Source organism: Uloborus diversus, chromosome 5 (genome assembly GCF_026930045.1).
Source record: "Uloborus diversus isolate 005 chromosome 5, Udiv.v.3.1, whole genome shotgun sequence".
NCBI lineage: Eukaryota > Metazoa > Arthropoda > Arachnida > Araneae > Uloboridae > Uloborus > Uloborus diversus.
The window spans coordinates 150558329-150846686 of NC_072735.1; the positions used below are offsets into that span (position 1 = coordinate 150558329).

The 288358-nt window shown below is 32.8% G+C and overlaps 1 protein-coding gene across 1 annotated transcript; it reads right to left on the reverse strand.

The window, feature by feature from the left end:
- Nucleotides 1-111269: 111269 nt before the first annotated feature.
- On the reverse strand, nt 111270-218499 carry LOC129221897 (sodium-dependent transporter bedraggled-like). The gene is made up of 15 exons (XM_054856271.1): nt 218407-218499; nt 153395-153916; nt 150495-150626; nt 144682-144834; nt 140981-141047; nt 139401-139533; nt 138297-138428; nt 131425-131528; nt 127362-127480; nt 125559-125809; nt 122953-123084; nt 121939-122041; nt 119899-120017; nt 117634-117840; nt 111270-115141 (listed from the first exon to the last, which is right to left on the reverse strand). Exons 2-15 carry the CDS (start codon nt 153888-153890, stop codon nt 114818-114820), a joined length of 2472 nt encoding a protein of 823 aa, XP_054712246.1. The 5' UTR covers nt 153891-153916; nt 218407-218499; the 3' UTR covers nt 111270-114817.
- Nucleotides 218500-288358: the final 69859 nt, after the last annotated feature.

Genomic DNA, 288358 nt, shown 5'->3' on the forward strand with positions numbered 1-288358 from the left:
CATTAACCACCATGCATTAACCACCTTTGTAGTTGAAAGACTAATGCTGGAATTATTTTATAAGGGTCATTCAAATGAAACGTGGTCACTAGCCTAAAGTAACGGTTACAATTTTATTAACTCAAAAATAATCGCCAAAACTATTGACACATTTATCCCATTGCAACACTAGGCGGTCAATTCCATCTTTGAAGGAGTTAGTAGGTTGTTATCGGATCCAGGACTTTACCTAGTCATACACTTCGTCGTCCATTGTGATATCCGCGATATTCGGTGTATCTTCTGCGAATAGCTTGCTTTAGAGATCCAAAAACATGAAAGTCACGCAGTGAAAGGTCTGCACGGTGAAAGGGTACACGGTGGATGCTCCTGCTCCAGCATTTCCCACCGAAACTACTGCAATGTTGTCCTCACCACATTGGCCGTATGTGAACGCCTTTGGACAACATGCCTGACCGTTTCAACTTGATGGCTCGTCTAAGGCTCTGTAAAGTGGCTTGATAACGCTGGGCATTGATGGTGGTTCCCCGTTTCAGGAACTCGACAAGCAGTAGGCCCAGGGAGTGGGCCCCCTCCCCCTGAGTGGGCCCTTGTGATCAAAACAGGACGTGTATCGTAGTAGACGATAACTTGTGTGACCACTTTCTCTTCGGCATTGAAGCACACTCACTGTGCAAAATGAAACGTTACACATGCGTCATTCTCTCTACTAATATATGGTGTGTCCATATATGCAGCTACGTGGCATCGTCTAACGTCTAATGTAAATTTAGACGCACTGACCCGGTTTCATTTGAATGAACCATATATTTACACTTATTATATTAAAACTTTAAATGCTCGTATTTTGCGATCCTACGAAATCTTCTCACGAGTCAAATTTTATACGTGAGCCAAATTTTATACGCGATGTAATTGTCACCCCCCCCCCCCCTAGTTTAGAGAACGTGGAAAAGTTAGTGTCAAAATTTTTGAGTCGTATGATCTAGTTGCTGTCTGTCGCCCAGACAACCTAAGACTTTACCCCCCTATCCATCTGAATACGAAATAACATATCCGTGATTCTGATGCTATCCGTAAATAAACTAAAAAAATGAAAATTTTTGAAACTGACACATTTGAGAAAAATCAAAAACATGATTTTAAACTTTTTTTATCACATGACTGAAAAAAAAACTTAAGCACACATTTCAAAATGTTGCATGTATTTTCAGCAAGAAAAATTATCCTTTTAAATAAAACAAACCGCAACAAAATATGTTCCACCGTTCTTGAGATAATGTACTTTAAAGATTTTGACGAAAATCCCTAGTGAGAAATCGGGACAGGACCGCCATCTTTGGCGGCCTGTATCTCGGATTAGGATTTTTTTGGGCAAAACAAAAAAAAAACGTATTTCTTAATTTTTATGAATTTTAACATATGTTAAATTCCAAAAAAATCCGAGACCATCATGTTACAGCCCCTGTTGAATTGACATGGATTCTACCGGCTGTAATTCGCCCTGTGTTTAAAGTGGTTTTAAGAAAACTCAGAAAAATGGTGTGGTTCTGGTAAGTTGAGCCACGTCTTTGACAATGTTTACCTCTTTTTGGGGTTATAGGAAGGAATAGTTGGACCTAAGTTGAGTTGGAAAACCTTCTTAGTACGAGGGTTGATCCAAAAGTAAGATTCCCACCATTTTTACAAGCATCCAGCACTGTCTATTTTCATTAAAATTCACATCGTTGGAAAGAAAAAACGTTTCTCTATTTTGTATGCATAATCGCCATCTTTTTCTCGGTCGACAATCATTGTCGACGGTGCTCTAACTTCTGTATCGAGTGTCACAGAGTGCTACCGTCGACCCATTGAGGAAGCGTTTCACCCTTTTTTTGACTTCGTCGTGGGTTCGGAAACGTTGGCCATGAAAGTGTTCCTTTCACTTAGGAAACAAGTGGTAACCACCAGACTCGAGCTCCGAACTGCAATCAAGAACAGAGTGGTTTGTTGACTGTCATGTTCAACTCTGGCGATGGAATTCTGTGACACTCGATACAGAAGTTAAGCACCGTCGACAATAATGCACAGAAAAATATGACGATTATGTATAAAATAGAGAAACGTTTTTTCTTTCCAACGATGTAAATTTCAATGAGAATAGACGGTGATGTATATTTGTAAAATTGGTGGGAACCTTACTTTTGGATCGAACCTCGTAGTTTTAAAAAAGTATCTCTACTTAATTCTTCTTCAATATCAAGTCCACTTTTCACTGACTTTCCTGGAAAGGTAAACATTGTTAAGGTCATAGCTCAACTTAACAGTGCCACACTATACCACTTCCCTCGCAATGTAGTGTTATACTTCTAAATTTTCACACTAAAAGGTAAAGGATTGTGGTAGAAAAGTATGAAAAGTACCAATTTTAATGCCCTGTAAAACGTATCTAAAACTCTACTAGCTTTTCTTGACAGCTTGAGTTACAGATAATCGAAACTCTACTTAAAATTTTAATGTTATGCTGAAGTAAGCAATGCTGCCATTATCTCTATTTTCCGTTGTAATCCTTCGAAGAATACAGAATAATTCAGAAGAGGAAAGAGCGGCATCTTAAATGGAGATACATCTATTACTTATTTACTTTAGAACTCTCAGCGGGAAATTCTCTACTCCTAGTTTACTTAGAAATTTAGTAATGCATGAGTTGTTTCCGGAGAAAATCGAACGGTTTCGTTATCAATTGTAAAGTTGGGGAATAAAACTGAATTTGCATTCCTCTTCACTGACATTTTTGGCAGATTCGTTGTAGTTTCTGTGAGTGCAAAGATTTTGAAAGAATAAAACTGCCTCGATGATGGCTGAAAAGTATATTAGAATATAGTATACTTTGTTATGAAGTCTCATATATTTTTGTTTGAAATATTTGACAAATTAAAATTTTTTAATTTCCTTTTAGAACGTCGAAAAGCAAGATTGCTTTATCTAAATCAGACCCAAAGCAGATTATTTACAAAAAGTTCCTGGCTATAATTTGGTTGACTACCGTCACGGGACCTGCTGTTAGATGAGCCCTAGAAAGTTCAAGGCAAGATATCAATCCTTGAGTAAGGTTCTGTGGGTAAGTTACACTCTAAGACAAAAAAAAAGTTGCACCATGAAGGAAGTCTTAGAATACAATGACATTTGGAAGGTATGTTAAGTGTATATGGAAGAGTAAATGATTAGAAAATGAGAACGATATAAGCAAAATTTATTGAACAACATACACAAAATGGGTAACATTCAGTATGGGGTATGGCCGCCATTATTCCGAATACAACATGCTAATCGTCTTGGTAACGAATCGTACAGGTTCTTAATGAAGTCCTGTGGTAGTCTATCCCATGCTGCTTTAACTTTGTTACGGAGTTCCGGCAGATTTCGAGGTACGGGTGGAGTGTTGACTCTCGTCCCATGGCATCTCACACATTCTCGATTGGGGACAGATCTGGTGAATATGCCGGCCACTCCATGCTGTCTAGGCCTTGAAGACAAGCTCTAGAGACGGCAGCAATATGGGGTAGAGCGTTGTCTTGTTGGAATAGCGGCCGAACACGTGTGCTCAGGAATGGCAAAGCAACTGGCTGCAGGATCTCTTGAACGTAACGTTGGCCGGTCAAAGCACCGTTAATGAACACTAGAGGTGATTTTGCATCATATGCAATTGTGCCCCTCACCATGACACCAGGTCTCGTGGACGTATGACGCTGTACAATAAACCGTAAATCTTGGCGCTGACCACGTTGCCTCCACACGCGGATTCTATTGTCGTCTCCACCAAGACAGAAGCGGGACTCGTCAGTGAAGACTACGCGATACCATTCGACGCTCCATGTCCGTCTTGTACGGCACCATTCCAATCTTTTCCGACGATGCAATGCCGTTAATGGCAGTCGTCGTAACGGTCTACGTGAGCGCAGTCCCACGTCGTGCAGCCGTCGGCAAATGGTGCGACCACTTATTGGCTGATTGATGGAAGGTCCCACAGCCCGTTGGATGTCTGCAACTGTGCTGGTTGAATCGTTACGAGCTTGCCTTACGAGCCTCCGGTCCTCCCTCGGTACGGTTTGTCTCGGCCTCCCTGAGCCTGGTTGACGCTGATATGTGCCTTGTTGAGTCCACTGCCGCCAAATGCGTGCAACAGTATCATCAGTGTAACCAACGTGCTGTGCTATCCGTCGAAATGACCATCCAGCTTCTCGGAGGCCAATTATGCGACCCCTTTCGAACACTCCTGGTTGCGTAAATTGCTTGCGAACTTTATTTCGAGGCATAATCCAATGTTAAACGACGTAACTAACAAATCAGATTGAGTTAAATTAAAATTGCTGCTCTACTTTACGCCCTTATATAGCTGGTCTTGCGCTGTGCTTAGGGCCACCCTGCGCGAGTTGCATGCGCAACCCTAACCTGGAAATTTAATCATTTGCATATCTTAGGCAGAAGAACCATCCCTCCAAATTTCATTCACATCGGTCCACACCTTCCTGGTGCAACTTTTTTTGTCTTAGAGTGTATATCAAAAAACTAGTTTAAAAATTACATCATTTTAAGCAAAATTACTTGCAATTTAATGTTTCAATCAAAGCATTTAGGTGACTACAATATGCTTAAAGACGTTTACATATCTTTATTATACGCATGCATTATGTTTACTAATAATAAAGCTCAAAGTTTGTCTGGATCCCTGTCGGGACCAGGATTGCCAGACGTCCCGGATTTCAAGGGACGGTCCTGTATTTTGAAATTCGTCCCGCGTCCCGGGGAATTTCCATACGGTACGGCTAAAGTCCCGTATTCTAGCTAATAACAATATTGTACAAAATGAGACATTATTTTAAGGGAAAAAAATTTAAAAAAAAATTAAATAAAGAGCAAGAAGAAAATTAAAGAGCAAAAAGTTCCAAGACGGCTGACTCTATAGTAAACTGTTTGACTCTTACTAAAGCATTGGTTGAGTCAGACTTGGAATTACAATCAGTTTCATCATTTTCAGCCGACAGTAACAAGGCTAATTTTGAAACAAAGCGGTCAGTATATACCCTACTTAGAGAGCAAAAGAAAAATTTACTAAAATCAGGGTGTTCAGCTCATATAGTTATCACTGCATTTCGCCAATGCAGTTGCTGCTTTAGAAATTGATGTCAAAACTATTGTTTTAAAAATGCATTCACATTTTTCTAGATCTACAACTAAGCAGAATGACCTAAAGGAGTTTTTTTAGTTTGCTAACCTAGAGTTTAAAGAGCTACTAAAACATATCTCGACACGATGACTAAGTTTAGCTCCAGCTGTAGATTGACTCATTTAATCTTGACCTTCTCTCATGAATTATTTTATAAGCGAGGGATAATTCATCCCTCAGCCCCTTAGAAAATTATTGCTTTCAAGTGAAGAGAGTGCAGCTGAAACATGTGAAACCAATAAGGTTGCATTAGTTTTCCATTTTCTTAGTAATGTGTCCCCCGTTTTGAAGTTGCCCGTAAAAAACTTCAAAATGAATCTACAACTGCAGCTAATACCTTTATGATATTATGACACATTTGGTAAAACAATTAGAGAGCAGATTTAAAGATAAGTCTTACATGAATTGTTCGTCACTAAAACCCTAAAACATCTAGACGGTTGAAAAATACAATGTCTGACTGAGGGATACCAGACATTTTTTGAAACAGCTCTGAATTACATGAGAAAGTGGTTTGATTTCACAGATAAAAATCCCCTTTTTGTTTTAAAACCAATGGCTTTAATGGATAAAGTAGTTTTCTGACTTGTCAGCTATTGTAGAACAGTTACATATATATTGAAAATAAAGTATCAGTAGATGATCTATACGATGAAATTTCAACAATAAAGGAAGTGCTTAATAGCTTAGTAGCACAAAAAATATGAATGAAGGCGATAAGTGGCATATGATGCATTAAAATTATTTTACTCTTTCAGATTTCTCCATTGGCTGTCTCAAAAAACACGTTTTGCTGTACGATTAATTGTGTTACTATTTCAGATAAAGTAGTCACATTTAACAAGAAAATTTTTCTATTGCACCGTTTAACTTATAGCGAACGCAAGTAAAAACCTAATTAGCACCTATTCCTATCAACGTCGTTGTGTTTACTGAGCTTCGTTCTATTGCTTGCTTTATTGTTTGAGTTAGAGTTCCTTCAAAAATGTGCTCACCCATAAACATCCTAAGAGAAATCTATGGAAAGCTATTATAGCATGGTTGTTTATCACTCCGTAAAAATACATAACCAGTGATTGCCCTCAACCTCAAAAATATCCCACCCCCTTTCACTTTTCGAAACCTGTCCCATATTTACTGTTCTTAAATCCGGCAACCCTGGTCGGGACATCTGTCCGGATCTCTATCTGGATCTCTGTGACGTGCATAGCGCCTTAACCGTTTGGCCAATTTTCATGAAACTAGGTACAAAATTAGCTTGTAGCATGAGGGTGTGCACCTCGAAGCGTTTTTTCGAAAAATTTGATTTTGTTCTTATTCCATTCCGATTTTAAGAACATTTTACCTAGCAAATTATCATAACATGGACTAGAAAATTATCATAACGTGGACGAGCGAATTACCATAACATGGGTGAGCAAACGAGCATAGCATATTGGCGAGAAATTCATTATCCATTATTCTTAAATATACAGGCGAAACAAATGACCTTTCTTAATTTTCTACTACATGCAAAGCTATGAAAGTACTGCTAGTCTATAATGAAGCAGAAAGTGTGTAGACTCACCACGGCTTGGCTCACCACGGCTCAAGACATTTTGGTTGATTTTCACACCATTTGGCACAAAATTAGTTTGGAGCATTGTTATGCACCTCGAAGCGTTTTTTCTAGCATTTACTTTTTGTTCTCTTTTTATTTCGATTTTAAACCATGAAATTGTTTAGAACAAACTTTTAAGAAGCTCTTTTTTGTGAGAAAGAATTACCGCATCGTATTGAACTTGACATCATTGGAAAACTTTCAAAAACTACTGCAGATAAATGTATGTCTCGTGTCTTAAATAAGTTAAACTGCTGCGTGCTTTTCCAAGGTTTATTCTGTGATGATGCATTTCGGAAGGATGTCTTTTATATTCCGTGATTTCGTTTCGTCATTTTAGGTTACTTTTATAAATTTAATGAGTAAGAACTGAATTTTAATTCAAATCAAAAACGTATGTATTGTGCTTTAAATGCTGTTTCGGTTTAATCCTACGGATTCTACTTCACAATGTTATGTCCTTAGAAATAATGAAACATATCTATTTAAGCTACATAAACTTCATCTCTACATAGTATAATCTCTGCATAGTATAAAATGAAGTCTCCAAAAAGCGTCTGTGTGTTTAAATGCGCAAAACTCGCGAATTACCCGGTCGATTTCACTGAAATTTTCACAATTAGTTCCTTTAAGACTGGAAAAAGTTTGCAGACCGGTTCGAAAAAAAATCCAAATATAGAGGTAAAAAGTTACTTGCACATATTAATGTTACATATCGTTGTAAAGATTAGAATTTTTTGCGTTCTGCGTAATTTGTTCCAATGCTCAAACTTAATTACGGTGGGAGTTATTTGCGTTTTACCTCGAATTTTTTTAGACTTAACTAAAATTTAGGCACTACTTTCTTCATTCAACTATCAATAAAAAGTGAAGGAACTGTCCCACAATTTTCTTTTTGACACCATTGGAAAAAGCGACATTTTTTACTCCAGATCCATCTCGACCTTTTGTCGAAGAACTTAGCTTCTCTCTCCAAAAGAAAAAAAGTTACAAGCCGTTTGAAATCAAGTTCAAAGAATCTCCTTTCCATTCAAATTGTTAACCTTTTTTTTTTTTTTTTTTTTTCCGCGTTTCCATGGTTACGCTTTTTGAATCCATTGTTGTTTTCCATCTTTCTCCCTTTAATTTCTTAAAATTATTTTCTGACGTCATTGTTTGGAAGGGAAACTTAGCATGATGTTTTTGTCTTTTGTTTAAGCCTGATTGTTGACACAATTTTTATTTTCAAGGTATACCGAGCAAAACCGGGCAACGCCGCTAGTGTTAATAAAAGAGCTACAATTCAAAGATGCAACATTTTCACGCATATCCATGTAGATGGTCTTTGAAAAAATTAATTTAACTCACTTTAACATAGAAACACATAAACGGAAAAGAAATCCTGTTAACTCGAAACATTTGGTGTCATCGACAATGGGGTGGTTTCCTTCAGTCAAAGTACTACTTTTAGTCATTGAAATGGATAGAATGAGCAAAAAAAAAAAAACATGGACTCAGAAAATGCTTTTATTTTCCGAACAGTTATTTTTTAATTAATTTTTTTAAATGTCCGATTTTTGAAACAAGGCGTGGTCTTGATGACGTCACAAATAATGCACTTTGCCTCATCTTTCTACCGCGATTCCACGTTATGATAATCAAGAATCGAATTAAAATTGCGCTCTACGCTTGCTATCAACCATATCGTTGCCAATACACGTGAGTAAAGATGCGAATTTATATTTTGCTCTGTGAATGGTAACACAGAATGGCATTTCATCATTTGTGATGTTATCGGACAGAAGCATACAAGTTGAAAGCGTGCCGATTTAAGTAATTTTTTTAAAATACTAAGCTTAAACAAATTCTTTAAATAATGGTCATATCCTATGTTTTTAAGCATGCTCTTTCAGAAAAAAAAAAATACTTTTAAAAATTTTGGAAACGACCCCATTATTCATTGGGTAAGAACTTTCTTTTTTTATGAAACGGAACGGAACTGATTCATTATCGTTACGAGTCGGATCTTACCCACTCATCCCCAAAAGCAAAAAGCTCTCACGTACAAACGAGAAAAGCAAATACCTCTGTTAAGCGAAATTTTCGGAGTATTTAATTTACAATAATGTTTGGAAGTAGACTGAACTTGTTTCGGTAAAATGTGTTATAATTTCAGTACATCTTTGAAAACACTAATAATTTTTAAGTTTTTAATTTGCTGAATATTGTGCATACTGTGATAAATCCTAACTGTAGAAATACCTTTCTAAATTACTTATTTCGTGTTACATAAGTAACAATCTGCACTTTTGAATAAAACCATATCATCTAAATTATGTAGTAAAAGTGTTGTAAAACGTTTTTTATATTTTATTTTCTACATATTGTAGATGTTTTTGTAAAATATTGAACAATACGAAAAAGGGTATCTTCAAAATCTATAAAGTATATTCCACAATTTGTTCAGGAATTATTGTAAAAACTATGTTTATATAATCTACATCTACAGAATGCAAATGTTTTTTGTAAAAGAAGGATTCATACTAAAAAGATAAGTCTTCAAAAGATTCTTTAATCTTAAGTGTATTCTATATTTTCATAACTAAAAATTTATTACAAGTAAATTTTATCGATAAAAAAATTAAATTAGTTTCCAAGATGATCAATATGCTGCAACAATTTGAAATAAGGAAAAACCACCGATTCGTCCCAAAAACTGATTTATTGCATACACAACAACTCATCGCAAGAACGTCAAGTTTCTTCATGTTTTCCGATGATGCAGGAAAAAAATGCAACTTCTTTTCTTTTCCTTTCGAAAATAAGAATGCTACACTATTGGTTTAGAACTTCGAATAAAGTCAATGACGTCCTTATTTTGGCAAAAATACAATTCGCAAGATAGAACTCGGGGGAAGACGACAAACAACGACATTCGTCACGGATTAAGAAGAAAATTGAAAGATATTTTTCTTACCACTTCTCTGCTCCGTAGTAATATCGCAAACAAAAGCGTTGAAGGAAGGAAAAAAAACGCTTGCTTGTGGAATTTATTCTCCAAGAAAATATCTACGATTTCAGCGGGAAAACAGCAGATGGTTACCGGAAGAGGGTGAAGAGAAAGATTTAAAACATCACCGAGTTTGACGTTTCTGGAAGAAGGGAGAAGCGAAAATGAGAAATGTCCTGTTGATCCTCGACAGGATATGTGAAGGGTGAAAATCATACTTCCAATCAAGTATTGGAATGTTCAATGGGAAATGTCACTTGGAAGAATTTTTGGTTTGAATGGTATAGTTATTGGAAACTGGAATTCTTATTTGCGCCAAACAAAAAACTTGGAGCTGTTTTTGAATAGCTAATGCATGTTTGACTCTATACTCACTGTTTAAAAATTTGAAGCTGTATAAATAACGAATATATGATGTATTTCAAAATCTAAGAAGGGTCTGCTAGCCTTTTCCTACGCTGTCCTCCTGTTTTCTCGGATCTTGTTAAAAGATTCGATACTTTTGTCATCTTGTATGAATTTGTTGACAATATAAATTTTTCAGCACTTTTGATTTTAATTTCTGTTTTTCTTCTACTTTCTGCTGTAAGCCTCGTGGCATACTTTGTGGAACAAGAGGAATTTAAATTTTTTAATTAAAAAATCCTTCTTTTTACTTCCTTTTATATAGTAAATGAATTATTATATTCACGAAAACATTTTCACTCAAATATCGGCATAAATTTCCATTTTACTCACCCCCAAATAAATGTTGAGCTATTTTTTCAGCCGATCGCACGCGTTAATTACCACGAGTTTTCTCGTGGCGTCTGTGCGTACGTATCTCACAAACCTCAAAAATGGAATGCGGTAAAAAGTTGAAATTTGGTAGGTAGGCTCTTAGTTGGATCTAGTTGTGCATCTGTCCTTTTGATTGCATTTGGATGTTCCAAAATGAATCTTTTTCGCCATTTTGGGGAAAATCAGTGTCAATTTCAATGCAAAATCAAGTGATGTTACAACTTGGAGAACATTTGGCGATATATTGTCAAGATTTTTGTCACCGACGTGGCAGCAAATTTTCCAAAATAATGGTTGTTGGAAATTCTATTTAGAATTCTAAGTTCTTTTATGACTCCTCAGATAAAGTTTCGGTTAATAATCATTTCAAACCATGCTCTTGAGGGGTTTTTTTTTTAATAGCAAAAGTTCATAGTGATTTCGAAGTACCAAGATCAATCATATTACAATTTATTGTAAAGACATATTTTTTGAGCTTCGTATTTTAAGTCATTTCATTCTTTTAAGCACAACTACACAATAAATTATGTTAGTTATCAACAAAACATATTCAATTAAATTTATTTGCAATCTGAGTAGTTTAATAAAGTTTTCAGAGAAAGCAAAAACTTTTTCAAGTTTCGCATTCATTTTGATTTTCTTCCTCACTATGCTGTAAGAACAAAACCTTTTCGCCCCTTATTTATGTCAGTATTCACCATACAGGGGAGGCTGGGGATACTTGATCCCTGGGGATACATGATCCCATAGCCAAAAATGTACCAAAATCATTAAATAGAGATTTGAAACCTGAGAAATATGTTAAAGTTATACTTGTACATAAAATCTGACAACACTTTGTCTTTTTGAGCCATTTTATTTTTAGCTCAAGAAATGATTGTTGGAATGTGTCATGGAAAACTTTTTTTTAAGAAAGCATTCTGAAATCTACATTATCCAATATATAAAACTTAAAAAAAATAAATACTGAAGTGTAATAGTGTAATGTTAAAGTATAGACAGTCTTTTATAATTGAGACAGTAAATTGCCACTAATTGTTAATAATATAACACGTAGGGTAACGACCCCAGTAATTGGCACTTTAAGAGTTTGTCCTTAAACTTACCTCTCTTTTCATTACTTGGGAAAAAAATATTCACTTGAAAATATTTTTGTATTAAAGAAAGCACATCTGTGCATCTATTTAGTTCACTAAAATCAAAAATATTTGAAATGATATTTTTATAAAAATATTTTTTGGAAAAGTTACCAAAATCCCCAGTAATTGACACCTTATACCCCAGGGTATGACACCTTGTGATCCAGTAATTGGCACATGTTATAGAACTGGAAAATCACTTTATTTTTCACTTTTAGATTACATACAAATTTTATCACCATAAGAAGCATAATTACTGTTAATTTAAAATGGGTAATTTTACATAAATTAATGTTAGATCACACATCTTGACGTTGAAAAAATATTTTAGAGAAATAAAATAAAATTTGAAGTGTTGCATAGAAACTAATATCGAGATTATTGCTGTTTCATTAGCCAGTATGCAGTTTCGATTTTACGAATTATAGCTGTTTCCACAGAAAAAGGAACATTGTAGCATTGACCCGATGATTCTAAGGGACCATAAAAAATGAACTGATTCTCTACCGTCGCAATATCGTACTAATTTCCAAACATATTTGTTTTTTATTAATTCTCTTAAAATTTAACAGTATATTCTGTAGGATTCAAATCAATAGTAGAACCCATACAATATATTTGCTGAAAAAGGATAAGAAACCAAACTAGTACATTTTGCACAACACATTAGTGTTTATAGGCACATGTGCCAATTACTGGGGACTAGCAATATTGAAGCAACACTAAATGGCATCCATCATTATTTCAAAAATCCAAAAAAGGACAAAAGTATATTTCTTACCCACTCAAAGCAACACCTTTTAACTAAACAAAACTTTTGACAACGAAAGTTTAAAATATATTTTAAGTCAGATTTTAATGGATTGATGCATATGCTTCCCTTAAGCCAGAGAAGAACCTTTTGCAACGAAAATGGCTGATTTGACACAAGCCCCAATTGTTTCTCTTTCCTATGCTCTGCTACCATTTAGTAACATGAATTGAAGTTATAATCTTTAAAGTAAATGTACATTCAGTGGGTATATAGACTTCTACTTTTAAAAGATTGGATATGAATCTCATTTTAGGACATGTTTGTTGGAAGTGCCAATACTGGTGACCTGCCAATTACTGGGGTTGTTACCCTATGTTTGTAAAAATCGCGTATTAAGGATACTTGATATCTTCGTTTAGAGGGATACATGATCCCAGGGATCAAGTATTCATATGACAATATAAATACAATGAAAACAATATAACTGTTGTTTACTTAGTTGACATTAACTTTAAACATTCAAAACCTGTTAACATAATAAAATTAAATCATAGTATGAGTGATAGATTTATATAATCACTGCTGTAAATATGCTAAACAATAAAAATATCAGTTCGCACTTGTAACCCACATAACACCTCAAACATCTAAACATAAACTAACTCTACTGATGAGTTATATTTTGATCAACCAAATGAGCTTGAACAAGTTGAAATAGATGTCAAATCCTTGTTTGAATGAAAAAAAAATTATTTTCTTATTGTTAGATTTACATCAAAAAAGTTAGTTGCCTATTATGTAGACCCATTAGCGGATAGAATGCTAAGTTGGATTTCTAGAGTTTGAAATAAGTTTTCTAAAGCGAAAAGGTAAAGTGCTTAATCAATCTATTTTTTCTGAAAAATTGACAAAAGTGTAGTAAATAAGAATGAATGTGTTAAGTTGCACACATCCAGAAGGGTTGAGTTGAACTTTAAGAACTACAACAAACGAATGGGATGGTTTCCTTCAGTCAAAAGAACTACTTTTAGTCATTAAAATTCATACAATAAGCAAAAAAAATAACATGGGCCCAGAAAATACTTTCATTTTCCCAGCAGTTTTTTTTTTAATTATTTTTTTTAAACGTCCGATTTTTCAAACAAGGCGTGGTCTTTATGATGTCACAAATGATGCTTTTTGGCGCATCTTTCTACTACGTTTCCACGTTATGATAATCAAGCGGCGAATTAAAATTGCACTCTACGCTTGCTATCAACCATAGCGTTGCCAATACACGTGAGTAAAGATGGGAATTAATTATTTAGCTATGTGAGTGGCAACACAGAATGGCATTTCCTCATTTGTGATGTCATCACCAAGAAATGTAAACAATAAAAGCTCACTGATTTAAGTAATTTTTTAAAAATATTAAACTTAAACAAATTATTTAAAAAATGGTCAGATGTCAGATCCTATGTTTTAAGCATGCTTTTTCAGAAAAAAATACTTTTGAATTTTTGGAAACGACTCCATTGTTCGTATTTGATTTTTCAGGTTTTGAAAATACATGCTAGGCTTTCTATTCTTTTCTGTAAGTATCCTGATACTTACATTTTTCATCCCTCTTTTTTAAAATTAATTCAATTGATTAAACTCTTAATTTTACTATTGCAAGACAAGAAGCAAATAAGTTGGTTTTTGTGCTTGGCGTCCTTTTTCTTTTTTTATTTGTTATAATTTGAGTTTCATGCGCTACTTTAAAAAAATCGTTAGTTTTATTTATGAAATATATTGTTCACAACTGTATTAGAGAATAAGTTACTGATCAAAAGCATCATAAGTTCATTGAGGTTGCGTCATTTTTTTTTTTTTACAAGTGTCCTAGTGGAATTTAAAACAATGTTATTTTGTGTTCACTTTATTATAATTTAATAAAAAAAATTAGAACTATTGTTATTTTTTAGAAACATTATGTAGAAAACTAAAATCCATAAATAAAGCTGATCTAACGAAAAGTTTATGTATTTTCTTAGTGGGATCAAGTATCCCCCATGAAGGAATCATGTATCCTTGATGTGGGGATACAAGATCCCTTTATAAAATTATTAAAAAAAATTTATTTTACCAAAACTATCTGTTTAATTTCAACTAAAAAAAAAATACTGTCAGATAAAAGAAAAAATTATCCTTCTTCACGTACTTTTTTTTGAAACAAACTGATAATTTGCAGCCGAGGATAAAATTGAAAACTAAAGTATAGATCAAGTATCCCCAGTCTCCCCTAAATATAAACAATTATTTGCACTTTTAAATAGTGTCCCATTCATTACCATCAGTAACCCATTCAACCTCGGAAATTGAAGGTTTGAATAGAATTCTTTAATTTTTCTGTTATTGTTTCTTGCGGATGTTTTTTTTAAATTATTTTTTCTTTTCTTTTTTTTTCAAATTTTAGAATTTTTATGTATTGCTGAATATGTAACAAAAGTATCTCGAGCATGTAAAAAAATACTATGTAATTAAAATTTAAAAAAAAATACAAAAAAAAATCCAATCAGTACCTCTCTTCCCCACTATCTAATCCTTTTGTTTTTGCGCCAGAAAAGAAACTTTGAAGCTGTAGTTAACAAACTTATGCGTGTTCGTATGGTTATATTCATCATTTAGAGATTTGTTTGGGGTAAAATAACGAATGCATGTCAAACTTATTTTTAAATCAAGTTATTGCTTTTACTAATCATGTCACTAATAAAAATCATTTTTACTAATCAAATATTGGAATGTTAATAGAAGACGCTCATTTAATGAATTACTGCCTTAAATGCAAAAAAATATTAGAAACTGGGTCTTTATGACGGAAGCTGAATCTTGCATGCATTCAAATTCTTCCTAACGCCAACTAACACATTTGAACGTTGCACTAAATTAGCAAATTCCTGTTCATAAACAGATTATTTAAATATTTATTTGGGAAAGTATCAAATATATGAGACACTTGTTTGAAAATATTTTTATTGTTTCGTCTCTTTTACTAACCATGTTACAGGTAAAGTTCGCCTTTTATAATCAAGTATTGGAATGCTAAACAGGAAATGAGACTTGTATGAGTATTCAGAAACTAATTATTAGCACATTACTAAAATTTACTCAATTCATTTACTTTGAGGATGCATAATTACTACTTTTTGAGTATTTTTTTCTAGGGATAAAATCAGCGAAAGAGCTTTAATTCTCTTAATTGGAAAACTCCAAGTTACTGGTTACTTTGTAAAAATTGAGTCAATTGATACTCCTTTTACGATTAAAGAAATCTATAAATATCTTCGCGATCATTTATTCCCTAAATATCCCAAAGCATTTCAGAAAGTAATTAGGGCACGTAATTACTAGGGCGGTAACCTCAAATTCTCCCAAGAATTCGTTTATCCTAACCTATCAAAAACTTCACATCCCACCCCCCAGCTGATTCTGTCACCTAATAATTTAAAAGGTAACTTCGCGTGAAAGTAGGTTGAACACACCCAAACAATTGGCAAAAAATCTTCTCTAATCAATAAACCTACACTTCGCTTTTATGGATTAGTTTTAATGCGAAAATATCACTGAGTGAAAATTTTAGAACGGTTTGAAGATGCTTTTTACTTCCTTTTACAAAAAAGTAAGTATTGTATTCGCGAAAAAATTTTCACTCAAAAATCGACCCTAATTTCCATTTTGCTCACCCCCGAATGAATGTTGAGTTTTTTTTTTTTTTTTTTCCGACTCGACCACACGTGTATGGGTACAGTCATAGAAAAAAGAACGAAACACTCGATCGTATTCAAAGACTATTTACACTAGAGACACGTGTAAGGTGTTATTGTTTCAGGAATAAAATGTTCTACATAATTATGTTAAAAAACTGTTGTTAAGGGGTCGTCTTCACATTAAAACAAACATCAACTTCAAAATTTTCAATGAGAACCCCCCTTTTCTATCACATATTTGTGATCAGCATCTTTTTTAAACTTTGTATACAATGTTTTGTTTAATTCGATCCAGCCGTTACTTCAGAATCGAGTTTTGAAAAATTCCTCTCGTAATGTTAAAACGTATTTTGATATTTTTACTCATAACACAAAAACTAGATTAGGCACGGCAAAGATTGTTTTTTTATATAAAAATATGAATCGACCCAACAATAAAATCATGATTTACAACACCTAAAATGTAATTTTGGTTTTTTTATGAATTATTTTATTATTTTTTGAAAAAAATATGATCTGAAACCATATTAAATTTTAACAGAAAAACAATCTAGAGGAGCTTTTATGTAGGAATCCAAAATTGGAGCTCGAAATATTCAGTAGTTTTTGCGCTATACTTAAAAATTCATTTTTTCCCACTTTAAGGGACCATATACTTTTTTGAAACTGAAATTATAAAAGTTGGTTTCTTCGTAAAAAAAGAAAAAATTGTTCAACAAAATAAGCAAACCAATTATAACGTGGTTTCTCTACATTAGAGTTACGTCTATGAATTTTTTAAATGCATAAATTTATTCGCTGTCTCTGCAGAAGAACAACACAATATTGCAACCGTCAGTTTTTTGTGGATATCGTTCAAACGTCAACGTGCAAATAATGCGAAGCACTACTTCGTTGTCTAATAAAAGAATATTTTATAGAACTTTTTAAATTATAAGCTACACTTAAAATACTTTTTTTTTCTGTCTTTAGCCATTGCCTTTTGTAAAACAATAACTCAGAAAAAAATTTAACATGCACAACTTTTTCACAGACACATACAATAAAACCTCATTGTCTTGCATTGTCATGTTGCAATAGACAGTGTAGAATTAATGGCTCTTCCCGGTGATAATTTGCTAAAAGGAAAAATTATTGCCTTGTCTAAATCGGGAAAAAGCACTCGAAAAATAGCCGACAGTGTGAAGTTTCGCCTTTAACAGTATCCAGATGGGTCAATAGGTAATATTTGCTCTTAGATAAAGTTACTGGTTTTTAGGATTTATTTATTTTATTTTTTTTTGTAAAGTGTTTGAATAATTTTCAATGTGTTAAGATCTAGGAAAGGAAATGTCCCTCACAGTAGTGGACCGCGTGCTTTGAGCCATATTCCGCACAAACTAGTAGTTGTGACTAATTGTGAACTTGTTTTTTGACTTCGTCAAAGATTTAACAAAACGTTAACTTGGGTGTTAGATAAAGTTGAGTTTTTGTCGATTCTTAATTATAATTTAAATACTTATTTTTCTATTTACTTTCTCGGTCATTGTCCGTGCATTTCACATTAAAATCCTTCTCGCAATACAAAGATAAAATTTCAAATTATTTTCTTTTTTTGAATAACATGGAAAAATATCGACAAAAAAAGAGTTATAATAAATTATTGTTATCAACTACTATATGTCTATCTTATTAAATGCTTGTTCTTCAAAATCCAATATCTGAATATTCGGCTCCACCTTTATGACACCGGCACTCTAATTCTACTTTCAGATCTTATTCTTTAAGCAAACAACTGGCCGCATGGCCAGCTTAGAGCGCTGAATGCAACCCGCGTTTTCACTGCGGCATCTAACAGCGGGTTGGTTATCCCGTTCGATGAATGCTGTCGGACCTAATAATGAGAACAACAGCTCTGAACCAGGTTTAACCGAACATTGAAGCAGGTGTCATGTCATTGCAGATGAGAGTGCCTAAAAACTGGTGGATGAAGAAAATTATCTCACCAGTGAGAAGCCGTAAACATACAGCAGATAAATTTACTTTACCTACCAGTTTATTCGCACTCTCAGCTTCAATGAGGTGACTTCTGCGTCCCGCACGCTTAGTTCCGATTCCATTCTGCAAGATCCGCAGGAAGGCCGAAATTGGAGTCTCTGGATAGATTAACCCACCTGTCGGGAATGCTGCGTGTAGTATTGCTATAAGTGCACCAGTCTGATACTATAGAAAATGTTCCTTTGCAGGTATATAGTTCGCGAAACAAAATCAAATAATGTTAAGATTTGTTTCTGGAAAGTTACCAAATCAGAGAAAGGGCAAGAAGTCTGATTTCGGTTCACCTTGGTTTAAGCTAAAATAACTTTTGTCTTTTAAAATTACGGGTTGGACCATCTCGAATCTCGTTGCTAGAAAGAGCATTGGAAAATTACTTTCCTAAATTGCTTTTAAGAGTCATTACATGTTTAACTAAAACCTCCAAATTTTCATGGAATAAATGGACCTTGCTTCGCTCGTGTCTCCAATCTATTTAATGCTGCGTCTTCCCACGTTTTGTGGTATATCTTACTAATATTATATATGCGAAAGTTTGTCTGTATGGATGTATGGATGTATGGATGTATGGATGGATGTATGGATGTTTGTTACTCTTTCACGCAAAAACTACTGAACGGATTTTGATGAAACTTTACAATAATATAGCTTATGCATCAGAATAACACATAGGGTAGTTTTCGTCCCGTTATGGGGGGCAAAATCCCCTTAGGGGGGCAATAAAACACAATTTTTGTATAAATTCTCTAATATTGGGATGAAAAAATACTTGCACATATTTACATTATATGTCCATCGAAAGCTCTGATTTTTCTACTGAAGATGGCACCTGTTCGAAATTTCTAAGTAGAATAAAAAACGAGTTATCAGCTTTTTAGATCCATGTTCGAAGGCTTTCCTCAACTCAATACAGTATTTAGTGTATCATCTCAACTCCCTGTCGATAGCGACAATTGTTGTATTGTTGACTTTCTTTGCTTTTCGTGATTGTTCAAGGCTTTTCTCAAGTCAAATCTTGAAGTAAGATTTTTGCACAAGATTGGCAAATAATACATGATTTGGCTGATGATTTTCCATTTAAACGGAACTTTAATGTAATTAATGGTTTTTATTATTATTTATGCTGATTGAACACTTACTCATTATCCAAACAACCAGCAGATCGCCAAAATTTTTGCAGAAAGATTTCCGTAGCTGATGCATTTGGCAGTTTTTTCAACGTTGCTGTTTTTGAAGCCGAAGAATACGTCATAATGTTTCTCAGTTTTCACCATGTAAACAAAATATCGCCAATCAAAGAATTTTCAAAAGACTTTTTTTACTGTGTTAAATAATCCAGCAACTAAATTAGGCAAATCCATAAACGGCACAAAAACTTCCATTAATTTTCCTTTTTGCACAATTTCAAACAATCACCAAATTTTATTACTTATTTTGGTAACATTTCGGATGAAACTGTTTAGCGCCATTTTATGGTGACCAAAAATATCTCAGCACCTGGCGACGATATCTCTGTAACGAAAATTAATATCATATCGTTTTAGAAAGTAAGGAAAGAATGGGGGAGCATCATCGAAGGTACCCCGAACCGACTTTCGCAAATTTGGTAAAATCGCACCAAGAGCCACAATGATTGAAATTTCCCGAAATAACTAAAGCAAGTATAAGGGGATTAGGAGCGCAGCTACTTTTTTTAAATCACTTCGTACTTCATTAGCCATACACAGAAGGTTTTAGACTCCATGTTAAAAAAAAAAGTATCAAAAGATTAATCTTTTTAAACATGAGAAGATTAATTTCATGTTTTTTAAATTTGTATATGCTTAAATATAGTGCTTTCGTTTCTAAATCAATACTACTTTGTTCTTTATTCTTATTGCTATTTTAGTTTTATGGGTAAGGAAGAAACTCGATTTTTAATCACGTCAAAAAGATGTGTTTTAAATTCTTTCACTTAGAACAGAAAACAAAAGCAAGTAACGATTTTTTCTAAAAATTATTACTGACCCAGGCAACGCCGGGTATTTTCGCTAGTTTTTTATAATTTTGTGTGCGATGGCCCAAACTTCTGCCGATGTTCTGCGAAATTAAAAACGCGCAATTCCATTTTACATCAAAAGACTTTCTATTCATTCCAAAATAAACCTGTAACATAGGTGCAATACATTTATCAAACATATTCACATCATGATTCTTGGTATAAGGTTGGATATTTACATTTTTGTGAGGCTAATTTGTCCAATGATTATATAAGCAATACAATAAGTTCGTATTAAAAAAGGCAAAAAGTTCCATTACTTTTAACTTGTCATTATTCGATTTACTAAATTACGATCTGTACGAAGGACCAGTCAAACCCCATCCGTCTTTCTTAGGTTAATCCAGATAAACAAAATTCAGTAAATATTTCAACTTTTTTTTTCAAAAAGTTGAAAAAACAAGTTTTCGACCGTAAATCGCTTTTTAGCGCAACATTATCGGCCAAAAAGTATAGAATTACGGAAGAAAAAAGAACTTCAAAAAATCACGAATTGAGCTGGATAATCTCGATTTTTTCTTCGTTTACATTCCGTTGCTTGATAAACTGTGACCTTGAAAGAAGCGTTTTCAATGTAGTTACGGTCCCTAAAACGTTTTTCGTTAATAACTCCTGTTCTACTGCACGGAATGGAGTGAAATTTTGTACCCTGACTGTATTTTGCGGTCTAAACATATTTATGTAGCAAAAAATAGGGGTTCCTATTTGAAAATCAAGAGTTGGTGCTCATTTTTCTTTGTATATGGTCCCTTAACAAAAATTTGCCTACGTAGTTTTAAAGAAGACTTTGAACCAAGTCGGATGACACCTTTCTTTCCTTTCTAGCATGTATAATGGCTGAATAATTAAAAGTGTTTCGTTTTTTTTTTCTATGACTGTACCTAAGAACGTATAGACACGCAAAATATCCATTTTGACGATTCCCGAGTTAACTACAACGAGTTTTCTCGTGACGTCTGTATGTACGTATGTATGTATGTGCGGATATGCGTATGTATGTCACATAATTTAAGAACGGTATGTCTTAGAAAGTTACAATTTGGTACGTAGACTCCTAGTGGAGTCTAGTTTTGCACCTCCCCTTTTGGTTGTATTCAGGTGTTTCTAAAGAGGTCTTTTGTTCCTTTTTGGGGACGGGGGGATCATTGTTAATTTCGATGTAAACTCAAGTGGTGTTATAATTTGGCGGACACTTGGCGATATATCACCAGTATTTTGTTCGCCAAGTTTTTTCGCCAATATGGCGAATTTTTTATTATTATTATTATTTTTTTTAAAAAATCTGGTTTTAATTTGACCTCTGTTGGTGATATTTAGAGAGCAAACTATTGAATCACATTAAAAATGCCAATAATGGAGAAAAAACATTAAATTGGAGTAAAAGGAAGTCATGTGATGCACACATCAGCTCGTTTATTTTGCAACAGAAATACCATATTGATAAAATTAAAACACAAGTGAATTTTTAACACGTTTTCACACAGACATCTGACCAGGAAAGCACACGATAGAATAATAATGATTTTTTTTTCTAAGTAGCAATAGAAAGAGCATTTTATAACACGTTTCTTGTCCCGTAAATTATTTGCCCTCGTGTCTCCGTTATTGAAATATGAGGTCTCAAAGTCTGCCGAAATTTTAAGAAAAGTCACCAAATTTAGAGATTCAATGAGTAGGAAGACATGTTTCACATGATTTATAAATGGATGCAGACGGAGAAATAGTGATCATTTTCTCTCCATGTTTTTTAATTTGACGCTTTTTTCAAAATGTCGGCAGACTTTTAAGATCGTATCTCTCGATAACGGGAAGACGAGGGCAAATTGCTTTTGCTTTAAAAAATATGTATTAAGAAGCTCTTTCGGTTGCTACCTATTTAAAAGTTTCTCATTTTTAAACTATTTGTATGGTTTCCTTGTAAGAAGGGTGAACGTTCGCCACTCGCCACATGGCGACTGAATAGAAAAAGTGGCGAATAAAAATATTAGTATCGTTCACCCCCGGTCAAAATTTGGACCGTTAACACTTAAAATTGTTTCAGGGAGAGGGGGATTTTTTTTTTTTTTTTTTAGAGCATATTTTATTAACACGTTGGTTGCCAACTACGAGCTAACTCGTAGATAAAGTTCTTTTCTAGGACACGAATTACGAGTTATCTCGTACTTATTTACTTGCCATTTTTGTGCAGCTACGATTAAATTAGAAACATATCGGTGCTAAGTGGTTTCATTTTTTATACTTTTTGATGATAACAGTGGAACAAACTTTTTAATAATATAGTGTGAATAAATAAAATTGTAAACCAGATTTTTGAAAATTGCCGTGGCAGTCAACGTGTTGAACAATGGTGTCATTGAAAAGATAACGCTGTGTTATAACGAGGACGTTTTTATAATTCTTATTTCCCAACATCAACTTTATTTTAACTGTTTATTCATAAATTTTCCATAACAGCTGACTGTCCCCCCCCCCCCAACCATTCCTTATAGTCAAATGCGCCCCGCAAATTAGAAACCACTGTTCTAGCCAAGATGAAAATTATCGCCATGATTAAAAATGCGCCAAGTAGATGCTTACAACGGAAAGACACCCTCAAAGGCTTATTTTACTGAAGCTTGAATTTTATCTCCTGGGTATTAAATCGAAGCTCTTCAAAATTACGTTCATTAAAAAATAATATTGTAAAACATACATCTTAGTTTAAAAATGATTAAAAATATTTATTCCATTCCCAACGTCAATTTCTTTTGAGACGAAAATTAAACAGCTTATGTTTCAATTAATAAAAATCTCTTGTTTTCAACGAAAGCTAGGCACTCGAATTTACTCGAAAAATATCCTGAAATTTCTTTACGCAGACGATGAAATATTAAATTCTGATTGAACTTTAATGACGTTGGAACCAAAGAATCTTCGTTTATTAAGAAAAATAAATTTTAAAATGCTGTTGCGGAAGAAAAAATCATAAATCTATTCCCTTATTAAAAATTAATTCGAAGATATTTGTGTCATATTTAATTAATTTCTTTTAAGATTCAGTTAAAAGATTCAAATTCCTTTTCATAATTAAATTCTGTGCTCTTAAGTTTTAACAAAATTTTAATGATTTTTAAGAGCTTAAAGAGTAATTTAAAAGCGGTTAATTAATACTGAGTTTTAACTAAACTTCACTCACTATAAAATTTTATTTACTAAGTATACGTTGAAGAGATAACGTATGGTTAAAGAAATAAATCCCTGTATCAGCTTCTTATGCATATGTTGCGCATGTTTTGTTAGAGGATTGGTAATGAATGTAGTTTAACTTAGACGCCTGTTAAAAATAAAATAATCAATTAGAAAGGAAAGGGTTGGGGATGGGAGGAGAAAAAGGGATATTTGATTGCAAAATTAGCTTATCATTTTACTCTTTGAGGGTGTTTAGGTGGTTTATTTGGGTAATTGATGGATTATGAGTGCGTAAGATGAGCAATGATTAAATGAGGCAGTGATTAGCAAAGGGGTGTATTGCCAAAATGTAAAACTTGGAGATAGCCTGCAGAAATGGAAGGTGAACCTCTCTTCTGTTTCGGGGCAAGAGATAGAGCTAGTAGCCTTGGTAGGTACTGCTATACATCAGAATTTAGAAAAAATTTCAATAAAAGCCTGCCTAAGATCTGAACTTCAAATGCGTTTTTCTAAAAAATTTAAATAGTCTACATCAGCGGTTCCCAACCCATGGGCCGCAAACAACGTGTTACTGGGCTGTGAACACTTGTAGATAATCTGAAACATCAAAATAAATCTTAGGGACTTAATTTCCGTTTTTTTGCGAAAATTCATTTATTAGATGAACCGTCACTCTCACTCAAAAGCTCTCCCTGGTTCATAGTCATTAAGGAACTTTAAGATGAAGATTTTTCATATTTCTTAGGAACTTTCCCCTATAATTGAAGAGATGAAATCAGATATATCAGAAACACCTTCAAAGAATATTGCCAATGGTACTAGTATTAGCTTCAAGCTTCAAGTCAAAATTTGTTAGTTACGTCACGTACAATAATCGCATGAAGTTTCAGAAAGGTGCAAGGAATATTGAAGAAAAAAATGTATTGGGTGTTTGCCTATCTTAACAGATGGGAGTCGGTAACGGATTTGCTTAGGCTTGTCAGTCTAGAAATCTATAACAGAACAGAAGGCAGATAATTTCATGCCGAAGCTGTGTATCTTCATACTGGTAGCTAAAAATATGTTTAGCATGCTAGTGAGAGAGCCACAAAAATGTACGCCTCCCGATCAAAAGCTAAAAGCTAGGATACAAAGCAAAAGTTACCGCTCCATAAGCACACGTTGGGTATTTGCATGCAGTTTTGCCATAACTCCGGCTACGGGGTGGTAACCTGTAGCTTTGCAATAATATTTCTATTCAGATGGTAAAAGCGTTAAAAAATTATATACAGCAGGGAACAAACAGAATGTTTTTTTTTTTTCACTAACGCTCTTCCCAGAGCTCCTGAATATTTTTCTATGGCAAACTTCACCAGGCTATTCGCAGTTAAGATCATTTCTGATCACAGACACACATAAACAAATTGTTTTTTTTTTTTTTTTTTGGATACCATGACAACACGGTTTATGGCGGAGATCTCGTTTTTGTTTGACGAAAAGTTTTCGTCTGTTGGCGAGTGAATGGAACATTGACGTTGCAAGCAAACCATTGCTCATTCTGTGGGTTATTTATTGCAATAAGCAATACTATATTTAAGTCTATTCTTTTGATGCCACAACCCTAATAACATAAACTTGTAGGATTAACAATAATTTTAATCGTAACTGCTTTTTTCTGCCAAATAATATCAAACTACCAAATTTCATAAAATATTACGTAAGCAAAAGAGGGGAAGGAGGGCTCTAGTTTTTGCTCATTTTTTCTTACTAGGGAGGATGAGGAAAAAATGACAAAAAAATGCTTACGTAATATTTGAATGGCCACTGCTTAATTTTGTCCCGGTTCCTTATTCAATAGAGATATTTATACATGCACGAAACAAGAATAATTTTTAATTTTTTGACGGATTTTTAAAAGCTTAATTTTTCGAAAGAGTTTTTTAAAAAAACTGCAAGGAGTCATAATGTATCCTGAAAATATCGCTAGAAGCAAGAAGCATTAACTCAGTTAAAAATCCACAAGTAATAAAATTTAAAAATTTAAGGATAGGTTGTGAGTTTGTCTCCCTCCCCCCCCCCCCCACGCACCAAAAAAAATTGTGAATAAATACCGTTTGATCGAGATCTGTGCTAAGTTTTTGAATATCTGATCCACAAGTTTTTAGTGTGACGGATGAAAGTTGTTCCTTTTTAATCGTTGCCAAAAACAATGAAATTTAAGATAAACAATAAAAATTTATTTTTCTATGTCAGATCTCAGTCAAAACATCTTTTGACACATGTCTAATTTTTTAATTTGAATGACTTCTTTTTCATTTTTAAACAGTTGAAAAAACTGACTCACCAAGAAAATTTATAAAAATCTCGATATAATAGTCGGATACGTTTCGAAAACTTTTTACGAAACAGCTTAGAAGGGATTTTTGGTTACGCTAAATGTTATTTTTATCAATTACCGAATTTTTAAAATTGACACCTTTAAAGTGAAATGAAAAAAAAAATTAGAAAAAAAAAACACTAAAAATTTTTTTCGACCGCCGAAAAATCGAAAAAAAAATAAAGGTTTAAAATGTACATTTATTTTTTTCAGTGAAGAATAGAAAAAAAACTCAAATTACTACAAATTTGATTTTCCCGCAAAATTTTGAATAAGCTTTAAGGGAAAAAGTTATGACGTAGAACATTTACAAAAGGATTTTCTGATTTTAATTATTTTAAGAGTACGCTTTAAATAGCCTTAAAATTTTAATATTAACCTTCGAGGAAAACTGAACACATTTACGAAAATTTATTTTCTCTTAAAAAAAATGTTTCGCGCCAAGCGATCGATAAAATTACATAGATTCCGAGCATACTTTTGTTTTTCGCTTCAATAATGTTTTTCTAAAAATATTTGAAGTGGAAATATATTTTTCCATTGATTGAGTACTAACCATGGCAAAGATTGATATTGATTGATTCGGTCTTTCTTTTGAAGCCCTGCATTTTCCACCACAAAAAAAGGAATACTGGAACGATTTAGTACGATATGCTAAATTTGGAATTCAGTTTTCTTTTCCAAATTCTTAAATATTTTTTTTTTCGTCTGCCAACGGTTGAACACTTAAAAAAACGAATGCCTTTAAATTTAGTTTTTTAGAATACCGTTTAAAATGGTTCTTGCATAATCAATTATTTAATTTGTATTTCTACCAGTTCAGTTTCCAAATTTTAAATTGTGATACGTTTTTGAAGAAAGTGAGTTTCATATTTTGCTTCTCTTGTGTTTTTGTGATTGATAAATGGAAAAGAAAAAGGTTTGAGCATAAAATATTTCTTTAAAACGTTTGCAATCGGGTGGTGGGAGGGGATAAAAGAGTTGCAATTGATGCAAAAAGAACAAATAAAACTACTTCAACAATTTCGTGGTCACTTATAAGTTTTTGCATTATTTCCTTTTTTGACGTTTTAACTGCAATTTCTTTCGACACAGCTCTGCGAATCTAGATTTTGAGCTTTATGTATCTTCTACAGTGACTCTCAAAGGTGTTCGTACACTTACGATTTTCAATGAAATACGCCATTATCCATTCATTCAAACTAATATTTTGGAATGGGTATTTAATTCTAAGATCTGTGATCTATTTTCAACAAAACAAAACTACATGAAAATGTTTAATAACATAATAAAACTTGATTTTTAACAAATCATTAATCAAAAGGTGCCAGAAACTTAATCTCACAAAAGTCTTCGTACACTTTGAAAACATATCAAAAAAATAGTAAATAATCTAACTTTTTACTAAGTTATTGTTTAGTAGAATATCATGCAGTATCAACAACAGCTTTTAAACATCTAGGAATAGATTTTATTTTATTTATTTTTTCTTCCTTTTTTTTTTCGTGTGCAATTTCTGGGTAAGTGTTCAACCGCACTTGGAGTCTTACTGTTTCTAGTTCGCTTTTCGTTTCAATGGTGTATTTTCATAATCTAACCGCCAGATATCTAAAAATATGTTCCATTCAGTTTAAATCTGGCGATTAAGAGGACATTTCTAAACTTAAGGACAATTTTTGAGGCTCCAAACGCAAACGCGTACTTCTTATCGTTATTTTGATAAAAAACAAAGTTGTTTCCGATTACCAAATTTTGAGCTATTAGTTTAAAATTGTTTTTTAAAATATTTAAATGAACATCATGATTCATTATTTTATCAAAAAACTCCGAACTTCTAAGTCCTAATGCTGATATGCACCCTCACACAAGTACCCCTCACACAAACACCCTCACCGTATTGATTAACTGATCAAACTAAGTCCTTAAGATTAAATTCCTCATTTTTTCTTCAATTTACAATTACCTAACAATTTAACCCAAAATGTTGAATTTATTTTCTTGTGTAAGTAGGACGTTGTTCCAAAACGTTTTGAACTTATTTATCATTGATTTTACGACGGAAAGCGTAAGCTTTCTGTTTTTCGCACGAACAAGAAAATTTCTGCGGGAAGAGGTCCCATTTAATCCAGCTAATCAGAGAATTTGGCGAACAATTTTAGGTAAAAAGTAAGAGTAAGATGTTTCATTTAATTCTGTAGAAACTTTTTCAGCACTCAAATGTGTATTTTTCATATTTTTTTTAGCTGTAAATCTCTGATCACGCTTTGTTAACTTTTCCAGTTGACCTTTTCTTACCTTGTTTTCGATCCGATTTTTGTTTCTAAAGCATTTTATCAAGCACTTCAATATAAAATGGTATAAATTAACTAAATTAGAGATTTTTCAAAACAATTTATGGCTACTGGAGGGGGGAGAAAACGAATCGTGTTTGTTGGTTTTTACGCGTGTCTGCCATGATGCATATGACATGAAAACTGCCTACGGATACATGAAAGTTAGTTAATACAGAAATGATATAAAATTCTTCCCTAATAGTTAAACGTTATATATCAGTACATTACAGCTTTTAATAAACTTATTACAGGAAGCGTTCTCATCCTTCAATGCCCCTTGTACACTGGAGTGAGGTTTTGCTCCCCTCCCCTTAGTAGAACAATCGGAGTTCGAAACAAAAGCAGGTTAGGATGGCTGAAGTATTCAACGAAAATCTAGCTAACTCCGTACAAATAATTTAATATTACTACTTACTTAATTTAAAGAAGTTTTTTCAGATTTCATGTCAAAAGGAAGATATTTTACTTATAAAAACCTCAAATGTCAAGCAGTTATAATGCGAAAGATTAAAAATAAATTGAAACCTCAGCCATTTGGGAGAGAGGTCTAACAGGCGGTAGAAAATGCTGTTTATGTATGGAAAAACAAGTTAGTTTACTTCTAGAGGAACTTCTGGTACTTTATGGTTTTGGTTATATAAAACTAATTGATTATTTGCACCAAAAAACTGATGAATCACATTAGGTGTATTACTTAGTATTGAATCACTATACGGATAAAATGAAGTGCGACACTTTGATAAAGGGAAAGGGGTCAAAAATGTTGAAAAATAGTGCGTCATCATTTAAAACCCCTGAGTTAAAGTGTAACCTAATGCAAAATCTTGACTTTGATGATCTCTCTCTCTTTCTCTCTATGTGCTTCTGTGCAAACATTTTACGAAGTTCTCTCTTTTTAAAAGATGATTTTTGTATCATTATTATTCAGAATAATTTCAACAGTTTATTTCCAGTCCCTTTGAGTCCAAGTACATGAATGCATTCTAACCCAGTTCTATATTTGGATTGAATCAATAATAATTTTCCTAGAACAGAGTAATCTTTTACAACAATAAAAATGAAAAAGGTCCCGGTACATGTTTTCCCACAGACATAAACTATCATACATGCATACATTTAGTCTGTATTTTAATGTAAATTTATCTCGTCGGTTTGCAAATTTTTGACAAAAAAAGGTTTTTTGAAATATTTTAAACGTTGTTTGAATATTTTTATCTGCTTAATAACAGTTATTTATTATTTTGAAAAATCCCTACAATTATTTTTTGCTTCTTTAAATTTGCTATGTTCTTGCTATCTTAACGGGCATCTTTAACGGACATCATCACGAACAGAAGCTTTAACGGGCTTTTCACTTAGAGTCTAAATTTTATACATTTTAATTTAACTAGAACAGTGAATCTAAATATTAGTCTTTATTTATTGAGAAAATTTAAAACTTCTCAAAAAAATAAAAAAAAAATCCAAAAAAAAAAAAAAATAATAATAATAATTTGAATTTTGTCATCTTGAATTCAAATTATGTTTTTCGCAATCACGAGTGTGTGTGTATATGTAAGCGTGTGTGTTTGTGTGTGGGGGGTATGTGTGTGTGTGTAGGCATGTGTGTTTGTGTCTGTGTGCAGGCATGAGTGTGTGTGTAGTTGTGTGTATGTGTGTGTCGGGGTATGTGTATGTGTGTGTGGGGGTATGTGTATGTGTGTGTAGGCACATGTGTTTGTGTCTGTGTGCAGGCATGAGTGTGTGAGTAGTTGTGTGTATGTGAGTGTGTGTGTGTTTGTATGTGTTTGTGTATGTGTGTAGGTGTATGTATGTAGGTGTATGTATGTGTGTGTAGGTGTATATATGTATATGTGTGTAGGTGCGTGTATGCATGCGTGTAAGTGTACGATATTGACGAAACCTGGAGACAGTTTTCGCTAGAGGTGCAGCATCGTGAAGATGCTGCACCGGTCGACGTTGATGCTGCGGAGGGTGGCGGGCGGTGGGAAAAATGATAGGAACGTCAAAAACAGTGAAATGAAAGCAATAAGCAATCGTGATTGCTCAAAAAGATTTGTCTAACAAGCAGTAGAGAATTTGACTCGTTAAATTATAAGTTTTTTTTTTTACCCAAGTCTATTAACTCTTGCTTTCAATAAAAAAAAAAAGCAGTACAAAGAATTTCCATGCAATTTTAACTGAAATTCTTCCGTTATAACCAGGGCTGCGGAGTTGGAAATGAGGAGTGATTTAACGGTAAAGGAGTCTGAGTTAGTCATTTTCCATCCGACACCGCAGCCCTGGTTATAACAAAACGATTTTTCTTATAAATGGAATGAGAAACAAAAATTAACAAAGATTGAAAAACGTTGAGATTTCCGACATTGTGATTTTTAAATATCAAGTGTCGAACTGTAAAAGTTTATCGAGCGTACTTTCAAAGAAAACAAGTATTTGTAAAAAAAAAAAAAAAAAAAACTTCCGTATTTTGGTAACAATGGGGTTATTTCCATCAGTCAAAAGTACTACTTTTAGTCACTGAAGTTGATAAAATGAGCAAAAAAACATGGAGCGAGGAAAATCTCTTATTAATTAATTTTTTATTTATATTTAATAATTAATTAATTTTTTTAATGTCCAATTTTTCAAACAAGGCGTGGTCTTTATGACGTCACAAGCGATGTATTTTGGCGATATTCCACTCCAAAAAGAAATTGAATCAGCACACCGATTAAAATATTTTTTCAAAAATATTAAACTTTGTCAAATTATTCAAAAAAATGATCAAATCCTATGTTTTTAAGCATGCTGTTTCAGTAAAAAAAATTTTTAAAACGTCGGTAACGACCCTGTTCTTCAGTTTTTCACTCGAAGGAAGGTGAGAAATTGTGCGTACAAAGAAGAAAAATATTACTGAGAACAAAATCTGACCGTGTCGTGATATAATTTAAATATGTGTGCAAATGCTTTTTTTCCTTATTTCAATTAAATTTTATTTGAATTGAACTTTCTAAGAAAAAAGAACGATTTAGAAGTTTTGCACTTTTATGCAAAAAAAAAGTGTTTTTCTACTTTGGAATTTGAAAATGAAAAATACAATAAGGTAAAATTTGAAAGAAAAAAAAAGGCATCGATGATTTTAGTGCTTTGAAAAAAAGAACTGTTTTGTTGAAAACTAAGCAAAGCATACTTCCCACAAAAAGCTTTTAAACTTTTAATATTTTCCCCTTCAGAGTTATTATTGTTATTGCGAAACGAAGCTTTGCACTTAACAGAAGGAATAATTTAAACCGTAACAAAACGAATTTTAGTGCTAGGGGATTTAATTTTACATTTGTACTAACCCATATATTTTGAATACAGCAATAAAATAAATAATGAAATTTGGTAGTTTACAATGCAAAAAAAAAAAAAAAAAATCTTATCGATAAAAATATATCCGACAAAAATTTTTTGACAGATCTTTTTAACCATTAACACATTTCTTTGCGTTAAAAAATAGATTCCTTGTGAACCCGAAACCAGTGTCTGCAATTAGTGTGATCTTTGCTCATTTCAAACATTGGTTGAATGTTTTTATCCACAGATACAAAAAAAAATATGTTTGTAAAGAAATCTCTAAAAATTTATTTTGCTGTTTTGAATTTGAAATTTTCTCATCCTTTTAAAAATTAAGAAAATTCAAAATTTCTTACATCCCGTAAACGCGGGGTACTTTGGCTCTAGAGTCCTTCTTTGGCGCAAACTAAGAAAAAGATTCAATGCTCTCTGATAACCAATAAGAAGCAATTTTTAAATTAATTTCGACAGTATCCGTTAGAGAGAAGCCCCACGTTTTATATCTGTTAACGTGTTTATTTAAAAATTCTACAAGAGAAACATATCTCCTAAAATGAAAATTACGACCTACTTTGGCCCAGTATAAAAACTTGAAAAAAATCCGCCAGGGAGATTTTGAAAAGAAATGAAAAGATAAAAGTAAAAATATAAACAGGAAACAGTTCTACAATGATTTTAAATAGGAAAAACCACTTTGGGCCAAAGTAACAAAAACGCAAAGGTAACTTTGGTCAAATGAAATCAACTATAAAGGGAAATAATACTTGGGAACAAAATGATCGCTGTTTAAAAATTAAATTGAGAGAACTTTAGAAGTGTAAAAAGAAGGTTTTACAGTTTGGAAACACGAATAGTTACAAAATTATATCGAGAAAATATGAGAAAAGTTCCAAAATGTGGGCCAAAGTAGCCCGTGTTTACGATAAACACGGGCTACGTATGCAAAACAGTTTTGCCAAGCAAAACTTATCTTGTAAATGTAGCCGTGAATTTTACCGATCAAAATATTCGTTACTAGCCGCCTGCGGCGACCAGCTGGTCCGCCTTTTTACGCCATTCGCCTTTTTACGCCAGGGGTGCCGCCTTCGGCGGCTGCTTAAATAAATTTCGTGGCGGTGTCAATCAATCTATATCTATATCATTAATAATTTGAATAAAATATTTTCTAGATCTGTCTCCAGTTTCGTCGTTTGGAATATTTTTAAAAGAGGGGGAGGGGAGACACAAACGACGTACTCTTCATGCAAATTTTGTCGAAAAATAACAAAAAGCACTTCCACTTTTATGTGAAAGCATTGTTTTTTCAAAGTCATGGTGTATGTGGGGGAGGGAGGGGGGCATTGACATCCAATGTGCAAGCAGCCACCTACGGCGGCTGTTTGGCTAACTTGTCATTTACCTTTTTACTTCAAGTTTGCCGCCTTCAGCGGTTGTTTAAATAAATTTGGCAGCAGTATTAATCAATCCATCTCTATCTTTTTTTGTGTCATTCACATTTTTACGCCAAGATTGTGCAAAAAGTAGCGTTTGACAAAGATAAAAAAAATCTCGCCGTTTTTATTGAATTAATGCGCACAACTATGAAATGTAACGTAATATAGATACAGCGAAAGGTCCAGCTTGGGGGGGTGGGATGGAAAAAGAAATAAATGCAATCCCTGAATAAAACAAAAAAAAAGGAAAGAAAAAAAGCAAGCGCTGCCGAAAAAACACGTGGTCATCACGTCAGAAAATGTAGAAGTAAGCTATATAGTAAAAAAAAAAAAAATAACATTGCTTGCGATTAAGATTCCATCGTAAATATCGAATCGAAACCCAAGTAGTGACGTCACAGGCATAAAAGATTGAAGAACGCTTTTTTCGACTGATGCGTGAAAGGACATCATTTGTTCAGCATTAAAAAAATTGTAAAAAAAAAAACTATTGCGTATTTTTAAGAACTTTTTTCTTCTGAAGAGGGCGAAATGTTTTTACTATTACCAACTTAAATTTCAGAAATGAGGCTTTGATACTTCTCGCAGGATGATATTAGAAAAAACTAAAACCCAGGAAAACATGCAAATTAAAGGTTTTTTCAAAAACTCATAAAAAATACAAAAATTGCTCTATCTTCAAAATTTTTTTGTTCATCATATTTAAAATTAAATTTCCGACACTATAGTATCAAAAATATTTGTCTGGCGCGATTGGTTCGGGGTCTGTGAGGTTAAAAGTACTAAAAAGTGCTAAAAATCACATAAAACATTAAATAACTTTTTTTCTAATTAAAATATGAAAAATCGAAGCCCGAGGTGCAGAACTTCAGCAAAAACTACACCTGTATACCAAATTTCATCTTTCTAGGCCTTACCGTTTTCCCGGGATGCACGCCACACACACACAAACATCTTATTTTATTATATGTATAGATTATACACAAATCTATGAACTTGTTTTTCAACTTTAGTAAAACGCATTACATTAAATTTCTGTACATTTATAACTGAAATTCTTTTGTTGTAACAAAATCATTTGTGTTATAATGAACGTTAGAAACAAAAATTAACATCAGTTGAAAAATATTTGTGATTCTTACAAATTTGAATACTAACTGTTGAAATATGAATATTTATTGTTCATGCTTTCTTTAAATCAAGTATCAGTAAATAGAACTTGCTTATTTTTGGTAACAATTCTCCAACGTAAAAAACTGCACATAAAAAATATAACTGAGAACAAAGCCGACCGAAACATGATTGTTGAAATACGTGTATACTTGTTTCAGAATTTTCGCATTCGTACTAAATTTAAAATAAATCGTACTTATAAAAGAGGGCCATTCAAACCCTTTGTAACTTTTACACAAAAAAAAGTTTTTTTTTTAATTAAAATATCGAGCAAATGATGTAAGGGTAGGCAAAACTTGAGAAAAAATATTTGCAGATTTTATTGCCTTGGTAAAAAGAGCGCTTTTGTTGAAAGCTAAACAAATCAACCATAACAGAACGCATTTTAGCAAAAGTGGATTTGATTTTCTATTCACTGTGTTAACCCCTATCCATCAGAAACAACAGTGAAATAAAAGATTAATTGCATATTTTCAGCGAAACAAGTCTTAGTCGAAACGCTGTTTGCACGAGAGAACAAAATCGAAGAAAAATCGAATCACCCACCTGTAGCTCATCATGGAACGCGCTGCGACGAAAAGGTAATCCACTTCCCCCTGCGCCTTTCCAGTGTCTCAGTTCCGGATATTCCGAGGCATGCCTGTTCCACCTGTTAATATAGAATCCGGCAGGAACAGAGGTGTCAAAGTTCGGATGGAACCAGGAAGTGACGCGCGATGCTTCGAACTCGGCTCTTCGGCGGACTAGTTGCCGGATTTCTTGAGGATTGCATCGCGCGCTGAAGCCGGACCCCCGGAATGCGCATGCGCTCCAATCGTCCAATCGCAGGGCCCTGGGGTCCCACATTGGTCCTATAGGGGCCCGCCGTCAGAGTTCTGGCCCCCAGCTAACATCTTCCCCTTCAGTCTGTCGTGGACGAGGCCAAGCGGTGAGGCGCTTTCTCATATCCGGCAACATTTGGATTGCCGGATTTTTCTCGAGCAGCACTTAAGAAACAATGCCAGAAGGAAGGATTACTCTCATTTGGATAGCATTCTCTCTCATTAATGTCTGTTGGAGAGATTTCAGAGGTTCGTTCTATTTTATCTTACAACTAAAATAAGTTTAATTTTTTTAGATGTTTTTACTGGTGAATCATTGTTGAAAATTTAAAACTGGATATTTTTTATGGCAGCAATTTTATGTTCAAATAATTCAGTGGCATCTTTTTCTAGTCCGTCTCAACATAACTCTATTCAGCATTGTAATTCAATCCTTCGATTCAATAGTATAATTCAATCATCTACTTAGTAACAAAGCTCTATCAGTATAACTCTATCACATATTCAGTGAGAGAGCTCAATCAGTTTGACTGAGTTATTAACTTAAATTATAAATTTGTATAGTAACAATCTTACTCACAAATTGTGCAGCAACATCTTTTCCTAGTTACACATAAAGATTCATCATAGGTCCGTTCAATATTGTAACTCAATCCATCTATTCAATACTATAAATCAGTCACATATTCAGGAGTATAGCTCAATTCGGGCACTAAATATTATAATTCAGTCTGCTTGTGCAGAAAGTCCAACCATCCATGTATCACTTAATCTTTTACGCAATATAATAACTCAGTTACATACGTTACTTATAGTGATTTACTTTATGCATAGCATTCATACTGTTGCGTGTTCTTATGTGATCGTGCTCTATTCCACACATTTATTAAAATGTAGCACGTTATTTCCTGAGGATGTTTTCACCAAAATAAAGTAACATTCAAAAAGATCTTACAAAAATTAAATGCAAGGATAGTTTTATTAACCATCTTGATAAATTATACTTAGAGTACTCGAATAGAATCTCGATGTTCATATTAATCAATCATTAAGTTCACAAGGGCTTAAAATCGATAATGGCCTTTGATTATACATGCTACATAGTAGAATATATACATGCTACTAAAAGCATGCTATTTGTGTTATTTTCTGGAAGAAAAGCTTCGTGTAAAGTTGCATATATTTTACTATAAATAAATACTTTTCGCAAATCTTTGATTAACTTTTAATACATGCCTTCTCTCAAAACAAACTCCATGGCAGATTTTTGTTATCATGCGTAATTTTATTTTACTTTGAACACTTGATTTATTTTTCTTGCTGCATGGAATTTGCCTGTGGAGTTTTAATATCGGGTATTTTCTATTTTTTAATTTAATTAAAATGTGAATGTTTATACGAAAAGCTTCATATGAGCAAATGAATATGGTAATAGTTTTTATTACTTCCTTGAGGCTCTTATCGTTCTATTATCGTTCATGACAGTAAGTTGCTTTTGTTTTTCTTCGCTAATCAAACTTCTTTTCGTATTTTTGCACAAAAAATTTCTTTAAGCAATTTTTATTTAAAAAAAGCGTTCACTTTGAAACTTTTTACTGTATGTAAACATTTCATGTTACATTGTAATGATCTATCAGTTTGCTTTTGAAACAGTTAAAATCAAACGATTAATGTATAGCATTAATAGAAATCGTTCTTCTTCTCTTTATTGGTTAATTAATCACATTAGAGTTTTTTCTTTTATTTTACGAATTTTTAATACAGGTGCTAATAAAACGAGAAATTGAACATCAACTACTGAGCATATAGCAAAAATTAGATCTAGTTGTTCAATAAATAGCCACACTTTGGTAGAACATCGATTGATAAAACATTTGATTTCAGTAGCAGTAACTATTGAATATTTCTATAACTAGAGTAGTAGATTTCCTGCTTCACTAACGCTGAAAAAGCATCGGCTTTGTAAGCTCTTGTAATCCGTTTGTTTTGACACTTCAACCTCCAGACGACAACTTTGAGTTTATTATTAAAATTTCTTGATTGAATAATTTCGTTACTTTATTTTCTGCCGACTCTGTAAAACAATTTTAGAACTTCATTACAAAAAGTTCTACGGTGAAAATATAATTTACCTTCACTGACATTTACTTCGCGAAATCAACTATCTTTTATTCATTGAAATCTTCATTATTCCATTAAACATAATAGAACATTATCCATTCTGTTGTTTTTGCTGTGACAAGTATACTACAAATTCGAATGTCTTCAACAAATTATTTAAACAACTATAGTGATAAAATATTGATGAAAGCTTCAAGTTCAACAATTCTACAACTTCTTAGGTAACTTACAACACTTTGAATTTATGAAATGTACACTTATGCGGATGATAACGAGTCTTTAAATAAAGCTTTTTGTGCTTTCCTTTGCATTAAATGTGTAAAAATATTTCTAAAAATAGTCCAAACAAATTTAAAAATTTCGTACTTTGATAGAGGTTTGATAAAAAGTGATGGACAAAAGCTGTTTGAACTACATTGATGCATTTCATAATATTTGCATTTTTGATTCATTTCTAAATACAAATCTCAAACTCAAAATTTAGCTCGCATGTGTATTTTGAAATGCAGTTTTGATAAAACACTTTAATCTTGCTTCATAATAAAGTTTCAAAAAGATGTAGATCATAAAAAGCAAAAGCCTCATTTTTCACTCTGAAAAGAAATATATAAGAGTATTAGAAAGGAGTTAGTTTAGATTACAGTATAAAAGAATCGATATTTTTTCAATGAGCATTGAGTATAAAACAATAAAAACAGTAGGATAACGGCACTAGTAACAGACATCCTTAAGACATCGCTCTCAGGTTAACTCAATTTTCTGAACCTGTTTAATATATTTAGACTTTTTAAACTAGTTTTCTTTCATGCAACTACATCTCATCTAACATTTGGCTGTTTCTGAATCATCTGAATTAGTTAGTTCTATTTTTATTTGTTCAATTTCGAAAAAAGGCCCGACCCCCAGTAACAGACACCAAAAATCTGACGATACCCAGTAACAGATAGGATGAAGAAAGGACGAGTAACGGATAAAATCTCCTTCTTCTCTTAATTATGGACAAAATTTCTTTATTTTTAGAACTAAAACCTTATTAAATTCAAATGAACATGAAACACTAGCTGACCTCGTGGTGGCAGTTAATAACCTTCCACCGCCGCCTTGTGAATACCAACTGGCTCATAAAATTCACTAGATGGTTGCACAGTATTCACGGGCCACAGCAAACATCAGTTTTACCCACCTAAAATTGTTATTATTTAAATCCAAACTTAAGACTGTTTGTTACTGGACTCTTGTTTACTGGTACCATTACCCTAAATGATGAAATTTCTTCCTCCTGCTTTTATCTGAAGTAAATGTTTGGTTTTTACATTAAATGCACTACTTGAAACGAATTTATTTAAAAAATTATTAAGTATAATCATATTTTGTCTCCTCCCCCCCTTCCCCCCACATAGGGGAAAAAACTTTTTCGACAGAAGATCCGTGGTACGGCATGTTTACGCCTATTAACAAAAATGACAGAAATTTTGGAATTTAAAAAAAAGATCCAAAAAGCTTTAAGTCAATTTCGAGTCATAAAATTGTTTTTTATTATTTTTTTCTACACGTTGGAGGAAAATTTCACTTTTTTTTTATTTCTTTTATTCAAACCTGATTGTTGAACATGCGTTACTTGACACAACTTTTATTTACAACGCAGCTAGTTAAATTCTAAATAATAGTCGAATGTAAAAGTAAAAAATTGTTTTTTAAGTCATTAATGATGGATTATATTCAAAGTTAAAAAGCAAAAATATAGTTGACTGTTTTATTAACTTCACAATACAGATAGAAGTACATTTAAATTACATTTTCTGACTGGTGTAACATTAACAGAAGAATTTTGCTTAAAATTACAGTTATATAGCTAAAATCATCCTAACATCAATATAATAGCCATTTTGTAAACCGAAGTATAAATTTTCTAAAAGGTTTTCTTGTGCTTAAAACCCCATGATGCCGTCGTAACCGTACGGTTACACCAACAAAACGTGCAAATCTTTATTTTTGAAGGATAATTTTTTTATGTTGATACCTCATATTATAATATATAGATAATGACTCCTTTTATTCAAATATATACAAATTTAAAGTCAAAGCATTAAATTAACCTACAAACCTGTAACCCGGATGATCGCCTTCCCATCTCATTAGTGATCAGACAGTTATAAAGTTACATTAAGATAAATTTTAGACAAAGGTGCCCTCCCCTAAGAGCTAGGGCTCCCCCCCCCTCTTAAATATCGCGAAGATTCTTCCAAAAGCAAGAGTCTCCCCCCTAAAAAAAGTGAAAACCCCTTAAACAACCCCCTAAAAATTTCAATGACGCAGTCTGCGCCATGACCCTCCCCCACCCCTCTCTAGGTGGGCACCCCTGTTTTAGAAAACTTTTATTTGGATTAATTATTTGCTCTTGAATTCTATAATATTATAGTAAATCAATAAAAATTAGTTTTGTTCTTTTCTCGAGTTATGATTGGTGTTAAATGATTTATTAAAGATAAGTCTATACATAACACATAATACTCAATAAAAAGCTGTTTTGTACTTGGAATATATGCATGTACAAAATTATCAGTGTGATTTTATTTATTTTTTTTCCGTACTTAATTTCATTTGTAAACAAACGGTTGTATTAGGAATCAATGTTTTTTGTGTTAATTTCCTCCTTTCTGTTTACATTTGTTTGTCTTTTCCTTTCACATTGATTTTTTATTTTTTTGAACAGGCGAAAAAAACCGTATAAAGTTTTTATTATTATTAGAGTGAGACGCAAGGGAGGAAGTGTTGAGCTCAGAAGTCGGTTAGATGGTTAGAAGCTTAAAGTTGTTTTCTTTACACTTTTATTATCGTGTTAAAAAAGAACCATTTACAGGCTTATGAGGCAGCGATTCTCGAACCCAAGGGTTCCCAAACTTTTGCAATTCGCGACATTCTTTGAAGAAATAGAATTTTCTCATGACACCCTAATCTAGTTCTATTATATATGTTACGGTAAAGTATATACTGCAGTTATTTTATAGAATACCTAGTTATTCCATGAAATAACTGATCGCGTCCGTTAAAGTGTGTAATATGTTATTAATTTGACACTTTAAACTAGTTATTCTATGAAATAACAAGGCATTCTATAAATTAACTAATGAGAGACAGTTAAAGAGTGAAATAAACAACTTATCTAAAATGAAATAACTACGTATTCTATAAATAAGCTAATTATAGACGATTAAAAGAAAAAGAAGCAATTTATGCCGCGTATAAATGGTATTTATGGAAACGTACCATAACATTATTTGTTACAACAAGGATTACTAAAATGACACATGGAATTAAAAAGAACATTATTTCTAAAACAAAAACATTTTTCGTTGACACACTGGGTTTTACACGAACATTTTTGGAAGTGGTTTGGGGTGGAAGGTAAATGTATTTGTCGTACAAGATATACCACATAGATTATTTTGACCTTTAACGAGCTGCAGATTGTTATTCTATGAAATAACTAGTTAAACGATGAAATACAAGAGAGTTTTACACTTTAAACGGACACGATCAGTTATTCCATGAAATAACTAGGTATTCTATCAAATAACGTATTTCATACTTTAACAGTAACATATACATATTGTTGTGCATGCATATTTTGTGGCACCCCACGCCTCTTCCTGTGGTACCCAGTTTGGGAAACCCCGTCTAACTCATTTCAAAAGGAAGCAACATTTTTAAAATATGATTTTAGCAGAACCCTTTCTATGTATATACGTATCGTCGCCTTAGAGCAACAGTAGGATATCTTACTGTTATTTCTGGGATTAGACATCTTACTGTTACTCTGATGTGACGATGTACAGTAGGGTGTATAGAAAAAACTCTATTTTGGAAATTAAAAGTTTTGTTGACAAGAAGTTTCCCATACAGACTCACATGTACCACAAAAAAATTATTCAAACCAAAACATATTTAGGCATGGCCAGAATTTTATAATTTTCTGTAAAAAAATAACTTTTTCTGCATATTTTTTCTAAGGAACTTTTTGCAAAAAATTTCAAGTTGACTAATGTAAAGAATGAATCGAACATTATTATTTAAAAACGTTTTTTGCTCTTGTTCGACATTTAGGTGTCCCACATAGTAGGGGAGAGCGGGTCTGAAAGTTTCGTTTTTCAAACAAGCTCAAATTTTGTTATGCAAATTTAGTTCTAGAATTATTATTCTGAGATTAAACTAGAGTATGATAAGCCTCTTTAATGTTAAGATTTTTTTGACTTACATTTCGTCAGATTTTTTTATAATTACTTTTATAGTACCTAAAACCAAAAAGAAACATTTTTCTCCGCCTTGGGGCCACCTCTCAAACTTTTGAGGGAATTCTACTATATATTTAATCTTTATTTATTTGTTTATTTACTCATTTATTTTTTACAGTTATAAAATATACTGTTTATACACATAGCTAATACATGTATTTTAGAATTTGTTCTAAAGCTTCCTTTTTTTTCATTTAACGAAATTGTTGTTATTGTTTACCATGTTTAATTTTTCAAAACATATTTAAAATTTTATTTTTAGAAAAAAAATATTAATGAAGATTTGTTAATGTTTTAGTTTAATTCTACTTACGCTAGTATATACAATGCTCCAACATGTCTCATTCGTCAATACTTTTTTCCAATACCTTTAGCATGATGCTTTGATATTGCCTTATAATTATCACTAAAAAAAGTCCTGAACTAAGTAGATAATAAAAATAAAAAATAATACCCACTAAATTAAAGGTGCCTACTTATCATGGAACTAAATACTTCAATTTATATGTGTAGTTACAAAAATGTAATTTTCTCACCGAAAAGAGCGGTACTCCCCGACATCTCAAGGCTCAATATGGCAAGATCATGCATATGTGGTCTAACCGTTACTTGCTTCGACAAAACCGTGCAAGTAACCGTGCAAGTGTCGTCATGTGAATATGAATTTTTATAGACATAACTTCAAACTGCACCTTGAAGTCTACCTTCCAGGATACTTTACCTCGGAGATCCGACAAGTCCGACTAAAATGGAAATGCCTTGGCGATTGGTTCTTTCAGAACAATATTATTTTGGAAAATATGTTGTACTGAATTTCCTCACAAACTCTGAAAAATAAATTTATTTGGAGCCTGCAAATTTTACCTGGCTCATATGATTTTACAATTTTTGTCAATTTGTGCTTATTCAAATTCTTGGCCTCCGCCGGAAAACAAAAAACACCACTCCTTGAAAAAACAAAGTCTGTTCTTCCAATTGCCACAACTTATTCATGCAAATCCGAATTTTTAACCTAAGCAGCCACCAAAACTAAGAACCGAAGTTGTCTAGATGCTGATCCTAATATTCGACTACAGCTGTCAACAATTATGCATCGATTAAAACAATCTCGCTTTTCCCTTGGTTTGGGGTTCAGTTTTGAATATTAATCGTTTTGTTACCTATTGATTTTTATCTGTCCAGCTTGATTTTTGTACTCCAGAATTTGAAAAGAAAGTTAAGCACGTAAACAATCTACCTTTCTTTAAAAAGTGACATTCCCCTCTACTTAGTAATGGTAAACTAAAGTTCCATTCTCTTGTAATGGTAAACTAAAGTTCCATTCTATACACTCTAACGACAGGGTTCCGCACTGAACATTGGTCCATGAAAGGGGTCCGCTGGTTAAAAAGTTTGGGAAGCCCTGACACAGGGAATTAATTCAATTGATCAAGAGAAATCTTCAAATATATTAAAATACCTGCCACTTTGATTTCGAGATATTTGAGTTATTAGTGTTGCTTTGTATAAGACAAGCAAGATTTTATCAGAATAAATAACTTTCAAGCAGAAGAGAGTTTCATGACATTTATACAAAATATACAGTACACAATATTGGAAAATTATATTCAATTATTTTTTTTTAAACAAAAAAAGGAATTTTTACTATATTAGAATTGATTATAAATAAGGAACTACAAATTCTATTTAATGATAAGGATGAGCTTGGTGTTGAATTGTCAACTAAAATATATATTTGATTTGAAATTGCTTAGTAAATCATCTTGTTACACAACGTTTAATTTAGTTCTGCCCTTCAGTAATAAATTATTCAAATTAAACCTTAATCGATCCTTTTGAAAACTTCATAGACCCCCAAGGGGTCGGTATCGACCTCTTGAAACACTAACCATTCCTAAAATATTAAAAAATGCAAAACTTAGATATGTGCTTATGATACTCATAACTAGCTTCAAAGAGTCGAAAACATTTTTTTTAATATAATTTTCTGCAGGTGTTTCTTGAACATTCTGTATGATGTATTTTCGAACAGAAAAAAATAGTATGTGTTGTAACTAGGGCTATAGAAATTTCTACATCGTGATGAAGCGTCAACCCTACATCGCGAAGTAGTGATACATCACGATTTCTTTTAACCTTTAACTTAAACTTTCTTGCTCAAATGGGGTCGTTTACAAAATTTTAAAGGTATTTTTTTCTGAAAGAGCATGTTTAAAAACATAGGATCTGACCATTTTTTAAATAATTTGTTTAAGTTTAATATTTTTAAAAAAATACTTAAATCGGAGCGCTTTTATTGTTTACGGCTTCTGTCGATGACATCACAAATGATGAAATGCAATTCAGTGTAGCCATTCACAGTGCAAAATATTTAATTCGCATCTTTACTCACGATTATTGACAACGACATGGTTGATAGTAAGCGTAGAGCGCAATATTTAATTCGCTTCTTGATTATCATAACGTGGAAACGTGGTAGAAAGATGCGGCAAAGTGCATCATATGTGACCTCATCAAGACCACGCCTTGTTCGAAAAATCGGACATTTTAAAAAATTAATTTTAAAAAAACTGTTGGGGAAATGAAAGTATTTTCTGGGTCCATATTATTATTATTATTATTTTTCTCATTCTGTCCATTTCAATGACTAAAAGTAGAACTTTTGACTGAATGGAAACCACCCCATTACAAAATATATAAATACAAGATATTAAAAATATTGCCAGATAGTTACACGCAGATCTTAGTACTACCAAGAAATTATTTTGAAAAACAGCGTCAGAACATGTGATCTTATGGGAGCAAAGTCATGCATTCCATCCACAAGTTTAAATCTTTTTGCATTTAAACAAGAAGTTCCATCCAGAACTAAACGAGCCTACTCTCCCGTATACTAATATCGACTTTCTAGTATCTGTTCAATATTCTCAAAATTAACTAAAATCGCAAATTGTTTTGAACGTGACTTTTAAATTTCAACCTGATTTCTAGAAATAAAATATGCCTCGTTCATCTGAAGAAACAGATGCGTAAAAAAATAATAAACAAACAACTAAAGTAGTAGCATCATTTAAACAAAGCAGCTAATACATTTTTTTTCCATCAAAAAAAATCTTTTATCGCTTTCAAAAAGAAAGAAAAAAAAAGAAAAATAATAATCTCATTAAAAGAAATACATTATGTCAAAAGAAAAAAGAAATCCTATGTTCTAACCCTGTTGTCAAAAAATGATTTAAAAAATGAATAAATAGGGTAACGACCCCAGTAATTGGCACTTTAAGAGTTTGTCCTTAAACTTACCTCTGTTTTCATCTCTTAGAAGAGAAATATTTACTTGTAAATATTTTTGTATCCAAGAATGCACACTTGTGCATTTATTTAGTTCACTAAAAGCAAAAATATTTGAATAGATATTTTTTATAAAAATACATGTATAAAAAGTTACCAAAATCATCAGTAATTGGCACCTGATACCCCAGTGTATGACACCTTGTGATCCAGTGATTAGCACATGTTAACAGAACTGGAAGATTACTTTATTTTTCACTTTCAGATTACATACAAATTTCAGCATCATAAAAAACATAATTAATTTTAATTTAAGTATGTAATTAAACATAAATTAATGTTAAATCACACATCTTGAAGTTAAAAACCTTTTTTATGGAAATAAAAATTTGGAATGTTACATGTAAAAAAATATCGAGATTATTGCTGTTTCATCAGTCGGCATGCAGTTTTGATTTTACGAATTATAGCTGTTTTCACATAAAGAGGAACATTAACCTTATGATTCAAAGGGACCATAAAAATGGAACAGTTCTCTACAGTCACAATATCTGACTGTGAGGGCCAAATATATTTGTTTTTTATTGTTTCTTTTAAAAATTTAACTGTAGATGTTGGATGATTCAAATTAATAGTTGAACCCATATATTATTTTTGCTACAAAAGTATCAAAAATCAAATGAGTGACACATTGCACAACAAATTAGGGACTATAAGCTCATGTGCCATTTACTGGGGACTAATGAAGCTGAAGCACCACTAAATGGCATCCATCATTTTTTCAAAAACTCAAAAAGAGACAAAAATGTACTTTTACCCACACAAAGTAACATCTTTCAACTAAACAAAACTTTTGACATCGAAAATTTGAAATATATTTTAAGTCAGATTTTAATGGATTGATGTGCATGCTTCCCATAAGCCAGAAAAGAAGCTTTTGCAACGAAAATGGCTGATTTGACACAAGTCACTATTGTTTCTTTTTCCCATGCATTACTACCATTTAGTAACATAAATTGAAGTTATAATCTTTAAGGTAAATGTACATTCAGTTGGTATATAGCCTTCTACTTTTAAAAGAATAGATGTGAATCTTATTTTAGGACATTTTTGTTGGAAGTGCAAATCGCTGGTGACCTGCCAATTACTGGGGGTTTTACCCTATACTTTCAAAGTTAATAACAAACAGCAAAATGTCAACTTAAAGAAATAGTTTTCATTATCAAAAAAAAAAAATGTCTGCGCATATCTTTATGTAGAAAAGTAAAGGAGTCCGAATTTCTCCGCCAAACACTGAATACATAAGGTAAACTTTAGTGCGAAAATAAAAACAAAACATATTAACAATAATTATTTCAAAGTAAAAACAATGACTGCGGAGTCGAAGCCAATCTTATTTTGGGGTAAACGCAGAAGAGTCAGATTCGGGAATTGAAGGTTTTTAACTTAAAGACTCGGAGTCGGAATCGGTCATTTTCCCTTAAAGTCCGCATCTCTGCCAATGTTTTCAGAGTCGGAGCCTGACTTATTTTGAGACAAAGGAGTCGGAGTCGAAGACTTTAAATTTCCAAAAGCCAGAGTCAGTCATTTCCCCTCCGTATCTAAATTTTTGCCAAATCTACGGAATCAAAGATGTTTCGGGTACAGGAGTTGGATTCTGAGTCGCCTGCCCTAAAGTTCAAGGAGTCGGAGTCAGGAGTTTTGTCTTAAAGAGCTATTTCCAGCAAAATTTGCTTGAAGTAAATCCGCCTTTAAGTCCGGGATCTATATTAACTTTTAGTTTCGCCTTCGGCGGTAATGTTGTGGGATTGAACTGTTCAAAATGAAACGAAAAATTGCTCTGATCAAAAAGTGAAATATGGGAATGAGGTGCCCCCGACGTCTTTCGAACAATGAATTTTTTGTTCGAATCGGACTATTCACTCAAAATTTATTGGGGGGGGGGGGAGCAAACAGACAGACCAGACCGACAAACATTTTCCTCCACATCTCAGTACTCTACTTTCCAGTTTTTGATTTTTCTATGTTTATTTAATTATTTTATTTATTTATGACTTTTTTTGTTTTACGCTACATTTTTAACCCATTAATGCCTGACATTTTTTTTTCAAAGATTTTTTGTTTACAGGTTGCAAATAGTGTTTAATAGACAGGAAAAATAATTAAAAAAATCTAATGCAAAAAATAAATGTTTTATTAAAAACAGAAAAATCGTCCCTAAAAAGGGACGCTAGGCATCAGAGGGTACATGCTTTTTCAACGACAAATATTTTTTTGCCGACGATTTAATACTTGGAAAAAAAAAAACATTTTATAAGATAAAATAAGAACAGAAATTAACATAAATCGTAAATTGAGTTTAAAGGACAATTAAATATTGGTTTCATTTAGTTAGAAAGTAAACAAAGCATTTGTCGTGCAAACCTACATTGCATTTGCTGCATTTCCTATAGACTTTTTTGCTGCAATAAGCACATCTTACTTGAGTTTTATTTACAACAACATAATGACTTTCTCCATCATATCTAACTAAATCCGGTACCCTTGAGTTTAATTTCCCTGGTTTACCAACAGGTCTTCCAGGTTTAAAATTACGATCTGCATTATATTTTTCAAAGTACGCCAAACATATTTCTCTTTGGAATTGCAGCAGCTGCAATGGGTTTACATTTGATGAAGGACAGTCTCTGTACAACTGCCATGCATTCTGCACAGCAGCTTCTAAACCAAAAATGAATAGAGGCCACCACCATTTTTTAGATCGGATGGAAAAACGGTAATTGCCAACATTTTGATCCATGCAATCTGTCCCCCCCATGCAACGATTGTACTGGGCAACCATATTTGGTTGATCTATTTCAATTATTTTCTTTTCGCTATTTGACCATCGCTTGGCCTTTACTATAGGGTAAACACCATAAACATTCCACGCAATAGTTACGACGTTGTTGTCATTCCACCTAACCATCATGACATTCTTTTGTTTCGCATCAAACATGTATTCAAAACTTCCTCTCTTTTCTTTTTTGAACAACGAAACTTTTGTTAATGGGCATTTTTCAATCCGATTCTTCCGTCGAGCATAGAGGGTGCTCTGAAAAACAAATTCATCCAGTATTTCATCTGTAAAAAACTCTTCAAATATTGACACTGGTGTCCATTCATCATTCAAAAAGCTTGGTGTTTCCACATTCCATACATTATTATTTTTTTTATTGATGGATATATCCTTCTTAACCCAATTTCTTTCTGTATTTTTTTTCTTCATTTTTCTGCGTTTGCTTGGAAGATGCTGCTCAACATCATCACTGTCACTTGACTGACTATCTCCAACACATACTACCTTATCCTGATTAACTTTTCTAATGGTCATTGTAGCAGAAGATTTCAACTGTTGACCTGATAATTGATTAACATCAACTGAATAATCCGGCCCACTGTCTTCGTCAGTAATTTCACTAACTTGTGAAGGTGGACAAATGCATATATCAGCCTCCTTGAATTCTTCATCATCAGAGAGCTGTTCCAGAAGTGCTAAGGCTTCTTCAACAGTCAGACTAAGCAATGAGAAAATCTCAATGAGTTATTGAAAATTATTAATGTCAAAAAATAACTCAGGTTTCAAAGAAGTTAATTTTTGAAGCAGTTAGCTTTTCAAATTTACCTTCGTATTTTTCGAAATTGCAGAAAAAATTATTACTGAAATATCTTTAAAAAAGGTAGTTTTATTATTAATTAGTCTTTTTAATTTTTAAAAATAAAACATATTGCCTATTTTTTAGTCTAAAAACATTTAATAACTTCTTTTGAGGCCAATTATGAATTCTAAACAAGAAACTAGCAACGATTCAACAATGCAGCCTTTACTGCCTAGTGTCCCTTTTTAGGGACGCTCTTAAATTGCTATAAAATCCATAAATTTTTTAAAATCTACAAAAATGCAAGAAAAGGTAAACTGAAATATTGATCAAAGTAACATATGTATCAAATACAAATTGATTTACTTGTTAAAAATTTTGAAAACTTACTTTTTTGTTCTTGACATTGTGAACAATGAAATTCTTCACGAAGATCATAACAAAATGGTTACAGAACACACTTTATAACGATTATGTGCTGTCATCTGTTAGTAACGAATTGAAACAATACTAAAGTAATAAATGAACACAATTATTGAGTTGAAATGTTTACTTTTGGGAAATTGAGTCACAATTTTTGGACCGTCCCTAAAAAGGGACGCTAGGCATTAATGGGTTAAGAAGCATTAAGCCTTCTTTCATGCTCTTTTCTTCTTTCTCTCAGTTTTACTGGGAAAGTAGGCTAAAAAGGGCTCCTTGTAACACCAAAACACTTGTTTAAAATTTTTGTTGCTGTTTTGCTCTTTAAAGAGTTTTTTTTAATGAGTTACTACAGTAGACCCTTGATTTACGCAGGGATTACGTTCCACGGAAATGCCGCGTAAATTGAAACCGCGTAAACTGAGACCTAATAGTAGCTTTAATATAGGGGTTTGGATCCGTGGATAAAAAAAATACTTTATTCTAGTAATGACTAATTGTGTAATAAGTTTAATGTGTACTTATATCGATTTCTACGCACAACATGTATAAAGAAAACATAAATTAATTTCTTGTTCTGTTTATAAAGAGGAGCTATGATAGTCTTTTGGCAGTCAATAAGAATTTTTCTCTGTTGTTTTTTCCAGAACATTAACGCATCCATGATCACTTGCGTCATTTCTATAATAGAATTTACCTTCACTAACAAATCAGAAAAATCATTTCTATTGTCTGGAAATGGCTCGAAATTTTTAATGTGAACGGTTTTGGCTGTGTGTCACCGATGTCGGTATCCTCGTTGGCTTTGGCCTCCTTTGTCACACTTAAAAGCTCTTCTTCCAGTGAGTTCTGAACTGTGTGAGTTTAATAACTTTACTTCTGGAAAGAGCTCTGGAACCCATCGTATAAAATGTCTCCAGTGACCCAAGCTTGATTATTAGCACGCCAAACTGCAATTGATTACGCGTAATCTGCAATCTTTAGGAGTTTGGATTTTGAAGGAGGGGAAAATTTTATCTGTTTGCATTGCCGCATTCGCGTAAAACCGAAATTCATCCGCATAAAATAAAATAAAGGTGTCGAATCTTTACCCGCGTATAATTGAAACCGCGTAAAATAAACCCGCTTAAAACGAGGGTCGACTGTATACGATAAACTTTATTCACCAATGCATTTTCCTTTATAAGAGCTAAAAAAATATTAGAACTTCCTGCATATTTTGGGAGAAGAAAAAGTATTTGTGTACTTGTGATAAATACCTACGTTTGTTTGAAAGTTTCCTATAACAAACTCTTCACACACCTTCGTTGCCAAACCAGACTGCTAATTTGACATTGTTGTGAAAATATTAGAGATTAAAATGATAACAAGTTTGGGCTGCGGTATCGATGAATCGGTTTAGAGAAAAATTCTAAGCCGGTTTAATGACATGGATGTACACCGGTGAAATTACGATGCACCGCCCAGCCCAAGTTGTTTCTGCTCTGGAATTTTGTTTAAAAAAAAAAACAAGTCATTTATTCACAAAAAGTCGGTAAGTATATTTTAAACAAATTCTGACTGCAATGCACAGAATACCTGTACCTTAAAGAGAAAACATTTAAACAATCTATTTTTGTTAATGAATTCTTCTATATGGCTATTCAGAACAGATTACTCATTTCATTATCTTTTCATTACATTACTAAACGCAATTAAAGAAGTTGTTTATTAGTAAATTGTTTTTTTTTTTGTTATTACAAAATGTATGTTATTGTTTTTCGCAAATTTTGTCTATTGTGTCGAGTGCTATTATTTTAAATTTGTATATTTATGTATTTTTTTTCAACTGCATAGATTTCTTTTGGGAGCAAAACATTTTATATTTCTACAGATTTAGATTATTGCTAATAAATTTAGTCTATTGGAATATAAATTATATTAATTACTTTTTTAAGTATGTATGTTTACAGGACAAAATAGATCTGCTGAATTAATTTTTTTTAAATACTTCTAATGATATTAACATCCAGTCAAGTACTTTTATTAGGTCAACACATTTTTGACTTACAGCCATTATTGTTTTGAATATATATGAAATTGTAAGGAACATTTATTCCTAATTGCCCCACACGTGACCGTAGAATTACCCCTTTACGTTTTACCGTGTCGCTTATGTTTATATAATAAAATTACCGGTATAACAAACTTCTTTTGGTTCTTTCTACTTTGTTATAAACGGGTGCGACTGTTTAAAACAATCATAAATATTGTAAATACTGATGAACTACAAAAAACAGCCACTGTCCATTGAATAAAAAGGCTGATATTAGAAAAGAAATATCGAAACGTAAAATAACTTTAATTCCTTCCTAAAAGATGGCAGAACTTGTCGGAACCTACCTGAGTTTAGAGAGAAAATCGATTTCACAACAATCGCCTTACTCTTTAGCTTTAAGGATCAGCTACTTAAAACGTCCTTTGTCGCTATTATTAACTCAGAGAACCAAAATTTTCGGTTGGCTATTTCAAAAAACTGAAAGTAAAAATAATAAAAAGTAATAAGGTTATCCGTTTTTAATCAAGGAATATTTTTTAATGAGCAAATAAATTTTTCACTTACTAGTAAACCTACCCAACTGTTATTCATTGATCACAATAAGACTTTGCACGTCGATAAAACATTTAAAAATATTGAAATATTGAACACGTGTTTTTTTTTTTTCTTTTTTTATTATTATTATTTCAATATATCGGCAATAAACACTTTGAACGGGGTAAACTTCATCCCTAAAAATTGAATTATTGGGATATTAGATGGTGCAATATATTCTTTTTGTTTAAAATTTTGATTATAAAAATTTAAGGAATGAATGAAACTTAGGATTTTTTTTTTTTTTGAAAAGAAAACAATTTAAAATTGGCGTGTTTTAGAATTTTTCCAAAAATGCTATTTACAAGGGTAAACTATCCCTCGCAATCAACCCATTTGGGCAAAAGGAAAAGAATACGTTTCGTGATTATTTATTTATTTATTTATTTATTTGTTAGAAGGCAGATATTTTTTATACATAATATATAAGTATTTAATACGAAAAAGTATAAAAGATAGTGAGATAAATCTTCAATGATTGCGAGGAATGATTTAACCCTAAAAATAATATTTTTAGAAAAATACTAAAGATGTTAACTTTAGTTTGCTTTTTTATTGCAAAATATTTTTTATTGCAAAATATTATTGCCGATAAAAAAAAGAAAAAAAAAACAGCACTAGTTCAATACTTTAAGGTGTTTTATCAATGTACAAGCTTTTGTTCCGATCGGGTGAGTGACACTTGTAGTGTTAATTGTTACTAAATATTTCATTTATTTGTGAAATAATTAATTCTTTCGTGACGAAACAATTCTTTCTTTGGCAAATTTTAGATAGTTTCCCCAATAAGTAAAAAGTACTTGTACTCTGTAGAGGAATGTGATAAAATTGAAATATGAATTGTACCGAACTAATAAGAATTAAAATTATTGTCTTACGTCAGAAGATTTTTTTTTTATGAGCGAAATTATTTTTTGCATAGTAAAAACTTCTTTTTTAAATTAAAAAGACAAATATTCAATACCAACGATCTAATGAGCCGAATTTGAATATTTCTTGGCTAGACGACGAATCGTGGGGGATAGTTCGCAAATAATCCCTTCTTATCATGAATCACTCGGCAACGATAACAGGAAAGTGTTGCCTGTTTGCGAACGACCCCTTACCATTCGTCGCCTATCCATGAATTATATAAATTCGGCTCATTAGATCGCTGATAACTTTTTAAATTTTAAAGCCATTGAGGTGGAATTTTTTATGAGTTGTAGGATACATTTGAACTTTGAATTATGAAAGTTATAAATTGCTGTCTTTCGCGTATGCGTAGTGGAAAATTAATTGCTTTAAAAGTTCACATTTCATTTAATTTTCAATATTTTTACTTCAAATTTTATCATTATGTTTCTCTAATATTCTGTCAAATATTCTGAAAGTTTAGTAACGTTTGACGGAAAACTCTGCGTGATATGAGCCGAAAGCCTTCAAAAAAAATTCGCATCTTTGAAAGAAATGCTTATATTTCCGTGGATATAAGGGATACTTTCACAAAAATATAATAATAAATTCTTGATAGTTTTTTAACTTATTTCTGAAATTTATAGCTTATTCCCAGCTATTTACAATGAAAAAGGATGAAAAACCTTTTTTTTTGTTTCCTCAGTTTGTTGCTGGTCTCCTAAATGAGTAATAGACTTGACTTTTATTAGAAAATGACTGCTAAAGTATACTTTTTATGTGAAAAAAATTAGAGAGCAATTGGTCTTTTATTTGTCGAGAAATCCGTAAAAATGTGAATTTTTGAAAGTATCCCAATACTTTTGGTCATATAGTGTATTTCACTTTGCCCCATCCGCTTTTCTCCGCATGCACTTGACTAATTGTGCAAAATATGTAAAATACAATTGAGCTTAATATTCACTAAATAAATACTGCACCGAACATTAACATGTCACAATTAGTTTGTCACAAATGTTACTAACAAGAACTTTGTCATTTGATAATGACAAAAATAATTTTTGACTTACGACAAAATAACTTCATAGATAATTTTTTCCTAACTGGAATTGACGACATGTGTTACTACATAGCAAAAATATTACCAGATAGGTGGTTCTAAAAGTAAAGTAAATATTTCAACATATCATTTTGCCCCACATTACCCTGCATTAGGGCGGAGCTTATTTTTGAAGTATGAAAAAATGATCTTCTCACCCCCTAATTTGGTTCCTTTTTATGCAAAAAAAAAATCAGGCAACGTTTTAGCAGAATCTCGCAAAAATTTAGATGTAGCTCAACGATGGGAAAGTTTTTAATGCACAAGTGAATATAGTTTTACTTTTCAACTGCTTTCTTTTCTTCCTCGATGCTTTTCCCCCACCAATAATAATCTGTCCATTAATGGCTCTCACACGCTGGCAAAAGAGCCTACGCTCTATCACCGAAGGTAAATCCTGATCCTTATCCTCGATTATTTATTTATTTATTTTTCGGGTATTTTTTATCCACCAGCTCATTTCCTTTCCATTGAAAAAGTCGTTCTTTGTAACGCCGAAACACGTTTCTTCAGTAACCTGAAATTTTCGTGCAATAAACCGTTGTTTTTTATTTTATTTGTAATATGTTTTGAAAAAAATTGTCCTATAAATAATTTATGTGTCTTTAAAATTTTTATTATTTTGAAGAATTGCTATAACACTTTTAAAAAAAAATTCTCCTTAAAAAAAAATTTATTTATTATATGTATTCTTTTAATGTCTTTATTTTTTTAATTAATTATTTATTTTCATTTTTTACTTTATCAGTTATTTTTATTATTTATTTTATTTTTGCTTTTTTTTATTTATTTATTTAAAATTCATTTCTCTTAATGTTTTCTTTATTTTCTGTACTTATTTGCTTCTTTACATTTATTTATTAAAATATTTATTTTTTAAATATTTTTTAAATTAATGTATTTTTTACTTATTTATTTATTTTTGAATGCCAAAGCAGGATTCGAAAAGGAAAAACCAGAAGTTCTTTTATGTAGATGATAAGACAAGAAAACAAGTAATTCTAAAAATCACTTAAGTAAATTTTAATGTATTTAATTGCATACACTTTTATGCATATACATTATTAATGAGCTTGGCAGTGAAATAAATTTTATACACTCCATGAACCTCGAAATATTTCTTGCATTGTTAATCAGAATTAAACATGCAAATTTTGTCAAGAAACTAATTAACAGTGCTAGTCTTATGTGTTAAAAAAGATTCTTAAGTGTTTAAAAAAGATACAAAAACAGTAAAAGTTTTTGAAAACAAATACAAATTAATGAATAAGTAATCTTAACTATGCAGTTGACTAATGCATATTCTGTTTTAATGAAAAAATAGCCGATGTACTCAGCATTTTTCGGAAGGCTTTTTAGCGAAAAGGTTAAAAAAAAAAAGTTGAGCTTTAAGATTATTTTTTGTATAGTTCAAACTTTTGCTTAGGATCTTACTTCTTAAACTGTGTTTCTCTGTACTCTTAGAGACGGAAAATGGTTCGCTGATTTATTCAACGGAAACACACGAATGAATTTTTTTTTAATTTCCGTTGATTCAATCTGCAATGTAAATTCTTCCAAAATATGAATGTTTTCTCAGTAAATGTTGCTTAAAGTTCATTACGCAAGGAATACATCACATTTTCATTTTTATCGTTCTCAGTAATGTTTTAGACATGACAAATGAAATTCTGAGCATAACGTTTGCAAAAAACGTTGAATATGAATGCTTCGTTAAATGAAGTAAGGTTTGTATTTACATAAAAGCAGTTAAGTTGAGGTAAAATAAATACTATAAAAGCACTTATTTTCGTGAGAATGAAGATATTGCTGATTTTATGAACAGAAAATTTCGTGAATTTTTCTGACCAGAATCGAAAGTTGATTGTCTATATAAAGTTGAAACATTTCACGAGGCTTAAATTTTAGCGATTACGTCGGGTTAGCGAAAATTAAAACCTCGCGAAAATAAGTACTTTTACAGTACTATTCAACTATGTGTAAATTAAAATTATGATTATAAAGCATAACTGTTTTAGCCATACATTTGTAGTATTTTAAAATTAGATGATTTATGAACGGATGTATATGTTCAGTTATTTAGTTGATTGCATAAAAAGTCAAAGAACTAAAATATTTATTGAAAGCAGTGGTAATTCATCATTTTGAATTAAAAAACAAATTTCTATAGTTTAAGTACGGTTTTTAGCTAAGGTCGCAGTGTAGTTTAACATCAAAATGCTCAAAACGCATTATTTAGTTTCTAGTATGTTATTTTACGAAGAATGAACATTATGATTGATAACTGTGTCGCGAGTAATAAAAGAATCTGTTTTAGATCAACTAAACTTCAAAGGTATATAAGCAGGGGGAAAAGTACACAAGGAAAATCAGCTGTTTAAGTGATATCTTTGTTGTTCAAAAGCCCTGTCAATGGTTTTCTGTGATTTTTAATGCATTCTGTTTTAGGTATCGAAAAATTGTCATGTATAGATTCACACTTTGTGTTGCCGCTTTGCTGTAGCTCCCAGCAACAAGTGATCTTGGCAGTTTCATTTGCATTTCTGATTCACTCTTCACTTGGTAATGAATTAAGGTCTCTCGTCTCCCCCCCCCCCTTTCTTTCCTCTCCAAGATTGTTTTTAAAATAGATGAAAGCAACAGGAGAAAAAAAATGCAGCATAAAATTTGTGTAGACGCTTAAGAGATTTAAGAGATAATTCGTTGATGCACAAATGAAATTAAATTCCATTACTTTTTCTATACTTTTGATCAGGACTTTTAAAACACGACATGAAACTTAAGAGAGACGTGTAAAAGTCGTGACGTATAAACAAGAGATTAGTGTTAGCTGCTGTACAATAGCAAATATTAAAAGATTTGAAGCCTGCTATCACAGCTCGCTGCACAACATAACTGCAATGACCTTAGAAGTATCCATAATATTAAACGAAAAGTAAATAAATTTGGAAGGGACAAAAGAAATAATTAAAACCAATTGCTGGAATTAATCGATCTCAATTGCTAAGTGAAATAATAATTACTTCTGAGGGAAATATCAACTAGAATAGTTAAGTTATATCGTTTTTACCAATTTGCTACCAGATTTACTTCGAGATACATTAAAAAAAAACTTTTTTTAAATAATTTTTTTAATTTGAAAAAACATGTTTATTTACCTAAGTATTAAAGTTAAAAGTGTTTTGTATAGTTTTTTTTCTATATATAACATTTAGTCTGATTTTTTAAATATTTTAATAGCTACTCTTTAAACTATTCAGACAAACAAGATAAGTTACTAGTTCAAAAAGTGTTTGGGGGTTTTAATTCGATTGGAGAGAAAAGTTCATTGATATTGAACTTGCCCGTCTTCTCTTGCGCACATCATTACATACAATTTATTTCAATCATTTCCTTGAAACATTTAATCAAACATATTATACATAGAATTATTAATCAAATTTGAATCTTAACGCTTTATTTATCTTTATTACATTTATCTATTTATTTTATTATTTAAGAAAATTTCTTTTTAATATGTCAGCAAGATCAATGGTAACCTTGATAATGCTAATGTAAAAATTAAATTTGTTGTAATACATTTGTTGTTCCCTACATATCTAATTCTATAATTTACAAAACTCTACATTGCATTCTGAAATTTAGTAATTTATCTAATGCACGATTATTAATTAACAAAACTACTTCAAAAATTATTTACAAACCACTATCAGACTAAATGGTTTTACGCATGACTTTAAAATGCGCCTGGTCACTTTTATGTAAGATGTACTGAAAAGAATAACACAAAAATGTACTAAAAATTCATAAAACAAACCTACCTAAGTAATGGAGATTCTCCATAGTGTATAAACATCAAGCTACTAGAAGGAGCACAAGTAAACACCGAAGGTGGATAAAAAATCAACAAACCCCTTCATTCCGTAATTACTCTATCATTGATCACTTCGATTAGAAAAATCTCTTTAATTATTTTTGGCATAATTTCGCTTCTTTAATCGAATGTTCGACTTAAAACCCCGTCACAGCAGCCTGTAGATTCGAGCTGCAAACAGTGGCACATGGTCCGGAACGTACAGGTGGAAATGATCATATGGAAGGCTGCCATCTTGGATGCAAACTCCCAGCGTGCATCGCAGCATCCCATGATTCCCTCTGACATTTTCCCGGGTTTTCTTCTCCTCAGTCGAAATGATGTTATCTCGCTTCTTATGTTCCCTCTTACGATAAACTGTTGCTGCGCTGACAATGGTGTTTTCATTTAGGAATATTGTTGCCGTTTTATCGATTGGAATAGCTGAAAAATTGAAATTATGGAGATACGAGTTATGCAATAATTTTTTCTGGTGGGAGCAAATGTATCATTATTTTATCGTAACTCGGAATAATTAAGAATTCTCTTTACTAAACCACTTTGCTAAAATACAGTTCTGTAACTGTATTTTAATTTATCTAGTAAAAAAGAAAAATATAAAGATATGAAATCATTAAAAAATTATTATGATCAGAAAATGTGCATAACATCTGTTTAAACAATTACTCTTGTTCAAAAAATAAGATAATTTTAAGAGTGAAAAACATATTTAAGTGTTTATAAAATTTATTTATTCTTCAGAAGGACCACAGCCTTTTGCAGTCCAAAGCTTTCTCCGTCTGTTTCCTCCAGGCTGTACGACTTTTTGCTAGGATTCTTCAGCTATTTATTCCCATGATATCCAAATCGACAGTATACCGACAATAAACAGAAAATCGCAATTTTTGAATTTGCGTCAACCTGGCTCTAGGGTACATAATTAGGGGTTTTGTTATGCTATTTTTAGCTGTCATTTGTTGTACAAATTCCCTCCCCTATCAATCCTCTCCCCCTCCTCACTGAGTACTAAGCAGATGGCTTTATTCCATTATTGTTCAACTGTTCGGTCTTGATAGAATTTATACCACTGATGAATTCACGAGTAGCAAAAAAATACTTTGGATGTGAAGTCTCTATGCATCTCTTCAATCGTTAATTATATTGCACTTAATAATTGAAAATATGCACTTAATAACATAATTTCTCCATTAAATGTTTAAATGTAAAGCCCATTGTTACAAATTTTGTTGCATTGCAACAGTAATGTTGACAGTAATCATAATGAAAATTTTGAATCAAGGCTTCTCTGGAGTAAGCATGAAAGCGAGATAATGATAAAAACATTCCCTACGTGACTTGAGCCGCACTTTTCTTCGTTTGTAGAGTCATTTTCTTGGAATAATTGAAAACTGCAGGAATACTTAAATTGTCCTTTCTGACCCAGAAAAGTTATTTTGTCCTTTTGAGTGCATTATGAAAAGTGTTTGGCATTTTTAATAAAAAATCTGTTATTCCTCTTAAATAGTGTTATACATACACGTTATTTAATATGCAAATGAAGGGCCACGGGGAAGAATGATCATAGTCCCTAACTCAATAGATTCCATTATTTCATTTTTTTAAGTTTTGAAGTCCATTAGTCTTGAACGTCATCGTCTCGTCAAACTTTTTCCTGTTATAACTCACACACACACACACACACAGTGACTATAATCTTTCTTGCCAGACTGATATTATAATTGAAAACTATTTGTAATAATCTAACAGTTCCGCAGAAATCTGATTTTCTCAACAAAAAAAAGACTATGATCATATTCATCCCCGTGGCCCTTCAGATGTATTTCTAAACAATTATGTTAAATTACCAAAAATACCCGGCGTTGCCTGGGTCAGTAAAATTGTGAGAAACAATCGCCACTTTCTTTCGTTTTCTGTTTTACCTGAAAGAACTCAAAACACACCGCTTTGACGTGATTAAAAATCGAGCTTCTTCCTTACCCATAAAAGTAAAATAGCAATACGTATAAAGAACGAACGAGTATTCATTTAGAAACGAAAGCACGAATTTAAGCATATAAAAATTTGAAGAATTTCCAAAATATGAACTAACAAAAACAAAGATCACTAAAAAGACCGTGCGCTTTATTTAATTAAATAGTACACACACACAAAAAGAAAAAAAAAAAAGCTCTCTACTATGTTTCTCTAATTGTGCAAAAAGTAGAGTTTCCAAATGTTTAAATGACTTTAAACTCATGTTTGCTCCGGAGAAGCCTTGATTCAAAATTTTCATTATGATTATTTTTAATATTGCTGTTGTTAGGCAACGAATTTTCGTAACAATGGGTTTTATATTTAATCATTTAATGGGGAAATTACATGACATTTATTGTTTTCCATCATAACGTTTTTAAACTAAGTTTTTTAGGAATAAATTACAGCCTAAGTTGCTCCCTGATAATGTAGCTATCTATGGTGAAAAAATGGTTAAAATCGGTTCAGTAGTTTTGAAGATTACCCGTACATACATACATACAGAAGTAGCCATTTATAAATAAAGATGACATTCGGAAATAATTTTAACTATCTGAATTTTAACTTAAATGGTTTTTTATATAGCTTAAATTGTTCCATGCAGTTTTATTTTTTTCCTTAAATTTAGTTTCCCATTGTTTAACAAATCATAGAAAAAAACATTATTAACAATTAATGATTTATGTGACAGCTGATATTTTTGAAAGAAACACTTTTATTTAACTCTTATTTACTTCGCTTGTTTTTATCAATTTTCAATCAGCTTTTCTTAAACCTTCTCCAAATTCAATTCTGGAACATAAACTGACTTTTATTAGTACAGGAACAAAAACATCTGTAATGTTTTGAGTAAAATGCAACGAAAATATATTTTTACACATGATTTTTATACTCTTTCTGCCTTTCTGCAAAAGATCTTTTCTAACGTTTTTTTTTTTTTTGACACCAAATGTTTTTTTACCAGGTCATCAACAAAAAAAAAACTTTTTTTTTACCATTTTTTTTAAGGTCCATTGTTCTCATAATGTTGTTTTAGTTTATTACTTTATCAGGAAATTAATTGTGAAATTATCCTCATCCAACTCATTAATTAATAAATATATGAGAGACAACTTCCTACGAATCATATATATATATATATATATATATATATATATATATATATATATATATATATATATATATTGCTTATAATGTTATCAACCATAAGTCCCTGCTTAACATATCATGAACGATTAAAAGAAAACCCTGAATATTTCGAAATAAAGAAATTTATAAGAGGAAAACTATATTCTAAAGCAAATGAGAAAATAAGTTTATAATTAAAAAGAATCAATACCTTGATTTAATATTAATGAAAACTGCTTTCAAAGAACTTACTTTCGAAACTCTTACTAGAATACCTCGTACATTAAAGTAAACGGCACATGCGATGTAAAAACATTTAATGTAGAAAAGTAATGTTACAAGTTTGCAGCAGAGAAAGTAAATTTGTTTAACGTAGCCCATGGCAACCATTTGCAATGTCATTATGGTGAACCAAAATGAAGCAAAAGAAAAAAAATCTTTATATTCTTTTGGAAAATGTTTCTTGAAAAATCTGAACGTGTAATGTAAAAAGCATTAGATTATCGATTGGGTCGATCTATCCAAATTTACTTCAGTTTCGTGGAATAAGACTGTTATTTTGTGCTTAGAGCAAATACCCTCAGTTAATGAAAGTTTGTAAGATAGCAGATGAATTACAAAATAACATTATATATAGACGATATCAAAATGAATAAGATATCTATGTAGAGGAGAGCGGGACTAGAAGTTCTGTTTTTCATACAAGCTCAAAATTTGTTATGAAAACGTAGTTTTAGGATTAGTATTCTGAGATTAAAATAGAGTAGTATGTGCCCCTATGATGTAACAACTTTTTTTTTGTGTGGTATTTCGTGAGATTTTTTAATAATTTTATAGTACCGACAAATCGAGAAGGAACAACTTGCCCCTTCTTGGGGCTAGCTGTTCCGCAAGTGGGGCACGTTGTTTCGAAATTAACGGGACGATGTTTAACGATGATGATTTCGAGATGAACATCGTTTCGTTACGAGTAATTTCTAAAAGCTATAATTTGTGATAAAAAAAAATAAATGTTGATTAAAAACAAGTGTCTATTTCAAGACTAATAAGCAATATTGTCCAAAAAATCAGATATTTTTTCTTTAAACGTAAAACAAAACTTATTTTACATTTTAGCATTGATGAATTGTATTTAAAGGTTCACTGATTAAAAGTACAAATACATATTTTAAGGCACAGTAAGTAATTATTTTAACATTATAATATATTAACTTAGTAAAATATAGTAAAATTAGAATAATGCAGTAAAATTAAACAAAATATTTAACAGCTTCTGTAAATAATGTCTGCAATCATAACAGAAAACTTGACTAAAAATGATAAGATACTTCGCAGACAATCCATAAAAGAGGCATGTGAAAATGATAACAATGAACTCTTGATTATTCGCGGGCGGATATTGTTATTGTACGGATTTGTTTATTTATTTTGTGTTTATAAATTACAGAATACAGAAAATACTCATTTTAACGTAACACGTGCAAGATCTAGAGACATTCCATTTTCTTTCTTCCCCCCCTTTTTTTTTCTCAAAGACATCCAAATATCCTCGGTCACCAAAGCCTGACTAGTTGAAACCCGAGTTTTACATCTACACTCCATATGCCTGTAAACGAGTGTCCGAGCCAGTTTTGATAGAAAAAATTCTGCTTTAAACGTTTTAGGCGTGACCTAAGTTGATTAGATTTGGTTGATCTGTTTGCATGATTTTTCTGTGTCCGTTTGCAGTAATGAGTGATTCTTTCTTACATAGTACAGTTGTCACTTTTAGTGTTATTAGTTTAATTACTCGCCTCTAACATCGTTAATTGAGAATTTTAAAGTATGTCAGGATTCGTGATTTTCTTTTGCTCTTGTATGTACTAGTATTGTTTTTTTCTATCTAGTGTGAAACATCAACAAATATCCTTAAAATCCTCTTATACGCGTTTACCATGGCACCCTATTCCGCGGGTAACCAGAGTTTATTGTACATGCATTATATTCTAATTACCATTTTTAGCGATTTTTGCAACTACCTTTCTTTGGATTACGAAAAGGAAAGTTACTTGCGTTTTTAATTTACACAGCTGATAATGAAAGTCCTACACAAATTTGACCAGGCTAAACTCACAAAGGAGAAGCAACCGTCTCTGAATGACGACTAAACAGGTAAAGCCTAGACAGATCCTCTTGCGGATAGGATATGATCTGTTAAATAAAACCTCTGCTTTGTCTGAGCACCATTCAACTGTTTTACCTCTTTGTCTACTTCCTCGAATCACCGCATGGTGGCGTAATCAAGATCTAGAACAACAAATTTCTGAATTTTCATAATTTCATATTAAAGTATGAAAGATATTTTGAACTTCAAAAATTTTATATTTTTCTATCTGTCAAAAAGAGAACGACCAAATATTTTCGGTGAATCACCGGTGAGAGACGGCATTCTCCGATTTCTGTATTTTACGGTGACGAATATGTACATATAATATTGTGTTTTTGTTAACTGCACTGCTGATATAGATAAATAGAAGCAATGAGTTCCTTGGGGCTAGTTGTTCCTCGGAACAACTTGCCCCACAAACACAAGTCCTTGAGAAACAAAATTATACGTTAGATGATGAAACGAAAATCGTTTCAGCGCAGTATTTTAGACTGTACAATAGATATTTGCATAAAAACACCAAAGAACTAAACTCTACCATTTAAAGTTCGTGAAAAGGACCAAAAAGTTCAAAAACGAAAATATTTACAAAAGTAGATCAGTGATGCACGTGCTCAGCTTTTAATATACCGGACACCACTGGCCCTGCGAAGTCATAGTCGGTGTCGTGGAGTCGAACTGATTTTGGAGTACAAAAGTCGAAGAGGGAGTCGACGGCCCTAAAGTTCTTGGAATCGGGAGTTGGTCATTTTCCCAAGGATTCCACAGTCTTGGTAAAAACATTTGCGCTTTGAATTGATTTCATTTTGATTCAGTCACATTTGCAATAATAATTCAAGAAATTCTAAATGAACTCAAGCACTGTTAGCACAAACTTTGTTGAGAAGCAAAAAGAAATATATTTGCTATCTAAAATTAGTTAACTACTGCTACGTCGCAACAACAAATTTAAAATGAGCTTTTAAGTCTTACATTGTTCGAGAGAAAGCTCCTAAGACTTCTATCTTTGACCTCTTACATACGGAAATTGAGCTAAATTTAATATTCAGGGAAGAACCCCCCAAACTCCCTTCCTCATTTTAAAGATAGCATGAAGTTATAATTTCAACATTCCAGTTTTAGGAAGTATTCTAGGAAGAGTCCCGAGCCCCCTTCCTTTTCACTCTTATATATGAGCACAAGTTGCCTACATATTTTTAAAACCTGAGTCTCCAAAACATTTTGGGAGAAATTGTACTCTCTGGTATTACCAAACATAGCTTAAAATTACACTTTCGGTGCTGCCAATGAGTTCCATTACTAAAAACTAATATGTTGTGGCCATCACGAAACTTTCTTCTATATTTTTCGTTTTTTTTTCTGATCCCTCCTCATGCTTGACGAGGAAGCAATATCCCCAACAAAAACAAAATTACACATGCAAAAACTTGACGACCTTCCCAATGTCTGAATTATTGCAAAAGCAAAGCAAAGAGCGAAAATTGAAAGTTATTTTAAAAGCCTTGCTTGAATTAATTACAAATATTTTATTTACTAACAAACATAAGATGGAAACAGTTAAACATTTTAAATCATTGAGATAATATTTCCGATCATGGAGTGCATTGTAGACTTACCTCAACGTGGTGCACCCTGGGCAACGGTTTAAGGCGATAAGGGGCTTTCAGATGAGTAAAAATTGGTCAAACAAACGTTTTTTCATTCATTATATTTCTAAAAATTACACTTTTAGCTGAACCGTTTAAAAAAAAAAAAAACTGAATCGGTGGAAAACTGGCGAAGTTATGACACTTTTTGTGGGAGCCACGCCCCCTTTTTTTACTAAAAAATGCATACAAAAATGCATATAAGAAATACATATAAAATGCATGAGTAAAAAAAAGCATATAATATTTAAATTTTTACTACTAATACCATTTCTAATGAATCATAAGACCTTATTTGTGGTGAATTAGTATTAAAAACTAAATTGTTTATTCAATAACCAAATTTGCAATATAAAACAGAAAATGCTGATTTCCTCAAAACCTAATTTTCGACATAATTACAAAACTCAAACTGCTCCTTGCAAACGAATTATTATTTAAATCTGCTGAAAATTTTATGCCAAGTATTTAAGTGGTTTGTTAACATTTTGTTGTGAAAGATTTTTCTGTTTGATTAATTTTGTGGAGTTTATTTGCTATATTTTATTGAAATATGAACATATTTTATCGAAAACGTCTAGTTTTTGGGGTTTTTTTTTTCTCATTATTTATCTTTATTACAAAATTTTGAAAAAGTAATTCCAACATCCTAATTTCGGTTGTTTTACGTATCATATTTAGCTAGTATTTTATAAATTTGATGAATTTTCGTTTGCAAGGAGTAATATAACCAAAGCGTTATAAAATCTAAATTTAAATTTAAAAATAAATTAAATTTCAAAATAATTCAATGAAATTTTATATTTGAGCTGGTATTAGCATCATGTAACTATGCTGAAAATTTCAAAGAAATTCATTGAATATTACTTTAAAAAAAATTGAAACCCCCGTATCGCCTTAACCGGCAGAATGGTCTACAACTTTGGCAGGCACTGGCTATGACTGTTTACCAAAACATCTTCACCGCTTAGGGATTGTCAAGAGTCCCAATTGTCCCCTTTGCAATTCAAACGAAGAAATGGACATTCGTCACCTGCACACTTGCACCCAGCTTTCCAGACGTAGCCTGTGTGACCGTTATTGGGAAGCAAGAGAGCGTATCGGCAGCTAAATATTTCACTCTATTGTTTCTGTATTGTTCCTTGTTCTGTGTATTGTGTTTGTTTTTGCTATTTTGTTCTTTGTAACCTTTTCTTGCTGCCAGCCATTGGAAAAAAAAAATATTTCCGATCATTTCCATGCAATTAAAATCACGAGAAATGCGCAGACGACAATCTATTACGATTTATCTTTCTTATTGTTGCATTAATAAAGCTATTTTTATTCGCAAAAAAAAACATCTCTTGGAGCGATTGGCGTCAAAATTGAACCAAAGCCTGTTTACATATGGATTCACATTTATTCCAAATTTCATCCAGAACGTAGCATTACTTCTTGAGATAGGGCACTCACAATGGAAAAAGAGAACGTTCGATTGCGCCACCCCCTTTTCAGATTTTGACACCAAAATAAAATCAGCTCTTATACCTACTAAGGGCTACTTGTCGAAAAATTTTTGTTTGATTCCGTTCGTTATTTCTTGAGATACAGCAGCCACAATTAACGACAAAAAACGTTCTATAACTCAACCCCCGTTTGAGCTATTGACACCAAAATTGAATCAGCACCTGCGGGCACACGTTCACATAGGGGCACATATGTGTACCGAATTTCGTTCGATTTCATGCTGTAGTTTTTGCTGTAGAGCGGCCACAAAAAACTGGTCACACACAGACGTGACACACACACGGACACACACACATACACACACACACAGACAGACAGACATTTTCCAAAAATAGTCGAAATGGACTCAGCACACCTCAGAACGTTCGAATTCGTCAAAATTCGAAAATTTGCACGAATCCAATACTTTCTTCTATATATTAGATATAGAAGAAAGTAATAAAAACTTTAGCAGCCTGCAATATGAAAAATAGTCATTAGATGTAGAAAATAGTGTCTATCTTCCATTTAAAAAAAATGAAATAGCATTTATGTCATATTAATGCGGGCGGGTGGGTCCAACCTCTTTTAACCCGAGGGTTACACTTTGTATTTGAATGATTCTTGCAGACCAGATCACATAAAAAAATTTCTAAATATTTAATACTTTTCATGGTATTATGGGAAAATATGGAAAAGGAAGGAAAATTGCTAACAAAGAATTTCTATAATCGTTACCTGATACTAATCTTATTAATTGCATCTTATTTTCAAAAGCCAATTTCTAAATATATGGCAGCAATTTTAAAATTGGAGGTTTTTGACTCTTGGCTTTCGATTTATAACACTGAACGGGCTTCATGGGTTAGCTTCGTAGGTCATAAGTTGGGTACCGCTGTATTAATGCAATTATACTTCAATGAAGAATGAATCGATATATTTTGGCTGCGTGTTATGAAAGCAGGGGACTAATTTCCCTTGAGAAACCTTGAAAAAAACTGACTTCAGTACAACCTTTTGAAAGGAATACCGAAGAAACAAATGTCGACACTTTCTGCTATCATTTCTCATTATTAAAAACAACAATAAAATACCGACTGCGTAAAAATAATTAGAAACGTCGCATTCGCAAAACTTCCGATAGAATGAAAATTAGATCTTGTTTAAAATGATAATAATAATTTATATTATAAATAAATACAATAAGACTATGAGAAATTAAAAAGTAAAATTTTACTGACATTCAGTCCGAATGCAAACAATAGAGACAAAAAATAGTAGTAGTGAAAACGAACTTTTTGCAAAAATCGAGAACGAAAATACTAACCCTTTACATAAATTGCAATTTCAAAAACGAAACCTTTCCCGCAAAAATATACATTTTTACTTTCTTCTATATCTAATATATAGAAGAAAGTATTGGATTCGTGCAAATTTTAGAATTTCGAATTTTGACGGATTCGAACGTTTTGAGGTGTGCTGAGTCCATTTCGACTATTTTTGGAAAATGTCTGTCTGTCTGTGTGTGTGTATGTATGTGTGTGTGTATGTATGTGTGTGTGTGTGTCACGTCTGTGTGTGACCAGTTTTTTGTGACCGCTCTACAGCAAAAACTACCTCATGAAATTGACCGAAATTTGGTACACATATGTGCCCCTATGTGAACTTGTGCCCTTTAGTTTTTGGCGCGAATTCCTCCAAGGGGGGGTGGAGCAATGGGACGTTTTTTGAGTTACGCGTGCTTGCTATTCCTCAGGAAGTAACTGGCGGAATCAAACAAAATTTGGTCCATAAGTTGCCCCTAACAGGAGCAGGTGCTGATTCAATTTTGGTGTCAATAGCTCAAACGGGGGTTGAGTTATAGAACGTTTTTTATCGTCAATTGTGACTGCTGTATCTCAAGAAATAACGAACGGAATCAAACAAAAAATTTTTGACAAGTAGCCCTTAGTGGGTATAAGAGCTGATTTTATTTTGGTGTCAACAGCTAAAAGGGGGGTCGCGCAATCGCCCGTTCTTTTTTTCCATTGTGAGTGCCCTATCTCAAGAAGTAATGCTACGTTCTGGTTGAAATTTGGAATATATGTGAATCCATACGTAAACAGGCTTTGGTTCAATTTTGACTCCAATCGCTCCAAGAGGTGTTGATTTTTTTTTTTTTTTTTTTGCGAATAAAAATAGTTTTATTAATGCAACAATAAGAAAGATAAATCGCAATAGATTGTCGTCTGCGTATTTCTCGTGATTTTAATTGTATGGAAATGATCGGAAATATTATCTCAATGATTTAAAATTTTTAACTGTTGCCATCTTATGTTTGTTAATAAATAAAATATTTGCAATTAATTCAAGTAAGGCTTTTAAAGTAACTTTCAATTTTCGCTCTTTGTTTTGTTTTTACAATAATTCAGACATTGGGATGGTCGTCAAGTTTTTGCATGTGTAATTTTGTTTTTGTTAGGAATATTGCTTCCTCGTCAAGCATGAGGAGGGATCAGAAAAAGGAAAAATATAGAAGAAAGTTTCGTGATGGCCACAACATACTAGTTAGTTGTGGATATGTTTATTTTTTCTCATTTGCCTACTTTTTAAAACTCTTATTTTCAAAAAATAAATGCAGTGAAACATTACCGATTTTTACTTTCTTCTATATCTAATATATAGAAGAAAGTATTGGATTCGTGCAAATTTTCGAATTTCGAAGGATTCGAACGTTTTGAGGTGTGCTGAGTCCATTTCGACCATTTTTGGAAAATGTCTGTCTGTCTGTGTGTGTGTGTGTGTATGTGTGTATGTGTGTGTGTGTGTATGTGTGTCACGTCTGTGTGTGACCAGTTTTTTGTGGCCGCTCTACAACAAAAACTACCGCATGAAATCGAACGAAATTTAGTACACATATGTGCCCCCATGTGAACTTGTGCCCATTAGTTTTTGGCGCGAATTTCTCCAAGGGGGGTGGAGCAATGAGACGTTTTTCGAGTTACGCGTGCTTGCTATTCCTCAGGAAGTAACTGGCGGAATCAAACAAAATTTGGTCCATATGTTGGTATTAACAGGAACAGGTGCTGATTCAATTTTGGTGTCAATAACTCAAACGGGGGTTGAACTATAGAACGCTTTTTGTCGTCAATTGTGACTGCTGTATCTCCAGAAATAATGAACGGAATGAAAGAAAAAATTATCGGCAAGTAGCCCTTAATGGGTATAAGAACTGATTTTATTTTTGTGTCAACAGCTAAAAAGGGGGTAGCGCAATCACCCGTTCTTTTTTTTCCATTTTGATTGCCCTATCTCAAGAAGTAATGCTACGTTCTGGTTGAAATTTGGAATATATGTGAATCCATATGTAAACAGGCTTTGGTTCAATTTTGACGCCAATTGCTCCAAAAGGTGTCAATTTTTTTTTTTTTTTTTTTTTTTTGCGAATAAAAATATTATTAATGCAACAATAAGAAAGATAAATCGTAATAGATTGTCGTCTGCGTATTTCTCGTGATTTTAATTGTATGGAAATGATAGGAAATATTATCTCAATGATTTAAAATTTTTTAACTGTTGCCATCTTGCGTTTGTTAACAAATAAAATATTTGTAATTAATTCAAGCAAGGCTTTTAAAATAACTTTCAATTTTCGCTCTTTGCTTTGCTCTTGCAATAATTCAAACATTGGGATGGTCGTCAAGTTTTTGCATGTGTAATTTTGTTTTTGTTGGGAATATTGCTTCCTCTTCAAGCATGGGGAGGGATCAGAAAAAAAAAAGAAAAATATAGAAGAAAGTTTCGTAATGACCACAACATACTAGTTTGAAAATGTCTGTCTGTCTGTGTGTGTGTGTGTATGTGTGTGTGTGCGGACGGTGGAAAGCGAGGACCTCAACATGCTAACACACCTTCAAACCGAGGACGCACCTGCAACCGAGGACGTCCTCGGTTTGAACTAACGCTGTTTTCGCTATCAGGGGATCTGTCTTATGGTAGAAAATTGTTTTTTATTGAAATTTAAAATTGTCCTCGGTGGCCGGTGTTTACGCACTGGTGTGTGAAGTGTCGAAAAGTTCGTGTGTGAACTCACGTCCCCGTTTTCACGTTATTAATCAACACGAGTGTAAGTCCTCGGTAATGCGAAGTTAATGTATATGTCCGATACACACCTTTTTCGGAATTGATTTTTCTTCTCATTCTGGTTCTTTCATTGATGCTCATTAATGGATAAGTTGAAAGTTTTTGCGTTTCAAAGCACGAATTTCCTTTTGAAATGTCCCGTTAAAAAGAAAATCGATATAAGGAAGGGGTTTTTTCTTTCTTTTTTCAAACAGTTTTGATATTTTTTATTCTACTTCTTTTTGACTCAAAATTTGATAAACTAAAACAACATGGACAAAGCATAATAATTAGTTATGTAAAACCTCGTTATAACGAATTCCTATACGACGTAATTTCCACGACGGCGAAACACATTTAAAGTTTTCTTTCCACATATTCGAGCATACTTCGACCATCGGTCATTTCTCTTTGCGAAAATTGATGTTTACAACATATTGACCATTTTTTATGTTTTCAGTTGCAACAAAACAAAATCTAAAAATAAAATTAAACAAAAAAAAAATAGAAAGAAAAAAAATGCTCTCAAAATATTTTTTTGTGTTATAAATACAGTCATAGTGCTTCAAAAAGTTTATTTACATCGTTTTCTTTTTTTATTTGTTAAGTAAATATGATTTGGCATTTCGTTTAGCGGAAAATGTTTTACTGAAATATGCTAAGTTTGATTTTGTATTGTACATAAAAAAGGAAAACATGTTTGTGCAACTTCTACTGAAAATTTAAATCAAATTTTATTCAATTTGCACATTTGTTTTATATTAAATTTATAGTTTTGCAATGTCCCGTTAAAAGTAAAAGTGATATAACGATGTTTTTTTTTTTTCTTTTTTGAGACGATTTTGATATTTTTTTGTACAGTTTCTTTTCGACTTTTAACTAGATAACCTCAAACTTCGCGCACAAAACAAAAACTTATCATTGTTAAATCTCTTTATAGTGAACTCTGATAGAACGATATTTAAATTGCAAAGAAGCACATTCTTAAGTCTTCTTTCCACATATTCGTTTATCAATCATCTCTTATAGCAAAAATTGATGTTTAAAGCGTATTGATCATTTTTTACACTTTTAGTTTCGACATTAAGTAAAATCTAAAAGTAAATTTGAAAAAAAAAGAAAAAAAAAACTCACACTTTTGTATTACAGATACAGTCATAGTGCCTCAAAAAAGTTTATTTTTCTCTTCTTTTCTTTCCCTTAAAATAAAAATCTGTAAAGTTTATGTATTTTTTTATTTTGTTCAGAGTGAAATGTTTTTCTGAAATAAACCTATTTTAACATTAAATTTGATTTTTTTCTTACACTAAAAATGGGAAACTCCCAATACATTTGTGCAACTTCTGCTGCAAATTTGAAGCAAATAACGTTTGTTTCATATTCAATTTAAATTTTATTAGTTCTTGTTAACTTGATTCTAATTTCAATAGATTTTGGGTTCAATCTGTCACTGAGATCATAAATTTCATACACTGATTGAAATTTAAACATCTTAGTGGGGAAAACACTATCGCGCTTAACATAAAGAGATCGGACATGAAAAGTATTGAAAAATTGATTTCAATCTGCTGAATTTTATGAAAATGATTATTGATCTATAAAAACTGATAATATACTACTTTATACGGGCAATGTATGACGTATCGCTAGAGTTGTACACCTCTACATAAAGTATTCATTCTCCCCGTCGCCTAAAATTTGCGGAGACCCACCACAACCGATGACCCTAATGCGTGAAAACGCTCATACAAACTCTTAAAAATTTCATATGTGCAGTGTCCGCCATGACCCCGTCCCCGCCACTTCTTTTAGTTTTATTGAAGGTTATGCATATAATCGCATTTGATAAGCCGCTACATAGTCAGATACACTCCGGCATTCGAGGACCTGTAGCATACACTCCGGCCTCCGAGGACCTGGAGCATACACTCCGACCTCCGAGGACCTGGAGCATACACTCCGGCCTCCGAGGACCTGGAGCATACACTCCGGCCTCCGAGGACCTGGAGCATACACTCCGACCTCCGAGGACCTGGAGCATACACTCCGGCCTCCGAGGACCTGGAGCATACACACCGGCAATCGAGAACCTGGTACTTAGCCGCCGGTAAATTCACATCGACAATTCAGTACCCTTGGCCTGGTACTTACCTTGGTGCCATGAAGAGTGAAATATGAAAAGTTTTATAGTTAATATTTTTAACAACAAAATTATTTTTAATCCTTATAAATTCTGAAATTTTTTTAAAAAAGAATTGTAATACGGATGAAAATTATTGGAAGTTGCCAGTTTCTACATTTCTTCTTTTTATATATTTTTTAAAGAATTGTAATACGTATGAAAGTTATAAAAGTTGCCAGGTTCTTCTTTTTATTACTTGCTACTCTCGCAGAATATTCAGTGAAATTTTTTAAGTGCTTTTCTTATCAGTATTCTGCGGAACTGAATACCGAATAGTCAGTAGCCTATTTTAGAGGAGGGGGCAGGGACCCTGGGCTCTCCCAAAGGGATAAATTAATTTAGCTATTTCATTTATTATTTGCATTGACTTCTCTATTATATTAAGATTTTTTTTTACAGTTATTTAAAATGAACACAAAGCATACTTGAGTAAAAGCATTTTTGTCTGTTAAAGAAATAATACTGGAGTCAGAGGCCAGAGCGACAGAATAAATTAACTCACTGGTTTAAAATTCAAGGGAACGTAATATAGCGATTCCTCCAGTATTTATTCTTTAATAGAATCTATAATTACCATTTTAAAAATAATGTGTAGGCTTACTTAGAAGAGTCATTTAGATCCAGGAATGTTCGAGATAATAGTTTTTTTTCCCCTTCAGCTTATAAAAAATGAAAAATGAAAGAAATCACATGGTAGTTGCTTAGCATAACCATAATATCAATAGAAACGGCATGCAGTATCAATATGTTATATCGACTGCATCGCGGTTTTAAGAAAAAATCAGCAACTGCTTTGAAATTCGCAAAGAAATAGTTTCTGAATTCTTCAATGAAACTTATATGTCATGAAGCTATGATTTTCTTAAATTTATGAAAGTTATAGTTAAAATATAAATTAGTTTATAAAAACTGTAATATAAATTGTTTTATATATTCAATTGCTTGAAATTTTAAAGATATTTTACGTCCGCATTCAAAGTGTATTAGTTCATAATACTTATGTACAAGAGTAGATTAATTGCCTTGCGAGATCCTAAAAAATACATTAAAAAAAATATCCTGAAAACTTTTTTAAGAAACATTGAATCGGTGGGGGGGGGGGAGGAGGTTCAACTTCCGTCGCCCCTCCAAAAATTATTTCTGTATCTGCCCCTCCGAACATGTTGTCGGAGTTTAATAAAACCGTAGGAAACTCAGTGGGTGTCCATTACCTGCTTTCGCCGTTCCCCTTCCGGGAAGACACCATTGGTCCCTCAAAAGAGATTAGTCTTTGTGTCCATAGCTTTGAGGCAAACCACAAAATTGACTCCAGATGGGCTATTTTCTTTTAACCTCTGTATGAGGGCTACTTCATTCCTTTGAAAAAAGCTGGGAGGAAAAACTAGTTCGTGACGTCCGAGCTACGTTTATTTCTCGAGTTGTTATTTATTATGCTTGACTGTTATTTTTTAAGTTTGTTTGTTTGTTTCTGTTTCAAGTAATTTTGTTATTTCATATGCAAATTTGTTATATTTAAATTTATCTGTTGAGGAGATAATAATGTCAATTGTGCTGTTGCAACATGCAACAATTACTATCGAAAAACCTAGGGTTGTAGAAGAATTTGAAGAAGTTTGAAAAATATTCACGGAAAAAATATTTACAAAGGCAAAGGTGTCACTAAGGATTTGTTTCATATACTAGAAAACAAGTATCCAAATTTATGTAAAGATGCATTGAAAAAAAAAATCGAATTCGAACGATTCGAATACGACATTTAAACCGATCTTCCAAAAAAAAAAAAAAAAAGAAATGAAGATAAAAAAACAAAAGAAATGGCTCCAGTCTAGCTTAAACACTTCTGCTAAATAAATGCATTTTATTAACATATTTAAATCAATAGTAAGAAACTTCAGTTCCAATTAAAAAATAGTAATTTTCAAAATATCAACTTTTACAATTTTTAAACATGCCAGCCGTTAAAGCTACCAGTCCTAAGCCTGGATAATCTGTGAAGGAAAGTTGTGGTTTTATTCATCAAAATTTAAGGCCACGGTCACTCAAACTTGTATATGCAACGACATCATGCTAAAATTCAGTATAGAAAGTGGTATTAAAAATACAATCTTAGGTGTTAATGCTCGAGCGTTTGAAGAGAACAGAATGCATGAGCTTAGAAAGAAAATTAAATAATATATATGAAACAAATTTTCTGCTTAAAGAAACTTGAAAAATACTTCTGAAAAAAGATTTAATGCACACAATTGTCAATTAGAATGAACGAATGCAATAGTAGACAAGACTATTTCTCTTATTGAAAAATAGTAGTACATACTGGGAAAAAATTATTTTGATACGTATTTAGACGCATTCTTTTTTGAAACAATAATAATATCCATCGATGTGTTCATGTTCAAGCAATGAATATTGCTGATTATTTATTTACAGTAGACTCTCGATTATCCGGCTCGCTACTATCCTGACTCCGTACTATCCGGCCTGGTTAAGAATGTTTGAAATCGGTCATTTGTAAAACTGGTCATGGAAGTGCATGGAGAAAATAAAGAATGCTAAAATGTTTTTCATTTTTTACCCCGTCTGCAACCTCCGTGCATTCTGATCCCCCAATAACACAGGTGGCACATTAGTTAGAAGCTGTCTCGCGGTCACTTTTGCACACGACACTTATCTATTAAATAAAACAGTAAGTACTACTTCTGCTTTTGTTTTTTATCTAAAACATGTATTTTAAATTAAGTAGGAGATGGAGTTAGAAAATTGAACTCCGTCCTATCCGGATTTTTTGTTATCCGGACTGCCAATCCGCCACATTAGTCCGGATAATCGGGAGTCTACTGTATTAATTTCCTTTTGAGCAGAAACTCGTAAAATGTTGCGTTACAGTTTCATGTCAAAGATTTTATTTAGTAATTCGAAACATCAGTTCACAAATTTAAATAAATGTTTTACATGCACATCGTTGTGGTTACGCGAATTCAGCACTTTCTTTTCGAAAAACTTTCAGAAGAACGCCCTCTCCCCATTATTAAAAGATGTCTAAAATTTAGTTTTTAGGGCTTTAATTTCAAAATATTTCAAAGGAGAGCCGTGAATCTCCCTCCTCAATAAAATTATCGAAATTCGTCTACAATTGAATCTGGAACCCAATTGTATGATTTAATGATGAATGCTTGTACTTTTCTGCCTCTTGCCTGCGAAAGACAGCACGATTTAAAGACAGAAGAAAACATTTGCAATCATGCGAATATTTCCACAGCAGTATCGGTTACTCTAGGCCAGCGGTCGGCATCCTAAATTAACTGAAGATCTATTTTCCAAGGTTCCAAGATTGGTGTGAATACAAGATCGACTTGAAGGGGGGGGGGGGGGCGTGATGCGTAAACTATACTAAATTGACTGTTCCGCACTGTAGATGTAAACGGATTCGTAGCAAAGACGGTTGAGTTGATTATATGCTGACTTAAAAATGTAGGTTTACTCTTATCCAAAAAAGACATTGATATTTATTAGGTAGTAGTTTTAAACTGCTAACATAACATTATGCTTACTCACATCAAAATATTTTTAAAAACAAGAATATTTCTTGTTGTAAAAATTATAAAATAGTGACAACAAAAAGTTTAGAAAATTATCTAATAACTTTTGATTTAGGTGTCAAACCTAATTTTGTTGTTGAAGTTTTGTTTTTTTAGAAATTAATGTTTATTAATTCTACTCAGACGTAAAGCAAGTTTCAAAATATTGCGCGAGCGACTCAAAATAGGTTCGAGATCGACCGGTCGAAAAGCAGTTTTAGTTCATCTGTAATGGTGTAAGGCAAAAACGAAAAGTGGGGTGGGTGGGGGTGGGGCAGGATTCTCTCCGGAAAAATTTTAGAAATTAACTACAAAATTACTACCCGCCTTGTCTAGAGGTCAGAGGAGTCTGATTGCGATGAGGTGGTCCCGGGTTCGAATAACGGCTTGGGCATGGATCCATGGATGTACTTTCTCTCCCCTGTCCTTGTCCTTCTTTGTGTGAATGTGTTGATTTGCCTACGCTGTAAACGGGTCCTTATGGCCTGTGTGTACCGTGGAAGTGGGATTTCCCACCAAATTACTGTACAATTGGAAAAGTGAAGCAGCGCACCCCAATTACCAGCCTAGCTGGCACAAGACAACAACAACCACAAAAATCGTAATTTTCGCAATTTATTTGTAACGTTATAGCAAAGGAAGGGGGGATGGAATAACTTTCTTTTTATTTCTGGATTAAAGTCGATTTTAGACCTATTTTTGGTCAGCTTAGGAGTTCCGGAGATTCATTCGAAAATCAGAAATTTTAAGAATTCGGAAGTTTTTTTTTTAGTTTTCTGAAAATTTTAAAAAGTGCAGTTGACGGGTTTCTGAAATAAACGATTAAAATTTCTTCCAATTTTCTTAAATCTATATTATTTTGCCCATTTTATATTCTTTGTCTCACATTAAAGCTCAACAATCTACCTAACTCCAGCCCCGACTTTTGATTTAAAAGAGGCAAACGATAGCAATAAGCATTTCTTATACTATGTCTACACTGCTGCTATGTAAAACTTGCTCTTTTATAACTAAGTTTATAAGCAACCTAAAGTTGCGATTTTTTTTTCTTTTTTCTTTTTTTTTTTTTTTTTTGAAAATTCACTGTAAAAAATTTCTTTAGAAATCAGCGGAACCTTTCCTATTTAAACACGTCATTAAATATATGGTATATAATACAAACTCAGTTTTTAAGCTTTAGTGTTGAAATTTTCCCTAAGAAATTCCCGAACCTTCCCTATTTTTAGTCATCAATAAAAAAAAAATTTGAAAAAAAAAAAATAGAACCGATTTAAAAGTTGCTCTAAAAAATGAAATTTTTTTTTTTATTCTTTAAAGACTATCGATATTACTTTTAAACACAATTTTTTGAAGTTGGCGCAAAAACAAAAAGTAAAACCCATGGTAACCATGCTTCGTTCATATTTTTTTCCAGAAAATCATCCAAAGGTAGGAACGAAACATTTATATCGTTATTCAAATATGCTGTTATCAATGCAAAATGTATGTGGTAGTGAAGAAACTAGGACCCGTTAAATTTATAATTGTAGTTGAGTTATGGTTCTGAATGATCTTATCTATCGTTTTTGCGCCAACTTCAAAAATTATGTTTAAAAGTATTATTGATGTGTTTAAAGAATAAAATTATTTTTCACTTTTTAGAGCAATTTTAAAGTCGGTTCTATTTTTTTTTTTTTTTTAAGTTTTTTTATTTCATTCTTTTTAGTGTAAATGTAGATATTTCAGTAAAAGTAAGAAGTTACCATCACGAAACTTTACATTATTTTTTTCATAAAAATGCTCCATACTGAAAAAAACCATATAAGCACGCTTTAAACTGTAAACGATTGGCACTAAAAATTTATCTTTGTTCCTTTCTAGAATTCATTTGTGGGTTAATTTAATTATAAACATTTAAATATCCCTAACTATTTGCATTTCTGTATAGTTGAGGCAAACATAACCTGTTAGTATTGTGAAGGCTAAGCAGATCCTGAGCACTGCATCACCTCGTTTCCAGGTTAGCTTTACCACCACTATGGAGCAATGACACTGATGAAATTTGATGCTTGCTTCAGAGAAGCCTTAATTCAAAATTATCATTACAATTACTATTAATGTTATTGTTATATGGCACCAAACTTTTATAACAATGGGTTTCATATAATTTTAATCATATAATAGGGAAATTGCATTAAATTTACTGTTTTTTGCCCATAACTGTTTTCTAAAGAAGAAACATGGTCAAACAAAGTAATGGGACCTAAGTTGACCCATCGCCTATCCATTAAAAAAAGAATCATCAAAATCGGTTCACTAGGTGAGAGGCTGTAAGTAGACAAAAAAAAAATAAAGAAAGAAAGAAAGAAGAAAAACATACATGTGGTATTAACTAATAACCGCCTCCTTTTTGAAGTCGGTTAAAAATGACCGGAAATTGCATTTTTAAAGGTATGAGAGGATCCAAGACCCCCAATGCTCCCAGATACAGCACTTATTTCCCAAAAGCGACGACCGACGAATTTTTAAAAATGTTGGTTTAGATTTTTAAAAACTTCTTCGTAAAACTATTTGAAGACAGAAGGGAGCATGCTAATTAAATTATGGGAATATGGGAACGGAGAAATATATGTAGGGGCAAGCTATGGAGTAGGGCCTTGAAAAAGTCATTCGTGATGGGCTCTAAAATTTCTTTGAACGGCCCTGAAAGAAAGGAGTTAAGAGTTATTTCTCCGGAAATTTATTGAAATCGATGACCTGGAAATGACTTTCAGGCAATCTTTGATGACATTTGGAAAATGGTCAGGATTCAGGGAATATTTACATTTTTTTTTGATATTGTTTAAAAAGCAGCTCTAGGCTACATCTTGAGACGATAATGCAGGGAGTGGTTGCTCTTCCTCGAACATTTTTCGAAATTCAACGCGTAAAAATGTACTTAGCTGTTCTTGGTGAAAATAGTTACTTTCAAAAACTATTATTTCTCGAGATTTTTTTTAATACAATTTTTTGAAATAAAGTGGAAGAAAGAAAAAAAAAACTAATTTTTTTTTATGGATAAGTTTTACTGCAACAGTAACGAACATTTCGGAAAGGACTCGGTGGTACCCCCTTGGCTACGTTACCGGCCTCAGGGGGTATTTAATACCCTCCTTTGCTGTGCCACTGGTTTTTGCCTTGTTATTGTACCTCCTGAGGTAAAACTAAGAATATGAACTCCTCAAACTACCACTCTAGGATTAGTACTATTCAAGGAGCGAATAACAAAATATTGAATAATATAAATTGATAAATATGAAGAAAGAGCAAAAAAAAAAAAATAGTATTTTGATCGCTATTTACCATTCTTGCTCTGCTCACTAACATCTTGCACCTTTCAAACTCTCACTGGGGGGATAACAACTTAAGAGTTACAGTAATATTATGGACTAAGGCAGATATATATTTATTGTTTATTATAACATAAATTAGTTTTAAATGTAGAACAAGAACAAAAGTAAGCATTTTTCGTTTAAAAAAAATAATGTTTGATATCAAAACAGCAAGGATCAAAAATTGTTGCATTACCCAATTACCAATTCGCATTATGTATTACCAATTAGCACGATGTTTGGAATTGTTTGACCTTCTCGAATGTTTGTTGCATTACTAAAATAACAATTCGGAGGTGTGTGGAATCATTCAATTTTGTAAACTATTTTATATGACCCCTTTTAACTTTTATAGCATGAACTTTTAAATTGTATGCAAGTGCTTACAACAGTAGACATTTTTGAAGCTTCAAAAAATATTCATTTCAAAAAAAACATTTCTCAATATTGTAATGAAAAATGTAGATTTTATCATAAAATATGGAATTTAGCTTAGAATCTCGACGGAAAGGTTTCCAATTCCGTAAACAAGGAAAAAGTTGCATAGCGATTTTCAGAGAATAAAAAACACATGTTTTTTTTCTCTCTGACGAACGCGTCACTCCACAACTTGTTGCTTTGACCTTCACGAAGGTCAATCCGCTGCCCCCTCAACCTGGCCAAAATTCGCAGAAACTCTCCAAGACAGATAACATGGAGTAGCTGTGTGATTCCACGAAAAATGGTCCCGGCACAATGAAATATATTTTTCACATAAAATTAAAAGGAATCTTATTTTGAGACTAAAAAATGTCTGTAGTACTTTTTAATTTTACTATTAGTTTTAAAATTTAAAAAAAAAATCGTAAGTTATCGTTAATTCCATCTTTAGTTGCTAATTTTACATTTATATGAACAACAAAAAGTCATGTACTGCCGAACGTCAATTTGCACACGGATAGCCAGTTTTTTCTACTTATATGTAGATTTTATACTAGTTTCACTGAGTTTCTCTGTTGGATGACTTTCTATGATATTCAAGTTCTATTAATTGTGCCTTTATTTCATTTAATAATTATCATGTAGCACAATCACTAACACATCTTTATAGCTGCAACACATGCCAAATTCATCATTACCTCCTTACAATAAGCAATAGTAATGCTTTCTATTGGTAGGTCATTCAGCGGTTCTACCACCACAGTTTTTCCAAAATACTACTTCAGTCGATAAAGCTTTAACAATTGTAAATTACATAACATTTGAATGTTATGTAAAACTTTTTAAGATAAAAAAGAAGAAAGAAATGCAAGTGTTTAGTTCCAACTGAATTGAATTAGAGAAATAAATTACAGAATTACTGAGTTAAATTACAGAAAAACTTCAGAGAGAGAGGAAAAAAAAAAACGCTGAACGCAGACTTTCATATTAAAGTTAATTTAAGTCAATTATTTTCTTCATTTGACACATACTTTTTTTCCCAGTGGGAGGGCTTTAACTCATAAAGCCCTCCCCCTGGAAACGGCCCTGTGTCAGTAGGACTAAAAGAACAAACTGAGCTTAAAATTGAAAGGACCATCTTTCTCGCCTTATTCTCAATTGCATTTGAAGTTTGACAAAAAATTTGAAGAAATTTACTTTAACCATGAATAAGTATATTTGATAAAATACGCTCATTCGGCCGTTCTGCTGCGAGGTTCATTAAAACACAAAAAGATTCCTTTGGTAACGAAATTCATGTATTTTATCAATTTTGAGTTTATTCACGAAAACAGTAGCCACAATGCCCTATATTCTTACAACATTTGGCAGCTTTCTAAAGTTCCTTTCATTTAAATTTTTGTACCTATATGAAGTAAAAAATCATCAGTTTACAAAATGTCTAAAAGTTGAAAACTGATTTTGAAGACAAGTTTAAATACAACTTCAAATGTAAAATATTTCTTTTATGACACTTAGCCCTTTGTTGGATATTAATTTCAGCAATCCTAACACCTAAGTCTATGTACGCTACTGCATTTCATAATCAAAGATATATGTAGATGAGGGTACGGAGTTGAAATGTATATGCTAATAATGTGTCCTTAAACACCCTATTGTAAAATAGACTGAGTTCATAATTTTACTATAGTTCACTTTTAATGCTAATGTTTTCCTCGTTTAACCAGCAATTTGTTGCATTTAATTTTTAAAATACCTCCAAATGAAGCCTTTTTAATGGATAAATGAAAATTAACAAAGAGCAAGTAAATGTAATTGAATATTGCAATGCTTTTAGATCTTTGCATGAAAATTTCTTATTGATGATATTTTCCTAAGGAAACCTGAAAAATGCCAAGTACCATTCTGCAAATTTTGTTTTGAAAATAGGCAGATGTCTCTTTACGAGAACAAAATTTCCTAAAAGCTAAAACCAGAACAAAGTTTCTAGAATGAAAAGTTTTAGTTTTAAAGAGGTCAAACTACGATTTTTCGCTAAAAATTGCTGTTTTTCGTAACTTAACCTCTTTGCGGCACGCATGTTAATATTATCGGATTAAACTGAAACATTGCAAATTGTGTGGCACATTTTAGGGGGGGGGGGGTGCAGCGAAAGAAATTCGAAAATTGATTTTTTGGGACTACTTTATCGTACACACTTTAAAATGAACTGAAGATTTTCGAACTGGAACAAAAGACATTAGTTTTCAATGTTTTGCATGAAGAGTGTCGGCTGTAAAATCAGCACATCTTGACGGCATTTTGTTAAACTAAACAAAGTCCCTATTCCCAGGGGCTTGCACAGGAAGTTTGGGGTCCATCAATATAGATTTTTACGGGCCCCTTTCACATCGTTTACTCCTATACGTCCCTACATACGTGTCACTCCTCATTTCAACCGATTCTACTTATTACAACTGATGTTTTCGCTTCAAGGTCTTCCGCCATCTCTCCATGGTCAAGCTTTAACGATCATTTAACGGAGAATCTTATGTGTACCAGTAAACGTCTCTCTCTTGGTTACTGCCGCCACGTTATTTTCGGATCGAATGCAACTGAACTTATTTGAATTCGAGCTCCTGAGAAATTAATAAAAGTAATGTTAGTTTACTTAACAAATAATGGTCTGGCTGTAAATTTTAGTAAAACAAAATCAACATCATGAACTATTTCTTATTTACTAACAATGTAATATCAATCCTTCCTATCACACGCAGTTGGAAAATTGAAAGATTGAAATAGACAACACAAGCTTTTGATCAGTGCAAAATTACTGGTGATTTGATTTAAACGCAAAGGGATATCTTAATTGAACTATCTCACAAAAGATTTCTGAATTCCTTTATAACAGGGGTCGGCAAGTAATTTTAATTCAGATTCGGATACTTTTGAAAATTTTCATTGAGGTCCAAGAAAAAGAAATGCCTTACAATTCTTTTATTTGAATTTTCAGTCCTAAATTAATATTAAGAGCCATTGTCTGTAAGGATCAGGCAGGTTGTGATTGTTGACATTTTTAATTTTCTTTATTTTTACAAATGTTGTTCCTTATCATGAATGTAATGTTTGTGCAAACTATGAGCTTTGTCTGCCTTACCGTTTTTGGGATATTAAATTTTTTAATTTAGGGGGCGTGGCACATTTTTGCGTGTTTTTCAAATTTGCAGATTTTAAAGTTCTTGTTGCTTTAAGCGCCCCTATAATGACATGGATTTTTAAATTCTATACTATTATATGGTCTTCTTAGATACTATTACAGCTGTCAAATCGGTGTTACTACGAGGGCGACGGCCACGAACTCCGTTTAAAAATGACCGAAAATGAATTTTTTTTCTATATTCAAGGCCAATTTTCTCAAAGCTCCTTCATGATGACACCAACATTTTTAGATCATTTTCTAGCCACACTTACATACATCAAAAATATGTATCAAAATCGGTGTCACTCTAAGGGCGCCAGAAGATATTGGAACTTTTATTCGATAAATTTCACAAAAACACAAATATTTAAAATCTAACTACAACTGTCGCCCTCATAGCAGAGATCTGATACTAAATTAGGTTGATAACCAACATGCTTGTCTAACATTTGCGCAAAAAAAAATCGGTGTCACTCCTATTATTTTTGGAAATATAATCGTTCGAAATTAGTACGTTATGGCGTTTTTTTATATTTATTTATTTAATCTTTTCACCCCCAGATAGTTTTTTTGAACATATTTATTTTTAATTTAAACAAAAATGTGTATCTTTTAACAAACAGCTTTGGGCAGTAAGAGCGTCTTTTTCTTGAGTAGAAAATGCCCGTTTTGATATAGGTATAGGCAGATGTAGTGTGCATAATGTGTCTGGATTATCATACCAATACTCATCTTGTTTTTTCGGCCAAACAAATCTATTTATTCCAATTGTTCTTGACATACATTTGACCTCAACTTGCAAATGGATTTTATACGAAAGATGTATAGAGAGAAGCTCTTACAAACATCTTATATAAATGCTTCAAATTTTCAACTAATAAATACCCCTGCATTGCCAAAAGTTCAATTTAATGAAATTGGATGGTCCTATCTTTACGAGCTCAGTTCAAGTTCACTTCAAAGCAGAAGGAGTATTTATAAGAACAATTTACGATTGTTGAAAATACTGGGAAAAAACAACATCCCTGTCAAGTTGCACACTACATGAGAAATGCAGTTCGTATTAACGGGGAAAAAAACTGTTCGTTCCTTCAGAGTATTGTACTATGAAACAAATCCTATCCTTTTTTTTCGATGGAAGAAACAAAAAAACGAATGCATTCTCAATACATCAAATGAGAATATTGAAGAAAGCGAACATTCAGAATCTGAAACTGAATTTGAGGATAACGTATACCAAAACGAAGAAAACATTAAGAATCAAGTCAATCCAATTTCAGAAAGACTGTCATCTCTTATTGAAAACTGCTAATTTTTTAGCACTAAAGCATGGGAAAACATGGTATCCCAGAAAAAGAGTAAAAGTTGACCATTTGCAAGTTTATGTCAAATGCATGTCAAGAACAATTGGAATAAATAAATTTGTTTGGCAGGGAAAAACAAGACGAGTATTGGTATAATAGTCTAGACATGTTATGCACAATAGATCCACCTGGTACCTATATCAAAACGGGCATTTTCTATTCAAGAAAAAGACTCTCTTGCTGCCCAAAGCTGTTTATGTTATAAGGTACACTTCTTTGTATTAAATTAAAAATAAATATGTACAAAAAAAAAAATCTGGGTGTGAAAATATTAAATAAATAAATATAAAAAAAAACGCCATAACGTACTAACTTGGAACGATTATATTTCCAAAAATAATAGGAGTGACACCGATTTTTTTTGTGCAAATGTTAGACAAACATGTTGGTTATCAACCTAATGTAGTATCCGATATCTGCTATGAGGGCGACAGTTGTAATTAGATTCTAAATATTTGTGTTTTTGTGAAATTTATTGAATAAAAGTTTCACTATCTGCTGGCGCCCTTATAGTGACACCGATTTTGATACATATTTTTGATGTATGTAAGTGTGCCTAGAAAATGATCTAAAAATGTTGGTGTCATCATGAAGGCGCTTTGAGAAAATTAGCCTTGAAGATAGAAAAAAATTCATTTTCGGTTATTTTTAAGCGGTGTTTGTGGGCATCGCCCTCGTAGTGTCACCGATTTGACAGCTGTAACAGTATCTAACAAGACCATATAGTAATATGGAATTAAAAAATCCATGTTATTATAAAGGCACTTCAAGCAACAAGCACATTAAAATCTGCAAATTTGAAAAACCGGCAAAAATGTACCACGCCCCCTAAACAAAAAATATGTTTTCTCAAAAATGGTGAGTCAGACAAAGCTCAAATTTCGGATTTACATTACATTTATGATAAGGAACAACATATGTGAAAATAAAAAAAATTAAAAATGTCAACAATCACAAATGCTTTAAACTGCCTGATTCTTACAGACAATGGCTCTTAAATACAATCATTTACAAATCATTTGTATTCAAAAATCAATGGAAGAATTTATGGTTCTGAGATTTGCAAGCGGAGATTCACGCAAAAGCACTTTGTTTATGCAGAGAGTGTTTAAGGTGGGCGCCTAAAGTTTTACGCAACATTAGATATCCAAACGTTTCTCAAACGTATGTAAAACTTACAGTTGGTGCAAACTTAACCTGGCAACGTAATGTTGTGATTAGGAAATGCGTTGCCTTCACAATGCTGCCAGGTTAGATTTGCTCCAGCAATAGTATATTAAAAAAATGGTGAGAGTGGTTCTCAAAGGTATTGTTAACCACATTAGAATATTTTAAAAAGTACTTTAAGTGCCCAAAGGTATTGTCATCTGAAGACATAATTAACGTGTGCAAGTTATACGTCTAAAGTTTTGGTGGTCCAATTTTTGACCGATCGCGTTCTGGATATTGACCGCGGTTCACCTATCAATTCCCAATCAGAGTTTAGAATAGAATGGGGGTTTAGAGAGAAAAAAAGAAACAGAAAACTATGATGCGCAATCGAACAAACATGAATGAATTTAACGAAAATCTTTTTTAAAAATTGTTCAGGAACATTTATCTGAACAAGGATTCTCAATCAGGGGTGCGTGAGAGATTTACAAAATACAATGAAAAAGTAACTCTAGTTACAATTAGCTCGACTTTTTCTTTTTAAAGTCATTTTGATATCAATACGAATACATCAATTACTGATCTTTTAAAGCAAGTGATATAATGAATAATCATTGGGGCATAGAAATTGTTTGCTCAAATATATTGAACTATATTTTCCCACTAGAAACTAATAAGGAAAAAACAGTATTTTTCTATTTGGAAAATCCCTCCCAAAAAATTCTTCTGGTCTCGCAACTGCGCAGACTGACACAAAAACAGTGTAGAGATAAAATGTATAAGATGTTGTGGTGACATGTGAATATTTCCGATATTACCTGTTTTTTTTTTTTTTTTTAGGTTTTTCATTGTTTATCCCCATATTCTGTAAATCCGGATTTTCCGAACATATTTGCATACTTAAAGTTAAAATACCCGACGACACTGGACATTGAAATTGAATTTGAATAGGGCTTTGTAACAGTTACAATCTAATGTTTAAAAACTTGTGAAGGACGAATTGGCAGTATTACCAAAGATGATAATTACTCACATAAGCAGGTGTTGTGAAAAATAATGGTACTACAAGCCAACTTCACCTAGATCCTAATTGACTAGCACTTACTTCTTTGGTTATGTGATTTCAGCTGCTCTAATAATAATATTACAATTAAAAGTTTTCTATTTATGCGCATTCAAATTTTATGCACGAACTTCTCTATATTTTCATTTAGTATCTAGCTTTAATTTTGAATTCCGATTTTATTAACCATACACTGTAGTGGTGTGTGCATGGCATGGAGAGGGTGGCGGGTGCTACCTAGCATCAGTGTTCAAAGGGAGGCACAGAGCCTGAATGGTTGGTACACAATATCATTCATGTATTGAAAATTTGATAACGTTATATAGGGGCGATTTATCTGTCGTAATTACAACAGGGCTTTGGAAAGGGGAGGGGGGGGGGGGGGGGGCAACGATATTTTCTGCGACTGTCTGGTCGTTTTCTAGAACCTACGCAACTGCTGAGCTCCGAAAACAAATGTTTTTACGCTTTTTTACTCTTTTTAGGGGCAGTGTTATGTGCATTTAGTATTATTGCACAATAGGTATATAAAAAATAGGTACATAAAAGATTAATGATTTAAAAAAAATTACAAAAGTAACATATAAACATTTCTTTGAAAAATGTTGCTTAAACTCCCTAAAAAATATATTTTTAGGAAACGTTTTTTCGCACATAAGTTCTATGACTTAGGGAAAAGTTCCATGAAGCCTAAATATGCGTAAAATCCAATCACTGATGAAATGTGACATGGTCAGTGTGAACAAAATATTTCAGTTTTAGGAGGTTGACCCACTTACCCCAACCAACCCTACATTTTTAAACAAATGAATAAATACAGCGACAATAAAGTTATCACCAATTTCTTTACAACTGAAAATGTTTATTATAATTCTAATGATCAAAACTAAATCTTAGTCTCATTAAATCACGGAAAATATTTTTCCTCCCGGATTCACTACCATAAAAGTGAGCTTAAACATCAATCCACTTTTTTCATTTTCATATCTTAATAACTCCCCTTATATGATTCTCAGGATTTATACATGAGGAGTCATCCAAAATTTTTGAAAAAATAAAACTGATATGGCGCTTTAAGTTTTAATGCGGACTTTATGAAAATTGAAATTTGGAGCTTCCTCCTTTTCTCATCATGCCTTTCAATTGCAATTTCAAGCCATCTTAGCTGCCGTTTGGACTTGGATGATCAGCCGGAATTTTTTTGAAGTTACCATAGTATGCTACTCACTGTTTAAACTTTGCAGGCGGTTTACTCAAAACTTTATAAGAGACATTTTCATCCCTTTGCTTCTCGCTACCTCATATACTTGTGATAAATATGTATCATAAAATAAGATGTTGTCAAATTTTGCATGATTAATATAAAACGTGAATATCAAAAGTATCTATCATTTCAAATGTAATAACCATGGAAGCATACTGTTCAGCTTGGAGTAATTTTAGAATTTGTTATAGTTCAAAATTTTAAGATTCTTTTACTCATCTTGATATTTACGCCTTTCTGTATTGCGATATGAAATTACTTAATATTTTAAAACATTAGCTGCAGATTTGGTACCCCATGTGCCTATGCATTAACCTGATTTGGTAGGGAAAGAGCGGGGGGGGGGGGGGGTGCTTATGATGCCAGGGTAAATTTTTTCTTGCTACTCTGCCCCTGATGTCCCTCTAGACCAGCGGTTCCCAACCTTTTTGATTGTGCGGCCCACTAGTTTTGTAAAAAACACGATTAAAGCCCAGTAACGAATAGTGGCTCCCAAAAGTGTTCGTACACTTCGAAATTTTTTAGTAAAACTAAAATAACGCAAAACTGAATTCGAACATGAAGTCCAATATTTTTTCACATCATTCCTATGCCATTCTAAACAAAACCCTAGGTTTTTTTTTTTTTTTTTTTTTTCAAAATATTGACGGATCTTCTTTTTAAAATGGGTCAAAAAACGAAGAGACAGAGAAATAACACGCCACAAAAATTATCGTACACTCAAATATTTTCAGATAAATTCATAATTAAAATTATCATATGTCTTTTTTTTATTATTTTTGCGTTGGGTTGAGCCTTTAAAGTCATTTAGCTTTAATTGTTTTTATTATTTATTCCCTAACATTGTGCTTATTACTTTAAAATGGCTGGTATTCGTAAAAAAAGCACTAACACCATTCAAAATTTGAATTTTTTCTTCACAGTAGCGGGAAATTGGTTTGAAATGTCTCTAAGTTAGTAAATTTATTCTATTCTATAGTAAAGTGCTTGATTAAATGCTTTGAAGAAAAGAAGTGGACCGAAAACAAGGTAAGAAAAAGTCAACCGGCTAAGTTGACAAAGCGTGATCGGAGATTTGCAGTTAAAAATTTTGTGAAAAATACACATTTGAGTGCTGTAAAAGTTTCTGCAGAGTTAAATAAAAAAATTACATTTTATTTTCACTTAAAATGGTTCGCCAAGTTCTCTGATTAGCTGGATTAAATGGGATCCCTTTCCGCAGAGATGTTCTTGGCCTTTCGAAAAACAGAAAGCTTACGACATTAGTCGCAAAATCAATGATAAATAAGCTCAAAACGTTTTAGAATTATGTCTTACAGATAAAAATGAATTCAACATTTTTGGTTAAATTAGTATAATTGTAAATATAAGAAAAAATTAGGAACTTAATCTGAAGAACTTAGTTGGACTAGTTAATCAGGACGGTGAAGGTGTTCTTGTGTGAGGATGCATATCAGCATCAGGACTTGGTAGTTTGGAATTTTTTGATGAAATAATAAATCATGCTGTTTATTTAAATATTTTAAAAACCAAGTTTAAACTCTTAACCAAAAATTTGGTTAGCGGAAAGCGAAAATTGTAAAATTTCCGATTACATCAAGTGAAAATCTATGAATTAAGCAAACTTGTTTCAATAAATTTTCAACTATCTTTCTTTATGTTCAGTATTAGTTTTATTTGAAAGGTTTGTCTGTATACTGAAAAAGAAGTTGAGGGGAAAGAACATTGCGATAGCCATATTGAAGTACTTGCCACAAATGGTAATAGCTGTTTTGACAGGCTTGCGGCGACCGCCAAAAAGCAATATCCCCCCTTGCCACCCTTTTTTCTCCTAAACAAATCACCATAAACCGGTCTCAGCAATTATCTTAAACTAGAGTAGATGTGCCTTCTCCCTGCCTTTGTCAACATCCCCCGGTTGGACATCACGTGATCATGGGACAACCCTCACAAGAAACTTTCCCTTATCGAAGAGAATCGCTTTTCGCAGCCATCATTTGCACAATTAAGGGAAATAAAACGCAATTCCGGAAAATGTGGACGCGTTGTCCGCACGTGATACATCTCATATGTTTCATTAAAAGTTATAATTAAAAGGTGGAATAAACAAAATTTTTTTGCTTAAGAAATCACAAATGTATGCGCGTACTTTAGCAAAAAATATTGTTCATTACCTTTTCAAATTATCACTTTTTAATGAAATGCTGGAACAAATGCCAGCTTTTTCATGGAATGATCTATTAGATATCTTCCCATCATAACTTTTGTACAGACGCAGAAGCTATTTAAACTTTTTTTCAAGTGCCTTAAATCAGGGCCCGATTAAGACGTCGAGGGGCCCTAGGCCAAACCCTTTTTCAGGGGCCCCTGTAATCAAACATTACCGTTTTTTTTTGGTTAGGTAAAGCAATTTTAGCAATTTGGGGGCCCCTAAAGAGCGGGGGCCCTAGGCCAAGGCCTAGTTGGCCTATTAAGTAATCAGGCCCTGCCTTAAATACTGAGTTCAAATAGACGACTTCAATGTTAAATATAAAAAAAAATCTTCAACAAAAATTTACCTTCTAAATTTTATTTTATTTAAATCAAAATTTTCAAATACAGATAAATAGATTCAATGCGTTTTTTTTTTTCAACAACTTTTGAAGCCAGTGTAACTATTTTTCATAAAACCATATGTAAAACCCTAAATCAATTAGAAATACAAATGTAAATAGAATTGAATATCAGTTAATTTTAATTAAACAGTATTTGCATGCGTTACACTCTTACACTCCAGTAATATATTAATCAAACACCAACTTTGGTTTATTCGTGATTTTTAGTCAACTTGAGTTTTTTTTTTTTTTTAAGTGCTCAGAAAATAAATTCATTTGTTACTTTTCAGTCCAATTATAAATTACATGAATGGTCGTTTGGAATTTGGTCGTTGAATTGTCCCCTTCTTCCCCCATTTTTTTTTTTTTTTTTTTTTTGTTCCACAAAATGATAGTTCTGACAATTTAAAATCAAGTTTGCAGAAAACTAGTGATTATTGTCCCTTATACAGTATTAATTTCGTTAGTCTCCCACGTATTGGTCTTTGACTTAATTTCACTGTATGAATTAGGTGAGTTATACATTCTCATGCTTAAATATTTAAAACCGATTAATTTTATAAACTTGTTAACGTGATTATCAGCTGCTTCTGTTTCCAACATATGCTCATTTAGATTTAGAAAAACATAGTAATTCGAAATTTTTTCCATAACTCTTGTGGTCATGAGTACCATTATATTTTTGTGTTTTATTTCCAAAACTTTTTCACATTCTCGACTGACACGGTCAGTTGTTCTCCACAAACATTCATCTTTCGACGGTTGCAATGAGCTATTATACTTGAATCTGTCCAAAAATTCTTAAATTTTATTAATCCTGTTTTTTGGTTTGTTGTAAATATAAACACATGTTCTTTATCAGTTAATATTGTTTCTAAGTTGTTATTGAGAAGTACTTGAAACATTTAACTCTGTCCTGCAGTGGCGTACTAAAAAATTAATTTTGTGAGGTGCATATTGTTCTTGTAACAAATTAAGACACTTTTAGAACTATCACTCGCTGAATAAATTTTTGTTAATGCCGTATTTTAATTTATTCTGTTTAAAACTGCCTAAGGATTTTTAAAAATTATTTTATAAAAAATACAAAGATGAATTATTTAGAAATAATAAAGCTACCACAAGAACAAAATTTGCACTAGCCAAAATTTGGGAAATCTTCATTGGAAAATTATTAAAATTCATTCAATAATTGAAAATACAGTCACAATATGAAAAGATTAAAGCAGCGAATGCATTGAAATAAAAAGTTATGTACAGGTTTTGTAAAGTTGCATCTATTCACATTTTTTGTTTCACAAAATTATTAATATTTATTATAACAAACATTCCGTTCACGCTTTTCAAATGTACTAAAAATTATAATTTTTTAAAATCAAATTACATTGCTGGAAGCGATTTTTCAGCAGTACATTAGGGTGGTTCTTAAAAGCCATGCATTTTTTTTCTTCTGTTTTTTGCAGGTCAGTTTGAGTAATTACTAAATTATTCAGAGGTAAATTAATGGCCTCAAACTTTGAAAATGAACCAAAAATTACGATTTCACGAAACTTAACAAAATGCATTTACAATTATCGTATAAATTTCAAAGTTTTTAAACATTATTATACTATTGACTTTATCTATCTATCGACTATCGAAAACATCGACTTTACTTTTTAACCGACTTCAAAAAGGAGGCGGTTATCATTTCATACCGTATGTATGTTTTTTTTTTTATTTGTCCACTCACAGCGTCTCACACAGTGAACCGATTTTAATGATTATTTTTTTAATGGATAGGGGATGGCTCAACTTAGGTCCGATTACTTCGTTTGACCATATTTGTTCTTTAGAAAAAAAATTATAAGTAAAAAACAGTAAATTTCACGCATTTTCCCTATTAAATGATTAAATATAAAACCCGATGTTACAGAAGTTTGGTGTCATACAACAGTGATATTAATAGTAATTGTAATGATAATTTTGAGTGAAGGCTTCTCTGAAGCAAGCATCAAATTTCTTCAGTGTCATTGTTCAATAGTGGGAGTAAACCTAACGTGGAAGCGAGGTAATACAGTGATTAGGATCTGCTTAGCCTTCAGAATGCTACCAGGTTACGTTTGCCTCAACTATAGTAGTACTTTATCGTTATCATCTATGCCAATAGCAGATGATCGGGGCTAAGTAAGGAGATACAGGATTGCATTACAAGCATCTTGTATGCTGTGAAATGTAAATTAGTTTGGGAAAACGTATTATTTAAATGGTTATAATTAAGTTAACACGCAAATGAATTCCAGAAAGGAGCAAAGATAAGTCTTTAGTGCCAATCGCTTAAAGTTTAAGGCGTGTTTATAGTTTTTTTTTTTTTTTTTTTTTTTTTTTTTTTTAGTATGGGGCATTTTTTATGAAAAAAAATAAGGTGGTTTCGTGATAGTAACTTCTATTTCTGAAATACATTTACACTAAAAAGAATAAAATAAAAACATTTTGAAAAAAAAATAGAACCGACTTCAAAAGTGCTCTAAAAAGTGAAAAATAATTTTATTCTTTAAACACCATCGATAATACTTTTAAACATAATTTTTGAAGTTGGCACAAAAACGATAGATAAAATTCTTCACAGCCATAACTCAACTATAACTATAAAAAATTAACCAGGCCCAGTTCTTCACTACCACTTACATTATGCATTGATGACAGCATATTTGAGTAACGATATAAATGTTTCGTTCCTAATTTTTGATTTTCTGAAAAAAATATGAACGAAGCATGTTACACTGGATTTTACTTTTTTTTTTGCGCCAACTTCAAAAATTATGTTTAAAAGTATTATCGATGGTGTTTAAAGAATAAAATTATTTTTCACTTTTTAGAGCACTTTTGAAGTCGGCTCTATTTTTTTTTTCAAAATTTTTTTATTATTTGAAGTTAAAAATGTATCATCAATGCAAAAACTAAGACTTTTGTCTCTGTTAGCAGGATACTTTGACTTTCAATAGCTAGCTTGTAGCAAAGAGCAATTTCATTTTGTTTGTATGGCCACACCGCCCTCTATTAAATCCGTCACTGGCCTTTAGAGCAGGAGTCTCCAAACCATGGCCCGGGGGCAAAAAGTGGCTCTGGAGCATACGAATTTTGACCAGCGGCAACTGGTCAACTTTAAACTCAATAAACCAACAAAGTAATAATAATTAGGTATATTTAATTACACAGTGAAAATTTCTTATCTGTTTACATTCTGTAAGTTTCTGATTTTCACACATATTAGGGCAATTGCAATATCAGCACTTAAAACACTTATCATCGTGTAATTCAGTTCCTGTATTCTATCTTAGAGACATATTCAACTCGATTGTGTTCGATTTGATTGAATCCTAAATACTAATAGGGTAGCGCGAAATTTACTTCCAAGTATGGTAAAAAAAATTTCTGGCTGCGTTATTGGTAGGTACAGTAATTTTGTACTTTGTTAAAATTTCAACTATTGGTAGGTATGATTGATCGTATTCGATACGATCGAATTCTGTTAGGGTTGAATATGCTCCTTTATGTAACATTTTTAAAAATCCTTACAATTTTGTACTTTGTTTCGTTAGAAATTAAGGGTAGCAGTAGGCTCCAAGTTCCGAGACCTTGCGCCTCGGCACGATCCCAAAACAGATATCCTTAATCGAGCAGAATAAGGGGAATAAGACTCAAATAAAAAAAGTTAGATGGGTAGAGGAGAGTCGGGAAAATGCGACAGTGCTACACTAATTCTGAAACAGAATATGAAAAAGCTTCTAGCTTGCCCAATAAATATAGCAGCGAGAGTCTAAAGTGCTGCACCTATACTGGACCAGCAGGAAATTATTTTTCATTGTATTGCTGCATGAACGCAGAGTTGTCCCATTTCTCCTGACTCCCCTACAGGAAAAAGATATCGGAAAATATTTCCAAGTCAATAAAATTCTTAATGCCATGAATTTGGTTTGTACTGAAATAAACCAATTTGAAATTAGTTTTTAAGTAATTTTGAACATTTAAAGTTTTAACCCGTTAAATAACAAACGTTAATTCTAATGCTTTTCTTCCCGTGTTAATGTTTCCAACGCCTGGCGGATGAGAACTAAAGATATGAAGTAAAATTTGAAACTTTACTTCTGCATAACCAAGAACAGACGCATCAAACAGGCCCGGACTGGCCCGCCGGGCAACCGGCCACATGGCAACCGATGCGCCCCTACGCCAGAATTTTTTTTTTTTTTTTTTGTTTTGTTCAAATATATTCTTTACAAAAAAATTATTCCCCCCCCCTTTCTATTTGTTACTAAAAAAGATATTTTTCCCCCTTTAACTGACGATTTTTCTTCTCTCTTTTCCTGACACCTCGAAATTATTAAGTACAAAAGTTTTACGGTAATAAGTCTTTTAGCTAATCACTGAAGAACCTGGAATTATTTTGCCTTTCTTTTCAAAACTTGTTCCTTTCTTTTCAATCATTGTCACTGCTCACTGGTGCGACTTTAAAGGTTATTTGGGGGTCAAAATCCTTGGTCCCCCACTGCCTTGAACAGGGGTCTTGACGAGTAAATCATAAATTCTAGGAACCGCTGATAGCTTACTCGATACCCAGAATCACCTGCGAAATTCTGGCGGAAATTTAATAGAGGCGATTTGGAGTGAGGAGAGCGGGTAAACATGAAAGAAGTTTATTCAGCTTTTTTCTTGGGTGCTTCCTGAAAAGTAGTTATCAGTTGTATATTACGCTTCCATTTTTAATAGTAATTTATATACCTTTTTTTCTGAAATAAAAATTTTATAGCTTGTTTTGTTTCTGTAATAGTGTATCAGGACCGCAATATTTTCTACTGCAATTTTAATCATCAATTTTCTTGCTATCATACCTCCGATGGCATTAACACAGTTAACGAGCATCTCGAGGTGACTCATCTCTATTTGGCAGAAAGCAACATCAAAGAATGGCAACATCCTGTAGCGCCCTTTTCTAAAGAGCCCTGCATATTTTTTTTTTCTTACACAAACACCCCATATCTGTAATAGTTGTTGTTTTAACGCCCGGGTGCGCCCATCTGTCGTCATACTAAAGCGTCCACCAGCCATACTGTGACCCCCCCCCCTCTTTTTTTCAGGTCTTTAAAAGAATAGTTTTTGAAAAGCCCGTTTTTGCGATCGTGAATTTTAAAATCACTGAAAAAGACACTTTGAGACACTGGAAAAAAAAAAGAAAAAAAAACATTTTCAGAGAAGAGAGCTCTTTAAATCTAGAATCAAGACAAACATCCCATACCTGCAATCGTTATAGTCTAAGTGCCCTGTTGCGTTTTTAGATGCGCCCTCAGTCTTTTCAATTCACGTTATCGCGACAACTCGACAAAAATGACTTTTTTCCAGGTTGCGGAGTCAGAGTCGAAGAACCGGAGTCGGACTGATTTTGGGGTGAAGGAGTCGGATTCGAGAGTCAAAGGTTTAAAATTTCAAGAGTTGGAGTTGGAGAAATAGTTCATTTTCCCCCTGAAGTCCGCAACTCTGCCAGAGCTTGCGGAGTCAAAGTCGTTGTCGAACTCTTTTTGTGGTAAAGGAGTAGAAGTCGAAGTCGGAATCAGAGTCGTAGTCAATTTTTTTTTTTATTCAACGCCGCAGCCCCGCTTTTTTCCTTGAAATACTCCCCCCCCCCCCACCTCCGTTTTTCAGGTCTTTAATCCCACTTTTTATATACTGTCGTACGCTACAAGTTTCTTGCTTGAAGGGTCCGTTTTTGCTATCTTGAATTTTAAAAAAGACTTAAAATGACATTTTAAGACATTAAAAAAAATGTTTTCAGAGAAGAGAGGTTTTTTTTTTTTTTTCAATCTTCACTTAACGACCAACATTCCGCCCCACCGTACCTGTACTCGTTAATTTTTAAGCAAAGAAACCCTGTTGCGTTTTTAGTTGCGCCCTTCAGTCTTTTTAAGCTGCCCTACAGCCTTATCGTAACTCTTGTAACAATAAATATTTCCGCGCTTTACATGACATTCACGTTATTGCGACAAAAAAGTCTTTTTTTCTTTAAAAAAAAAACACTCCTCGCCTCTAAAAATTCTGCCCCCCCTTTGAAAAAAATCTTAAGGGCCCCTAACAAGCCACTGTATAGCCTCCCCCCCCCCCGAATGACTATTCTGTTTAAACGAGTGATTGTTAAGCTTTACAGGATCCTTTTGCAAAATTTATATGAAATTATTAAAATATTTTTGGTTGGAGAGCAGTGGCGCAACCAAAAGAGGGACCTACAGCCCTCCCCCCCCAGAATGCTGAGCTAAATTTTTTTTTTCAAAAGTATTCTTTATTATTGAAGATGAAAAAAGAACACGTATAATGGGAAAACAAAGAGTAAATTTTAATTAAAAAAATAATACTGTCCGGGGGAAAATCTTAATTTCTTTTGAAGAAATCTTTGAATTAAAAATATTTAATAGTTGCAGGCTTATTGGTCAAGTTCAAAAATCGCTAAAAGTTGCGATTTGTGAGCTTTAATTTCGAAAAATTTCTGGCCCTAGTATACCAAGATGTGGTTCTTCAATCGTGTTTTTAAGACTTGAATTTAAGAAAATATACGAGCAAATGTTTCCGAACCGCCTTCCTCTAAATTAAAAAAAAAAAAAAAATAGGTTCTTTAAAATCACACTCACCTTCTTACACACACCGAAAGTTGATGTAAGCAAGAAACATAAGAATTTTTTTTTCTCCTCCCTCGCTCTGCCGACTGCAATCATTGATTTGTAGACCCCAAAGCAATATTTACAGTGTATTATCTTAATTTTCTAACGATTATTTATATCTTTATAATATTTATCTTTTATAAGCTTTTCGTTTGTCTATTTTTTCTGATACTTTTGTAGTTCCAATTTACCCTTAAAAGGCTTCAAAATGCAGAATTTTGCATCATTTTTTCGAAATTTTTCCGGGGGAGAAACCCTCGGACCGTAATTTTAGAGTATTACATATCTCACTTAAAGGGAAACCCTGCACTACCCTCCTAAAGACCATTCCCCCTCTTAAGGTCAATAAAACATTTTAAAAAAATAAATAAAAAATAAAATAAAAACCGCAGGCAAAACATTAGAATCCCAAGAACGAGGACCCCCCCCCCCGAAAATATCCCCAAAAAACCCAAAATAACAATTTTAATGCCCCTCTTGTGGGATCACCTATGAAAGAAGTTTTGTAATTAGTAATGAGCAATGACACATGAAAATATTTTCACCCATCCCTTACCGTCCTCGTTGTATACATCTACAATGAGTAAACAAGTACAGAAATATCTTGCGCCCCTCTGAAGTTCCAAGGTTTGCGCCCCTCTGAGGGGTCCAGTCCGGCCCTGGCATCAAATATGCACATTTGAAACGAAACAGATGTGTAATATGTTTGGAGTGTTGTGTATTTGATTCGCGCTTAACGTCCTTAAACAGAGCCAAAATTTGTTCTTCTAAGACTGCAACTTTTATGAATTTCCGGAGAGTTTTCATAGAGAGACTCCAAAAATTCCCATTTTCTAAACATAACCAATCATTGACTAAAATTGCGTCTTTCAGACTTCACTGGCGAAACTTTTCCAGAGAGGGTCTCCGAACTCTCTTCATTTCCTAAACTTCACAAGTTATAGCCTAAATTGGAGTGTTTAATCTCGAAAGATTTCCGGAGAAGAGCCACCTAGTAACTTAAATTCACCAGAAGTTAAGTAAAACTCATTCTTAAAAATTCCGATTTTGAAAATTTTTCGAAGTAAATCATCAAAAATTTCCTCTCCTAACATCCCCAACACACATAATCTGTAATCATGATTTCCCAAGTTCTGCAGGAAAAAACTTTCAGAGAGAGCCCCTGGACCACGCCCGGATCTACAAATCTTGGGCTCCCTTGCATTAAAATCTCTAGGGCCCCTTCCCAGAGGCCAGCAGTGTATATTTGCAATGTTAATAAGTCTTAATGCTAGTTTTTTTTCAATTTTCTTCATTCAATTTCTTAGGCCGTTGGGCTCCTTTGGGACGTGCGCCCCCCCCCCCCCCGCGCACATCGCAGGGTCCGCTGGTACGTAGATCCGGGCCTGCGCTGGACCATCACAGATAGCATAAAATTGCGTTTTTAATCTTCTTTTTCTTCAAATTTCTGGAAAGAGCATTCGATTCCCTAAAATAGTTTAAGAAAGCTTGAAATTGACTATAGTAAGGGAAAATACTCCGGGAAGGAACCTCAACCCAATCTCACCTACCTGTACCACCAAATCTCCAAAACTTTTTTAAAATTACAGTTTTGACATCATTTTTTCAAATTTCTCCGGGAGAGTCCTGACCCCCTTCTCGCATCCGCTTCTTTTTACTACCTTTCTCTAGCAATAAGTGGGGTATAATGTTTATACTCTAGCTTTTATCTACGTTTTTTCGATAGGGAGCCATAACATGTTTGCACGCCTCTTTCTGTTCTGCGAATGCATTTTTATCTACCAATGTGATAATTTACTCAGCTTTATAAGAAGTTTTTGCCTGAGCATGGTTTTGGCTAGTATCCAGACTCATGAGCATAAAGCTAGAACGTAGTTACTATCTCTGTATGCTGTAACTGACATTTTCGGTGTTTGCTTGCAATTTCGTCTTAGTTCTAGCCATGGGGCGGTAATTTGTAGCTTTATGTCCAACTGAGGTGCATACAGAGTTTTCAGACCTTTAATATGTTCGCGAAATTATTCATATTCTTCAGTATACTATATAAGTTTATTTCAAGTAAAAAACCGTATTTAAAGTCCTAACTTTTTTGGGAGAGTTATCCATTGTAGAAAAAAATTTCATATTGTTTAAATAAGGGTGTGTGTCTCTCTACCCCCCCCCCCCCCCCCAGCGATATTGAGAGTATCCGCAAAAACGACGAAAACGACCCTCTAAAACGGTGACTCCTTACTTGGACCGAGGTTAGCCCCCCACCCCTCTTGCTTGAGTTCTAGATCCGCCACTGAAAAAATCGAATGTTCGGCGTATCCAAATACTTCAATATTCTGCAGTGGAATAGTAAACAAGTTTAAATGATCCATAATTAGAGAACAAACACATTTTTTATGCATTGAATAAAACTTATAACATTGTACCAGAGTATAAAATTTGTTCAAATTGTTACTTTCTAATTTTATCAGATTCGAAGTAATTTTAATGTAAGAGAAAATACCCGATTGTTGATCGAAATATTTTTGCTTTTCAATTTTTCTTAAATCTTATGAGAGCACGTTAGCCGTCATATTACAAACTCATTTAAATATGACACAGTAACCAGAAAAAAAAAATCATTATCTTAAGTAATATTAAAAATATAAAGTCCATTTATTGTTACCTAACAATAACTGCTAATTTTTCATGTAAAATACGTAGTTAAAAAATGAAAAATCACCTGATATTAAATTTAGCAGTAATCTAATTTCTGAAGTTTTACATCAAATGATAGAGTAAATATTGTTTAAAAACAACCTAATTAAAATTAATCGTTGTAACCAAAGTTTGATAATCCTTTGCAATAAAGAGAAAAAATGTAAAATGCGTGGAAGTTTTAAATTTTATTCATCAATCAGTTTCCGAAGAGATTAACATTTTAGAAACTCACATGAATAAATCGTAATTTGTAATGATATGTTAAGCAACTCGGGTTTCTTTTTCTATGGAAGAAACACCAGATTCTTTATTTATTACACAAAATGTTATCGTACTTATCAGTTATCGAATCATATATAGGAAAGAAATTAATTATACATTTTTGCAGAGTTTCAGATAAACATATACCACATTAGAATTTCGCTATATTTGTTTTTTCTTTTGGAATGTTTTATTTTAAATTAAGAATTATACTTAATATAGATAAGTTTATGTTGTTAAATGCAAATGTATTTACTTTCCGAAAAAAAAAATCTATTTTAAATTGGTGTAAAATTAAAATCTTGCAGTTAAAAATTTTAAGCAAGTATTCTGCTGAATATTCGGTTTGAATTTTAACCGAATATTTGGTATCCGGAATTCGGGAAAATATGGCATTCTGTGCATCTCTAAAAATAACCATCATATATTGCTGCCAGGAATAATAAGCGAGTTAAAATTTTAATTTGCAAAATTTTAATTCTTTATTATCTAATATTTTATGTATTTTTTCCCAAAATTTGTTATTGAATTCCCACTTCATTTGCTCTAATAAAATGACTGTTCCCAGCTATGTCGTTTTGGAAATACGTTCCATATAACCAAAAATGCGCCTTGATTTGGAAGCCGCAGGACACCCAATGTTTAGTACTCAATGCTAAAGAATACTAAAGTTACAACATGTGTCGATTCTTCTACTAAACTTAAACTTCTACTAACGCACTAAGAAAAATTCAATAAAATTTTACTTATATATATATATATATATATATATATATATATATATATATATATATATATATATATATATATATATATATATATATTTATATTTATATTTATATTTATATATATATATATATATATATATATATATATATATATATATATTTATATTTATATATATATATATATATTTATATATATATATATATATATATATATATATATATATATATATATATATATATATATATATATATATATATATATATATATATATATATATATATATATATATATATATATGATATTTTTTTTTTTTTTTTTGCTTTAAAAATGAAACTTTTACATACCAATAAGAACGATACTTGTATTCAATTTTTTTTTCTTTTCTTTTTTTGGTCAACTTTTATGGGACAAGAATTAAAATGGCCAAACATTTATTTGTTAGAGTTCATTTGCTGAGTTTTACTAGAAATTTGGAGAGAATAACAGATGGATTAAGTTAAGTCCTCGTTCTGCGGTAAAAACGCACATTTGTGTATGAGGTCCTCGTTTACATTGAAAAAAAAAAAAAAAAAAAACAAGTTTGAAATTTTTTGAAAAATTGAAGTTCTTACGTACTAATCAAATGATTTTAAGCATAAAAATCAAAACGATGTTCTTCTGACATAACGTCTCAGTAGGTCCTCGTAATTAAAAAAACATGAGCGTTCAATTAAATAAATAAAAAGCCATCACTTTTATATATTAAACGTTCTTTATAAGTGCTGTATATTAGAAGTCAATAAAGAACTGCACTCTGAGGCAGTGGCTTATCTCAAAAATATTCCTGGTGCGCTTAAAATACAGCAATAAAGCGCGCAGACATATTCATTATTTTGCAAATCGCTGTACGGTTCTGTTTTATTTTTTAAATTTTTTTTCGAATTTCCGAAAGTGATTCGGATAATCGGAGTTCGGATAACTGGAATTCTACTACTTGTTAGAGTTTATTAGCTGAGTAACACAAGAAAACCCGAGAAAATAATGAAAGGAGAGCAAAGTCCTCGTTCTCAGGTACAAACGCACATTTGTGTATGAGGTCCTCGTTCTCAGGTGCAAACGCACATTTGTGTATGAGGTCCTCGTTCTCAGGTACAAACGCACATTTGTGTATGAGGTCCTCGTTCTCAGGTACAAACGCACATTTGTGTATGAGGTCCTCGTTCTCAGGTACAAACGCACATTTGTGTATGAGGTCCTCGTTCTCAGGTACAAACTCACATTTGTGTATGAGGTCCTCGTTTACATTGAAAAAAAAAAAAAAAAAAACATGCTTGGAATTTCTAAAAAAATTAAAAAATCGAGGTTCTTACGCACTAATCAAATGATTTTAAGCATAAAAATCAAAACGATGTTCTTCTGACACAACGCCTTCAGTAGGTCCTCCTAATTAAAAAAACATGAGCGTTCAACTAAATAAAAAAGCCATCACTTTTATATATTAAACGTTCTTAATAAGTGCTGCACTAGAAGTCAATAAAGAACTGCACTCTGAGGCAGTGGCTTATCTCAAAAATATTCGTGGTGCGCTTAAAATACAGCAATAAAGTGCGCAGACATATTCATTATTTTGCAAATCGCTGTACGGTTCTGTTTTATTTTTTAAATTTTTTTTCGAATTTCCGAAAGTGATTCGGATAATCGGAGTTCGGATAACTGGAATTCTACTACTTGTTAGAGTTTATTAGCTGAGTAACACAAGAAAACCCGAGAAAATAATGAAAGGAGAGCAAAGTCCTCGTTCTCAGGTACAAACGCACATTTGTGTATGAGGTCCTCGTTCTCAGGTGCAAACGCACATTTGTGTATGAGGTCCTCGTTCTCAGGTACAAACGCACATTTGTGTATGAGGTCCTCGTTCTCAGGTACAAACGCACATTTGTGTATGAGGTCCTCGTTCTCAGGTACAAACGCACATTTGTGTATGAGGTCCTCGTTCTCAGGTACAAACTCACATTTGTGTATGAGGTCCTCGTTTACATTGAAAAAAAAAAAAAAAAACATGCTTGGAATTTCTAAAAAAAATTAAAAAATCGAGGTTCTTACGCACTAATCAAATGATTTTAAGCATAAAAATCAAAACGATGTTCTTCTGACACAACGCCTTCAGTAGGTCCTCCTAATTAAAAAAACATGAGCGTTCAACTAAATAAAAAGCCATCACTTTTATATATTAAACGTTCTTAATAAGTGCTGCACTAGAAGTCAATAAAGAACTGCACTCTGAGGCAGTGGCTTATCTCAAAAATATTCGTGGTGCGCTTAAAATACAGCAATAAAGTGCGCAGACAGATTCATTATTTTGCGAATCGCTGTACGTTTCCGTCTTATTTTTTAATTTTTTCCTAAATTTCCGAAAGTGATCCGGATAATCGGAGTTCGGATAACTGGAATTCTACTATTTGTTAGAGTTTATTAGTTGAGTAACACAAGAAATCCCAAGAGAATAATGAAAGGAGAGCAAAGTCCTCACTCTCAGGTACAAACGCACATTTGTGTATGAGGTCCTCGTTTACACTAAAAAAAACATGCTTGAAATTTTTTTTTAATTAAAAAAATTTAGGTTCTTACGCACTAATTAAATGTTTTTAAGTACAAAAATGTAAAAATTGTTCTTCTAACACAACGTCTTCAGTCGGTATGACGTGCGAAAACGTAGGGTCCTCGCTTTGCACCATCCGCACACATTTGTGTATGAGGTCCTCGGTTACATTGAAAAAAAACATGTTTGAAATTTTTTGAAATATTAAAAAATCGAGGTTGTTACGCACTAAGCAAATGATTTTAAGCACAAAAATCTAATAAGTGTTCTTCTGACACAACGCCTTCAGTAGGTCCTCGGTGTGTCGGTGAAAAAGTAGGGTCCTCGCTTTGCACCATTTGCACACAGTGGTGTGTGTGTGTGTGTGTGTGTGTGTGTGACGTCTGTGTGTGACCAGTTTTTTGTGGCCGCTCGACAGCAAAAACTACCGCATGAAATCGAACGAAATTTGGTACACATATGTGCCCCTATGTGAACTTGTGCCCATTGGTTTTTGGCGCGAATTCCTCCAAGGGGGGTGGAGCAATGGGACGTTTTTTGAGTTACGCGTGCTTGCTATTCCTCAGGAAGTAACTGGCAGAATCAAACAAAATTTGGTCCATATGTTGCCATTAACAGGAACAGGTGCTGATTCAGTTTTGGTGTCAATAACTCAAACGGGGGTTCAGCTATAGAACGTTTTTTGTCGTCAATTGAGACTGCTGTATCTCAAGAAATAATGAACGGAATGAAAGAAAAATTTATCGGCAAGTAGCCCTTAGTGGGTATAAGAGCTGATTTTATTTCGGTGTCAAAAGCTGAAAAGGGGGTGGCGCAATCGAATGTTCTTTTTTTTCATTGTGAGTGCCATATCTCAAGAAGTAATGCTACGCTCTGGATGAAATTTGGAATAAATGTGAATCTATTTGTAAATAGGCGTTGTTTCAATTTTGGCGCCAATCGCTCCATGGGGGGCTGATTTTTTTTGTGTAAAGAAAAATAGCTTTATAAATGCAACAATAAGAAAGATAAATTGTAATACTGTCGTCTGCTTATTTCACGTGATTTTAATTTTTGGGAAATAATCGGAAATGTTATCGCAATGATTTAAAATTAATAACTGTTGCCATTTTATGTTTGTTAACAAATAAAACATCTAATTAATTCAAGCAAGGCTTTTAAAATAACTTTCAAGTCGTTCTTTGCTTTGCTTTTGTGGGAATTCAGGAATTCGGACGGCCGTCAGGTTTTTTTTTTTTTTTTGTTGCTGGGAATATTGCATTCTCTTCAAGCATAGGGATTGATCAGAATTCACAAGAAAGATATAGAAGAAAGTTTCGTCATGGCCACAACATACTAGTTATTTTACGTATTTATCTATTTATTTATTTATTTTCAAAAAGTAGGATGAAAACTAAAAAGCGAATATTCAGTCTTCTTAATGGAATTCTATGTGTTTTGTACGCAGAATAATTTCAAAGAAAGGTGACAATAATTTCATTTATATTGTTCTTAATAAGTGAAAAAATAAATTCCTCATGCTAAAAGATTTTTTAAAGTGTTGTGCATTTTTCCTATAAGAAGCAGGATTATAAATGAATATATTCGGAACTCCAGCGCTCGAATACGCTACCTTGCGGTGATTTACAAAACTGCCGATGGAACTAAAACATTGCCACGTTTTAGTTCCATGTGTGTCTGTTGACGTAAACACAGGCAGTTTGTTCTGAGCATTTATTAACGCAATCGATGTGTCTTAGTTTGCTTTCAGCTACAGAAATTAATTCGTCCCCTAAGAGTATTCTCGAGCTTCTCAAAATAATGTTAGTTTTCCTTATTTCTTTCAAAAAAGTATTAAATGGTGGACGCGTAAACAAGAAAACTCTGGATTAACAAAATTGGATAACGTTATACCAGGTAAAATTTTTTATTGTTTTGTATGAATTTGTAAGAATATGAGTTTTTTTTAATCTTAAATTAATTTAACTAATCATATTTTACAGCAGCATTTAGTTGGAATGGACAGTATGCAAAATATTTTCTTGGATTTATTATCGTAGAACAAAATGAAAAAAGTTTAACCTAGAAAGAATTTACTTTATTCCTTTTATTCTCAGCTGAAAGGTTTCGCCAAATTTGTTTAGGGTTATAGTTTTAGTATAGTGCGAGCAAAGTAGCCTTGGCGAGATTTCGCGTTTTTAGTTAAACCATTTTTAATTTTTATCATGAGTGGAATAAAATGGTAGTAAGATTACAGAATTCGATAAGTGAAAAGAAATAATGGTCAATCAACTGAAAAGAAATAATGGTCAATCAACTGAAAAGAAAACTACCACCATATATCCGTGAGAATTTTGTTGATGATTTGCATAACATGACACAATTAAATCGTAACTCAGAAATTAGAAAAATCGAAACAGAAAATTTTTAAATTAACCGATTCGGGAATTCGAGAGAAATAACTCAGCTACAAATGGAAAAAAAATAAGCGCTAGCCAAGCAAGGCAAAGAAGTATCATCTTCTTTCGATAATAATTTGTAATGTCATATTGAATTTTCTAGCATTAATTGTTGTTCTTGTCAGGCCACAATTATTATTTAGTTTTATCAAGAATTGATAAATATCGAATTCAACATCATGGAAATAGCTGCTTAGAACTACGAACTACGTAGTTTGCATTAATCTTTGACGTTTAGTAATGCTTCTTGAATTCTCATTTCTTTCTACGTGGGCCAGAATATCCACAAGACTTTGAAAATTAATTTAAAAAGAATAAAGCGAAAAAATCATACGTACGAACAAAAATCACAACACTTTATTAGCATTTTCTTCGTTACCATGTGCGTTTGTTTTAGTTTTCAATTCCGCCATTAGACAGTGACTTCAGTGCCCCCTACAGTTCGTTGGAGTTGCGAATTGTAGTGACCATGTTTTTAGTTTTGTAATTACAGATGAAAATGAGATTATGCGAACTTGAATTCATTTTTCAATTATGAGAAATATAGAAGCGTAAATTATTTTAGTTTCTGATTATTTATTTGAGTATATTTCATTAAATAATGCTAATTATTTATTCAATAGTTTATTTTTTACTGTTTTTCGTTCTCGGGAATCGATAAAAATCAAGTTAATATGTTTGAGTTTGACGGCGCATTGTTGTATGATATGAGAATGAGGCTTTTGACCTTCCCTTGGAAAATTTCTGTCTGCCAAATATATTTTTATGTAAGAGAACCATATTTTTTTTTTTACAAAACCATGAAATGTTTTTAAACAAACCTGCGAACTATATTATTTATCGCCTATTTCCCCAAGCTGCCTTGTTTATAATTACTGTATATAGTGATATTTTCAACGCTTCTACAGCCGTACTTCACACATTAAATGAGTCTGAAAAAAGTTTGAAATACAAAGTGAGAAAATACACTTGCCAAATTCAAATATAAAAACGTACGAATTGCAAAAAGAAAAAAAAAAAAAAAAAGAGGGCGGGGAGTATTAAAATGTTGCACTTGAATTTTTTTTTTTTTTTTTTGTTTTACAAAATGTCATTCTAATGTTAAAAATTAAATTAGTACACACTTTAGTATCACATTAGTACACCTTTCCCTGGCCTCTTAAATTTGATCCTTAGAAAGTTACTTTTGGATGGAATTCGTCCATGAGCGTCACTGTTTACACGTATTAAAATTTTCCAAAACGATTTTCATTCCTCTATCACATGTAAAGGAGTATTTTCAAGCCTTGAAATAAATCCTAGCAATATCTCTGACCGTATTTAAGCGTTTCAAGTTAAACAACATGATGTGCATAAGAAAAATCCAAATTACGTAAATACCTCTAGATCAGACTGAGATATTATCTTAAAACTTAAATGCATTGACAGATAAAAATTTCTTGAGTTACCGCAGTTGTAGGTCACGTTTGACAAGGTTTTGGACACTACGAAGAAACCACCGTCCTATGCAAAATCTTTGCTTTCAAAACTGTCCCAAATGTTCACAACTACATTTTTAGAGAAGCTATGTTGTGAGAAAATACACTCCTGTTTGTGAAAATTGCAACACCATGAAGGAAGCATCATAGTTGAATGAAATTTAATACACAGTTGATGGGTAATGATACAAATAAATGATTACATTTTCAAACCAAACAAACAATAAAAAGAGATAGAAATTAGTATTTTGTGTGGCCACCACGCGCCGCAATAAGAGCTGCTACACGACGCGGTATGGAGTGAAACAAAGTTTGAATATCTGCCCGCGGAAGAGTATTCCATATTGTTTGCATGCGCAACCAAAGTTCGTCTGTCGAAGCAACAAGACGAGGATCACGAGCGAGACGCCGCCCAACGAAATCCCACACATGTTCAATCTGTGACATATCCGGGGAATATGCAGGCCAAGGAAGAAGCTGTACCTGCTGCGAATCAAGGTAGGGTTTGACAGTCCTGGCGACATGTGGACGGGCATTATCCTGCTGGACTACAGCCCCTGGCAATCTTTATAGGAAAGGAATAGCTCGGAGCTGTAAACTTCGTTTATGTATCCCGATACTGTTCAAATTGCCCACGTGATCGTCCATGATATGCTATGGCACCCCAGACGATAATTCCGGGTGTTCGTTTGCTGTGGCGTTCGATAATGCACTCCGGAATGTGCCGTTCACCGGCATACCGCCTCACACGAATTCGGCCATCATGGTGCCACAAATTGAAGCGGGATTCGTCAGAAAAGACGACCTGCTGTCAATCAGCACGCCAGCTCCTATGCACATTGGCCCATTTTGTAGCCGCAGGCGGCGATGGTTTTGCGAGAGAGGAATCCTGTATAAAGGAACCCTTGCGCGTAGCTCACGCTGCAGCAGACGTCTCCGAATTGATGAAGCACACAATGAAACACATGTAGCTGTTGACCACTGTTCTGCCAATTGCCTAGAAGAAGTTGTGCGGTCCGTCAGCGCCATACGCACCAGGTCTCTCTCATCGCGAGTTGACGTCACATTTCGGGGTTCACTCCCGGATTTCCGAGCTGTCCGACCCTCGTCCGTCCACTGCTTCCAAACACGCATGATTGGTGCTGCTGTTACGCTGTGCACGAGCGGCTACTGCACGATAAGACAATCCAGCTTCAGGAAGGCCGACGATTCTGCCCCGTTTGAACTCCGAAATTTGCTCAAATTTCGCTTTCTTTCGTCGAAGAGGCATAGTAAAAATTCAGTTAATGTTTACTCCAGCATATAACCACCGATAATCATACACACCTTGCTACAGCCGTCTATTTATATTCGGTTCGATCCACCGTTCAGAGGGCGCTGCTCATCATACGCCTGCGCTACCGGTCAGCAATTCTAATCATTTGCATGTCATGCCCTACTTTACATTTCCTGCAGTTTTCAGCTCACTCGCGTAAGTCCTTCGTGGTGTTGCAATTTTCACAAACAGGAGTGTATCAAAAACAGAATAAAATGGGTCAAAGTTACGTTTTATATTGAATATTTATTCAATATGACATTCAAGTATGAATATATATGTAACTTATTGATATAGCTGATTCTAATCTAGTTACATATATAAGTTGAATTCTTTATTAAAAATTTCAATTCGTATGCGTGAGTTTTGTTGTTATTATAATAGAGAGTAACCAAATTTTTCGACATATATGCATGTGTACTCGGGTGGCCCTTATTTTTCAACTTGGTAAAAAGTTAGCTCCCAACCCCCTATTTTGTTCCAATGGACAAAAAAATGATGTGTGCAAAATATTAGCTCAATCGGAAAAGTTTAAAGGGTGCATCAAATAGCATGAAATAATAGAATTTTTTTTCACCGAAAAGACATTTTTTCATCTTTTTCAAGTTCTGGATTTTTGATGGCCTTATTTCCTGTCCTGCTCTTTCTTGTGACTTTGTATAGCTTTCCCGCTTTTCATTTGATTTCTTTTCAGGCGGCGAAGCTTTTTTGCCAAGACAACAATCGAGACTCATGACGTTTTTGCAATCATTTCTACAACAATGTCCCAAAAGCTTCTCTGTTAGTTTTTAGCCGAGTTATTTTTGTAAGAACACATAAATTTATGAGTGTATTTGACATTAATTAGAAATATAATGTAGTTTGAGTTTTATTAACTTTGTTTGCATAGAGTATTTTCTATAACTTTAACTACCCATTTACTTTTGTTGAGTGAATGTGAGAAAACACTTATGAAAAGTAATGTGTTATTGATATTACAAAATAAATAAATGTATTTTTTTCAAGTGATTAGATAAACTTAATTTGTAACTCTATTTATATAAAATGTGTATGGTTTATTTAGTTTCCAACTATGTATAACATTATCTTTTAACATTAATTTTCACTTTGTGCGGTAACTCTATTTTTACAAAAAGTGCGTCGTTTACTTGAAGTACAGCATTGTCTTTTATCAATAATTTTGACTCGGTTTGTGCTGCTGGTAATTTTCGTCTGATTATTGTGACGATCCAACTAGGCTTGTAACATAGCACCAACGCCTACCGATAGCTGTTCTCGCAAGTTTTGAAGAGATTTTTATATTGAGCTTCTCAATTATATACAATCAAATTGTTGGAGTGAAAATACCATCAAAAAGGAAAGTTTTAAGCGCTTTTCTTTTTTACAATGACAAAAAAGCGAGAAGTGCAGCATTATTGTTTCAAGAATTTGTTTTCTGGCAAAAAAAAACACAAATTCCTACTAGAAGAACGAACACTGAATTGATTAATTAGCCTAACTCTATGATGTACGAAACAATTACAGAATTTTTTTTCTTTTCAGGAATTGCAGGTTTAAAAAAGGAGGAGAAAAGATCATTTTGAGGAAAGAGACCTGAAATTATGGACCATTTCTCTGACATTGCGAGTACAGATGCATTGAAAGAGATCAAAAATGAAAAGGATAGGAAATTCTGAATTCTTTTGTGTGAAAAAGGAATCCCGGACTCCATGGTTGGTGCTGACAAAAAACTAGCACAAAAAAAAAGAGGAAAAAAAGGGGGAAAAATGGAGTTGTTTCAAGAACTTATGAAGAAATGGAATAACAATATGTCTCATCAACAGCTAATGATTTAGCTTCCAGCTTCAAACAACCCAAGCAACGATGGTTTTGAGGACAGTGACAGAGAACAAGGGCAAAATTTGACAAAAAAGATATATATCTGGTAACGATGGATGTATTTGAAGATACATTCTCAACCATGCTCCAATATCTTGAACAAAACCTTTCTATTCAGAAACAACAGCGTGATGATCATCGAGTGCTAGGTAGACGTCAAAAGCTCTTTATGTACTCAAGATTTAACTACTTAAGGGTCAGGTTCACTTATCTAAAAGAGAGAGAGGAACGCTTTAAGAACATTGTGTATTTTCCTTGTGCTCGAGTCTACGTTCGAGCTTGCTTTCTCCCCTCCCCCCCCCCCTCGGGAAGCTGTTGAAGCTCCCTATCCGAATTTTCTATTCATGCATCAACTGATCAATTGTCAGGATATTGATCCAGAAAGTCATTAACTTACTCTCAAAAAATTTTCAAACCTTGGCAGCTTAAAGTTGGCTTACGAAACTATGGCTCTCTTTAATTATTAGATGAAATTATTCCAACCACGGTAAGAGAATTATAACTCAAATTATGCTAGAAACTGATAAATGTTTTGTAATACCTGTTATATTCATGTATATATTCCAACCACGGTTAAGAGAATTATGACTCAAATGATGCTAGAAACTGATAAATGTTTCGTAATACCTGTTATATTCATATACATATTCCAACCACGGTTAAGAGAATTATGACTCGAATTATGCAAGAAGCTAAATGTTTTGTAATAACTGTTAGAAAACAGAGTAAAGAAATATTTTGTATCAGTTCCGATTTCCTTAACAAAGGCTTCAACCTGGAAGAATGAATTTGCATATTATAAGAGGAATAAAAAAACTTGACAAAACAATTTTTGTGAACGATGCTACTCTAGTTTATGTTTATTGTAGTTACAGAATGTATTATATTAAAAATATGAATTTAAAAAAGAAATTGTGCAAGTTTTAAAACATAAATGCATATATTTTATCACCAATTTATTGCTCTTTAATCTATAATTTTAAAAAGAATTTTTATTAAAACATCATGTAAAACTTTAATGTAGAAACCATTAAAAAAATTAAGCTTTTTTTTTTAAACAAAAATATTTATTACATTTTTATTAATATTCCTTTGAGTTATAAATGGAACTAGTCTTGTTTATTAATACTAATAAGATACGTATAAAACTTATACTATGAAAAATATGTTTTCAGTTTAAAAATGAATATATTATTTTTTCCTAACCTCGATTTTTCCGGCAAGCGGGAAAAGACCTGGCAACTGGGTTTGAAAATCTGGTGACCCCCGAATTTCGCGTAATGCGGGATAATACAGCATAATTAATATCGATCAATCAGAAAAACCGCATTTACCAGGCGAAATGTGATCAATAAAGCAATCTTGATTGCTTTTAAAACAAAAGAATGAGGCATAGAAATGAATTTAAATCTTTATTTGACATGAAAAGTCAATGGTACAAAAACGTATCACTTAGAAATGTAAAATGGCATACAATTGATTGACATAGATAAAACACACACCTGGAACAAAAAAATCACAATAGGAGTATGTATAAATAATGAATGTTTATCATGGATATGTGTGAAGTTCATTGTGGCACATTTATGACATTGCAGTTTATTGCGCAAAATGACACCACCTTTGTGCAATGCTGAACCTTAAAAAATGTATGTACATGAATTCAAAAAAAAATAAAAACATTATATAAGGACTGACCAGCAGATTAAAAAAAAAAAAAATCAAACATCATTTTCCAAACTCTAAACTTCCAAGGCTCTATTACATAGCACTTGAAATAATCTCCAATACATACCGTCAATCATGGTCAATTAACTGCATTCATAAACAATTACAAAGTAATTTCTAACCCTTTAAAAATGACTGATTACTCTGTCGCTCTAGCAACATGATATCCCCCGCAAACAATGGTAATAGGGTAGAACCAATAGATGTTGATAAACACATGCATTTGCTTATCATTGTTACATTACTTTCAATTTAAAATATATACACAGTAAAACCCCTCGAATATGTACACTAAGGGAACAAATTTTTTTGTCTGCCAGACGGGTTTCATAATGTTATTTGCGTTGGAATCAGGGAATTAAAAACTGTTCGCATTTGAGGGGTGTCGTTAGGAGGAGTTTTATTGTACATTCAAAAAATCATAAGTATAGATTCTCTTTATCTAAAAATAACCTTTTCAGTACAACTTTGAATATAATTTCTCGATTTTGGTGATGTTTCATATTAAGTTCAAAACAAAACACAAAAAAAAAAAAAAAAAAAAGCAAATCGACTAGAATTTAAATTATAGTTGCTCTTACTTCTAAATTATTTTTTGAGTAAATCATATTCTAAAACTTACATTTTTTAGAACTGAAACAATTTACTTATTTCCTTACTCATTTAAAATTATATTTGGGGCGAAACACTATTTCTAAAGATTCTTGATCAAGACAGCGAAAATTGGAGAAGCTGGAAACTTTTTATTTTGTTCATTATTTTACAATCAAAAACTAGTAATTACAAAACATTTAAATATTTTAATATTTCTTCTTTTTTATTGATAACTTAAAGGAAAAATTTTGTAACTAAAAAAGATAAAAAATAAAATTAATGCATACATTTTAATATATTTATTAATTTTATTTGGAAAATCATACAAATTTATCACAATTATTAAGTTTTATCTAAATTTTGTCTTGACTCTTAATTCCAAAATAAATAAACCTAAGGCAATGTTTAATATGAGAACAGCTATTAGAGCATACAAATCTATCAGATTTTTCTTGAAAAATCTAACATGAAAAATCATCATTTTACTTTTAAAGCTAATTACTTGTGCAATAAATAATGCATAATATTTCAACAGAAACTCAATCAGACGGAAAAAGACAAAAAATACCGATAAAATAAGCATTCTGTTTTAACTTGATAGTATTTCTAAAAGATATAATGCTTTTCTCAAGTTAAAATGCTGAAGATATCTCAATAAGTTAAGGCACATTAGTACTTTTTCATCCATAAACAGTAAAACTTTATAAATATTAAAATTTAATAATGAACATTTTGAATGCATACAGTACATATTTTTAATCACAGATATTCAAAAATGTACAATGTACAAAAAAGGGGGGAGGGTTAAAATTTCAATTATTAATTTGAAAAAATAAGTAATTTTATTCAAAAAAACATTTTTAAACAAATTTATTTCTTAAATTACCCACACACTTATTACTCATTTGTGTCTTGGTCTATTGGCAACCTATATTGTTCTTTGTATAAACATTAATATGTGTGCACGTGCCAAATAGCATCTTCAAACTGTTTTTGTTAAATTGCATAAGCTGTCATTATAAAATCTAACCCATATTTTGCATTTAAACATTTTTTAGAAAAATGGAATAAGTGAATGTAAGAATAAGCATTGAAAAGGTAACAGCTTTATGGAAGAAGAGCCAATTAAAGAAAAAGAATTTCCTTTGTGGACTAAAAGGAAGAATCACAATGAAAAGTCTAAAATTTGGAAATGATGATGCAAAAAAAGGGGGGGGGGAGGAAAAATCTTTGTAATTTTCAGCTTTTTTAAAAATTATTTTAGACATAGTAAAACCTGGGAAGTTAACCATCCTAGTAAGTTGATCACTATCTACAACCTATTCATGTGGTCAACTTAAAAGGTTTCACTGTACTAACTTAATACTTAACTGTACTTATAGAGTCTCAACTCTTGTGCCCTACAATAGCACGTAGCTTGGTGTAGTTTATCAAAATTAAAAATAATCAATTTTAATAGAAAAAAAATAACATAAATAGAAAATATTATTTTGGATCAAAAAGTTAATGATCAGCAAAGAACATATTCTTATAATTATCTTTGTCAAAAGTAAAGTATTTTGCATTGTTTGTTTATTTACTTTTTATTAAGTTTAAGAAGAAAAAATTTAATTGTGTATCCATAAATTATATTGAAGAACCTAAACCAAACATTAGAATTAACCTAAGGTAAATACCACACTGATTACAATAAAAATTGACTACACCTGATTTAAAGTCTCAAGGTCCATTGCAATAAAATGAAGCCAGGTGGAAAAATAACTGATATTTCTTACATAGCTCCGTTTTCTTGCACTGAAGAAGGAATTATTTTTAAGACTAATACAAGCAGTTTTCAAAGAAAATTCATGCCACATTCACATTGAATTTCCTCAAGTGTACAGTTAGGGAAGAGATGCATATTTAACATATACACTACATTGATCTTCAAATTACTAGTTAGTAACTGAAAAGCTCGACTTTTATGAATTGATTAAAAAACAGGAGGTAAAAAATAAATTAAAAGCAGAAAAGGAAAATAAACTGCTAACACAATGAAATGAATTTTAAATATGAATAAATGCTATGTAAGTGGGACACATGTCTAGGTTCATTCCATGAACTTAACTAAGTCATTCATGTAGTGTATGAGGCAAACTTAATGAATTTCTTCTGGTTTTAAGTAGAGAAATTGAAACTTCATGGTGTCATTGATGATAATTTTCATCGAGTTTTCATGAAAAATTATCCTTATTAAAATGTAATTTTTAATATTAGTCATTTTAGAGTGTCAAAAAAAAAAAAAAAAGACATACAATTTAATGCCTGACATACAAAAACATTTTGAAGAAATATTGCATCACAAATAAGGGTAGAAATAATCCTAAGACCTTCAGAAAAAAGAGAAAAATATTAGCATAAGTTTATTCCAATGAAACAATGAAAGTTTAAATTTCCCCCAAACGTTACACAACTTTACTCATGCAGAACAGTTCCTTTCCTTTAATTTTTTACATGTCTGTATGGAAAAAATACTCCTCGAAATTGTAACAAAGTAAATAAATTAAAATAAACTTCACACAACGATGTAAAAAAGTTGTCAATGCTTACACCAAAACTAAATTCACCGCAAAAGGTAATACTTTCAATGGAACTTTACATGAGTCGCATTCACTGATGAACACCATTATTGGACGAAACACTTTCTCTGGAATTAGGAAGAGATTGAGCGCCATTACTTGCTGCTGAGTTTGCACCCTCACTTAAAGTATCAAAGTCAATGGAGCAGCTGCTACTCTGCACTTGGCTATCCAACTGTTTTGCCAACATGCGTGAGGTTGCAGTGGAGTATGAAGGAGGAGGGGTGTATTTAGGAGGAGGGTCATCCAGACATCCAGTGGTGGACGAACCACTGCTTAGGTTGGATGAAGATGCCACAGAGTGTCTGCTACTTGGTGGCATGGGGAGGACGGGACAGCACAATAACTTGAGTCGCTGAAAAGAAAAGGAGTTGGTTAGATGAAAGAGAAAATCATTATAACAATATGAGAACATCTACACAATTAATACAAAAGCATCAAACATGAGGATATAATTTGGAAAAGTGAGTGACCAGGGGGGTAGCCAAGTGATTAAAACTCGTGAACTCTACCTAGGCAACTCTAGATTGGTTTTGGCATGGTAAGCATTAAACTCATTTCTGTACTAAGGAGTAATGCATAGCACTCATAAATTCTTAACTAAAAGGTAGAGAGTGGAGGAGAAAGGTGAGACAATTATTGGATGAAATTGGACAATTATTGATTGAAGGATGCCATGAACATCAGGATAGGTTGTCATAGTATTGTGAATCAATATTAGGGGCGGCTGTACAGTGCTCTGATGGCTCCTAATAATATCATACTAGCTGTGTTCAGCTGAAAAGTAAAAGCAGAATTAAGAGGTTCACATTGGCACCTCTATCTGGAATAGTCTCCCATTTGGCGAGATCAAACTGCAATCAAATAGAGCCAGGTTGTCTTCAGCGATAAATCCAAATTCAATTTGGGCAATGATGATAACCTTTTATGTGTATAGAGTCCCTATGATGAATGCTCAAATACTTCCTAAAAGAGCAAGAGCCCGTGAGCGCCAGACCTACGTCATGGTATACAGGTCCACAAAATTCTATGTAAGCACATTACATCAGGTAAGAAAGGTTCGCTATTATTTCAGTTGAGTCATGCTGGCTTTGCCAGGAAACAGATAGCAAAGGTGCATCAAAAACTAAACATCATTCAATCATTCCATGTCATGTGACCTCGTTGTTTCCACCTGACTATCTCCGATTTGAATGTTATTTTACAGGGGTGCAGACATGCCTTTGAAATTAACCTATATGAATTTTCAGCTTCCAAGACCCAAATCCTGAGGATCTAGGATCAGTAAAAAAAGGGCTTCAAATGGCAGATCATGCTTTGTGAAATGAATTGCCATGTTTAGCACGGTTCCCGCATTGATGGCCATTTTGAAGCCTACTTTTTTTTTCTTTTTGAGGTATCCCAGATCCTATTGATTTGTATCTTGGAAGGGTTTTTTGCATAGGTTAGTTAAAAAGGTATGTCTGCACCTCTCTAAAACATACTCCAATTTTGATATGGTTGGATGAGGACCACCAGGTCACGTGACATGAAATTAATCTATGATGATTCGTTTTTGCAGCAATTTTACTCACCTTTGCTACCTGTTTTCTGCCACAGTCAGCGCAACTCAGCTTAAGAAATAGCAAACCTTTCTTACCTGCTGTGATGTCTTCATGCAGAAAATTTTCGGGCCTTTATGCTGTGACGTAGGTCTGGAACTCATGGGCTCTTGGATTATAATGCTTTTTAGCATTACACTGTAATTACAGCTGGGGTGATGTCATGAGGTGCATTTGCATATCATACATGGCCACTTCTGATATTGATCCACAACTCTATGACAGCCTAGAGGTACATTTGTGACATCCTTTATAACATGAGTTGCTAAACATCCCAGGGCTCCCCAGGATCCAATTTTCAACAATACACGCTTGGCAGCACACAGTTTAAAAAAATTGCATTCACCAAATTAACACCTTTCTCTGGTCAGCTCTTATTCCCCAATTTGTCACAGACTGTGGATATCCAGATACACTTGGGACAGTAAGTTGGACAAGCCTTCCAGTTTAATTGAATGAGTAGCACTTTTCTGGTAACAGTGAAATAAAATGGCACAGAACATCATTCAAGACTTTTTTGCTCAATATTTGCCTGTAGTGTAGTCTCCTGCATCCATACAAAAGGTGGCCAAAGAGGGTATTAAAAATTCTGTCTTATTTGTGATTATTCCATCAATAAATAATCATTTGTTTCGATTTTTCAATCAGTCATTCCATGTCAAGGGACCTAGAGGTCCCCTTTCAACCATCTCCGAATTGAATGATATTTTGTGCAGGTGTAGATATGCTTTTGAAACCAACCTATGCAAATTTTAGCTTCCGAGATCCAAATCCTGAGGATCTAGGATTTCAGGAAAAAAGTGATCCAAGATTGCAGATTAGCTTTTTGCGACAAATTGACATCTTTTTGCTAGAATTGCAGAAAATTCTATCACACGGAAGCCTGAAACTTTGGCAGCGTCAAGTATGTTTGGCTGTTAATACATTCAAGTGCATTCAATATACTAGACAGCCCGGTTATCACATCTTTAGACTGCAGTTTCATTTTTATTAGAACTCCTTAGTCAAGAATAGTGAATAACTAAGCTAGAAGCAGATTTCATCTCATTGAAGTTGAGAATGCCAACAAACTGGTATATAAAGCCGTACCATGCTGCGGACATTTGCTGGCGAGATGAATTCACTTTATCTACCAGTTTGTTGGCACTCTCAGCTTCAATGAGATGACAGCTGCCTCCAGCAATATTTTCAGAAGTAAATAAAAAGGCAAATTTTAAGTTAATTAGAAAATAAAAAATGCGCTTACCTCACAAATAGACATCTCTCTTTTGTTTAGAAAAATTGAGAATGCTTGATATCCACAGACAGAGAAGATAACTATCGTTGGGAACACTTGAATGCATAAGTTTAAATTCTTCGCCCACTGCTGCCAATACTGATAATTTTCCATTAGTCTTCCCATAGCAGAAGATGAATCAATTGTACTGGATCTCAAGAATGAAATGGTCATCAACTGTAAAATAATAGTAATAAAGTGGTGACAGAATTTTAACTGAAGTAAAGATTTTCATGCAGTTTTTATAATTCTTTCCAAATATCAATTTTAAAAAAAGTTTAATGAGTAATTTAATTCAAGAACAGTTTTAGAACAGATCCTGGCTCAAAGTATTTTGAAGCTGTTTAAAATTAATTACATTGCAATCTTTTTTATCCCGACTAACTGTGGCTAAAAGTAATCGCGAGAATTGAAAATCCGAGTAATGAGGGTCATTAAGTCAACTTACTGATTATTATGATGAAAAATCATGCTTTGAAACAAATCTGTAAAGCATTGTTTTACAAGACATTAAAATATGTATAGATAAATTTAACATCATTTCTAAGGAAAAACTTGATAGATTAATCCACTGTCATCTGTTTCAAACATGTATGCATTTGAATGAAGTACACAGTCTCGCCATTTCGAGGAGGTGGCAACTGGCCTCTAACTGGCTTCTGAAAATTAATGTAATTACATTTTTGTTGATGTGGATTTGGTTATTTTTTGTACAATTTGCATTGATTATGAACTCTTTGAACCCTCTCCCTCTCCCCCCAGGAAAATTAGAAATGATGGACCTGGAAGTAAAGGTCATGCAAACACTTTATCATCAAGAGATCAAAACAAAAAATGAATGTTTGGCCTACTATTATAGCATTCTTCATATCACCATTTACTATTATTATCTATGTGAACACAAAATTTTTGAACATAATAAAGAACATGGACTCTACTTCAAAGTAAAGTAATTTAATTTTAAGATTTCCAGAAACAGTATGTATATACAGTCGAACCTCCATATATCGAATTTCCACATATCAAAATTTTCTATGTATCAAAATCCCAGCAAATTTCTTTGTTCATTATATAGAAAAATTGTTTCTATGTATCAAAAAAACCTCTATATATCGAATTTTTTTTCGAGATATTCGTAGATTTTTCTTCCACTTTTGACTATTGCATGAAAAATGAAGGTTAGAGGATAAAATTACGTTCACTAAAGGTTGCTACGGAAGTCAAAAGGAATCTGGGGTTGAAGGGTGTTAAGTTATTAGTTAAGTCGTTGTTTCGTTCTGAAGTTCTTAAATTCTCTCAAATTTATTTTAAAACTCAGTTGTAACCAGTAACACTGTAAAATCATTTTCAAGATATTTCTTTTGTCTGTTGATTATCATTCCTAGTCTTCTTAGCTTCAGTTAAAGTCATTCAAGTTAAGTAGATTGATTTTTTACTTTTCTATCGATCACATTGTTAAAACAAAAATTCCCTAATGTTGCGATCAAGTTGAATTACCGAAGAATATGAAGATGTATTGTTGACGTAAAAATGTAATTTGTCAATTTTTTAACTTTCAAATTTCATTTAATCCGATGCTCGTATAAATTATAAATTGAGTTTCGTACACGAAAATTGGCTTTTATTTTAATGTTTTAGGATACTTTTATGATAAAATAAGATTGTTTCCATGTATTGAAATTTCTATACATAGAATTTTTTTCCGGCAATTTGCTACTTCGATATATGGAGGTCCGACTGTATAATATTTTGACTCGTTAACAGATGTATCCTATGAGATATGTCCATTATTGAGCAAAAAAAAAAAAATTACAGCCAAACCCACTTAATGGAATAGCCATTTTGCCATGAAAAATATTTTAATAAGCGGGATATTCCATTAACCGCGATCAAAATAACACATTTCATTGGTTTGGTACATTGTAAAGTGGGATATTCTTTTAACCAATATTCTAATAAACGGGCTCGACTGTATATAAATATTGTTTCCAGAATTCTTCAAAAGTTAACTACATTACATAGAAGTAGAGTCCATGTTTCTCTTCATGTTTATGCAATGAAATAAAGATCTAAAATATTAGGAGTCTTTATAGTGTGGTTTTTTAATACATTTGTAAATGGGGAACTGCCATTGTAAACATACTTGTATTTGATTAAATATAATTATATTATTTTTTCCCTTTAATTCAGGAACAAAGATCTTTTAAGATGTATGACCAATGCGAACAAACTTACAAGGAAAGACACTGGCAAGACTATATTCCAGATGAAAGTAAGGAATGGCAAAATTTTTGATCGACGCATCGGGTCTCGACTTATGATGGTGACTAGTTGATCAGTGCCATATGGTCGACCTGAAATCAATTAATATTTGAGAATTATTGAAAGCTCAGAAAATTAATAAAAACATGAAAAATTAAAAATGAGTGAGAAATAATCATTCAAAAAATGTCTCATGAACATAGCTGCTATTGTTTGTTTTGTTGCACTGCGAATACCCCCCTTTTTTTTTGCCTAGAACCAATAAAACATTTTAACACATGTTTTACATATTTTTTAAATTATATAACAGCACACACGAAAATTAGCCTGCAGGAAAGACCCCCACCAGAAATGGTCCCCCATACTGTAAGAGGAATTTTTAATTTCACTAAAACTTACTCAATTTTATTCAAAATATTTTACTTTATTTAATTATTTGAACATCAAATACCTAAAATCTACATTTTAGGTATTTGAAAGAAGTTCTATTGGTAATGAAGTTCTAAGTCTCTAGGTAATGAAGTTCTATTTCTTTAAGCATTAAATATCACTTGTGTAAAAAAAAAGTTCAAATTTCTTCTGGTGAAAATAGGGAAAATTTTGAACAGGTAAACAAAAGTAATGGCTCTCACAATTGCTAATTTTAAGTACTTTTATAGACTATTATAATTAAATCAGAATGTTGAAACAAAACCAAAAATATTTGTAATACATTAAGAACCGACAGCACGTTCCCTACTTGATTTATAGTCAAGCAAATTTGAGTTTTAGTTGATTTTTTCCACTGGAGAAAAATTGATACAATAAGCCTTCTCTGAATATTTATTGTGACTTGAAGAAGTTCATTAATTTTTCAATTACTCTGCAGTTTACAAAGGAACACACATCAGTTAAACTTAGTTAATACATCTTTTATATTTCTATGTCATTTTTATAAAGTCCCGATTCATTCCTGTTCATTTTAATGCAAAAATGAATTGTTTAAATGTCATGAAATATTGTTTATATATCTTTTTCCCCTCCCTGAAATTCAAAAAACCTTTTTGCCTATTTTCAGGGCTGTCGAGGGTCAAAAAGGGCCCCTGGTCAGTTTGATCACTCCCAAAATACTAGTAAAATTTCTGCTACTCTGATTTTTAGACGAGCTCCTAGTTTCCGACTAGGCTGCCATGGCCTCTCCTGGGCCCTGTCTAGCTTTCTTAGCAACAATTGAGGAAGGAATTATCTCAGACAGATATGGAAGGTCAAATAAAGGGGAGCTTATTTCGTTTGTTAAAGCACTAGTGAAATTTCTTTCATGAACCCTATTCAATTCATGATCATTTTTCAAAGGCATTCAGCTTGTCAAACGACTATAAAACAATTAATAATTATCTGTCTATGCTGTTACATGCATTAGAGATACAATTACATTAAAAAATGGAGATATGCTTGGCATAAGTATTTACAATGAACTATAAAGGTATGATTTGTTTAACATAAAAGTTTTACCTAAAATATCAGTTAATTTCTTTAGTAGTATAAAACTATTAAGACATCAATTTATATTAGTTACATAAAACCTTTATTAAGACCTTAAAACTATTAATTTGCAAAAAAATACATAAGTAGGGTGACAATCAAAGTGGCTTGTCAATGTTTCAACAGTAGGTCATTTTCATTTATGTGTCGTTTCATGCCAGTCCCTTGAAACCAAAAGACATAAAAATGATGCTTTACTGTGTCTCATATTTAGACATTTTGATTACTCTAAGCAGTTAATTTTAACTGCTTGCCGAAAATTATTAGATTTTAGTTTTTGCTTTTCATGTTAGTTTTTAACATTTTCATAACAAGTAGTAATTAAAATAAAACTCAATCATCCAACAGGTATCCAATAAAAATATTAATTTCTAAATCAAAAATCCATTGAAAATGAGTTAACATCACTATTGATAAGAGTAAAAATGCCATTGAAATATTAGAATGAATTAGGAAAATAATCAAATTACAAAATAATAGAATAAAACTTACCACGAATAAATAAAATTACAAACAACATTGTGAAATACATCAAAGCAATCCACCAGAGAGAACTAACAGAAAAGTCTATGTAGTAAATAATGTACAAGCCAATCTGAAAGAAAATTGATACATTACCATAAACATATTCAAATTATATCAAACATACAGCACAAAAAAGAGAAAAAATAAAATTTTATATCATTATCAAACATAGCATAAAACATAATACGAACAATGCAAAATAATCATTGTCCAAAATAAAATTCAACACAAAAGCATTTTTATTTTAATTTATATTTTTGATGTCTGTGCGAAATTAACTTATAGCTGTACTACTTATTCGGAAGAAAAGTTAAAATATTTAAACTATTTTCGTTAGGAATGCAAAAATGCAACTTTTTAAAAAGTGTATGTGAGGGACATTGAATAGGTTTTAAAGGATTTTTAGTTTTAACTATGGCTTATGGAAGATCAAACAGAGCAAAGTAAGGATAGTAGAGAAAAAGGAAATCTGCAATATTGGTTAGTATATAGTTACATGCATATTGCATACATCAAACTCTAAATTAAAAGTAAAAAATAAATTACACATAAAACCTTAAAAACAATTCATACGTTTTTGAAATCCTTTTGAATCCTCAACAAAGTAAAATGCAATATTCTAAGCTTTAATTAGATGAATAAGAAATAAAGTAAAAGAGCTAAAACTAACTTAAAACGTTGAATAAATCTATTTTTGCTTTAGACCAACAATTTAATAGTAAGTAGAAAGAAGTAAATAAAAATCAAAACTTATTTTTTGTTATCTTGCTTATGAAAGATTTTTAATAATTTACATCAACATTTACCTTTGGACCAGCAACTTAATAACAAGTAGGAACAAGTCAATAAAAATCAAAACTTTTAATTACTTTGCTTTTGAAAGATTTCTAATAACTTCGAGATAATACAAATGTAAAAAAAATGCTTGAATTTTTAAAAAATGCACACTTTGCAAATAAAATCTACAAAACTTAAACTTACACTGGATGTGATTGGAAGACCAAGCAGAAATGCCAAATTGCATGAAATAAAAGTCAACGTAGTATGCCAAGCTTTGAGTACTTTGTAGTTGATGTCTATGATTGATTCAACTACAGAATACCACAAAACAACCTAGAACCGAAAAGAAGTTGTTAACAGTGAAATGTAATAAATGAGAAAGGTTAGAACTCATATTTAAAATAAATGCAACATTTTTATAAACATTTTGTCAATAAAATGTTGTTTCAGAACAAATGCGAATATCAATCTACTCATCTAGACAGGAAATCAGAAATATTGTAAGTTTTTAGCGTTTTATGTTTTAAATTCATCTTTCTGGTCTAAAAAAAGAAAAGAATTGAAAATTAATTTATAACCATAATAAAGCTGCAAGGAAAATATTTTATTTCACTCTCTGCTTGATTCTTCATTTCACTTTTTATGCGAGTGCGTGATGCAAAGGAGGGTAATGTGTTTATCACTCTTGTTCCTATGTGGCGTTCTAGAGGCTAAACGCCTGGGTCAATTTTGATAATTCTTACATCAATCGATTTGTCTTAACCTTGGGAGTGTAATCACATGACAGTAATCAAATTTCACCATATCAACAATCAGAAGCCATTTTGTCTTTCGGGATCGTGTTGCATGCTACGCAGCAAGCGACAAATGCAGGTAGCGTTTGAACTGCCTGAATTTTTTGTTTACTAAATCTATGAATTCGATTCTAATCTTTAACATGTTGTATTTGTTTTTGCCTTGATTCGTTTCACGACGTGTACTTTCTTGATGGCCATTTTAAGTTTTGCGAGAAAGATTTGTGTGAGTGATGATGTTTCCAATTTCGCATCATGATGAGTTATACAGGCTATTTATATAGCTGTGATGTGGTTGACTTAAGGTTGAGCATTTTTGCTAAAGGTTTAGCACATATAGCTTTAAGCCGAGTTAAAATGATCAGTGTTTTAGACCACTGCAAGTTACTTAATAAACCTCACGATATAAACTCTCTCAATGAAATGACAAGATTTCGAAATTTACCCTCTTATAATCATAATAACTAAGTCAATGAAAATTAACTAAAAAGTGTAAAATAAAAAATTATTAAATAAAAATTAAAAACCTGACTGCGTAAAAACCAAGAAAAAAAACTAAAACGAAAAAAATTAAAGCCAAGTAGTTTAGAATGTAGTAGTTTAGAACAAATCATAAATTCAAAAGAAAAATAGTAGGATCAACAGTCGGGGCCCATTCCTTTTTAACCAATCAAAGAACCCCGTAAAATTTGAATTTGCCGCAACTGTTGATCCTTCTATTTTGCTTTTGAATTTATGATTTGTCTTATGGGTGTATCGATTATAAAACTATTTCAATGGTGTAGATATTCAGTAGTACTTGATAACACTCTTAACTACTTGGCTTTATTTTTTTCTTTTTAGTTTTTTTTTTTTTTTTTGGTTTTTATGCAGTCGGGTTTTTTGTTTTTATTTAATAATTTATTTAAAAGGTTTTCCAACTTTTTCAAAAGTCATCAAGGGTCAAGAAAAAGTGGCATATTTAACCTTTTGGGGATGAACAAGGAAAGTACTTTTGCATATGTATAAAAGATAATAACAAAAAGCTCTTCAAATGCTTTAAACTGAAATTTTTAATACAACATCAAATCAAAAAGAATTCTGACATTCAGCAAAAGTTAGAATACACATATCAGGTGGTAGTCCATGGTGTGAAAAATCTTTGGTAATGAAAAATGTAATAAATAATGGCACTTTTGCTCTACAGCAGTTACAACTCTCAAAATGTCAGGTTAAGCAAACAGATCTTTATGGTCATGAATTAATAACTTTATCCCAGCTATTGAAATGAAAGTAACATTTATCAATAGCTATTTATTTCACTTGATCCAAATGGAGTGTGAGACAGTTTTAAAAATGTGACATTGATCATTAGCTATTTATTTCAATTGATACTAATAGAATGTCAGACAGTTATGAAAATACCCACCTGTCTATGATGGGCTACTAAGCTGTCTACTTTATAGCAGTTTAACTTCTATATCACAACAAATCTCATGACCCAATGATGTGATTTCCTGAATAATTTTTAAGTACATTTCTTGTGATGTGCAGCAATTATAATTCGAAATGCTAATAGTCTTGTTTGCAGCATTCTTAAATTCACTACATTTCAGTTATTGCTAGTGTGTTAATTTCTTTTTTTTTGTTCCGATTTCCTCTTTAAAATGCTCAGACTGTCTAAAGCTTCGACTGAATCATAATAAAAACAATAAAATGAACAGATAAATTTATTTGAAGTACCCTGAAACTTTTGCAGTAATTAAGTTTAAAAAACGGCCGACTGATCCTATTTTTAAAATATGTTCTCTAACTGTAATATAATAGTCCAATCCCCTGAAACTCAGAAAATGTCCTTTAATGACTATGGAAATGGACAATATTTCCCCCAAAAGAAATTTGATTATGCCGCTGGTTAAAACTGACATTTTCCCATGATATTCTCATCTTAACACAATTCAGCAGACATTTTATAAAAACATCTGACATTTAAAATTAAAATAACTAGGAGTTGTGAAATTGTAACTTTCTTACCTGCTGCCCAAATCCAAACAGAATCATTGATGTGTAAAAACAAATGGCCCAAAATGATGATATATTTCGCACACCTTCAACTGCTAAAGCAGCAGGAAACACCTCTGTTGCCAAACGTAGAACCTGATAGCCACTGTGAAAGGAAAGGTTCTCGTTTGGAATGATGCTCACACCCAAGATCAAGCTGGATACTGAAATATTTTTATAGGGCCAAGCACCAGGTTTCAAGACCTTGACAAATGATTCTTCTTCTGCAAAGAAAAAGAAAAGGCTAATGGCTACACAATAGAAAAGATCAAACTCTGCATTAACTTGTAACAGGGGAGGTGAAAAGGTAGGACATAACAGGGGATGTGAGTCCTCAAAAACCGCGCTATGCTTTCATTTTTTTTTTTTTTTTTTCAAATTGTGATTGAGATACATTCCTGTTTTTTTCTTAGATGTTCTTTGAACTTTTATTGGCATGGGAAAAAATATTTTTGAATTTTTAATTGAAATGTACTTTTTCTGAGGACATTTTACAGGAACCCTGAGATTTTTCGAGAAAAATCATATACTGCAATAAATAATTTACTACTTGAAATAAAAACTAACTTGTTATTTATTAATGAATTTTTTTTTCATTATTTTACAGAAAACTTATATGCGAAAAATTGATTGTATCACATAAAGGGAAAATTTTGGCAGCAGTTAAACTATTGGAAGAATATTCGAGGAATGATTCAGCCCTCATTGTCCCTCCGTCATTGTAACTTTTGCGAACATTTCAAACAACTCTCAACCTAATGTAGAAACACAGATCAGATAAATGAATCTATTTCTGTGGTCCTTACCTAAGAGTAGCCATGCATACTACTTCTGAAAATTTGTAACTTTGAAGGAAAGATGAGGTGTCACAGACCACGCCTCAAGAATGCAAAGAAAATTAAACCAGATGCACTTGCCAAAAGATACTAACATGCAAGGGGGTGTTTAAGAAAACAAAACAAAAAGTAATTTGGAAATTCTATTCAATTGGACTAAATATAAAATAGGGGTGCTGGAATGAACTTTCGAGCGGCGTGTGAGACCTCACGTCCCCTGAAGTTTTTAACTTTTCTGAAATATTCTGAAATAATAAAATGGGGAAAGAATAGTACTGGTGAACCTTTCTATCTCGAAATTCATGGAGAAGAAGAGAAAATTGGCCCCAGGAAGTTTTATGACACAAAGGTTTTGATAGAGCTGTGGAAATGGGTCAACTACTGTAGAAACATTCCATATGCTTAATGCTAAAATTAAATAATTTTGTCACAGTGTTGTTGAAGATTTAACTTTATACTGTTTGCTGTACAAGTACATCATTTGTATGATAACATTAAGTTTAGCTGTCATTTCAGTTTTTCTCATTAGTGTTCAATCTAGTATCTAAAATGCATCATTCCATTATTTCACAAACAAGACAATGTAAATGCTCTTGCTCTTGAAAAAAAAAATATCCACAACTTCTGTGGGAAAAAGTTGATGGGCATTAACTGCGAAATTAATAGTAATCCCAGAATTGTGATGTGGGGATTTTAGGAATTTTTTTTTTTTTTCTGAGACTCATTTGGAAAATGAATTGCATCTAGAGAACATGAGCAGGAATTTTTTTTTTAATTAAAACAGAACGGTTTTTGAGATATACAGATTCGAGGTAAACAAGTTTGACTGTATTTGTTAGTTTGTAATGATTTATAATAATATAAGAATTCATAAGATTTATAAGAATTCATTTAAAATTTTACTAAGCATAGATTACATAAAGAGATATAAAATTCTTACCATATGTTGTGAATGATAAAGAAAGATTTCTTTTATGAAATACGTTAACAGCACAAGCAAAAAGAAAAGCTGCAGTTATCAAGACAACAACTGAAGTTATCGCAACTGCAATTAGGTTTCTAAAATGAAAAAGTACAAATTAGGAGACCAATATACTAAATTTCAACATTAATAGTAGTTTGCTACATAACTGGCATTACAATTTACTGCTTAAATATACCATCTAGTTAAATGTTATCATCATATTTAATATGTAATTTTAAAATTATCTAGAATAAATAAATGAGAGAATATGGGCGGAAGTAAGAAAAGCATTTAACAACAACAAACATTGAAGGTGTAACAAAAGATATCGCATAAAGCATTCCAAAATTACAATGATTAATTATTACTGACATAGATTTGTAGCTAGAACGCTTTTATGATGCAAAACTTATTTATGTTCAAAGACATACTGCATAGCTAATTTTGAAATTTATGTATAATTATTTTATCAAGCATGTTTGGATCGCATACTCATATTAAGCACATTTCAATTTTAAAGAAGAACTTTAGAATTGAGTATGCCAAACATGGAACCAGGGATTGCAATACTGAACCAAAAATTCAATACTGGTATTCGGTATTTTTAAAATGTGATATCGGAATACCGGTATTAATGCCGGTATTTGAAATTTCTCGGGAAATCCTTGAAAACATTGTTTCAGTGCCACATTTCATTATTTTGTACAAAAATTGTATTATGTAATGTATAAGTGTATTTATGTAAACGTATTGTGAACGAATATGAAATGAAGGAACACATGTCACATTAAAAAAATCAATAAGAGTAAAAAACCTAATGTATCTATTGAGTTGTCTCAGAGCCTGGAGCACATTTTAGTGCTCAACTTATCTACAGTTGAAAATACTCTTTCTGAATTCAGACGATGTTTTTCCGATATTAACAGCATTTTCTCTTGAGCTGGAGAGGTTTGTGTTTGCTTTTTATTAGCCCTTTCGTTTGAAATTTAGGATAAATTTGACTAAATTTAATCTTGTTAGTTTCTCTTTATTCCTTTTCGCTTTCTTTTTTAAATTCTTTACAATCAGATTTGTGTAAATATCTAAAAATGTATTTCAATTGTTTATGCTTTACCACTATGCAAATTTTCAAGGCACAATATTAATTTTCTAAATATTATCTTGCCAAGTATAAAGCCCAATAGCGAGACAGGACAACAAACCAATACTGCGGATAACAAATAACCATGTTGTGATAATGCATATCACATTTTTTACCCATTTATATTTTTCCCATGTTTTCGGCCATTTTAATCGGTTTCTTCCCCCATTTTGTTGTTTTTTTATTTTCTTGTGCATTCTACGTTTTCCCCGCGTTCCCCGTTAAATTTCGCGCACTTTATGATATCAAATATGTGACTTATTCACTTTTCCCATCGTTTAGCTTTTTGACATTTTTTCAAGCGTCGATCCAATTTTTTGCATCTTCTTGTCGGCCATTAAAATGGTGTAGCGTCCCTTTCCCTTCGTTGTTTGGGCGCCGAACGCACTCATTGGTTCTCGCGCATCGCCGCGTACCCGGATCTGATCGCTCATTTGCCGATTCATTTTTCCACCCCACTTCACTCTGCTTGCTGCTTCCAGTGCAACCGGACGTGCTTCTTGAGGCTCCGTTTTCTCTCCGATAATGGCGAAAGAGATGGAATTGTGCACGGCGTCCGTTGACGTCCGTGGCTTTCCGCCTGATGTTTAAAGACCGCATAATGTGGTGAAAATTTCCCTTTTTATTCCAAAATGCATTTAACCAAGATAATTATAATTATATAAGCTTCAGTGCAACTAGTGACGGAGCATAGGCAATGCGTCATCTGTGTGTGTGATGGCGTCCGATGGCGGCACGCCGAATGTACCGGAATCGAGCCCTTAATTAACTAACCTTTTGATGATCAACATAGCATGAAGTGACGACATGGATCCGAAATTACCCTGAATCATTTTTAATCGTGTGATGATCTCAACATTGTCACCATGGAGATTACCAGCCAGCGCCATTTTTTTTTCTCAACGTACACTGGCCTGCAACTGACATCTTTGAACATGATCCATCCATGAATTACACCCCACCAACTTCATAGTGAACTGTCCGTCCTCCGTCCATTTTAATTTGAATATTTCACCACCATCCGAATGAACTCCACGTTTTTTTATCTTTAACGAACTTTGCAAACCCCAGCTCTGCTTTTTTTTTTGAACTTAAGTCTGTATTCCTCGCATTTGTGTTTTTTTTACCAAGTGAGAAATGTTCTGGTGATCACCATGCCAAATTCCTGTCTTCGTGTCCGCTCTGAAGTTTAACATAAAATAAAGAATGTACGGTAATGAATTTTGTCCTTACTATCGTCTACAAACACGCAACCAAGGGTAAGTCTTTTAAATTTTGTTCTTTGGCATTCAAGGCAGTCGTTGATCTGAGGTTATGCGCGGCTGCGATGCTTCCACTTCCACGGCCTAAAATCGTTATCTTTTTGGTTTTCGAATAACTTTGCAAAATTAATCGCGCGCATCGTGACACATGTGTTATGCTAACAAGAAAAATTTTTGGTTAAAATTTAGTTCAGCTGAGACAATTAAAAATTAAATCATAAAGTATTACTGAAATTAATGGTTGGAATAAATTGTTCATAGGGCAAACGCATTCAAAATTATACACGAAATTAACTTTCATAAATGGGAAAGTGAGTGATCGGGGAAATGGAAAACATAAAAACATGGTGCACAAAAGTACAAGAAAATGTAATTCATCTCACCATCTAGTAATGAAAATATCATTTTACAATCTTTCAGCTTCTTTTGTTTAATAACATTCTATTAGTTCATGCTTTTGAAGCCAAATTTTTACATCAATCGATTAAATTTAGTTCTGTATCATGGCAAAAGAACTGTACATTTAAAATATAAGAAGGCATTTAATAAGTTAATTTGAAAATCCTTTAACTGAAACTATTTATTATTTTCAGCTAATACCGAAAATACCAGTGTTTTACCTCAGCAAATACCGGTATTACAAAATCACAAAATTGCTTGAAATACCAGTATTCAGTATACCGGTTAACCGGCATGGTAATCACTAATGGAAACTCAAATAAATCAGATACATTAATCATAAGAAAAATGATAACCAAAATAAACGCTAAAATATGAATTACAGTAACCCCTCCGTGTATCACTCTTGTTGGGGGACAACAAATAAGCGCAATACAGTATAACTCCGATTTAACAATACTTGATTTAATGATTTCTTCAATTTAATGGTACATTTCGCTGCCGCAGATTTCACTATTAACTATCTATGCTCCTTGACTTAACAATATACTTAATTTAATGCGAACTTCTTTCAGTCCCTTGACAATTGTCAAATCAAGGTTGTATTGTATATCCAAAAACAACGGAAATATACTGGAAGTCATAAAAATTAACAATTCAACTATTGTACAAGTTGAAGACCTGCATCTACAAAAAGATATTAAGATAATTATCTTAACGAGAACAAAAGAAAATTGGCTTGCTAATTGTTGTTTTAAAATTAAAGAAATTTTTTTTCATGTTTTATGGTGGGAAACGAATCGAAAGTTTTAGCTTGAATTGCAAAGAATTTGATGTATGGAAAACATATTAGTTTTGTTCATCGATTTAGAAAAGAAAAAAAAACTTTGTATGGAATACATTAAATTCAATTTTCTGTGATGCAAAATGTTAAGCAACATTTTTTTTTAATGTAATTTTTCGGGAGACAACGGAAAAGCACAATATATCTGAATGAGTGATATAACAAGGTGTGATATAATGAGGGGTTACTGTATTTAATAAAAATCATCCTATTGATATCGTAATAGATGATTCGAAAGTCTATCAAGATGTGGTGATCTGCTGCCAAGCATTCAATTCTGATCTCATAACATCTACAATATACCACTTTTATTCTATCCTATTTTGTGCTCATCAAATAATAATTAAAGGGAAAAAAGACTAGAGTTAACAAACAATGAAGAATTAAACTTACTTTGTAATGTTAGTGGAAGTCTTGTTATGACTACAAATATGCAAAGCAACACTAGCGAGTAAACCCCAAGTAATAAATGCTTCTCGGGCAGCGAGGCCCCATGCCTACAAGGGAATATGACGATAAAAACTTGCAAAGCAAAATTCTTTGTACTTGATGAAAAGTTTAAAAGAAAAGTTTTAACATATGTTTAAATAAAGAATAGAATATCAAAAACATTTAAGGCAGTGAGAAGCAAAGGATTGTAAGTGAACTTTTCATGGTTTTGAATAAAATGCGTTTGAAGTTCATATCCTAGGTACGCCTTCATTAAAAAAATTTTCTCTAAATCATGCTGTATAGCAGCACCCAGCAGAGTTACTAGTGCCATCTCTTGCCTTAAAGCAGAGGAGAGGTTATCATTTGTACTGGTTATTTCCAAAGTTTTAATTTTGGCACTTACATCCCTTGGCTTCTCACTGCCTCATTTAATTGCAGACTTAAACAGTAGTATAAAAGCAAAAAAAAAGTGTTCATTAGTTTGGTAGCCAAAACATTACAATGTTGTACATTATAATATACTAGAGGACCCGATAGGAGTCGGTCTGTTCAAACTTTGTAAATTGAAATGTTGAAAAATTTCAATAAACTATCAAGTACTTGAACCATTTTGTTGAAAAAAATAAGTAAATAGAAAATGTTTTAAGCTGCTTGGTGTCAGAATACGTATATTTATTACAACTTGATTTATCTAGTGCCCACTGTGCTGTTGTTTTATCAACTATTTTTTCTTGGTACTTGAAAGATCTTCATAGATTGTATGGTTTGTTCCTTCAGACATACTCAAAGGATAAAAATCATCCTCTGAAATTAAGTATAAAAAACTAACTACCCATCTAGAAAAAAATGGGAAATCCCGCTGCAACGTCCCCCATATGAAAAAGAATAAAACAATCAAAAGGATATCGTTTTAAAAAATGATACATGTAAAAACAGTTCCCTGAATAAGCGAAAATCACCCCTCCCCTAAATTGCCTAATTTGTTCTTGTGTGTACCCTGTTGTAATTTATTTGGACGAAAATAAAATTTGTTTCGTCTTCAAATTTCACCATCTTTTCTTTTGATAATGTACTGATTAGTTTGATAATCCTTAAAGTATTCTTGTAGTTGGTGCCAAAACCCAGATGGATTTGAACCGATAAACAAATGTTGTTATGTACGGTACTTTCCGATCATTTGGTTAGGAAAAATTAAAGCACCGATCCGGTCACATGGTTTAACTACGACGAAAAATATGCGTTTTGCGTGAACCTAGGGAAAGAAACCCGATTTCTTCCAGTACTTTACTTTAAAATATATCACTTCACCTAAAATCGTTGCTTTCAATGAATGAAGGCTTCTCTCTCTCTCTCTCATTATCACAGTAGGAAATTTCATTACAAAAAGCAGAGCTGGCTTTCTTATTGTCCTTTGGCAACAGGTTAAATATTTATTCAATTCTTGCTCAACAATAGGTTAAACTAAATATTAATCATTTGGGAGATATAACCATCCATTGTTTAAATCAATTAATTAATCAACAAAAACGTTTCCGATTCGATCCATCGCGCTTCGAAACCATGCTTGCCACAACTTAATTACACACAAAAAATTTGATCAAAATCGGTCCAGCCGTTTAAAAGCCTTATGGTGACAAATGTCCGCACAGAAGATTTTTATATATTAAGATACTCACTGAGTGTTGCACACACAAGTTACCACTAATAACATTTCGGCATAAAATGTGAGACTGCAACAAAATTGAAAATCTTACTAATATTTTTTTGCTAAATTTTACTACTTTACAAATAAGATACATAATAATAAAGCAGGGATTTTAATTACTTTTTTGGTACTTCATAAACATTATACCTTAATTGAAAGCAATTTTTGGATAACTAAAGGCACTAAAACAATTCAGTAAAAAATATTTTTTGAAAACTTTTAAAAATGCATAAACCAAATATTAAAGGGCATGCAGAAGTCCATCTTGTGTGAAAAAGGTGAAGTGCGACAAAAAAAAAAAAAAAAAAGGGAGGAATAGAAATACTTTATAATAGTTGAAAATCCAATATTTTAAACTACATAAAAACTTATGAAAATATTAAATTTCTTGAGTTAAAAACTTAAATACCATAAAAAAAAATGATAAGCTAAAAAAAAAAAGATTAAAATTTCTACTGGACAATGCCTTCCTTGCGACAAACTAACTACACAGATGCGTTACTTTAAACTAAAATATTTTATCAACTTACATTAAACATATAAAAACCAATAGAGATACCCTGAATGAAAACCTCAATGAGAATATTAATTTGAAACAGAAATTAACACAAATGACTAAATAAAGCAAGACTAATATGTGAATGACAGGTACAAGCGAAGCAAGCAGGAGCGGAATGCCCTTGTATTAGCATTAGCTACTGTACTCAGTATTGAACAAAGTATAAAAGTTTACCTTTTTAAAATTTATCTAGATAGTAGAACCTCGTTAATTCGAAATTGCTAAAATCAGTCATTGCTAAGTTGAACTACATTTGTGATCCCCGTCCTTTTGTGTTTAGACAAATCCTATCTAGCGTTTTTCAAACATGTCAAACTAGTTAAGAAAAACTAATTTTAAAGGTCCCTCTGAGTTCATTTTAAGGAAGTTTTACTGTAGTATTTTTGAATGCAAACTAATTTTAAACAAATTGTTAAGATAAACTAATTTTAAAGGTCCCTCTGAGTTCGTTTTAAGGAAGTTTTACTGTAGTACTTTTGAATGCAAGCTTTTCAATTTTATGTACATTTGATTGATTTTCTGTCAACTATTGTAAACAAATCTACAACATGTTTATTTAGTTTCTGTCGTAAAAAATTTGCTCAAAGCACTGAAAGCTAAATTAGAAATTTTTTTCTGCCAGATAGAGGCCAAGATAAATTTAGAAAAGGAAAATTCCTTAAAAATTGTGAATAGGCTTTTGCTGCTCTCCAATTTCAGAATAAATTCCACATAATCTCCCATAGAAAAAGCTTTTTGCTTGTCAATTTTAGCTGTGATCAGTGTGAAGTTCATAATATTATCAGAGGAACAATAGGAGAGGAACTTGCTTTGAACTGGGACATTCTGAAGAAAAAGGCCGACTATTGGTGGTAAGTTTGTGTCTGCCTTTGGAAAAATTAGTAAGGAACATAGCTAGGACAAGTACTATGAAATGTTAGAAATTTTAGAAAATTGTGGATTGAAAATAGCCAATTTTCTTAGCATTTGGTGATGGTTACACGCGTGTGAAAATACATTAATGACATTAGGCTTCAGTTGGGACTGTTTAAAAGGTTCGCTACAACCGGGAGATCGTTACAACCCAGATCTGCTATAGTTCGGCTCGACTGCAAATGTTTTACGTTAAAGAGTTTTTCTTTCTTGAAATACGAGAACCAGAGTCAGACAAAAATGTAAAGTATCTGCGCACGCAACTCAAAAGTATCTGCAAGCTAATCATTGTCTATCACGTAAATTTAAAAAAAAAATGAAGGGGGGGGGGGGGAATTGTCGGAATTTAAAAAAAAAGGAAAAAAGAAAAACATTTTAAATCATAAGTATATAAGTATAATCACAAGTATCTTGCGTATATACTATCTATTTATAACTTACAAATTAATTAAATAATATCAGTTTAAAACAAAATTAAAAGTAAGCAGTAAGACTTTGAACGATTATCGCCTGATGTGCGCATGCCCGCAGCGAATGTATCCGCACAGTAGCGAATACATTCACCGAACGCGTAGGTGTATAATTATCTTGTAATAACTTTTACAATCTAAATAAGAAATATCAATTTAAAATGAATTAGAAGTAAAGATATTATCTTTACATTCCTATTCGTTTGAAATTGATCTTCAATTGATCTATATCTTTTATTTAAGAACTTTTACGATTATCGGACGACGTGCAACTCTGTGGCATACGTATCTGCACGTCAGCGGATGTATCCGCGCACGGCGTGCGCGTGTGCGTCTACATTATCTAGCTCTGACGAGAACTGTTTATTAAAACTGTGTGTTTTTAAAAGTTGTTCATATTTGTTCCAGGCATGTTCACACGTGTTCCTCTTTAGGGGCACATCATGATCATTTAAAAGTTTCTTTTTTCTTTTAAATAACATAAAAAATAGAAATTTAGAAATATTTTATTTAAAAACTTCAAAAAATGACATAAAACAAAAAAGTCTATTTGAACAATTAAGACATTTTTGCTCTGAAAAACTGATGATGTTTACATTTTAAATGAAGAAATTTAATTACTCTGTTTTTTATGGAAACATAATGCAAGTAGATATTTCCCTATTAGTTTACGTATTCAAAGGAAAAATATTCCTCGCTTCAGCACTGGTGCCAAAAATGTAACAGCAATGAATTAAGATTGCCAATTCCCATTTGGCCAAAATCTTGCTTTTGTAAATAGCAATATTTTGCAGAAGCAATTTTACATGAGCGATTATACGTTGGATCCAAGATTTCATAAGATAGATATAGAAAAAACTTTTGTGTTGGCCACATCATGCTATTTCTTATGGAGTATCCGCTGAACAACAGGAGGAATCATCATCATCATTACTGGCTGGACAATCCAAATAAGTTTCTTCCAGTTGGATCTATGTTTTGCGTGACTTCTCCAATTTGAGGGTTTGATAGTTTCGAATTCTCCTTCAAGTGAATCCAGTCATTCAATTTTTGGTCTCCCTCTCAGACATTTGACAATTCCTACTGTCAGCCCCACGTAATTGGGTAACCGATAAACGAATACCTTGCTTATATGAATAAAACCTCCCAGAACAGGATATTGCCCCATAGACACGATGTTAAAAATCCCCGCTTGGTCGAATAATTTCCCCCGATAATCATATAATATTTATCAACTTTCGCAAATATTTTTGTTAAAAAGTTTTTGAACAAATTAGAAAGAAGTTAAGTACAATTGTTGACTTAAAAATAGAAAACAATATTTTTTGTCTTCAACAGACTTGAAAAAAACTTCTATTTTTCATCAAATATTTCCTCAAATCTATCTAATTGTCTAATCTTTTCTCATTGCCATTACAAAAACAAACAGTACAGTAGATAATTAAATAAAATAACACAAAGAAATATACACATTTCAGACGATATCAAATTGAAAAATATTTAAATGTAAAACATGGCAGATGAGAAGGGAGAAAAGGACTTGGAAAAGTGTTCCCAAAAGACCTTGGAGCAAGCAATACACTATTATAGATTTTTTTTCAAAAAATATAGTACTGAAATAAGATGCCAAGACAAACATTTCATAACTCAAGTTGAAAGTTACTTTTTTTTATAATTATCATACGTACTGTAATCTTTACTTATAATAAAGCTGAAAGTCTCTCCATCTTTATCTCTCTGTGTCAGGCAGGGTCGGATTTAGGGGAGGGCAGGCAGGGCTACTGCCCCAGGGCCTCCACAACAAAGGGGCCCCCACAATAAATTTTTTACAAAATATCCTTCCTTTCACGGGTCGAAAATATCGGATCTATACATATATATCAAGATATTCGGATATATATCAAAGTTTTGGATATTTTCGAAAATATGATGATCTTTTCGAACCCTGATTAGGGGCCTCCACTCCTTCGTTGCCCCGGGGCCTCCACACTTACAAATACGGCCCTGCTGTCAGGATCTTTGTGACGCACATAGCGCCTAGACCGTTCAGTCAATTTTTATGCAATTTACCACAAAATTAGTTTGAAGCACGTTGGTGTGCATCTCGAAGCGATTTTTCTAAAATTCGATTATGTTCTTTTTCTATTCCAATTTTTAGAACATTTTCCCGAGCAAAATTATCATAAGATGGAAAAGTAAATTACCAAGTTATTGTAAAGTGAAACCGGTAACATGGGCAAGATAATTGGCGAGAAATTCATCATACATTATTTGTAAATATACAGGCGAACCAAAAGACTTTTTAATTTCTTACTACGGGCAAAGCCGTGCGGGTGCCACTAGTATATGAATAAATTAGTAAACTATTTTGTTATTTACTTAGCTTATTTCAAAAAAAATTTACAAATAACATTAGTTATTTCCTTTGTATAGCTATTTATTTATAATTATTATGTTTTAAGACAAATGTTGTGAATTTAGAAAGGTAAAGAAAATTTTCCTGCTCTATCAAATACCCCGCTTAATCAAATAACATTTCTTGGAACCAACAATATTCGATTAAGCGGGGCCAACAGTATTGCACTTAGGGTCTTAAGTGGGATGGACTCAAGGAACATGAGGAAAACATGTGCAGCACACATCATTCTTTGCAAGGTTATGTACTTTACTACATCAATATCTTGATATCATCTATAAAGTTCAAAATTATACTTTGTTCTCCATACTTCATTTATCTCTACTCCCACAAATATACCACGTAGAATTTTTTTTTTCGAAAAAAGAAACCTGTATTTTTGGTTCATTGCACAATGCACATGCTTCTCATGCAAAAGTCAAAATTGGCCTAATAATGAATTTATGAAGTAAAATTTTTGTTTCCACTTTAAAAAGTTTAGATTTAAAGTAATTTTACATACCATAATAGGCTTTGTTAGTAGCAATTAATCTTTAATTTATTTCTGGCCCTAAATCATTTTAGGTGTTTACTTTGGTCCCAAAGGATTTAAAGTTGTTTAGAGATTCAAATCTACAGGGGCCAATGATTAAAATTTTCTAATGTTATTTAAAAAAAAAACACTAATTTTTCCAATTGAAGAGTAAGAAAATGGTTTCCATTTATTAAAGCATTAATTGCTTTGATTCAAAATCACGGACACCTTTTCCGGAGACCCTGTATTTTACTCACGGTTGTATCTAGTAAAACAGGTCTCCAAGGAGCAGAAAATAATTCCAGTATTCCTTCACTCCACTGTTGCCCCATTCGCATAGTGACCATCATTAGAAGTGCAATAGGCAGCATACCAAACACATAAACTACCTACGAATTGAAAAAATACTTTGTATCACAAGAATGCAAAATAAAAATATGATATTGCAATAATAGATTACTTCAGAACAGAAAAATAAAACATTCTTCGCATTGCTATTGTATCGTTATTATAAAAGTCTGAGAACCACTTGACAAATGCTCAAGAGCATTACAAGCATAGTGTTTTTGCCAAAAAAAAAAAGCTTTTTTTAAAAAGTAAGAATGTTTTTTTTCTTCTAAATGTTCACCGATTACAAAAAAAAAAAAAATAAGAATCCTTCTTATTAAACAGTATTAGCTGTAAGCAAGAACAAGAACTTCTGGTTGCATTAATTAATACATTGCCCAATGCAAAATAAAAAATACAGTACATTTTACCCGTGGATCATAAGATGTTGCACATATTAGTCAACTTTTTTTTTATACCAACTTTTTGAATAATTCCAAACTATATGCCATATGAAATATACCTGAAAAATAAAGTGTATTATTTTGAGAAATTATACTTTTGACTCTCGAAAAAAAAATTAATTTCATCTACCCACAGGAAAGTGCTAAAATGAAATATTATTTTGACTTCTTGAATACAACCTTAAAATTTAAATATTTCCCAAATAAACTTAAAATAAAGCTTTTGTTAAAAATCCAAATGTTGCTTATTTTTTACATGTTGTTAAAAAAAACAAATGCTCATGGATAACAACAAATGCAAATATATTATGGGAAACAAAACTAAATTATGTGGAAGTTTAAAATTTATAAAGTTTAAAACGTAACCATCTTTTTATGATTTTACAAATACAATATAAAACTTAATTTGCAATAGTGTAATGAATAACTTCTAGAAAAAAGAGTCATTATTGCTAACATCATTAGAATTTTTTACTGATTAAAAGCTAGCATGAAAAAAAGAAAAGAAATATTTACAAATTACCGAAAATCCAACAAAGAAAATTTTCTAATATGAAAAAAAAAACTTACTTTTCCAAATGTTTTTGGTCCACGGCTCAAACAAACAAAAATAATCAACCAAACAAGACACAGATTGAAAGCTACTTCAAATTTCAGCTCGCCTAACTGATATTCCAATGGCTTCCTTCCAAGAACACGCCCACTAAAAAGAAAAATTAAAACATTTATTAGCCATATTTATTTTCTAAAGCTCTTGTGCAGAACAACAGCTAGTAATAAAACTTAATTTTATGATCGTTTAGCAGCAAATTCCTTGAAGTAAAATTTTCAATAAGATTATGAGAGATTGAGTACACAAAAACCTGCATGTATCAAAAGAAAAATAAGAACTGTGTATTCATAGAAGATGTGCATCTTTTTTGACTAATTGTGCATGACTGTGTTCCTTATGTTTAAAAATGTGTAAATGACAACAATGGATTTTTGCTGATGTAGTTACTATTTTTTCACACAGATTTCACATTAATAAAATCATTGAAGTTTTTGAAATCAATTTTATACATGATACTTAGAATATACTAGGAAATAAAAATGAGTTTCTAATAGAATTTTATGTGATATGAAAAAAATTAATAAAGAAATAACTTTTTGATTTGATAATCTTTTTTTTTCTTCAATATAATTGAATATTAGGGGTCTAATTAATATTTAAAACTTTAATAACAAGAACTTTATAATTTTACAGTAACAAATAATTTTTGACTTACAACAAAATATTACAACATGAGTATAATTTTTTTTAAATTGCCTGTATTACCAAATGCTTTAATCTTCGACGGTATTTTTTTCCTGACTGGAATAGACTACATACAGTACTACACATTTAAAAGCAGAGTATATATTTCACCATTTCACTTTGCCCTGCTAGTTCACTTTGCCCCATGGTCCCCTACATAGAATATCAAAGTAAAAAAAAACTTTCCCAATGCTACATTTAAAGAGCTCATTGCTGAAAAAATCATGTGATACTTGTGATAAAAGCTGATATGTTGTCAGTCGAACATTAAGTTTTTTTGTTTTTTTTTTATTAGCATTGAATAGATTTTATAATTTTGTTCACAGTTCCTACATGAAGATTTAATGACTTCCTTTTAAAAGATGATATGTAATTTTAGATTTAACAAGAGGTATAAATGTTTTTTTTTTTTTTTTTGCCCTTTTCCCAGTCAAATGTAAACTTCGACACTTCTTTCGTTTTTTATGAATTATGTCGCCTGTGTTACCTGTAGAAATATTAAAACCATATTCTTCATTTTTTTCTTAACAAAATAACCTTATAAAAGTATTTCTCTTTGTAAAGCATAAAAAATAGTATTTGATGCATTGTTCCTTTTCCAATGATATTTTAATCTAAAGAACACTTTTAATGCCACAGACAGAAATTAAACCTAAGCCTATTACATTTTGATTCTGGGAATTATTTTATGATAATTTTATTTTGAAATTTAAATTTATAGACAATTTCAAAACCATTATAAAAATACAATATCCTCTGCACAAACAAAATCTAAAACAGAGGACAAAAAGTACATACATCAGTTAAACAAACAAGAGAATGAAAACAGAAGCTCAAGGAAAAGATTACATACTGAAAATAGGATGGCACAGACCAACCATAAAAATCAGCAGCTGATGAATTTAAAGCTCGAACACAGCCTAGAAGGTAATGAATGAAATTTATGAATATGAATCTTACAGTGGGGCTTCACACAAAAGAAAATAAATACAAAAAAACACTACAGCACAAACCTTGGGACCTGAGGATTTGCATTATATTGGTTGCGGATACTGAACCAAGGTGGCGGGTGGGGTGCACCTCCCCATTGACGTAGCCAGGATTCTCGATATAGAGGAACAAGATAGTGGTTCATAGTTGCCCCCCCCCCCCCATGTGAAACTCGGAAATAGCTTGAAATTACAGGCCTCCTCCCTTCTAGATAACATTTTATGCTATTTTTGGAAAGATGAAGGCTTAAAAAACGATTATGTGGTTCTCCTCTGTAAACATTTCAAAATTGAAGCCTTAAAATTACGATTTTTAATTATCTTTGGTGACGTTTGGAAGGAGCGAGAGAATCTGATTCTCTTCTAGGAAGCGGCAGTTGCCCCTTCCTACTCCCCTCTGGCTAGGCCCATAGCACCCCCTAAAGGAGCGAAAGAGAATTTCAAGAGAGGGATGAACGTTTTTAAAAAATAAAATGATAAAAATAACACAGACTAAAATTTTCTCAATTTTACGGACATTTTCTTTTTAGGGTTGTAAGTGCAATTTTCATCCACATATCTGGGTTTTTCACATTAGCACACATGAAGTCAAAATATCGAGATAAGCATTGAAAGTAACCAGATGTGAGAACTGTCATAGGTTACAGCCTAATATTCAAAACTTGTCATGGACAAACAATGACAGCCCTCCCATCAATATTCTGAAAGTGACCAGCATTACATGCCAACCTCACCTAAATCACCTAATATTAACTTACATTTAATTCATTTATTCTTTTATTTCATTTACACTTATAATAATATTATGTCAAAAATAGAGGTTATTTATTGAAATATTAAAATTAGTGTAAAATCTTGTCCCAACCAACTTCAGTTTCAAATTCCCATTTTTTTTTTTTTTTTTTTTTAATTTTACAAATAGTATTAAGCACACATGACATGATTGTGGTGATGGTCAGGGGAAGAGACTTAACCTACTTCAGTGTTCAAAGGGAGGTGCAGAATTTAAAACTTAGAACCAACCGCCCATTAGAATGGCTAATGAACGGTAATTTTCTGAATATACCATGTCTTGCCTTCAATCTTCGAGTTGAACTGAACCATTGCTTCGGTAACTCGTCTGGTCTGTGCTAATTATATTAGCTACCAGTTTGTTTGGCACTCTTGGCTTCCTTAAGAGGTTTTCCATCTCCAGTTCAGTTACTTTCCTATGCCGGGCTGATGAGTGCTAATAAGCATGAAACTGCAGTCCTCGGCTGGAAATGACTGAGCTGGTGGTGTATTTCATGTATTTCTGCATTAGCCCTGGCTAATGGGCGGTAATTTACTGAATACAACATAGATTATTTAAAAAATTTATGAGATAATATTCAGCATATATCTGCACATTTGCACATCACAACATTTGCATTGCACAACTTTGAGAGAACCCAACATAGATTATTTCAAAAATTTATAAGATAATATTCAGCATATATCTGCACATTTGCATATCAGATTAATTTTTGATTACAATGAGTGAGTTTTAAAGCTCAAATTTACTAAACAATTTAGTTAATCATTCACAAACAGGGTATCTGCTACATTTCAAGATTTGAAATCCATGACTCCACGGGATGCAATTTTTCCAGAAAAAAAACATTAATGTTTCACAAGAATATCTAAATTTGTGTTTTGTGAAAATTAAATTGCAACCATCTGATCTATGCTTTAGGCAGATGTTTATAAAAATCCAAATTACAGTGAATCTAGTTCAGCTACTATTATAACTAAAAAACATTTTATGCAACAATGACTAGTGATGCACATGAAATAATTAAGAGTTTCAACTTAATTTTTTCACTATCAAGGATACATTTATAAACCTTAAATTTCTGGAAATATTTTTTGGATTCCAATAAATCATACAAAAGTTCTATATAGGTAAGAATTTATAAATAATCAAATTTATTATTTTTTTTCTCTGAAAATTCCGATATGATACACAACAATTTTTCAATTACTAAAAATACTGAAAAAAAGCTTCAGTTGCAAAATGATTCTTCAAAATAAAAGAAGCTTCAAACATGCAGCAATACTGATGTTGATACTGATGTTCTATTGGTGAACAGTGAAGCATTTAAGTTTGATTTTTTCTTTCTTTTAACTAAAAATTTTATTTTATAAACAAATAATGAATTTGAATTTTATTATTTTTTCACAGCTAGTAGTTTTGATTGAAAAAATCTGACTAGCAATAACTTAGTAGAAAGTAAACTTATGTTTACAATAAATAAAATGAACAAAAAATCAGAAAAAAAAAATAAAATATTAAAGTACTTAATAATTAACTTTCCAGACATTACTAGTTAAAAAAACTAACAAAGTTATAGGATAGGCTACAAATATTTAAAAAATCCCCGATTGAAAATTCCCTGATTTCTGTATTTTATCAATGTCCTAAACATCCTTAATTAATTATTTTGGACCAATTTCCTTTTCTAAAATGTTTACTAACTTAAGACACTGCTGAAAATTAATGACAAGTTTTGGGAGTCTCTTGAATCAACTCAGGTGCAAATGACTTAAAATTTTTGAGTCAAATGAGAGGGACAAAATTAGAAATATACAAGTACACAAAACTACACAATAAGACACATGAGGAGGTTAAAAAATAATGCTAAAAACAAAATTATGAACGTTCAAATGGTAGAATAACATCGTAAAGAATAATGAGGGAGTGTTTTAGAAGCAAATGCAATCGAATTTCGAAATGCATGAAAAATCAGGACTGACTGGTAAAAGTGTAAGAAATAACTAAGATGAGTAAATTTTGCACCTAATTTGTAGAATTCGATAAATATGCATGTTCTTGACCCCAAAATCCATGACAAATGGCAGTTTGAGCATTTTTTGATGAAAATCACAAGTTTCCATGACCATTTTCGATCATAGTCGAAATCCATGACTTTCCATGACTTTTCATATGCACGGACACCCTGCACAAATGAATATGCTTTATGTTTAAAAGTAAATATTACTCTGCATTTTTGCTAATATTATGGTTTGCATAATATATAGGTTGTCCCAGAAGCTGTATACAAACATGGATATAAGATAGAGAAAATGGTAAATTGGAACAGATGGCCGTAAACGCAATGCTGATGCACTACATGTACAAAATGCTAAAAATTAATGGTTGTGAAACAGGTTACAAGTTTATTACGCAATGAAGATTTCACACAACATTTTAGTTTTAATAAAAGTTTAAAGCTGTTGATAAAATTGGCGGCCTGTGGCTGTGTGACAATACAAGTGTCACAACAATGCAGCAATCAATAAAATTTTGTGAAAATAGCTGGTCATTGTGAGGGATCATGCTGTCTGCTGTCATTGCGAGGGATCATGCTGTCATTGCAACCCATGTAATACAGCTGTAGGAATTAAATTTTATCAATGTGAAATGATTTACATAATGCCAAAATCTACATAATGCAAAACCTCTAGCCACAAGATAAATCGATCCATCATTCACTCATGAATTTATTTGGCGTAAAAGCAAACATAAAAAATAAAGCAAACTTACCATTGCTTGCAAAGTAATGATGACACTTTCCCCATTTATATGAGTCTTTGAGAGTGATGAAGGAATCTTTGAAATATATGAACAGCCATGACAAAGGAACAGCATTGTAAATGCCCAAAAGTATGTTTAAGTACAACATTGCAAAGCCCAATCCTAAAATTGAAAACATACATTAACATAAATATGACATTTTCCACAAGTTTCTTAGAAATAATGAAAAACAGAGGTCAAAGCAAGGAACAAGAAAAAGTGAAATAATTGATATCAAGCTTTCAACTACAACAGTGTAGTAAAGCTGCTGCAAGGAGGGAATTTATTCCTTCTTAAAACACTATAATGATTATGTTAATACTGCATACAAGGGTTAATTTTGTTTCCAACATAACTGCACTAGGAGACATGTTTTTGAATAAAAGCATGGCTAAAGATATATTTTTCTCAAATTAGCTAATGGGGTATCTAATTAAGTCTAACACTGAATTAGATACTCAATACACCACTGAATTAGATACTAAATACACCACTGAATTAGATACTCAATACACCAATTAATTAGGTACTCAAGCATTTTTTCCTCACAGATATCCCCCCCTTCCACACACACACAAGATTTCTTACAAAACGGAACACCAAAATTAAAGAAAATTCTTTGTTAATGGTGCTCAACACCTCTGAAAAAGGATTCTTCCCAGGAGCAAACCAAACTACAATTACATGAAACACACTGCCAGCTCAACTATTCCAGTCGAGGACTGCAGTTTTGTGCTTATTAGCACTCATCAGCCCGGCTTAGGAAGTGACTGAGCTGAAGGTGGAAAACCTCTTAAGGAAGCCAAGAGTGCCAAACAAACTGGTAGCTAATATAGAATTAGCACTGACCAGAAAGGTGACTGAAGCAATGGTTGAGTGCTAATAAGCACCAAACTGCAGTCCTCGGCTGGAATGACTGAGCTGGCTGTGTATTTCATCTATTTCTGCCTTAGCCCTGGCTTATGGGGTGGTAACTTACTGAAAATAAACTACAATTGCTTGTAGAAAGGAAACTTAGATTTATTACTATTATTATTATTATTATATCAGAACTAAAATAGGTTATATGACTAATTTTTTTTACTTTCTTTACTAGGCCACTCACAAAGCTCAGAGTGTCACATACAGGTTGAGTACTAATTTTCTAAATCTCACGTTCAACAATTAGCTTTAAACACGAATTTTAAAACTACTTTAATATTAGATCATGGGCGTCGCGGCCGGGGGGTCCAAGGGGATTGGACCCCCCAATATTTGAGGACCGGACCCCCTCAATGTTTGAAAATCAGACCCCCTCGATAATTGTCAAGATGAAATTCATTATTTCAGGGAAATTATTTTTGTTTTGAAGACTTTAAACAGTTACATAACACATAATTTACCATGTTTAATTCAAATCAAATAAAACGAAATGAACATCGAAAAAAAATGAACTAAAAAAACAAAATAGGTGATGTGTATAGTGAACGGAAAGTCGGAAAGTGAACTCCAATGACAAACCATTGCTCTGCTCTATGCGCACACTAGCTTCAGTGGAGGATGTTAGATAGGGGACACCTTCTCCCTAGTGCAAACATAGTCGTGTCTCCGCAGCTTGAAAGTCATTCCAGCATATTTGTTGATATTTAGGGGGAAAGAACGGGACAACTTTGAGATACTGAAACACCACTTAGCTGGTCAAAGGTTAAGTTTGGGGTAGAAAGGGAAAGGACGTGTCATGTGTTTTGACATTATTCAACACGTGGCTTCAAAGTACCTCACCAAAGCATGGTTTCTCAAATATGTTTGCGGCATCTCAAATTTGACCAAAAAAAGCGTTACGTACAAAAAAAGGAGGAGTCTAAAAATTAACATGCAATTTTAAAAGCGAATCGTAAGCCAGCATAACGATGGATACTGTGATGTCACTTCCGATAGACCAACAAAAAAAAAAAAGCGCAAGATGATCAGAAAAAAAAAGACAGAAATAAAAGGAGCTTCCCTATTGGGAAACGTTCCGACAAAAATAAAGATAATTTCATGTGGTCTTTTGTTCTCCTTGAGAGTAGGTGACCTGAAGAGCGCTCCTACTTCGGTAAAAATTCTTTTTTTTTACATATTCGATTACAGCTATGGAGAGGTGGCTTGAAACGTGAAAATGTAGGAAACCTTCGACATCAAATGAATCTGAGCAATTTTTAACTACTGAATCATCATCAACATCCACGGAACCATCTTTAAAAAGTCAAAAGACCGTGATAGGTAAGTACCATTCTATTTAGTGTAACATATGCATGGGCTCCCCGAATTTATACTATTCAGATGCAGGGTTGGCAAAAACTGGGGGTTTTTTAATAAAGCCCATGGACACAGGGTTTTTTGGGTTTTTTTAAATAAAACCCAAAAAACCCAACTAAAGGGTTTTTTAACAGAAATGTGGATTTTTTAAATCTTTTTTAGGGAAAATGTGGGGTACTTGTAACATATTGTAGTGTAAGTATATGGACAAAGCGCAAAAATTGTCTTGGGGTAAAAAAGCTGGAAAACTAGTTAAAATTCATCGTTTTCTGAAGAAAAGTATAAAAGATGACAAAACTCAAGAATGATGAAGTTTCCGATTTTTTAGTTTCCATGATTACCAACAGTTAAGGCAAAGTTACTTCTCGAGTCTATCGTTCGTTTTTAATTAACTTTTTTTTTTACATTTTACTTTATTGTATTTCATTTTCTTATGCAAAACTAGTGTAGAACCTCAAGTAGTTAAAATCTCTTTTTACTGAATTACAGCTTAATCAAGACATTGAATTTTATGTTGCCTGTTTTTCTATTTCTGTGTACAGAGTAAGAAATATTAAACTTTTCCGTAAGATAATGAAAATACTGTACATTCTATTCTGTTTTCTGTCTGACCATTTGAAAAACCTGTTAATTTCTAAAAAATATACCTTGTGTGTGTTAATTCAAAATTTGTCACGTGTTGGTTTGCAGAAAGTAATTCACATGAAAACCTTTAAGCTAAAGTAGTTTCCTCTGTACAATCTACAAATATTGAGAAAATCAGACAGGCTAGGACTTACTCAAGATAATTTGAGTTATTTATTGATCAGTTAAAGAAAAAAGTTAAATACATTTATTAAAATCTTTGAAGAATTTTTTTAATGCAGTTAAGAGTTAAGAAATACTATTAAAGGTCAAAATTCATTTTTTTATGTCCATTGTCTGTGGTAAAGAACAAATAATAAAGAAGTTTAAATTGTGAAAGTATTTAAATTAATTAATTTTTTTAAACTTCTCATAAAATTTAAAAAACCCAAAAGTGGGCTAAATAATGGGGTTTTTTAAATGGGTTTTTTCAAAAAAAAACCATTGGGTCCAATCCGGCCAACCCTGTTCAGATGGGGTTACTTCACGATTTTCCGAATGAAATTCCTAATTACCCACATCACTACATCTAATAATGATAATATCTTTTTAATGCAATATTTCACAAAAAACTACTCGAAATTTGAAGACTCGTCAGACAAAATTTTCTGGGAAAGGAAAGTTTATGAAAGTTCACTGACCTCCTATCGAGTAGCCCCCAATGTCTGCTAATCCGCTATGCTTTACAGTCAATATTTGGACATTATGAGTCCTATCAGAGCTAATGCGTTCAGCTTTCTCTTTTTTTTAAATGTTTCATCTTTTATAAATTTTAATGGAATAAATAATACTCCTTTTAGTTATTAAAGCTTAACAGAAGATTTTCCATTAATAATCTTGTTTTACTGAACAAATTTTATTGAAATAACCATTTTAAAACTTATTGTCACGTGTCAGAAAAAAACAGTTCATTTCTCTATCTCTTTCCCATCGTCCGCTGATCAGAATTCAATTATACACCAAATGCTGTTTGTTCTCTGAGTAGGCCAGTACTTTTCAATATGTGGGATGTGCCTCTCAAGGCAGGCCTGTCATGGTTTTTGCTGTTTTTTGGCTTCATATGCATTGAGTGTACGGAAGATTCAACAAAAAAGCAAAATTTTGGTGCATTTGTTACAAAAAAAACCTGAAAAAATTAAGAAAATACTTTAAAAGGTTGCATTATTAAAATATGATACCATGAAAGCTTAATTATTTGTGTCTTATTTTATTTTTGGAGTAGTGTTTTTCGTAGGTTCGTGAATATCATAACGGTGAATTATATACTTTAATTTTTTAATTAAAAAACATCAAATTAAACTCCTATGAATCCAACTTGTGCCAAGAACTTAGAGCTGCAGGTTTATCACTATGTAATACAAAAATTTAATTATACAGTTGTCGCGGCTTATGAGTCACATTTCGTTCTAAACAGCTTTGATTCCATAAAGCGGCTGATTCGATGAAGCTGGATTTCGTTTTTGATGATTTCATTCATTAAGAACTGTTAATTCAATTGCCCACTGTCTCAAAATGTTGAAAATTTGGTGCGGCTAAACTTGGTGTGCCACCCTTTGTCGTAAAGAAGCTTCAGTGCGCTGAGAAAGCTGAAATTGTTCTAAGGTCGACTGTGACACAAAAGTGGTTTGAATCATGTTGCTTTATGTTACGTTCACAAAAACATCTTGGACGAAAATGATCACAAAAAATGGCACGGATATTCGTATCCCATGTGCAGTCTAGAAAAAATGTATTTGTTGGTATTTATTTTTTTTTTATTGTGTAATATGTAAATCAAGATGTACCCGTTTAAAAGTATTGTATTAAATGTAAACCCATTTCTATTTGATGTCAAGTTTTTGTCTCATATGTATATATATATATATATATATATATATATATATATATATATATATATATATATATATATATATATACGAATTTTTCTTAATGCAACTTGAAAATGACAGAGTCAGAATGGTCCCCCCCCCCAATAAATTTCAGCTGACAACGCCAATGCATTAGACCAAAGTTCTGAAGTCTAGTTTTCATATTTAAATTTGTTTTTTTTTTTTAAATAACACACCATAACTTACTATATCTGCAAAAATATAATACATATTCATGGATGTTCTTTTCAATTGATCAAAATTTGCCTGTGATCTAATTTAAAAGATTTTATAGAAAATCTAAAAGCAACATTCTATTACACTAAAACTTAAACATATGCTTTAGTTTTTATGAATGAATTAAACTATTACATGAAGTAAAAATAAATCAAACTTCTTAGCTGTCATACAAGAAAACAATTTTCAATACGTAACTTTAAAAGTTTTGAAGTTTATAATTTTAAAAGCTTTAAGTTTCCAGACATATTCATTTTCATTCTTTTCTATCAATCAATTTAGATCCTGATATCATGTATCATGAAATGTTGAAATTAGCTTTGGATTTTTAAGGTAATTTTAGAATCAAAATACTTCACAGAAATTTTCATTCTATAATCAAAAAATTCAATTTTTTCGGTAACATAGAAGTAATTTTTACAGGTTTGAGAATAAAAAGATTTTTTGAACTTAATATTTAAAAAAAAATTAACTTCAATTTTTTTTTTTTTCATTACTGATGTATTTTTTGTTCATTAAAATATCAATAGTTACTCTTGAATACTCAAATTTGTTTATAACATTAAACTCGGCAAATACTAGATTTAGACAAATTCAAATTTTCAAACATTTCGTAGAACCTACACAGCACAAAAATATTTTACAATCAATAACTATACCCATATCGTGGCCTCAGAGCAATAGTAAGATATCTAATCCCAGAAACAACACTAAGATATCTTATGGTTGCTCTGAGGCAATGATATGCAGGCATCAGGATATATATTTAATTATTACCTTTGAAAGCAGGGGATATATACCACATGTCCAGCATGCCAGATCCCAAATACTGCCCAAGAGCCATCTGCATGTAAAGAATTGGAATGCCGATGAAAAATGTAAGAAGAAGGAACTGAAATATGAAACATCCTGTAAAAGAAATGAATACATAAATAAACATAATCTTTGTATAATGCCATATTATTGTTTGCAAGGTCTCTTTAGATATGTACTCATAGTAACTTGCTAAAAAATAGTGCTTCGGCACCACATTATTTTAAATTAAGTATACATTTAAATCCTGAAGCAAAGAACCGCCAGGGGCTGCAAATTTTTGTTGTTTCGAACAGGATATTTTTAACTCCCCACGCACAAAGGAAGAGGGTTAGAAGTTTGACGTGTCTGTATCTGTGTGTCCGTCTGTGGCACTCTAGCCCCTAAACGGATGGACCGATTTTGAAAAAAAAAATTGTTTGAAAGGAGAGTTGATCGAGAGTATTCTTTGCTTGGTTGCATCTTTGGATGACATTAATTAACGAAGATAGTAGTTAAAAACCTCTAAAAGGTTTTTTGCAATTTTGGCAGTGAAAACATATTTAAAAATTTAGCAGCCAAATAAAGAGTATTTTTTTCTGCGTCTCATAGAATGTATTTGGAACTTCCATGTTATATAGAATTAAAATTATAACGCTTTTTTAAAGCAGATTTCAATAACGGATAAGCCTTTATTCACGCGATTGATAACCGAATTCATTGTTGGCCAACAAGGAAATAAAAAGCAATGCTTCAAAATTTTTATCTATTGCCAGTTTCTATTTAATAGCAAATAAAATACTTGACATTGATTTTTAATAATATAAGCCTTTTAAAAGGATTCTCAATTTTTCCTCTTGATTCAACAGTTGCAACTTAGTCGGGGGTTTTTAAAATTTTTAATTTTATTGCTGCTTGTTAGTAATGGAATTCACACCATGTATTGACAGTTAAAGCAGGACTGAACTTTTATTTCGCTGAAACGGATATTTCGAAAGTAGTATTGCCACTCGCTGTAATGATATGTAATTGTATACTTTTATGATTGAAACAAATGCTATAAGCACATATTTCTGCTAATTATGAATCATTTAATAAGTTTTTTTATTTTATTTTTTTACTTTCTGTTGCAAAACATAACCTACGGCAGTATAACTAGAGTATCAAATGAGATGATGGAATAGGGGTTATTTATACTATTAGCAGGTGTGGATTTTCAGGTTGGGGGCCCATTGCAATGCAATTTTAGGATCCCTTTGCCAATCACAAAACTGCATAAAATTATAGTTTTGTGATAGGCAAAGGGCCATAAAACAGTGTCAAATTATATCACAAATCATGTTTGGGATTCCTTCACAACTGTGACATGGTCAATTTGTCATTGACTAATAGCCAGGGGTGCCCATTGGTGGGGGGGATTCCACAGACAGCGTCATTGAAGTTTTTGGAGAGTACAGTTTTAAGTCAGTCACTTTGTTTTACGTTTTGGAGGTTTTTGAGAAATGAGGGGGTTGACAGTTGCTTGAAATGCCTCATGTAAGGTACACAATGGCAGATGCGTTGCTAGTTCATTTTCTAATTTCTGAACTTGGTCGACACCCTGCCGTCTAAATATTCTGAATAGCAACAAGAGAAGAAAAAGCATTCTGATAATACATTGTAGATACTACATTATTTAGTATTACATTGTATCATTAACAATCACTAATTCAGATATCTAATAACAACTTGTGTAAAATTATTTTGAAGTTTTTCTTTTTGGGATTTAAAGATTCGTCAATTAAAAAAAAAAGGAATTACAGAAAATTCTAGGAAAAGTTTTATCCATAATGTAATAAATGCATGTTAAGGTTACGCTATCCGGTTTTACATTTTCAAGGTTTATTCCTTTATTTGTACATGTTTAGGTTGCTTGGCAAAAATTGTTCGATGCAAGAGCATATAAATTAATGTACAATGCACACAGAATGTTAAAAAGGCATCTGCTGCAACAGCACAAAATGGAGTTCAAATCAAATTTTTATTTAATATTGAAAACTTCTTACATAGGATCCAGTTGGTCTGGTCCTACAACGAACTAGATTCCTTAATTCCTTTATTCAATAATCCTACTGTCTTTAATTCAATTGAAGGGGGCAAGAATGTGATACGCCACATGATGAAATTTTTCAGTAGGCCAACTTCCAACTTATAAAAAAATTATGCAGAATTTTTGAAAGGTATATTAAACATTCCATATTCTGCAATAATAAAACCAGGTAGTTTTTTCCTAAATTACATAATCCATTGTCAAGTTTATTTCAAATTTAGTTATGAGAAACAAAAATTTTAATCAAAAAGTCACTTCTTGTGGCTTTTCACATTTCTGCCCCAAGCCCGTGAATTAATATACTATGCTTTGTAAAATTAAGAAAATGATTGTATTGCATTTTGAAGACAGATTTAATTTTTTATTGTGAAAGATTTTAGCTCAATGTTTTCTCAAATTCACAATGGCAGAGGTGTCCACCTGGGGGGGGGGGGTCACGGTAGACTGTGCCATTGAAATTTTAGGGGGGGGGGGAGTTTTGAGGGGTATTTTTCACTCTTGCTTTTGGGGGGTCTTTACAGTATTTAGGGGGTGCCTGTGCTCTTAGGGGGGCATCTCTGAAAATGATATACCAATCTAATCATTAATTAACTGATGAAAACCTTCAAACTGTTACTATCATTAGTCAAAAAGTACATTGAGGCAAACTTTTAAGACTAAATAAAACACAGGTTATCGTTACAAATTTAAATGCATAAGTCAAAAATTATCATTTTTCAGGAACTTCTAAAGCATAACTGGAAATATATATTTAACACCCAAAGAACACCATTATCAAAATATACAAAACACATACCTTTGAAAATATATACAAGCATGGAAAACCTGTTGACATTGCACAAGCCTATCACACAGCTCAGACAAGCAAACACAGATGAGGCCTTATGAGGCCATTTCTGAGGTCTTAACCTCTGAGATGAAGTATTGGTGCTTCTATCACGAGTGGTAGCATTTGTCCTCCGACGACTCCTGTGTCCAGCAGAGGCTTCAGATGTAGAATTTCTTGCACTTGCAATGGAACTACCACTAAGTTGCTCGGAAGGATTAGTCGATACATTTTCAAGTGCTTCATATGGTGGAGGTTCAGCAGTTGGTATACCTTCTGCATTCTCTGTTTCAACCTCCTGATCTGCATCATCTAGACCTGATGTCTCCCCAGAGGCATCACTGGATCCAGAAGCTTCACGGGGATTGCCCATGACCAGCTGCCAGGAATCAAGGGGCCTTGACACCTGGTTGGTAACTACACCTTCCAGCAATGGCCATACATAACCTACATCCCAGCCCAACATACAGATGATTTTATGTAATGAACAATCTGGAAAGAGAAGGAAAATACAGATTAAGAATCAGCTTTTACTGAGTAACAGTAACTCAATACATAAAACAAAATTCAAAACATTATTTTTTTTTCAATGAGGAGATAATATTTTTTTTCTTTCATTCTTAATCCCTGCTTAACAGCCTTAGGATTACACTCCTCTCCTCCATGGGATTCGAAGTCAGATAATAATCAAAAAACAAACCAGCTTCTATTAGTTGGGGCAAACCTAACCTGGCAGCGTTGTAATGCTGCGATTAGGATCTGCATAGCCTTCACAATGCTGCCGTGTTATGTTTGCCGAAATTAGTTTTGGAGGGGATCTTTATTAAAATATGAGAACAAAAATTGGAAAGTGAGGTTAGAAGCAGGGTTGCAGAGTCGGAAGGAAAATGACTGACTTCAAGAATTTTAGAGCCTTCAACTCCGACACCTTTACCCCGAAATCAGTTTGACTCCGACTCGAACTCTGCAAGCACAAGCAGAGTTGAGGGAAAATGAACTCAAACTCCTAGAATTTTAATCTTCTACTCCCGACTCCAACTCCTTTACTCCAAAATCAGTCCCACTACACAACCCTGGATATAAATACAATATTTGGGGCAAATAAATGGTCTATAGGGGGGAGGTAATTTCCAAAAAAGTCTCGAAACCCAGTTTTAGGCTGTCTTTGGGCATGTAAAGACATGACCCCCTATAACCTACATCCTGAAATCACATTAGATAATAATTTATTTTTCTTTGAAAAATATTTTTCTTCATCATTTCCTGCCTCTTAGTAAGACAACTTAAGATTACCATCCTAACTATCTTAATCTTTATCTGAATTAATTAGTTTAAATGCAACAAAAATACTGAGCACAATACAGAAAGTTATAAATACTTCAGAGGTATTTAGTGTGGGCAAATAAGACAAGTGTCCTTTTGAATATTTTTAGGCAAGTCTCTTAGATAAATTTATTAACGTTCAAAAGTTAAACTGTGTTTAGTTTAGACCTTACATATAGAAACAGAAAAAAAAAAACAATGACGCTGCAACCAAAAATCTCAGATTTTTTGAGCCGATGCAAAAACTTGAAACTACCCTTCTTACCCATATTTTCAAGTCCTTATTACAAAAAAAAGAAGAAAACATAAATAGGGTAAGTATGCTTCTCCCAGAAGTTGCCGCCCAGGGCAAGGGCTACAACTAAATCACAATGAGATACATTACAACATTTTCTGAAATGGGAAAAAAACTGTTTAACCTTATACTTTCTATAGTTTCAATAATTTTTATATTGTTATTTTTTTTTTAAATATGTCAGATAACATAAAAAACATTGAAGGTAAAGAAAGTAATGATTTTATAAATCACAAAAATCAATGCCTACCATAAACTGAAACTAAATAAGAAGAAAAATTAATTCAAATTTATGAAACAAAAAACAATAACCATAGGCTTTCCAGACGTCCCGGTCGTCTGACAAAATCCAGGTGTCCCGGCTGGTTTACCGCATGTCCCAGTAAAAAATAAGTTTGATTACAGATGACCAAAAAAGTCAAAAAATAATTAACTGTGAAAGATTTAGGATGACCACTTTGTCATTTGTAACATTGTCTCGCAAAATTAATATCGGATTAGCTTATGGGGGTTTTTACAGCAAGATTAAAACCAAAGAAGACTTTCTAAAAAAAGTCCTAGTAAATTCAAAGCAGTTATAAATATTGCTCAAATTTTTATTCCTCATTTAAAGTGTTTCTCTTACTAAAGTAAAATATTAACATTTAAGAAATGAAATGTTTAAATTTATCTGCTTTTGTCATTTATTATCATCCCTGGTTTAGGCTTATAATTGGCACATAAAAATTTTCGTAGCATTGAGAATGAACCCCTCAAATTCTAAAAAACAACAGCCAGGGATATGACCGTTTTGAACCCTCGCGATGCAGGGGGTAGGGGGCAATTCGATGTCCCGATTGAACATTTCAGAAATCTGGCGAGCCTACATATAATGCATATTTTGCAACTGGAAATTTACAACAAAAAAAAAGATGTTCACTTTACCACCAAGCTTAGTACAGAAGTTAAGTCTTTCAGTTTTTTTTTTCTTTTTGAAAGTCAAGGTGCAACTTGAATTCGTAAATATAGGTTAAATATTTTGAACATATTGGATCGATTTCACCCCCAAAGCATGATGTAAATACAACTACAACACTTATTCATCTTCTTTGTAAAAATGCGCAAAAAAAACTTCGCGATTTTTATTATTTCACAGATATTTAAGAAGCAAAAAGAAAAATCTCTTGCAGCTTCAGCTACACACTTTCACCCGAACGAAGAAATAAAGCAGCAAAAGAGCAGACATTCTTCCATATAAAAGAAATTTAAAAACGCTTTTCAATTCCCGCTACTTATGTCAAAATTATCGATTATCAAACAACAGTAGTGGAAGTTACGGTCAGAGTTATGAATGAAGACTGAACCAAATATTTCAAGGTTCACCTCCATTTAACTGATGGAGTTTTTTTTTTTAAACCGTTTAAACAAACTTTAACTTGAAATACTATTATATAAAGAGCTTAAAGATTTCTTTCAACTTTTAACTCATAACTTTCATATTTATTCGATAAAATTTCAGTACAACCAGTATTCATTTGATTCGTAGTTCAGTGCGCCATCTTATGGTGATTTGAAAAATTAAACAAAGAGGTAAAATATTTCAATTTTGAGCGGACAAATAGGGTAGTTCCTATCCTACGAAAGATGGTCAGTCTTGATTTGACCTTTTTCAGCAATAGCCAGAGACCGCAGCGTCTCTTACAGTTTATTTAAATTACAAATCGTAATCATGAAAATATAAAAAAGTAATTTTGATTCCTCCAACAACCTCTATTTGATGCTAAGCTCGAGAAGGTCTATCACTTTATTTTAAAATGGATTTATTTCACACTTATATGCGATTCCATTCTGGAGAAATAAACAAAATGATTAAAAAATAAGTGCCTAAACTCGTAATAGCGTGCAGAATTTCCGAAATTAGCTTTATTTATATCGCGCAGCAATGTCGGTTGGAAAAAAATGATTGCCTGCGTGCAGAATTTCCGATATTAGCTTTCTTTATATTTACAGAAGTCTGATCGATGAAAAGCAGCAGTGTTAGCGTCGATTCGAAAGAAAACAGTCGATTCCCGCTCAACGCGATCCGGCTTACGCAAAATGGCTATATAGCGAGTTTTTCAGGAGCAACGAATTTTAGAGCTAAAGCGAATTTCTCACTCTCAACACGTAATGTTTGGAAATTAATGGTGATGCTACGTTTCGGCTTTGTTATTGACTACTAAACACTGACTTCGTGAATGTACTTTCACCCTTTCAACGTCACTAACTGCGCAAGTTCCCACACAACACACTATAAACATAGCTTTATTATGGTGTTTAGTGTGTAGTTATTATTACTCCTCATTTTTCATTTACTTATTCTAAGTGTCAAAGGTGATGAAATATTGTGGCACCTACCCACATTGTTTCATCTAAAGTTTGAAGATGGAAACAAAAAGCGAAAATTTGAGACAATAAGGGAAGGTAAAGATTCTTGATACGCTTGAACAACTAGAAAGTGGGCCGTACAGAGCCGGATTTGGAAGTGTGGAGGCCCCGGGGCAACGAAGGAGTAGGCTGGCTAATCAGGGTTCGAAAGGATCATTATATTATCATACATCATCAAAATATCCGATACTTTGATATTTATCCGAATATTTTGATATAAATGTATATATCTGATATTTTCGACCCGTGCAAGTTAGGATATTTCGTAAATTTTTTTTATTGTGGGAGCCCCTTTGTTGTGGAGGTCCCGGGGTAGCAGTCCCGCCTGCCCTCCCCTAAATCCGGCCCTGGGGCTGTAGGTAGCACGACAATTAGGTATGAGTGAATCTAATTAAAAGTCAAGAGAAGGCAATCTGTATAAGTCCAGACCTTAGTTTTAATATGAAGCTCGCAGATTAGTGTTTAAGCAAAATGCAAACAATATGAAATTGGAATCTGCTCTCATTGTATATTATAGAGATCCTGAGGAGGGATGTTACCATAGATGTAAATGTTATAAAAGTAAATGCGAAGCTACTGTATTTAAAAATATATTAGAATGACGATCAGATTGCGCAGCATAAATCATCATCTTCAATTTTTACGTTATAAATGTAACTTATTATTGTATCTAACGTATAATACTCTAACAGTGCAGTGTTTTATTATTACTACATACTGTAAACTGATTTATTCGTATGTCTCTCTCTCTCTCCCACTGATCACTGATTTTGTGCATCGTAACAGTATTTTATGTTGAATAATGCAGCTTTTTAAAAATACGGTAAAAATTCAGATCTTTGTGTAAGAAACGGTAATATATAGTTAAAAAATGGTCTCTAAAACAGTTTAAAAGGTATTTAAAAATGTCTAACAGGATAGGGTATGTTGTTAAAAAAAATCATGTACCCAACACTTTTCCACAACGCGAAATTTCGACTTACGCGAGGAGTCTTGGAGCGCATCCCTCGCGTAAGTCGAGATCCGACTGTACTTTGGGCTATTCATGCCAGAATTTTAATTCAAATGCAAATAAATCAAAATTTAAGTACAAATTATATCCTTTTTATGAAGTTTCTATTAAATGTAGTAGACTTAATTGTAGCGAAGAGAAAAATATCTCATCTGTTGGATGGAAATAACATACCCTGCGGTGCTGTAAATAAAAAGTAGAAAGAAAATTTGGCAGTGATTTGTCGATGCAAAACTCGACAATGGTTTGAGGACTTCTACAGAAATCTCACCAGTTATGTCAAATATCACGTATCAAAGTAACTTAATTTGACTGTTCATATTTGGTGACAACTTGGCGAAAACCAAGTGGTCACCGATTTATGAAGTCACTTCTGTCCGCACCTCGCCTGCTCGCCTCACAATTTATTCTGCTTTAAGGTGAAATGTAATCGCTATTACTGAAAATAAAACCTCTTTTTGAGCCTTTGATTATTGTAAAGTGCATTGATTCAAGTATAATGCCCAGACCCCGAAGTGGTTTTTTGGGGGGAAAAAGTAGGAAATAAGGAATCAAAAATTTAAAAAGGAGGAAAAGTAGAAAAAAAAAAATTACTTAAAAAAGTAGGAAAAAATAGGAAGAGATAGGACTGAAAACACGTCAAGAGGAAATAGATTTAGCGTAAACTTTATTTCTAATGTAAAATAAACTAACAGTATTTTTGATTTGAAACTGTCCCAAAAATAAACTAACAGTACATTTGAAGTATTAAAGGGATTTAATGGAAGGCCGAGTCATAAAAACAAAACGAAAGAAACAAGCTGACAATTTTCAGTATGAAAAATAAACTGGTGGAAACAAAGGTACTAAATACAAAAATATGAAAATAAAATCCAAAAAAAAAAAAAAAAAAACTTTCAACAATACAGTAATAAACATTTGAAGTGTGAAAGAAGAAAATGCAATATAGCAATCGCAAAAAAAAAAAAATAATAATAATAATAAAACGCATATTTTGGTGCAATAAAACCATTTTTGTTTTAAGATTTGTTTTGTCAAAAACGAAAACATTCCTTCGAGAGCATCCATTTATCATTTGAAAATACTAACACTTTCAGCTCCTGTTTTCATAAACTGCGATACAAAAAGAAAAGTAAATATTAATTTAATTTTAGTTGAAAATAATCAGCAGCTGACATGCATTCTTGCCTAAACAGGGGCAGATGTTTGAATTTGAAACACAAAAGGAAAAAGAATGAAAATGCAGAACTAAAATAAATTTGTTCTTAAATATGGGGCATAAAATTCATAATAAAATAATTAAAATAAATAAATAACGAAATAAGTAAACTAAAGGGTTTGTATTATGTTACATATTTTTAGCATTCAACAAAATTTTTCTTTCAGGAACGTCATTTAGGGGGGGGGGTCAGAAGGGTCAATTTCTCCCCTCCCTGGCTTTAGAAAATTGATGCTTAACTAGACAAGTTTGTGTGGTTTTTGTTATTTTCAGACAAAATTTGCATTCAATACACATACTTCGCTAGCCATCCCCGGGGGAAAAATCAAAATGACGGGCCAGTTTTAATTTTAATCAAGCAATAAAAATGAATATTGTTTTATTTGTTTGATGATTTTTTACCTCCTTCTTCCAAAATTTTTGTTACGGAATAAAAAGGAAAAAAATCCATGCATGGTAAACACAACATTTTTACTCAATCCTCACCATACAACAAAAATATTCATCCGGAAATTGTTTACGAAATTGAGAGTAAGGGGGGGGGGGAGCAACTCCTCGATATTGATGATATATAAGATTAGAAAATACCCATTAAAAAGAAAAAGAAATACAGTACATATTTGTTTGTGGCTCTATCCCCCCCCCCCCCCCCAACTTTTAAAAATGTGAAGAAATAAAAGCGGAATCTCGCATTTAAATTCATTTCCGATTTTTCTCCAAAAATCGGAAACGTTTTGCCCATCTAGGTTTTGCCGAGTTTTTTTTTTTTTTTTTTTTTGCAAATCCACTCTTTGCAAGGAAAGAAACTGAAATTTTATAAATTTTATAATCATGTTTCCTATTTAGAATGAACAATAATCATGTTTATGTATGAAAAAGGTTAGCTTCTGCGATTATTTTTGAAGTGTTCCGTTTTTGCGAATTTCTGTTACATGTCGCTTTTATTTTGTACTAACATCAAGAAAATACGTACAGTGTACAGGTTTTTCATTTTTTGCTTCCTTACGTTCTTTTTAAGGTTTTACATTGCCTTTCTGTTTAAATAGAGCTCCATTTCGCTTGTAATCATCTATACAAAAAATTGGTGAATAGGAAATTCGGCCTTTCCGGCACTTTTTGAACAGTCGGCCGTTTACTTAAATTAAAGCTTCTAATTGACGGGTAAGTAATATATAATTGCATCAGAATGTGCCGGTATTCATTTCTTTATTGTTTCGTTAAAACAGCAGGACTGAAGTCGGAGCGATAAAAAGAAAAGTCGATCATAAGCGCAGAAACGGTAAAAAAGTCAATTACGAAAAATTTAACTTTTAAACACGCAGACGCCTCGGCGTTCCTTCCAGAAATTACTGTAGTCAGTCAATGGAAAAGTTCAGGATCCGTGTGTTTCTTTTGCTTTTCAAAATTGAAACATGCAGAAAATTATCGGTGCGGCATTGTAAAAATAAGAAACAATGCACAATTAGAAGTGCTATACTAAAGAAAGAAAAAGTAGGAAAATAAGGTGAGAGCTCTAAAAAAATAGGAAAAGGTAGGAAAAAAAGGAACTCTTCGGGGTCTGAATGCCTTTAAAATGCTCCAAGAGAAAAAAAAATTACAAACTTTTTGAACTGTAAGCAGGCCTGTTATTTCGAATCTTTCTGGGGGGGGGGGGTGAGCAAAGGTATGCTCATTAACAATTTCACAAAAAACAGCAAATACCTCGCCTACTGACATGAAAATAAATTAATTTCACTGTTAGGGTGGCAATTGAACCCCCCCCCCCCCCCGATTCCCTAAACGATTGCACAAATTAAAAATCCTAAGAGACAATAAAGTTTTTTAAACACCCACCATAACAAAACACAGAAAGTATGAAGTCATGTGTATATGACAATAAGAATTTAAAAATACTTCTTGCAAATGAACTGTAGTATAATGTTAGGAGGAAGTCAATGAAAGACATTTATATATATTCAAGATGCAGCATGCAGCGCACGCGTCTGGAGGGAAATAATTGACGACCAGCATAGAAACTATTTATAACGTCATATTCCAGGAAGAATCTTTAAAACAAACGAAACACCGTTCGTTTGTTTTGCGAAGAACGTTATGTTTTCCCCTGAAATGAACAAACCGTGAATTGTGTGTCGTACTGAATTCGTTAACGACTCAAAGTATGGGAGTCTACTACGATGCTCCGCGACATGGTGATCATAGGATATTTTTCCTAATATATCCTCACATATACAATAGCCAATGATCCAGTAACGCTCCTGACGTCATCAACAATAAAACTAGCTCCCTACAGCACGATGATTTGATAGTTTTGGTAATGTTTAGCATGCAGGGAAATGCTTTATTGTAACAAAGCTGAACTGGGTTCGGCAACTAAACTGTTTTACTGGTTGAGACTGTGTCATTTCAGGGGAATGAAGAAACGAAAAAAATTTTGAAAAAAATAGAACCGACTTCAAAATTGCTCTAAAAAGTGAAAAATAATTTTATTCTTTAAACACCATCGATAATGCTTTTAAACATAATTTTTGAAGTTGGCGCAAAAACAAAACGTAAAATCCAGTGTAACCATGCTTCGTTCATATTTTTTTTCAGAAAAGCATCCAAAGTTACGAACGAAACAATTTATATCGCTATTCAAATATGCTGTCGTCAATGCATAATGTATGTGATAGTGAAGAAACTGGTCCTGGTTAAATTTATAGTTGTATTTGAGTTATGGCTGTGAATGATTTTATCTATCGTTTTTGCGCCAACTTCAAAAATTATGTTTAAAAGCATTATCGATGGTGTTTAAAGAATAAAATTATTTTTCACTTTTTAGAGCAATTTTGAAGTCGGTTCTATTTTTTTTTCAAAATTTTTTTATTTCATTCTTTTTAGTGTAAATGTAGGTATTTTAGAAATAATAAGAAGTTACCATCACGATAATTCACATTTTTTCTTAAAAATGCTCCATACTAAAAAAAAAAATAAAAACTATTGACACGCGTTAAACTTTTAAGCGATTGGCACTAAAAACTTATCTTTGTTCCTCTCTGGAAATCATGCGTAGTTAATTTAATTATAACCATTTAAGTATTACGTTTTTCCTAACTAATTTACATTCCACAGCATCTAAGTTGCTCATGATGCAATTCTGTATTTTCTTACTTAGCCCCGATCATCTGTTATCGGCCTAGATGATAACGATAAAAATACTACAGAGTAGTTGAGTCAAACCTAATGCTTGCATTGTGAAGGCTAAGCAGATCCTAATCACTGCATCACCTCGCTTCCAGGTTAGGTTTACCCCTACTATGGGAGCAATAGCACTGAAGAAAGGAAGATTTTGATAATTCACATAGGGTTACTATAAATCAGCAGGGTTACTAAAATAAAATTATTTATGCCAAAAATGAGACGACAGCGTCAGATTCCCCATTATCGAAATATCCCTTGAAGAAATTTGATGCTTGCTTCAGAGAAGCCTTCATTCAAAATTATCATTACAATTACTATTAATGTTATAGGGCACCAAAGTTTTATAACAATGAGTTTCCTATTGTCGCGTAGATGAAGAAAGCGAAGACAATGTGAAAGCCAAATGAAGCGAATACTCGTTAGTCTCAACTCGAGATCTTTATTCAGAACCACGAATGAACGTTACATCTCCTTATATACAACTTGAGAAAGTGCTGGAACTTTCCAGACTTGGAAAGATACAGAAATTTAATAGAAGATTCGAGAAAATACGGGAAACAGTAGAAAAGAAATTTTAGTAAAATACACTTTGTCCTAGTCGGGATTTGAACCCGGGTTGCTCGTGTGGGAGGCGAGAATTCTACCACTGAGCCACCGTTGTCCACGGATGAAAAGTGCGAACTTCGCTACAAAAATCATTTAATAGGGAAATTGCATAAAATTTACTGTTTTTTTGCCCATAACTTTTTTTCTAAAGAACAAATATGGTCAAACGAAATAATGGGACCTAAGTTGAGCCATCCCCTATCCATTAAAAAAAGAATCATCAAAATCGGTTCACTAGGTGAGACGCTATGAGCGGACAAACAAAAAAAAAAAAAACATACATACGGTATGAATTGATAACCGCCTCCTTTTTGAAGTCGGTTAAAAAGTGGTAATCGCTATCTACTGGAGTTTAAGGTTCATCCACTAAGGGTTAAAATTTCAACTATCAAAATATCGCCCAACAGGTAATTGCTTCGTTCAAATGTAGAAGCAGTTTTCCACCCGTCATATCTCGAAGGGCGATTTTCTAGTCTTTAAATAATGGCACATAGTTATTCGATAAGTCCCAACTAAAGTGAAAAAGAACGAACTGCGTGATTTCAATTTTAGAAAAAAAGTAATTAAATGGGAACGTCTGTTAGTTTCTACTTCTTTTTCCCTTTCTTTCTTTTTTTTTCCGCAAAATGTTTCCTTTGTAAACGTAGAAAATTGCCCGCAAAATGTTGCATTGAAAATTCAGAATACTTTTGAGGAAAGTTTATTTTTCATCAACTTTATCCATCACATGAAGGGAGGAGGAGGTTCAGAAAATCTGCATACTCGTACACTGTTCTCCCTCCCCTCAGAAGAAAACTATTATAAATAACAATGAGATCGTTTATTTTTCGACAAAAAGAAAAAAAAAAAGAAAGATGCTTTGATAGGTTTTCAGTGTTTTGCCCTGAAAGCAAATTTTCTTGATTTCTAAGTAAATAAGGATGTTTTAGTAAAGTTATGAGCTACAGAATCCACTTTTCAGTTGTATTAAAACATCGACATTTTTAAGGAAAAAAATGACACAAAAGATCTAAAGATGAAACTTATTTTTACGTGAGATAAAGATTTTAGGTTAAATTCCAAACCAAAAGATCCGTTTTAAGGTGAAGGAATAAAAAATAGTAATTGCAGTTAAGGGCTTAATTGAAGAATAAATTACATTTTTTAGTAATAAAAAGCAGTGATAAAAAAAATCAACTAAAAGTGAGATGATACGGCATGCGGAAGATTAGTTCGTAAAATTATGCTTAGAAAAATGAATTTCTGTAAGTAGGTCTCACAGAAAAGAAATATTAAAGTTTAGAACTTGAAAATGATCAACAAAACTTTCGATATAAAGAGGAAATTTAGCAATTTGATACAAGTGTTTATTTAACATTAAAAATACTTTTAAAGCACAGTTTCGGAAATATTTGTATCTTTTATCTTCTTACAGAAATATTTGTAGTTAAATTATAAAATGATAAGAAATTAATTGTGCTGAAAACAAATTGATACAACGATAAAATTAAAAATTAAAAAAAATCCCCGACTGAGACGCAACTGTAGAATCAAGAGGGAAAATTGAAAATCCCTTTAAAAGCCTTATATTATTGAAAATTACTTTCAGGTATTTTATTTGCTATTAAACAGAAACTGGCAACAGATACAAATTTTAAATCATCGCGTTTTATTTCCTTGTCTGCCAACAATGAATTCGGTTATCAATCGCGTGAATAAAGGCTCAGCCGTTATTAAAATCTGCTTTAAAAAAGTTATAGTTTTAATTCTATGAAACATGGAAGTTCCAAACACATTCTATCAGACGCGGAAAAAAATTATCTTCATTTTGGTGTTAAATTTTTAAAAATTTTAAATATGTTTTCACTTCAAAAATCGCGAAAAACCTTTTAGAGGTTTTTAATTAATATCTTCGTTAATTAATGTCATCCAAAGATGCAACCTAGCTAAGAACACTCTCGATCAATTCTCCTTTCGAACATTTTTTTTTCTTTCAAAATCGGTCCATCCGTTTAGGCGCTCCACAGACACACAGATACACAGACAAGTCAAACTTATAACCCCCTTTCTTTCTTTGTCGGGGGTTAAAAATAACAAAGCACAATAATTCAAAATTATTGCATGCACGTGTTTCTAGTTTTCAAGGAATCCCATTTACAATGCAGAAGACCAAGGACAAAGAACGTTGGACATTGCTTTCGTCGAATGCTCTGTCATAATGTTAAAAGTTTGTTTCTCAAGTGTTATGCGAATAAAATCTATTTTTAATGTGACAACGGAAAAAATCAAATTTTGAAGTTTTCTAAAGAAAATAAAGTCTAACGTTATGCACTATTTACTGTTTTATCTCAATGTGAGGAAGATGATTTTCAGAGATATATTAACATTTTACTTACGTTACTTCTAGACCCGTTAATTATTCGATTTTTTTTCTCAGTAGAGGCAGAATAAATAATCGACTAATCAATCGTTTCAAGAATGGCAACTGAATCTTCGTTGCATCACTGCTTGGAATTTACAGGCATTTTTTTGCATTTCCATATCTATTAATCTCACAAAAATTTCATTTTTTATCACCATAATCATCATCATCATTATTATTTTAGTCCTTTGAATTTGCGTAGAAAAATTTTAAAAACATTCAACTGATAAGCAAGAAATCGGGGATTTGCCGCAACGATTTATTAAGACTTTGAAAAATGTAGAAAACAATTGAAAAATGATTTGTTTTTTTGCAGAAAGGTCAAGTCCACATGTTTCGAAGAAATTGTGAAGAGCCCTCAGGCCAATGTCGAGGATAAAAGGAAATATCGAAATGGCGATCTTTAGATTTCAAAAACATTTTACCTGTTCAGTCAATTTCGAAAGCAGTTTCCTTGACCTCTGTGTATTGTTTGAAAAGGAAGGTTTCAAATTAAAAACCGATTGCCATTGGAAAAGATTTGAAAATGGAGCCGATTTTATTAAACGAGTGGAGCAGTTTGCCGGTTATATAGCGGATACTTAGTGCTGTTAACCCATTTAACCAAGTAAGTGACTTTCACATAATACTTCTTGATGAGCGCCTCTCAAGTAACTTCGTGCGGGATTTTCAATAAATAAAGCAGAACATTATTTGTACGCAAGCAGGAAACCAGATACAGTAAACGCCCGATTATCCACGGAATAGGGTGGCACGGTAACCGCGGATAAGCAAAAACCACGAATAATCCATACAATAGGTAAAAAACGATATTTAGTGCATACAACAGCTGAAAAAATATTCATAACACTCACACATACATTTAACTTACAACTAAAAACATTGCTACATTGCATCTACTAACATTGAATGTAAAACATATTAAAATCTAAAAGCGAACACTAACACAATCATAAGTTAGAAAAAAAATGTGAAAAGACCTGCGGATAATCCGACTGCCGATAATCGGGAACTTACTCTTCGTAGAAAATCAAGAGAAAAGACAATGCTACCCAAATCGATGAGTAACAGAGCAACTAGAGTAATGGTTTCCAAAATGTTTTATACCTGTGACCCCATTATTCATGAAGAAATTGTTTTAATGCTATTTAGACGTTACAATGTATTTAATGGATTATAAAAACATACCCAAAAAAGTAGTTCGTATGAGCTAAAGCATATTTATTTGTTGACATATTTTAATATGAATTTCATAATTTTAGTACATTCAACGACTCATAAAAAATTACAAGAAACAGATGTTTAAAATACCATAGTTGAAAGAGATATACAATCCTATACAACTAGAATTGGCAACACGGCTTGAAACCTAGGTTTTTGAGGAGTTAACTCCCTCCTCCCCCCTTTACTGCGCATCTGATTCGTAGTTACTTGACCGCCTTAAACTCAAAAAGGTTACTTATAAAACTTTTTGACCGTCTTAAAGTTCATCTTGATCATGAAAATATTTTGTAGCTCTTTGTTTTTCTTGATGTTTATTCTCCTGATTGTCAAAAGAGGTTGCATTTTCGTGACTGGCCTAAGGCTCATTCTGATTGGAAAAAACGATTTCAACTCCATGAGTGCAATGAAGTTCATGTTGATTGATAGAACTATCGCAAATTCTAAAGCTCTGCGAGCCTCACTTGGTTACTAAAAATAAATAAATAAGAAAAATATTTAACTAAAATTTATAAATAAATGAAATTTAAAGAAAAGAACATAAACTTATTTTTCATGGACATGAGCTACCATTCTAAAAAAATCTTATAGAGCAATGGTGCCCAATCGTTTTTTACTCGAGAGCCCCACCTCATATTTAAAATGACTCTCGCGGTTCAGAACAAATACAAAGATTGAAAATATTCAAAAATTTCGTAAATAGCATTATAAAACATGAACAAGAAGAAAGAAAATTGCCAAGAATAGGACTGAGAATTGTTGTTATTATTACTTGAATGATGCCTAATTTATTATTTGCATCTGATTTTCAGCAATCAATTTCTGCATATTTGATTCTAAATTTGTGGCGTTGTGACAGATCAAGGTTTTAGATTTGTAACATTGAACAAAACAACGAGTCAGCTTCAAGACAAGGGCCGAGGTCAGTTATAGAGAAGTAGTCAGTTAAACGACTTCCAGAATCCTCATACAAAAAATAGCCAATGATCGAATAACGCTCCTGCAATGAAACTCGCGCCACGGCATGATAATTTGATAATATGTTTTAGTACTAATGTTTGACATGCAGGGAAAGGCTTTATTGTGACAAGACTGAACTGGATCTGGTAACATAATTGTTTTACTGGTAAGACTCTGTCATTTCAGGGGAATGAAGACACGAGAGAATGGTCAAAAATGAACGCTTTCTACTGGAATTTAGGGTGAATCCACTGGAGTTAGGGTTAATTAACTGGAATATGGAGTTAGGGTTAAAATTTCAACTATCAAAATATTACCCAACAGGCAATTGCTTCGTTCAAATGTAGAAACAATTTTCACCCGTCATACCTTGACGGAAGATTTTCTAGTAAATAATATTATCCTAAAGATAAGTAGGCATAATTGAAGCCTCATGCAAGCTGTTTTTATGGATAGTCAACGACTTTTAATGGATTTGATTTTGGTGTGAAGGAGTCATCATTTTTCCTTAAAAAGTCGACTACTCTACCAGTGCTTGCGGAGTTGGAGTCGAACTGATTTTGGGGTAAAGGAATCGGAATCACAGTAGGAGTTGAAGGCTATTAAATCCCGGAGTCGGAGTCGGTGATTTTTTCTTCCAACTCCACAGTGCTGTTTTAAAAGTTAAGATGAATTTTTTTACATATCGAGCAAGCGTAATTGAATATCACTGCATTACAATCACTGTGAAATATCGATGTGTCTATTAAAAATATCTCGATGAAGAAACAAAGCTTTATGGAATTCGTTTGACGCAAACGTTATAGAGCAGTTGCGTATCCAACTTTATTTTGAAGCACATCAGGAACGTCACACTTCTATTAGGATTACGTATTCCCGCCAGCAGGTTAAACAAACACAGTACGGTTTATAGTTTTTGCTACTAAGTTCCTTTATCGCTTGCCAAGTGCATCCCCATTATGTATTCTTTTTACCTTCCCTCTACATACACAAATATGCGATGTGAAAAAACATATATGCAACAAAATGTCATTTGGACAGTCACCGTTTTTTCTTTCTTTTTTTTTTCCTTTCTAAGAGCTCTCATTCATTTTCTAGTTCTATGGAGACATTATAATTTCTTTCGCACACACCAGAAAAAAAACACATACTAAAAACAAAACTGATTAAATTTCAGAATTTGTCATTCCTTAGAGTAAAAATTAGGAAAACATGCAACATTAATAATTTTAAAATTTTAGTATGCATTTTGATATAAATTAAATCAATAGGAAAACAATAAAACTATTTTTAAGAACTCACACGCAAACAATAAGAGAGAGAAAGCGATTACCAAGCACTGGAAACGCAAAAATACGCATCAGAAAATAAATAACAAAAGATAAATGCAGAAAAAAAAACCGAAAACTTGATGTAGTTGGATGCGGATGAGGTATTTTGGGAATAGATAGATTTTTTTTTTGTAATTATTTTGCTTTTCTTTTTCTCTTTCAGAAGACCAGTTAAGAGGCGAAAGCTTTGCAGGAGATGAGCTGTTTTTGTACGCGATATGTCTACTTCTTTCATCTTTCTTCGTTGGAGATGGTTTTGTTTAATTGCTATCTTTTTAAGGTCAACATTTCACAATGCTTTAGTTTTGTCTGTGTCTGTGGAACGTTGCAGTTTTTGTTTACTTGCCAAAATAAGATATTTTTAAGGCTCATTTGCAGAATTATCTTTAAATCTTTTTGTTAGGCATTAGTACAATTTTCAGATTTGCATAAATTTGAAAATTTTGAATGCAAGTTGAAGAATTTTTTAAAATGTCAGGACTTGGAAATTGTAAAAAAAAAATCTGTAGGAGAGAAAGAGAGAGAGAGAATTAATATCTGAATCGAAGAAAATCTGTACCGTGCCCATTGTTGAAGAGTTCATATAACGCGACTCGGCCTTCTCATTATAGTATTGCTTTTTGAACCAAAGAATTCCGGGGAAAGCAATTCTAAAGTCTTTATTGCTTACATTTTTTTTTCAGATCTTTTCCTTTGATACTTCTATTAGGATTTCAGACCATTGTTCGAAAGTATCATGATATTTTCGAAATAATCGGAAATATCCGATATTTTGATATATATAGGATATTTTGATATATGTCCGATATTTTCAATTAGCACAAACTAAAGTCTCCAAAATAGTAAATGCATCCTCAAACCACTCTTAATTTTGTTACATTATAATTACAATATGTAGACTTAAAACTAAAAATTATCTCATTACTTATATCAAAATTTTCATTTTGCATTTCTATCAATTGTAATGGAATTAATTTAGCATTAGCTGTTTTACTCATTTATCTTCCGTTAGCTACTTTTACAGTTATGTGATTCAGAAATAAAAATACGCATTAGTCAGTGCACAGTCATTAGACATTTTCATTTTTTCTGAGCAATGTTTAATAATTAATTAGGTACTTTTAAATATGTATTAAAATTGTTACATTACTAATAATTTTATGAATGTAAAATACAAGTAAAAAAAGAATATTATATTACTTTGTTATATTAATGATGTACTATGCATCATAAAAATATAGTACATAACTTTTTGGTTATTTTTAATAATAAATGAATAATATTACTATGATTAATATGCTTTTTATATTGAAAATACCATAGTTGAGAAAATAAATATCGAAAATATCAAAGTATCATGATATTTTCAAAATAAATACCGGATATCTATCGTGATATATGTCGACTGATATACATCGGCGAACCCTGTTTCAGGCAATCGGAACTTTTTGTAATTCGAACAGGCACCGAACTTAACTTATCCAGTACGTTTTCTTATCTCCACCAACTCCTTACCTTTAAGCATGAAGCCTTAGGATTTCCATGAAATACATCATGGGTTCATTTCTATGATTCATGGCCTGGGATCGAGCCTGTGTCATCGAGATAAAAAACAGCAACTTTAACCACAATATCTCTCAGAATCAGAATTTTCTCATGTGGTGGGCGAATCGCAACAGTTCTTAGACTTAAACAATATAGTGAAGCACCGTTTATACGTTTTTGAAGGGACCTATCAGAAAAAAGCGTACAATGGGTATACGTTAATATATTGTGCCCCCCCCCCTTACTGGACTAGGGATCAATTCAAAAAAGTATAAATGGCAAAAACGTATAAAGGAGAAACGTATAAACGGTGCTTCACTACAATGCGAGGATGCGAACGGATTGGCACTACGGCTAAAATCCAAGGGTTAAAGGATATCCCCCCACTTCTCAAACGACTACCTACCTTCAAGCGCGAAGCACGTGAGACGTGGCACGTGACCTGAAGCACGTGAGACGTGGAAAGTGCTTGCCATAATTATGCCGAGGATCAACCTCAAGTCACCACAAGATCACCACAAGATAGTGGCTCTAACCTCTGGACCACAGAGAACTAATCCCCCCCCCCCCTTTTTTTGGTTGAGCTGCAGAACGTTGAATTTTAAAAGACTTTTTTATCTTTAAATGAAAACAAATCTACTGTAAAAAATTTAAACGCGTTTCAAAAAACGGGAAGAAAGGTTTCATTTTAGGAAGAAAAAGAAAACTGCGGCAACCTTCAAAATTAAACACAATGAAAGAGAAAAGAAACAAAAACGTGCACGAGACAAAATTTCGAGCACGAGACTCGCCTTTCACGGTCTATTTAAGAATAATAATGACGCGCAGATTCAACAATCCTTTTTCATCAAATCATGAACAAAACTTCCAAACCAACCCGCAACAACTCATACCTGCAGATTGCTGCCTTTCACATCCCTTGGAGGTGATTCACTTTTAAACCTTGGCTACGCCTCTACAATCTTTATATGGAAAAATCGTAGCGTGAGAACCATTTCCTCCGGGGATGAAATGTTTTGTATAAAAAAAGTTCTGAGAGATAAACATTGAGATTTTGAATATCCAGTGGTAGAGGTTGGGGATGGAGGAGTCCAAAACGATATTTTTATTTAGGAACTTCAGTCGTTGCCTGAGTGTAATTTCGTCCAGGAAGAGAAATGTTTGGTTCTGCCAGATATAAACAATCAAATCTGAAATTGCCAACGATAAGGTGGGAAAATCCAGAGCGACGGGGGCGATCGTCCCTCCCTTGAGGGACCTTGTACGGGCAGTTTTTCCAAATTGAAGTCCTAAAACGCTAGTGTAGGCCCTTTTTGAGGACGATAAGGAAAGGAATGAGGCTGAAATCTCCCTCCAAGAAACATTTCGGAACATACCTAAGTTTCAAAGAGGCAATTTTAGACTACTTTCGGTGATGTTATGAGGAGGGCATTTTGAAACATTCCAACGGAATTATTACGAAATTGAAGTTGTAAAACGCAGTTTGAGAATATCTCTTTGAACGAAAAAATAAAAGAATTGGCTCAGGGATCTCCTTAGCTAAATCTCCATATTTTAGTTGCTTTAGATAAAAATGCTGTGGCAGACTCCCCCCCCCCCCCCCTTATGCATGCATAAATCAGATACGCAGTAAGAGATAAATTAAAAAAATCAACCGCCCCCTCCTTGAAATATTTCTGGATCCGTCCCTGCTGCTGATTCTTAGAGGAAGCAAATGTTTTTCTAAATGAGCTTTGATTCGGTACACCAGTGAACTTTAACCTGTGAGCCGCTTGCGTCCTGCTGTGCACATTTCAATCGTCCCCATGACGATTTAGCATAAATCTAAACCCATTTGCTGATATTCACACTACTTGTGTATCAAATGTAAGTTTTTGCGTTTTGATGGAATAGCGGTTTGCAGGAGAAATGAAAAAAAATTAAAAAGTGTAGGCTACTGCAGTTTTATTCATTGTATGTTGAATAAAGATCAATTTCTAGCAATCAGCTCTCATTTTCCAAAAGCTATTCTCCAAAATGGAGAATGCCAAGTCAAAACTGAGGAATCGTGTTTCTAACAGTCATCTTAAGAATTCTCTGCGAATTGCTTCATCCAACATAAAAGCCAATGAAAAAGAGAAAAAACGTCAGATTTCTAACTGCACTAAAAAAAAAACTTCTTGATAATTCTCAACATTTAGGGAGGAGAGCAAATGGAAATTTAGTCCGATATTTGAGAGAAATAGTTTCGCAAGTACAATATTTCCTTTACTATGAAAAGGGAAGTAAAAATGTGCAGCTCTTAAAGAAACAAAAAAAAAAAAAAATCTTAAATGCAAATTAAGTCCTGATAGGTGCTGCTGTACAGCATGATTGAGGAAAAAAATTCTTAATTTTAAACACGCTTTATTCAAGTTTATAAAACGTCCACTTACATCCCTTTTCTTCTATCTGCCTCATTCATAACCTTCGAGTTTGAGAATCAAAATACTCCAGAAGTTCAAAGTTGAACAAAGAACTTTTTCTTTCGAACCATTACTAGATTATGTCAATTAGATTCTTCCGAAGTGAAATCATACGCATAACCTTGAAATTTTCTATTTGATTACCGATTTCTATTGACGAGCTAAGATCGTCTTCATCGCAACCATTTGCACGTAAATAGCCATTGCCGAGAGCGTGCCATTTGCGTCAGAGCAAACAGCACGTTCTCTACAACGTGGAGAAATGGCAATTTAGACACGTGGATCTGCATGAGGCGAAAAACAGTCACAGAGTTTTTGTGGGAGAAAAAAAAATGTGGTAAATACTACGATTACATAACGAATGTAGAATGTTTGAAACAGAAAATAATTTGTTTTCATTCAATGTAAGGAGAGTTTACAACAGGATCCGATTGAAGTATAATTAAGAGCACTTGAAGATTTTAAGTAAAAAGAGTTTACAATAGGGAAATTATTTTTATATATATATGTTAAAAAAAGTAGCGCTATTAATTGAGATGAAGTTTAAACTAACATCGTAAATTTATTATAGCTCTGTCTAATGTTACAAATTTTCCAGTCATAAAGGATTTCAGTGAGTGATAAAATTTTAAAGAAACTAAGTTTCACATTTTTTTAACTTAATCATGAAAAAAAAAAAAAAAAAAAAAAAAAGAATCTTTAAAAATCTTTTTAAGACGTTGGTAGAAACGACGAATGTATGACTAAATTTTACTTTGCGTCAATTTCGCATGTGAAGTTTTTCTTAACTTTATATACAATTTAGTCAGATATACAATAAAGGCAGACGTGGTAAGCCAAGCAAATGATTGCATACTCATACTATGCACTCATAAATGAATATTTCTTTACCAATTTAAATATAGTACTTGCCTTCATTTATACTAACATACATTTAATTTCCAAAACTACTCGGTATTAGCCGAGCATATGATCAAAATTTGGTAAAGTTTGTGACTACATACCGAGTACTAGGCAAGACAATAGAAAAAATAATCATTTCGACTATGAATAGTATTTAAACTGTTCCAAAATATATTCAAAATGATTGTTATTAAAATTCAATTGCTATTTTATTTACTAAATTTATAGTAATTGAAATATAATATAATTATAATTGATAATTTATACAAAAAACGATAAATCTTAAAAAGATTTTAAAATGTTTTTTTGCTCATTTTTTTTCTGTCTACAGAGAAGTGGTAAGAATTTTAATTTCAAATGCGTTCTTAAAAACGGCAATTTTGAAACTGATGTTCTTTTACTTCCGAAACTATAACAAGGCTCTTCTCATTTTTTCCCCTTCTGTTTGAGCTTCATTAACATGAACCCCCAGGGAAGAAAAAGTTTGTTCTTATCATTCGAAACTCATTATTTTTAGAATACAGAGTAGAAATCACATGAAATCAGCATGTCAAATTTCTCGGGTAAAAATAAATGCATGACAGAAGAATGCATTCATATGCACGTCTAGTGAACAAAATCTCTTTTATGTAATGAAAATTTAGCAGATCTGAAATAAATTCCAAACTAACCACATGTTGCCATGTTTATAGAATAAAGAATACATGAAAAACAATATACAGTCGGATCCTGCTACAACGCGATCCGACTTACGCGAGATGGCTAAAACGTGAGTTTTTCGTGAGTTATTTTTTGTTGCGGACACAAATTGCTCGCCTGTAAAATGAAATTTTTTTTTGGAAAGGAGCGCGGAGCGTTAGAATGGGCTTCGTTGACACTAAATATTGGTTTTGTGAATGGACTTTCATCCCTTTAGCATCATTGGAAGCGGAAGTTCACACAATGTATTAGTCTAAACAACGCTTTGCTTTAGTTTAAAGTTTAAACAAATAACTACTCCGATTCTTAACTTTTTTTTTTTCATTTTACATATGAACGTTGATAAAATAGAATGCCCCCCCCCCCCCCCCCAAACGCGCTTTTTCAACTAAAGTTGGCGAAAATGGGAAGAAAAAGACAAAGTTTCTGACCATTAAAGCAAATGTCAAGATTCTCAATGTGCTTGAACAATTAAAAAGTATTTCGAAAGTAGCACGACAATTAAGTGTGAGTGAATCTTCGATACGTACAATTAAAATTCAAGAAAAGGAAATCAGTAGACTTTCAGAACTTAGTTTTAATACTGAAGCTCGCAGAGTAGTGTCTAAGCAAAATACAAACATCATGAAAATGGAAGCGCCACTTTCATTGTGGCTTAAAGAGGCCAGAAAGAGGGGTGTTCCCACACTGCATAAACCATCAATCATCATCATCATTTTAAAAATTATAATTAAGTTTACGATATCTAATGCTCAGTGCTATTATAGTGCAGTAATGTACTTAATGTAAGTACCGTACTGTTTTAATTCATGTCTCTCATTGATCATTGATTTTGTGCTTCATAATAGTAATTTACGGAAAGGCTTTTTCTAAAATACAGTAAAAAGTCAGTTCTTTATAAAAGAAACGTTAATATATAGTTAAGAAATGGCTTGAAACAATTTGAGGGGCGTTAACACATGTTTCAAATAATCGGGTATGCTAATAAAATATTTCTAAACATGAGTTGTTCCACAACGCGAAATTTCAACTTGCGCGAAGGGTCTTGGAACGCATCTGATGGGACAGTTCATAGTTCAAAAGCTCGAATACGCTACCTTTCTGTGATTTACGAAATTACCCAAAGAGGTAAAGCATTTCAACTTTGCGGACAAGGAAGATGTCTCATTGGATAGGTCATATCCTACGAAAGAGAGTCGGTCTTGGTTTTACCTCTTTTAACAGCCATTAGTCAGAGACAACAACGCCTCTTATACTTAATTTGAATTGCGAATTGTTTTTTATGTAAAGTAAAACAACAACTTAAATTGTACTGAAACAGAAGACTGCACTAAAAGAAAACAGTTAATTAGATTTTTGGAGTATTTCACTGATTCATATCAGAAAGTGAAGCGTAAGGTTCACTTTCTGATATGAAGCAATCAAATATATGATCATTAAATCAATGAATCAACTAAATATATGATCATTGAATAGCTGATATGAATCAATTTCTTTTATCAATTCGTATTAATATGCTTTCAAAAAGAATACAAATAAAACGCACCAAAGAGGGAAAATTATTTCAGCATTCTACTGAAATAGTTAAACATAATTTTACTACTCAGTAACGCACAAGATTTCAAAACGAGAGTTAGTCATCTGTCCAGTTTTGCAGCGTAATAGTTTTTTTAAAAAATGAAATGCGTATAAATTTTGGTACGTAATAAGAATAACGAGAGTAAGGTTAATAGAGTTGGAAAAAAAAAAAAAAACTGGATGAACTTAACAACACGAGCGAAAATTTGGAGTAGCCAACGAAGGACAGGATTGTTTATAATTATCAAAAAATATCTAAGTTTTCCACCCAAATTTGAGTTACGAATTTACAGAAACCTTTGCAGCAAATTAAAAGATGATTTTTTTTTTCGAGAAATATACTGTTACCATTAGGGGCCAGTCATTAATTACGTAAGGATGATTTTAGCAACTTTTGACCCCCTCCCCCCATGTAAGGGTACGTAAGATTTTTAACACCTTCCCCCCCAATCTTACGTAAGATTCCATTTTTCCAAAATAATAAAATGACGAATTTTACATCACTGGAATAGTTATTAAATTCATTATTATTAAATTAAATCTTTTTGTGTAAAGAAATATTTACTAAAAAGTTGGAATTTTGACTGAAAGTTTTTTCGACATTTTTTGTGTATAATGCAATACTAAAAAAAAAAAAAAAAAAAAAAAAAACATGGCATACATAGTGCTATTCTTTTATTACATTTTATACCATTCATTGTTTTAAAAACAAATAAAAAGCAGCTCATCCTAATACATTTTTTACCTTACAGACGCAAATTAAATATGATGCCTGCCAAACCACTTGAGTGATTTCTAATATAAAATATCGACGTGGAAAATACTACGTAAGAATGAACATGCCCCCCCCCCCAAAAAAAAGGGATGTAGAGATTTTTCCTACTCCCTCCTCCCTCTCGGGACCCTTACGTAATTAATGAATGAACCTTTACTATGAATTTTCCATCACTGATCCGGTAGAACAGCCTCAGTCAGCGGAAAAAAATGCCGATCCTCATCAAGGATGTACGAGACAAAAAAAAAATCCTTCTCCAAAAAATTACATTTCATGCAATATTTTTTACGTTTACTTTTCCATTATTTTTTCAGTTGTTTCGTTGTCAGAAGTTGTGACAGTTTCGTTGTCACAGAAACGTTGTCTCATTCACTTTGAAATTAGTTTTCATTTTGCACATTATGGCAAGTGTGTTATTTGAGAAAAAAGAAGGAATGAAAGAATCTATTACAAAAACAGCTAAGGGCAAAAATTTATTTCTTTAAAATCTACAATCTGTAGTGAAAAACCTTTCATTTTAGACACTTCTTTTCACAAAGTTCTACTGGAAAACATTTTTTGGAATAATATTTTTTTTTATCAAGTACTTATGAATAACATATTCTTAAAAACACATGAAAGTTCGAGAGCTAGTTGATTCAAACGACGTTAAAATTAACTGCATTATTTCCGCAGCAAACGCAAAATTTTAAAACATGTAAAAGTCAATTATCGTTTTCAATTTTGAATTTTCATTTAAAAAAATTGAGGAATAAAAATGAGAAAAATACCTTACTCTGAAGAAAATGAAACGTAAAAATGTATATGCACCAAATTGACATTAATGTAATGAATATTTCAGGCATTAAACGCATTCTGCATAAAATTCATGTCAATATTTAAAAGACTTTCGTAGCCTGCTTATTCTTTTTTCTAATGAATAATGGAACAGAAACGAATGAATTTCGAAAAAAAAAGCCTGTTTTGATCATGCAATAAATCTGTTGGAATGCATAAGCAAACAAGCGAAATGTGTAAAATGCAATAAATTAAATTTGATTTACGCAAATCTTTAAATATTTCGAAACTAGATCTTTTGAAGGTACTTAAAGAACATGAATAATTTCTACTCAGTTATTCTGGCTATTTTAGTTTAAATCACTTTAAGAATGCATTTTTTAATGATGTTTTCCATAAAAAATATAATTTTAACTGAAAATATATTCGAGTATTTTCATAGCATGTCAAGTTTGAATAAAATAATAATAAAATATGATATTTCCATTTTAAAAGAAAGGAATTCTTTACAATAAAACAAAAGGCAATACAGATATGATGATGACAATGATTTAAACATATACGTGTTGCTTTTGTACATATTTGAATGTAAAAAAAGTAATTAATAAATTCATTATTTAAAGTTGATAAATTAAAAAAAATAATAAATAAAATAAATATAAATAAGAAGAAAATAAATTTCATCCGTTAACTAATTTTCGTGCACGAAATTTTTTTATTGGTACATTTTGTTTATTTAAGAAGATGAAGCAAAATGAATGGCAGTTTTAAAAGAACATAAATGAAAGGGTAAAAAGATTATTTGAAAAACAAAACACCATTTTATGAACAATAAAATAATTTTGAAAAAAAAAATCCAAAGCGGAGGAAATTATTTTTTAACGTTCTCCATCAATATAAAATTGCATTGTATTTTGAACATTTTTAAATATTTTATTTTAATGGGGATAAAGATACACATTTCAAAGTGGACAGATGCATAGAATTTTAATCAATAATTGTGCAACTACCGTTCGCAAACTTTACATATTACGCATGAGGGATTTCTTTTCTTCTTATTTTAAACATTTAGTGCTATTGACTTAAATTTAAATAATACATATTTTCCAATACTTTTTGCAGAATTTTAAAGCCACAAATGACAACGAAACATTAGAGACTGAAAAATGGTATAAAGTATGGTTTCAATCTTAATTTTAAATTTAATACACAATAAAGACAAAGATAGCACACAATTGCCGTTTTTCCTTGTTAGAAGGTGAAAGAAACATTTAAAAGAAAAAATATATTTGAAAACGATAACTTTCAAAATCTATAAATGTAAAACATATTGCACTCAACTCCTTTTTAATTAACAGATTCAAACAAAATTATCAATACGATTCAAATAAAAATATTGCCTTGAAAAACATAAAGGGAAAAATAATCGGTTTTTACTTTATTTCACTAACGCATACTTCGCTAAAAATATTAAAGAATTCAGCTATTTGTTTCATTTCAAACCATGTTCAAAAAACTACAAAGAATGTTGGCTAACCATTAATGCACTGAGCAAAACGGCACTTTTATTTCGAAACTTTTTATTTTTAAACACTGAAAAATTTCTGATTTTATTCTAACATAACAAAATATTTAGTAATCTTTCTTTAGTAGTTTAAAAATAACTTTTAAAATTATTATATATTAAACAATTATCCCTCATATAGGTATATGTATTTCCTTTTTTAAAAATAAAACTTGACAAACTTACAGAAAAAAAAAGGTTAATTGTTGAAAGAACATATTAGTTTTTTTTTTCTTAAATGTAAAATTTTTCATTAGAACGAGTTTGATTTCACCTGACAAAGAAAAAAAAGGTAGGAAAAATATTATTACTAATTTATAATAGTCAGTACCTACTAAGAATATGTTCCGCAAAGCAATTGAATTTTTTTTTTTTTTTTTTTTTTAAACTCTTCAAATTATACAGATATTTAGTAACATTCTATTCAATTATGCGATTCGAATCATTCAATAGGTACTACGTTTGCAGACATTTGTAAGGGGAAAAAAGTATTAATGAAGCATCAAACATTGCCTCGTAAATAAATCAGTTTACTTAAATTGATTCAGCGTTTGAATAAAATCAATATTCCGTTTTAAAGATCGATTCCTACCGCAAAATACTTTTTTTGATTTAAGAATAATCTTTCACAGTACAAATCAATACTTTTCACGTTGGTCGAAGTAGGTGATGTAAATGTTTCTGTGAAAGTCCAACATCTAGTAAATGTAACATTAACAGGAGAATATCAAAATTCACACACGAAAGACATCGGTGAAAGACCGAAAAATTAAGGTTAATCACCGGTGAAAGTCAACATTCTAGAATTTCGGTTTTTCACGGCAACTATATACATTCAGAAAAGAGATTGTAAAAAAACCATATATAAAAATATCAAAAGATACAAATTGAATAAATAAAAATTAATAATATGTTTGTGTTCCGAAAAGGTGAACAAATTAACAAATATTTTTTGAATGAACCACTTTTTTCAAAAAAATATTATTGAGCTTATATTGCATTTGATTTCAATTTTAATAATTATTTTTGCATTTTAAAAATGCTATTTGCAAAACTAAAAGATATTATTAAAGCGTTACGGCCTGCACCTTTAAAATCCCCACCACTGTTTTCAGATAATGCTCAAAATATTCTGCGAAAGACTTGATGCGATACACAGAGAACGGCTGGTGTTATTAAACAAAATAGTTATGAATGAAAATGTATTACCGTTTTCACAATATGAAGTCTCTTTATAGCATATTTTTATTAGATTGGTTTCTGTGCAAGATAAGATAATCAATGCAGATGTAATCAAAAATGTGTAGTCTTCAGGGGCGGACTGGGTCCTGCAAGAGGGCGTCAGCCTTGTCCTCCAAAGGGCGCAAAAAAAGGGATAAAAGAGTACAAAATGAAAAAAAAGATGCAATTAAAAAAATAAAGAAAGAAAGGAGGGAAAAGAAAAGAAAGAACGATGGTACGCAGGTTTACGAGTTCAAAGAAAAGGAGAAAAAAAAACGCGAAGAGAAGTCACACCTGTTTGTGAGCGCAAAGGAAAAAAAAAAGAAATTGCACCAAAATATTTAAAAAATAAATTAATTTTAAAAAAAACTTTTTTAAGGTGTTCAGGCTTGAGGGCGTATCGGCCCGCGGTCCGCCCTTGGTAGTCTTACGTTAAACACCTAAAGACAAGACACTTGAAAAACAGCAATATTATTTTTAAAAATGATATCATCGCTTACCATTTTGGCAGCTATGCAAAAAAATCACAGGAGTAGTGAGTATCGGCAAGTCTTTCCAGCCACAAAAGTAAACAATCAATGAATTCCGTCAGCTGCGAACAACATGGAACCAGGAAAAGAACACGACTTATCAACTCGTTAGGACACACTTTGATATCTGTTTAGCGAGCCGGATTACCGGTCTGTTGTGGTGATGGAGACTCGACTGAACTATTTCAACTTCCACAATGACGACAGGAAAACTTTCCCGCTTCTATTAGCGGAGCTGATTTAATTTATGCGTTTTTTCTTTTTCTCTTCTCGGCATCTTGCTAACGACCTCGAATTCGGAATGAGCAGGAAACAACTGTTCGCCGTGTCGCTCCACACACAGACTTTGCACGCGACGCCTATGATGGTGAAGTGTTTCAGGTTTTTTGTTTTCTAACCTTCGTGCAGAGCGTGTTCGGATTTGGAGATGGCGGCAAAACGGAGAATCGTTTTGTTTGGAAGCATCAAATAAATCACCTTGGATTTATATGGCTGCAGTTTGACTGGAAAGTGCAATGATTCTAAGATTACTCGGATTGCTTAACTCAAGAGTGAGGAGATAAAATTCCACGATTTTGAATTAAATAATAATAAGAATACTGATCATCAATAGAGAACCAACAGGTAGTGTACCGTCCTGCTCAGCAAAAACCGCATAGCTCAGAGTTTTTTTTCTTGAATCACCCCATTTCATCTAAGAGTCATTTACTAGGCTTAGTTTTTTTTATTTTATTTTTTTTTTTATTTAGAAGACTTTGCAAAATAGAAATAATTTATGGAACTATCAATTGCTAGGATAAGAATTGAAGTTCATCTTTTGAACATTGAGGTTTATTTGTGTGAATCATAAGGAAAAATATAGAAAGAACGCACGTTTGATATTTGAGGCAGTGAGAAGCAAAGGGGTATAAGTGCCAGAATTAAAAATTTGTAGATAACCAGTACAAATGGTAGGTGAATTCTCCTCTGTCTTGGGGCAAGAGATAGTACTGGTACCTCGGGTAGGTGCTGCTGTACAGCATGATTTAGAAGAAAAAAATCAATGAAAGCCTGCTTAGGAGTTCTTTAAACGCGTTTTACCCAAACTTGCAAATGTCCACTTGCTTCTCACTGCCTCATTTGTATTTTAATTAAGTTGTATTGTTGAAATTAAGGACATCTTACCTTTTTTTTCTTACTTTTGAGAAAAGAAAGAAAGAGAAGAAAGAAAAAGGAAAAAAAAATGTGAAAGAAAAAAAATATTTCTGACAAATTACAGTTTTTGTACAGTGCCACCAGATTTTGAAACATCAAGTTAATTTGTTTTTAAACGTTATTACTATCCTTTTTTTTCTTTTCGAACTTTTATGCTCTGTATTTGAATACTCGGTATCTTTAAAAGTTATTATTTTCAGAAATTTTCAGTTTATCCTTTAAAAATTTTTATTTACACTGAATGTCATTCAAAAACAATCTTAAAAAATCGTAATATTTTGAAAGTAATACCATTATACATGAAGCAATCGTTACAGAAAAAAAGAAGAAGAAATCTGCAATGAGAGCGCAATTGTAACAAAAAATAAAGATACTGCTTAAATAATGTGGTATTAAAAGTATGTTTTAAAACAGACAGAATGAAAAATATATTCTAAATAATTTCATTTAAATGTATTTGGAATAAGAAATTCTTAAGCTAGACATGAGTTAAAGACTATACCCACCAATCACAAAGCGAATTAAAGAATCGCCAAATCACGGCTCGGTGAAATCAATGGGCAATTTGATTGCTTGAAAAAAAAATCCTTCAGCACAACTCTAGTCAAATGATAAAATGTATACTTTCACAAAAATAAAGTTACTTCAAAGAGATTAGAAGAAAAAAAAAGATGTTTTCACGTTAAAATCTCGAATGGCACGTCGAAAAAGATAAGGATGAAATTCTAGAAGTCATTTTAAAGATTGTAACAAACAAAATACATGAATCACTTGATACATGTTTGTTCGAAATTAATCTTCAAATGTCACCGTGTAATAAATTCATATAAAAAGTTATGACTTCTCACTCTTTTATCCTGTTACTTTCAAATTAAATTTTGAAAAACGATTTTTGTTTTGAATTTTTTTGTATTATAATGTATAAAATGCAATGCAATACACATTAGCTACGATTTATGAAAATATTCTTTTCATCTGATTTTCAATGTTTCCTCTGTCTTCGTTTTGTTGAAGTTGTTTCAAATTAGATATGTATAAAAAAACATATGAGTGATATCGGTATTTTTATTTAATCGTTATGGTGACACTACACTTAATTAATTAATCACTTAATTTTTCTTTTAAATTCAGAATTATGTTTTAGAATGTCATCTGGTGCAGTTTGAGGGAAGTAAATAATTTATTTCGATCATTTTAATTGTTAGACTTACATTTTTAAGAGAATATTCCTCCTTATTTTTGTACATACAGTCTGAAAAAAAAAGTTTTACGTAATTCCTTTTTAATGTTTGTTCCGGATATTCCTCCTCTTCATATGCACATATATTCTAAAAAATCAAAGTTTTACGTTATTCCTTTCTATTGTTTGTTCCAAATGTTCCTCCTTTTCACATGCACATAGATTCTGATAAAAGAAAAATCAAAATTTTACGTAATTCCTTTCTATTGTTTGTCCAAACAACTGTTTAGTTTATAACGATTTAAATAGATGAAACTTAGGAAATTCTAATTGATACAGACCAGATAAAACAAAACAAATGCGTAAAAAAGTGGACTGATTCAAAATAGTTATTGCACAAGTGATTTGAACAAATTCGGATCGAGTACGAGATAAAACTAAAAGAAATTGCATAAAACATTTACACGTTCATGTCAACAACTTTCCTTTAACCTAGTCACCATATTTCTTGAACCAGAAATTATTAATTTTAACGAGTATTAATTTCAATACACTCATGCATTTATTCAAGAAGTACATCTTTAAAAGATTTGCTTGTTACTAGAACTACGCATTAGTATAATCTTATTACTAGTATTTTTAAGAAGAGTTTTGCAACAAAAATAAAACAAGGAAAGAAAAAGAAAAGAAAAATTGAGGGAAAAAATTAGTCAATTCTGATATAATCAACAAAATGAAGTTTTAATTATCATCTGTTCAGGATATTTTGAGATTAAAAAAAAGCTATAACTGAAGAAAGGTAAAATATGTGTTTTTCACCGCATGGTTGGAAATATTAAAGATATCAAACTGCATAATCCTCTCTAATAAAAACTTATGTATTTAATAAGTACTACTCAGCATACAGTCATAAAAGTATAGAAGTTATGCTGCACATAAATAAACATGTTGTGTTTTTATTATTGTTAATAAATACATGATGAACTTTAGAAGAAAGATGTAACTCTAGCTAAAATGTAAAAAGAAGACTCTAAAAATTTTTATTTTCCGAAAATATATCCCACATATAGCAGGGAGAGATGCTTATTCGTCAATAAACTATATGATAAACTTATAATACGTAAGAAAACTTAGATGATGATAGTTAAATAAGAAAAACAACCACTTATGCCTATCAGATATTACTGAGCGATATTTTTAGATCTCTATTTAAAAAAAAATCATTAAAGTGAAATATAAGACATCAAACTCGATAAAAACAAGAAAGTTTACGCTATTTATCGAAGAAAAAACAGAAGTGAAACTTCGTATCCCCGCAAATCAATACTTGTACTGCTTTAATAAATGCAGCGGCGTACTACCACTGGTGTCACCAGGTGCGACAATTTGTGGTGTCACACAAATCCCCACAATAAATAAATAAATAAAATTAAAAAGAATTTAAAAAAAAGTTATGCGTCAATATGAAGTTCGTTCAATTTTTAGAAACAATTCATCTTTAATTTTATGACGCAACGAATATTAAGGTTCGCTATTGCACATTAAAGAACATAATATATAAATTCTGAACAGATTGTGTTTCACTCACGTTTTTTGTAATTTGAAAAAAAAAATGGGGAACGATTTCAGAACTGATGTTTTGATAATTTTCATACTAAATTCATTTTGGATGACCCCCCCCCCCCCATAAGGACGCTACTGATAAATGCCAAATGTAACACAACATAAATTTAAAAAAAAAAAGAAAGATAAAAGCTTGTAAAATAAAATGAAAGTTATAAAAAATATAAAAAATTCCAAAATTGCGTTGCAGTTATAAAAACATCCTTCGGTTAGAGATATTTTGGAGAAAAAACATCTTTTCCATATAGGCTGCTTTTAAAAAAAGCATTTTTATTTGAAGTAATGCCAATGCCATCTAAAAAAGAAAAGCGTCAAACTACAAAGGCCACCAGCCGTCGTTTGGACGACATGATAACTCAATGCTAATAATGCGCAGTGACGAGTTCATTGTGTAATCAAAATTTATTTACAAAATTTAAGGTCATTCGTATTGTCATAAGATCATGAGTATTGTTATGGGGTTATTTCTTACTGTCATAAGGTCAGCAGTGTTGTCATAAGGTCATTTTGCTTTTGTGGTGGGAAGCGAATTTCTATTGTTTGCATTTTCACTACCGATGTTTTTTCAATTATATTTCTGTAGTGAAGTTTTTAATGCGAGACTTATTTATGGAAGCTTCACTGGAGAAGAAAATAGCTTCGATCTTTCAAGTAATTAATGTTAATTAAGATTAATTAAGTAAAAGATAGTCCTTGACATGTATGTGTTGAAAATAACACGATTTATAATCTTTCAATTTTACATTTTTAACACTGCATTTTTTGCAATAAATTTCTTCATCAAATATTAAGATATAATAACAGAAGTCATTAAAATCTCCTCCCGAAAGGTCTAAATTGCTTTTCTAAAGAAATGTTTTATAAAACACGTTATAACGTTTATTTTTTTTTTCACAGACGGCTAAAAATTTAATCTAAATTTAAGACTTAACATTCGTTTTCAAAGTAAAACACGTGATTACGCTTTTTTTTAATATGTTTTTAGTGGTGTTTGAAAGAAATAGCAATTTAGAAGTTAAACATATTTTTTCAATAAATAAATACTTAAACTACTCATCAAGTATACTTTTTTAATGGTTTTTCAGAAATGTAGAACCAGCAGTTTAATAGAAGTTCACGTGTTTAATGTTTAGCTAAAAAACTCCGATAAATTAATAAATCCTGTAAATATTTATAAAATGTTTCTTTCTTAAGTGAAATAAATTATTAGCTTGTAGCACTATTAACTTTTCGTATAGAGAAAGCCAAAATTATTGCTATTGTTACTATTCCTTTTGCATACATTAAATTAGATTTTATAGACCACGAACAATAAAAGCCAACTGCAACAGGAATATTTCAAGTATGACAATAGTGTTTAACCACTTAAGGATGTTTCGTTCATAAACTAACGGGTCTAAATAACAGATTCCCTAAAAGGAATGATGCAGTACGTTCCTACAAAATGAAGAGCGTTCTTTTAAGTGGTGGTCAGTTTGAAATTTGGAACATTGTTATGAAGCACTGGCCACATCACACGAGACACATTTGTTTCAGTGCGTCCGCTTGTTGATTTTTACTTTATTAGTCTTAAAGCTATACTACACAAGTAAACTTATAGTTGCTTCTCTCTTCTGTTTTGTAATAAAGTCTTCATACCACTTGCTCTTCAGCGAAAAATAGGCTACTTACGAATGATAGCAAATTCTGAGGATAACAGAGTTCCCACACTTCTTGTGTTAGAAATGTATAAACATCATTCCATTCATACATTTAATCCCTGTTCTGAAAACTTCTTTAAACAAACTTTCTTTTAATATCATTCCAGGTTGCTCTAGATAGCACTGGGCATCGCATTAAGCACGTCTTAAAAGATAAAATACAATATTAAAACCCACAAATTTAGAATTTATTGCAAATTTTTGGCGTCACCTGTTGAATAACTAGATAATTATAGCAGTAGATCACCAGCTACTTCTTATTTTCCTTCAAAAATTCTATAGCTTTGTTTCGGTCAAAACTCGCAGTCAGCTTTTCCAATCTAACTAGATTTGACGCCTAAGTTTTCAATCTGTTAACTCTTACGTTATATATGTATTTTTTATAAAATATCTATCCATCTTGAACGAGGCCTGTCTCTCCTTCTTTTCCCTCCAGAGTTTCAAATGTAATTTTCTTCATTGGGTTTAGATCGCCAGCTACACCAGCAAAAAAAAAAAAAATGACATCCCCTTACTACATTCCTCATTGTTCATGATTTTCTTTTTGATGCATATCGCTAAAAATGTGTACTTATGTTTGAAATTGTACTATTTGTGTAAATGTATTGCATATCAGGTGTTTCTTAATGCATGAAATTTCGTTCATTCCATTCATACATTTTAGTGTATTCCGAGATTTGACTGAACGAAAATATCGCAGACCGCTGTGAAATTTTGAAGAATGGTATTTAACACAGAATGGAACCTAGTATTCCTGTCAGAACTAGAAACATTCAGCAACATTTTCACCCATATCAGTAATGATTGATAATTATTTCACAGCACGAAAAGTTAAATTAATTTTACATTTGGTTCTATTTTGCAGCTTATTTTGTCAACATGAGAAACTTGGTTGCATTAAAATAGTGAAGATTTTATTCTTTTAAGCCAAGAAAAAATAAATAAGAAAATTAATAACTGAGAAATTTTCTCTCTCGAATTTGCCCCAGTGCAAATGATGATATCGGTGGTATAACCGATTCGAATGCGTTAAAGAGTTCCAAAAGGCAACGTAAGAGTTTGTTTTTCAAAGAAAGTCTAGAATGCTTCGTTTTTCCATCAGCAGAGGAAACGTCACTCCTAGTTACATCTTTCTTCCTCATTTATTAATTTAATTTCTTTTCTTTCAATTATCAATTCAAACGGAACAACAGGATATCCCTCGGAATGGAAACGACAAATCGTCCCTGGCAGAAAGGAACCACAAGGCCAATCTGCCAACACAACACCGTGCGGCAGGAAACAAACACACAACACACTCCACTATTTAAAACAGAAGGTTACCAAAATACCTTCGACTACGAAGATCCCGACCAGTTCTAGCGTAAGCGGAGGACTCGGTTAACTGGTCGCAGGCAACAAAATATGCTGAGGTCGTTCTATCTGCGTCGGAAATAGCTTTGAAAACTCTGTTCCATACACACTTTTGACGGTCAGGTCGAAAACAAAAACAAAACAAACGCCGACTAACAAGCGGGATGAACAGCGCCGGTAATTGACTTCCAGAACAGTTCGGAAGAGGTAGAGTCCTGTTTTGTGGAAGATGGTATCGGTCAGAAATGATTAGTGATAGACTGATATGGAACGCAATTCAAGATTTGGTGATGTGTTCTTGAAAACGAAGTTTTTTTTTTTTTTTTTTTTTTTTTTCAATCTTGTGAATTGAATCGACGCTACGTATTATTACCTTCCTAAGTTCCGGTTCTCTTGTTTACTTACTAGCGGTACCCGCACGACTTTGCCCGTAGTAGAAAATTCAAAGGTTATTTGGTTCGCCTGTATGTTCACAAAAAATGGATGATGAATTTTTCTCGTCCATGTTATGGTAATTAGTTCGTCCACGTTATGGTAATTTACCCGTCCATGTTGTGGTAATTTATTCGTCCGTCCATGTTTTGGTAATTCGCTGTGTAAAATGGGCTTAAAATTGGAATAGAAAAAGAATAAAATCGAATTTTCGAAAAAATCGCTTCGAGGTGCTCACCCCTATGCTAAGAACTAATTTTGTGACAAATTTCATGCAATTCGGCCTAACAGTCTTCTAGGCGCTATGCGCGTAACAGATAGAGATCCAGACATACAGACTTTTAACTGTATTATTAGAAAAGAAAAAATAAAGTCTTCAAAACGTATTAATTATTGAATGAATTAATTTTTAATTAATTCATTTATTTGCAGTCAAGCTCTGTTTGAGCGAAGTATGTTACAGCGAAAACCTCGTCTTAATAAAGACATTACTAATCCCGACTCAAATTATAGGAACAATGTCAATATCCGTAATATCGGAACAATAAAATTTCGTCAGGGCGAAATGATTTCGCTGGTCCTTTGAACTTCCTTAAAACGGGATTCGACTTCATTCATCTTGGTAACGAGGAAAAGAGCTATGATGTGAAGCTGATGACGTCATTCCTTGTGCATAAAGTCTGAGACTGAATTTAAATCTAATACTTTAAATTCAAAACGATTCGTTATTTTTTATTTCTCTTGCTAGGATACCAAAATTTAACTGAATTCAATCATTATTTTCATATAAAAGATTTTGGACTTGAATAAGTTTTAATAAAAATAAGAAGACTTAATAAATGTTTCCAAAATGCTAGTATGGCATAGTAATGAAAGATTGTACAGGGTTTAAATGAATTTAATACAATATTTAGAATATAATATATAGAAGGAAATCTTTTAAGTTTAAAATTCAAATCGTGATATAATGGGGACGGTTCCGAAATTTTAATGTTATTTTTTTCTGAAACAGCATGCTTAAAAACATAGGACTTGACCATTTTTTAAATAATTTGACAAAGCTTAATATTTTTAAAAATATATTTCCCTTTTTTATGCTTCTGCACATGGCATCACAAGTGGTGAATTCACTGATGCCATTAGCACAGAGCGCAATACTGAATTTGCTTCTTTACTCATAAGTAGTGACAAAAATATGATTGATAGCACGCGTACACAGCAATATTCAATTCACTTCTGAATTACCATAACCTGGAAACGCAGTAGACAGCAGACGTAAACATTCAGCGCGCAAGTGGATTAGCGCTGAAGTTTATCATTTGTTACGTCATAAAGAACACGCCTTGTTTGAAAAATCGGACATTTAAAAAATTAATTAAAAAATAACTGTTGGGAAAATTAAAGTATTTTCTCGCTCCATGTTTTTTTTTTTTTTTTGCTCATTCTATCAATTTTAGTGACTAAAAAGTAGTACTTTCGACTGAAGAAAACAACCCCATTCTCCAAACAGTGGTGGATTTCCCACGTAGTCCTTCGATTACGAGGGTCCCCTACAACCATAGAGGCCTCAAATGGGATTCAAAAGGGCACGTTCTAATTGTTTTGCATATGATAGAGACAAAGAGGCCCTCAAAAATGCATTTCGACGGGCCGTCAAACAAGTAAAGCGGCCACTGACTCTTAATTTTCAAGTTTGTATTCTGAAATAATATGAGAATAATTAACACTTTAATTCAAGCAAGGTAGCTACCTCGCTGCGCCACTGCATATAAATATTAAAATTGATGAACCATAAGAAAAATCGACCTGAGAAAATTAGATTTCAGGACAAAATTAGATAGGTGAATGAACAAAACGAAGTTTCGGATATTGAAACAAGAATTTAACTGATGCATGCGCAGAAAGAGGTGTGCGATAAAATCTCCAAAAAAAGAAAATGAACAAATAATAAATAAACTAAGAGTCGCATAAAATAACCGAAAAAATAATGATAAATTAAAAGCTATTGGCAAAGTTGCAAAAAAAAAAAAAAAGATGAAGGAATAATAAATCGACGAACATGAATGAAAAAAAGAGATTTTCGTTAAAAAAAAGACAAAAATAGTTTTGACAAGAAAAATGACCTTTTGAAAACAGAAACGTACATACAACATAAAAATTAATAAAATGATAAATTATTCAACCTGAAAATTCAGAACGAAAGTTAAAATAAGAAGAATCTTAAAATCCAGAGACAGAAGAAGGAAATGGCTCGAATGATGCCATCAATTAAGATTTGAACAGTGAGTGCGGTGTCAGAATCATCAGCTTTGAATAGAAATTTAGTATCTGTCAATTGCCAACGAGGAAAATAAAATCATTGATGAATACGTAAAAATATTTTCTGTTTTGAAGAAGATATGTTTGCAAGTCAACTCAATCCGGGTCTCGTGCCAATTCCAATTCATCAACTTAATGACGTTCTAAGACGGATGCTGAATTTTAGTAGTGCTGAATAATTTATTGGATACTCGTAGAAAACAATTCGATGTTTTCCAAAAATGGTTTAATAAGTCAATAATATTTACAGTGTTATCCACGTTACCATAGAAACGTGGAAGAAACCCACAAAATAAAATGAATCGGTCGGCTGAGTACTACTACTAGGTAACTAATAATTTGAAAAAATATAAAATGTTTCACTTTTGTAGAAAAATTTTGTTCGAAAGAAGAGATAAATATTATTAATTAAATAAAATTTAGAAACAGTGGTTGAATACTATTTAAATCAAGTCTTCACGTTCCCCTAAATCGTGGAAAAACATTAATTTGTTCCGTTTTACCCAAAGCGGAATGAAAAAAAAAAAAAAAAACTAATCATAACTAACTTGTAGCATTCACGTATTCGAACAATTCGCAACTCCAGAGCTCGAATACGCTACCTTGCGGTGATTAACAATGCTAAAGAAAAAGGTAAAACATTCCATTCCACGTGTTTTCTTTAAGCTAAATTACAGGCTTCAGACAGTTTGTGGTGTAATGTAATTTCAGAAAAATAGAAAAGAAAGCTTCCCACAAACACGATGAAAATTGCTGTCATTGACTAAGCGTCAAAATAAGTTATAAGTTACGACATTTGTTTGTTTTACCTTTTTCATCCGCCATCAGACAGTGGCTGCAGCGACCCCTATAGTTTATTAGAGATGCGAATAAAAGAAACTAGTGCATAAAATGAAGAAAGTGCGATGATTCCCCGCCGTTTATTCAGCAATCAAATTATTCAGTTGAAAATGCTTTACTATCTAACATTTCTTTTTTGTTTTCTACACACAAAATACTCATTCGCACATGTAACAAAATTATAGTTGTTGAAAGTTTTTGATTTCATCACATTCTGATGGTAAAAATGTATTAATTTATCTTTTCGCAGACGATTGAAAAGTACTTTTTAACAAACGATTGTTAAAAGTGCTTAATTTTTCATAAAGCAAAAAGCTGCGTTGTTTCATTTTTTCAAATTAGCATTCGAAGACATAAAATATACAGTAAAATATGCATTTGAAAGTTAAAAAAAACAGTTAAAATTGTAAACTTGTTTTTATGCAAAAAACAGCATTGAAATATGAAAAACATATGTCACGTTGATCTACGTTACATAAATATAAATGTAGTATGCTTAGAGCTTTTGATATTGAATAAACTACTTTTTAAAGACAGTCTTCTTTTTTTATTATTAAACTTATCTATACTTATTTACTTATTATTTTAATTTATTTATTTACATTTATATCTACGTATTTATTTATATTCACTTATTTATTTTATTTTACTTTGTCCGTTTATTTTATACTTTTTTTTTCTTTTTGGAAAATTCCTTAAAACATAGAGGTAAAATGTGTATTTGTAACTTAAAGCAATTTTTGGGAGCAGATGTTAATGTGAAGAAAAATGTTCAGAAACGTGTTCGTTCAATTTAAATGAGCTCTAAATGTTTAGACTTAACTAAACAAGCATTAGGCATTTTAATTAGATATAATTACGAAAATGTTTCAATGAAGCATCAAGCTTAGTCTAGACTAGACCTAAAAATAAACAAGATTACCAGTGATTTCAACGCCCTGGTTGACGCTTTTTTGTCTCTGATAGAAGCTTCCTAGTCATTTTACCTTTTGCGCAAGGCTTTTACAGAATAATCGTGTGTTTTGCAATTCTCCAATTAACATTTCAAAAACCACTGATCGATACATAGAAATGTGTTTAAAAACAATAGAAATTAGACTGTTGAAGAAGTTGAATTCAGAATATTACGCGTCCATCATACATTTAACAAAAGAAAAAAAAAAAAAAAAAACTTGTGTAGTAGGGGAATGTGGGGCAAAGTGAAATAGCGGAGTAAAGTGAAGTGGTGAAATACTTACTCCGCTTTTAGCGCCTTTTGACTAGTAACATTTTAACTGTGTGCTAACACAATAGTCTATTCCAGTCAAGAAAAATTACCTCTGAATATCAAGGCATAGAATAATACAAGCAATTTTCCAAAATTGATACTCAAATTATAATATTTTGTTGCAAGTCAAAAATTATTTTGATATTGTCAAATAATAAAGTTCTCGTTATTAACATTTTAAACATTAATTGGGATCTTCTAATATTTGGTGCGGTATTTGTTTAGTTAATATTTAACTTATTTGTACTTTTAGTATTTTTCACGATTAGTCAAGTGCATGCGAGGCAAAGTGAAATAGTTCATTTCCTTTACTCATTCAATCATTTACTAAATCACTTACGTATTCATTTATTAACTAATTTATGCAAATTCCTTCATTTAACAATTCACTTATTAACATATTCATTCACTTATTTTTCAGTCATTCACTATTTTATTCACTCATTTATTTTCCTCGTGTTTCCTTTAATTAGTTCATTTATTTATTCATTTATTCTTTTCATTCAATTGTCCGTTTATTTGTTCATTAATTTGTTCAAAAATAGTTTTGGCAATCGAACAAAATATATTTCATCAGAAAAATGTCTGCAACTGAGTTCAAAATGAGGTATTCCCATTAAAAGTTGCGTGCCTCCATGTATTTGATTCAGATGAAACTTTTTCAGAATTTTTTTTAAAAAATATTTTTCATCGACAAATGGTCATTAAACATTGCATTAGGGTAAAATATGTGACAAATAACAAACCTGTTGACAAAAACTCAATTTTGACAAAAAGTGCAGATACGACTTTTGTGCTTAGGGGCCATTTATGAAAAACGTAAAGGTCCCGAGGGGAGGGGGGTTGAAAAAATCTCTACATACCCTTACTTGGAGGGGGGGAGGTCAAACCCATTCCTACGTAATCTTTCCCAAATCGATATTTTATACTAAATATTGCGCGGTCAAGTGGTTTGGCAGGGATATTATTTCATTTGCGTTTGAAAGGTATAAAACGTATTAGCATGAGGTGGTTTTAACTTGTTTTACAAAGAATGAATAGTGCAAAATATAATAAAAGAATCGTATAATGTATGGCAGGTTTTATTTTTAATGAGTATCTCATCATATAATGTTTTTGAAAAATAAAAATATTTGATGAACGTCAAGAACTGGTAGTTTCAGTGCAACTGATCCTTTTCTAACAACATTTTATTATTTTGAAAAACGAAATTGAATCTTACATAAGAATACGGGGAGGGGTTTGAAAAATCTTATGAACCCTTACTTGGAAGTGGGGGGGTCAAAAATTGCCAAAATTATCCTTAAGTAACTAATGAATGATCCCTAAGTACGGCAGAAATGGTCATAAGGAAAAATAATGTGAGTTTTTTAAGGATAGTCAGTACCCCCTATACCGTCAATGTTAATTTGCACAAGTTCATGTACCTTTTTCTTAAAATCTATTAATGATACATTTATGAAATTTTTTCTGTACTTTAAGTAGACTGCTTTCTCTATACTGAAGTAACATTTTACAGAAAGGAAGCTTAGTTTTTTCAAAAAAAATTCTAATTCGTAAGTCACTGTATTTTTTTCAAAAAATTCCATTTTGTAACACGAAATCGGCTCTATAACAAAATATTTTTAGAATATAAGAAAGATTTTACTTCAGTATATGCAATTAGATGTATGGAATAGGTGGTAAAAATTTCAAAGCCTTACACAATTTAGTTTCTGAGAAAAAGGAACATTTAGTTTCAAAAAATACCATTTCGAGATATTGCAATTTAAAGGGGAAAATCATACCTTATCAATATGCGTTTAAATTTTTTTAAAGCTTATTTTAACTTACTTCTAATATGAGCACGATCAAGAAATTTGTATCATTAAAAAGGTATTGAAATGGAGTTTTCAAAACATATAAAAATCAAGAAGTCAAATTTTTGAAAGTATTTAGGGTACTGACTCCCCTTAATTAATTGTAATAATACAGGAGATAGGGGAAAAGTAACAAATTTAAAATAAATAAATCAGAAAAAAAAACGTTTAAGTTATAAAAAATAGAAAGGCGCATAAAAATATTTTGGTATTGAGTTTAGAATAAACAATTGCACATGTTTTGGTCTGCGTGAAAATTTTTCTCTTCCGCGTGCTCCTCGTAATCCCTTCTGTCAAGCGGTAACAGCTGTTTCTGTAGAGCAGCTGTGATGACATAACAAAGTGCACAGCAAATAACCACTTTCGCAGCAAAAATTGAGGTTTTTATTATTTTGCACCGAATTCTCGGCAAATGGAGTTAGCTTACAGCTATCAGTTACATCTGCATTTTGCAAGAAAGGTTTCAGATTACTAGATTTTCATGAACGCTACTCATGAAGCGGAACTATTCATCAGAGCTTATTTTCTCTTATCGGCGACATCAGCGGTCAGATATAACTTTTCCGCGCCTTTATAAGCGTATTTCTTGCATTAAAAATGGAAAAAAATGCCTCTTAAAAATTTAGCATCATGAAAAAGGATGGAAAAAGAGCAGCTGGAGTTTTTAAAACTTACATTTGAACGTTGAGTGATGTCAAACACATTAAATGTTAAAAAGAATACTCATATTTTTTTTCTTAACTGAAAAAATTTGCTTACAAAAATAAACTTCTTTAGGCTTGAACGGACAAAGCAATAAAAAGAAAAAGCTCAATAATAATAATAACTTATTTTGAATAAACTTGATGTTGAAAAAAGAATGAAAAAAAAATGGAGGTCAATAACACGAATGTGGATGAAATACCTTGTGAATGTTACACGTTCCAGAATTGCCAAGCAGCTCTTCGCTGTTAAATAAATTGGATAGAAAATTAAGAAACGGTTTCCGCATTTTTCGGTTAAAATGAAGAAAAATCTTCAGCCTGAAGAAAGTTGCTTCACATGTTAGTTAAAAGTTCATGTGAGATCAATGTCAAAAGGTGATTTTACCTAACCAGTAACTCAATCTGGTAGCTGATTAGCCGACAGTGCTGCATTTAATAAGATTCTTTGCTAAGTGAAATTTACTCTTAGTGTGAAAATTTGATCAGAAGAATAAATAAATAAATTGTCTAGCAGTTTTTTTTCCTTTTCTTTCTTTTTTTTTTGGTGGGGGGGGGTTGATGTTTTATTCTTTTTCTACTTTACTTATTATTTACTATTATATTGTTCTAAAACGATACTTTTTTTCTTTCTTTTTTATGCAATCAAGAAGATTGTTTACTGATCTCACTCCGACCACATAATGACGTTTCGTGACAAACGGATTTCGTTTGTCTTTGCTATTGGTCAGACCAGTCACATGACTTTTTTACATTTCCATAAGTATCAGAATCAAAAATAATCATACAGCCTTCATTTTTATGCTAAAATTCATCAAAAATTTAACAATAATTTAAAACTTTTTTTTTTTTTAATTCTGTCCAAAACTTTCTTTTGACGTTCTTTTTGTTAAGTTTTATAATATAGAAAATTAGTACTTTCTCAAATTAAGCTCTCAACTATATAGGGATTTTAAATTGTAGTCTCAATGTAGAATTAGAAACAGGTTACGGTATGTGAAAATGACATTATTTCATAGTGCGAAGAAATTTTTAAAGTTTATTAACGCTCTCATTTCAATTGTTTGTCTTTTGATGCACGTTTTTAACTGCTACATAATTTTGATTTTCTTTTCCTTATTTCTTTCTTTTCTTCTTTTGAACAGCCTAGGAAGTGTAACATACCTGATGGCTTACACACACACAATAATTATAATTTATTAAACTTTATCCTTTCAACAATTAATATGAATAACTACTAAATTGATAACAACAAAAATATAAGAGCAATAAATACAACTCAAATCACATTTTATCACTGATAACAGCTTAAAAATATTATAAAACGCTTACGCCGCCATTAGCTGAGAATAGTAACTCAAGTATACCTGAATGTTATAGAAAGCTTAACATGCATTTTTCTTATATTCCCAGTAAACATGAATAAATATTTAAACTTCTACATCACAGAGCAGAAAACACCTGTTTACTGTCTAGACTTCTATTGTTGGGTTCTAGGAATACTGTACCATTACAGAAGAATATTAGCTCAAATCAGACATCAATGGATACTTCAGCGCTTGCACGTTCTTCTATCGAACGATTACGAATATAAAAGAAAACAAACAACGTTCTGTATCACAAAATTACAGACTACTGCAAACGCATGTTTCAGATCGTTTTTACCAGACGTCTTTATATTTAAAAGCTCACGATTTTCTATAGAAAAAGGGGTTCTTTAAAATCCCCAATACATTTGTCTGCAGTGATCTGTGCTTTTGCTCTACTAAGCGTTGATAATTTGTCCTTTTATTTCTCTGCACCAAGGGATTGAATAATTTGTTAGTTACAAATGATGCGGTGAGAAGCAAAGGGATGTAAGTGGCATAATTAAAAATTTGGAGATAACCAGCACAAATGGTAGGTGAACCTCTCCTCTGTCTTGGGGCAAGAGACGGTACTAGTAGCCCTGGTAGGTGCTGCTGTACAGCATGATAAAGGGGAAAAAATCAATGAAAGCCTACCTAGAACGTTATCTTTAAACGGGTTTTACTCAAAACTTGAAAATGTCCACTTACATCCATTTGCTTCTCACTACCTCAAATATGTATAAATTGAGCAAAAACTAGAAAATTATAAAGAGGGAGTAAAACTTTGAACTTTTCTTTGATGTGTCATATGCTCCGTCCATTTAAATGGATGTTACACTTTTACTCATATATTTCCACTTTGATCTCGGAGTTATGAACTTAAGCTTTTAATCTATATCAATAAAACAAAGAATACAAAAATGTGTGTATGTGTGAGTGTATATTCCCTATACAAATCCAACCCACAGTTTACGCGGATCATGACCAAATTTTGCAGGGAGGTACTTGGGCACTCGGAAAGGAACGTAGGGAAGTTCTAACGTCAAAAACATACCAAACCGTTCGAATTTTGATTTTAGACCTGAAAATTAGGCATTTTTCTAATATGAGGGCGGAAAAGTGCTCACAAATATTAAAACAAAATATCCATGGAAACCCCTGTTTTTTCTGTATGAGATACAATTTGTTCCATGTTCCAAGGTAATTAGAACGTGAATTATAACTTTTTAAACTAATTTCACACTGTTAAAAAAAAACTGAAAATTCAGGTAGTTTTCTGACTGATTTTAACAGAATATTTCCGTAATGCTTCAAAATGTATTTTTTCCTTACAAAAACGTAAACATCCCGACGAAAACGGAATTTTTCCATTTCTAGGGTTGCCGCTGTGCTGTACTTTGCCCCGATTAGTCTTCAAGTCATGATAAACATCCCTTATTGATAGTGCTTATTAATCGCACTGTTACATTTTGCTAATTAAAAGCATATTTAGAATAACAACTCAGATGCTGTAGACAAAATAGATAGCTTGCTATTTCATGTCTGGAGAGTAATATACTCGTATGTCGAAATTGTTTATACGCCTTTGAGCTTTGTAGGTTTGGAAAAATGTTCGCGCCATTTTTAGACTGGCAGATGTGTTTTGATCGCCCTGGTGATTTGATGTGGGTTTTACTGCGTCAGTATTAGAATATTTTTGTGGTTTTAATATTTTGCTCAATAATTTTAACAATTCTATTCGTTAGTCATATTGTGTGCTCTAGCAGTGAGAAAAGTTTAAGGATCTCGTGTTATCAATTTAAAATAAAGCCTATTGGATTAGCTGTATCCAGATGCATTTAGCACCGCTGGTCATATGTAAGTGTTGTTTAATATCTTTGTACATGTTAATATACAAATGCATTTTCCTTGTTAATATGCATTTGATAGAATTCCGATGATAGTTTATTTAGAATTTATACAATTATTATAGAGTTATTTTTTATTGCTCTTACGCATTCTTGAAAGTCATTAATACGCTAAATGCCATTTCGTATCTATACCGGAGATTATCGTGGTGTGCGAGCAAGATAGGAAAAATCATTCAGTTTTTTTTTTTTTTTTTTTTTTTTTTTTGTGGGGGGGGATTCGCTTCACAGTTTGGAATACTGAAAGTAACTATTTTAAATCTCTAAATAAAGGTGTATTGTTGATTTTTGATACATACAATGAAAGTTTTGGCAACAAAAGTACTTAATTTAATTTATTAAGATCTTATCCAACAACTTATTTGAGATTATTGCAAGTTTCTTGGAAAAACAGTTCGGGTAAAACGAACTGATTGATATTGATATATGCTTAAGTAATAATGATTATGTACTAAAAATCTATGTTGCGATTCCAATGAGTGAAAAATTTGGATATCATTGTGTGTGTGTGGGGGGGGGGGGATGTAGCATCTGAACCAAAAATTCTTCACGTGCATGTCAATGATTCTGTTTTTAAACACAATAGATATGCGGTACTCTCTATCAGGTATAGTATTATATGATAACGTCAACCTGTTTTTAATAGCATTTTATTTAACATATTCTGCAAATAAAAATATCATATTTTTCATGTATGTTTTTCCATGCCACCCCAGACAATGTACGACGAAGGGAATATCGAACAGTATCAGCAGGGATAATTGGTGTCCTATTCAAATCCATCAATTTTTCTGCTAGTTCTATTTGATTAATTTGACTCATCTGAAGTTGATATAAAAAGTTTTGGTCAGCAAATGGATGCTTGGTATGTTAGGTAGGTTCTCTCTCCAGGTGTTAATTTAAAAAATCTTTGAGTAACAAATGCAAATAAAAAAAAGTAATAATTTTAGAACAGTTAACTATATCTGTATTATATATCATTTTAAAGAACTAAATTTTTAATGAAACGAAAAACCAATACTTGACATAACTTTTCAAATATTTTTTGAAAATAAAATCTTTTTACTTAAATACGGGAAAGTGAGAAATGGAAAAAATATCGCAATGAAAAAATAAGGAACGTAAATTCTGTTAAAACACAGAAAGATCGTAAATGAACGGAAGAATAAGAAATGGAATTTTCGTTCAGTGACGAGAAATTTATAAACGGAAAACTACAACTACGGAGAAATAAGAAATGGAACTTCTGTTAAATCACGGAAAGTCATTGAACGTAAACGTAATATTTACGGCAACTTTGCTGCCGGAACTTTCTCCGTTATTTTCAGGAAATTTTTTTAACAGAGCATGCTAAAATGTAGGTAAGCTTTCAGGTAGAAATACATTATTGTTCACAGTCATTGTTGAAAAAAGCTTTTCGTGAAATTTGTAGCAAGAAGAAAATCATTAAGAAGAAAGATCTGTTGCCAGTCGAATATGAACAAATAAAATTCTGGCTTTTGTTTTGAGGCTTTTCCTGTAATCGGGGGATTTAATCTTTTTCCTTTTTGGTTATTTTTTCCGCAATCTGTCGGGGAATTTTATAGATTTTTTTTTTTTTTTTTTTTGTTCAAGCCTGATTGTTAAACACGCGTCATTTGACGTAACTTTTATTTTCGAGGTAGACTGCCCAAAGTCGGGCGATGCAAGTAGTTTTTATATATTTTTGAATATAAATAACCATTACTTTCATAAAACATTTTTTTTACTTAAAAAAATAATGATCCGTACGTGCTGCGGGTGTGACAATCATTATTTTTCGGACACAAATAATTCCCAGAATAAAGTGCGCAATGCCACATCCTTGAAAATTGAACAAATAAAATTTGCACAAATTGCACCTTATTTTAGAATGCGATTTCTATTACCTAATATCAACAAAGGACAGATGTAAGGTAAAAATACGCAATAAAGATTAATAAAAATGTTCAACAATATATGTATATATTGTTTTATTAACTTATTCTTGCAATTTTGAAAAGTTTTGGAAATTTTTGGGAGAGGAGGTAAGTTATTCAAGAACATTTTTTTTTATGTAAGAATTATTCGTCGAATTAAAGAATAGCTCTTGCCAATACGTCACTTACTGACAGAGTCGTAATGAAAATGTGCTTTGTATTTTAAAGCATGGTAGGGGAACATGCAACACGCTGGCGTTGTCTACTAATGTCGAAAGTCAGCCAAAGAAAATCCTAATTATTTGTTGATCAAATCATAATACTTACAATCCACAAAACAGAGTGGCTTGATCCGCTCTTTCTGAACGCAAGCTATAATACAAATGCAGCAATAATAACATTATAACACCAGGGGCGTGCACAGAAATTTTGGGGCCCGTCACAAATGACTTTTACGGCTCCCCTCCATATTGGTTTCCCCCTAAGTCCCTATACATACGTTTCACCCCTCATTTTAAAATCTCGGGAGCCGTTTTCGGCTCTGACTTAACATCTCTGAGCTCACGTCTTTTTTTGCACTGACAAAGAGGTTTCTTGTAGCCTCAAAATACAGGAATGCAGTTTGACTAACAAGATGATGTAGTTGAATAAACTATAAGAAAAAAAAAGCTGATTAAAATTTTTATTGCGATTTTAGATTTTGGAAAGAAATTGAAAACTACACAGGAAATAATAGTTTAATACAGAAATTTTGGATCAACAGATATTGTAATGTATACTGGTATTCATGGTTAAAAATGCACATTTATTGGAAATTCATCATTTAATGTTTATTCGGCGCTTGTCGGGACCAAATTATGTGATAATCAAAGAATAATCTACCGTAAGTGGAAATATTTTTCATAGCTGCTGAACAATAATGATTACAAAAAATCGAAAAAATAAAAGTTACTTATCTTTAGTTCTCGCCTTTGGATTATGAAATACAGAATTGGTTTTTGTTTAGTTTAAATAATGAATAATATTGCGCAGACAAACAAAGAATTTTTCATTTCATAATTTCTTCTTGTTCAAGATGGTCTGCATGTTAAGTTCTTTTATGATAACCTGCCACGAACAAACATTTGCAATAAATTTTTCTTATCAACGATGCCAAGAGATTGAAATAATCCCAGAAGGGCACTTTGAAAAATATAAGAAATCGATTTAGCTATAATTTCAGCTTTACTCACTCCTGTGCGAAGAAAGCGACAAGAAACTAAACAATGAGACAAAATAAATAAATAAAAATCAGCGTTTGCAAACTAAGGTCCCAGCTTACTAATACTGAATAACAAAAGAATGGATTAGAAAGGTAAGAATAACAGTTGTGGAAAATGAATCACGGCAAGTGAAAGTACCATTCGAAGCTACTTCTTACGATCATAGTGCAACACAAAAGAATTTTATGCAAATTTAATGGACGAATACAACAATACACCTCACGCAAATGCCTTTCGATGACTTCAAAATCGTTGATTTGGTAAATAATTTTCAATATCATTTCCTCTTAAGAAATAGAATAATTTCAATATTACCTCATTGGAGTCTTCTGATAGACAATCAAACTATCATGATTTGGTACTTGCCAGCATTTGCATGCGCATTTTTGGCTTTTCAAGATTATTGCCGTAACAGATGGGAAACGTTTTAAAATAACAGTAAGGCTTATGACACCTTACTTGTTTATTCAGTAGGTTACCGCCCTATAGCCAGGGCTAAGGCAGAAATACATGAAATACACCGCCAGCCCAGTCAATTCCAGCCGAGGACTGCAGTTTCATGATTAACACTCATCAGCCCGGCATAGGAGTGACTGAGTTGGAGGTGGAAAACCTTTTAAGGAAGCCAAGAGTGCCAAACAAACTGGTAGCTAATGCAGAATTAGCACAACCAGACGAGTGACCGAAAAAAAATGGTTCGGTTCAACTCGAAGATTCAATGCAAGGTAGGTATATTCAGTAGGTTGCTACCAGTTTGTTTGGCATTCTTGGCTTTCTTAAGAGGTTTTCTACCTTCAGCTCAGTCACTCCTATGCCGGGCTGATGAGTGCTAATAAGCACGAAACTGCAGTCCTCAGCTGGAATGGACTGAGCTGGCGGTGTATTTCATGTACCTTACTTGTTTATCTTGGATTGTTTTGGTTTTTAAAAAAATTAATTTTTTTTTCAAAAATTCTCTTATGGAAGTTTGAAGACAAAATGTAAATTTGCCACCATCGTGTCACGCTTTTCATCATTTTAAAACTTTAAGGGTAACTACAGAAATTATGATACGACAAGTGAGATGCAAATTTCGCATTTTCTCACAACTACCTCAGAGCCAGAACGATAATTTTACAGTCAGAGTTCGAAAATATCCGATATTTTCAATTAGCAAAAACTAAAGCCGTAAAAATAGTAATGCATCCTCAAATCACTCTTTACGTTCTTATACTGTTATTACAATATGTAGACTTACAATTAATGTTTCTTTCACTACACATTTCTATCAATTTTAATGGAGATAATTTAGCGTTAACTGTTTTACGCATTTTTCTTTTGTTAACTACTTTTACAGTTATATGATTACCAAAAATAAATAACATGCATGAGTCGGTGCACAGTCATAAGAGTTTTTTTTTCTGAGCAATGTTTAAAATTTAATTAGGCACTTTTAATATGTATTAAAATTAATACATTACTAATAATTTTATAAATATAAAATACAAGTAAAAAAGGAATACTATATTACTATGTTATATTAATGATGTATTGTACATTATAAAATATAGTACATAACTTTTTGGTTATTTTCAATAATCAATGAACAATTTTACTATGATTAATATACTTTTTATATTGAAAATACCATAGTGGAAAAAAATATCGAAAATATCAAAATATCATGATATTTTCAAAGTAAATATCGGATATATATCATGATATATATTAGCTGATATATATCGGCTGATTTGTAGTGACTGATATATATCGGCGAACCCTGTTTACAGTAGAGAGGAAAAACTTTTTTCTGGCCCATGCAAAGGATGGGACGCGCGCGTTTTTAACCTTGGTAAAAAAAATTGAAAAGGATTTTTTTTTTAAGAATTACGTTCACATAGCTCGATGCGGAATAGGCTTCTTCATACCATGCACTAATAAACAGAAAATTGCAATCTTTGGACTAACGTCACTCTCGCTCTGAGGTACAGTACATTATTAAATATATTTCACAATACTTTTATTGATTTTCCTATAATTAGAGCTAGTTCATCACGAATTTTATCTAAAATTTGGATCGATATCAAGGATTGATTGTCAAGGTTGCGATGAATGCTTTATCAATTAAGCTTCTAGATTATATGGAGGTAACGATGCCGAATTCATAATCATTCTATAAATTTTGACTTTCATGGAATCTTAAATTTTCATATTCTACAAGAAATACATTTAAAGTTTTTATTTTACTACTTTATATTTTTTTTCCTTTTAATTATTTTTGTCAAACTGTTCAAGTTATATTGATAATTTTTATTAACACAATAGTAAAATTAATAAAAAATAACAATAATACATGTGTTGGCAACATGCAAAAGAATTTTCGACGACAAAATTGAAAGCCTTGGTTTTTGCTTTAATGTTCGATTCAGTTTTGTTTATTAATTTCAATATTATGAGGAATCCTATTTTGATGCAACGTTCTAATCACTTTTATCATAAATAATTTGTTTAAAGCAATTAGTTATACCTCAACATTCATTATAAAAAAAAAAACTAAAAGAAATGTAGTACAAAGTACAGTAATTTTGAAATATATGTATTATATTTTCAAAAGTAACGTACCTCAAAGAGGCAAATCACGTCTTTGAGTTACAAATCTACGGAAAAATTAAGTAAGATCGCGCAAACACGAGCTGTTATGTTCGTGGATTATGAACACCACAAGGATTTTACAAAACCTCAAAGAGATTACGTTCAAACAAATATCCAGCTGAACAAACTGGTTGCAACAATAACAATTCCATCAACTTGGGACAGTCGCCGCTGTTTGTTGTCACACAATTGAAGCAGTGAGAAGCTGAGGGATGTAAGCAAGACCCTATAATATTGATATAAATATCTGTAGTCCTGGCTGTAAGTGCCATATTAAAATTTTAGAAATAATCAGTACAAATGGTTGAAGATATTCGCCTATGTCTTGTAGTACTAGTAGCCCTGGTAGGTGTTGCTATACAGCAAGATTCAGAAAAACTTTTCAATGAAAGCCTACCTAGGACTTATCTTTAAACGCGTTTTTCTCAAAACTTGAAAATGTCCACTTAAATAAATTACTCATTAAAAAAAAAAAAACAATATTTTATTTTCAGCTTAGATCGTTTCCGACTTAAATATCATTTTAAAAACTAGTATTATTTGAATATAGACTGTTTCAAAAATTTACCGGTGGGAGAAAGAATAAAATAGAAGAGACAGAAATGAAAGTATTTAATTTGAGGAGTTCAATAGGAACGACGCTTTTACAGCGACCTTGAAGTGATATTGTTTGCTTTCCGAAATAAATAAATTAAAGAAAACCGACTTTGGTTGAAAGAGGTTCCGGTTAAAAGGTCATTGGATAATTGAGGTTTTACTGCACACATTGTATCATTTTAACTTAAGACTGAATTAGGACAAAAAAATAAATAAATAAATAAATTATAAAACTTTAAGGTCATTCAAACCCTTAAAAATTGAATTCCATCATGATTAGGACTTCAGATATTAAAATTAAAAAAAAAAAGAAAAAAAAACATCTGTGATAAGCAGGGCGTAATTTGCATTGGAGCTCAACTCCAGCACTTATTTTTAATTTAAAGTAAATCTTTACATTTTTGCTAGAATCCAAGCTATCTGTACGCATGAAAATATGTTCTGAAGACTAGGGAACTCCTGCGCTTCTTTTGTTAGAAATACGGCCATGGGATAAGTGACCGGCATATTTAATACAGTACAATCACAAGAACAAACAGTTCTAGACTTTCCCATGAAAAGATAAATAAAAAACAATCAAAAGCAAAAGAATTAACAATAATTGAGGAAGAATCAATTATGGAACAGGATAAAAAAAATCATTTTGAATCTTTCAAGTAGAAACGTGCATAATTCAGTCTTTATTCTGGAAAAAAATCCAAAAATATAACGTGACACCCGTTTGCCTTCAGAACAAGTAACTGATACAGCTTATATAAAACAGTAACATAAAATTAAAAATAAAAAAAAACTTGTAAATCAATGAGAGGAAGTGAAGAGTTGAATTAGAAGCCTCAGGGGGAGATTAGGAGTCCAATGTTTTCTGCAATGTTTCCAAATGTTTACGCGAGGAATTAGGATTTTTTTTCTTTTGAAACCTTTTTATGTGTTTGTGAGGTAAACTCTGTAATTGTAACTTCAGATTGACCTCAACGTTTTCATTGCAAAACCTCTCACGTTTCTACTAAGTACGTAAATAAACAATCAAGCAGTTTCTTTACGTCAGAAATTCTTTTGAAGATCCCATCGCATAGCGTTATCTTCCGTTGCAATTAGTGTTACAAGTCAGGTCATTTAAGAAACAGCTACTTCATATTTTGTATTAGTGAAATCCCGATATAATGAATATCAATACAAAAAAATATAAGTTTCAATGAAATAAATTTTCTGCCCCGATTCAAGTGCATTACTTGAATTGCATTGCAACGAAATTCTTGTAAAAACGAATAAAATTTGAGGTCCCCTGAAATTTGTTGCAACGGGATTTCATTGTATTACAATAATTTAATTGGTGTACACATACACAGGATATATTTTTTAAAATGTATGCGTCAAAAAACAAAACTTGAAAATTGCCACTCTTTAAAACACAATCCAAGTACAATAATCGAGATGTATGTTTAAACATAAATCAATGAATTATTTTAAAAAATTATGATCATATTTATAACTAGAAATGTGGTAAAATATTTTTTCCATTACATACTTTACTTCTTTATAACTGTTTTTAATAAATAAGTGTGTTGCTCTGAATAACTATTTTCGATTTTTAATTGTAATGCTGCTCGATTGTGGTTCGCACCCCCCCCCTTTTTTCCTTTATTTTTCTTTTCTAATCTTTTATTGAGTGGTGGAAGCTTGCCAGACTGTAATTACAACCTTTACTCCCATCTACTCTATTAAGGAATCCGTGTACTAGTTGAGTTTAAAAAAAAACTAATTTGATTACAATGTTATCTCCTTCTATTTTTTCGGTATAAAATACAGTAAATCGAATTTTAAAAAAAAAGAAAGAAAGGAATACTTTTCACAAGAATGTACGAGTTCTTGAGATAATATTATCGTAAAAAATGTTTTGGACTGTAAACTTCCCGCGAAATATTTCGTACTCCCGCAGTTTTTAAAGAAACTTCGCATAGTTGAATTAATGCAAACTGAATGCATCCCGATTCTAAGCATTTTTTGTCCCGAAAATATTTTCCCTTGCATGTAACAGCAAAATGTATTCCACCTTAACGTCCTTTGGAAGGTATAATGATAGTTTAATGAAATGGGGTTTAAAAGTGCATATAAAACTCTTTTAACATTTCATATTATGGATGTCATAAATTCAAGGCTTCCCTTCAAAAAGTTTTTAAATATGGCATTTTGACAAAATTTCAATTCCGCCTTTAATCTAAAATTTGCGTAAAAAATCAAATAATTACAAATTTAAAAAATAGTTCATAAGAAATCAAATTTGTATCACTATTTGAAAGCTAACATGTAAGAAGAAAAGCAATTGCAAAGATTGTAATAAACTTAACATTGAATAACAAATCATTAAAACTAGTTTCAAAACAGGAATAAACAGGCATAATACTAGGAGAAGCGAGTTAAATTTAGGCAGATGCTTTTTTTAAAAAATTAAATACGCCATCCCTTTGTACATACTCAACAATGTTAAATTTAACAAATTATGGGATGACGTATATGAAAATTTACAAGCAACTCACATGGGTAAACATTCAGTAGGCAGATGCTTTGCGATGCTAAAATTCATTAAAAAAATTAACAGCACTTTTATTTTTGTTTGACTCATTTTAGCGCATTAATTTGCATTGCGTATCAGAAAGTCCGGTGGCATCAGAAAACCGGACATCGCCGCGCCGCACAGTTTGGCGAAAACGTCAAAAAGCGCTTTAAAATATCCCCCCCCCCTCTTATATTCAACCAATTGAGGGTTAATAAATTTGCACAGGCCTACCTCTTAGGCAATCAGAACTGGAATTTTAGAACCCTTCGTCCTCTACAAAGCTAAAGGGAGCCTTTAGACGGTAAGGAATCGTGAGTGCGGGAATTTAAAAACAAAATTGCTTGCTGTCTATATATTATTATTATTGTACGCGGGTATGTAACTGAAAATTGGTTTGATCAGCACCGAAAAGGTAAAGGGGGGGTTAAACACTCTCCAAAAAAATGTACTCTTATGTACTCTTTGAAATTAATACTAATTAGTCATTAATGGTTTGTATGAAGACCCCTAAAAGGGAATTAGCTGCGTAAACCTACGAACTTTGGACCATCAGCCCAAACAAATCGAAAAAACTCGCTAAATACATACAAACGAGAGAGGTTTAAAAAACATTTTTAAGCGCTTTTTGGCGTTTTCGCCCCATTGTCCGCCGCGCCGGCACGGCATCTCTTCAGATGAACTGTACATCGTGTTTTCCTTCGGTGAAGACTCCTTGGAGGGAAAGCTACTTTCCAGCGGGACTTCTTATTAAGCCGTTACTTCTCATTTACATATTGAATAAAACTAAGAAAACGCATATAATAAGACTCAACGATGATTAGAAAGTCACAAAAAAGCATATGATACAAAAAAAAGCTTTGTTTTGTGAATTACATGCGCAATTCATTTTTAAAAAACAGCAAAATGCATAGAACACATTTAAGAAGAAAAATCAGGAGTTAGTGCCTGAAAACCGGTGACTCGTTCGAATCTACGTTCAAGTTCGTTACATTTAAACAAATATCTATTTTATGATTGTTATGCAGATTCCGGATGAACTTTTAATATTCTCCCCTACACAACGGAAAAAAGTCATGACTGTTTTTTTCTGCACTAAACTGAAAATTCGGTTAAAAAACCGCAAAAAAAGATCGCGGGGCAAAGAATTAATACAGTAAAACCCCTCCTAACGGACACCCCTCGAATGCGGACGATTTTTAATTCCCCGATTCCAAGGCAAATAAGATTATTAAGTCCCTGTCCAGCGGACACCCTTCTATTGTTGTAGAGAAACCTAAGCTCTATGCTTCTTCCCAACCATTATTCCAATAGAGAGCGCTGCAAGCGCTTATTGAATTAAGTAAGTTGATTATGGAAAAATTTAGTGGCAACACTGACGGTAGAGGAGATGGATAGAATTCGAAACACGAAGCGCAAGCTCCGTGGAAGCGAGTAATTCGCTGTTTAGAATAAATGATTTGGTTTAATCATCAATGTAAATAATGTACATAGTCTTCAATAAAGATGTTAAGTTTTCTTCGAATCGTGATAATTTGAACCTATCACTGAACCACCGGATTGATATAGAATTGCATATTTTTTCCCACATGGTGCATCGGCATCGGAAAGATGAACTATTGAACTTTTAGATCTCATTTGGATAGCATTTTTATGCGAAGACTGCAAAAGGTAGGAACTTTTGAATCATTTACATTGTTGAAAATCATTGAAAATGGAACCAAAATCATTTATACAAAAAAGAACTGTTCTTCGCTCTTCTACTACGGTAATCGTAAAAAATGTTGATAAATACATAGAAGAAGAGCAAAATGAAGAACTAGAAAATTGTTTAGAACTGTTAAATAGCAAGGAGATAGAACTTGATAACTTAGATGAAAAAATACAAATTTTGATAGAAGACGAGAAGAAACTAGATTCTGATATAGAAACTTCTATGAATTATAAAGATAAAATAACTTTGACTAAATGTCGGATAAATCGTTATTTTAAGAAATTAGAGCTCCGGAATGAAAATAAAACGCCCGTTAGTAACGTATCAAATAATTCCTCTCTTATCGATGAAATTCGAAACCAAACACAAAGTAACGTACGGTTACCAAAAACTTCCATCCAAAAATTCAACGGTGATTACGGTGATTGGATAAATTTTTGGAATTCTTTCGAAGTAACTATTCACAAGAACACAACACTTTCAAAAGTCGAAAAATTCAACTATTTGAAAAGTTATTTGAGCGGAAATGCTGCTAGTGCTATAGAAGGTTTTTCGATTTCGGAAACAAACTATGATTCTGCGATAGACATTCTCAAAAATAGATTTGGTCAAAACGACTTGATAATTAACACGCACATTTCCAATCTCTTGAGTTTGACCCCGGTACAAAGCTCAAATGAAGTTACGAAATTAAGAAAATTGTATGATAAAATTAACGTACAAATAAGAAGCCTTTCTTCACTCAATGTCCAACCCGAGAGTTACGCGAATATGTTAATTCCTGTTTTGATGAAAGTAATTCCTGCTGATATCGCTCTAGAATTTCACCGCAATAGAGAGAATTCAGCCAATATAGATTTGAATGCATTTCTAAACTTTCTCCGTTCGGAGATAGAATCTCGGGAAAAAATCGCTAGTATAAAACTTCCGCCTTCGAATAGCAGTGAACAGATTAAAACAAGTACATTGAATAATAAGCAGTTCAGAAAGATCCCTTCCAGATCACAGCACATTACAGAAAACAGATGTCCTTCAACACATGAGCTAATTGCTAAAACGTCAATAAATCTTGACAAGTGTCTATTTTGCTCAGAAGATCACGAGTCGGAAAAATGCGTAAATCTCAACGTGGATGAAAAAAGGAATGTATTGAGGGGGGATGGCAGGTGTTATTTATGCCTTAGGAAAAATCACAGAATATCTGCTTGCCACTTTAAGGCAACTAAGCGTTGCAAAATTTGCAAAGGAGCTCATTCCGAGGCGATTTGTTATAAATCCCATTCAAAGTTAAAATATAATGACACCGACAAAAAGGAAGCAAGTTCACTTTCGAGAAATAATGATAATCAATTTGAAAAAAATAAGGAAATCATTTCTGCCGTATCACATTCTAAATCCAATTCGATGCTTTTGCAAACTTGCTCGGTAAAAATCAAAACAAAACAAGGCATAAGCTATCCGCGTCTTCTTTTGGACAATGGAAGCATGAAGTCTTTCATTACACAAGAATTAGCTAATAAATTAGATCTTGAAGTAATTAAAAAAGAAAAATTATCGGTTTACACTTTTGGAATTACTGCGCCAATTCAAAAGACTTACGACGTCATTAGATTAGTACTTGAACATAGAAGTTCCCCTAATTCTAGAATAGAAGTTGAATTATTGGTAACCGATCACATATCAGGTTCGGACATTCCTCCACCAAAATCAAAAGAAATTAGACAAAATAAACTGCTACGAAATTTGATATTAGCGGATTTTCTTGACAGTCAACAACCTGTTGGCATTTTAATCGGAGCAGATTATTACTACAATATAGTAACGGGTCACATTAAACGTTTGAACAAAAATCTTGTCGCTGTAGAAACTATTTTTGGCTGGAGCCTACAAGGGCGAGAAGGAGAAGATAACTTTACTTTATCATTTAATGTGATAGTAGAGGAAGATTTAATCTCGAAACAAATAGAAAAATTTTGGGATTTAGAAAATTCCGGTCTCATATGCGAAAATCAAAATTATAATTCAACCGAAAATGAAATCCTCAAACAGTTCGAATCTGATGTAGTATACGAAGATTGTCGGTATAAAGTTAAATTACCATGGAAAAGTGACACATCAAGATTGGATGATAATAGAGAAATCGCGGAACAAAGGTTCAACCGACTTAGAAATCGATTCAAAAAAAATCCGCAACTATTTTCTGAATACCAAAACATAATACAAGATTACTTGAAACAGAATATAATTGAACCCGTCACAGACGAAACGGATAAAGAAAATATCGTGTTTTATTTGCCGCATAGGGAAGTAATACGTGAAGATAGAACCACAAGCAAATTACGAATTGTTTTTGATGCGTCATCACATGATTCAAACTCCGCATCTTTAAATGACTGTCTCCACGTTGGCCCAAATTTGTATCCGGAGATATTCGAAATTCTGTTAAGATTTAGATATTATCCAGTAGCATTTACTGCAGATATAAAGCAAGCGTTCTTACAGATTCTCTTAGATAAAGAAGATCGAGACGTAACCAGGTTTTTCTTCACTGACTCCCCCACCAATGACAATATCCCGCCTCTTGTTTATCGTTTTTCAACAATTCTTTTCGGACTGAATAGCTCATCATTTTTACTATCAGCAACTCTCAAACATCACTTTAAAAAGTATAAACAACTCTACCCTGAAACAGTTAGTATTTTAGAAAATAATGTTTATGTAGATGATGTAATTTTAAGTCGAGACACAGTCAGAGAAGCCTTGACTACTTCTTTGGAAACAATCCAGATATTCAAGGAAGCGAGCATGCAACTGCACAAATGGCATACTAATTCGAGAGAATTACATGAACTTTGGGAAAAAGAAGGCATAATTTCAAATGCAGATTTTCAAATTTCTGATGTTGAAAACACCGCCTTAAAAGTTCTGGGCATGGCGTGGGATAATTCGAGGGATTTACTGTATTTTGATATTCGAAGCCTATTGTCATTTTTATCGAAGCCAATTGAGACAAAAAGGTTTATTCTACAAGTGTTAGGACGAATTTTTGACCCAATAGGAATTTTGGGACCCTTCACTGTAAGAATCAAACTCTTGATTCAGAAGATTTGGGCATCACATATAGATTGGGACGAGCCACTTCCTGAAGATTTGATCTCCCTATGGAGAAAATGGTGCGAAGAGTTGCATCAAATGAATAAATTTAAAATCCCTCGACATTATTTTTTTGAAAGTTTGTGCTCAGACATTAGAAATATCGAATTACATTGCTTCTCAGACGCTAGCACAGTGGCATATGGTACAGTTGCGTACTTACGTTTCAAGACGAATGATAAAGAAATTCAAACGACGTTCATTGCTTCCAAAAATAGGGTAGCGCCATTGAAAATACTCACCTTACCCAGATTAGAACTAATGGGGGCATTACTATCTGCCAAACTGGGAAATAATACAGTTAGAATTTTGAATTTAAATATTCCTTGTTATTTTTGGACCGATTCAAGCATAACGTATTTTTGGATCAAGAAACAGCCCGATGCATTTAAACCCTTTGTTAAGAATCGTGTTCAGGATATTCAGAAGTTGACGTCACCAAATAATTGGGGACACTGCAGAAGTTGTGATAATCCAGCGGACTTAGTCAGCCGTGGAGCAAAGATCTCAAAGTTGATTAATGAACCCCTTTGGACACAAGGTCCACCTTGGTTGAGACTTTCGCCTGACCATTGGCCAAAATTGACCCATGAGAAAATAGTAGAAGAATCTCAGCTAGAATATAGAAAAAAATCCCTGGAGACACATGAACTCGAATGTATAGTCGAAAATAGAGAAGACCCGGTTGATTTATCCAAATATAGTGACTTAGAAAAGTTATTGAGGGTTACTGCATGGACAATGCGCTTTATCGTGAAATTGAGAAAATCTAGTAACATACAAGGAGCTCTAATCACAGAAGATCTACAAGAAGCAGAAAATTTATTGATACGATGTGAACAAAAGAGACACTTTGGAGAGGAATTTAAATCTTTAAGTGACGGTAATTCGGTTGAAAAGAATTCCCCGTTGTACAATTTCGCCCCCTACATCGATGAAAAGCAAGTCATGAGATTAGGAGGAAGATTGGAGTTCTCAGAGTTTTCTTTGGATAATAAACATCCAGTCATCTTGCCTACAAACTCCGCGCTAACAGGACTGATAGTACTTAAAGAGCATGAAAAAATAATGCACGGAGGTACATCTGCTACTCTAGCCAAAATTAGATCGCGCTTCTGGATCCCGAAGGGGCGCCAGTTAATTAAAAAGATCATCAAAAAATGCTTGATTTGCCAGAAATATTTAGCCAAACCAGCAGATCAAATGACAGCGCCTTTACCGAAAGATAGAATCCAAGAGTCACCACCATTTTCCATTTGCGGAATTGATTTTGCGGGACCTGTATATGTAAAGAACTACAAAGATATGCAAAAGTCGTATATTGTTTTGTTTACCTGCGCAGTAACTCGTGCCGTACATCTTGAACTTGTGTCAAACATGTCGACACAAGCCCTTTTACTTGCATTCAGAAGATTCTTAAGTAGAAGAGGGAATTGCAAAATCATTTATTCCGATAACGCTAAAACGTTTAAGAAAGCTGAAGAAGAAATGAGAAAGTTTTCTAAAATATTGGAAGATGATACATTTAAAAATTTCATAGCTAAAGAAAGAACACAATGGAAATACATCATCGAAAGAGCCGCATGGTGGGGAGGATTCTATGAACGCCTTATTAGATCGGTTAAGGAATGTTTGCGAAAAGTAATAGGAAAAGCCCTTCTGACGTTCGAGGAAATGACAACGCTTCTAACAGAAGTGGAAACAGTTTTGAACTCGCGCCCACTATCTTACACCTACAACGAGATAGATGAACCTGAAGCATTAACTCCCTTACATTTTTTAAATTATGCAAAGAATGACCACAGCTATCCAGTTCACTTCTCTGATCTCATCGCCAAAACTTCTCCTGACCAATTGAGAAGAAGAAAGGAGTATCAGACAAAACTGTTAAAGAACATTTGGCTGAAATGGAAAACCCAATATCTTCTAGATTTAAGAACTGGACATCGCTTGGATTGCAGTAAAGAAGGAAAATCTCTCAAGATAGGGGACGTGGTACTTCTCGAAGGAAGTAACAAAAATAAGTTCTTGTGGCCTTTAGGTATTATTACAGAACTCTTTAAAGGACGTGATGGACTTGTTCGTGCCTGCACAGTTAAGACAAAGGACGGACAATACAGGAGGCCGATACAACTATTGTATCCTTTGGAAATGATCAATGGACAGTGAAAAAAAAAAAAACTTTTGGAACTTTAATTTTTTTTTTCTTTCCTATATATTAGTTAAACGATTTGATAGTTTAGAACTTTAATTTCTTTATTTTTGATTTTTGAATTTATCTAATTATTTTTCATTTGATATTCATTACTTATTGAAAAGCATAATAATTTGAATATGGTATTATTTGTTTCTCTAAATACTTTTTATATTGCTATATTTATTTTTGTTGTGTAAAATTGTTATTGTTATATTTCAATATATTTTGATTACAAAGAAAATGTAAACTCGAAGAGTTTAGGTGGGGAGTGTGTAGAGAAACCTAAGCTCTATGCTTCTTCCCAACCATTATTCCAATAGAGAGCGCTGCAAGCGCTTATTGAATTAAGTAAGTTGATTATGGAAAAATTTAGTGGCAACACTGACGGTAGAGGAGATGGATAGAATTCGAAACACGAAGCGCAAGCTCCGTGGAAGCGAGTAATTCGCTGTTTAGAATAAATGATTTGGTTTAATCATCAATGTAAATAATGTACATAGTCTTCAATAAAGATGTTAAGTTTTCTTCGAATCGTGATAATTTGAACCTATCACTGAACCACCGGATTGATATAGAATTGCATATTTTTTCCCACAATTGTGGACAAAAAAAAAAAAAAAAATGTCCCGTTAGAGTCCGCATTAGAGGAATTTTACTGTACTTTGTTTTTATTCAAACAGACAGTATGACCATGTATTGTATAAACATCTTTCTATAACAATCGAAAAGCGTTAAAAATCAAACAAATAAAAACTGTGTTTAAATGTTTTCGCAATACCCTAAGCTGCAATATATTGGAATATTTTGCATTTACACTGGTGCTTCCTTTCTCTTCAGGGAAAAAATATCCTCTCATATTGCTGTAGAAAGATTTTTCAGTTGCAAAACTTATCATAATAAAGTATTAATTTTTACATGTTAGTGGACATCAAGAATTTTAATAAGATACAACAATAGTAGGCAGAGAACTTACAGTTAAACTACTGGTTTGATCAAATGTTCATGAGTGTACGAGTGCTCTGAACATCACGACTCAATTGTTACGTAAATTGCATGTTGCATGATAAGGGGCTGTCCATTAGAGTGCACGATTTTTTTTTTTTTTTTTTTGGAAACACAAAACTTTAAAATTATAAAAAGGTTTTTCCGTAGATACACATTTTCCAAATGTTTTAAAATTAAAATCAAGACATATTTAGTTATGCTGCACGAGGCCCAAAGTTTATAATTTCCTACAAAAAAAAAAAAAAATCCTTTTCTCTCTCTATGTTTTTTTTTTTTAATTATTAATTGATGATTTTTTTTTTAAATTTTAAGTTAACTCATGTTCACAATGAATTGGAACATTTTTGTTAAAAGTTCTGCCGTTGCGCGATATTTAGGCCTCCCGCATTGTACTCTAAAAAAAAGCTTTTTTTAAAAAAATAAAAGTTAATTTTTCATCGTGAACAAATTAATTACATTAAGAGGCCAGAAAAAAGCTTCTAACACTATTCCTGCAGGTTCATTTTGTAAAATGACCTCCTGAAACTAAATATGACCACCGTTTTCTCCTATCACATACCACTTTTTGTAAATGGCGCCCCCGGGAGGATTTGGAGGGGAACAGAGCATTATATTAACCGTTAACATTCTTCTGTGACTGCCGAGGAAGGAAGTAAGTTCGAAAGCATCAAGTTTATCAAGTTGGGGACTATAGGGACATCCGCCCTCCCCAGAATAAATATTTAAAGCATCTTCAAAACGATGTTTTTTTCTGGTTTACTTTTCACTCTGTTCTTAAGTTATTTTTCCGGTGTAAAACCAGAGCATCTTCCCACGTATGAGCTCAAAATCCGAAAATATATTTACGTAGTAAAAAATTGAAGGAAAAAATTTATATTTACATTTTGGATTTTAATTGAGTTTTTTATAATTAGTTCTTGTAATATTATAATAAGCTGCTAATAAGGTTTTTTAAAGTTACATTTTTCAACTAGAAAGTTTTCAGTAATTCATATATTTATTTTTTGGAAATCTTGAATAAAAATTTATTTCCTAACAAACTATTTATAACATCAATTTTACGTTTCTTCATGAATAAAAATTAGTTGGCTTTCTTTTTTTGGTAATAGGGTAAGAAAGTAATTTTATTGCCTAGCTGCATATTATTACAAGGATTTATTATGAAAACTCACCACAAGAATCAAATAAAATGCATATTTATGCCATATACTAATTTAATTTCATATTCAATTTTATTTACATCTGCGAATGTAAGTTTGTGTGGATGTAAGTTCTGTGTGAATGAAAGCATCTGTGGTGTGATTCGTATGCAATGTGCGACGCTTCAAAGATATATCATTATTTATGTTATTATCAATTTTACAGTGTGAACATATTTACGGATACGAAGCTTATAGTGCGGCCAGTATTTCGGTATTACACCAAAAATAAGTGAAAAAGAAACCATGAAAAAATATTTTAGGGGGGGGGGGTGCCCCTCTCCAAGTCTCTCTCTCTCTGCTAAAATGTTTATGTTTTAAAACTTTCCATCTCTTTTTAGATGACAGGAATGTCATCCTCCTCTGTTTCCCATCCCCCCTCAAATAAATATAATGGCAATAAAATTGTCGAAAATGGAAATTAAAATAGGGGGTCGCCAAGAAGTAGCTAAACCTTACCACTTCTCCTCTCTTTATCACATGTCACGCTAGTTTTCATAATGTGATGTCTTGTTACTTTCTCCCTCGTCGCAAACTGAAACAATTTCGCACCCCCCGCCACTCAAAGTGTGACGTCATTTGTGGACGACCCCAAAGAAAGTTACCCCAAAGAATTTGAATACTACAGCATTTCAGTCAGTTTGTATCCAATTAAAATGAAAGACTTTTAATGGGGACATAAAAATAGAAGATTAATTATGAAACTAATGGTATTCTCAAATTTTAACAAGTTACATTTTGACCGAATGATAACATTGCATTTCCAATGTTACATATTTTGCATGACATGAAAAAATTCAAAAGTTGACGTAACAGCCATCAAGTCGTCTTGTGTTTTAAATAAAATTACATATTAAAAGGTATCACGGACAGGGGATACCAAAAATATTTTTGTTTTGACAACGCGTGGTCCGTTAAAATATGAAGCGAATGGAAATTCCAACCTTGACCCTGCATTTTCTGCCAAGAAACTACTTATCATCGCTACCCCGGAAGAAAAACGAAAAAAAAAGAGCACCTACCTAAAACCGCTATCCGAATGACAACAAAGCTTCCAACGGGAACCTCTCCGAACTTCGCAAGAATCCTCCGCTTCCAGCCAATAACGTTTTCACCTCGTGCTCCCGTTCGGATGTGGTGGCTCGGGTCTGTGCATCGGAACGATCCCTAGCAGAGTCCATGTCACGTGACCACCCGGCAAAACAACCCCTCCAAACGCCGCCGTTCGCACAGTCACGTGACGTACAAGAGGATTCACTCGCGATAAGAAGAAAAAAAAATAAAGTCCCGGAAACGTTCCGTATTGTTCTTCTTCACTATTGCTTCGGTTTCGATTTATCTGCGCGCATCATACAAGGTCAACGGCCTCGGAATAAATGAAAACGATCGTCTGGAGCAGTTAACCGCAACCGCAGTCGCTTTCCCAGTACGACTAATGCTACATAACGGGACTTTTATTACTGTCACAGAAAAAAAAGAAAGAAAAAAAATGGAGGATTTTTTTTCATCCTCTCGGAAGAATGTTAGGGGTGAGATTTTCCCTTTCATCTTTTGACAGCTATACGATGCTTCGCGAGTTTACTTCAACGGAAGAGTTCTGTTCTCTGCCGAACGATAGGGTCGTATAAAACGTGATATAAAACATCTCCAAAATGTCCGGATTGAGGAAAATTTTCCGTTTGGAGGAGTGGAGAATCAGTACGTACCCGCATGGCTTTGTTTACATTCGAACAAGGATGCCCATCCCCCCAAGTTCGATGGCGCAAATTCCCCCCCTCCAATAAAAAAAATTTATCAACCATTTTTCTCCTTTTATTTTTTTATTTTTTAGCTCTTTTTTATTTATTTTACTTTTTTTAAAAAAATATTTTTGCTTATTTATTTATTTATTTTTAATTACTATTATTGTTATTATTTCGTTAGAAAAGTTCTGTTCTACGCCAGTGACATTCACAAACTAAATAAATAAGTGAAATAAAATATAAACAGAATAAAATAAAATAAATAATTTAAATGAAATATAAATCAATAAATTTAAATAAATAAAATTTAAAAAATCCCCACCCCCCTTTTTTTGGATGGCGTAGTTTGTGCCATAATCCCTCCCTGCGGGCACCCCTGCATTCGAACGTGTTATAGAATCAACGTCACATGAAATGCAAAATTTGATAAAGGAAAAAAAAATAAAAAAAGAAATTACAGAACTGATTTTTTTCCAAAAAGTAAAACAGTACTTTTATGTTTTTAATTAAATTATCCATAACACAAAAATATCCATTAGCACGCATCTTTGAGCAAATAGAAAATTTTAAGATGAAATTTAAGAAATAATTGCTACAGATGTATTTTTTGGGTACAGAAATGCTTTTTCAAAACTTGAAATAAAGAAAATAAAGTAAAGATGTGAGCTTAAGTTTTTTTTTTTTTTTTTTAACCTTCCCTCTGCCACATTCCATCAACAAGGCATTCTTATCTCGATATCCTGGTATATAAAACAAGAGTTTTTTTTTCCTTTGAGAAATATTCCTTTCCTGAACTGTTTTCTACTTAAAACAAACATTGATCACCAAGTAGCCGAAAATAAAAAATATGACGGGATATTTGTTTTTCAGCTCAATAAATTGGACCAAGTTGTGAAGATGATTTTTCTTTCGAATGAAAATAAATAAATAAATAAATAAAACATACGGTTTATTTTAACAGTGGATATATATTCCTCATATAAATATATAGTTTACATGATACCAGAGTTGTTAAATTTGAACCTTTCATATTGTTGCAACTTTAACAACAATAAAAACAGTAGTGTCAGAGCCAAGTAGGCCAAAATTGTGTAACAATCATCGTTTTTCAAGCGTCCATACCTCGGCCTGAAATGGAAAACTTGTTATGTATACAAGGCATCAAATTTTCAAACGCAACAAATAACCAAAGTTTAGAGTATCTTCATGTCATAAACAAAGGAAGTGCCGAAAAACAAGCAAGATACTATATTTGCGTTTAGCCTGATCAAAGTAAGAAGTCATATCAGAGAAAATAGATAATTGTTCCTTTTAAGTTGGCCGTAGATGCATTTTCGAAAATAATTTTGGCTGATCGGCTAAGGCATCAAATTTTCAAACTAAAAAAGTTACAAATATTTAGAGCAAACTTTATGCCTTAAGCAAGGCGTGATCCAGAAAACAAGCCAGATATCGTCATTAACATCAAAGTAAAATGTCAAACTAAAGACTATAAATAAGTTTTCCCTTTGCGTTGACCATAGATGCTCTTTGGAAAATGTTTTGCGCCCTCCTGCCCTTCTATTCCAGCCCCAACACTAAAGTATGATGTATCAATGATTTGTCAAACTCCAGGATGCAAACCTCAAAATTTTTATGTAACGGAACATCCGCTTCTGTGAGTGCGGTCAAAGCACTCGCCTCGAGGAAAAACATCGAACATATTCGCAGATTCGCTTCAATAAAATTTCGCAACCCAAAATCCAGATCCGGAGTCCGTTTTCGCAGATTTTTTTTTTTTCTTTTTTCGATGTCAAAGAGAAACTGACGATACGATGACCTAATAAGTGACATGGGTGTAGAACACGGCCGTTGCCACTTGATGAGTCAATTTTATTTCCGGCTAAGAGTTATTAAGAAGTAACCTTGACACACTTTTGCTTCTAGTTTTAAGGGGCCATTTTGGGGTGCTCCTTTGGGGTTAAGATAACGGATTCCACAAATGAAGATATTTAATTCGTGTGACCTTAATTAAGTGCTTCACGTTCAAATATCGATACGCTAGCGTACAGTAAGTTTCGTTTAGAGTAAAAAATCAATGCATGAGAAATCATATCAGTTATTTTTGTAGATTAAAATGCTAAATCGATAAAATTTGTGAAAAATTAATTTGAAAACAACAAATGACAGGAGTCCAACAGTAAGAAGGAAGAACAAGAAGCGTAAAATATTTTGCTTATTTAAGTTACTTTTTCAAACTACTACCATATCATAAGTACCTAAAGTACTATCATATTATACGTACCCATACTGCTGTAGTTTTAAAAAAAAGTTTGGGAAACTTCCCTTCCGGTCTTGGAGGGACTCACAAAAAGAAAAAGTGGCTTGAAATCAATTTACGTAACATTTGCTTTCTTTTACAATGAAAAACCAATAAATCAGAAAGCACACGTAGAGTTTCAACGTTTCACAAACATTTCAAACTGATTGCCATAGCGTTAACAACCATTTTAAAACGTTCATGAAACAAAGCGGACTACCCAAGTAATCATGTTCAAAAAGAACTTCAGAGAGTAAATAGAATAAATAAATAATAATAAAATAAAATAAAATTCATATGCAAAAAAAAAAAAAAGCCTTTTTCGAAGAGGGAAAAAAAGACAAATATCATTGAAAATGAATGGGGGACAAACATGGCTGCTCTATGACATTGCCAACAATTTTGTGTTTCGTGTTAACTTTTACTAAAGAGCGCAAAAAACTAATGCCTAACCCCATTCGATTTCAAATGAAAATGTAACAAAAAAAAAAAAAAAAAAATTCATGCAACCCCTAAATAAATATTTTTTTTTTCTGATATCATTTACAAAAGAAAATTAATTTTTCTAATTTCCGTCTCAGGAAACTAGAGACATTGAATACTTCTATTAAACTTTGGTCTTTGAGAAAACTGGTTAAACATACTAAGATTGTGACACGAAAACCGACAAACAGTAAAAAGCAATATGAAAAATATGTACAGCGATGAAAGCTAAAGTAATTAAATTATAAAATAAATTGAACAACTAATTCCACTGCGCACAAGTACAAGATTTCAAATATTTAAAGCGGAACTAGGTTTTAACACTAAATAATCTCTGTAAAAGTATTTTTTTTTTCTTTCTTGTCTAAGTCAACTAACTAAATGTAGCTAAATTTTTTAAATTAAAAAAGCATAATTCAGAAAGAAAGCAGATAAATTTTTGAGTAGAACTTTGAAGTTGAGAATTACAGATCAATGGTTGTAACAAAAATTGCATTAAAGAGTAAATTAGAAAGAAATTAATAAAAAGTATAAGTAGTCAAAAATTGAATAATAAATTAAAAGTCATTAAAAAATTTAAAACTACTTTGAGCTTTGAAAAAGTTCTATAAAACATTATTCAATGAAAAACATTTAATTTTTTTGAAGCTGCTTTTGAGCTTCAAAAAATCTTTAAAAATTATTATTGCAATTCGCAACTCCAGAGCTCGAATACGCTACCTTGCGGTGATTAATAATACTAAAGAAAAAGGTAAAACATTCCATTTCATGTGTTTTCTTTGGGGTAAATTACAGGCTTCAAACAGTTTATGGTGTAATGTAATTTCAGAAGAATAAAAAAGAAAGCTTCCCCCAAATACGATGAAAAATTACTGTCATTCACTAAGGGTCAAAGCAAGTTATAAGTTACAGCATGCGTTTGTTTTACCTTTTTCGTCCGCCATTAGACAGTGGCTGCAGCGCCCCCTATAGTTTATTGGAGTTGGGAATAGTTTTCTGTTCATTATATACTTTTCCTATCTTAAAAACTATTTTCATCACTTCTTTTCTCTGTTTGTATTTATTTACTTATTTATTCATAGCTTTTCGAAGATCAAGTGAATTAAATAATTAATCTATTGTCGTTCGCACTGTGAAAGAAGCCTAGCGCACCTGACCTTTAATATTTATCGAGCTGAAGTGAACTGAGATGGCACTATTTCTGTCAGATAACAGAAAAAAGTGGGACAGTGCCGGAAATGACGTTGTTTGACATTTCCTATTATACGTAATGACTGGCTCGGGGAAAAAAGCTTTATCACAGGATTTAGAACCTGATGTCATTTCCCTTATCTGGAATTCAATGTTCCTTTTAAAAACAAAACTTGAAAATAAATATTGACAGAAACTAGGTCAGTTATTTAATGCAATCAAAACGGGAAAATATATTTTAAGCCTATTAAACATTTTTGACAACAAAGTCATCGATTCAATAGAGAATTGGTCAGTAGCTCATGCCAGTTTACTAAAGATTTCATGACTAGGTCATGTGAGAACGCTACGCAACTGTCAACGTGATTCACCGGTTTGTGTGCAGATGGAATGGGGATTTTCTTAAGGATACGTAAGACAAGTTTATTTCACTTCACTAAAAAATTAGATTGATGAAAACAGATTGCATTACACTTTTCCAGACACAAAAAAGTAATACGTTAAATGGGGGTTTCCTCAATATTTCATCGTAACTCTTAATATGCAAAGCAAATAAAGAAGTAAACTTTTCAAAATAAATAGATTGAAAGTTCTTCACGATCAATCTGTTCGAAATAAATCAATGAATTACTCACAAATGAATTTGAAATTGGTCATTTAATATGCAACAGAATTGAACAATAGTCTTTCATAACCTTTCTGATTTCTGGTCAGAAAAAATACATGAATGTTTAAGGTTCATAAAAGGAGCTGGGATTATATTCAAATGCATATATATGTGCAATGCGCAACTGTGCACATACAATTACATATTTGCTTCTTTTGACGTTAGTGCATATAAATGCAAAAACGACAAATTTTTAAGACAAATACGTATCACTGTGTTGTTCACTTGCTTTAAAATTTATTTTTAGCTTCAAGGCCGAAATTCCAAATTTTTTAAGACAAATACGCATTACTGTGTTGTTCACTTGCTTTAAGATTTATTTTTAGCTTCAAGGTCAAAATTCTCAAAAATGGAGAAAAAGAAGTGGGAAAAATGTTATAAAAAACATTTTATTCGCCATTTTAATGTTAATTTAGTGATTACATTTTGTAACTTTCTACGGTTATTCTCAAAGGTTTATTTACTTATGCATAATAATTACAACATTTTTTATCTTTATATTGAAACAGTATTGTAAGCATTTTTATTTATTTATTTATTTATTTATTTTTGCTTTACAATTAAGTAATGCAACAGTTCTTTCATGTTTAATGTGTTTTTTTTTTTTTTTTTTTTGCAAAAATGAAAAACCTACTTCATATTTATCGTCTTTTAAACAATATTTTGAAGTCAAAAGGGTATTAAGTTTTTTAATTCAGACTTGATAACCGTTCTTAAAAGTAAATGGTTAGTGCATACTTTCTACTTTTTAGTGTTGTTTAAGGCACTTTTGGAGCATGTTTGCATGCATATTTTAGTGCATAAACTTCACAATCTAGTTGTAAATTAAAAAAAAAAGGAGATCGTTTGTTCGTTTGTAAATGCTCAGAATTTTGGTTATAAAATATAAATACTCTTGAAATAATAAAATCGCAAATAATTTTGTTAAAAACTAATTCTTCATGAACTTCTTTACACATTCAAAGCAATTGTTTTGCCCTCATAAAGCTAATTTAGTTTTTAACACATTTTGAACAATGGCAAATCGACGTTATTAAATAATTATTTGGGAAGAAAAAGTAGTTAAAAGTCACAAATAAAATTCTAAGGCGGGGAAACTAAATTTATGAATAATGAAAAGTTCACCCCATAGGATAAGAAGATCAAACTTTTTTTATAATTTTTAAAATGATACTTATGATGCTCACAGACAGGATTTAATTTCTACCAAAAGGAGATACGAAAATTTTTACGAAAAGAAAGCCCTGCCCTCAGAGATAACTTTTTGCTGTTTTCAAAAAATCGAAATTAATAACCTACTGAATAAAAAGTGACATCAAAAAAATTCATCACATACCATATTTGAATATAATATTCCAAAATATACTGGCAGACGATTCTTCTCCAATGAAGCTCAGCAGGAGATGGAACTACTCAACACTCCTTACCACATGGGAACAGAGACAGAAAGGATTTTGAGGTTGGTCCAGTGTTTTATTTCAACTTGGTCTTGGGATTCTTATCAGAATTCACAAGATTACGCGGCCTATATCAAACAAGAAAAAGGAACTATCAGAACATAAATTTCGCAAAAAGAGGTCTAACACGTTACTGTAGATCGTATCTGTGCTACGTCATTTTAAATCAAAAGTTATCTTAGACAAAAAAGCTATATCGGCTGAAACGTTTTCTTCAGCTAGTACGAACAGGTTTTTATAGATTTCTTTTGTTGTCAGGATGGATAATAAAGAAAAGGATGAAAATTTAAATTTCTGACACGTAAAGGTTAAGTGTTAAACGTTGGTGATTCGTTAACATGCAAATTCTTAATTAAAATCAGAAGTCAACAATACTTAAATTATCTTAGATTAACGAACTGAACAAAAACAAATACTAAATTAGAACTTTAAAAAACACTGGCTCAAATGAAGCATAGCTAGAAACACTCCCAATCAAGTTTTCTTTCCCAAAAAAACAAAAAAATCAAATTATCCGTTCAGGAACTATTTTCACACAGACAGATGTCACAGACAGAAATAATTAAACTAATAACACCCAATTTTCTGTGCCGAGATTTTAAGATGAATTCACCAACATAACTGTTAAAAAAACTTAAAGAGGCATTTCCTTAATTTACCCTGTTCTCGGCACTCAACTTTTTTTCACTTGATTCAAGCTGAATACTGTATTTTAACCCTTTGAAGCCTAGTGACTTCACTTGAGTTCAGTCATCCTTTTATTATATTTTTTAAGCCAACATTCACAGTGGCGTCAACTGAATTCACCTGATTTTTTATATTCTATGCCTCAAAATATTCAGTAGATACAGTAAAGGTTTCTAGAGAGAAAATTACTTTTTCCCGCTTGTATTACGGTTAGGGATGTAATTACTGATTGATTAGATTCTTGTAGGATCGCTAGATTTGGAAGTAATTGTTCAACAAAAATGATATTATTAATAGTTCTATTATATTAATAATATCATTTATGTTGAACAATTACTTCCTATCAATGATGCTGGCTCCAAAAATCCTAAATTTTAAAATCAATTTGGTTTTTTTGATAATATTTTTAAATAACTTTTTAATATTAACTGGTATCATGAATTGTATATTTCATGCAAACACATTTGAATAAAATGTTTGTAGCTGTTATTTGCTTTTAATTTTCGTCATAGCTTACAAAAAGTCATATGATTTTTTAAAAAAGCAAAATGTGTCTGGTTCAATCTTTACGTGTGGGACAGTTGGACTATGTGCTTCCCTTCATTTTTATAAACAGTTGCTTGAACAATGAAAATTTTATTATAACGTCAAAAAATGTCAATTCCTTCATTCACCAGAAACTGAGGGTTTTGTCTCAGTAACGAACGTGTCTCCGAAGATTACTGAGACAAAAAAAATATCATATGACCTAATGCGTCACAACTAATGTACTTGAAGCAAGTGATTTTTGCGAAATTTAAGATTTCATTTCATGCATAAAATAGGTATTTATTTATAAACATTTTTACAAATAAACCTCTCGCCCTTATGAATTCAATATTTCTTTAGAAATAAAATTTTGGCCCTTTCATCAAGCAGACATTGAAGTGCTAAGCAAAAGTCGTACCTGCACTTTCTTTTTCTTAATCAAAATTGCGTAATTGCCACTAGGTGGTTCTTTATAACATATTTTACCTATACACAATGATTTTGGGTCATTTGTAAATGAGAATTATTTTTAAAAACTTCTGAAAAAAAAATTGAATCTGAATCAAATAAATGGAGGGATAAAACTCTTAAAAGCTGTTTTTCATTTTGAGTTCAGCTACAGATACGACTTTTGTGATTAGCACGGCAGAATAATACTCTCTTGCGGAACCCTGTCTTTAAGGGTCCCAAAAAACTCAGGCTAAAGACCTGTTTTTTTTTTTTTCCAAACACATAACTATCACCCTAGCAAAAATTGCGCACAGAAAACAGATCCTGAAGCTACTGCTTATTTATCTTTTATTGTTCTTTTTTTGTATAAGGGAAACAAAACACAAATCGTGATGTTGCATTTATTTTAGAACAACTTGTAAAAAAAAAAAAACGCTTGAAAACAAGACCTTTTACACAAACGCTTAAAAATTGCACCAATCACTTCCTTCTTGCACTTAACTAAGCGTTGTGCACTATTCTGAAGAAGGAAAAGAACGCTTGAAGAATTTTCGTTTTGTTACGAATGAAAAAAAAAAGAGAAGAAAATATTATGTTCCATCCTACCTGTTACCTCTCAATCAGGTGATTAACCTTCTGCGAATACAACAAAAACCTTTTGTTATAGATACCCGAGCGCCTTTCAACGGCACTGAAGTAAATCGTTTTATTTCAAAACAGAGTGACCTAATATTCTTGAGCCCAGATAACATCTATGTTCATTCTGATAATCTGTTCACAATTTTTTTAGCAAAAGCCATATCCGATTTAAAAAGGATTTGCATTGGAAGCAAGAGAAACCACCAGGGGCTTCCCATTTTTAATTTTTGGCAGGATCGAAATTCTCAATTAGTGAATTTAGCTCCAAATTTTGCCGAATGGAACTCCAAATTTCGCCAATGATGATAACTGCCAAATAGAACTCAAAATTTCGCCAAATGATGATAATTTTGCCGAACAGAACCATAACTTTCGCCGAATGATGATAACTGTGCCAAACAGAATTAGAAATTTCGCCAAATGATGATAATGTTGCCGAACAGAACTCCAAATGTTACCAAATAGTGATAATTTTTCCAAATCGCCAGACAAATTTTGCAGAATAAAGACATTTTTGGAAGATCACAGTAAGTTCCCGTGACCTCCTATCTGGACGCCCCTAATAACCACAGAAGTTCCAGAGGAATGAAGATCACGAATATATTAAACATAAGAATGAAAATAAATTAATTGAGCTTTTAACTATCCCAAAATTAGATCAATACATTTTACAAAAAAATTTACAGGAGAGACAAAAAAAAAAAAAAAAAAATTCACCCTCTGCATACGTAATTTTTCCAAAAGATTATTACTTTTTTTTCGTTTGAAAAAAAAAGGTGTACTATCACGAATCTATCAACATTGTACTGAAAATATATCATTGATGTTAATTGAGCGGTTGAGTATCTAACTTAGCTCAATTCATATTTTAAAACATTTTACTAAAGAGAAGAGAGAAAAAAAAAAGAAAAAAACATTTCACGTTTCAAAAGATTTTTTTTTTCGTTTGAAAACGGTCGGTAAACTACTTTATTTTTTGTTTTCTTTTTCCAATTAGCAATACTGTCAATTATTTATGTAAGTAAAAATAATTTGGATTGATCTGGTTTTCAAGTAGTCTGGCCTCATTTTCTTTCTTTTTTCTTTTTAACATTTTCTATTCAAATATTAATTGAATTCATGTGCCATCTCAATTTTCTGCCATGTACTATCCTGCAGAATCCAGAATGTCAGTCCATTAAGCAATTTGTTGTAATAATAGTGTTGTTACCCGAATATGTTTACAGTGGCCGTAGTGTAGAAACAAGGATTGAACACAGGGGCGGACTGGCCCGCCGGCTCATCGACCCTCGGCCCGGTGCGCCCACGAACCCGTGCGCCTACGGGATTTTTTGAACCCTGGAACCTGTGCGCCCTTTGGAAATCACGTTCGGCGCCCTCTTGGAAGACCTGTCCGGCGCCTTTCTTTTTTTCATTGCATCCTCAAACCTGTGCACCTTAGTTTTTTTTTTTTTTTTGCCCTCGAACCTTTGCGCCCTTTGGGAGTCATAGTTGGACCCCATCTGGAGAACCCAATCCATCCCTGATTGAACTGGTTCTGAAATAGAGGTTTTGACATCGGTTTTCGAACTGCTTAAGAGGTATTCCTTCTAAATCGCTTTGTGGCGTGATAGTACCGACAAGGAACAATCAAATTATGAATGAAAAATCCCGATTTGAGCTTGTTTTGATTCCAAACCCCTCCATTACCTTTCAAACCTTTAATGGTTTTCTAAACTAACTGAACTATCTTAACTAAACATTTTAGATTGCGCCCCTAACCTTGACACTGCGCCATTCCACTTGGAACTAATCTTACGTGATCATCATGTCCTGTTAGTAGATTTCAAAAAACACGATACTAAAACCCTAGCACAAGACAACCAGTAAAGATGTTTTTTTTCCCCTGAATATTACATTTGTGTTGAAAATTTATTCTGCCAGATTTTCTGCAAACGCGCTAGAGAAGAAAATGCATTACAGAACAAAACCGATGCTTTAACAGAAAAGTTGCAAAACCACATTGGTTCATTCACATCATAAAAAGAAAAGACCCGAAGCATGAGGTGCGGTAGACCGTTCAGAAAATTAGAGAGAAAACACGAAAAATCATCTACAGCATGGGCCACCGTTAAAGGTTGCATTCGTCCCCTCTCCCATCCCCACCCTTTGCTCCAGAGAAAGAGTTTTAGCTATGCACTTTCAGCCTTTAGTGGAAAAACCAGTTGGGCCAAAGCAAAATAAATGATCTGAATCTCGGAAATTAACTTCAGAAGAAAAAAGATTATTTGTTCCGAAAATCTGGAAAATAAATTGTTTTCGCTTCCATTCCAGAGCAACTTTTGCGAAGTTCGGTTACGCCCAAAAGAAATTAGATTTTGAATTTCCTCCCACCCACGAAGATCAAATGATAGCTAGACGAAATACTTCAATTTAAACACAAAATTAAGAAAATATAAAAGCAAGTGAAAAAAAAATTAAATAACAGCGTTTGAAATCATTGGTGGTCCGTTGGTCCGAGAGCAACAGCAGACCACCGTGCCAGACCACCATGAAATAGAATTCAGTGGTCCACGGAATCAGTAGTGGCTCACCATCAACTGAACCATGTCATAAAAATTGAATATTTAACAATTTAAAAAAAAAATAATCTAAAGAAGTTTATATTAATTTGAATTTTTGGCACCTTGAATTCAAATTATGTTTTTCGCAATCACGAACGTGTGTGTGTATGAATGCGTGAGTGGGTTTGTGCAGGCGCATGTGTGTGTGTTTGTGTAGGTACATGTGTATGTGTGTGTGCATGTGTATATGTGTGTATGTGCATGTATGCGTGTATGTGTATGTAGGCATGTGTGTGCGCATTGAGTATGCAGTGCTGTGAGTGTAGGCGTTCGTGTGTGTGAATGTGTGTACGCGCGTGAGTAGGCGTTTATGTGTGTAAGCGTGTGTACAGAGAAATGTATGCATGTGTGTGCGTATTGTGTATGCAATGCTGTGTGTGTACACGTGCGTGTTGAGGCGTTCGTGTATGTGTACGTGCGTGAGTAGGCGCTTATGTGTGTAGGCGCTTATGTGTGTAGGCGTGTGTGTGTATATACGCGTGTGTGTAGGGTATAGATGCAACCTGGAGACAGTGCTCGCTAGAGGAGCAGCATCAGGAGGAGCTGGTCGACGGTGGTGCTGCAAATGGAGGCGGGGGAAAAATCAAAGACGTCATTCGACAGTCAAATGAAAACAATAAGCAATTTGTGATTGCTCAAAAAATTTATACAACGATTCTCGAAAAAATGTCTCGTGCGTAACGCTAAGTTTTTTATTTTATTTAAGTAACCATTAATTAAATATGCGATTAAATGTTATGCTTTGAAAGTATATTAAAGCAGGTATTATTCCCCAACAGCATTATTTTTTAAAGGCTTTGGTTAGCTGGAAAAAATAAAAAAAAAGCTTAGCGTTACGCACGCGATATTTTTAGAGAATCGCCCTACAGCAATTTTACATGCAAATGCACTATTAGTTTAATGTTTAAAGTTTCAAATTATAGCCCATTAGTAGTTACATTATATAGATTAAATAAAAATAAATAAGCAGTACACAAAATGTACATACATTTATAAAGAAACATATTTCATGTTAATTAAACTACATTTCATATTCAGCAGACCAGTATATCTTCATACTTATGTTCCGAAGAGGAATTTAATTTTTTTAATGATTTACGACCCTGAATAATGTGCATTTACTTTAGAAATCTCTATTTTTATGTGTTTATGTGGATCTATCGTCAAAAGAAGAAAAAAATACGCAATTGTATATGCAAATATGCATTTGATTGTAATCCGGGAGTGTTAAACAATAAAATGTTTTGTTGGCAGGCAGTTAATAATAATTGTTTAAATCAGCGGTTCCCAATTTTTTTTCCCTTGCGAACCCCTCATAAAATGTGAAAGAAGTAGAACTCCTTGTGCAGTAAGTGAAAAGTAGCCAGAAAAAAAATTAAAACAAGAGAAGAGAAAAACAAGGAAGGTTATGTACATACATAAAAATTTGAGAGAAGTGTTCCAGTTTGATGTTACTGAATAGTTCCCCCCCCCCCCATCACAAAAACGAAAACATACCAGCAAAATATAGAAGCACACTTTTGTACAAACTAAAATGATAGCTAGAAAATGAATGCAAAATTAAAACAATAAACAACAAACCTAGTGATTATTCTTTATTCAGATTCAATCAACTCAGGAAAAAACTCTTAATGGGATAGTTGTGGAATGAAGGAAGCTCAAAGTTTGACTCAAATATCTGACAGTTGCAATCTTATTTTAGGTTCAGCATTTAAGTCACTTATGTATTTATCTCTGTGTGTGTTGAAATCCTTCTGAACATTGAAACACCGTTCAAATGGGATATAAACTTTTAAAAGTCTTTTTCTGATGTAACAATATATTTATTTATAACACTGAATCTGATGTCAACTAAAGAATAATTTTTAAAAATACCTTTTAGAAAACTCTCAGTTTAACAATATGATGGTTTTACTTGCAATAAAATTAGAACAGTATATAAATTTATATTTCCTAGTAAAGGACTGTAAAGGACTACGAGTCTAGTCGTTGGCTGTTGGTAGGAATATACTGCGTATATTAATTATGTGACTGCGATTTGAGATAATCATATGGCGATTTGAGTGTTGAAGAATTTTCTTGTCCTTATGCTATGAGTGCGGAATAAAATGTATAGTCATTTTTAGTTTTATTTTTGAAAATTAATTGGGACGCCTATAATTAACTTTAATTATTACATAAAAGGAAATTTTTATCAACAAAAATATTTTTATGCCAACTTCTTATGATTATCTCTTTCTGACTAAATTTCATGAATTTTTTTTTTACATACAAATTAAGTTGCATAGTTTAATTTTTTGATTTTTGTTACTGCGTAATTCATACAGCTTCAAGCAGGAAATATTTCTTAGGTAAAAATACTTATTCACACTGCCTGCAGTATATATATATATATATATATATATATATATATATATATATATATATATATATATATATATATATATATTTGGATTACCAACCAATCCTCATCTTTTTGATCAATAAAAACTCGAAGGAAATTATAGTATGCCCAAACCTGTTTTTACAATGTTTTTTTTTATTTTATTTTATTTTATTTATTTATTTACTTTTTTGTGCGGCATATGAAGATTTCAATCAGATTGGGAATTGATGAAATTATTTTTAAAACGTGCGCGAGGTAATATCTTCAAGTGACGACATAGGCACTCCGATCGGAAGCCACTGTGACCTCCCAAAAAATTCCTTATTCGGAAAATTTTGTCCGACTACTCGGCAAAAATTATCATCACTTGATTAATTTTGATTTCTTTAAATATTACAATTTTGTATGTTTTTGGGAAATTTTCAATGGGAGACTTTTTCATGCGGTCCCTATCCACCACATAAAAAAAACCGTGTTGCGAAAACAACTTTTTACAGCTACTCGTGAAGTTTCGAACAATTTTTTTTATGCAATTTTTTTTCATGCAGTCCCTATCCACCGCATAAAAACAGGTTTGGGTGTAAAGGTATTGTACAAAATACTACAACAGCAGCGAGATTGCACTTCTACGCATTTTCTGATCACTATGAGAGCGCTGTAGCTCTTTGTCACACTTTTTATGGAAAAGCAGGCACTCGCATGTGCTTCATATAATGTTTCTTTCACATTTAATCGAATTTTCCAATCAAAAGCTACTGAGAAAACCAAATTATTTTTTACTTTCATCTTCATCTACATACATTGTACTCAAAAGTTGAACTTCTTTGGCACTCGATGAAAATGGTAAAAACGCGCGCTTTGCAAATGACAAATGAATAAATGATGAACAAAAAACGTTTGAATTAAAATTCCGCCACAATAATATATTTTTTGCGAACCCCATTTATATCTCTCGCGAAGGGGTTGGGGGATTGAGAGTGACTCATTTTTCCAACCATAGGTTCTCGTCGCGAGGCAAGGTTTTTTGTATGATTTTTAAAAATATATATAATCTTTTACTCATCAATTCAACTGCATATATATATATATATATATATATATATATATATATATATATATATATATATATATATATATATATATATATATATATATATATATATTAGAGACGTACCGAGTAGCACTTTGGCCGAGTAGCCGAGTACCGAGTACTCGGCCTTTCACTACTCGGCCGAGTACCGAGTACTCGGCCTTTCACCACTCGGCCGAGTTACCAAGTACCAATTATGTTTTAACAAGAACCACCGACACACATGTGATGAATTTTGAACTTATTGGAATAGTAGTATAGACCTCCTTGTCCATATAATAGTTTTTAAAACTAAATTCCTGGTGAAATTTAATTACGCATTATATAAACAATTTTGTTTGTCAAAAATTTTACCAAAAAATGATTTTTAAAATTAAAAATAAATAAATAAAAGGTATGATTAATCAAGTTGGAATTAAAACAAATTACAGTAAAATCCCTCTAATGTGGACACTAACAGGACAATTTTTTTTTTGTCCGCAATAGAGAGGTGTCTGCAGGACAGGGGTTTAATAATGTTATTTGCATTGGAACTGGGGAATTAAAAATTGTCCGCAAAAGAGGGGTGTCCGTTAGGAGGGGTTTCACTGTATATCAATCAATTATAGTTCTAGTCTGCCAAACATAAATATTTTTTTGAAGCAGATAAAACAAATGTGCAAGAACACTGCATACACATGTTTCCGCCCCCTCCCCCTTACAAGGAATGTCTTTTTCAGTGCATAACATGTGAGCTAGAGAAGGTAAAGACATTCAACAAAAAAATCCAACTTTTGTCGGATGCCTTTAAATCCACGAGCTCCCATTTTGTGCATAGAAAAAGGAATTCCTTGTAACTTCCAAAACACGTATCTGCAGTGTTCCTACACTGTGCTTTTAACATTGTTTTATTTCCTTTAATTTTTTAAGCAAAGGTATTTTTATATTTTTTATAACTAATTTTTGTTTGTATCAAATATCCATTTTTAATATAAAAATTCCATATTTTCTATACTTGCCTTTTTTTGCATAATTTTTAATAAACAAGTTTAATAAACTTTGGGGACATTAAAAGAAAGATTTATGCCATTGAAGCATAACAAACTTCATTATTCTCAAAATTTAAATTTGACTTATAAATTTTAATTGTAAATTATTGCAGAATATAATGCTTGCTTTTTTTTTAATAAAAATTTTGGTATCTGTCTTGGACAATATTCAATTTTTTGCAACTACTCGGTATTGGCCGAGTATCTGATCAGAATTTGGCCGAGTACCGAGTACTCGGCAAATTGGCCGAGTATGCCGAGTACCGAGTAATTACCGAGTACTCGGTACGTCTCTAATATATATATATATATTATTTGGAGAGCATTTTACAATAAAGTTTGTTTGATATTTCATCGTGTTTTTAGCTTAAATATGTGTTTCAAAAACATATGTCCGGATTATTGGACACATCATAACTCTTAATTTTTCATCAACAAACTTGAGATTTTGTCTCTAAGATACTCTTTACCGTAGTACGCTGTCTACCAAATAAGAGCATTTTTGGTTAAGTATTTCATAATTCCGACTGAAGCGAAGAAATTCAGAAGTAGCCCCCAGGAAAGTCTCAAAAACATACCCAAAACACACAAGAGAAGATAACAATACTTGATCAAGCACCCAAAAAGTGAAACCAACGAAAAACAATTAGCGAAAGCGAGAGTTTTACATGAACAAAAGCTCATTCAACCTAGGAAATTAAACCGAACTGGCGCAGTAGAAATACTAAGTGGACAGTCGGACAAACGGAAGCGAAAGTTTGTGTGCTGTTTCGACTTCCCCCCTCTGATTTCGATTCGATAGCTTTATCGAAAGTGCGATGAACTTGATATCGTTCCTGACGTCACTTTTTCTAGCAACATTCGTGTATTTTGCGTGAGTGTAATATGCGGCAGCGGTCATGCACGTAGAGAATTCTCTCTGGGGTCAGCGTAACTCATTCACCGTTCGAAAGCAGGCGTGATAGGTAAACAGTGAGTACATGTTGAACACTATTATTACTGTCGAATGAAATACGAACCTTTACTAAAATTCGAGAAATTTATCTGAAGGTTTTTGACCTCAAACAGGACATTTATTTGAATAAGTACACATTTAATCAAATGGGAAGAGTTGCACCAAACATTCAAACACGAATATAAGAATCAAAGCAGACAACGGCGGATACAGGAAAGGGGTGGTGGGGGATGATCACCCTCTCAACTGACCTTCCTATCGGCAGATTTTCGGCATTTAACTATTGAAAACGCAGTTTTACATGATCTTTGATGATGTTTAAGGAAAGGAAGTTTGGTGCTCTTCCCTGAAAAAGTTTAAAAATACAGTCCTAAAAATGGGTGGCCATTTCGTTTTGCGTTAGGGGAACAAATGGGGTTCAAAGCTTTGGTACTAGAATTTAAGATACGTTGCAAAGGGTAAGTACGAAAAATCATTCGCCCTCCCTTTGATCCGCCCTTACAAATAAATGATGAAAAAACCGAGGGCAATCACGTTAGGAAAACATTTGTTCTTAATATTGCAAGAACAAAACTGATAAAGGCATGAGCAATGAAAATCCTACGTGGCATATTTGGGGGAGTGAAGATAAATGGGTATGGAGAAAAAAATTTAGATTTGAACTGCACAGATACTATCGAAATATGAGCGCAGTAAAATACTTATACATTAAATTGCAAAGAATGTAATGTGCAAGACATGTAATTTGCATGTCCCCTGAGTCCATTCCATTGAAGAGTCTAAATACAATACCAACTGGCAAACATCCGAGAGGAAGACCAAATATTAGATGGCTGGATTGTTTGGAAGGAGACTTTAAAACTATCAAATCCTCAAATCGGAGAAGTCAGGCAGAACATAGATCCAACTGGAAGAAATTTATGGGAAAGGCCAGGATCCACTATGGGTTGTCGAGCCAGTGATGATGACGACAACAATGAATAGACAAAAGCTCTTTTAATGAATAACATTTGTCAACACTTTAATAACTTTCAGTTAGAAGCCGACTATTGATGATGCTTTAGCAGTGTTTCTCACTCTCTTTTGACCCGCAAAGCAGTAAAATTTTGAGGATCGATGACTCCCCCCCCCCCCAAAAAAAAAAGAAATTTATTTGGTACTAAAGAACTGTTACGAGACCTAGCCTGACGTGTGACAAGGGAAGAAGAGGCTTTAAGGTCCGTTTAAGTGTGACACTTTGTGACGAAGAGGGGGAGGAGGGTCAAATATGCGGGGGAAAAGGTGACATCATTTATGGACAGCCCCTTTTCTACTTAATTCAAACTTTGCGCAAATTTTGGGACTAACTTCATTAGAAAATAACAGCATAATTCAAGTTAAACGGGAGCTATAAGTTACGCAAGTCTACTTTCATCTCCTTATTAATGGCCTTATTCAGGAGTCAATCTGAAATTTTGTTAGGCACCTGAACCGCTCATTGAAGCCTTCTTCAACCAAAAGATAGGTAATTATTTACCAGTCGATTGAGACCTTCTTAGGTCATAATATTTTGAAGAAGGCTTGAAATGGCGGTTCAGAAATCTGAGGGAGGTTCGATTTGGCTGGTGAATGAAGGAAAGGAGACAAAGAAGACTTTAATCGCTGCTGCGGGTGTTTTATGGAAGCTCCAATCAGAAGATGAATAAGGTCATAATGTTTACGACAAGCAGAGTTCTCCACAATCAGTACAAACATAAAATCTTCAACTGTTGATTAGAGCTTAAGTGCACATTCGTTTTCGCTAGAATAGTTGTAAGTTCTGTTATGTTCCGTTGAGTTTTAGCTAGCTTCAAAATGGTAGAAGGTTCTAAAGAAGAACCCGATTAACCAATGTTAAATCCTGTCAAATGAGTCCATTGTTATTTTTTAAAACGTCATCAAACTTGGTCATTGGTTTTAAAAACAACAACAGTGTTAAACAAAAATGATCCCGTTGACCTTTCTGAAAACTAATTGATAAATATCTTCACAACTACTACAAACGTAATGTCTTCAAATTCTTCTTTGAGGTTTCATTTCAGATCAAGTTCAAACAGATGAATGTCATGTTCAACAAAGTAGCAAAAAATTGTACACATTTCGATATATTTTCCATATCTCTCTTCCGTTTCACACTCGAAGAGCCTTCTGAGGATGATCATTATCAACCGATGCTAAGTGCTGTTACGTGAGATTCTGTCACGTGCAAGTTTTCCTACTAGTTGATCGTTGGGTGGAACTATAACCGTAACGCTAGGGTCAAATACTTCTTACTAATGCACAGTGAAGCTTTTTTTTTTTTCAGTTGTTAAATACGCAGATTGGCTTCATCAGCTCTGTTAACACTTGACTAACTTTAACAGCACACGCAAAGCTATTGCACTTTCCAAGCCATGGTAAAAGGTTTCTGCAATTTAGGTGTCAACATCAAATGGCGGAAATGCGGAAAGTTGAAGATTCGTTTCATATTTTCCTGGTTTGAAAAAAAAGCGAAAGTCATTCCCTCCTTTTCATTACACGTGTTGAGGTTTTTGCAAACTCACCAAGGATGGGTGAGTAACTATCAGTAAGGAGTCTACCAAAACAATTGAATCATGCTTTAAAGATCACGAGGAATATGTGATCCTTAAGTTCCAATTTCATTTTATTAACTATGGAATACAAATAATTTATAAACGTATTTTTTTAATAATTATCAAATATATTTTTTGAGTTATCAGAATTTTTATATTAACAAATAAATGAATTATTGTTTAAAAATTACACTAATTTCGTTTTGAAAACACCATAAATTTTTCAACGTATCTTCACATCTACGTTCCTGATGTCATACCTCTATTATTATTATTCAAGATTATATTTTAGTTCACGATTAATTTTATAATGTCTTTACTTATCCAAACATTAATTATAGGACTAATAAACTAATGATATCTTAGAAAATAGTTGTAGCTTTGCTTCCTTTTTTGAGAAGTTACAAATTGTTTACTACTTTTGCAATTGTTTATGGGCTTTTTTTTTCTTAAGCGAAAATTTTTAAATTGAACGCTTAACCTTAATTTGCTATTTCAGCACCTGATATATTTCATGCAATGACACATAGTGAGAGTTTTTAGACAGCGTCCATTGCTTCCACTTCTATTTTAGTCTTATATATCATAGATTTAATCACGAAAGCGTGCGCTATCCATTATGAAATGATTAACCGAATGTCTGTGCTCAAAATTATTATAATATTATGCCAGTTTCACATCACCCACGACATTCGCAAAATATGTTTGGGTCGTCTATATTGCAGTACATTGCTGTTACTACAGGTCAATGTCAACGGCAACAAAGCATTCCTATTTCATTTTAGGTCATAGTGCAATCAAAAAATCGTGGTCCTCCAGGAGAAGATATTAATTAAGGAATGATTTAAGGATTATTGGAATGAATAATACCTAATATTTACACAAAAAAGCGTGTTCTTCAAAGTATGCAGGCAAAATAGCGTATACAGAAAGGAGACTACAAACCTCAGATGCTGTCGCAATGAAACTAATATCAGTGTAAAATTTTTCCTTGGCAACCTTTCAGAGACACATAAACATTGTATGCGATTTGACCAGAATGCGTCCATATCAGATATGTATTTTTCCCCCAGCATATAAATTTCATTTTAGCATGTGTCCTTGGATCAATTATCTTACTGTCCAAATATTTTCAATCATACAAAATCATATTCTTAACGGAGTTTTAATAGAGAATGTTATAGAGGAGAGAAATAATTATGAAACCTTTCTGAAAAAGTATTTTTTTTTTTAGCTTGGGTTCATCGTGTTACGTAAACGACTGTTTCCGTGCTTCATAAAAAATGTCACTCTTTTTTACAGCTTTTCAAAATCCGATGGTATTAATAACCTTCCTAAAAAATCCATCTCCCATTAACTTTATACTCACGAAACTATAAGGGCTTTGACCTTCCTTTAAGTAAAATTTGGGGTATCATCTCACAGCAGAAAAAGCTCAAAGGAACATTCATAGTCTTTTTCGTCGTCAAAGGTTGAATGAACGTGAAAGAGTGGATACCACGTCTCTAAGTCAAGAACGCACTATTGCAAATCGTAACACGTGTGTTTTGGCAAACAAAGTCTATAGTACGTATTTTATGAATTAAATTCATTAATTCTTGTTTTTGTAAATTGAGAATTAGTAGGCAGAAAACTTGATCTGGGAAGAAGCCTTTTTCTGGTCGGTGGCTCAACTGTAGTTCCAAAACAGCTGTTTCCTTGAATCAAGAAGTCATTGTCAGCTTTTCATCGAGTAAATAACCCTTTTACGAGCCATCTCCCAAAAATTTCACACATCCACAGAAACAAAAGGGCTTGACCTTCCGGTGAAAAAAATATAGGACATGTCGCTGTTGGAACTACCTCTAAAATCATCAAGCCCTTTTGCTTCCGACAGAAACTGAATGAACGCGCAAGTGGGTGTCTGAGCCAAGGTTAAGAACGTGCAATTGTGAAGTGCACTAAAAAAGACTTCCGATCCAGGTCAATGAGTTCCTGAAACAAACTGCTAAGACTCTAGCGTCCGTTGTCTATTATTTCTTGTTTAGCGAAGGCATTAAACTTAAGCGTTTAGGAAACACGAGCGATCATTTTGTAAACTTTTTTTCTTTTCAAGCTTTTTTCACTGGGGGTCAGGTCTGTCATGAGTTTTACCAAGATTGGTTGGTTCGAACAAAGGTAGATATCCTTCGCAGGATGTCTCCAGGTCAAGGGCTATGCGAAATGGCTTCGCCTTTGTCTGCGATGGGTGGAGAAGTTGAGCTTGAGTTCGTCAGCTGTCATTATCGTTTTGTCAATAGCATATATCCATTGTTTTTATTTGTTACTAAAGTGTAGTTCTGAAGGAAACAAAATGTTTATGCTTTTAAGTTTTTTTTCTTTTTCTTATTAGACTGCGTCAGGCTACTTAGCTTTTTGCAAACATAGTGTGATCCCCCTCTAAGGAATCCAGTCTTTCATGTGCCACATCTAAGTAGTGGATATCAACGGCACGGATTTTTTCTACGCCTAGTTTCCCACTAGATGGAGGCAACAGGGTTCTTCTCGATGCGAAACTGCACTAGAGATTATATTTTGCTGAAGGCAGTCAAAGCTTTTTTCTGCATAAAACTCTGGATAAGTTGACTAGTATTCTTCAATTGAATCGTCAGGTTTATGAAGAGAATGAAGACCAAAAATGTCAAAATTACTTTTTGAACTATAAATTATCTCCAAGCGTTGCTCTACATGTAAGTGGTAAATGAAAAAAAAAACAGTCCCTTAAGACAGATTTCGCAAAAAACTTGGTGGTCATTGAATGCAAACTCTATTGTTTATACAAATAAGTTCCATTTTTTTCGAACATTTTATTTTTGGACTTCATTTTGCTTTTGCTTTCTTAAACCTGACGATTCGATGATGTTTGTTGTTGTTGTTGTCTTGTGCCAGCCAGGCTGGCACACAAGACTTAACTGTTAAAAAGAAGTGGTTTTCATTGAAGATTGAAAAAGCATTGCGAGATTAAAATTGTAAATGGTTTTCACACCATTTGTCATTGCATTCCACTCTCAAATGTGCGATGCAACAAATACATCTTGATGTAAGTGGTGAAAAACGGAATAAAATAACTGATTCACTTTAATTTTGCTCTTTTTGCGGCAGTTTCATGTTATTTCTAACAGTGATCTACAGAAAATCGGAGGTTCTCGCGTTCATATTCCCTTTTATTATCTTAGCTAATTATTAGTATCTTATATCAAGCATTAATTTTTCTTTTCTTTCTCCTTGTTTTCCTTTCTCTCTCTCTATTTAATTATTTACTTTTGTTGACCACTGTTGGGGAAAAACAAAAACTAAAACTGAAGCTTCGCAACTTTTTTATGCTTTTATAGCTCCTATCTCAAATAAATTATTAAAAATTGAAAACAAAGAAAAAACAAATGACATACACAAGTAATAAACTAAAATAATTCCTTTCTTCAGCACGATAAAGTTCTTGGTAATGTTTTCTCATACGAACAAAAAAAAACGTTGCGCTCAATAAAATTAACAAATTTCCAGGTTGATAAAAATGATAAAATAACTAAACGTAATAAAAATGAATTGAAGTTGATGTGTTTGCTATGCAAAGAAAGCAAAACACAGCAGTTGCAGAAAAAGTTAATTAACATTTCTACAAGATAAAATTTGGTTCAAATATATTATTATTCCAAAAATGATCGTTTTGTGTGTGCAATGTATTTATATGACAAATAGGTAACGCAAATTAAAAAAAAAAAAAAGAAAAGAAAATAGGGGAAGAGAATAAGTACTATAAAGTAAAACAGTAAAGTTGATATTTCAAATAAAGTACATGGAAGTTGAAGTAAATAAATTGCAGAATAAGAGAAATAATAAATTCAAGGTTTTACATAACATGATTTGTCTTAATTTCTTCCTAAAGTAAAAAAAAAAACACCTTTTATTTCCGCTTTTACTGTACAAGCTGACAAATTAATTAATCTTCCGTGAGAATGTTTCATTATTTTGTATCTCTTTATTTCTATTTTGAAACAGTTCGCCACTTATCATATTTTCTTCCTCAAGCAATTTCAGAAAGAATTAAAACACGCATGAATAAAGACATTGCACGCAAGCGGGACGCAAAATAATTACATTTATTTTATGGCTAACTGTTCCCGTAGATCTTTCGAGACAAACAAATGGCAATTAATTAAGATAGGGTATAAATAGAGATGTCATTTTCATACTATCCACTTGGAATGCAAATAAATTCTTGAGGTGCTGGCAGAAGAAAATTAATTTATTTCAGCAGATGGTGCGTTGACAAGAAATGGCTGAAGAACAACGGATAAATTGAAAGACTGAATATTTGATTAATTGATTAATTTGCTATTTTTTGGAGGGGGATTACAATTGTGCACCAAAGCTATTATGTTATTCATGAGTGTTTATTGAATGGGAAAACATAGGCAACGAAAGGAATGCGAGGAATTTACCAGCAATAGTATTGATGCTATTGATGCTCCTTGTTTGATATTTAAGGCATCTGAATGGGAAAAGCAGAAAAAAAACCATCAAATGAAATGTTATGTAACTATCTGACTACGGGGCCTTTCAAGGGCGCCCATGTGCAAAATTGTAAGGGGGGGGGGGGCTCAGATATTTTCTCCATGGTTTAGCAGGATATTTTCCCCATAGAAACCGATTTCAGTACAGATTAGAGTTATTAAAATTTGATATTTTTAATAAGTAATTCACGATAGGCTGCAGAAGAAATGTTTTTTTAATTTTTGCCAAGAAAAAGTACTAAAAGCAAGGAAGTTCCAATTTTAAAGGGGGGCTTGATCCCCTCTTACCCCCTATATGGGCGCCCCTGGGGCCTTTTTATTGCTGTGATACTTGCGTCTACTCCCAAAGGTTTGACCTATTTCATCCAGGGGTCAATATTGTATGCGTCGGTGTTAACATAATTCAATATTTATCGTAAACATTTACATTTGGCGAAAATTTTTTTGCTTTCAAAACTGTTTCAAAAATTAAAAATTTCAAAATTTTCTTAATGGCACTGTTTTACAATTTTAAGACTGTTGCTACTGTTTCTTATGGAACTTGAAACTACAGGGCAGTGGAGGTAGAACCTGGCAGGACTCGATTAAGATATCAGGGGGAACTAGGACTAACTTTTTTTGGAGGCCCTCCTGTAGTCAAACCTTACAATTTTAGCTATGGGCTAAAATAGTTTTAGTCATTAGGAGGCCCTTAAAAAGCAGGGGCCCTAGTTCACAGCTTCGTTGGCTTGTACAGTAATCCGGCCCTGGAATCTGGGGGGCGATCATCCCCAAAGAGGCGTTTTGACTCCTCAAAGGGCGATTAATTCGTGAGGGGCGATAGGGGGCCGATAAGTATTTAAGATAAAATAATAATAATATAAATCTAGCGAATATCGAAATTGAAACCATATGGGAAACCGAATATTAAGATTTTAGACAAGGTATCACAAGTTAAAAGAGAAACAAATTAATGTTCAGGAGCTTCCTCTTCTCACCCCGGTAGAACCTTATGGCAGCATTTCACTACTTGTTTCTAAGTTCATGAGTTTTAAAATATTCATTTTTTTTTTTTAATTTTAAAGATTCAGTGCTTTTAATGCCCCTCCCCACAATTCCAGTTGAAAGTTCTAATAATTTCGTAATCAATGCGCTTTAGTGTCTGAAAAGTACGCCAATGATCCTGACTAAGTATTTCCATTCAAATACCTATCACTTCGTACTGGAAAAGAAGGGGGGGGGGGGGGATGCAAGAAAAGTGCTTTTCCTTATTTATTTATTTTTATTTATTTATTTTTTTTTTTCAGTTTAAAAGTGAATGAATAGAATTGCTTCAGTACAAAAATTTTACTTCAAATTAAAATAAAGCATTTATATTTTGGTTCACAGCACCAACTTACGCTGCTTGAGGCGATGGACCCGAAAAGGTTGGGATAACCACAAATCCAGTTCCTTCATAAGTAACTTACCGGTTAGATGGGTCCAGCTGAGACTACTCAGACTTATTGATCCAAACCAGGAGACAAGAAACTCCGATTTAACACCTCAGAGGTATTAATTTTGAATGGAAACTAAGAAAACTTTATGACCACGACAGATTTTACATGCACTAGTTATTATTAGCGTACTCAGCGGGTCTTTGACCAATCAGAATCGAACCAAATCTAGTGCCTAATTCATGCGGCCACCATTCAACTCAACATGAGAGCCTCTCTCGGCCGATGCTGAAATCAATACCCCGTCCAGTTTCCATAAGATGAAGGCACTTGGACTATTGTGATGCGAATTTTATCAGGAATTTACTTCAATCGAAAGCATCCAAGCCAAATAAATATTTAAGAGACATTTGACACGCCTCATAATCATACGACATGAACACTGACGATTTTCTGCGTCTCGAAAATCCATCGACTTGGGCCGAGTTCCATCCTAAACACTTGGTTGTAAGAGGTCAATGCCTTATCACTACGTTAACCTGACGACTAATGTATTTTGCATTGATGGTTTTTATTCAGTACAGGGAATTGAAAAAAAAAATCGAAGTCGAAGAAAAACGTCATAAAATAACTTTTATATTGAAAAAAAAAATGTTCACTCCGACAATAAACTTTTTTGCCTACCTTTTTAAAGAAGAAGCGAGAAATTTTGCTGTAGGGTTCATAATAATCCTTACATCTATATGAATGTAAGGATTAGCGATTCGACTTAAGTCCAAAAGTTCAGTGGGCGGTTGACCGTTAGAAACTTCACCTTTGGGTGCAGCCTTGTAATTGCTGCAAGTAAATTGGATAAGGGGCAGTTGTTAACTTGATTGTTATTTTTAATGTAATAGCCTATGTTTTTGCCATTTAACAGCATTGTTTGCTGTTCAATCAATGTACGTGTTTATTATGAAAACGCACCTGCTTCTATTAATAGCCTACGCACATCAATTGAGTATTTTTGAAAGGTTATTATGTTGTGATAACCGATAAAGAATGATGAATTAGTTCAGAAAGAAATAGCTGCTGAAGTTCTTGCACCTGCTTATGTTTTCAAGAGATAAATTTTAGATAAACTGCCCTGAGGCAAATTTGAAAAAACTTTAAGAATTCATGGTTGTACATTTTATTTTTGCTTTATCAGTAATGGACGACCTACGGCCCGTGGGTAGCATGCGGCCCACGAGGCTTACGCGTGCGACCTGTCGTTTTGTTTAATGTTACAAACGTTCTGGAATGAAACTGTCTCAGACTCATGAGAAAGATGTGAGAGCTTCCTTTAACTCAAACTACCAATAACTTGAAGATTTTAGCCAGTCTCTTAGGACTTCGAGTTATCAATAGTTCACTGTACTTAGCTTTCCCAAATAGAAGATTAGTAACAACATTACAAATTTGGAGTTAAATACACAGACATTGGTTTTTGAAAATCAAATACAAACTTTGCGTTTCAAGTAACAATTTTTGGTTGGCAATTTTTGTATCTTTTTCCATGCATCATATTTTGTTCAAAACTTTCGAACATTTTGAAATTTTATCTATACTCCGTGAGATTCATTTTAATACGAGGTGCGGCCACCGGGAAAAAAAGTTGGTCACCATTGACTGCATGCAAGCTAAAATTAAACCTGTAATGTATGACACGTAAAATAAATTAGACATCGGATGTTTTTTTTTTCTTTTGTTCGTGCCTAACAATATCCTCATCGTCGAATTCCTACTGCTCGTACGATTCACCTGACGCATCTCGTAAAACCATACATTCAGTAAAGGTCAAATTTCTGACGAAAAGGAAAGATGTATGGGAACTACACTCTTTAGAATGTATTTTCGTACGAACAGTCCGATTTATCGTGTAAAGTTTCAAATAAAATTCGAAAGAAGTGCTGGAGCTGGGCTTCCGTGAGCTTCCATGTAAGTTAGGCCTTGAATCCTAGTTCGCAATCTAAGGTTAGCGGTCGCTTTAATAGTTAAAATACAGTAAAATCCCGTTTCAACGCATACCGATACAACGAAATATCCGTTTCAACGAAATAAATGTTCAGTCCCAATTTAATTTCGTTTGTGTTACTTGAATTCCATTACAACGTATTTCCCGTTACAACGAACAAAATTTGCGGTCCCCCTGAAGTCCGTTGTAACGGGAGTTCACGGTACTATCATGCTGTACTTACTTTACTGTGTGTTCCTGCTGGTGAAGCGATTTTTTTTACAAAGCTACTGCTGGGGTGGGAAGGATGTAACCCAAACGTTATACTATTTCTATCTGATTCGAGTAGGAAAATTTTTAATGATTTTCGTATTAATCGTTTACATTTATAAATAGTATAAAAATTAATACAAATGATGCAGTAAGAAGCAAAAGGGATATAAGTGAAGTTTTAAGTTCAGATCCCAGATAGTTTTTAGCTTATCAAATTCCCTCTGATAAAACTAGATGTCTGCACCGTATTCATGGGTCACAGCAACATCAGTGTTACCCGCCTTAAAAGTTTATTATTTAAATCCTAACTTATGACTATCTGTTACTGGTGACCTTACACTAAGTGAACTTCTTAAAAGTTTCATGTAAAACCCGTTTGAAGTTGAGATCCTGAGTAGGCTTTCATTGATTTTGTTTTTCTAAATCATGCTGCATCGAAACCCCTATCAAAGCTTCTAATAATATCTCTGACTCCAAAACAGAGGAGAGGTTCTCCTACCATTATTGCTAGTTATCTAAAAACAATTTATACTTTGGCACTAACATTCCTTTGCTTCTCACTGCCTCAAATAAATAATATGAACCAGTAATTATTTACTGCAAATAAATAGAATAAAAGATGAAACAACCGTACGTGACATACATATAAGTACAAAAAAGTCATAATGAGGCAGTGAGAAGCAAACGAGTGTAAGTGGACAGTTTGAAGTTTTTAGTGAAACGCGTTCAAAGTTCCGGTCCTGGGTAGGCTTTCATTGATTTTTTTAGCCTACTTTCCCAGTAAAAGTCAGAAAAAGAAGAAAAAAGCATGAAAGAAGGCTTAATGCATCTTAAAAATATCGCAAAAAACAAAAAAAAAGTCAAAAATAAATAAAATAATTGAATAAGTATCGAAAAATTAAAAATTGGAAAGTAGGGTATTGAGATGGGGGAAAATGTCTGTCTGTCTGTCGGTCTGTCTGTCTGTCCCCCCCCCCCCTAATAACTTTTGAATGAATGGTCCGATTCGAACAAACTTTTTTTTGTTCGAAAGATCTCGGCGAGGACATCTCATTCCCATATTTTACTTTTTGATTTGAACTATTTTTTGCTCAATTTTGAACAGTTCAAAAAAACTTAACATTAGCACCTACGGGGAAATTCAAGGCAATTCCGAACTGTGAGGTGAATTTGCTTCAAACAAACTTTGTAGGAAACAGCTTTTGATGAAAAACTTGTATATAAAATATCTTTTTGATTTGAACAATTTTCCTTTCAATTTTGAACAGTTCAAATCCCTTAACATTAGCGCCTACAGGGAAATTGAAGGCAATTCTGAACCATGAGGCGAATTTGCTTCAAACAAACTTTGTAGGAAAAAGCGTTTGATGAAAAACTTGTATATAAAATATCTTTTTGATTTGAACAATTTTCCGTTCAATTTTGAACAGTTCAAATCCCTTAACATTAGCGCCTACGGGAAAACTGAAAGTCAATGTAGATTCCGTACTTGAAGGCGGATTTACTTCAAACAAATTTTGTTGGAAATAGCTCTTGACGTCAAACTCCAGACTTCGACTCCGAGAATTTAGGGGCACTTGACCCCGACTCCGACTCCTGTGCCCGACAATTAATCGGACTCCGACTCCCCGACTTCGTAGCTTAGCCAAAAATTTATACACAGAGGACAAATGACTGACTTCGATTATTGGATATTCGACTCCGACTCCTTTACCCCAAAATGAGATTGACTCCGACTCTGACTCTGCAGCTATGGTTTTGACTGTGAAGTAATTATTATTGATTTGACTTGGTTTTATTTTTACGCTAAAGTTTTAATTTAGGTATTCAGTTTTCGGCGAATAAACTCGAAGTCATTTATGTTTCTACATAAAGATATGCGCAGACGGTTTTTTTTTTAATTTTTGACAATGAAAATTATTTCTTTAAGTTGACATTTTATTGTGTTTATTTATTTTCGTAAGTGCATTAATTCATTTAAAAAATTGTTTTTGGCAACAGGGGAGAAAGAAACGATTTTTTTTTTTTGATATGATGAATTTATTTTAATGAGCTTATTAATTTTAATTATTATTTTTTCGTTTTGAAAGCTGTTAAAGATTTTTTTAATGGAAAAAAGTGTATTAGCTGCTTTGTTTGAAAGTTGCTGCTTTTTTTTTTTACGCATCTAATTTTTTTAGATGAGTGAGGAATATTTTATTCCTAGAAATCAGCTTTTAGTGTTTTAAAAATGTTTAAAAAAATTTGCAATTTTAGCTATTTTTGAGAATATTGATCAGGTACTAGAAAGTAGTATGGGTATACGGGAAAGTAGGCTCGTCTAGTTCTAGACAGAACTTCTTGTTTAAATCATGATTTGTAGCAGCGCCTACGAAGACTACTAGTACGTAGGTCAGTCAGAAAGTTAGTTGCACTTCTTCGTAAATCTGTTTTGTCCAAGACAATTTTGATGAAATTCTGTGGCAATACTTCAGACATGTACCTTTATCGTGTGACGTAGCGGCTTCCCCAAGACAAGTTCAGTTTTTCTTATTATTAGTCGCAAACATGTCTCGACAGCTGCAAGTAGCGTCCAAATTGGAAATACGTGCAGTGATTCAATTTAGTGAGGAAAAAGGTGCAACTGCACTGAAATTTATGGGCAGTAGCATGAAGTGTGTGGTGAAAATGCAATGTCATGTTAAGCTATCGTGAAGTGGTGCAACATGTTTGAGAATGGACGTACAGACATTGACGACGCTGAGCGCGAGGGAAGACCAAGTTTAGGTGGGAAGTGTAGGATCACCTTCCCAAGTCAACCTAACCTTTCACCTCCTAACTTCAATGTTTTTGGGTCCCATAAAACGGGAACTTTCAAAGCGATAATGCCATTCGGATGACGAAGTGAAAGCTGCAACCCAACAATGGTTATCGGACATTGGACAGGATTTCTTTGCAGAAGGCATCAAAAAACTTGTACCACGCCTCGACAAATGCTTAAATAATGGAAGTGGTTACGTTAAAAAGCAGATTTTTAATGGAACTTTAAGACAACAATAAAGTTATTGTAAAATTTCAATCTTTTTTTTTTGAGCAATCACGATTGCTTATTGTTCTCATTTGACCGTTTTTGGTGTCCGTGCCTTTTCCAACTTGGACCAGAAGCCTTGCAGCACCACCGTCCTCTGCTGGCGGCGCGGCGCGGCTGCTCCGGTTTTGAGCTATCCGCTTCTCCTGGTCAGAGGCGTCCATGTCCTACACACACGCACGCTCACACACATACACACACACGCACGCTCACACACATACACACACACGCACGCTCACACACATACACACACACGCACGCTCACACACATACACACACACGCACGCTCACACACATACACACACACGACTTCACACACATACACACACACGACTTCACACACATACACTCACACACGCCTACGTGCATACACACAGGTCTACGCACACACACAACTATGCACACGTAACCGCCCAGGAGGAGAGGCAGGCTTGGGGGGGGGGACAGGAGCCGTTTCTAGAAACAATAACTCCAATGATTAGGGTCCTGTCTCAGTTCGTGATTGCGAAAAACATAATTTGAATTCAAAATTTCAGAATTCAAATTAATTTTCTTTTTTTTTTCTTAAGCAGTGCAACTAACTTTCTGACTGACCCTCGTACTATCTCCTGCCAGAGCAGAGGTTTTCCTACCCTTTGCACTGGTTACCTCCAAATTATTGATTTCTGCACTTATATATATAGATCCCTTTGCTTCTCACTACCTCACATATGAATATTACAAACCATTTGAATGAAAAAGTAAAATTCTTCTGTGGTGCAAGACACCTCATCTTACCAGCTAAGGGTTAGATATATTTCCAAAAAAAGAAAAAAAAAACATCACTTACTCGTTGGAAATAACGTAAAATTCCTTTTGAGAACAACTGCGAAGAATAAAAAAATCTGCCATCGATAGAAAGAAAGCCATCTTTTGCATTTTTGAACAACTTTTACGCCGCTTTTCCTTCTCACAGATCATGTAAACAATAATTTAATTTTTCCCGGTAAGAATTAAGAGATGTTGTTCAGATTAGATCAATGTCAAATTGTTACTTAGGAGAGTTCTCCAGTTTGACACTTCTCGTTTCTCTCTCGCGCTGCCTTATTTTTTCCCTTATTATACCTTTAACCTTCATTTGCATGGAATGAGAACGTATCTCATAAGCTTATTAGATTCTGTTTTTTGAAAGAGCAAATTTCAAAATATTAAAAGACCTAATAGCGTTGCCATAATTGATAATTTCTTCATATAATGTTCATGGTAGAAATGCTGGGATAAGGAAGATTGTATTGGTAGTGAGGTATAAAATTAATCCATCTAAGAGTGAAAATGTGTGGATTGTTTTGCGAAATTTGTTAATAAAATCACATTTTTTTAAGATCAGTTGATGAAGTTAGAGAAATTTATTTTCTACTTCATGTATTTACTTTTAAAAATTCGCTAAAATTGTGATTATTTTCATAAGAAGGGGTCAGAGGTATATTTAACCCTAAAATTACAATCCGGGATAGATATCTACCCTAGCTGAACAGTCTTTTCAGCATTTTTAGCTATTTAAATCGCATTTTCATCTACTAAACCTTAATAAAACTGATTTTTTTTCTTCACCATTTTCTTCGGCATGAAAAAAAAAACAAATCATGTAAGGTAAAACACCAGTAGTGGCCAGTGCTTAAGCTTAAGTAGTGGCCACTTCAAGGTTTATATTTGAAAAAATAGTATTCTAGGTCTCCCAATGGATTCAAAAGTGCATCAAACGTGCAGGAAGTATTCCCTCTTTCACGTTTAAATCCATTTGGAAACTGGAATCCTATTTTTTCAAATATAAACCTCAAAGTAGCCACTTCGCAAGCACTGGTCACTAATGGTATGTTTACCTTACTTATGAGTCAGATTAATCAGCTTTCAGAATGGTTTTGCGAGCAAAAAACCGATAAGGTAAATAAATACACCATTGCTTGTAGTTTACAGTTTAAAAAAATAGTTTTGTAGTTCTATGGTAAAAGTTATTGTTTCCTTGTCCCAAACTGGAATGTTCATAATGATCCCTATACACTAGATTTCAAGAACTTGGCAAATAGTCTATTTTTTTTCTTATCGGTATTTATTTAAAGGCTAGGAAGGCATTGAGGAGAAACCATTACCTTAAGGCTTTTACATATGGGATTTTCATAATTTATACATGTTCAACCATATAATTTCCGATAACCTAAACATATTTTAGTTTTTCTTGGTAGTCGTATGCGTTCTAAAAGTATAAGGAAAATAATTTTAAATTATTTAACAAAGCTCTACGTTACTCCACACATTGTCAGGAATGAGTCGGGCTCGTTTCAGACGTGGAACACGTTTCTAAACGTGAAGTGACACGCATTACCTCCCATTAGCTGTAAAACTGATAATAGGAAAAAATAAAATGAGGGTTTTCTAAAACATGCGACATTTACGAAATTCACATTTAAAATTGCAGCATTAAAGCATATAGGAACTAAAAATAAATGTAAACGTTCACCCTTCACGTTTCTACACAGAATTCTATGTCAAATTTTTTTAGTTGTTACTTCTAGTTTATTCATTTTTAAGTTACTCTTTTTTCTACCAACTTTTTGACAATTTTATTAACCTTTCAAAGTACTTTAGTAATCGAACTTGAGTACAAATTTTCGAATTATGTCAAAAATCTTAGAGAGTTACAAGGGAAGGTGGTACACATTAGTCTCAATGATGTGACACTTTTTCAAAATTTTCTCAACTGGTATTGTCACCAACGAAATCTAGTAAGAACAAAAGCAGATCAAAAGCGAAGAAGAGCAATGAAAGCAAATTACTATTGTTTCAGTTTAACTTCCCTCTAAACGTACTGTCCGCCTCTGGCAAGTTGAGCTCCGCTGGCCGGCCGATTAAACTATTCCATTTGTTGTAAAATGGGTGAAGAAAAACTGCTGAAGGTCAAAAAGTTTAATGGTAGTCCAACTATGCGTCTAACAATTCCTCTTATTACTGATTGCCCTCCCTTGAAAGAAATGGACTTGCTCTAAGCCATAGCTCAACTTCTCGGAGGCGGACAGTACTTTAACCAGCTGATCGCATCCAAAGCATCAACAATTTTGAGCACTTCGCTACTAGTTTTAGCGCCTCTTGTCTTATTGATCAAAAGTTTTTAATCTAGCTGTCTAATGAATTTTGAAGGCTTCCTTTCAGCATCCATAGGTTGACATGTCGACGTTGTGTTTGTTATGAAGAAGATGGTCTCTATAATATTTAACTGAATATGTTTGAAATGGGAAGTCGCACTGGTCTATAAAGAAAATAACATGCTTATTTTCTACAGCAAACATTTTATCCAAATTTAGCTGTGAGTTACCACCCCTAAGCCAGGGCTAAGGCAGAACTAAGTGCAATATAACAGACAGTCTGGTTTGTTGCACGTAGTTCTGCCTTAGCCCTGGCTTAGGGTGGTACAGTTTGAGCACGGATGATATAGAAATGGCAAACGTCCAGTTAAGACGAGTTTATCTGAATGAGGGGTAAAAGTAAAGATATATGATGCGCGTGTTCCGCTCATTTGAGTGCTCATCTGCGTAATTTAGAGGCTAACATGGGCTAACATATATCTGCAAGAGCTGGCATCCCTGAAAACTAATAGATGTGTCCATTTCCACCTCTAAACCGGAATTTTGCTTTTACATCTAATCAGTGGTCAAACTGCTAGATACTCAAGCTTTACCTTCAATTCACGAGTCAAACCGCACCATGCTGCGGACACTCGCTGGTGATATGAATTAATTTTATCTACCAGTTTGTTGGTGCTCTCAGTTTCAATGAGATGACATCTGCCTCCAGCTCGGTTATGAACCAATCCAGACTGAAGAGTTCTAATAAGAACGAAACGGCAGTCTCTGGATGAGATAACCGGGATGTCTGGTATATTGCATGTATTTTATCCAAAGTCACTAGCCGAGCTGACATGATACTGGTGCACTGGTTGTCACCAGGCTCTTTGATTTGAATACTAGACAAGTGGTAAATGCTTTAAATCCAGACTTTTAAGGAACTGGGGTCTGGCAGCTTTCCAGATGACAACAGGTTTCACCTTCATGGCATCCATGCAGACTCTAAAAAAAATATTGTTAAACCTCTTTGGATAGTTTCTCACCAGAGCAGCTTTCTGTCTGTTAAAACGAAGTTTTATCCTGCAAAGCTATATTAAAACAAGTGGGTTTCATCAAATTAAAAATGTAGCATAAACTTTCCAATGTTTAATTATTGTGTTCTCGAATTTTTTTTTTTTTTTTTTTTATTCCTGTAATTATTGTCCGCGAAAAAGGATACATCATGTAAATCACTGCCGAAACAGTGTCCGTGTCCGTACGAGAGAGGTTTCGAATACATTAGGCTTAATGCCTTACTGCCATGGAATTAAAATTTGTCCGCATACGATGGGTGTCCACATTTGAGAGGGGGCCGTTATGAGGGTTTTACTATATTTTCATCGACTCGACGTGCACGTTTCATCTTAAATATCATTTTTATGTTTTGGAAATGGATCAGTTAAGTTTTCGTGCATATTTTGATCGTGGTTCGGTTCTTTGATTAATAACATCTCCATAGAGATTAAATGGTTTGTCCGGTTATTCAGTACTATTTGTCAACAAATCAATTTTTAGAATACATTGTTTTACTTTACAGCTGTGGAAATATTTTGCTTTGATACATCATCTTGTTCTGCATTTCACTGAACTTTCTCGGCTGCTAATCTTTAATTTTAGATCGAAAGGATTGCTTGGAACACTCTAACAGATAGTCTCTGCAGTAGATACTCTTCGCTGATAGAGTTATATGTTCACTAAAACATTTGGCCTTCTTCGATACAAAATGGTCATCGGCATGCTCGATTTTCATATCATTTCGTTGACTAGCACCACTTTTAATTTGACTGATTGTTTTTATCTGTGTTCCATCTTTACCTTTCGACTGCATACGAATCATCAGTAACCACATAACCCGAAGATGAATGGCTTGTGACGTCGCATTATGCACATACACGTGTTAAGTTCCTGAACATTTAATTTACGTGACCATGAGCAGGATTTATGACTGAGATTCACAGCCGTTTGTGGCAGATTAGAGACACATTAGAAGATCGCTATGCCTTCATGAGCACCAAACGATTTCTTTCCTTTTTCTACTACAACATTTTTGTATTCAAGATGACATTTGAGAGAAGCCACTTTATCCATAAGCTTACAACATTTGCAACAAAAAAGAAGTTTCTGGAAGCACTTATACACGTTTCTCTCCCCTCCCCCTTTTTGTTACGATTTGTGCCGATAAGATCAAGATAAATGGTTTTGACCATTTATCTTTTACGAAAATTTTATTTTTAATCTTAAAAATTGTTTTACTTCTAGAAACTTTTCAATCATTAAAGGATTATGTTCCACATCCACAACATAAACTCTACAATTACTTCCCTCAAAAATAATTACCGGTAAAAGATCTCACTGCCTTTACAACATTAATAGCTTTGTCCTCAAACGCTGAGTAGATTTCCATAAATAACAATCAATTTGTATTCAAATCATTTGCACTCACTCTTTTTTAAATTTTTTGATACTTTCTCCGAACGTGTGGTTATTCTCTTTCCTCTTCTCAAAATGACCGTTAGGTATCAAAAAAGAAATGAAATACCTCCTATCCTATATCTAGAAGAAAAAAAAATTGAGCCCGTGAGGGTACTAGAATAAAGTGCCACTCACAAAAACGAGTTTTTTCGATCCATAGGTTGACCTGAGGCTTGCCTAAAATTCAGGTCAAACACGCGAACCACGGAAAAAAAACCCGTTTTCCTCTCTCGCAGATGGCAAATCTCGCCGTTTAGCCAACGAGGAAGTGATTACCTGATCTGTATCACGGCCGCTTCTCGTTTTCAATGACACCTCTCACGTCTTCCAAAAGCTTTTGCCTGCACGCTGGAGCTCTGACCTCGACGCCTGTTGATATATAATTGTTCACAGACGGAGCCGAGAGTTGTTTCGTATCTAAATGAATATCTGATTCCGAAGGGATACGAGATTTATGTCTCGTGCTGCTTAGACTCGAGGCATGTCCACAGCGTGTGTCATCAGGAATTCACCGTTCCAGCTCAGTTATTATGATTTAACCTTCTTGGAGGCAAGATCACGTCCACTCAATGTTAAATTTCGCAGACCAGCCAGAGTATAATCGGGCTCGCAACGATAAGGGTTGAACAACGCAAGGTTAATTACAAAAGTGTGTGGTGAATGGCGATACGTGCCAAACTCGATTGTCGCTGCTGTTACTTACATGTTGATGCTCGAAATGCTTATCTAACATTAGAAATAATTTGACAAACATACTTTTTTGCTATTCTTTTTCTTTTATTATTTATTTCTTACCTTTTCACGCCAAACAAGCGAGCAAGAAAAATCTTCGATGGATGAAGATAATTAGTCTAATCGAGGGTAGATTTCCTCTTTTCCTCAAAACATTTTCTTTTACCTATTGATGATTTTATGTTTTGAAAAGTTTTCATTAAATTTCTTCTTGTAGTATTTTTGCTAAAGTTACCAATTAGTCTTACCGTTTGAAGTTTGAAGGCAAATAATTGATAACAAATAGATTCGAGGTGAGTGACTTGTTTATGGCTAGAAGACCTACAAGAGATCACTTCTAAAATACTTTTGCGTAGATATGGTTGGCAATTTCTATAACCGACCACAATAAGTGTCATCGGTGGGGCACTGAGAAACAAAGAGGACTTTTTTAAGTTTCGAGAAAAACAAGTTGGAAGTTCGGATCCAAGGTAGGTTTTCATTGCAATTTTTTTCTAATTCATGCCGTATAACAGCACCCACCAGGGACACTAGTAGTATTTCTAGCTCCAAGACAGAGGAAGGTTTACCTGAGATTTGTACTGGTTATCTCCAAGTTTTTGATTTTGGCACTTACATCCCTTTCTTTCTCACTGCCTTAATTGTCAAGACTAGTTTTCATCAGGAGACGCTATCCGTTTAAGAGCTCATTTTCATTCGAAATTCAAAGAATCTACTTTTCCGCAAGAAACAATTACACATTTGAACCGAGTGTCCAATTAGAAAGATATTTTTTAAGAAATTGAAGTAGTGTTCTTTCCGTCTGGACACGTTTGGGACTGGTTGCTTAGTTGGTTGGATCAATTGGGATTTTTGCACAAGAGTCTTGATAGACTATGCTGCGCTCAGCTAAGTATGCATTATTAATTTAAACAATAAAAACTACTCAGTAAACATCGCATCATAAAATGTTTGCACGTACTGTAATATTTGAGACTAAATCACTTAACTATTGAGTAAAGCCATGATTTTCTCTAATGCTGAGTCGTGTCACTTTCCTTGCCGGGGTGCAATATGTTGAAATCAATGGCTCAAGGGGGTTTAACCCGGTTTAACCCCAAAACCACCCTAGCTGTGCTCCTGATTTGTAGCGTGTGAACGGTTGTTTGAAAAAAAAAACATTCTGTGCCAAAAAGAAATAATAACACGTTCAACCATGCAAAAATCTCCCAGTTCTTCAAAAATGTCACTTAACATGTTCCTTCACTAAACGATTCTCTTATTTCGCTCACGGATTATTTGTAAGCTTTTGGTTAAGAATTCTCGGTTCCTGAGAAAATAACGCCTTCAAAAAGTGCATCGAACTTTTTGTAGCAGGCATCAGGTTTGTTAACAGCAATTTCGAGGCATGTCCGCCAGCATTTAACAAGGGATGCCTTAGGTCTCGTTTCGCTGCGTGTAGTAAAAAAAAACCAAAATTTTAAAAGCATCATACAGAATATTTTATTTTAAAACTGATATTTGAAAAATAGATGAGTTATGGGCACTGTTACGCTGAATGTTTGCAGTTCATACACAGGTATGCACTTGTACTTAATTCTGACAGTAGACCAACTTACGTACTTCAGTTGTTTAGCCCTGAACTACTCAACAACACGATTTACAGATTCTTGAACGTTTTCAAACCATGCTTTTTTTTTAAATTCAAATAGTTTTTCGTATTTAAAAAGCCTTAAAAACGATTTACTGAAACATTTGTATGGCTTTAAATATGTTTGTTCAAAAAACCATAATTTGACTGAACACAACTCCGGCAAGGTAGCGTAGTGTTCAAGGGTCGGCCTCTCACGCCCAAAGTGATTTGCTCAAACTCAGCTCTAGTCAGTAAATTTTCAAATGTAGAAAATCGTCTACGTACATGTCGCATGATTATGTGGTATTGCGGTGTCAGCTTTTACTTCAAGCAGGTACTTGACTTCATCGAAACATCAGTACCTGTAGTATCTTACACATGCCTTGAATGTCTATTTGACTTGGGCACTCACGGTTAAATTCTTAGTACAGTTTGGCATCGCGAGAGTAATGGTGCTTCCATCTGGTAGGAAACAAGGCGTCACGTTTTTCAAGTGGTAATGGTGGTTCACGGATCATGGTGTCATGTGAAAGAATGGATGCTAGTCCTTGTGACAATGCGATAGGTCTGCAAATGGAGAAGAGGCAATATGCAACCACTTTATAAGCAAATTTAGTATTATTGCGGTAGGCGCTGTGGTGACTCTTGAGGTTCGAACAGTACGTTGGTATTAATCTTAGATTTATAATGTAAACCAGTACCAACTGTTGGTGTTATTCAAGTTGTTTTTCACGTCTACTTAAAAATAATGCAATAAGTACAGAACCCTTAAGAGTCCTTAGATTATGATTAACCTTTTTCTTTCTCCTGAATTGCCAAGTTTAGTGCAGCATTTTAAAGCAAAATTAAAATTATCACCCTACATTCAGAATTTAATTCCCGGCGTTGTGTCAGAGACTCCTCACACATTTGTTTTTGCACGCTCAAGAACACAACAGGATATGATATAATCCGCCATGATACTGGATAAAACTCAATTCTGGAACGTCTTTAAAAATAACATCATTTAGTCGTTTTCAAAGACGTACACCATATTTTTCGTCATAGTAGCAATAGCTTTATAGTAAAAAGAATGTTTGATTCCTTCGTATACATATATAAACACCAGGGCGGTATGCAAGGGGGTGGTTTATAAGGTTCAAACTCCCTCCGAAATTTTTCATCCAAAGAAATGCTTTCTATTATTTATTATTTTATTTTTTTATTTATATTTTAGTGACAAAAATAATATTGTTATTATTATTATTTCAATTTTATTTGTGAAATGTGAAATTAGTATGACAAAAATTGTACAAACTAATTGTGCGTTTATGGTAGTTATTAAGAAATTCATTTATTATGTAACGATATGGCGTTTTGTAAGAACATCCCCTCCTTCCAGTAAGATAATCTATTGCAACAAAAATCACAATAGAATACACATGAAACCAAATTTAAAAGACCATATAAATGTTTCAAAGATTGTGTTTGTTAAAACCCCCTCCAAAACAAAAGTCTGGTTACGGCCCTGATGAACACTTCCCGGAATACTAAAAAAAAAAAAAAGTTAATTTGAATTTTAACATCTTGAATTCAAATTATGATTTCGCAATCTGGAGTGTGTGTATGTTTGGCGTGTGTGTTTGTGTATGGGGGGTATGCGTGTTTGTGTGTAGGGGGTATGTGTACGTGTGTAGGCATGTGTGCTTGTGCCTGTGTGCTGGCATAAGTGTGTGGGGCGGGGTATGTGTATGTGTGTGTAGGCATATGTGTTTGTGTCTGTGTGCAGGCATGAATGTGTGGGTAGTTGTACGTATGTGTATGTGTGTGTATGTGTTAGTGTGTGTGTGTTTGTGTGCGTGTGTGTGTGTGCGTATGTGTAGGACATGGATGCAACCTGGAGACGGCTTTCGCTATAGGAGCGGCATCATGAGGAGCCGGTCGACGGTGCTGCTGCAGAGGGTGGCGGTGGAAAAATAAAATGATAGGACGCCAAAAACAGTCAAATGAAAGCAATAAGCAATCGTGATTGCTCAAAAAAAGGATTCTCCAAATCCTCAAGGCAGTGTTCCATTAAAAATGTCTTATTCATATTGTTTGACACACATTAGACAACCATAAATTTGTGCAAAGTGAGAAAATTGTTCAACGTGCAGAAAACCTTGCGAAAAAGAGGAACTCATTCGCAACAAAAGCAAAACTGTTTCCAGAAACGTTCTACGGGTTCCTAGGAAGGTATTATTATAAGAATGAAATGAAATACTCGAGGTCTATTAGGGGGAAGAATGCATGCTAAAGATGGTGAATGCACAAATAAAAATACGAATGCGAGTAAAAGGAAAAAGTTGTTATGACGATAAACTGTAGATGGAAGTAAAGACAATCACACTGTTTCTTTTATGAGTAAGAGAACTTGCCTTGGCCAAAGTCATGATGCTATAAATTCGAAACCTTCACCCCGTTTTTTTTGCAAATTTTTATATTCTCGTCTGTGATGCTTTTCAAGTTGAAACAAACCTTAGCCGTGGAATATAGTTACCGTGAGTAGACCGAAATTGGGGAATTTCGAATTTCAACGATGAATCACCGGAAATATTCGGACTTTCGCCGACGTATGGTATGTGAATATTGATACTCACTGGTTAATGTTGACATATACCAAATTATGGATTTTCACACATACAAATAGAAACACTGAGTATAGTTCGGATTAGTTGGGAGATCCGACCTTGAGACTCTTCTTTTGGTTCATAGAAAAGGGCAAATGGCGCTAAGTTTAGTTGGGTTACTTTCGTAGTAGTTTCAAGAAAGTATTTCAACTCAAAAACGCGTTGATAACGCGTCTCTTTTTCACTAAACTCTGCCAAAAGAAACAAATATTGTCAAGATCATGCCTAAACTTATCGGAGCCGCACTGTGTACACATACACTGATGCGTCATTTTCAGAGCTTCACCAAAATAAATAAACATTGTCAAGGTCATGTCTTAACTCAGGGGTTCTCAAACTGGGTGCCGTAAGAAAACGAGAATGGTGCCGCGATGCGTCCATGTTATAGATAGATCGTGACATCATCTTCATCAGAAAGCCTAACTGATGATAAAGCGTGATCAACAAACATTTTTTTAACAACCTGGCAAAAGTTATTACTATATAGAGTGATGTAAAAACTACCTGATCTTATTTTGCTGGAAGTTTTGTCTCTACATGGCTCACTGTAGGTTATTAGTACAAAAAAAGTTGTTTATAGTCTTGTATACTAATTTGTGCAGTTGACGAATTCACAAAGATAAATGTCTCTGCGTACCGTGATTTTTGTTCTGTGATTTGAAAACCAAAAAATGTAGATTGTTGGCCGTTTAGGCAGTGTTTAGTCTTTTCACCACAGAATCGGGTGGATGATATGAGCAAATCATGTGCTGCATATACTGCACATATATGCACGAATTGAGTCCTGAAGCAACAAAAAGAAAAAAGAAAAAAAACAGAAAATAACGAATTATCAGTAGTCGTCCGAATATGATGATTGATCCATTCCATGGAAGTAAATATTGAATTTTGGGTCATGTTTTTGGTGATTTATTACAAAATAATATTAAAGACTTCAATTTGTTTAAATTTTATAGTACTTTTTGGCGTTTTCGTTTCGAAAATCTTCAACTTTGCATGAAGTAATCTTTGCCCAGAACCTTCCTTATTAGGGCCCGATTGATCCTTTCCATGGAAGTAAATCTTGAATTTTGGGTCATGTTTTTGGTGATTTAATACAAAATAATATTAAAGACTTCAATTCGTTTAAATTTTATAGTACTTTTTGGCGTTTTCGTTTCGAAAATCTTCAACTTTGCATGAAGTAATCTTTGCCCAGAACCTTCCTTATTAGGGCCCATGTTATGTCCCTTGTTGGTCCAAATCGTTTTCCTTTGTTAAAACTGCTGAAATACATAATTAAAACTTAAATGTTCACTTGGCTTCACTATTTTTAAGTTGTTGGATGAATATGCAAAAACTGGATCCTAATTAAGTCGTAAATGAGTGAGATATATCAGGTTATGAACCTTGCGGTGGTCTTGTTTGGCGCACTTACCAAAATGACTAAGATGTACTAGTATGCCGTGAGAAAATTCGAATTTTTCAAAGGGTGCCACGAGTCGAAAAAGTTTGAGAATCCCTGCAACTCATCAGAGCCACACTATATGTAGACATTCACTCCTCCTTTTTTACTGAACTCCACTAAAAAAAAATAAACAGTGTCAAGGTCATGCCTTAACTTATCAGAGCCTCACTATGAGCACAATCACTCCCACAATGTATGAGGAAAAAGAGATTTTTTTAAAAAATGTTATTCAAATGTTTATTTATTTATTTACTTGCACAATTTCTTTCCTTTCTTTGTTACTTTCCTTTTAAAGTGATTATTTTAAATTACATATAGAGAGAAATAAAGAAAGTGAAATAATCATTCTTCTCTTGCAGACTATTTAATTTGTGTGATACAATTTTTTAAAACATACTTCTACTAATGGAAAATTTTAATTAAGAACAAATGAGCACAGAAAAAAACATTAAAAATTCTTATAACCCTTCTGACAGTTCATATTTACAGTGTCCTCTCACCTATATGCAACCAAAGGGGACAAAGAAATTTTCGCGCACAATTGAGATTCGCGCATAAGTGAAAACTCCAAAAATAAGCTTAAATGTAATAATTTATAATCAGTTATAATGATACTAATAGTACACTACTGATGCTTATTAATAAACACGCACATAATTATCGTTTATGCATTGTAATTTAATGAAAATGTAAAATTTGTTTTGCGTTTTATCATTTTTGAGCTAAAATGCTGTACATTCGCTTAAATGTTGTACACTGTACAGTGTACAGCATTTAAGCGAATGCCTCAAAACCTAAAAATTGTCGCGTGATCAGAGCTACGAGGATGCAAAAGATCCTCGATAGCCTGCGTTAATGCTTACCGCTTGACCACGACTTTTTAGTGACGTCAATTTTCGTACATAAGCCGTTCTCCTCGATGTCAATCAAAAGACTTATTCCACCCCCAATTGCGCACTTGTGCGAAAAAGAACGCGATCTTGGAAGAATCCGAACAATGGAATGAAGGCGCGAATTAACTAAATACGCGATTTAACTAAAACTTGAAAAAATTTTATCGCGCATAAGTGAAAGGTGCATTTTAGGTTTCGTGTATAAATGAACAAGAGTTAACATTCAGTAAGTTACCGCCCTATAGCCAGGGCTAAGGCAGAAATACGTGAAATACACCGCCAGCTCAGTCATTTCCAGCCGAGGACTGCAGTTTCGTGCTTATTAGCACTCATCAGCCCGGCATAGGAAAGTGACTGAGCTGGAGATGGAAAACCTCTTAAGGAAGCCAAGAGTGCCAAACAAACTGGTAGCAATATAGAATTAGCGCAAACCAGACGAGTGACCGAAACAATGGTTCGGTTCAACTCGAATTTTGAAGGCAAGGCAGGTATATTCAGTAAGTTACCGCCCTATAGCCAGGGCTAAGGCAGAAATACGTGAAATACACCGCCAGCTCAGTCATTTCCAGCCGAGGACTGCAGTTTCGTGCTTATTAGCACTCATCAGCCCGGCATAGGAAAGTGACTGAGCTGGAGATGGAAAACCTCTTAAGGAAGCCAAGAGTGCCAAACAAACTGGTAGCAATATAGAATTAGCGCAAACCAGACGAGTGACCGAAACAATGGTTCGGTTCAACTCGAATTTTGAAGGCAAGGCAGGTATATTCAGTAAGTTACCGCCCTATAGCCAGGGCTAAGGCAGAAATACGTGAAATACACCGCCAGCTCAGTCATTTCCAGCCGAGGACTGCAGTTTCGTGCTTATTAGCACTCATCAGCCCGGCATAGGAAAGTGACTGAGCTGGAGATGGAAAACCTCTTAAGGAAGCCAAGAGTGCCAAACAAACTGGTAGCAATATAGAATTAGCGCAAACCAGACGAGTGACCGAAACAATGGTTCGGTTCAACTCGAATTTTGAAGGCAAGGCAGGTATATTCAGTAAGTTACCGCCCTATAGCCAGGGCTAAGGCAGAAATACGTGAAATACACCGCTACCAGTACATTGCTACCAGTTTGTTTGGCACTCTTGGCTTCCTTAAGAGGTTTTCCATCTCCAGCTCAGTCACTTTCCTATGCCGGGCTGATGAGTGCTAATAAGCACGAAACTGCAGTCCTCGGCTGGAAATGACTGAGCTGGCGGTGTATTTCACGTATTTCTGCCTTAGCCCTGGCTATAGGGCGGTAACTTACTGAATATACCTGCCTTGCCTTCAAAATTCGAGTTGAACCGAACCATTGTTTCGGTCACTCGTCTGGTTTGCGCTAATTCTATATTGCTACCAGTTTGTTTGGCACTCTTGGCTTCCTTAAGAGGTTTTCCATCTCCAGCTCAGTCACTTTCCTATGCCGGGCTGATGAGTGCTAATAAGCACGAAACTGCAGTCCTCGGCTGGAAATGACTGAGCTGGCGGTGTATTTCACGTATTTCTGCCTTAGCCCTGGCTATAGGGCGGTAACTTACTGAATATACCTGCCTTGCCTTCAAAATTCGAGTTGAACCGAACCATTGTTTCGGTCACTCGTCTGGTTTGCGCTAATTCTATATTGCTACCAGTTTGTTTGGCACTCTTGGCTTCCTTAAGAGGTTTTCCATCTCCAGCTCAGTCACTTTCCTATGCCGGGCTGATGAGTGCTAATAAGCACGAAACTGCAGTCCTCGGCTGGAAATGACTGAGCTGGCGGTGTATTTCACGTAAGAGTTAACATTGTTTTTCTTCATCGCTGGCCGGGCCCGTGAGAAAAACGCGTATAACAGAGGTCGCGTATAAGCGAGAGATCACTGTAATTAATTTATTTAACTTTACCACATCACTTACAAACCTTCAAACGCAACCTTTCCACAGAGTGAATTATTTCATTTAGCTCTACACAAGAGCCCGAGAACGAAAGATTAATTGCATATATTGAGTTGTTTCTGTTTCTCAAACATGCATGATTAAGATTACGGAGTGAACTTTCCCCAAGTTTTACAGTAGAATAAGGTTGCATTGACACTACTTATTTTCACAAAAAGCACCTTGTCCCAAAGCTAAATTTTGTTTAAGTAGGGGTATATGGGGCAAAGTTAAATAGTTAAGATGCCTCACCTTTTTCAAAATGAACAAATTATGAATTCGTTTTGAAAATTACAGTACATAGAGAAAGCACATTGTATTTTTAATATAACTTGCATTAAAATAGTTTTTTATCTTTTTGACAGTAAATTTTCGTTTTCAAAAGAAAGTGAAAAAATTTCACTTTTTTTTCATGGGGCAAAGTGAAAACTGAAATACACTCTATTCGATTATTACAAATATTTTTGATCAAATGAATCAGTAAATAAAAGATTGAATGAATAAATGAATTGATACTGAAACAATAAATGATTAATAGAATAAATTAATTAACATATGAATACAAATAAATGAATGAGTAAAAGAATGAATGAATAAGAAACTAAGTGAATAAATGAATAAATAAATGAATTACTAAATTAAGGTATGTTAATAAAGTAATTAATAAAGAATGCGCAAGAGATTGAATAAATGATTATGGAATGTAGAGAATGATAATAGAATGGTTACAGAATTTTTCTCCATTTAACGAAATTAATTAAACGAAATTAACTATTTCACTTCACCCCATCCACTTTGCCTCGCATGTACTTGTCCAATTGAACAAAATATTTAAAACACAAATAAGCTTAATATTAACTAAATGGTCTCAATTAATGTTTCAAATGTTAATTACTAGAACTTCATCATTTAATAATGCCAAAAATAATTTTTAACTTACAACGAAACATTACAATATGAGTATCCATTTTTGAAAATTGCTTGTGTTATCATATTCTACGATTTTCAGAGTTTTTTTTTTTTTTTTTGTTCTTGACTGGAATAGACTACATGTGTTACTAACTACATAATTAAAATATTACTAGATAGGTGGTGCTAAAAGCAGAGTAAATATTTTGCCATTTCACTTTGCCCCACATTTCCCTACAATCATTCAAAATGAACAAATAGCAATACATCTGTAGAAACGTGTTTCAGGGCTACAGGAGCCCATTTTTAGTGCAAAAAAGAAAAAGCTTCCGAATGAAAGACATCATACCAGGGTAGTGCGCAGAAATTTTGGGGCCTGACACACATGACTTTCTTGCGACCCCATCCATATAGTTTACCTCTATATATATTTCACCCTTTACTCAAAGAGTATGATTTACTCCCCCCCCCACTCGACCCCCTCCTCCTTTGAACCTTATGGTCTAAGCTTTGAACAGTTTCACAAAGGAGATTCCAAAAACTTGTCCAAACCAGATTTTTAAATTTGTTCCTTTTGAGGAACACATATAGAATAATATTACCCGACAAATAGAATTTCAAGTTTTTTTTAAGGATGCTTCAATCGCTAGACAGCCGCTGGGTCAGAAATTCCTGCTCAAATCTGACGAAATTTTCTCCATTTGAACAAAGAGTTTACTCAGTTGACAAAAATTTTAATTGGAACACTTTTTAGAAAGCTATTTCTTCAAATACAACCAAAAATTTTGTTAGATTTGAGAAGGCATTTCTCAGAGTACTGATGTGTTATAGTGTAGTCCTTAAAGGTGGTGGAGCTTTTGGTATTGGATGCATATGTTATGCTTTTTTTTTTTTTTTTTTCAAGAAATGTTTCACTTCAAGATTGTGAAGTTATTAAAGTACACTAGTACAATATAATAATTATTACTTACTTTTTTTTTCTCTCAGTAACAATATTCTTTTAAAATTTCCCCAACAACACAAGAATTAATCCAATCTCCTAAAAAATAAAATAGCCAGATTAATCTCAGATTTTTAACCATAAAATATCATGCATGACTGTTGTCACTTATCTGCATTCAGTCAATTACTTTCTTCACACATAAGCTAGTGCAGTAGAATCCCGAAAACTCGGCCAAACGTTGACCGAAAAGTAGCAGAGTAGGTAAAAATGCCGGGCAATCAAGAATGCGCAGAGCAGGTTTTTCATGCGGAGTTATTCGTCATTCTAGAGTGTGGCCGATTTTTCATATTATCGAGTGCCGAGTTTTCGGGATTTTACTATAGTGTCTGTTTGATATTCTACGAATAGTTGTATTGTTTTGAGATTTCCAATGTTTTCTATCGATGTGTATGCGTGTGTGTGTGTTTTTTTTTCTTTGGTTGATTTTATGTAAAAATAAACTTTTTTTATATATATACAAAGAAATGTGACTTCAAGTACATCATTATGTATGTGTGTGAGAGAGAGTGTTTTAAGACTTGGATCTTTTTTCAGAAAAAACTTATGAAAGCAAGATGTTACATAACAATGACTACAGACACGATTGCTTTTACCTAGTTCCCAAAAACCTTGTGGTCGCTATAAATTGTTTGGAACTTATCGGATACACGCTCCAAATATTTGTTGCTTCGAAAACCCGTATTACCTAGTTCATGAAAGTAGAAAATACTTATCAAGGGCTAAAATAGGCACATATTTAGAGCTAAATAAGTCTTGTGCATGCAAATATTATGACAGATATGGGCCGAGTAAATATTGTGTGCCATCATCTTCTACAAACACATCGTTATCCAAAGATAAATACCTCCTACCCGGCTCCTGTGATAAAACTAATGAGAGTAAACACGTGACAATATTTGTCTATTATTAGAGTTGGTGATGTGGATTGAATCATTGTTTGGTGTTTTCTGAAAAGAATGCAAAGGGGGTGAGGGACCCTTTTAGATGTTCTGTTTGGAAAAAGTAATGGCATTTGAGTTCGATTACAACTCGTTTTTAAAATTATTTCAAATACAGGTTGCAACAGAAAAGCAATTGTTTTTCTAAAATTCAGTTTTTGCTGGATACCGGATTCCTGTTTGTGCGGTAGTATAAACATGTGTAGGATACATATCGGAAGTCTTATTTTGAAAAGTAAAACATTTTTGATTTTGTGCACTAACAGGCAGCTTTATATTTAAAAAAAAATAAAGACTTTCTTCCTGTTCAAAAAATTTTTCGAAAATTCTTTTTTCCCCTTGCAAAACTCTCACTTTTTTTACAATAAAATTAATATGAAAAACAAATGATTTAGTTGTTAAGTCCCTAATTGCCATACAAAGAAAACTCTTGAGATTTCTAGTAGCAATGAAAATGAGAATGATTTTACAATCTGTTGCACTTTTTGAAAAGAGAAGGAAAAAAAAAAATATATATATATATATATATATGGTTTTTTGCATGGTATAAGGTAATTAATTTACATGAAATTAAGAAAAAAAATAACTTAACTTTATTTACACAAAATATTGAGCATTATTTATTTGATGTTTCTTTTTTCAAAACGTATAGACCCGATAAAATAGGTCAGATTAACATGACATTCCGATTTATATAATAGAACCTATTACAAGCGGTTCTGGTTGTAATGCACGTGTAATACATATTCAAAAACCTCTCGTTTTACATTACAACGCTCTCGAATATAAATGTACACTGAGTTTTTAAAGCATTTAAAGACAAAGATATCCCCTGTTGATTGAAAAAGAAAATCTCCAAAAGTTTTCAGGTTGATTAATACTTTCGTTTCCTGAATAAAAAATATTGCTAGAAAATTTTGTCTTGAAATCATAGAGAGTTTTTTTTTTTTTTTTTTTTTTGTATTGCCGTATGTATAAAATCTATTTCACGGCTTCATGATATAGTAAACTCCTGATTATCCACGAGTCAATTGACTATCTGGAACATGCAGTTTTGCAGCAAAAGCAGATACCAATAGCTATTTTTTTGTCGAAATACTTTAAATTTAAACTTGGTTGATTTTATTTACTTATTTATTTATTTTTGTGCTTTCTTCATCGTACATACTATCCGAAAGAGAAGATTACCACTCAGGACAGATTCCATTTCAAAAAGGGGCGATAGGTTGATGTTGGGCACTTACCGCTTGCACTTGCTGTCTTTGAACACGTTATTTTGCACCTTTTACTTCCGGGTTCCCCCCCCCCCCCTATTTTGATAAAATCACAGCAGACCTGACGCATGTGCAAATTGGCGCTAAGTCTCGGCTTAGGAAAACGAACAGTACTTGTTCTTTACTGATGTTAAATTCTGTTATGCAAAAACATAAAACATTTTTACTGTACTGTTCTGTATATATTTTTACTGTTCCTAGAAAGAATTATGCATCAACACAACTAAGTTTTTGAGGAAGGACAATTCTTACCTTATTTGTCCCTTATTTTAACCGTTTTGCTGTTAATCCACGATTTTTATTATTCGCGGCTCTTGTGCCACCCAATTCCGTGGATAATCGAGAGTTTACTGTCCATGGTGTGATCTTGTTTATTGACCAGTGTTAAATTCTTGTGAAAAGTAAGGCAAAGACGTCTGCCACACATAATGCAATGAAAATGTAAGCAATACTTTGTTATTGCACTTACTCATCATATTTTATCCACATGCAAAATAAAACGCATTAAAAGCAACGTTGTAAATCTGCGAGAGCATTAAATGAAAGGTTAACAATGTTTACATTACAAGTTACATGTAAATTACGACAGATTGGATTACCACCCGAGTACGTTTAAAACAGGAAGTAATACTCTTTGTTTTCTGTAGTTTTATTGCGCATCAAGCCTTGAATGAAAACAATAAACAATACAAAGACTTCAAACTTTTCATTTGTATGATTTTACATACTCTGTATGTGGTAGCAAAGTACACCATAAAAAAATTAGTCTTAACTTTTCTTTTTATATATAGTTGTTTTATTTTCTTTTACAACTGAAATAGTATTTTGTTGCCAAATTACATTCAATACAATAGCGCAATGACCTCCCGTAACACAAAATATTTTATGAAGACCCCCAAGGTCGTAAATTATTACCTTTGTGCAGATAGCAGAAGAATAAAAATTGTCCTTTCAAAGCACAAATTGTAATTAAAGCTGCAAATAAGAAATTTAATGGTTTAAGAAACCCTTCTACTTCGGGAAATCAATTTATCAGTTTGTAGTTCTTTTTTTCCATTCTTACGCCAAAATTTAGCATTGATCACAGGGCGTTTAAATGGAAAAAATGGCGATCAAAAAATAATGCGCCGATTGCCACTTCATAATATAAATAAATGACCTAAAATAAGTTAATGTACATAAGATAATTGGTGATGTTTTTCGCCCGAAAATCAAGATGCAGTCTTTATATGCTGATCTATTAAAAATATATTACTAGGGTTACGTTAATGTATTTACGTGTAACGTTAAAAAATATTATTTTACGTTAATGTATTTTGTTTTGTTAACTTCAAAAAGCTAAAAAAATATATCATTTAGCACTTTGAGTTAAAAAAAAAATCATCACTATTTAAAAAATGTAACGACTGATGAAAATACTATTGCCGGCCACTGGCGACTTAAGAATTTCCCCAGTTTTGCACTTTAGCAGGAACAAGTACAATATATCCTGGTTCATCCGGACTAACTAGGATCCTATGCGATCCGAATTGAAAATCTGAATTATCCATCTGGATAATGTGGGGAATAATCAAAACAAATCCTCAAAAAAGCAACCTTACCATTTATTACCATTTTAAGAAGAAAAAAAAAAGATTTGAACAAAATTACATAGAATTGTTTGCAAAAAAAAATTAAAAATGTAAGAACAGTTTCTCACACTATTTCTTAACAAAGAATTTTGTCTACTTGTCTTCTGTTTCAAATACGAGTAGCGTTGCAATGAAGTACGATAATCCAAACGCTTTAAAATTAGTACATCGAAATGAAAAGCGTTTAGCGTACTCATAGTTCCGTTCCCCCTCCATAATTTTAAATGACCATTTATGTGAACATAGGATGCAAAAGGCTATAAATTTTATCCTGATTATCCGGAGATTTGGATCAACAAGTGCCGGATAAACGAGGTCCTTTTTTTTTCTTTTTGAAATTTGGACTGCAGTTTTATGCTTCACTATACTGTTGTTCACTTATTGCAAGAAAATCCTGCGAGAGAAATGAACAGAGCTTTTTGATGTTGATATATTGTTATAACAATTTCAATTATGATTAATTCTTTGCAAAGCAATTCCCGGTCGTATCAAGTCTTCCTTCGTATTTCGTAATTCCCCTCTCGTACACTCACACCTGTAATTTCAGACGTGACTCCAGACAAAAAGCTTCTCAGCATTCATTGTAGGGAGGAGGAGAACAAAGGAATCTAAAATTGTAACGACTTACTTGAATAAGGAACGATTTATGTTAATTATTTTCGGTTCTGTTAATTAATTTTTGTGACACCTTCAAACATACGGTGAAATGCGGCTATCAACTAAGGTGAAAACTTCTGTGTTTGTTTGCTGAAAAATGTCGAAAATTTTGAAGCGAGAAGTTTAATGACGCCACTTAATTAAAAGTGCAAACTGTTCTCGAAAGGTAAATTGAACTTAATCTTTTTTCTTTTACTTGGAAATCAGGATTTAAGCAAAATCTTACTCAACTTTTCACCTTCTATTCAGAGGTATAAAGCATTAATGTTTTTATTTAAAAAAAAAAAAAAGTCATTGTATAAGGCCATAAATGACAGTCCAGTAATACAAAGCAGCACAAACGAAAAAACTTTAAAATAATATCCTGGCTAACTTTGTTTTTGTGACTTAATGCTCTTTACTCCCCAAGAACAGAAATAGAAAGTAGAAAAAGAGATTTAAAATTCAAGACTAATAAATCAAATCTTTTCATCAGTGCAAAAAAAAAAAAAAAAAAAGAGTCGTCCACACTCACCCAGAAAGCGGGCAAGTGGATCAAAGTGGATCACGAAAGTTGCGCTGAAAAGGTGACTCTCTTTTTTTAACATCGAAATGGCTGTTTGTGAACTACAAGCGTCTTTCCATCATATTTTATTTGTGTATTTTTTATTATGTTGCGTTCTTTCCAGTCTCACTTATGTATTTGATCAAAAGTTTCATCAGTTGCCACACATATTGCTGTCAAGACCGGATCGAGGTGGTAGGTCATGAGGATCACAATCCCCCCTAACAAGCCAAAAAAAAAAGCCTAAAATAATGTTTTTAGGGCTTCAATTTCGAAAATGTTCCAGAAGTGGAGTCTCAGGCCCTCTAGAATCGCAGTGAACATCACCCTTTTGACGTTTTTTTTCCGATTTGTGCCCATATCTTTATAATGATCTCGCTTAAACCAAAAGCTGCATTCGCAGTAAATTGCTGTTTATAATTTTTTTTAATCGTAAAATATTTCTCGCAATGCAAACTTTTAATATTTTTAGACCATACGTTTAACTAAACGAGAAAATAGGTTGAAAATTCAACAAGAAAAACTACAACGCTGGGAAAATTTCATCATGCGTAGATGGGTCAACGGAGTGTGAAATTAAAACTCCCAGAGAAAGTTAAGAAGTGGAGTACAAATTGGGATGCCGATTTATCTCTAGTTGAAAACAGTACGGAAACGTGTTATCTAATATATTCATATTGCGCATACGAAATCAAAACAATGATAAAATTTGCTCTTTAGTTTTCCAGGACTTGTGATTATAGTATTGATATTCGTTGAAAACGAAGATGATGCTCTAATAATTGCATTATTTAACTTACAGAACTGGCGTCAAAATAAGTAATCCGAGAACTCGCACTTGAAGATTTTTCTCACACCACCAGGTAGCACACAGGAATTTCTCAGGGGGAGGGAGGGTCCAGGATCGAAGGTCCGCCATTTTTATAATATCATACTCAAATACGCATTCTAACTTATTTTTTGATTTTATCAATTTTCGGGAACAAGAAACATTAAAAAAAAAATGAATTATTAATGTTATAAGATTCCGGGCTGGTGTGCCGTCGTCTTAGTGTTGTTACTCCAGTAACAATAGTCAAACCACAGCACAATATCCCGGAATCTTACAACATTCTTGACACCGGCTGTGAAAGTCTTCATTCTTACATTACACTGAATAATTACTAATTATGAGTTGATAAGAAAAATTTATGAATAACAAACACTTAATTAAAATACCAGAAATCACAAGGCTGAATGCATTTACTTTTCTCATCGTTGAAAATAAAAACAGAGAAGCAAAATCATCATTCCAGAACAATTTATGTTCACATAGAGTTTTGTAGTTGAAGAAAGAGAGAATATAAAATTTATTTTTTTTATTTATTTATATCTGAAATTATTGTCACTTTTCATTGTAATTATTTTGCTTACTACATACAAAGGATTACAGTCAATTAAAAAAACTCAAGGGCCGTGGGAGGGATCCGGACCCCCTGGACCCTTACATCTTAAACAGAGCCGTTTTATTCCCACAACTACATTTGTGTGGAATTAGTTTTTCCGTTTTTGCGCCGCACCTTACTCCTCCTTCATAAAATTTTAACAGTTTGTAAATCTCAAGGTTTAATTCCTATCTCCAGCGTAATAATACCCGACAAATCTAGGACAGTGTCTTCAAATGAGCCTCCATTATGCTTATTTCCCGCATAATGGGCTCGGCGGGAGAACAATTTTTCCTACCATTATGCAGTAAAAGTGTTAGATCCTTTGTTCCGAAGAATTTGTAACTGCGTTTTCGCGAGAGTTTCGTTACTGCATGCAAACGTAAAAGTTATTTCTTAACGTCCGTTTGCTGTAAAGATTTTCCCCGTTTTAATGGCACCTTTTTTTCTGGCACAATTGAACGGTAAATATAGTACAAAAGTCGTTTGTTTATTCAAATGGAATGTTTCCCAAGATTTTATTCGCAAAGTTTCGCCGACGATAGGGAATAATTCAAGGAAAGGAGGCAATTGCCACGGATTAACGTTCTTTGTCTGTTATAATACAAACATTTACTTGGTGTTACAAAACAATTTCCTTGGCTTTAATTGATTTTTGTTCAGTGTATAAACTGATATTTATTTATCTAAAGGTTTACAGAAAAAGCACGAGGAGCTGCCGGAAAAATAGCACGTATGCATGGCGGAAAAAAGAGACCTTTATTCATTTCTCCACGTTGGCAACGATATGCCTTATATTATTTAATGATTCTCTCCTCTCAATGACCCCTACATATGGGCTTGTAGAGGTCTTCAATGACCTCTACAAGTCCTTATGTATCCCATAAGCCCATATGCTCCATTTGGGGCTTGCGAGGCTCTGTGGTAAAAACTCTCTCTTCGTATGCTGAAGACCATGGGTTTGATGCCCACCGGAGTTTTGAGTGTGATTTCCTCTCTTTGTGTTGTAAATATGTCTTGTGGGTTGTCTAAGTGTCATTTTAATTAGAAAAAAAAAAGTTATTCATTGTTTTATGTTATTTTTAGCACTTTTTAGTACTTTCTACCGCACACACCTTTAACCAATTGCGCCAGAAAAATATTTTCTGTACTCAAGGGTAGGAAGTTTAATTTTAAATATGAGGCAGTGATAAGCAAAGGGGTGTAAGTGGCGAAATTAAAAAGTTGGAGAAAACCAGTACACATGGTAGGTGAACCTCTCCTCTGTCTTGTGGCAAGAGATGGTACTAGTAGCCCTGGTAATTGCTGCTATACGCCATGATTTAGAATAAAATTTCAATGAAAGCCTACCTAGGATGGTATCTTTAAACGCGCTTTACTCAAAACTTGAAAATGTCCGCTTACATCCTTTTGCTTCTCACTGCCTCATATGATGAAAAAAAAAAGAATTTTGAAGAGAGAGCATTTTTTTTTTCTGTACTTTTTATGAATTTCTCAAAAAACCTTTATGTAAAACAAAATTTGGAAAGACTTTTCGTTAATATTTGCCATAAAAGGAATTTTTTTATCTATGTTAGTATTGCACTGCTAACAAGTTGGACTTTGAAATCAAATACAATTAAACTTAATAATTATATATAGATATTAAACCTAATCAAGTGCAATTGTATTTCATTTCAATTAAACTTAATGCGGATGCATAGTTATTAAACTTCATCAAGTGTAATTGTATTTTTTTTTCCAAATCCAACATGTTAACCCTGCAATACTGATAAATAAAATCAAAAATTAAAAATCTGCTTTTATGGTGGTTATGAACTGAATGTACAATATGTAACGGAGGCAAGGCGTATCGCTCGCAGTCCTCATTACAAAACTTAGAGTACTACTTGATGTCAAACGTCAAGTGCATTTCAGGTATAAAAAATCAAAAACGAGTCTCAAAAATTTAGTCAAGCGTATTTCACGTTTTATGTTTTAAATAAAAATTTAGATTGGCGGAAAATGTGGACAAAAAGCAATTGCAATTTTGAAACTATCATAGTTGAATGGTTGGCATTTTTAAATGCAAAATTTCAAGTATTTAAAATGGTAAAAATCAATATAGTATGAGTCTCATCTTTACCTGCAATTTTCCATTCCAGACCTAGAAAGATAGCTTTGAAATGGAATGGATAACTGCAATAATCTTTTATATTTTCGTATATTTTACCATTTGAACATGAATTTTACTGCTCTTAAAATATCAAGGAGTATTTTCGCGCCTTGAAAAAATCCTAACGATATCTCTGCTTGTATTCAAGGTGCACTTAGGTACACAATGAGATCCTTTTTTTTTTTAATTTTCATGTATAAAATCCTATGTTTTACAGTATAGGTTACTGGCGTATGATCAAAACAATTTTAGTATGGATAAATAATACACAAATCAGACATTCTTAAACTAAGAATTACTGATCTAATAAGATATCGTGTTTTTGCGTAGCACAATATCTTAAAATCTAATTTGTCTAGACACCCTATTTTAGCGTTAAATTATTCTTAATAATATTCATCATAATAATGATGTTGATGGAGTCATAATCAAGATGTTTCTAGATGATTTTTTGAACTACAGATGAATAAAAAATTTCCCCCACATTTTCTCCGAAAACTTGGAGTTTAAAAATATACTCAAATATTATTTCTCAATCAGTTGCTCTTATTCGAGCACAATACATCTGATGCATTATAGAACATACATTAAATTGGTGTTAACATAGTTATTACAGCTTAATTTTATTGATTGTTGAAATATTATGTTTAGAACAACGTAATATATAATAACTACTTTCATCATAAGTTGAGTTTAACATTTTGTTAGTAGTGAATTTAAGTAAAGAATAACTCCATTGATAATAAACACATAAGTACACCTTAGAGTAAATTCAAGCAATCTAGGAGAGCAATCAAAGAAAACCCATACAGTCTAAGAAGGGTGACAAAATAGTAAATATTTTATAAATGATGCAAATGTCAACTGATAATAAACTCATAAGTGCACATATTAGAGTACATTCAAGCTATCTAGGAGGGTAGAAAATCCATACAGTCTAAGAAGGGTGACAAAACAGTAAATATTTTACAAATGATGTAAAAATAAATTTTAATAGGAGGATAGGGGAAAGGTTGAATCGTGTCGAAACTACTATGAAGGAAAAAAAAAAGGAAAAATGATAACAGTAATTCCATAAATGAGGCAGTGGAAAACAAAGGGCTGCGAGTGCCAAAATTAAAAATTTGGAGATAATCAGTACAAATGGAAGGTGTACCTCTCCTCTGTTTTGGGGCAAGAGATATAACCTGGTAGTTGCAGCTATACACAACAGGATTTAAAGAAAATTTTCAATGAAAGCCTACCTAGGACCTGAATTTTTAAATCCTTACATTAAAATAGATAGATAAGAGAGATTTAGCCTTTAAAATTTAATCAGTGATTAAAAATTATACATTTTTAAATAATTCAGAGCATGTACTATCGAAAAACAAAATGTTCAAAAAACAAAATGCTGACAATATTTGCGAGGAATACCAATATTTGACACACTGAAAAATAAATTTTTCCGCTATGTTTACAAAACACAGAAGATGCTCTGCATGTGATATGATATATCTCACCGAAAGAAATATCTGAAGGATCGCTGTCTATATTTATGATATTGACATTAGGGGGTTAAAATGAAAAAAGTGCACCGCCGAAGTGCATGAGCATATCTTACCAGTAGACAAGCATAGGATTTTCTAGCCCTTTTTGGGGGGCAGGGGATTTATAGAAGAAAGTTAGCACTGCCAGTTCATCTTAGGAAAAAAAAAACTTATTTAAAATTAATAAAAAAGAAATAATACGAGCTGTACATTCACTAGTCGGTCTACCTTACAAGTTAATTTAAAAACTTAACCGGAATAAAAATTTTGAGGAGCTGATCAAGGACGGATTCAGGGGAGGATCAAAGGGTCAGCTGACCCCTCCTGTGATTAGAAACATTTCCTTTATTATTATTATTTTATTTTTCCTTTACTTATTATTATTATTGTTGAACGTCAATTTTTTCAATTTATCAATGTTAATCCCTTTTTACTTAGTCTTGTTAGACTTGTCTTTTGAAGTCTAATAAACGCAAATTCTATTACATGTAATATAACTTTGAAAAAGATAGGGGTCCTAAACCTCGGGGGTGGATCTAGGCCCCGTTGGCACAATCAGGACCTGTTTAAAATACAAACTTAGAAACGTATGTCTGCAATGCTGTACTTTTAACTTTGTTGCATAAAATTTTGATGCAACAATGTTGTGCCTTTCTTGTTTCATTGAAACGAAAATTTTCTCGACACATTAAACATAAAAAATGTGTTATTTTCATTTATTCGAACTATTTCATAATTATTTTTCACGATAACAATTTTCATTAGAAAACATGTATAGGGTTTGCATATTATTTTGAAAAAAGTTCTAGTTTTACTTTGTTTTTCTTTCACTTTACTAGTCACTGAAACTTGACTCCCCCCCCCCTTAAATTTTTTTCTAAATCTGCTCCTGGAGCCGATTCCCATGTTGTCCTATGGAAATACGTATTTTGCACATTAACACAAACCTACCCTCTTCCAATAAAATAAAAGTTTTAGAAGCCTACCTTCAATTTCTTGCTAAATTGACCGATGTGGGTAAGTCCCGCTACTCTTCAACAAGTGAGTCACCTCCACCTGTTGATAAGTTGTGAGTGACGTTTGTGGACCAGACTTCCGCCTTCGACCCTCGCAGGTGGGTCATCGGCGAATCACCCATACGTGACACACATCCCCATTTCCCATCCCGAACCGGGATGCTCGGACACCAGCGCAGAGACAGACAGGGGACAGTTCTTTTCTGCGACGCGAAAAAATGAGGCAATGCAAAACGGGACTTGAAACACACATTTGAAGTCGTTTGATTTCATTTGCTAGGGGTGCCCGATTAGGGGGGGGGGTCATGGCGCAGATTGCATTATTCAAATTTTTAGGAAGGGAGGTACTTTGTGGTATATTTTTCACTTTTTCAGGGGGCTCTCGCTTTGGGGGGGGGGGGGGGGGTCGTCGCGATGTTTAGGATGGCTCATGCTTTTGGGGGGTCGTCGCGATGTTTATGGGGCACGCCCTTGCTCTTAGGGGGGTGGGAGCCACTGAATCTGCGAATTATTTTTGAGCAATCATGAATTGCTTGTTATTCATATTCGACAAAAGTTGATATTACTCTGATTTTTCAGTTAGCCTTGACAACAGAATAAGTACAAATCGTTGTTTTAAATTTATGAAGAGGACAAATTTTCGGCGCCATGGATACACATCGTTTGCGTTCATTCAAGGCTTAACTTAAGCATAAAACGTAACTCTGCAAACTTCACTGTCCACCTGCCTCCGCGACGGGACCACTCCTGGGCGGTGGCGTCTATGCTCTAGACACATACACACGCATGCCTACACACAAACACACACGCGCCTACACACATGCGCACACAAACACAGGCGCCTATACACACACAAGACTACACGCGCCTACATGCATGCACACACACACATTCCGGATTGCGAAAAACATAATTAAAATTCAAGATTTTTTTTTTTTTCTTATTTTAAACTTCTGAATTAATTATCTAAAATTAAAATTTTACATCTTTTATCCGAAAGCAAAACTTTAAGCAAATGTCAAAGCGATAAGAAAATCATTTTGTTAGTCTGTTTAAAGTTGGGCAATTAAGCAGGTAACTGGCTGACATTTACAAAGCATAACAATATTTATTATAAAACACAGCACTAAGTATACATTATTTTTAAATGCTATTTTTACCTGGTTTATTGCTTATTTAAACTGAATTGAATAATATAATTGAGTGATAAAAAAAAATACAAAACGGTTAAAAAGTGACTGATATGTAGATGCATAGGTGCACTAATGTCAGCCAGTTACCAAGTTTTTTTTTTTTTTTTTAACATCCAAAATAAGTTTTGGGAATTCAATTATGCCATTAAATTTGTCTTAAAATAACATTGAACCAATAAAAATATTTTTAAAAAGATGCATATTTTGTGTTGAATATTATAAAATAAGTACTGTTTTGTTCTGTAAATGTCAGTCGTGGAATTGCCCAGGTACATTTCATAAATCTTTTATTGATCCATTTTCCTTTAATAAGAGAAGTTAAGAATCAGACATATATATATATTAAACATTCACATTACTAAAAGTGAAGTTTTAAGTTTTAGAATTCATATCTCTCAAGAATGACTAGCTTTTATGGTACCATCTTTTTTCCTTTAATAAACGATAAATGTGAACAAAGCTATTCAGTGTTATTTGAGAAACATATTTAGGGGAATTCAACTTGGGTTTTAGAGGGGCTCACCAAAAGAACCAATCTGCATTACATTTGCATTTTTTTAACAATAAAAACCAAATATTTCGGGAGGGGAGGAGAATGCCCAACTACTTTAACTACAAAATTGAAGCTATATATGAGTATGAAATTAAATTTTATGCAATCTGTATTTTTGATAAAATGAACAAATGCAGGTCACAAACAATTCTCTTATTCTAATATTTAAAAGCTACTGATAATAACGAAAACTATAAAAGAAAATTAGAAGAAAAGTAGTATAAGCATATATTATAAAATTGTTTAACACGTTGGCTGCCACGGCAATTTTCATAAATCTGGCCTAAAATGAGAATTTGAATTAAACACATAATATTATTAAAAACTCTAATTCTAGTGCATAATTATCACCAAAAAGCTTTAAAAATGAAACCATTTACCGAAAAAAAAAAGTCCGACTTAACATCGTTATTTCTGTCCAACCTGTAAAGAGAAGCCATCCCCTTGTGTGAAAGACTTTTTTAAAAGTTCAACAAACAATAAAATATTATTTTATTTCTTGAATTTGAATTAATTTTCATAATTGTATTTTTAGTTTGTTTTTTAATACTTTTTCTGTTCGTGCAAGACTGCTTTGTTTTTTTGTTCCATTCCCAGAAGCCATCTATCGATATCAGCACTGATATACTCCGAGTTCAATCGTAGCTGCACAAAAATCGCAAGTAAACAAGTTCGAGATAACTCGTGGTTGGCGTCCTAGAAAAGAACGCAATCCACGAGTTAACTCGTAGTTGGCAGTCAACGTGTTAACTGAGATAAAACTTCAGTCTACCATTTAAGAATTTTTTGACACTTTTACGTTTTCCAGGAAACGCAGGTCATTTGTTTTTTGTTCGAATTAAAATGAGTTTGCTTGTTTTTTTTTTTTTTTTTTTTTGAGCAATCATGATTGCTTATTGTTTTCACTTGACTGTTTTTGGTGTTCCTATGGTTTTAATTTCCCCACAGCATCCTCCGCGGCATCACCGTGGACCGGCTCCTCACGATGCTGCACCTCTAGCGAAAACCGTCTCCAGGTTTCGTCAATACCCTACACTTACACGCATACATACATATACACACTCATACATAAACCTACACACATGCACAAACACATACACACACAAACACACCTACACACTCACATACACACTCATGCCTACACACACATACCCCCCCCCCCACATACACACCTACACACAACTACCCACACACTCATGCCTGCACACAGACACAAACACACATGCCTACACACATACCCCCGACACACAAACACACATACCCCCCACACAAACACACACACCTACATATACACGCACTCGTGATTGCGAAAAATATGATTTGAATTCAAGATGACAAAATTCAAATTAGTTTTTCTTTTACTTTTTTTTTTTTTAAATATTTTTCAAGTTTTTTAGGTCTTGAGGATTAAATTTTAAATTAATGTCATTCCTACAGCCCCATTACTGACCTTTCCTGAACCAGCAATTATATTTCATTTAACTTCTAAACTTTTCGCTTCCGTTTTCATTCTATTTTGGGCACAATATGAACTTTCATATAACAATACTTTTCACTCATTTTACAGTTTAGTTTGCCCTCCGTTCTAAGTTTAACAGCTGCAGGTTATTAACCTCCAATGCCAAGTTTCTTTTTTGAATGAATTTTGCACCGTGTACATTTCTGGCAGGTGTGGAAGGAAAACAATTATTTCGAATCTTTTCCGGAAAAAAGAGAATGATACGAAACTGGTCAGTGCCAGATCAAACTTGCTTCTGTCATATCATTTGTGCGTTCAATGCTTCTAAAAATGTTTAAATCCATTAGTGTATAAATTATTGTTTTCTGCTTTCACCTGTTTTTCTACACTTTTTCACCTGTTCCCTTCTCAAAAAACCAAAAAAAAAAATGTAGTTAAAAATTTTATTTTGTTTCTGACAAAACAAATTGTTTGCAGTCACAGATTGCAGTCAGGTTTTGAAACTTTGTTTTTTCCTTTGATACGTTCATTTTCTCGCTTTAAACATCTATGGCTGTATGGTTGATTACTCTATGTTTCTAGAAGTTACAGGTTTGCATGAATTTCAGACTAACTTTTCAGATTTTTCATTTACCCTAAATTTCATATGAAAAGAATATGAATAAATCGGAACTCTTTATATCACATTCAGTAGTGATTATCGAAAAAAAATTTGATGCAGCAAGACATGTTCGCAATTCGCAACTCCAATAAACTATATGGGCCGCTGCAGCCACTGTCTAATGGCGGATGAAAAAGGTAAAACAAACAAATGCCGTAACTTTAAAACTTGCTTTGACGCTTAGTGAATGGCAGTAATTTTTCGTATTTGGGGGAAGCTTTCTTTTCTATTTTTCTGAAATTACATTACACCATAAACTGTCTGAAGCCTGTAATTTACCCCAAAGAAAACACGTGAAATGGAATGGTTTACTTTTTTCTTTAGTATTGTTTATTACCACAAGGTAGCGTATTGGAGCTCTGGATTTGCAAATTGAAATATTAAATGAAACAAACAGCTAAAAAATAGTATTATATTCAAAAAAAAAAACTTTTTTAACAGAAAAAAATAAATGAAAAACATTCTAATTGATTTCAACTAAACATCTTTGTTACTAAGAAATTCTTGAAATATATGATTTAAAAATAATCATCTGCAATTATTTTGTATAATCAATTGAAGTACTAATGTTCCAAAAATGTACAGAAATAATGACAAGAGATAAGAATAACCAATCGGAAAGAAATGGTCAAAAAAAGAAAAGAAATATAAATAAATAAAAATGCATTGTATTTTTATATTGTTAATGATCAACCGATAATATTAATTACCAGATAGAGGAAAATATTTTCCCTCAATAATTTCACTTTCATGAATTTAGTTCGTCATGCGTGATTTAAAAAAATCTCTCGTTTTAAACAAGGAGCTGAACAACGTCATTCGTGGTGCAAAGAAAACTGCAAGTAATCCCTGATTGCTCCTGAAAATGGAAAAAATAAAGCAATAAAACTTTTCCTTTTCTCCGAGTAAAAACTTATCCTACGGAACATTTTGCGGCAACAGCAAATGAGAAATTCTGATTTATGAAGTTTCTCTTACCTAAAATAATAAGAATTATGTAACCAAAAAATAAACTCATTGAAGATTGCATTTCATTATGGACAAGCCTTATCGCTAAAATCAAGATTTTTCAAATCAAAACCAAGTGAACAATTGCTTTATTACAAACTAGAGGTACGGCACCTCTAGCACGGCTTTGCTCGTATTGGAAAATTAAAAGGTCATTTAGTTCGCCTGTGTATTTACAACTAATGGATGATTAATTTCTCGCCTATGGCTAATTTGCTCGTCCATGTTATGATAATTCGCTCGGTAAAATGGGGTTAAAATTGGAATAGAAAAAGAACAAAATCGAATTCTCAAAAAATCGCTTCCAGTGCTTACCCCTATGCTACGAACTAATTTTGTGCAAAATTTCATGAAAATCGGCCGAACGGTCCAGGCGCTATGCGCGTAACAGACAGAGATCCAGACATACAGACTTTCAGCTTTATTATTAGTAAAGATTTTCTTTAACTATCTCGTCATACTATTCGGTAGCATCATTTGCGTTTGATAAATGTGCTCTCTCTATCAACTTTTGCACACACAAGTGGCTTTTAATCTGTTTTACGTCATCAGCAATTTTGAGAAATCTAGCTCTAAAATCGCATCCTTTGAGGAAATAAAATTCCTTATCGCATACTTGTAAAAAATCGCTGGTGAAAAACTAATTGAGTTAATTTCTTCGACTGTTCTGAAAGTCAAATATTTTTAATGATTTTTTTTTTTTGTTTTTGGAAAACAGGGTTGTTTCCAAAATTTTAACAGTATTTTTTTCTGAAAGAGCAGGCTTAAAAACATGGTATTTAACCATTTTTTAAATAGCTTGACAAAGTTTAATATTTTTTAACAGTTATTTTAATTGGTGTGCAGATTGAAATATATTTTTTTACGTTTGGGCTCATAACATCCCAAGCGATGAGATGTTATTCACTGACGCCGTTAGCGCAAAGCTCAAATTATCATAATCTCGCAACGCGAGTGACAGTAAAAGGTAAACATTTAGCACAGGAACGGGCTAGCGCGCTAAAGTACATCACTTGTGACGTCATAAAGACCACGCCTTTTTTCCCAAAATCGGTTATTTAAAAAAATTAAATAAAAAATAACTGTTGGGAAAATAAAAGTTTTTTCTGGCTCCATGTTTTATTTATTTATTTATTTATTGCCTATTCTATCAATTTTAGTGACTAAAAGTACTACTTTTGACTGAAGGAAACAACCCCATTAGACATGGTCATCGCTCTTCTTATTTTAAGAACATAAGTTCAGTATTTCCCCCTTTTACGACACCTTTTTTATTACAAGACTCCGTTAGCTCCATTTAATAAATATAATTAAAAGCTTAGATCTTTCTTTCTTTTTTTTCTTTTTTTTTTCTTTGAAACCAAATCCCGTGACCTGCAAAAAGCTGCTATTGTATAAAAGTGACTTCATTTCAACACAAAAGCCATAAATAAAACTCAGAGAGAAAAATATTAGTATTTGTTCTCCAAGACCTCCCAAGAGGTGAAAGAGAAGGAATCACAATATACATTCAGTTTTTGTTTATAAAAAGAGGCTACCAATAATTTTACAGTAAAACAATCAACTGAAATGAAGGAAAAGGTTTTGAAAAACTCACAAAGGAGGACTCCAGACATTTTGGCTTAAGCAAATTTAAAAGGAAAAATATCACAAGGCTGAATATATATTTAGGATTGAACATCGCTGCTCTAAAAGGGTAAAAGAAACGGGAGAAACAGTTAATGGTGTCTTTCAAATGAAGGGAAAAAATGTTATGCAGAACAATCGCAGTTTTAAAATCAAAAACAAATCTCTCAGCAAAAATCCCAGGCATTTATTTTTGGAATAAGATTTTTCAAAAAGAAAAGGAAAATCAGCATGGCTTCTGGAAAAAAAAAAGTTCAGAGCTTGAAGACTGCTTTGTTTTAACAATCTCGGTGACCAATTTTATGCCCTTTTTATTACAAATAAATAAATTTAGGTGCGCTGAACTGCACATTTTTTCTTCTTCTTTTGGCTCTCTTTTTTAATCATAGTACGCGATAAGTTAATTTAAAATAAGGAATAATCTGTTAAGCAGCAAGTTATCGCCTCTAAGACAGAGCTAAGGCAGAACTATATGCAATATACCGATAGCCCGGTTATACGCTGTGTTCGAGGTCCGACTAAGTAAAAGTGAGGCACTAGGCCCACAATAATTTGGAGGCAACCTGAAGGCTCCATAGCGAAACAAAGTGGTTGTTTTTTAGTCTTGGGTCTCGTCAGAAGCAGGGGTGCCCATCCCCCTAAGAGCAAGGGCGCACCCCCCCCTAAATATCACAAAGTCCCCCCCCCCTTTAAAACAAGAGCCCTCTCCTTCAAGAAAGTAAAAAATACCCCTCAAAACACCCCCCCCCCCTAAAAATTTCAATGGCGCAATCTGCGCCATGTCTAAGTGGGCACTCCTGTCAGAAGGCATTTTTAGGAGCCCCTTTATCAATCACAGAACTACGAAAATCATTTATCATTTGCATTTATGTATCTCCTTTGGGACATTTCTTTATTATGACATGGTAAATTCACTACCGGTAGAATGATTTAAAATTATCTCTCTCCGTTAAGAAAGTTCTTTTTTTTTTCAATTAAGGAGTCATTATTTTTCACTATTATCTTAAAAATGCGGGGCATTTTTCGTATAATTGTAATGTTATGCATACTTCTTTGAGTAATTTGGGACCCTTTAGGAAGAGTGGGTTCCAGGCCCAAGCCTAGTCGACTTGTACGGTAATCGGGCCCTGGCTGTGTGCTGTTAAATACGCTTGCTGTTAATTGATGTGTCCATAGTTAACACTTTCATGGCCTCAGTCGTTCCTTTCCACGGATGCCTAATACTTTTCATCAAAAACAATATGCTCTAAAATACCAGAGGACCATTTTCCTCCTTCCAAAATGTCAAGGGATGAAAATAAAATGAATTTTATTTAAGGGTCAAAGTGCGTTTGGGTTCTCAAGTCATTTTTACTCTAACAAACATTTTAATGCACCACTACTGTAAAAAAATAGCCCCATAAAAATGATTAAGTAACTGTCTTATTGAAAAGCTAATAAACAATGAAAGAGTTTTCTTACAACTAACACGTTTCTTGAGTCATGTACACGCCAACTTAACTCGCTTGTCAAATTTGCGTTAACAATAGTAGAATCTCTCAAAAAAGTATCGGATCTCATAAAAAATACCAGGGAATAGTTAACAGGGCCTCCTTAATTGAAACCCAAAAGCAATCAGATGAATGACAAAAGAGAGATTTCACAACCCTGTTTAAAAAGTGGGCTAGCGGAAGCGTATCCTGGAAAAAGACTTGGTAATACTTCATTTGACAATGAGTTAGCATTCATTCATTTAGCTGAAGCCTCATTAGTCGAAACTCTCAAACTTTCTTAGCAGCGGATGACATTGCTATTTATATAGGGTGTACCGTTTTAACCTGCAAGACCTTTATTTTCACAACCGTTTGTCCTTATACTTCCAATTGCAAAAATGTTCAAAATCAGATGCAGAGTTAAGATATTAAAAGTTGAAATAAATCATAAATAAGTCAAAAAATACAAAATTTAACTTTTTATACGGCCCCGGGTCCTCTTAATTATATTTAGGGATTTTTTTTCCATTGAAAAATCATTCCAGCAGAAAAAGTTTGACATTAGTACAACCAATATTCATGGAGCTATGAAACGCAGCGTTTTGTGACTTACACCACTTTACACTCGCCATCAATAACACCTTTTGGGAGAAATTTTTGCGGTTAACAAGGATTTAAAATTATATATGTGCATATAGTACGATTTTTCAAATTGTTCGAGGTTTCGTAGTGTGCTTTTGCGTATCATGGCATAACATTTGCATTTATTTCGGAATAGCAATGAAAAATATAAATACTTATTTTATTTACTTCGACAACCTGACATTCCTCTGAAAGGGCGATAAACTCCAATCTCAGCTTTTGTATGGTCCCTTAAAACTTTAAACTCGAATATCGTCTTGAGTTTTTGTATCACAAATTTCAAGTTTTTTGTGTCAGTAATAGTTTTCAATGGAGGTTATTTCTCTAAATTTTAGTTAGGGGACCTGGGGCCCGTATAAAAAGTTAAATTTTGTATTTTTTGGCTCATTTTTATTTCTGCTTCAAACTTTCAATATTATAACTGAACATTTTTGCAATTGGAAGTATACATCTAGGACTAACGGTAGCGAAAATAAAGGTCTTGCAGGTTAAAACGGAACACCCTGTATAAACTGTTTTTCAGAAAGGTAGTTTACACTGGTGGATTTACATGTTTAGCTGGCTCGTCTTAATGCACCTTTGGAACCCTTTGTATATTACGGAACTTTAAAACTATCATGGTCATTTTTTTAACTCCTACGGTTTCCTTATGGTCATGGGAGCACATAGCAATTGCGGCATTTTCGATATCGAAAATCCGCCACTGATAGAAAACAGAATTACTATACTTGAAGTAAAAAATTAAGATGCTAGCATTCAGATTTTTTAGCCACTGTCCAATTGCTGGAAATAATGGAAATTCTGAAGAATCGAAAGAAACAGAGTAGTCGTGAGTTTGAAATATCGATAAAAACAATTTAAATTAAAAAAAAAACATCGATGATTTGAATCAAACATCTAAGATCGTAACACATCGATCAAATATGTTTGTGCTTCGAAACATCGATATTCTGTTAGAAATATCGATTGTTACGAATACTGATTGTTTCAAATACTCAAAAAAAAAAACGGTAACACCCTGTCAAAGGTTGTCACGGGGTGAAAAAGAAATTCGGCTGCTGTTTTCATTTAATTATAACTAAGATTTTTTAACTATCAAATCAGTAACAATTAATAAAAAATAATAAGTGTTTAATTTCAGCTCTATTAACTAAATTCAAAGAGGAAAAAAACACAAGTTAAAATAGAAAACATAAACTTTACTAATAATAAAGCTGAAAGTCTCTCGGTCTGGATCTCTCTCTGTCCGGATCTCTGTCTGTCTGTCAGGATCTCTGTGACGCGCATAGCGCCTAGACCGTTCGGCCGATTTTCATGAAATTTGGCACAGAATTAGTTTGTAGCATGGAAATGAGCACCTTGAAGCGATTTTTCAAAATTTCGATTTTGTTCTTTTTCTATTCCAATTTTAAGTACATTTTCCCAAGAAAAATTATCATAAGATGGACGAGTAAATTACCAAGTTATCATAACGTGGAACCGTAACATGGGCAAGCCAATTGGAGAGAAATTCATCATCCATTATTTGTAAATATACAGGCGAACCAAAAGATCTTTTAACTTTCTACTACGGGCAAAGCTGTGCGAGTGCCACTAGTCAAAAAATAAAGATAGTGTGCACAAGAATAAAATATATGGATCACTGGTTAGTGTGGTACAATAAAAGCATTGACTAATCAAGTTCTTAAAATCCATCTTCCAAGAGACAGCTAATTATATGTAGGTCTTTATACTTTTTTTCATTCTATAAAAAAAATTGCAATGATTGAAGTCTCTGCTCGTTCGCTAGACAATCTTTTTGATCGTTCCGTTAAAATAACATACTTTATTTCTTCTCAAAGATGTATTCTAAAACAACAAATGTTTGGAACAAAACATTCTGTTATGAAAAAGCATGTGAAGAATGAACTAAATTTTCGGTATTCTATCTAAAGAATGGTACCGTCAGTAATAAGGTATCATGCCTTTCGATACCGATACCAATGATGTCTAATGAAAAGTATCGATACAGACTGATACCAACAGTACCAGATTCGAGTTTATTACTTAGATGTCGCATATGTCTTCCGAAGTATCGTTGAAAGCAAGGAAATAAATAGAAAAGGAAATCAACACTGCATTTTTGTTCTGATTTTCACAAGAATGTTTCCCCGATTTTCATAAGCGGCAGATTTACCATGTCGCAAATGTCACATTGCGAGGTGGCTCCACTACACTGTTAAATGTCAACTGCTTTGAAATGAAAACATTAATCTTCTCACTTTTTCCAAGCAGACTTAGAATTAAGTAAATGTCAAATTTAAATTCAAGTACGCAGACCCATCTCAAAAATAAAGTTTGTTCAGAAAAGGA

Coding starts and splice junctions, on each gene's coding strand:
- LOC129221897 (XM_054856271.1), bottom strand. CDS start 153,890: ATGTTGGGCTGGGATGTAGGTTATGTATGGCCATTGCTGGAAGGTGTA. Junction 131,529..138,296: donor CTGTTTTACTAGATACAACC/GTGAGTAAAATA, acceptor ATTCCCTTGTAG/GCATGGGGCCTCGCTGCCCG. Junction 123,085..125,558: donor TGTTTGGATTTGGGCAGCAG/GTAAGAAAGTTA, acceptor TTTCGGTTCTAG/GTTGTTTTGTGGTATTCTGT.